Here is a 243793-nt window from a genome sequence, read left to right as displayed (position 1 = left end):
GCCATGCTATGCAGATATGTTTGGGTGTACAAAATTTATATGGAACTGAAGTACATTACAATAATCCAGAGCCGTAGGGAGGGGGAACTGTGCTTGGGGCTCGCAAAGTGTGCCCTTACCATTTCATGCCCCTGGCACTTACTGGCAAGGATGCCAGCAATGATGCCACCTGTCCCCCTGGATGCTATGCCACTGCAATAATCTGAACTACCGGTCCATGTGTCATCTTGAAAATAAACAATTATGGCATTCTATATATATAGCAGCCAAAGATATTTTTCTTGAAGAATTGTTCAGCATTATCTATCTTAGCCTTAGATCTGCTGGAAACATCTTTATGATATGAACGCTTTCATTCACCTTCACCAACAGAACTGAAGCTATCAGAAGACAATGCCTATTCTATTTTGTGTGTAAGTAAAGTTTATGCAAATCTAATAACTTTAACTGAAAAATAAGCTTACAGAACACAACTAGTTAACTGCTGAATAAATGGAGTTGTCCAAACTTTAAAACAAGTTAGATGTTTATTTGCATTGTTTGTTAAACTTTGTATATTTATTAATATATATTAAACATTGCTGGAAAAAAACATCTCAACATAAGAATTCAAGTAGCTTCTTCAATTAAGGAATTACAATATATAACATGCAAACTGTGACACATTTTTATGTAGACATCATGTAGACACATTTTATGTAGACATTCAAAAAGAAATATTAAAACAAGGCAGTTCTATCCATAAAAAACTTAGTCAAAATGAATGGTTAGGATTAACTTGTGCTACACACGGTTAACAATTTGTGCTTTTCACAGATATTTAATTGCATTCTTCCAAAAAGTCCATTGACAAGATCAGAGCATATTCTATTCATAATTTTTTAAAAATATTATTTTTACATCAAAACTTTATCAACTGCCACAAAAGAAAGAATAATCTGAGAACTGGCTGATCCAGTCATTTCAGCATTTCAAATTAAAAGGCTCCGAGGCTCATTTATACTGTATACATGTATGGCAAATGTGAATATCTGAATACCTGGCCATCTGAATTTACCTTCAAATGTTGGCTCAAAATAGCAAGTACAATTTATAGATTTTTTTCAACAGGGATTAGTTCATCTGGGCTCAGAATGGAAGTATTTGAACAAACCTTTCAAATGTATTTTGCAGCTTCTGGTGCTCCTAAGGCAGATTTTTATTTTCTCGGGAGAGTCAGCCCCTCTTCTGTTTCTTTTAAAGACAGATCATGTTGGGCCTGTCTGTAGCAGCAGAAAAGAGCAAGTGTTGAGAAGCATCTTAAAGACTAGCGAAATTTCTGGCAGGGTAGGAGCTTCTGTGAGTCGCAACTGTAAGTTTTTGAAGAAGTGAATTGTGACTCACAAAAAAGCTCATACCCTGTCAGAAATTTTGTTATGTCTTTAAAGTAGTACTCTTTTTTACTGTCTCCCTTAAGAGTTAAGAACTGCTCCGGATACCAGGAGGAAATACATCTCTAGTCCCAGCAACTTGGACATATTCTATTAATTATGGCATCTAGATGAAAAAGCTAGCCCGCGTTTATTTTCAGATTCATCAACCCTTGCTGGCATGGTTGCAAGAACACGCTGATCCACAGAGCCAAGAAGGAAATTGTAAACAATCACTATTCAATTGCATTGAGCACAATGATTTCTTCATGAGCTCCTCTCATATTGTTTGGCACTAGGAGATCAAGTTTTAGTACACCATGATATTTTTTTTCCTCTAAAGAATAGCAATTAGTGGTAGGATAAGTTATTTTTAGATGTCTCTGGAGTGTAACAATTCAGGGATTGGACCCAACCAGTTCTTTAGTGGATAACAAAGGAAAGAAACCCTTGTGTTCATCTGACCCAGCTCTTTGGGTCAGCATTATATTTGACGATAGCAAAGCAGCTTAAAGCATATAATGTCTACTGAAGTTTTGCTAGGTGAATAAAATACCTGTTTAATTTAATGCAACAATGGTAACATACCCCAGTTCTACTAAATTCTTCTATCTAAAGAACTAATGCTAAGGGAACTTGATGCAACATCCACATTAGGCAAATACTTGTGATCAAGAGCTTGACCCACAGCACCTCTTGACCGGGATTCTAAGTATTCCTCTTCTAATCTGTAGGAAGCACCTGAAGTCTTTCATTATTCAGTTCAGTTCAATTCGATTTATTCAGTTTGATAAGCCACCCTTCCCCTTATCTCATTTACTGTTCTTGTGAGGTTTTTGCCTGGCTGAGGTTCAGGCACTTATTGCTAGCCTTTGATAGATCTCTAGAATAGGCGGTAAGATCAAGGAGGGGCAGAATGCCTTTCAGAGAGGAAATATTACTTGATATAGTGAACTGTGTCAAACCTTCAAGGGCAGTAATAGTATTCAGTATAGTAGGTAAGAGAAGGGGTTTAGGGAAGCTGGGGCTCTTGTATTTTGGTATTTAAACCAAATACCAAATTCCTTCTTTGGGTACAGGTCCAAAAACCATTTGTGCATGTGGATACTCTGTGATCATCTACATCATCATTCTCTCCAGCAAGACTCCATTTTGTACCACGTGGGAAATCTCTGTAGAATCTTGGGTGCAAACAGATGGTGTCTCCCAATGAAGAAACAAGCCCAATAAAATGCAACAAAGCATCTTACACAACAGTTGAGGTTCATATCTTTGTGCGATCGTAATAAAAACACACTTGGTCTCAAAGCCCAGCAAGTATGCACACATCACAGGTTTCTCTCTAAAAATGCTCTGAGGCAAGAACTATTACAAACAACAGCAAGGGACTCTGACTGTTTACGTATATCTAGAAGGACATTTATTTCCAGATATCACACAAAGATACTGGTAAGATTCCTTTGTTGTGAGAATCAAATGTTCTCCTGGTATAGCCTTTAGGCAGCCAACTAGAAAGAAGTCAAGCATTTTTAAAAATAAACTTTTAAAATTCAGGTTTTGGCACTATTATTTAAGACACTGCTACCTTCCTAGTTGTTCCACATATACATAAAAAGCTAGAAAAACATCTATTTCTTCTCTGTCCACCAAATCTACTTAAATTAGTAAAAAATCCCCACATTCTTCAGAATTAAGATCAGTAATAGAATTGATACTCTTCCCTGCATAATGACAAAGACAGTTCTGAAAGCAGATCTGTATTCTTACAAACCTCGAAACACAAATACAAAATTAGTATTTGTTTTGCTATTTATGGTCATAATTCTAGGTAAAAATATTTCTATTGTATGTATGTAATACATACATCTTATTCATTTTAAGGGGAACACTCAATATTTATGTACACTGTTTATACATCTTCTAAAACAGCGGTTCTCAACCTGAGGGTCACGACCTCTTTGGGGGTCGAATGACCCTTTCACAGGAGTCACCTAAGACCATCGGAAAACACATATTTCCGATGGTCTTAGGAACCGAGTCACAAATAATGTTATGGTTGGGAGTCACCACAACATGAGGAACTGTATTAAAGGGTCGCGGCATTAGGAAGGTTGAGAACCACCATTCTAAAACATTTTCCAGCTGTACCTTGGTTTCATATTCATAACAGCTATTCTAAACCACCAAAACAAACATACTTTATTTCCAAATATTCATCAATCCCATATTTTGATCCTTCTCTTCCAAGTCCAGATTCCTTTACACCACCAAAGGGGCACTCTACAGCAGAAATAATTCCTTCATTAACACCAACCATTCCAACTTCTAATCGCTCTGCAACTCTCCAAATCTGAGCAGGGTCCCGAGAGTAGAAATAACCTGCAAATTGGGTCATTAAACAGAACAAGTAAGACAACATTTTCTAACCTAAACCTCTGGGGGGAAAAACTGTTATTCCTATTTCTAAAATAATCATGAATTAAGGACAAAGTTGCTTCAGCTCTAATTTAAATGCTACATTTTAAGCGCTTGAATTAGACCACATATTGACTTCTCTTGTTACTTCATAGGGGTACCATGAAGCACACACAACATACCTGCTAAGCCGACATTGGCTGAATTTGCTATAGCAAGAGCTTCTTCCTCTGTATTAAACCTGGAAATATAGAGAAATAGTATTAACAGGGCAGAAGAAAATGATACTGACTTTAGATACTGAAAGAAGGGTTTTAGTTTGATCCCAGTGGAAGTCGACTACAGAAATGACTCAAGGTTGACTCAGCCTTCCATCGAGATTTGTGAAATGAGTACCCAGCTTGCTGAGAGTTAAGTTTAGATGATTGGGAAAGAAATGGGAAACCATCTGTAAACGAAGTCTGCCTAGTAAAAGCCATGATGTGACAACACCCCATGGGTCTGTAATGACCCGGTGCTTGCACAAAGGACTATCTTTATCTTTCAAGATGCAATCAGAGAACTCTTCCATTGGAAATATATAATGCTTTAAGTATGGTTTCCCACAAGAGAGAATTTTCATAATTTCCTATCAATCCTGACAGTCTCATGGTCACCTCACTGCTTCTAAGCATCAGCAAAACATTCATGAGTTTTCCCAATCAGCAAAACATTCATGAGTTTTCCCAAATGTGCAGGGAAGGTTAGTAAATCTTGAGGACTTTCTCATCAGGTTAATGCATACTGCAGAACAGTATGGCTGGAGGAGATGGAAAAAAATCTGGTTTCATATCTCCATTAATCCATCAGGTGAGAACAGAGGCATGGGGGGAGGAATGGCGCCCGGGGCAAAATGGCGTCCACCCCTCCCCCTGTGAGGGCAGGAGCTGGCCTGCTGCCATGGCGCCTGCCTGAGCTGCCCGCCACCGAGCCCTGCCCTCCCTGGCCCTCTTGCTGGCTGCTGTAAGTGGGGTGGGGTGGGGGAGTTGGTCATGCCCCGGGTGCCATTTTTGCCTGGTACGCCTCTGCTATGCAATGCTCATTATAGCAATCTAGTGATTCCTGATTTTAAAAGACCCACTCTGGTGAAGGGGAGAAAGATGGTGGCCATGAGGACAAGGAAAGTTTGGAAGAGCCACTGTGAATGAATCTGCATTCACAGAAGCAACAAGAGCTACACAGAGAATTATCTCCATGAGATGGCAGCCCAGGACTTTGGGCCAAACTACACATGACATCAGCCACAAGTTGAGTTGGAGAAGCCCTAGCTGACTTATAAAGAGGCATCACATCAAAGAATTAACTTTCTCAAGCTTGACAGGAGCTGATTCCCCCCTGTATAATCTTTTCTTCTTCTGGGGGACATTTATGCCACACAGGGCAGTTTCACATGCATTGTTTGCACCATGAGGAACCCCACAGTGGGGCAAATAGGCTTCTTTGTGGCCCTGTGGCCAGGAAAATGGCTGGAGCCTCTCCTTCCCCAGTTGGTCCCAGAGTGCTTGGGAATGCTCGGGAACCCTGCCTCAATTTATTGCAGCCATCACGTCTGTATGGGCCATTGGTTTTTCCAAAGACAAATAGATACAGTGCTTCTCTAGTCTTGCCTGTAAAAAACTGAGACAGTTTCAAAGGCAGCTACAACACAGAATACACAAGAGTATTCACTTGCTTACACTTCTAGAAGACAAGAAGTCTTCTAAATCAATTAAAATAGTATGAGGTGCCCTTCTGCTCAGAGAAGCAGCCCTCGCATAAGTAACAGAAGGACAAACCTATGGTGTGAATATAAAACAATTACATTTTATACAGAAGACTATAAAGAATGCTTTTCATGCATGTGTCTGATTTTCATATCACCCTCAGCTCTTTGCATTCTTCACAGTTTAACACACTGTAATTATTACATGAAAAAATGGTAAATTGCAACCAGGCAAAACATCTTACTTGATAACTGGTGCCAAAGGACCAAAAGTCTCTTCTTGTGTACACAACATGTCTGTTGTGACATTGCTGAGTAGAGTTGGCTCAAAAAAGTTTTTTCCATAACTGTGCCTTTTCCCTCCTATAACTATGGAGGCTCCTTGAGAAACGGCATCATCGATGTGTCTCTCAACCTAAGAGAAGCGCAGCGAAGGGGTCTTAAAACAGCATATGTGAAATGGCTGTTCTTTTGAATTCTATAGTATTTAGAAGACATAGACAAACAGACTGGATCCTGTGATCCATCAGCAGAAAGTACTGACAGTGGTGGATCTTTCCTGCATTCCCCTATCCCCCTTAAGGCCAAAAAAGTTGATTTTGGGGTTGTATGACCTGTGTTGACTATACTCTGTTCCATATAAAGCTGATAGCAGATAGTATATATCTCCACCACACAACAAAGCATGCCAGTCCTTCTTTGTTGAAGAATGCTCCGCCTGGGTCCTAGTGCCTAACTAGCCCTGCTACCAACATCTGTTTGAAAGTTCAAAAGTAAAAATACATTTCGACATAAATGCTCTTGTATCAAAATATCATGTTCAATAATGCACAAAATGATGGTTTTGACAAAGGCAGCACATAAAGTGAATTATGATTCTCCTGTTAGTTTAGGACTATATTCTAATGCGGAAGCATACAACTTTCTCAACCACTGCACCTCAACTGACTGAACTACCATCTTTCTGTGGAACAGAGTAGAACAGCCAACAATGCATGGGTGGGGATGTAGTAGAGAAAAGACAAATTTGTTTTTCCTCCTCCTCCTTTCATCTGAGCCATACTGACAGAAGGAGGAGAGGACCATTTGATCCCACCTCCTCTCCCACTTCCGTAACTGTTAATCCATGTTCTGAAAGCCCAAGAATCAACTTTTCTGAGGTTGGCTGAGACTGCAGGAAAAGGGAAAGCAGGATCAACTCCAGATCTTTCTGCTCACAGATGAGGGAATCAAACTCAGTACCTGCTTCCAAATAGCTACGAAAACGTGATCAGAATATACCAATACATCCCCATAAAATACAAAGTAAAGCCAGTCTTCACCTTTTCCACAGCTTTTTCATTAATTAGGGGTCCCTGGGTAGTCCCCTCATCAAATCCATTGCCAACCCGCAGTTCTTTCTTAATAGCTTGTGCAAACTTTTCCACAAATGCATTATGGATCCCTTTTTGCACCAAGAAGCGATTTGTACATACACAGGTCTGTTGACAAAACCAAAACATTCTGTTAGTGACCCACTAATGGTTTGTGATTTACAAATATCCACTGTGCCCAGGTTGTTCTTTTCCTCTGTGCCTTCCTTTGGCTAGAGACTAATGCTCAGGTTCCTCCCCTCCCCTTTCCTCCCCTCCCTTCTTCCTCAGCTGGAATGATGATTAGGGAGTGAAGATTTAAGGAAAGGGCTAAGATCAGAAGGAACAGAGAGGTAACAGTGAAGTTGATGTCAAAGACAGTTCTAGCTATTCCATTCAGAAAAGAGGGGATGACTTGGGGAGGCTGAGGCTGTCCAAGGTCAAAGAATATAACAACCAGACATAATCCAGCCAACTCAGGTTCCACTAATTTCACTGCAAAAGTAGTTAAGGATGCAGTCCTGAACACACTTCGAAGGAAGATCCGGGGAAAGCAATGAGACAAATTTGCAGAGTTAGGCTAATTTACCCACTAAAATAAAATAAATCCTAAACAGTGCTTAAATGTGGCCAAATTGTGCAATGAACCAACAAGACATTTTTGTTTCTGTAAATATCTTTATTGTTATGAAAGGTCAGCAAAAGCCTCTTAGTTTATTTTCTCGTGGAAGCCACCGACCAGAATCGTATAAGGACAGTGCTCAAATTATCAACTTCTAGAAAACAAAATATAGGACAGTTGCTGTTACCTGGCCTGAGTTTCTATATTTAGATGCTAAAGCGCCTGCAACTGCTTTGTCCACGTCAGCGCTGTCAAACACTATGAACGGAGCATGTCCTCCAAGCTCCATGGAGACCTTCTTCACAGTGCCAGAGGCATGGCGCAACAGTATCTGCAAGAACACAGGATTTCTGAGCATCTACAAAGATTAATAATCAGACGTACAGTGGAACCTCGGTTTTTGTTGGTAATCCGTCCGAAAAGAATCAACGAAAACCGAAACCGACGAAAACCAAGGCAAACATATCCATAGGAATCAATGTAAATCCAATTAATTCGTTCTAGACGCTCCAAAATACATACCAAAAACACATTTATAGTGAATAAACATGGTGTTTAATACTGACAACAATAACAAACAGGCACTGGATTATCTTCACAAACCAGTGAAGAAAGCCTACATTGCACAAAATAAATCACTTGTCTTTAAAATCTGTAAAACAACCTTGCAACTGTACACAAGCAGGCTCTGGATGCTCACACAATGAGCCATTGAGACACTGAGCAGGAAATTATGAGGTCACATGGCCGCTGAGAGCACGCGAAGTCACATGGCTGCCGAGAACATGCCGATGAAATCCGACGAAAACCAAGACAATTTTTAATGGAAAAAATCAACGAAAACCGAAGTAAACGAAAACCGAGGTTCCACTATACTTACTAGAGCCAGAACTCAGTCACAGATGAAAGTTAAAAGGTGCTCTACAAATCCATCTACTAATTTTCATAAACAAATTTATCTCTCAAATGTTTTAGGACTACTTCCAAGCTTACTTAAAACAGAACTGACCTAATTATTTCACATGTTTCCCTGCTGCTTTGTTTCACCTGGACATTGAATGCATGGTTAAAAGGTACATTCTTCACAGTAACAGACGGGGTACTTGGAGAAATCCCACATATTTCAGGACAACAATTCATCTAACCACTCTCTGGTGTTAAGAGCCGATGTGCTGTGTATGTGAAAAGATACTGACCTCAACAGGTTTTGGACTGAAATTCAAGAAGATGGCAAAGTCCACTTGTAAGACAAGGACAAGAAGGGACAAGAAATCCTTTTAGGCCTCTCCCCAATAATATTTTCCAAATATATTGCAAGTCACAAATCGTTTTCTCCAGGTAGCCCCGTGAAATTTAATGGGAAAAGTGTAGTGTACATGGGTATGGTTGCAATTTTTTGCAGGAAACTTTAATTATGTCAAGAACCAATTTCATTAACAGTACTTTCAGAAATCAGCAGACTTCCTTGATCAGGAATTTTCAGTTCATAATTGTTTTGATAACATTTTTTCCTACAGAGTCATTGAGGTGTGATTGTATGTGAAATTCTGTGCATAGGTCAGTGGGCTAAAATATTTTGATATAAGAGAACAATTCTAGAAGAATTGATTGCACCCAGAAAACTACTCTCAGAGAAAAACATAATTTTAATAAATGCTGGCAATGGCAAGAAGGTTGTACATTTCCTTTCTGCTTTGTCCAAACAATTAAAGCAACTATGCCATTTTTAATTGCATTTACATTCTGCTTTTCTTCCACTGTGGAACTCACGACAGAACAGGTAGTGTTTGCAGGTGGTCTCTATTCAGCTTCTGATCTGACCCAGATTGGTTGAGCTTTGGCAAGGTTGCTGTATTAACGTCTGTGCCTTCCAACCATAAGTTAAAGCCTAGCGGTCTTTATTTCAAAATACCTTTGAGAACTATCTTATCTATAACTTAGTGAAGATATAAGAGCCAATGAAGATATAAGTGCAGTTCTTCAGTCTCGCAAAGGGTACCTTTCCTGTAGCTGTTGATCCAGTAAAAGAGATTTTGGCTACCAATGGATGAGTGCACAGAACTTCCCCAACTGCTGGGGCCTGTTGTCTGGAACATGGAACAACATTATACACTCCTGCAGGAATTCCAGCCTGATTCGCAAGCTGCAATGAGAAAAAGCATATGTGCGACACCAGAAAATAGCATTTAACAAATATTTTAATAACAGGATGGACATGGTGCTTGGTTTCAGAAAAAAATATGAAATTGCTGTAATTAATAGGTCCAGATCAAACTCTCTCAAGAGTGCAGTCAAGAGAAGATGACAGTGTTGGGGGAATGTTGACAGTGGACAGTTAGAGCAGGGAGAGCTGTATGAGAGGCAGATGAGATGTCTGTGAATGAAAAAAGCACAAGCCAGAATCAGCCTGTAAGAAAAATGGTTTGTAACTGAGAGGACTGTTAAGACACATTGCAGATCTATGCTTTCAGCATTCCAAAGTTGTCTGAAGTATTGAATAAAAGTTAACTCCTTTTTGTAAGCCATGACCCTCTCCAAACAGATGCTATTAACAAATGAAACACTGGAACAACATTTGTACTGTGCAAAGTTCACAATGTTTATTGACTTTGGAAGATGCTTCTGAAAATGGTTAAAAGCATTATTATTTGAGTATTTTGCTTTTAGCTCTTTAATTAATGGCATGTTTAACTCGGTAGTGTTGGTAAAGGGTTATATCTGTGAAAGTAATTTAGCTCCCCACCCCTCACTAACTAGTATCCAAACCTTACCTCAGCAAGTGCTAAAGCAGACAAAGGTGTATCTTCAGCTGGTTTCACCACCACTGTACAGCCGGCTGCCAGCGCTGCACCCACTTTTCGTGTAATCATAGCACTTGGAAAATTCCACTACAGTGAAAAGAACGTATGCAATTAAAGTCTATGCAACACTGAAATAGCTGGCAAATTCAGAAATTTCTGGGGGAAAGTAACATGGAGAGTAATACAGCAAGCTTTAACAACATTCAGATCTGTCCGTCTGAGGCCCCTTCCGTGCATGCAAAATAATGCACTTTCAATCCACTTTCACAATCATTTTCTATTCTGGATTTTGTACTCTGCATAGCTGCAAAGTGCATTGCAAGTGCATTATTCTGCACGTGTGGAAGGGGCCTCAGGGGTTCAACTGAGAATCTCATCAACACACTTATGATAGCCATTCAGTCCAGTAACTGAATGGCATTTTACCTCCCGCCAACGTTTATTGTTTATATATTGAACAGGTCCAACATGCTGAAGTAAGCTCATACATCAAAAGGAATTCTGGGTAAGGCTTTCAGGAGATGAGTGGGCGCTTCTTTATCTTTCTGAACCAGAGAACATTCATCTTGCCATTTAAAACAGATTCATGGTGCAAAATAAGTTGTATTTACCTATTTACAGCAATTTATGAGCAAAAACCTGAATTTTCATTGCACAGAATTTTAATATCACAAGCACAGGGCACTGCAGGTGGTTCAGAACACTAAAAACAAAGGTCCAACTAGAACAGTCAGCTAGACTCACAGGAGTAATGATGGCAGCAACGCCCACTGGCTGCTTCAGAACTAAAATTCTGCGGTCTTTTGCAGTGGATGGAATTAAGTCACCATATATCCTCCGAGCTTCTTCAGCAAACCATTCCAAAAAGGAAGCAGAGTACTGAATTTCACCTTGAGCTTCTTTGAGTGGTTTCCCCTGTGATCAAGGCAGAATGGAAAACAACCACATAGTAAAATACAAAACTTTTTTTTAAAAAAAACCTCTTGCAATGGGCAAAAAACAATTCTACAAAGGAGTTTGAATAAGCATGTGGCAAATTTTGTAATATATCTATTAAGACACAAAGTAACATGCAAGAGCAACCGAACTATACCCATGAACTCTACGCTGCTTCAGTCCACCTTTTGAAAAACATAATCACATCCCACAATCACAGAATATGTTTATCTCTTGCGCATACTTACATTCTCAGCTGTAATTATTTTTGCAAGGTCGTCTTTATTCTCTATCATTAAATTGTGCCATTTACGAAGCAAAACACCTCTTTCCTGAAAAAGAAATGATGTTTTAGCACTCAACAATAATAACTATACTCAATTTAATATTACTTTCCTCCGAGCCTGCAGACTTACGCCATATAAAAATGTAGCGTAAGCCTGTTTCCTCAGTGGGGTGATTTGGTTGGCAGGTGAGTATTTTGATTTCCCTCTTTTCTGCACTGCCCAAAGCCCCTTTGGAGGTGGCTCAGTGACACCTTCACTGAGCCGTTCCTGGTTGCCTCAGCGCTCCCACTCCTTTGGATTGCCCATTTGTTAGCTGCCTTAGTGGTCCTTGTGAGGCAAGGTATAAATGTTAGGAAAGAAATTTAAAAACTAAATGAGAACAGCCATGCTGGAGCAGATCAGTGGCCCCATCAGGTCCAATATTCTGTTTCACAGTGGCTAACCAGTTGCTCTGGAAGTTGCCAAGAAACGGCATAGAAGCCAAGGACCCCTCCGATGTTGATTCCTGATTCTCCATGAATCTGTCTACACTTTTAAAGCCATCTGCACTTGTGGCCATCACCATATTCACTGGCAGTGAATTCCAGAATTTAATCATTTGTTGATTATACATGCATTTCCTTACACAACACTAGTGAAAATGCTTTGTAGCCTTTACCTCTCTTTCCACTAACCTCGTGGAACAGATCTCTTGCTCTCAGCTATTCTGTGAGATCTGAATGTGGACCTAAGTTTCCAGATGCAAGTCTAGTATGACCCAGGGAACCACAATAGCTCAATATAGCAGAAGATCCAGAGCAGGTAACACAAGGCTGAAGCATATACCAAGGGGTGGGGAGGCATTGCTAATGATGGATCTATGGAGCAACCAATATATATTTTTCCAGAATAAGAGAAATTCATAAATGATACGTTTATTCTTTCTCCTTCTCGCTTGGGCAAATTCCACAAGTTCTATGTTCTGTTCCTCTGACAAAAAATGAAAGTTTTTTTCATTGACAGTTTTTTGTCAGAGGAACAGAAGTTCTATGTCAGAGGAACAAGTTCTATGTTCTGTTCCTCTGACAAAAAACTGTCAATGAAAAAAACTTTCATTTTTTTCCTTTTTTCCCAGTAAAGCATTTCCTTTCATTTTTCAAGATATAGATTGTAAACGTCTGCCGAGAAATTGAGAAATGGGTACTCGTCACCACATCTAGTAGTTAATTTCTCAAATATAATGAAAAACATACATGTCTGACTAAAAAAAGTCTCCTGACACACCTCCCCTCCCCAAAAGATTTGGTCCAAATATCTGAAAGCAGTCTGCAATAATCTGCTAGTTGGAAGAAAGCACACTGCACATACCCAGAGGTCCAGTGGCATTTTAAAGACTCACAAAACTTATCATTAGGCTCTCAAGTGCCAGTGGACTCGTGTTTTACCTGGAAGTTATAGGTAAAAACAGCCACCCATTTGGAATTATGCTCACACACACTTGGAGTGATTTGCAAGTTTCTGAACTAAGTTCCAGTCTTGCCACAGGTTCTGGGGCTAACTTAGGCCCCTTCTGATCACGCAGAATAATGCACTTTCAATCCACTTTGTAACTGTGTGAATCAGCAAAATCCACTTGCAAACAATTGCGAAAGTGGATTATTCTGCATGTGCAGAAGGGGCCTTAGGCTCTCTTGGAATGGGGGTGTGCCGCATGAGCAGATGCTTCTCACCCAGGGCTGCCAAATGACCAGAAAACTTCTTTCCCAGTTACCTGGGCAGTGCCTGAGATCAGAACAGAAGTCTGACACACGATGACAGGCTCGGCAAGCGAGGCGTGCCATTGCATTAAACACAAAACCATCTGCTAATTCTGGGCGTCAGGGAACTGCTTCACCAGTTGAACATCCACTCTGGGATGAGGTTCCTCACTGACCTTTGACCGAAGGGTTCTAAGCAATGACGGCGTGTCCACTCCTTCCCCCCCTAAATATGAGGGTCACCCATCTTCTCCCCCCCCAGAAAGGGCAGGTGAGGTGAGGTGAGGTGAGGTGGGGTTCCCCTCCCCCCCTCCACTGACCCTCGTTTGCCGACAAGCCAAAGGCCAAGCCCTCAGAAGAGGCGGCTGCCGAAGCGGCGCCCTCTCACCTTGGCCGGGACCGCGCTCCAGGTGGCGCTGGCTTCGTAGGCGGCCCTGACGGCGGCCTGAGCTTCGGCCACTCCGCAGTCCGCCACCTGGGCCAGCTCCGCCCCGCTGGCCGGATCCCGCACGGGGAAAGCGGCGGCCGCCTTCACCCAGCGGCCTCCCACGAAGCCTTCCGAGCGCACCAGAGACCCGGGGAGCATCGCCCGGCCGAGGCCTGCGCTGCTCGTGCGGACCGGGAAGCGGCCTAGCGAAGGCGGCCGGGCCTGCAGTAGGAGCGGAGGGCGGCCGCCGCGAAGCGCTGGTGACGCTTTGAAGCTGTGGGAGGCGAAGCGAGCGGCCATGGCCGCCTGCAGGGGGGTGGAGCGCGGGGCGGGCAAGTGCGAGAGGTGGGCTCGTCTCCCGGACGACGTAACCCCTCGGCCGCTTCGCAAGAGCTCCTCTCCGCTTTGAAATAACTGCGCTGGCTGAACCCTCGTTCTGGTCGGGGAGTGATTTTCCAACAGCCGCGAAACGTAGTTCAAGGTCTGTGAGTTTATAACTCCCAAGTAAGTCCAACAAAGAAAAAACAACAACAGTATATATGACGTGGAATATAAAATATTCCTATAGAAAAAGCAACTTCAAGATTATCAATGATTATAAACGGCCCTACCTGTTCCCTGTGTGCATGGTTGTTGTGCGTGTGGGTGCTGCACATGTGGCCCATATCATACACACACGACCAGATCCAAATGTTACCGATTCGAATTTTGAGAAAATATTTTCTTGAAGTTAAGTCACCAAGCTACACTGGCTCACAGTAAGGATGTGGAGACCTGTGTGGGTCAGAAGCCTTCATAAGGTTCCCAAAGAATGTATATGCAGGATTGTGCCAATGCTATATGGTTTCCCTTGTGTTTGCGTCATTTTAGGGTGTAATAAATGCCTCTTTAAGTTAAATTTAGGATGTGCCTGCAGCTTAGGATGTTAGTATTAGTTAGGTTCTTCAGTTAGGTTAAGGTTTAGTTATTGTTAGATTTAAGAAAGCCATGCCAACAAGTAGTTGTGAAGTCTTGCTTATAAGTATAAGTACATGTGTTATCCTTTAAGGTTTCCCTAATGTTTAAGTTAGAAATGTTATTTTTGAAATTTGTGTCTGATAGTAAAAGCAATAGCCAGTTAAGGTCTGATATTAAGGGACAAGGAAGCTGGCTCTGGAGCGCAGCTTAGACCAGCGCCCAGCCGACTCTTTGATAAGGACAACGACCCTCTTTGGAATTTTGGGAGACGTGCAGGAACTACCATTGGACAGTTTGAACTTTTCTTTGTTACAGCATGGGAAGTGGGAGCCTTAGGGCATCCCTGACAGGTGCAGCCACCTGATAGGAGATTGCTGGGTGTGGCGGTAAGCCCATCTGGATTTGGTAAGCCCATCTGGACTTCGCAGACAATAGACGCTATCTGTTATCAGGACCATTGCAAAATCCCGCGGGAAGACGCCTGACAGCAAGATTTGGGTTTCCCATTCAGAATAGTGTAACTGTATCTGATTTGTAAACTGCTTGTTTCATGATTGGCGTTTTGGGGCGAGGGACTTGCCCCCTCGCCTCCCCTTTGCCCCCTTTGAAGTTTGGGAATAAAAGTTCTTGCACTGTGTTGCAAGGGCACGATTCTCTCCTGACCAAGCTGTGATCACCACCTGCAATAAAATCCTTTTGCTTTGAAGAAACGCCTGCTTCCTGCGCCTCATTAAGTTGCTGAGCTAAAATCATTTATTGTTACCTGGCAAATCGCGGTAACACAAATGTGGAGGGAATGCCCTACGCCAGTGATGGTGAACCTTTTTGAGACCAAGTGCCCAAACTGCAACCCAAAACCCTGAATACTGAGGTTTTAGTTTAGAAAAAATGATTGGCTCCGAGGCGTGCATTACTCGGGAGTAAGTTTGGTGGTAGTCGGTGGCTTTGCTTTGAAGCAACCGTGCAACTCTTCCAATGGGTGAATCACGACCCTAGGAGGGTTTACTCAGAAGCAAGCCCCATTGCCAGCAACCGAGCTTACTCCCAGGTAAACTAGGCCCAGGCCAGCCTAGATGTGTGTGTGTGGGGACTCTGTTTGCATGTGCCCACAGAGAGGACTCTGGGTGCCACCTCTGGCACCCATGCCATAGGTTCGCCACCACTGCCCTAAGCTAAGCATTGCCATCTTTGTGCATGGTTGCTTTGGTTTGCGTGTTTTGATTCAGACATGCAGGCATCGTAGGAGTGTGTTTCACATCCTGGAAGGGCCACGTGTCACAGTGTGTTGTTGGGCGAGAACATAACACCTGCAAAGTGATGTGATGCAGAGAATACAGCAATATCACACATCAGCCTCCCCCCCACCCACTTCCCGAGAACCCAGAGATTATGGCATCACGGTTTCATCATAATTGTGGTATGGAAACAAATGTAATATGTGAACTGAGAACGCATGACTGTGGTCAGCGGCAGCACTGACTGGAGAGGAATTGAAGGAATTCAAAGGAACTGCAGCTGATGATATCTGGGATCTCCTGATTCATGCATTATCCTTGTGGGAAGACAGGCGGATATGTGCACAAAAATGTGACGCTTTGTGAATCAAAGTCAGTGTTTGTTGACACAAATTATTGACAGTTCTTTGTGAGTGAGGAGCAATAGCAAAAGCAGATTGCTAGAATCAACAGTTTTGTAGAAGAAGAATATTTTATTTAAACCCCACCCTTCCCTGACAAACTGGTACACTTTTTGGCATACAAAGTGATTTGTAGTTTGGACATCATTAATCCTTTCAGCCCCCACGTAATTGGGTAGGATCAGGGCTGAATTTCTATACTGGAAAGTGGAAGGCTTAAGTTTCTTTGGAATCATGCTGTCTCACCTGGACACCATCCTACAAAATGCCAGATGTGTTAAAGTTGTTTATAGTTAGCCAGAAGTAGAATATCTTGATAAAGGCATTCAACGCATATTCATAATACTCTTGATTATACTTGACGTTGTCCATAGGTAAGCCTTGAGGGGCTTTAGCTTCAATGATATGCCCAAAACCATACAGTGAAGTTTATCGCTAAACAGAATTTCACAGCTGGTTCATTCATAATCTTGAAGTTGCTTTTGCTAGAATTATAGGCATGTTTTATATTCCATGTCATATCGCTGTGTTTTTCTTCGTTTAAAAGTACCTCTTTCTGTTATCATTTTGCCCTTGTGATCCAACAGTGTTTGCAACAGCTAAAGTAGTGTTGTGCTAGACAGCTGTCTGAAAGGCATTTAGCTCAGTTATGCTTGTGTGTGAGTCAGGGGCATACCTATAAAAAATTGCCTGGGGCAAAGAGTAGAAAGTATGCCCCCCCATGCCAGTGAAATTCCACCCCCAGTGTCCTCCCTCCTGCCCCTTGCCTGCCCTGTGCCCCCCCTCTCCAGAGGCTTGTGTGTGTGAGCAGAGCAGAGCTTCTCTTGGAAGAGCAGCCACTGCTCCATTCACTTCGACTTTTCCTCCCCCCATGTGACTAAATGGCCACAGCTTGGGGACATTTGACCCCATATGTCTTCCTGGGCGGTACACCCCTGGTGTAGGTGCTGTCAAGTCACAGCTGAGAAATGGCAACCCCATTCGGTTTTCAAGGCAAGACATGTACAGACAGGGACGTAGGTAAAGATTTTTTATGGCAGGGTTCAGGGGCAGGGCCACGCCCCCACCCACCCCTGGGGGGGTGGCCATGTCTCCTTAAGCCCTGCCCCTGGCTTCACTGCTTATAAAAGCAGCTCTCTGAGGCCAGGGATGGCAGACTCCCCTGCCCCGCCCTCCCCCGCCCTCCCCCCAGCTGGGCTGCCAGCCGGCAGCCAGCAGTCCCTTCTTCCTTCCCCTCCGGGGAATGGAGCCTGGTTCAAAATCTGAATTTTGCACCCCTCCCCCCATAGGCGGCCACTGTGATGCTGGAATCCACCCCCAAACAGCATCACTTTCAATGGTGTTTAAACTAGGGAGCCCAGATTCTCCTTTTAAATCCACCTTAAAGGGAGAATCTGGGGTCCCCAGTTAAAACAACATTGAAAGTGATACTGTTTTGGGGTGGATTCTCCCCCACCCTGAAACAGCATCACTTTCAATGTTTAAACTGGGGACTTCAGATTCTTCCTTTAAATCCATTCTGAAGGGGGTGGATTTAAAAGGAGAATCTGGGGAAATGTGGGGCGTGCCTGCTGTCAGGAGTGCAATTGTTAAGCTAGCAGCACCAAAAATTCAGGGTATCTTTAGGAGACTCTCCTAATGATACCACCAAGGTTTGGTGAAGTTTGGTTCAGGGGATCGAAAGTTATGGACCCTCAAAGGTGTAGCCCCCATCTCCTATTAGCTCCTATTGGAAACAATGGGGGATGGGGGCGCTGCCTTTGAAAGTCCATAGCTTTGGACCCCCTGGACCAAACTTCACAAAACATGGGTGGTATAAGTAAGAGGCTCTCCTGATGATATCTTCCAGGTTTGGTGAAGTTTGGTTCATGGGGTCCAAGGTTATGGACCCTCAAAGGTGTAGCTCCCATCTTCTAATAGTTCCCATTGGAAACAATGAGGGATGGGAGCACCCCCTTTGGGAGTCCACAACTTTGGATCCCCTGAACCAAACCTCACCAAACCTGGGTAGTTTCATCTGGCTGGGGCCAGGCTTGGAAACAGACTTTGCTGCTGCCATCTCCATGTGGAGATCGGGGTGGAGCCAGCCGCACACTTGACCTCCATGGAAAGATGGAGGTCAAGCCTACACGTCAAGCCTGGATGGTCCCATTTACAATCTCCGAGTGGAGATTGCCGGCAAGGTGATCTGGGCTCACTGTCTTTCAGATGAACCCCGATCCCAGTGGAGGCGGGGTGCAGCTGGCTCTAGGTGCCATTTTAAGTAGATCCACCCCTTCTTGAATATGAGACAATTTACCCCCTCCCCAAGTTATACACCAACTTTTTTTTTAACTGGACATAATTATAACTTACATGCAAATGTAAGATCCCCCTCCCCACAGTTCATGGCATTCCTGCAAAAAGAAATCCTTGCTTTGGAGCAAAGACTGTTCTTTTTGGGGAGAAAGGAGCTGGTGTGCTGATGTGCAGTGTTTTCCTGATAAGGCTGCAGTAAAAAAAAACAAGGGAACAAATATGCTACAAGAGAAGGAAGGAATTGTCAAGGGACATATAATAACAGATTATTTTTCTCTTTTAGGCATGATATTACACATTTCAGTGGAATACAAAAGAACCTCTGATTTTCTTTTGTCCTAATTTTTGGTTGTGAAAGAAGATACTAATTAAAGGACTTGGAAACGGACATTTCAAATACTGGGAGAGCTTTAGCATCTGTGCCAGTGGGATATTTGATTAAGACATGAACTGTAGCCTGTATTTCAAAGGTCACTCTCCTTCTATTGAAAGTCTTCTCAAAACCATGTTTTATATACTAAACCATCAACATGGAGGTTGTAAAAATTTGGACTATTCTGTTGGCTGTTCTTTGTGCTTTTTATCAAAGAGCTTCACCATGTGGCTTATCAACACATCTTGAAATAGGTAAGATAATAATAGTAAAGGTATGAGCATGTGAAAAATATATCAACAGCAGTGACAGCTGAGGGGTGAAAGTTTGTGTAGTGATACAATATACAATTTACTAAAGAAAATGGGGAATTTTCTTCCATGATATTCTAAGCTACTTGCAAAGCTATCTAGAAATGTCCCAAGAAATGAAAAGAATGTGCTCTGTGTTCGGTATCTCCTTTGAACAGATAATGCTTGTGTGCTCATTCATTAATATTTGTTTGATATTTCAGCATTTAAGATTTATATGAGAACACAACAGGCAAACCTCTTCTGAGTTACAAGGCCAATCATTTGATAAACAGTATGTAACTTGTATTGTTGAAGGCTTTCAAGGCTGGATTCAACTGGTTGTGGTGGGTTTTCCAGGCTGTGTGGCCGTGGTGTGGTGGATCTTGTTCCTAACTTTTTGCCTGCATCAGTGGCTGGCATCTTCTGACACAGTGTGTAACAGACTTATCTCTGTTTATTTCATAGCATGTGTGGGATCATCAATATAATCCTTGTAGGCTGGGGATCATCAGACTCATCAGTATTTACTTACACTTTGTCATAGTTGACGGATATATTCTATAAATAGGAATAATAGTGCATTCATTAGCTGAGAGGACAAACATTTATTTAATTATGGATTGTATTACAAGGTTGTGTTATTAAAGAGAAAGAGAGAGAGAGAGATTAAAACTCTAGTAGAGTGATCAACCCAGGAGACCACCTTTATAATAGAATAGGATGATAGTAAACTGAAGTTGTTATAGATCATCTGCTTTTGCTGCATTGCCTAATTTGTCATTCTAGTTTCTGTACTGTATCATGAGAAAGGGGGGCTACAAAGTGTGTGTGTGTCTGTGTAAAATAAAATTCTATGATGAATCTGTTCTGTTTACGGGAGGGCAAGATCTCCTACCAGTACTTTCAAATATATAAGATGTATTGAGAAGATATGGACCATTTAAAAGAAATAACCGGAGACAGATTTCTAATAATAATACTTGGAGAGGTCTAGCGCAGTAGTTCTCAACCTTCCTAATGCCACAACCCTTTAATACAGTTTGACCCCCAACCCTAACATTTATCCATTTTACAGATGGAGAACCCTGATGCAGAGAGTCTTAGGCGACCCCTGTGAAAGGGTCGTTCGACTCCCAAAGGGGTTCCGACCCCCAGGTTGAGAACCACTGGTCTAGCGAGTAAATACATATTCTTCTTACCAGGATAAATAGGAAAGGAAATTATTCTTGATGAAGCCTGGAATTTGTTATAGTGTCATGTCCCAAAAATCGCAATTCACTTGAGCCTTAGAGAAGGTTTCAGAAGATTCTGCATCATTTGTATTTTATACCATAAAGATTTAATATAATATCTGTCTTGATCTGGCATAACTGCTGTAAATACAGAAAGCCAGGCAGAAGTCTTTTTCATGTTGTTCTGAAAACTTCATAATTCGGTTCCAAAAAAAAGCAGCTGTTTGTCTTTTGTTGGTTAGGGCTGATCAAAGCCTCCCTTTTTATTGAGTGGAAGCAGCGTAGGTGGAAGAATTACTCTTCTTTCCCATTACCATAGTCCTGATCCATATCTATCTCACACACCCTTGGCTTCTTTTTAGGGCTAAAATATATCCAGTGGTGGGATCCAACATTTTTAATAACAGGTTCCGATGGTGGTGGGATTCAAACAGTGGTGCCGCCGCACCGTCCCTATTGGGCAGGGAGGTTGCTTTAGTAACCCCTTCTCGGCACTCAGAAAAAATTAGTAACCACTTCTAGAGAAGCGGTGAGAACTAGTTGGATCCCACCTCTGCCTATATCACATGTAGCTTGCAACTGAGATAGGAGATTTGTGTCAAATGGTCAGATTTGAGATAAAAATTATCAGTATACTGTTGCTTGGTTGTACTGAAGATATGGCCTCAGTGGGCCCTCTCTGTCTGTCATATATTACTTTGTTTGAGAGAATCTGTTCCCATGATGACAAGATAATTCTGAAGATAGCTGAAGCAATAGTTTTGAAAATCTCTGTAGCATCTCTTTTTATTTGTTGCAGGTTACATGCCCCACACAACCGTGGCCTTTTCTGGAAGAATTTTTTACCATGTATCTTGTTGCCAAATTCTAGGTTTTTTCTCTTTAATTCTGCACATTTTTTCCTCCCTTTGGTTCCAGATTTTTTTTCCCTTCATTTTTCCTCAGTCGTTTTTCCTGAGCCTTTAACTGCAATTTTAAAAAATCCTTTCTTGAGCCAGTCTCCCTTGAGTGTGCAATGTCAATTTCATCTCAAATTAGCTACACAATATTAAGGTGAAGATTCATTGTGTCTGCAGTTAGGAGTGAGTGAAATTGACAAGGGACAACTGCAATAATGATTGTGCTCTAATGGGGCAGAAAAATGTGTGTGGGGGGTGGGGTGGGGTTACAGGTTTCTGTTCCTTCAGGTAATAGCACCTGATCCTGTAATTTTTTTTCTTCCCTTTTGTGTGGGTAGTTTTAGTTGTAGACATTTTTTTGAATTGCCATTTCAATGTAATTCAATTACACTAGAGCACCTGCACAAAATAAAATAGGGGAAGGGGCTGTTCTTCTGCTTCACAGATGACATCCCACCACCATTAGGAATAATATGTTTTCAGCATTAGCGTGTGAATGAATGCAAAAGGAGAAATGATGGGGGTGAGTGTGGAATGGAGGTGTGATTTCATAGAAAATGTTTCCAAGACACAAGACCTGATCCCTGGAAAATTCTGTGGTAATCTGTACATGCGGGAAAGGCCTGAGTTTTGCATATTTAAGTTTATAGAGAGAGTAACAATTAATTGTCATGTTATTTTTCTAGCTCACAGAGCTCTGGAGTTTTTCAATGCACAAAAAGGAAATGTTGATTACCAGAAGGTAGGATACTGGTTGGCAATTTGCTAATAACACAAGTTATTTCTCTTTCAGTTACTTTCTGCTTGGTTTTGTCTTTTAGCTGCATGAGTTTATGATGATTCAGTCTGTGTGTCATATAAATGATTGCATTTAGATTGCATATGATTGCATTTAGAATAGTTATTTGGGATAATGCAGTTGAACCTGTAGTATCCAGACTCCTTAACCTGTAATGTATAACCATTTTATCACATATGCAGCAATTGCAACAATTATTTGCTATAATTGTACAGTATTGTTGAAATAGAGCCTCTTGAATTCTTTCAGTCACCCATGTGAACTGTGAGTCCTCGTGGTCACCTTCTACCTATAGTTGTTATTGTGTTGGTTATTCAGATTGGAAACTTGGTATAATAAGTTGGTACAAGTCAAGTGAGATACCTTGCAAGAAATCATGTCTTTGCCAATCATAGCCAAAAGACCCTTGACACTTGGACTATCAGCATTTAATTTTCTGCTAAGGTTCAAAGCCAGCTGTTTTTATTGCATGGTGGCATGTTGAAGTATATGTCTATAGGAAGATAAGATCTAGAAAACAGAAAAGGTACAAGTTTCCAGTAGACTGTTGGTTCCTTGCCTGCTAAAAACACACCACATAATTTACACACAGGATCCATTGGCATAGCACATAGGTGGTTTTAGACCTATGGATTAGACAAATTCTTGCAAGGTAGAATCTGTATGTTGGCCTTTATACTTGAAATACTCTGAAACTCCGTATTCAGAGACACTGTACCTCAGTTCATAAGGTGTTAGTTCCAAATCTCTTAGATTGATAGTCTCCATTATCATGTCCTGTTTTAAACTTGCCAGGGACATTATATTTCATTCTGTACCTTAATGTCAGGCCTGCGCCATTCTCGGCCTGGCAGCTAACACGTCCGCTCCAAGGCCACAGATGGCTGTACCATTATCATCACCCCAGGCTAAAGAGGGCTCCTCCTGCTTGTGCGAAGTGGGCTGAACCTTTCTGTAACTTACAAGTATATACCAGGACCAGAGAGACAAACTTTAGTTTCTGCTATCTGAGCCTTGGGATGACACAGTTCCAATAAAGTTCTTGAAACCTTCTTCTTTGTATATATGTGAAATATTGGTAATAAGATAATAATAGCTTCTTTTTTTAAACCCTGATTCTTCTTCCTTCTGTCTAGTTGCTACTAACCCACCAAGATGCTTTTCAGGCTGGCAGTATTTATCCTGATGCCTTTTATTCTGGTATCTGCAAACATGGTAAGAAATGGAAAAAAATTATTCTCATACAAATGTTTGAAAATATACTATACTATATACTATACTATATACTACCCACAAGTTTTGCCCTGATAAAATTACGTATTTTTGTGTTGTGAACCGCCCTGAGCCCTCAGGGGGAGGGCGGTATATAAAACTAATAATAAATAAAATAAAATAAATAAAAATATATTTGCGTGAACAGATCTGACCTGGCGTGGTTTGAGCTGCTAACACGTGATTTTAGAATGTCAGAGTAAGTGCTGTGGAAAATTAGTTGGTCCAAAATATGACCATTTGACTGTTTTCTGGGGTGTCACTTTTTAAAAAAACATCTGACCAGTTTCTCACATAACCCATCAGACATGGTGGAATTGTTATGATATATTTATACTGTAAAGCATGCAAAAAATGATTTTTCTTGATTGGTTTTGGTGGGTTTTCCAGACTGTGTGGCCGTGGTCTGGTAGATCTTGTTCCTAATGTTTCGCCTGCATCTGTGGCTGGCATCTTCAGAGGTGTACCACAGAGAAAAGTCTGTTACACACTGTGAGATGCAGGCGAAACATTAGGAACAAGATCTACCAGACCATGGCCACGCAGCCCGGAAAACCCACCAAAAACCAGTTGAATCTGGTCGTGAAAGCCTTTGACGATTTTTCTTGAGTTTCTTGATTCAAAAGCTTTGGTAACAGTTATATGCTTTAAACAATCCATTGATTAAAACTGTAATCTGTAGGGGAAATGAGATCTTTTACTATGAAATGTTGTTTTCCTCTGACACAACAGGGTTATTTCATCAAGTATCTGAAGACACACATTGGGCACCTTTTCTCAATACCAGTATCCATTACATCAGAAAGAACTATCCACAACCTTGGGATGAGGTAGTATAAATTGTTCTCGTTCATTTATTTATTTAAATTATATTCTCATTGCCTTGTTCATATATAAAATAACAGATAGAATCATTAAATGAATTTGATTCTTTTTGATTACCAGCTGTAAAATGCAACAAAATACTTACATGCATATCTTAAGTTTCTACTCTCACTCTTTTTAACTCAAAGTGTTACCTATATGCATTAACTTAAGTGAATCATATATTATTAGTTAAAGAAAAAAATCTTAATTAATTTAAACTTATTTTTAAAAATTGCAATCATGACACATCTCCAAAGAGTCCTTGGAAGGATCTAAACTTTCAGCTTTTGGTGAGGATGTTTAGAAGGCCGATGTCTCCATTTTAATCTGGCAGACAGAATTGATTGACATTTTATTTATGAAAAGTTGTGGCATATTCTTCATGGTGCCATCTTTAAATTACTCCTCAAAACCTACTTTTTCTGTGAAATTGTTGGCAGAGCCAGCATGGTGTAGTGGTTAAGAGCGGTAGACTCTAATCTGGAGAACCAGGTTTGATTCTCCACTTCTCTACCTGAGTGACTGACTTTAATCTGGTGAATCAGGTTTGTTTCCCCATTCTTACATATGAAGCCTGGGTGACCTTACACAGGATGGGTGACCTTGGGCTAGTCACAATTCTCTCCAGACTCTCTCAGCCCCACCTACCTCACAAGTTGTCTGTTGTGGGAAGAGGAAGGGAAAGGACTTTGTAAGCTGCTTTGGGACTCCTTATGTTTGAGAAAAGCAGTTTATAAATCCAAACACTTCTTCTTTTTCTTCATCTGCTGAAATTGATAGTGCAGTCCAGAGCAGAGTTATATCCTATTGAGTCTGCTGAAATCACTAGGATTAGAATCTGTTTAGGATTGCACTGTAAACCTATCTCACATACATGTAATGAATCTGATTGCACATTCTCCCCATTTACCTTTGACCCCTGTAAAAATCTGTTTTGTAAATACCTTGAAACTGCGAGAACTCTTCATTTCCTTGCGATTGATCCGGAAGCTGAAGCTGGTCCAGAATGCAGCGGCACGGCTTTTAACAGGTGGTGATTACTCAGACCATATCACCCCTGTGCTATGCCGTCTGCACTGGCTCCCAGTGGAGTTCCGGATCGTCTTCAAGGTGCTGGTAATAACCTTTAAGGCCTTACGCGGCATGGGGCCCTCATATCTACGGGACCGCATCACCCCTTATGTCCCACATAGGCCACTGCGTTCGGCAGTGGCAGAATTGCTGGTGACCCCTAGCCCCGCGACGATGCGGCTGGCCTCGACCCGGGCCAGGGCCTTTACGGCTCTGGCCCCTGCCTGGTGGAATGCCCTACCCCCATTGGTCCGGGCCCTGCGGGACCTTAGCGAGTTCCGCAGGGCCTGTAAGACAGAATTATTCCACCGGGCCTTTGGAGAGGCTGGCCGCGGTTTTACTGCCCCCCACTGAAATTCTGCCGATTTCCATCTTTGTCATCTTGGTTGGGCCTGCTGTGACTCCATCTGGGCCCACCTGTTCCCTCCCTTTCCTTCTTTTTCTTTTTCCCCTTGCTTTTAGCCTTAGGCGGGGCGCCTGTTTGAACTGTTTGAACTGTTTTAACCTGCTTGAATTTTTTGGATTGTTCAAACTATATGTAACTGCTGCCGGAGTTTTAATGTCTAATGTCATGTTGTTGAGTTGCTGTTAATAACAGCCATGTTGTTGAGCCGCCTCGAGCCCCTTGGGGAAGAGGCGGCCTAGAAATTTAAAATACAAATAAATAAATAAATAAATTATTGTTCACTAAAGCATCAAGCACACTCATGATGCTGTACAACTAACCCCACCGAGCTTCCATGCTTGTGTAAACAGAAGCACAGATGGACTTTCATCAGTAAAATTCTGTCAAAAATGTATCACCCTCTTCATTTAAAAAAATGTTAGAATTTGGTTTAAATAAGTTTTGTATTTTTAATGCTGTCATTTAGGCTGCAGAGAAATTGGTGGCTTTCCTTTTCGGAATCACTTCTCACATGGTGGCCGACGTGAGCTGGCATAGTTTGGGGATTGAGCAAGGATTTCTACGGGCCATGGCAGCGGTAAGTGTGCACCCTTACCTTACCTAGGGAGAGGGAGGAGCTTTTCAATGGATCCAAGCATATTTCAACCACATTCATGTTTCTGTTCTATTGTTCATTTGGAGTGGTAGTAGCTTATTTTGTCTGCTTACAGTGGGGTGGGGGAAATACGTTGCAGCTCATCCTTTAAAAACATAAGTAGTTGGATGTGCACGCCTCCAAAGTTTTTAGGGCACAAGGACTACAACCTAGACCGAATTCCCACTGAAAATTTAATCTAGATTCAACCAAGTTTCAAAAGAATTGGCACCTTTTCATCTAGGTTTCAACATCCTCACTGCAGCATGTTTCTAGTGAAGACATCTAGCCCTGCCCCTTGGGGGGGGGGGGGATGCCTGCTGTCAGGGGTGCAACTGTTAAGCTAGCAGCACCAAACTTTCAAGGTATCTTTAGGAGACCCTCCTGGTGATATCACCAAGGTTTGGTGAAGTTTGGTTCATGGGGGCCAAGGTTATGAACCCTCAAATGTGTAGCCACCATCTCCTATTAGCTCCCATTGGAATCAATGGGGAATGGGGCACCCCCTTTGGGAGTCCATAGCTTTGGATCCCCTGGACCAAAATTCACAAAACCTGGGTGGTATCAGTAGGAGACTCTGCTGATGATACCACCCAGGTTTGGTGAAGTTTGGTTCATGGGGGCCAAAGATATGGACTCTCAAATGTGTAGCCCCCATCTCTTATTAGCTCCCTTTGGAGTGTTTTTTCAAAAAGGTGCATATACAAGCAGGTCCAGAAAAATCCCATGATAAGGGGGGCGGGGAGCTCCAGAAATGGGACTGATTTGTGTTCCATGGTTCCACTGTGAGGAGATCTTGAAGGAACCTGGATATTTCGGGTGACTATCCCAGGATTAATCGCCAGTGAGGAAATCACCCTAGTCCATAGGTTTCCTTCAATGGAGAAAGTGCAGATCAAAAAAAAGGAATTGGGATTGGGAAAAACCTGGGATTCTTACTTGTCGATTACACTCCAACTTGCTTCAGCTAATTTAGCTCGGAGCCAGGTGAAATTGATTGTGGAGCTGTTTGAGTCTATTGCTTGCTGTAGCAATAAATACAGGTCTGAGGAAGAGTCCCATCTGGGGGTGGGGGGATACACCTGTCGGAGTGGCATGTGACCATGCTGGTGGACATGCCCTCCATGGGGCACATTCCGTTGGAAGGGCGATTTTACCAGCATGTGAGTGCTGCGGCCCTTCCTGGCACTGGGATGTGGTGCCAGCGTCCCAGTGCCCCTATCACTGCCAGTGTAGTGGGAGTGGGCTAGGGGCATGACTCAGGTAGGAGCCAGTGTTAGTCAGCTTCCTCCTGGCCATTCACTGCCTTGTGCCGGTTGCTGGGAATTCTGGCCCTTTCCGCACAGCAAATCTGGGATTAACGATTAATGAACCCAGCATAGCTGTGGGCCCTTTGCATGGCTGGTTGTCCCATGGACAGCCAGCTCACCGGCCAGGGTGCACACCTTCACATGGAGGCACTTTTTTGGGGTTACTTTTCTCAGACACTTGCCTCTCTCCGATGCAGCTAGGCAGGCAGGCACACAGGCTCCCCCAGAGCTCTGCTGGAGCCATTAGTGCCTGCGTGGTTCCACAGATGGGAGCCGGAAGGGGAAGAAAAAGAAACCCCAGCCGCATAACGTTCTTTGCAGCCATGGCCTTTCATTCAGCCTTGGCTTAATGGCGAGTTAAAAAAAAGAATTGCACATAGTGCGATTGTTGTAAAACCTGGGTTGGGGTGGGGGGATGTGGAGCGGATCTGTGTTAGGATCGGGATCCATGCAAAGTCCCCCCCTCAGGTTTTTTTACTAGGTTTATCCCAGTTTAATTTGCCCATGTGGAAAGGACCTCTGATTTGTGGCACAGGTGACATAACTCTATGAAGCCCAATGAGGGCTTCTTGGCAGCAGGAAGGCCTTTTCACTTTTCAAGCCTTCCCATGCTGCAGGGAAGCCTTTCTGGGAGCTGCATGGCCATGCAGTACGGCCGTCTACCTGGCCTGTTGGATGGGGTTGAAAGGCTGTTTAGAGAAGCACTGTAACTGTTACCTTGTTGGACCTAACAAGTTGTGTAACTCTCTTCTGCTCTTCTTCTCCCTCTCTTAATGCTGAGATTGATTTCTCTGAGGTTGAAGCAATAGCAGTAGCACTTCCCTGAATAATTCCTCAACTCATCCTTTTACTAGGAATGAGTTCCTTTTGGAGATGTGGAACTGTTTCTCTTTGCTGGGTCTTTTTAAAAAAAGTGTACGGCTCATTTATTTTCATAGGCTTTTGAATTCATTCTCTTACTACCCAGATTCATTTAAAATTGTTTTCATTTCCCTCAGATCGATTTTCATGGATCCTATTCAGAAGCTCACAGTGCTGGTGATTTTGGTAATTCGTTTATTTATGGATCTAATTTATGATATATCAGCTTGTATGCACAGGCACTAAATATGTACACGGTAGCGCAGCATTGTTCTCCCTGAGAGAACCCCAGTCAATAGTGTTTGTGTTTCCTCTGGGTGCTGGGTCTGTAGATGATCACATGAGCCTGTCGCTGAACATAAAGGGTAAATTGGACCCAAAGTGATTTAAGAGTTGCTTTGTTAGTATTTGGAGGAAAATATGTATTAATCAACATAATAAGACACTGGGACCCACTTAAAAGTAGAGACTGGGCTAAATTGGTGTGACCCAGTATAACTTCTTGGAACTGCCTACCCTCCAGTTATATAATAATTACCTTCTGAAATGTCCCTAAGGCTCAAATGCAGTTTTCTGATCATTTGTACATCTACTGTTACAGAAACTAATTTAAGTCCACTTTACCACCACACTCAGAGCTGCATACGTGGTACCTCCCTTTGATTGTATGCCATGTGACTGTTATATGAGTGTAAACAGCATCCACATAGGAGGTGTTATTGTATGACTCTTTCCCCATCGTATTGCAACCTTGCCAATAGATGTGTCAGGTGGGAAGGATGTAAGAGATTGCCCCTCCTCACATTCTTGCAGTATTCAAAAATATATCACAGGCACCTGCAATTATATCATAATGAAACAGTTTCCCCAATAGCTGGTTTCCCCAATAGCTGGTCATGTCCAAAAATCTAGTTGCGCCCATTAAAATAGCCACATGGTACTCTGATCTTCCAAGGGTGCTCTAATAATGCACAATATTCTTTTTATGCTCTTTTTCTTTAACAGGAGGAGATGTATTGAGCCAATACGAACTTGATTTTAACTATTTGGATTCAAACTGGTAAGAGCAGCTAAAATATCTGTTGGATTTGTTTCGTATCTGTGTACATACATAAGGTATATAAGTTTAGTAGTGCTTTTATTAATTAATTATTTATCTTTGAAATTGGGACAAAGGCCCATGAAGGAACTGGTAAGTGATGGATAAGGACAAGAATTGTGATCTTAACTTAATCCAAGCTGGAGCTTATCCGGGCTCATCTCTTGAATAGGGAAAATCACTTGCATTATATCAGTTGAACGATTACAGATGGGTGACTGAGTTTTTTTCTGTTTGCAAAACATTCTCAAAAATTATTTCAGAAATTTGAGAACGTCACTAGACCTATCCTTTTCATTAATGTTATAAAACTCTGTGATGTACTTTTAAAGCTAGAATGCTTATAAGTCGACGTTTGAGTTAGCAACGAATGAAGCGTGGGGAACTTATAGAATGTTGGGAATTTGTAATCATTAAAGCCGTACTGGGAAAGGTGGAGGGGATGAGCTATAAGCTACTTAAGTGTTGCTTGATAAAACCATGACAGTTCTACTCATTATAAAATTGAGATGATTTTTTCTTTGTTTCAGTATGAAGTGTTCTGAGGATCTCTTATGTAAGGATAGGAACTATGCAGATTCCAGAGGAATTGTATGAAAAAAGTCTGTTACAACTATTTAATATTTTCCCTTTCATGTACCATAAAGTACCGAAATACAGTCTTGTCTTCTGCTTTCCATTTAAATTACACCATATGCAGAAAAGGAACATGGAATGTTCATATTTTGCTGCCTTAAAGAAGTGGTTCGAGCACTAATATCTTCATGGTTTCAGGTATATACCCGTGAAAGATTTAATGTCAATCTATGAAGAATTTTATGGCCAAAAAAAAATAACCGAAGACGCCATTATTGAATGTACATATCTACAGTTTCTTGAATTGTAAGACTAAGCTTTTTTCCCCTCATTTTGGCAACTGTAAAGAATATTTAAGTGCTGCATGCTTGCTCATTTTGGATCATAATTGCTAAGTAAGATGATTGTGCCAATAAAAGGAGTGAAAAAGCAGGAATAGATAGGAAGCTATTTGGTTGATGATTAGATTATTTTTATAGTATCTTTAAAATGTAGGGGTGTTGGGACATGTAGTATTAGACATGGCTGTTCATCAGGAAAAAATATTTTAAATGGTTCAAGCCGCTGAAGGCCTATGGACTAGAGCAGTGTATTCATCTCTGAATATTACCGTATTTAAACATACATCTAACAATAAAAATGCTATGGAATTGAAGGATTATTGGGGCAAATCCTAACCCAAGTTGTTAGCAATTGTTGGCCCCATCCAAAATGTATTTCTTGCACAGCATTTATTTATTTATGTGAAATGTCTACAACCCCTTTATTCATTTTGGATAGGGCTGTGTGCATTTTGATTGCTTAATTGCCCAACTGAATATCTTGCAGAGAGCATCTCATTTTTCCGTCCCCCACTCTTTCTGCTTTCACTTCTCTGAAAGCCTCCCTAGACTCTTCCTTTTTCCTGCATCTTTCAGTCCCCCCTCCATGTTTAACTGCCCCCATCTTCAACTTTCCCTCCTTCCCACCAGCAGCCTCTCCTAGGAAAACTCTGGCCCAGTTCCACAGTATTAGCCACTGGCCCAGTCGTGTGGTGGGGAACATGCAAGGCTGACCATACTGTTGTGGTTGCCTAGCAATCCCTATAACAACACCTAGAGGGCATCTCTTTCTTAAAGCTAAAATGCTACTTCTATTATTTTAGATGGGTTTGTTTTGGATTTTTCTCCAAGTCTGTTTCCCCACCCGCTTAGTTTGTAGAAAGCTCTCTCTTGTCTGTCCATCACTCCTGTCTCTAGATTTAAATAGCCACAGATTTGATCGTGTTGAGAATTAGGTATATTGGTATTGTTGGAATAAATTGTTTCAGTTGCAAAGTGTCTGTTGTCACTTTGATTTGAACTTTTATTTAGATTGCTTTAGCTACTAAGTAGTTCTTTTAACATCTAAATTTGCTAAACCACCATTCCAGGGACATGCACAAGGCACTACACAAAAATTAAGACAATGTATAGCTGCCTGAGATGGTAATAACTCTACCTTTCCCCCCCTCCTCAGGTGCGGTGAAATTCTCAGTGTTGCCAAGGTAATATACTTTTCTTAGAAGCAACTTTGCTGATGCTACTCTGGAGATTTATAGCTCACTAATTGAATTGTATTTTCGTTTCTGTAGCTTTACCCTATCTATGCCCACAAATCCCCATTTTTGGTGGACAAATTCCATGAGTATTTTCTCGGTGGTGTGGATGATATGGCATTCTCATCAAATAATATTTTTGAGCTAACAAGCCAAATGTTAACACATGGGACCAGGTGAGATGCTATTTTAACCTCCATGGGGCATGATGTACTCCTTTAAAACAAGAACTGTGTTAGATATTTTTTGTTCAAAAAGGTTGTGATTAAGCTGCCTGTCAAGCAAATAAGTTGCATTTAATAGCTACCTCTTTAATATGGCATCAATTTTTAAATATTTTTATTAATTTTATATTAAAATAGCAATACGACTATAGATATAACAAAATTTAAAGAATGAACTTTCATAAATAAAACTGATCAAAGGTCGGTTGGTCACTTATTCACTCTCTCTCACACACACACATAAATGAGTCATATTCTAAATTATATAAAGCCATTCGTATCTATCATTATTCAAGTAATATAACTGTTAAGATTAGTCTTCTTCTAAAGGTCAGAACAGATGAAATACCTGCGACGCATTAATTATATTAGCTAAAAATCAGACAGTTATCCTTTTAACTTCTCATCTGCTGATAATAGTATACTGGATCTAGTACCATATTTTAGTTGCCTTTCTTCCTTCTTCAAAACATTATTTTAGATGTGTCAGTACAATGCAAGAAATATTTTCCTTTCTCACGAAAGTCCTGTTTTGGATGTCTGCTTACAAGAAGAGTGAACTTTGCCATTGTAACGTATTTTCTCATCTTCTCTTCCCACATTTCTCAGTCAGGGCAAGTGTCTGCTTTCCATCTGTATGCCAAAACCACTCTGGCTGCATTTAATAAATATAAGAATAATTCTCACAGTTTTCCTGGCAAATACTTTGGTGGAATTCCCAATAGTGTGGTCTTTCTATCCATTTGGAACGCGACATTAATTTTGAGTTGCAAATCGTTTTTGACATTGACATTGTAGAAGTTGAATGTAAGGATAATAAAGATGAATGTTAGAAAAATTCTTAGCTATGTTAGCTATTTAATACCTACGAAGTATGTATTTAAAGTAATTTTTTTCTCATTTTTTTGGTCAGCGACTGCTTTATTCCTGAGAACCCTTTGTATATACGGTGCAAACATGAGCCCAGAAATACGATCATGTGAGTCAGGGTATTGTGTATTTACTTTTGTAGCCTTCTTCCCGAAATAACCTCCAAGATTCTTATTACTGTACATTCTGTTTACATTCTGTTTGGTAAACTTCAGGCCATCTATCTTCTTTGTCTTTTTAGTTTGGATTGAGATTCCACTGCCTAGACTGGGGGGTGGGTAGGTGGGGAATGCCATGTACATATGCCTCCTGTATAAGAGAACGGAGTTATTTGATGCACTGGCTTGTTATAATCACACTCCATTTATAATTAATCTCAAACCATACTATTGAAGTCATTCTTCAAGGAAGTTTTATGTGCACCTCTAACAGAATTCCTCATTCCAGTATCTGGTGCCTTTTATATTAAAAAACTGTGGTTATTTTTGGGAAGAAAGGCCATTAATTGCTGATAAAAATTGTTTTTAAAACCCCTTAAAAGTCTGACTGTGAATTTCACAAAGTTGTGATTCTGCCCGTTAATTATACCTAATGATCTCAGCAACAGTTTCCAGGCTCCCCAATGCTTGAAGGTTTGAGTTTATTTTATTCTGTCTTTCTGCCTGACAAATCTCCTCAATGTTGCTTACAGTGAGATTGAAAAAAAAGAGGACTGGGGGAGGGACAATTATATAATATGGCCTTTTGCAGTCCCCTTATACCAGTGGTGGCGAACCTATGGCACGGGTGCCAGAGGTGGCACTCAAAGCCCTCTCTGTGGGCACGCACAAATAGAGCCCCCCCCCCCCACACACATCTAGGCTGGCTTGGTCCACTGGGCTTGATTATTAGCATTATTATTAGCATTAGCTAATTGAATTTCAGCATTATTAGCATTAAACCTAAGACCTAGTTTTGGGGAAGCAGTGTAGGTAACCCTGTTAACGCACTGTTAAACCCCACTGATTTTCATGTGAAGAAGTAAAGTGCGATCCTTTACCTGGGTGTAAGCTCAGTTGCTGGCAATGGGGCTTGCTTCTGAATAAACCCTCCTGGGGTCATGATTCACCCGTTGGAAGAAAGCAAAGCCACAGACTACCACCAAGCTTACTCCCGAGTAACACGAGCCTCAGAGCCAACCATTTTTTCTAAACTAAAACCTCAGTATTCAGGTTAAACTGCCATGTTGCCACTTTGCGATAAATAAGTGGGTTTTGGGTTGCAGTTTGGGCACTCGGCCTTGAAAAGGTTCGCCATCACTGCCTTATACCATGTGCTGCTTTCTAAAGGCTGGAGAGTGGCCAGGTAGAATAGTTCCTGCCCCCAAAGTGTGCCATAGCCAGGCAACATCAGGTGCTTTGTTCCCTGAGTGGTGAATTTGTGATTTGTGTTGTGTGCAAACCTCACATTACACAATCAGATTAGTGTTTACTTTCAAGTTAAAAAAACAGATGGGGGTGTGTTTGGGTATGAAGAGGACTGCAGTGCAGGTATTGGAAACCCGACAGAAATTACTTCCTCTCAAGCTACTATTAGCCCTAGTAAGTAAGTTTTTCAAAATCCATACAAGATACTGTCTGCTCCCCACTGGAGCTAATAGTAGCTGATGGATTTGGTGTATGAGTTCTATAAGAGAAAATGTTTTCATGGATTACAAGTGACGTATAACATGTAAATTTAATCTGAAGTGTGACTATTCTGAAGTCAGTGATAGAATTACTTTATTTGAGCCAGAAATTGATCTCTTGCCTGCCATAAGGTTACATGTAAGAAAACCTGCCATTTTCTACTGTGTTCATTCAAGATTCAAGTTCCTTCATTTAAAAAAAAAATGGCAGAAAAATTATGGTTTATGGTTCTGTCAAATAAATTTTCTAGTTCTTATTACTTCATTCCCATTTCAGCAAACCAAAACAACTGACAACTGAGCATCATAAAAACATATCTTCTTTGGTGGCAGAATCAGCTGAAAGGAATATGCACTATACAAAGAGGGGCGTTTCTTTTGACATGCCCCCTTTAATCACGGTAAGTCTTTGGGGCATATAGTCAGAAACAAATACATTTTTGTAGACATATTAATTAGGGACATGCAGTTTGAGTTTGGAAATATTTGGAATATACTGAATCATGCCATATGTAGAGTATTTTGAATGTTTCTCAGTTTTATCGTTTTGGTTATTTAGAATCCCATTGGCTCCAGTAGAAAGCAGGCTGGCCTATGTGGGAAATAAAAGTGAAATGTCCTCTAGACAGCCTGGCACCAGCTTAGCAGTGCAAGGAACTGTATCCCATGCTTGGTGGTGTTATAGTTTTGCCAAGGGAAGGGGACCTGGGATAAGAATGAAGCCTGTGATTATCTACCAGCACTTTAGATGCTCAAAGCAGACCCAGATAACAGAAAGAAGTTACTTATGGCCATGTTGGCCCAAAAGCAAAATCCAAAACCAAGAATACAATACATGTTATACCTGTGTGTGGGTACATGTGTGCTGCCAAGTCATAGCTGACTTATGGTGAACCTGTAGCATTTTCAAGGCAAGAGATGTTCTGAGGTGGTTTGTCATTGCCTGCCTCTGCATGGGCTGAGAGAGTTCTGAGAGAACTGTGACTGGCCCAAGGTCACCCAACAGGCTTCATGTGGAGCCCTGGGGAATTGAACCTGCTTCTCCAGGTTAAAAGCCACAGCTCTTAATCATTATACCACATTGGTTCTCAACCTTTCATTAAGACCAACCAAGTGACACATGACAGTGTGTGAGCTTTTGAGTTCTCCAGAAAATGAACATCACACTGCATGTTGCATACACGAGTGTATAAAAAAGGGTTGAGAGAGAATAAGACATCATAGTAAGTCCAACATTATGTACTGGACACACCACAGATGTGAATAGTGCTTCTTTCAAGTTAACCAAGTCTTTCTCCTTCTTTCTTATACCGATTTATTGCCTCTTGCCAGGAGGTGATTAATTTAAGGTGACTAAGGCAAGATGTTCCGTTGATTTTAATAGGCAGCCCTAAGTCAAAGATGTGGCTTAAATTTGGATGAAATTCAATCTGACACCATATCTCAATGCAGGTTGTCCAGCGATCACACCATAAATCAAGCAGCTCCCCATTTGATAGACCTTTGCCTATCAGCAAATAGGGTAATTTTAAATGGCCTTCCTCCCTTTGATTACCCTGGAAAGTTCACGTTTAGATCTGCACGTGGGGTGAGTGTGATTGATTATGTAATAATATCGCCTGAACTAACAAACCACATTGACCACTTTGCAATTATGCCTCGAACGGAAAGCGAGCACTCTCCCCTTCTTCTTAGACTAATAAACAAATCCCTTCGAAGCAAATCAGCTCAGGAAGAAGGGTCTTCCTGTTATGCCCGGCTTCGCTGGACGCAAGAAACTGAACTAATTCTATTTCTCATTCTATTTCTGATGATCGGATGGCTAACTTTCTTCAACAGTTAACTGCTGCAAGGACAGCAGAGGAGGTTTGTCAAATCTATAATGAACTGGTTTTCTACCTAACCACTCAGGGTTCCAGTAATCAATCACATCATAAACTTTCACATTCAGTGAATCCTTCCACCTGGTTTGACGGAGAATGTATGAGCAGCAAGTCCCAACTCCGGAAGTTATTTCATCATTGTGAACTTAGAGGAAAAGTGTCGCTATCAAAAGAGTACCTCGCAGCCAGAAAGTCCTATCATGATCTTTTAAAGACCAAAAAGAAATTACATCTTACAAAGATTTGGAACAATCTCCATCAAGCCTTTAACTCCAGAGACAGCAAAAGCTTTTGGCGCATAATTAATTCAAGTGCCGGCGAGCCCTATACAGCCATCAGTTCTCAGATTTCAGTGGAAGCACGGAGGACACATTTTACAGCCATTTTCTGCAATCCAGAACTTTTGGATATTCCATGTGCAACTGGAGCATCAAAGCATTTACCAGAATGGCCTCCTGTCAGCTGCGATGAGGTGGTCACCCTTATATCTAACCTAAAACAAGGGAAAGCGCCAGGCCCTGATGGCCTGCCACCTGAACTCTTTAGAAGATTCCCGGAGTTCTGGGCCCCTATTTTGGCTACCCTGTTTACCAAAATTAATAACAGTGGCTGTATCCCTAAGTATTGGACTGAAGCTATCATTGTACCTCTATATAAAAAAGGTGATCCATCAAATCCATCTAACTATCGCCCGATAAGCTTGCTTTCAGTGGCTAGTAAGCTTTACGCAAGGTACCTTATGATACGTCTCACTGCCTGGTCCTCTTCAGTGCTAGGGCCGGAACAGATAGGATATGCCACAGGTAAATCCACCCTTGACCATTGTCTGGTTTTAAATCATTTGGCGGAGAAATATTGCCACCCCAAGGGTGGGAAACTTCTTGCGGCTTTCCTAGATCTGAAATGCGCATTTGACTCTATCCCCAGGAATCAGCTGTGGGAAAAATTGACAGTGTTGGGAATAGACCAGAGATTACTGTTTCTTATTCGCCAGTTGTATTCCTCAACTACCTGTCAAGTTCGTTGTGATCGTGCTGGCCGCCTAACTTCACCTATAGTTTCTAACAAGGGAGTCAAGCAGGGTTGTATTCTTGCTCCTCTCCTGTTCAATCTTTATTTAAACGACCTTGCTCCTCATTTATCTCAGACTGAAAGTCACGCACCCATTTTGGGACAAAGACCCACATGTGCACTTCTCTATGCAGATTACACTGTGTTACTGTCTCGGTCCAAGGTGGGCCTGCAAAGACTACTTCAAGCCTTTAGCGGCATTTACTGCACAAACAGTGCCCTGTCGATTAATTATAACAAATCCAAAGTGCTGATTTTTTCGAATTCAAAAAAACTCAGCATGTGGAAAATAAATGGTACATTGATTGAACAGGTCCATTCATACAGATATTTAGGAATCACCTTCCACCATTCCTTAACCTGGACCTCTCATATCCACCAGACTCTCAATACAAGTAAAACCAAAGTGTTGGCAATATCCAGATTTTTTCACACCAGAGGCGGTCAATTTTTTTCCTGCCGCAATGGAAGTTTTTCAGTTAAAACTACTGCCACAATTACTTTACGGAGCTCCAATCTGGGGAGCAAAAACCGCTGAGAAATTAGAGAGTGTTCAATCTTTGTTTTTTCGTCGTTTATTGGGTCTTCCAAACTCAGTCACGTATCAAGTTCTTTGTTTAGAAACCGGAGCCAAGACGATTTTTTTCCCGGGTTTGGCTTTCTTTGTTTAAATACTGGCTTCGCCTTCATTTTAGAGCCCTCCCGGGCAGTCTGACATATCTCCTGTTAAGCGACCACTTCCACTCCACCTGGCACACCAAAATTATCAATCAAATAAACAACATAGGTGTATCTTTTGACCAACTCCTACTGATGGACGAAAGACAGGCTTTCGGAGTTTTGAAACAACGTACTCTTGACATTGAAGGGCAGCTTCTCACAGCTGGAGCCTGCAGAACTTGTTCTCCCACATTTTATGGCATTTCACCACCATTGCCGGGTTTCATGGCTAAATATCTGAGTAATTTAATCAATCCACATCTCCGTAGATATTTTATGCTTGCTCGGCTTAATATGCTACCGACTGCCCAAACAAGAGGCAGATATCATGGCATCCCACAGGAGAACAGGACTTGTTCCTGCGCAGCGGGCCTACCCGAAACAACTGAACACGTGCTCCTTCATTGTAAAGATTTGGCAGTTTATCGGTTGCTTTTTCTCGAGGCCATCTTGAAGAAATTTTCAGTGAGATCAGACAAGGAAATAGTTTCTTACTTGCTTAGTGACCATCATCCCCACACTACTGAATCAGTTGCCAGGTTTTTAACAAAGGCACTTGGATCAAGGGTGAAACCTTTGTGTAAATTTTAGTCAATTGGTTTTAACATAATTTGTATTTTACCACTTTTTATATGCCATTAAAGGTATTGTATTTGTTATTTGTTGTGATTTTAATAGGCATTGTTGCATTTTTTTTCTATACAGAGCCATAATGGGAACACTGGGAATGTGCAGAAGCGTAAATGTCCCTGAAACAGACCCATTTATTGCTGTGTGATCTGTGTCTGGCAGATATCATTTAAACAAGGACCTTACCAGTCCAGAAGCTGACATAACTATGAATGTCCCTTATACCCTTATATATTTTTCTAGAGTTATCTTCAGTTCCAGAATGGTGGCTGTACTAAGAATTGTAGGAAACTGTTTGCTGAGGCATTGTTTTCTAAGTACATCAACCAGCCCTGCGCTTCGTATTTTCTGACAACTCCATATGCTAGACTTGGATGGTAGGTACTGATTCGTATCTTCTTCTTTTGTTGGGCAAATATAGCTTGTATTGGTTTGATATGATGGCTAGGTTAGTGAGAAGCGATGGATTTAGTGCTATCAATTTTTGCTCTGATGTACAAGGTAGAAGGGGTAATCGTACCCAGTTGCTAATTATCCCAAGATAATTGCATAAAATATGACTTTTTGTGAACCTGGTTCCCACAATCCCTAGCGCAACATTTTGGGGGTTAAAAGGAGTTCTTTTAAACTGAATGTTTCACTGGTTCACATGTGATCACATCAGAAATATGCTTATTAAGGATATTTTATATGAGTTGCCTGCAGTATCCATATCCATTCTGTATTTCAGCAAGTAAATCATGCATCCCTAACACTACATTCCAAAGTGGGGAGCGAAACCACATTGGAAGCGATGTGACCCCGGTGCTGGCATCAGTGCCACTCGTACTGTTGAAATGGGCATGAATGGCAATGCAAGGATACTTCCACTGGCACAGGGCTGACATGCAGCAGCACAACACCCGGACACTGGCACTTTTCTGGTGCAGCAGCCCCACCAGTGCTTGTGGGGGTGTTCTGGCGATGCTCCTGTGGCTGAAGCCAATTTTAGTTAGCTTCCTGTGGGCTTTCAGCCTGGAAACGCTTCAGCCCACTCCTGTCCTTCGCGCCAGCATCTGTTTGAATGTTAGCGTAGCTCCACAGCAATGCCCACTTCTGGGTTTGGCTGCTGCAGATCTGTCAGTCTCTGCCGGTGTGGGTGCCTCTTTTGCTGACAGAGGAGGCAAACGTGTCAGCACCACTCCTAAACGATGTTCCCCCTCCCCATCTGAATTGGGCTGTAAATTGTGTAAATATGTGTACCATTCTAAATGGCTCAGGTAATACTACTACAATTGAAAAAAAGTAAGTTGGAAAGCTTTTGAGTTGTGAGTAATTCTTAGAAAGAGAAAATCCTTTGCTGTTTACTTACTTAGCCTTAGTTCCACCTGTGCAACTGGGCACATTGGCCAACAAGCGTTCTTCAACTATTTTGTTTGGCTGCGACGAGTTCAATTTCATCTTCAACCAGTGAATAAAATCAGTAAAACCAGAATGAGAATTTTGCTTAAGTATTTTTTGGACCACAAAGGAAATTATGTTTGTAACAAAGAAAATAATGTTTTCTTTAGCTTAATGAACAGTTCCTTTGAAATCTGCAAACTAAAATGTGGATGTTTTAACAAATGTAAACTAAATAGTAATTGGAATCATCTCATTTGGTGCGCAGGGCAATGACCTCAGCTGACCTAAACCAGGATGGATACGATGATCTTGTCATTGGAGCACCAGGATACAGTAAATCCGGACGGATTCAAATAGGACGTGTATATGTTGTTTATAGTAATAATTCAGGTTTGCCTTGTGCAGACTTGAACTTGGATCAGGAAGCAAATGAAATACTGGAAGGGACAAAGGTAGGGAACCGTCAAACTTTGCTTATCGTAAACAAGTATGTTTGTGTTAACCTGAAAAGCCAGCGTTGCTTGTTGTTTCCCGGTAGTGATTGACTTGAACTTGGTTTCTGAAAGAAGTAACAATATACTAATTAAATTGCCACAGTGACTTAGGAGCATGTACTGTGTGGTCCCCCCCCAATCAAAAAACGTCTTGCTGAGACCTATGTGAGACATCTACATGAGAGAACTCGATAATGTAACAGCACTGTGCCATTGTTTCCATGTGCCGGGAACATAAGAGCGAGCCTGCTGGATCAGACCAGAGTCCATCTAGTCCAGCACTCTGCTACTTGCAGTGGCCCACCAGGTGCCTTTGGGAGATCACATGCAGGATGTGAAAACAATGGCCTTCTGCTGCTGCTGCTCCTGAGCACCTGGTCTGCTAAGGCATTTGCAATCTCAGATCAAGGAGGATCAAAATTGGTGGCCATAGATCGACTTCTCCTCCATAAATCTGTCCAAGCCCCTTTTAAAGCTATTCAGGTTAGTGGCCATCACCACCTCCTGTGACACCATATTCCAAACACCAATCACACGTTGTGTGAAGAAGTGTTTCCTTTTATTAGTCCTAATTCTTCCCCCCAGCATTTTCAATGAATGCCCCCTGGTTCTAGTATTGTGAGAAAGACAGAAAATTTTTTCTCTGTCAACCTTTTTTACCCCATGCATAATTTTATAGACTTCAATCATATCCCCCCTCAGGCGTCTCCTCTGCAAACTAAAGAGTCCCAAATGCTGCAGCCTCTTCTCATAAGGAAGGTGCTCCAGTCCCTCAATCATCCTCATTGCCCTTCTCGGCCCTTTTTCTATCTCTTTGATATCCTTTTTTGAAATGTGGCGACCAGAGCTGAACACAGTACTCCAAGTGCGATCACACCACTGCTTTATATAAGGGCATGACAATCTTTGCAATCTTTGCAGTTTTATTATCAGTTCCTTTCCTAGTATCCCCAGCATAGAGTTTGCCTATTTCACAGCTGCCATGCATTGAGTTGACATTCCCATGGAACTATCAACGAAGATGCCCAAATCCTTTTCCTGGTCTGTGACTGATAGCACTGACCCCTGTAGCATGTATGTGAACTTTATTATCTACAGTTTCACAGCGTACCTCAGGAGCGAAGTAATTTCTATCCAATGCTTACCTATACATAGTTCACGGCCACACAAATTCACAGTTTTGAGATCTTATCACATTTATTCCAGTTCCTTTGTGGAGCACTTGGAGATGCTCTGCAGAGCACTGTTTTGGAACCACTGACCACAGGTATTAATATTTACCTACACATAACATCTTTAATATGTAAGGGCATGGATATAAGCCAGAGTCTTTAACCGATGGAAGTAAGCTGATATTTTGATATCTGATTAGCCTTTTAGTATGTATCACAGGTGAAGTAAGTTGGAAACTTAGTGGCATATTTTAGCTACTTATGTCATGCCTGTGTGACAGCTGGGTTGGCAGGATTCTGATTAAGCACGTTCTGCTCCTACAAATCAAACAGAAACTGTATGATCCCCTTAGCGTTTCCTGGCAGAACAAACCAATTGGATGACTGAGGAGGTACCCTTGAAATTCTATGGAACACTTTTTGTGTGTCTATGTGTATTAATTCAATTCATGATTTCTATGAAGTCCTACATGCGCATGTCACAGAGCACATATCCAAACCATTAGAACCAATTTATCTTTGGAGTCCATTGCATAACCTCACTAATTGGACTCAAGTATTCCCACCTCTGGAGTTGGTTTCTTCCAAATCTGCTCTTACTGTACATGTTTTCCAATGGCTTGAGCACCTATTGCATCTCTTGAGGCCTGCTTCCCCAGGAATAGACTTTTGGGAGAAGGAATAAATATACATTGTACTTAGTGCTTCAGAACTGTTCTTTTCTTGCCACTTATAGTTCTGAAATAGCACACAAGGTCCCTAAGATTAGAGTTGTCTAGACATGGGTTTGGATTTGATGGAGCAGTATAGCAGTTGCATTACTAGTCCAGAACCATAGGTGAACCAACTCCCCTGTAAATATTATTTTTAAGAACATGGAATATCCCAAAGAAGGTGAGTGGGGAAGATGTGAGAACAGGAGTAATTTCAGGGATCCTGCAGCCTGACAATGAAAGCACATGAATGAGATCAGTAGTGCGTGTGTCAGGTGCCATCTAGTGATTGAGATGCATTCCTGATTCCAGGGCAAGGCCATATCACGGGAGATGGTGATTACATCTGGTTGACTGAAGAACGGGCCTGTCAATGTAACTGCTCTAAGATATATGTGTCCCGCCTGTTAGATGTAATCATGCTGTCAATGGAACATTCCTGCTTTGCTCCTACTCTCACTCTTCTCATGCATGATATCCAAACAAGGCTTATCCCTGACACCTTCTGCTGCCATGAGAAGCGGAGCATTTCTGTTGCTCTGTGGGGGCAGATGGCCAGGTGGCATTATCTGTCGCTGACTTTGGGACCTTCCAGGCTCCGCTGTAACTCTTTCTCACATTCTTTGGGAAAAAGGGAGGGGGGATTTCGTTTCTAATAAAGAGGGGCTGTAAAAGCTGGGTCTGGCAGAACTGGCTTCTTGTGAGCTGGGTGCTACGTTACTTTTCAATACATGGTTCTGATCAACAATCCGGAGCCTGTTTATTGCTTCAAGGATCGAGACCTAATGCAAAAATGTCATAGAAAATTTAATTCTGCTAGCTGGTGATTAATTGGTGACATGAGCTTCCAAAGCAGAACTAGAAAGAAGAGTAAAACCTCCTGCAAGGAGCAAACAACTCTCAGTCTAAGAAAGCAAAATGAACTAGTGTGTCAAGTTTCTAACGCCATCTATCAGTCCATTAGCTCCTCCACACCCCGGCATCCGGGGCGAGTGATCTTTAAAGAACAGTCTGCTGCAGCTTTTAAAAAGCAAATAGCATTAACAAAAATGAAGAGGGCCCATTGTTTACAGGATGTAATCTAAATGGATATTTATAAACAGAACATTATTTACCTAAAATATGTATCTTTCAACAAGCTTCAGACAGCTCTAAAAAAAATTTACATTGTCTTCATTTAGAAATACAATGAGAAAATTTTGTTCACAAGAATGTTTTCTCCTCCCAAGCTTTCAGGAAGGTTTGGTTCTGCATTAGCAGTCCTGGACTTCAATGAGGATGGTGTAATGGATCTTGCAGTGGGAGCTCCATCTGTTGGATCTCAGGAGCTTACTTATAAGGTGAGAATCTTGTTTGTTCAGTGTAAACATTCTTGCAGGTTAAGTCGATGTGGAAGGATGCATTAAATGTGATTGTTTTATAAGGGTTCACTTTGACATTGTCCAGAACAAAATGGCACATAGAAAACTGATGCATCTCAGGTGTTGCCATCCTTGGGACCAATTTATTTTGGTCACCCTGGACAATAACATAGAACCCTGTTCATATATTTCAACGTAATGTTGAATGAGTGTGAAGGAATTTGAGTCCTTATTGGCACTGCTTGTTTGACTTGTGTGTATATGTTGTGCCACCAAGTTGCCTCTGACCCATGGCGATCCTATGAATCAATGTCCTCCAGAACATCCTATCATTAACAGCCTTGCTCGGGTCTTGTAAACTGAGGGCTGTGGCTTCCTTTATACAGTCAATCTATCTCATGTTGGATCCTCTTCTTTTCCTAGTGCCTTTAACTTTTTCTAGCATTGTTGTCTTTTGCAGTGACTCTTTGTCTTTTCATAACATAACCAAAGTACGATAGCCTCAGTGTAGTCATTTTAGTTTCTAGGGAGATTTCAGGTTTGATTTGATCTGGAACTCACTTTCTTGTCTTTTTGGCAGTCCACAGTATCTAGAAAACACTCTCCTAATACCACATTTCAAATGAATAATTTTTCTTCTGTCAGAATTCTTCATTGTCAACCTTTCACATTGTCACCCATACATTGTCGTGGGGAATATTATGGCATGAATTAACTGGATCTTAGGTTGCCAGCGACTCATCTTTACACTTAAGAATCTTGTCCAGCTTCTTCATGGCTGCCCTTTCTAATCTCAGTCTCCTTCCAATTTCTTGGTTGATGATAAAGCCATGGAAATCCTGAACAATTTAAATGCCTTCATCGTTAACCTTAAAGTTCTGTAATTCCCCAGTAGTCATAACTTTTGTCTTCTTGATGTTCAGCTGTAATCTTCCTTTGACACTTTCTACTTTAATCAGGAGTCATTTTAAGTCTCCACTATTTTCTGCCAATAACATGGTGTCATCTGCAAATCTCAGATTGTTAATGTTTCTTCCACCAATTTTCACTCTACCTTCATCTAAATCTAATCCAGCGGTTCTCAACCTGGGGGTCGCGATCCCTTTGATCATTGGAAAACACGTATTCTTAGGAACCCACAAATCATTTTATGATTGGGGGTCACCACAACATGAGGAACTGTATTAAAGGGTCGTGGCATTAGGAAGGTTGAGAACCACTGATCTAATCCATCTTTCCTTATGATATATTCTTCTTGTACATTGAAGAGATAGGGAGATAAAATACATCCTCGTCTGACACCTTTGTCAATTGGAAACCATTCTGTTTCTCCGTATTTTGTCCTGACAGTAGCCTCTTGTCCAGAGAGCAGGTTGCACATCAAAACAAACAGATGCTGTGGCACACCCATTTAAAAAAAAACTTACCATAGCTTTGCATGATCCACACTGTCAAAGTTTTTCACAAGCTGATTTTCTTCTGAAATTGTCTTGTATGCTCCAGTAACCAATGTAAATTTACAATAGGATCGCCCTTGCTTCTGTGTTTTCAAGATAAAGGAAGTTAGAAGTGTTTTAACATTGGCTTCTGCGCAATACTACCAGGTTAGCTGTAGTGGCACTGCTGTTGTCCTCCGCCAGTGTCACCTTCCACTACTCTTGCTGTCCAGTAACTGCACTTCAAGGGTTCCTTCACACTCATCACCATTCTCATAGCCTGGCATAAACCAGAGCTCAGAACCAAATGTTCAGATGTGGAGCCCAAAATTTACAGCCTGATCCTAAGACTTTTTTTTTTTATCTTGAACTAACTGCCACTGTAATGAATGGAGCTGATCCTACAGTTGGCTCATCTGATGGGTATTTAGGATGTTTTCACCCACCCTTCCTCTGAACAGCTCAGGCTGGTACATTGTTCTTCTGTCATCTGTTTTATTTTATGACACCCCTGCGAGGTAGGTTAGGCTGAGACAAAGTCACTGGCTCAAAATCACCCAGCAGGCTTCCATGGCAGAAGGGGATTTGAACCTAGTGGTCTTAGAACCCACGGAGTAAGATTGCAAACTATACTCTTTCTCACAAAAAAGATGTTAGTAGATTGTATATTCCTGCACTACAAAACTCAAGATGCTGGACCTTCTTTGTTGTAGAATTCTCTGCCTCTGTCCTAGTGTCTACCTAGCCTTGCTCTCCTCCATCCATTTGAGAGTTTGATGATAGCTGTTCCATGAAATGTTCTTGTATCAAAGTACTATGTTCAGTAATGCCCCAAATAATGGTTTTGACAAAGGCAGCACATAAAATGAATGGTAATTCTCATATTTGTTTGGGACTATATTCTAATGTGGAAGCATACAATTTTCTCAACCACATCACCTCAACTGCCCATACTAACATCTTTATTTGAGACAGAGTATAGGCAGGAGTTACACTGATAAACAATCATCTTAACCATGGTATGCCCTTTGAAATCTTTCTGTTGCTCTTCTGTGGTTGCTTTTGATAGCCCTTGTTATTTTTAGCATTTTATAGAGTTGGAATACATTTTTGTTGTTCTGGAAAGTTGTCCAGCTGATGCATCTTCATAATTGCCTGTTGTGCAAGTAAAGCTCTTCCTTCCCCTTAACCAAGTAGATACATATGGGAAGTCCATTTTCATGTTGGTAGTAAGATTACAGGTTTGATAATTATTGTGAAAATAACACAACAATATGTAAGAGATTGTGGTTTTATTACTGAATTTAGCCTGTTTTTATTGTATACCTTGGTAAAAAAAACTTTTTTTCTGTTGCGTAGGGTTCTGTCTATATATTTTTTGGATCCGTAGGAAGGAAAGGTTTTTACAGCCTGCCAAACATAACCATAGTTTGCCAAGTAAGTTTTCTAATAAAAGACAATGTACATAAATCAATAACCAATAAGCATACCCATGGATTACATTTTCTTGATAGGTTTATCCTTGCTACATTGGCAAAAGCTCCATGAATTACTCTGGTATGTAAGATAATCTTGAAGAAAAGTCAAATCACATGTGCAGTATGTAAAGAGCTTATTATTTAGCCATTGATGAAATACATTATGTGCTTTGCTTGCTTCCCGGAGGCTGGAGCATATAGCTCAGCTTGCACTTATGCAGCACATCTGTTCTCTTACAGTATAGACTGGATTGCATGGGTTGTTTTATATTGGAGCTGGTGTGTTGAAGGTTGTGCTGCTAGACTGATGAAATTTCCAACTGTACAAAGCTAGGAGAAATAGAAATGATAATAGGACTCTTCAGACATAACATCTACATGAAGTGGGAGTCCATCAACTGCACACATCAGGTATACACCATCCCTGCAGTGCACCTGATACTTTCTGTTTCATGTGAAATGAGTAACTATAACAGGCCTTGTCTTTTCCTGAGGGGATGCACATAGTCTTCTCTGATTTTTGGGATCTAGGCTCATTTTAAACTATCAACCTTCTCCTCAGTGAACCAGGTGTTCTTAAGGTACCAAGTGGTTTTGGTTCACTGTCATGAGGTCAGTTTTGTAGCTCACAAGCCCCTTCCGCACACGCAAAATAATGCATTTTCAAACCACTTTCACAACTGTTTGCAAGTGGATTTTGCTATTCCGCACAGCTTCAAAGAGCACTGAAAGCAGTTTGAAAGTGCATTATTCTGCATGTGCGGAATGAGCCACAAAGAGATTATTGAGCTCACTAAGGCAGCATTAGTACATAAGCTTAAATTGCAACTTGAGGCATTACAGGCAAGGAAAAGATCTTCCATTTAGTTCTGCTGACTACATAATTCGATACTCTACATGGTCAGCAGCTATAGACAGTTGCCTCTCCCATATGCTTACAAGCTACATGTTTCTAAGTAGCTATTGTTTGTCTCTGGTCATCTGAAGTGGCCCTTAAGAAAGGGTGTCAGTCTAAATGTTCAACATTCACTTGTTTTGAGAGGAAGAAGATGTGCAAAAGAACCCCATATAGTGTTAGTCTGTGCTGTATTACCACTTGCAAGGAGACATCTCGTGGGTAGAATTTTATTCCAGCATGTTCTATCATCTGGAAACCAGTGTATTGCTCCTTTCAGGAAATATACTGCAACCTCGGCTGGTCATTGCTGGTGGCTGATATTGATGAAGATGGAAATAATGACCTACTGGTTGGCTCTCCTTATGCACCTGGTGGTGGAAAACAGAGAGGATTTGTGGTTGGGTTTTACTCATTTTTCAACAGAAGCAGCCAAGGTGACTCATGTATTTCTCTCATTTCATATAATGTCTTCCTTGTTTTTAACTCTTTGGGATCTTTCATAAAACAAAATGGGGACACTAATTCGAATCCTTCTTTTGGTTATGTGCGACCCCGTTGATAACAAGCCCCAGATAGCAGATTTTAATGCAGAAGGACCATGTATGCAAGTTACAAGGCAAATTCACTCAGGAGATTCATGTGCTCCATCAGCATCATCCCTGTAATTTTCTATGGGAAGATGAAATATATTGGGTAGGAGTTTCCTTACTTATTAGAATAGTGCTCAGCTTTAAATCCTGATGCTGGAACAAACCTCTGTCCTTTCCCCTGATTCAGTTACATACAGGGGCAGTTCTAGAGATGCATGCACCAGGGATGCATACAAAGGACTCTGTTCACAATGGTACCCCATTCATTGATGCTCACCAATCATTGCCCTAAAGACCATGCTCTGGCTATTCACCTCCACTGTGATCCTGACAGCCGTTTATGCTAGCGCAGGGGTAGGGAACCTGCGGCTCTCCAGATGTTCAGGAACTACAATTCCCATCAGCCCCTACCAGCATGGCCAATTGGCCATGCTGACAGAGGCTGATGGGAATTGTAGTTCCTGAACATCTGGAGAGCCGCAGGTTCCCTACCCCTGTGCTAGCGAGAACTGGAAGGCATCAACAGGTATCAACAACAGGACTGCCTTCTTCCAATAGAAGTGCCTACACCGAGTCCTGAAGATCCAATATTATAATCAAATCATCAATGAAGAGGTGCTCTGAAGGAGTGGCTTGTGCAAACTCCAGACCATCGTTGCACACAGAAGACTTTGACTGGCTGACCACGTCCTTCGTATGAAGAACGGATCCCAAAGATGGTAATGAGGTGGATACCTCCTAATGCTAAACAACGAGGACGCCCCCAATACATCTGGAGGAGAACATTTGAACAAGATCTGAAGGCACTAACACTACGTAGGAAGAGGTTGAAACACTCGCCCAAGACCAGAACTGCTGGAGAGCATTTGTTGCCCGATATACTACTTCGCATGGGAGGATCTGACTAACTAAAGGGGGAAGTGGCACAAATATCAGGATGTAGGAACAGAGGTTATAAAAGGTCTGGTTTAGATGCTTTTGGTATCCAAAGGTCTGAAAAGGTCCTGAAAACACAATAGTTTGTAACATTAGCAAAATTGTTTCTCAAAGCCTGTATTTAGTGATGTAAAGTTAACTCAACTTTTAGACATACAGCTGTATGATCAGTTATCATGGGGTAGTAAAGTCATACAACAATTTTTGTTTTCATTTTTTGGAATGCGCTGCGCTATCTGGCTCAGATGGGGGATTTTATCCTTCAACCTTCAGCCAGTTTCTTGGCAATTTTTAAATGAAGTATCTGAAAAAAACAGTTTCTGATGTTCCTTTTGATGATAAAGCTTAATATATATTTGCATCATGACACCATAATGTCATGGTATTGTAAGACCATGCAATGTGGGGGAGTCTTCTGTCAAAAATTTGGGGCACCTAGAAGCATATTTTTGAAGAAAAAACTATTAAAGGGGTTTACCTGATAAAATGATGTACCTCTGAAGTAACATTGTGGCAATTCACTGCAGCTGCCTGAAACTTCAGCATGAGATGTGTTTTTAAAAATTGTGAAATATAATGTCATAGTTCAGGAGCACTACTCTGTTATCCTCAGCTTATTATTGTTCTGTTTTGATCAGGTGTGCTTTCCGTATTGGATGCTGACTGGATGGCGAAAGGAGACCGAGATTATGCCTGGTTTGGATCTTCACTCAGCAGCGTCCAGCTTCAGAATATGACCTTGTTGCTTATTGGCAGTCCTTCCTGGAAAAGCTGCACCGGGTAACTGATCTTTACTTTATGTGTATTCCTGTATAGCATGAAAACAGACAGAAATCAGTGCCGTGTAACCTGGTTCCCATGGCATCTCAACAGCTGCTTATCTTAACTCTGTTGGTAGTTAATATTTCAGGTGACATGGCCAGTTTCTGGACTCCTTCATCTGCACCCACAGATTCTTTCAAAGCCATTGAAACAATCACAAAAAAGTAGGATTAAAAATCCAGCAGTCCGTTCTTTTCCTCACCCAGTTATACCATGTAGAACTGAATTATAGTGGTCGCTTTGAGGAGAGCGGTCTTCTGTTTTAAAAACCTATTTGGACAAGCTTTAGACAAGCTGTTCCCTGTAGTGAAAGTCATTACAGTGTTAAGCTATTTGTGGTTAGAGATGTACCTCATGGAATGCACAACAATCTCTTCATACTGTACCATTGCAGTCTCTTGTTTTCTGTGACGTCTACAGATAATCCCTATTACACTGAGTGCAATGTAGTTGCATTGCAATAACTATTTTTGCATGTCCTGTACAAGTGCCGTTCAATTTCTTTTTGTTTGTGATGTAGTCTTTCTGGTCCTGAATGCTAAGAGCAAGTAACTCCAGTTTTGTGCCCTATTCTCCTGTACTCTCCCTTCTCCAAAGTGGTTTATTCTTTCCATTATATGGTTGAGGCATAGCAACTTCTTCAAGGCCACCCACTCAGTCTGCGAGTAAGCGCAGTTGGCAGTAGTTGTGTTCTCTAAAGCTGAGGCTCGTAAATAAAATAACATGGATTCCATATCCTATGAGAAGTGGTTTAGGGAGCTAGGTATTTTTAGTCTAGAGAGGAGAAGGTTAAGGGGTGACATAGTAGTCATGTTTAAATATTTGAGGGGATGTCGTGTTGGAATGGAGCAAGCTTGTTTTCTGCTGCTCCAGAGACTAGGGACAAAGTGGATTCAAGGTGCAGGAAAAGAGATTTCACCTAAACATTAGGAATAACTTCCTGGTGGTAAGAACTGTTTGACAGTGGATTATGCTGCCTTAGAGTGTGGTGGGATCTCCTTCTTTGGAGGTTTTTAAACAGAGGCTGGATGGCCATCTATTGGGAGTGCTTTGATTGTGTATTCCTGCATGGCAGAGGGTTGGACTTGATGGCCCTTGTGGTCTCTTCCAACTCAATGATTCTATGACCCTGCTTTGGTGATATCCCTTTCAATGAATACTGTTTGTTACAATCCCATTAATGTGATTTTTCTAACATGTTGACTGTATCCTTTAGTCTAGGTTGCTATTTTTCACAGGCTACCAAGCAGGCTGTTGGGAGGGTGTATGGCTACATCCTACCACACTCACGCAGCTGGTTTACCTTAACTGGAGATAAAGTAGGTCTGTTTGATATTTCTTGAAATGATAAATACCTAATACATGAGGAAGAACTCATCTTTATAAAGCTGTTTTTTTAAATACACAGGACATGGGGAAACTGGGCTCCTCCTTGGCAACAGGTTTCATGTCTGTTGAAGGAATCCCTAGGCACGTGTTGGTAATTGGTGCACCAACACAAGGTACATGTTGCTGGATTTGTGGACATGTTTCTGTGCAATAGTTTTTTTTTCAATCCTGCAGTTCACAGTAAATTCAGCTTCCTCAAATGAAGAGTCCTAGTCATCTGTGCTAATACTTGTCGACTTTTATATGCACATGATCTACTTTGCTACGGCAGAAGGATATTGATGTCTCTTTGTTAAGTCATTCTCTCTAATCCAGCACTGCCATCTGTCAGGCCCTTCCACACATGCAGAATAATGCACTTTCAATCCACTTTCACAATTTTTGAAAGTGACTTTTGCTATTCGGCACAGTGAAATCCAGCTGCAAAGTGCATTGAAAATGGATTGAAAGTGCATTATTCTGCATGTGCGGAAGGGGCCAAAGAAAGAATCACTTGCCTGAAATGAGAAACTTATTTGAAGTTAACAGTGTAAGACCTGAAGACTGTCATGAAGATTATACTTTGTACTGCATTATTTCACACTTGTGGATGGTAGAGCCAACAGTGACTGCTCTTGATTCCAGATGGAACCTTCTTTCAGTGACAGTGCCCATCCATTAATAGGAATCGTCATAACCTTCTCCCAGGAACCAGGCTTTGATCCTATCACTCTGGCTGGTTTCTTTCAGACAGTACATCTCACTTTGCATTTATAACCTCAACGGTACATCAAGGGGGAACTGTGCTGATATATGACCTGACAGACAGCACCAGGCCACTTCTTCTCAGCACTTTCAACGGGGACAGGAGATTCTCACGGTTTGGAGAAGATGTGCATCTAAGGGACCTGGATGGTGATGGATTTGGTAAACATGGACTTGTAACAATTATTATCATGTTTCATTTGTGAAAGGTCTAAAGCTACAAGGCCCGGTGCAAAAACCATGTGACCCCCTTTTATTAGGGCCTGCGAAAATAACCCACAACTGTGATCATTTTCTCCAGAATGCTTCATCAGGCCTGGGTGCTTAAAAAAACAAAATGGCTAACAGGGTGCGGGGAGAATGGTCCAAAGGCACATAATGAAATTCTGTTGCTAAAGCCTAGTAGGTCTGACCTGGAGGCTCAGGTCAAAACATCTGCTCAGAACAAAACATCTGCATCATCTAGTTGTCCCAGATGGGGATGTATGCATGTGTGTATCAAAAGATGCATCCATTCAGTTCAGTGGTGACTAAATGAGGTATCAGCAAAGCATCAGTGTTGGTTGCCCAAAGCCAGTCTGCCTTCTGCATCAGCAATATCAGTAGCCAAAAAGGATTTGCACTTGTAGAATTCAACTTTTTTACCTCCCGCTGCCCCCACTGTAGCTCAAAATGCTTCTCCGAGTAGCAGAGCATTTTAGCAACAGCATTTCTGGGGGCGTTTTGACTACAGCAAGAAGGGAAGGTGAAAAAGTTGAATTCCACTGGTGGAAATCCCTCTGCCTGTGGAAACATATAAAGTGGTCTGGGAAAACTTTCAGAGGTGAAAATAGAAACAGAAAAAACAGTGTCTTACATGTAACTTGAACTTTCAGTGTTTAATTGAAAGTTACAATTGGATATTCTCAGTGAGGTCAGAAAGGGGTCTTTTTCTTTCTTGAAATCCTTTCCATGAGAAATAAGAGTAAAATCAGGTCAGTTTCACACCAGAAGTAACTATGATGGTAGAATAATGTTTTCACTGTAGCTGGATAGCATTAAAAAGATTTATAAAGGACATGCAAACCCTGAACTGAAAAATGACAACTTCAGGTAATGTTATATTGCAGTGCACTTTGTACCTTAACTGTGCCTGTATTAATAAGTAATTGCACTGTCGATACTGTTACAAAAATTAAATACCCTTTCCTTTATGCCCAACTAATTTTCAGTTGCTGTAAGACTGCATAGGTGTAGGTTAGACAGAACAATATTCAGTAAATACTGATCTGCTAAGGTTGTATGTCTGCTTAATTAATCTGTTTATAAGTTTTATCCTAGATTGATTATACCAAAGCATTTGATATATCCAACCCATAGTAATTTTCATAACGTTGGTCAAGTTTATTGTCTATTATGAATGATTGCAGATGAGATCATTACAGCGTCACCTCTTCGAACAGAAGGCATTGTGGATGGAATGTTTGGAAGACATTCTGAACGTGTTTATATATTTAGTGGAAACCAGACCACTTCGGGGAATGTGACTGACCACTGCAAGTCATGGACCTCCCCTTGTCCTGAAGACTGGGTAAGAAAACAGTAAGAGCAAAGTTAGCAAATGTTACTTTGTAGATGCCTATCAGCCTATATACCTGAGTAGATACATCAATAGTATCAGCAGGTGATATGTCTTATTCTGAACCTGGCCCTCATGTTGACCAAATTTTATTTTTATTTTTTTACTGTGTATTTTAAAGCTTGTTTTAATATTTTTGATTACTTGTTGCCTCGGAAACCCGACGTTTGGGGGAAAGCAGCATGACAATCTTGCATAAAATAAATGGATATACATTTAAAAATCTAAAATCATGGGGCTAGGTACAGGTGAGGCATATTTTTCTGCAGACCTGAGAGAAACGCCACCCCTAAGCTTGTTGGAATATACAAAAAGAAAACTGGGTTGGGAGAAGATTGAAATTTCACAGTACCAGGTTGTGAGATCTTAGTTGCTATTTTGAGGAAGACAGGTGGGGGAGGAGTGGAGAGTGCTCTCATTGCATAAAACAGGCAGGGAAAGATGGACCTGTTGCAGGTATGCATGAACTGCTGTTTCCTGCTACAGTGTGAGCCAGACAGGCAGAGGCAGTGGCACTGCAGGTGGACAGATCACCACCCTCCCATATATAAGGCAGGAAGGTGGGGGTGGAAGTACTGAAAACAGGTAGGGGAGGAGGAGCAGCCACTACCAAGCAGAAGAAGAAGAGATTCCCCCAAACAAGTCTCATAGTCCCATGCTTTCTGAAGTGTAAGACCCAGATGCAGTTAGGGTCTCAGGGTAATGTTGGAGGCCATATGCCTGAGCCACTTGCTGAAAGTCTGGATCTGGGTTGTGCTTAGTTAGGATTCTTGCTAGAGACTCTGATGGATGCTGCTTTGGGTTCTGTGAGGGAAGAAAAGTGGGATATACATACAACTGCATTAAAGTGTACATGTCTTCTGAAAAAATGCTTTATGCATTTAAAAATTGGTAACTTTATTTACACTGACATTTTTCTCCCCTTCTCCAGGCAAAATATGTGTTAATTTCACCTGAGGTGAGCAACCAGATTTTGAATGTGTAATGTGCTATTTAGATTGAAGAATCCACACCTTAAACTCATTTATCATAGATCTGAGAAGATTCTCATGTATTAAAACTGTCAAATTCAGTAATACCCTGTTTCCCTGAATATAAGACATCCCCGGAAAATAAGACGTAGTAGAGGTTTTGCTGAAGTGCGAAATATAAGGCATCCCTCGAAAGTAAGACATAGCAAAGTTTTTGTTTGGAAGCATGCCCGACGAACAGAACACAGAAAAATAAGACATCCCCTGAAAATAAGACATAGCGCATCTTTGGGAGCAAAAATTAATATAAGACACTGTCTTATTTTCGGGGAAACATGGTAGTTTGCCTTTAGTTTTAAAGGCAACGAATATTCTAGGTTAAAAAATTGCTGGATTAATTTACAATATCATGTGATTACTATTGTAGTGATTTTTCCGATCTGAGATGTTGCCACCCTTCACATTCTTTCAAATATATGAAAATTGCAGTGAGGAACAAAATATTGGGGGTTTAACATTTGGTCTAAGACCGTAAATAAACTTGATTGATATTGGGGGTTTGGAGAGGTGGCTACCCAACAGACATGAACTAAGACTGTTTAATCCATTTGAATTCAGTCAGATTTATGCTTAAGTATGTTTTAAGTTGAGGCTTCAAGAAATTGGGGTTGTTTGAAGTGTCAAAACAGAATTTCCACCTTATTCAAATGGATTAGAGATCCTTAGCTGTTCTATTCTTCAGAGTAAGCAGTTTTGCTTTCACTCACATAATTTGGAATGGCTTGTTCTGTTGGCATCCCTTAGGTAGGGCACATGACTTCTGTTTGCAAATGATGCTCTCAGGATTGGATTGGCTGATCTATTGTTCGATAGGACAGCGTGGTTGTGGTCTGGATGACCTTTCGTTGCACCACGCAGACATGAAAATGTTTGGGACAAATAATGAACATTTAAAACTCGTTATCAACACAAATGTTTTCAACCCAACTTTTAATTTCAGAGAAGATCAAGATTTGGAAGTGCTGTGGTTACGGTAAAATCTGGACAAAAGGTAAACAAACTAGACGCAGGGGTGCTGGCTACTTTCCATAATATTTCTCAGCTGGTTTCACTGTGCATCGTGTGATAAAAAAAAGACCAATATCATAGATCAGCAGGAAGAAAGGTTACATGTTGCCTACATCTTGTACTCAAGAAAATCTGTAGAAAGTAGCTGAAAACAAGTCACTTTCCACATTATTCCTTTAAATTCATTAGTACAAAATGGTGTTTTGAATTTCCCTGCTCTGATAACATTTCACGAGCTTCTGCCTGTAGAGCAGCGAAATACAACATGGGCATTTTGCATTATTAAATGTTATACAGGACAGATAGGAGATAATACTGTGGCCACATCTGACTCAGCTCAGATACAAACTTATACTTAATGTGGGATCTAAGCTTTGTCTCTATGACCAGTGCTGTATCTAGGGGGACAAAGAGGCTATCAACCCAGGCAGTGGTGTAACTAGGCAAACTGGAGCCCTGGGCAAAACCTGAGTTTGATGCCCACCCACGCACGTGCCCGGTGCAATGCGCGCACACACCCCAGCCCCCTTGTAGCTATGCCTAGTGGCGTATCTAGGCAAACTAGAGTTTGGCGCCCCCCCCCCCCCATGGGCAGCCACCCTCCCCCACTGTGACCAACAATGATTTTTTACACCAGGTCGTTTCAAAGTCACCATCACATTATAGAACATGCCCCAACTCACAAATCTGAACACAGCAATAGGCCATGCCACGCAGTAGAAATATTTTTTTGAAAACATTTTCAAAATGCTTTCAAAGTGTTTTATTACTGCTATGAAAACATTTTATGGCGTTGTATCCAGTCCCCCCAATTGGGGGAAACAGCATCACTTTCAATGTTATTTAAACTGGGGACCCCAGATTCTCCCTTTAAGGTGGATTTAAAAGGAGAATCTGGGCTCCCTAGTTTAAACAAGTGATGCTGGAATCCACCCCCAAACAGCATCATTTTCAATGGTGTTTAAACTAGGGAGCCCAGATTCTCCTTTTAAATCCACCTTAAAGGGAGAATCTGGGGTCCCCAGTTTAAACAACATTGAAAGTTATGCTATTTTGGGGTTGATTCTCCCCCACCCTGAAACAGCATCACTTTCAATGCTTAAACTGGGGACCTCACATTCTCTCTTTAAATCCATGCCAAAGTGGGGGGGGGGGTTAAAAGGAAAATCTGGGGAAATTTGGGGGGTGCCTGCTGTCAGGGGTGCAATTGTTAAGCTAGCAGCACCAAACTTTCAGGGTATCTTTAGGAGAGTCTCCTAATGATACCACCCAGGTTTGGTGAAATTTGGTTCAGGGGGTCCAAAGTTATGGACCCTCAAAAGTGTATCCCCCATCTCCTATTAGCTCCCATTGGAAATAATGGGGGATGGGGCACCCCCTTTGGGAGTCCATAACTTTGGACTCCCTGAACCAAACCTCACCAAACCTGGGTGATAGCATCAGGAGAGTCTCCCGAAACATCCCTGAAATTTTGGTGCTGCAGTTTTTGTGCCCCCCACAAGGGGGGTGCCCTGGGCAACTGCCCACTTTGTCCAATGGGAGGAACCCAGGGACCATTTGCCTGGGTCACATGGGGAGTACATTTTGCCCCCATCCACCTCACCCCCCACAGGCCTGGCAAACTTCTTCAAATGCACTAATGCCAGCATACACAGGCAGAGACAAGACCAGGGAAGGAACATACCCTCCTTAGCCTTGTCCCCACCCTCAGTGTGTTGCCAGTCTTGGCACAGTCAGCTTGAAGGTGCGGGGGGGGGGAGGGGGGAGCATGGAAAGGGAGTTTGACTGGAGATGTGGGGTGAGGAGGGATGCAGGGGACAAGCCCCATGCATTGTTTTGTAAAGGCACACCACTGTCTATTACACACTTGAAAATACAGGGGGTGGGGATGGGTGGGATATTTAAAGCTAGCGGTGATGGTGATCTAAAGAGGCAAAATAATTATTTTATGTTGGCAATGAAACACTGTAAAAAAGTCTTAAAGTAATAATGCTTTTTCCCTTGGTAAAATGCAATTCTGTACTATTTATTCGCTGCTTTTTCTGTCTTTGCAGAATGCAGTTGTAGTAGCTGCTGAAAGAAGTTCAGTAAAAGCCCGACTTAGTGGAAGACTTTTTATCTACCCTTTTTAAATGATCACTGTTCTCTATCAAGTGTGCTTTTCAGTGAACTATCCAACAGAATTATTTCTGCTTTTTTAAAACTAAACTAGCTGAAAACTGCGGATCATTATAATATCATTAAGAATATGAACAGCACTAACCTTTTCAATTAATAAAAGCTGAGGACATCTCTGAAAGTTAGTAATGTTCAGTTTAAATGCATACAATCTCTCCCTCCCCCAAATGTTTTGTAGCTTTCACCTGTTGTATGAAAACTCACACCACACTTACATAGAGTCTTAATTTAAATCTTTATTGAGCAGCACAATACATTTAATTCTCTGGAGGAAAAAATCCAAATGAAGCTTTAACACATGGGTTGACACAGAAAATAAATTCTGAAAGCAATAGTATATATCCCACCCCAACCTGCTGATTTTTTCAGTGCTGATCTGAAAGGGAAACATTCCTTCATCTATATTCCAATGGTCCATGTCCAAGAATTTGCAAAGTAATTATTTCTTTGTCTCACCAGTGTCTGTGCAATTTGGAGTGATGGGAACAGGACTGTAAAATGGGCTCTTCCTCTAGGAATTGACAACTGACCAGCCTGCATCTCTCATTCTATGAGAATTTAAATCATTAATATACAGACAATGGCAATTCTCAGCCCAGGTCACTATTTCTTTATTTGAGCCTTCAACGTTCATTTTTTTCTACCAAGTGCAGAGTCAAAGTGGCCCACCATGGCGAAATCAATATATTAGATACCACGATTATTATTAACCTATGTTATCTAACAAACCTACGTACCATCAGTAAACTAATCCACAGCGAAGAGAGCAGAGCAAGTGATAACTGCTTGGCCCTTGATGGCAGTAGTCTGTTCCCAAGCATCATATATTTCAGGACACATATGACAGTTGACTGGATAAGAGTTTGAATTTACAAAGCACTGCAAGATGCATACGCTGCATCATAAACTCAGCTGGGTTTAGAAGTTGCATGTTATGACCTATTGGAGATTTCCCTATAAATAGTTTTGACTTTTAATGAAATGCTCTCCCTTTCTTTGCAAGTCAATTTTTTTTCCAGATTTTCTGTGTATTACTTAGGTTAGTGATTGATGACTATATTGTTGTTTGGAATCACAAACCAATCCGATTTTCTGCTGGCCTGTCCCACATCAACATGCAAACAATAAAACAGTGACCCTTTTTGAGTAGCACTTTAGGGTCATTTAGAACTGCCACCTCAGCGTATGTATGACAAGAGTTTCTCCCAGTTAAGAAAACCCTCCAAGCCTGTTCTTCTGCTGTGCTCAGTTCAATGGAGTGCATTTATATCAGTTTACCAAGGTAGTTAAAATCCCCACCAATCAGCTGTTAAGAACGGAGAACTAGAAGGGACTGACTCCAGCCTTCCCTTTCCCGACAGAATGTCAACACTGTTGAGGTGTGTCGAATATTGGTCACTGTTCCCATGCCAATCGGGGGCCGTTTATGCATGCACTACTTACCTCATGGCTGTTTGCTTCACAGCAGGGGTTTTCAGCAGTTTTGTGTTTGCGCAGAGATTCTCTTGCAAAGTGTCCCTAGCTGAGCTGATCCACCATTTTGCCTGCCTGCTGCTTCCTTGTTATTTCCATGCAACCTCCACTTGGGGAGGTTGTCTGCTGCTTCCCCCTCCCCCCCTGATCTAGCATTAATTTGCCAGACCATGTCAAATTTCTTATCAATTTCACTCTTCAGTGTGACATTTTTTAAAAAGTCCTCTACAGAAGCTCTCTATGGCCAGGAGCCTGAACATCCAGAAGGTAGTAGGTCCCAGTCTCCAAAATGCCACCACTCCTGGTGTCTTCCTGAAAGGGGCATTAATTTGCAGTTGAAGGAGCAGCGGCCGCTGGAACACAGCCAACAAGGAGTCCCTGCATATTTGTACAGGGAACAGAGTCATCTAGCTATTTGTAACTCAATGATGATAGAAGCAGAGTAATAATAAAGAATATCATCTGAGCAAGGGATAGGAGACAGTCTTTCCTTCTCACATGGAAATGGAGAAATACACTAAACAGGTATAAGCAAGGTTTTAAGAAATAATGCCCCTTCTTCCTATGTAAAAATAAACTACTAGAAACAATTTGAATGGAATATTATTATTAGCCTTAGTGAAGGCCAAATAAAAAAATAAGAAGCATCAACTTTAAAAGTGAAATTTAAGCCTGCATAGGTTCACTTGCTTGAATGTCTTCCTACTGTGGTACAAAGTTCTGTAGGATTCTTCTCATTTTGGTGTTTCTAGTTGTACTTCTTTGGCACATCCTGAAGCCAGCTCTTAAAGACTTCTATACTTTTATTATGAAAATACAGGTAAGGATCTACAGTTATGAACGAAAACCAAACAGCTCTGATCATTGGTTGGCAAGTGTGCTTCTGCTTGACCCAAGAGATTCTGGTCTGAAGTCATTTTTAAATTCTATTTTCCCGTTTGCGAGATGAGTCCTTTTCAGCAAAGTCGGGATCTAGACCGAAAAGAAAGGCCAAAAGCATACTGTAGTCACAACAAAGGAACTCCAAAATCCAGAAACTACATTTACTAAATTGCTGTTTAACTGCTCTATGTTGGAAGAATGGACAATATAAAAATTATTTATATTTATGCCTTAAAGTGATTATAGTTTCCCAACTCAGCATTAACACTGTTATGAGAGCCATAGTAAGAATTAAGAGATGGAGATTAGTAACCTACAGAACTCTCATGTACCAGACAGAAGGATGAGCTATGATCCTGAAGGTCACTACTTCAATTGCAGTGTAAACATCAAGTGTTATTATCAGAGAGTGGAGTCGATTCAACACTTGGCTTGTTCTCCACTGTCTGAAACACACTGCTGAGACCAGACCCTTTATAATTCTCTCTCTCTCCATGTGATGTCAAGTCACAGCTGACTTATGGCAACCCTGTAGGGTTTTCAAGGGAAGAGTTATTCAGAGGTGGTTTGCCATTGCCTGCCTCCATGTGGGCTGGCAGAGAACTGTGATTGGCCCAAGGTCACTCAGCAGCCTTCATGTGGAAGACTGGAGAATCGAACCCAGGTCTCCAAATTAGAGTCTGCTGCTCTTCATTGCTACGCTATACTGGCTCTCATATTTTACTGTAAAATTCTACTGTAGCAAAAAGAAACGACATGATGGCTTGCCAGTAATATATAAAAGGAAATGAGGATATCTTCCTCCAACAACAAGCAGTGGTAGGGTACAGTAACCACTGAAAATGCAGACATGAAGGCTGGTTCCACACAGCGCATATCTCGCATGCAGCAGCTTATCAGGCAGGTGAATTGTTAGACAAAGCAGTCATCAACAGGTTGTGACAATAGACTGTACAGTATGCCTCCATCAGACGGTTAGAAGAGGTGTAACAATATTGTGAAAAAAGGTAGAATGTACTATAGCTAAAAATGAAAGTATAACAAGAGAGAACTTTGAATATATTGATATACTGTATTCCTCTCCTAAGAGGATTTAGGGCGGTCTGATCTCCAAAACTGCAGATGCTTTGGTTAACAGGACCCTCAAAGAATCAGCAGTCTAGACTTGTCTAGACTGTGCTAGAACAGTACAGCTCTTGCCTCCCACAAAATTAATACAACAAAATAGACTTAACTGAAACAGATAGGATGGGGGCATTTCCCACAAGTCCATGTCTAATCAAATCTTATGTGCACAAATGTCAAAAAGGCAGGTCCATTAGGAAGAATGTGAATTTTATGGAGAAAATCAAAATTCCTTAGTGAAGATACTTCATATCAGTTGCTTGCCATCTAATTCAGGTTAGACATGAACGAATTTCAAATGTGCTTCAACACCACCACTGCTCGAGTAGATCAGACATTATCCTTACAGCTGCAAGAGGAACACGGCCATATTCTCCTCATGCAAGTTATTTCTGTACAGGAGAGATACCAACGAGCCAGCGTAGTTGGGAAAAGATGAAAAGAAGGTTTAGCACAAGACTACACTCACAGGTGGAGGTAACGAAGGTTCTAGATGTCGTCCCAGAAACGAAAGCAGGCGCCGCCATATGAGGCCACTACCGAGGAACATGATTCCTGTCACCAGCCAGAATGCTCTTCTGTCCTAGTAGTGTAAAGGCACACATTTAATGGTGGTGTCCTTTCCTTCAAAACAAAATCACATCCTCAGTCCTCCTACCACCATCTTTTCTTCTCACTCCTTTGCAGGTTGTTCTCTAGAATCGTCCTTGTTCAACTGAGGTCATACAGCTTGAAGCCACTGGCCACCAGCTTGTTTTATTAGAAAACTAGGCATCAATGGGGTGATAAAGGGTACTAGGCAGTGCCCCAGAAAACATCATCATATGACTCCTCCTTTGCCCATCCAACCTGATCTCTTCCACAATTTCTAGCTCCCTGAAGCTGAAACCTCCTCAGACTAGTCTGGGGACTATCCTTAAGATGAGGGAGCTAGAGAAAGATAGTTAAAAAGTTTGTTTTTTTTGCTTCCCCCCTCTCAAAGAGGCCACATGGTTCAGTGTTTGACTTTTGCTGGCATTCTTATCTCTAGTAATCCTTTATCCTAGTAAGTATTTAACCAAGCCACTCATCTGTGAAGTCACACTACCAGCTTCCTTCAGTACTGCTACAACTAATATACGTATGAACTAAGCATTATAAAATGTTGTAAGTACTACCTACAGCGATTAAAAAGATTTTTTTCCACTATGCCCACATCCTACGGATTTAACATTCTCTGATGACCACCCGGTGCATCAGAAATTAAAGCGGTGGATTTAGTTTTTAATCTTACTCTATACTGACACCTGAGGAACGCACCACTGGAATGAAATCGCACCACAGGTAGAATCGGCAGCATTTGCGTTTGTGTGTTCCAATGAAGCCCCCTCCCCATAACCTGTGTCTCACCTCTTCAAATGAGGATTCCAAATTCATTCCAAAGGCGACGCCCATCAATCCAAAAAGCGAAAGAGAAAAGGTACCCATGGTCAACTGCAAGTTCAGCCTCATCATCACGTTACGGTGACTAAAGAGAAGAACGATTTAATCAGTGCCAAGATGAATTTGCCATCAGTGCATCTTTGATAGATCTGGAAGTGTCTGGGGAATATTTACTAGCACTAAACAAGGGCCGCAGTTCCTGTCCCATTTAAGGTGTAGAGGTGAGTACAGAAATGGGATATGGCGAATCACTGGTTATTTGGACAGATTTAAATCTCTGCTCCCTCTGCATCCTTTGTTAAGAACTGACAGAGTAACAGTAAATGTTTATGGCGTTCATAAAGAACATGACTTTTCAGTTATCTACTAAAAAGAACACACGGCAAGCACGCTTACTGTTACCTTGCAACAATACTTACAAAAGGAGCAGAAGATCAGAAAAGATTATTGAGTGTAAACCAGAAGCATTATTGTACATTTAGCACTCCTCTTCATTTAAGGCTATTTTATAGCTTTCTGATACTGCACTTACTCTAAGGAAGAAAAAAACAAGCTTTTGACATTATACAACATTTGCAGTAAAGGGCCACCCGTATGAATAAGGGGAATACTGTTTTTATCCAGAGGACAAATTTTGTTCATCAAGCCAAACCCAGAAAGACTGAAAACCACTGATCTTTAATGTAATGAAAACAAAATTATTTTAGGTTACATGATGTATGTATTGCCACTTCTATGCAACAATCAATGCATGACTGGATTGTATGAGATGCAATTTATTGAAATAAGCAACGCACTTTTCACAGTTAAAACTGCAATCACTGGCTCCAACTGAACAGACAACCAGCTAAATAAACAGGAGCAATACTGGCCACAATCTTCAAGTGGCTTTCCCAAGATCTGTCTCAATGAGCAGCTAACCTGTCTAAATTGATAAAGATGATACTTTCAGAGTCATCGATCAACATCCTGAGTTCACGAGTTTCATTAGCAAGATCTTCTGCCTGCCTGTAATAATTCTCCAATAGCAGCTCCATCTCCTCTGCGTGGTCAATTCCAGAAGAACTCTCCTCGCTGTGAACAACAGTAACAAGGGGCACCAAAAGAATGCAAAGCGATATTAGTCCATGTTTGTACTTAGAGGCTATTTAGGGGGTAATCTAGAATAGGTTATTATTGCCTCTCACTGCTTGAAAGTTTACTTTCAAAAAAGAAATTAAGCACCCATACAGATACAGCATACACTCTTACAATACACTCAGTTTAAAGTTTTGTACAGCCTTGCAGGAGCAGATATCAGCCTATTTTGAATACAAAACCAGGGTAGAGGTTTATTGGCTTTTCTGATAAGTTCAATAGCTGGTTGTTAGGATACTATTGTGTGCCTTGGAAGCTGAACTTTAACGTATCACACTTAAAAACCATGGATTCTGTTCTTCATCACCTCCTGATAGAGAGAGTTTACATGGTTCAATGCCAGGCACAGGCACCACGAAGTACTCCATGGCTCCTCATTCTTGCTGTAACTGTGTGTGTGTGTGTGTGTGTTTAAGGGCCATTTTATGCGATTGTTTTGTACATCTTCTGGAACACTTGTTTTTCTAAAGGAAAACTTCCAATCCCACAACTACAAATGTTAGAAATGAGGTGCAATTCAGACCAGTTTTATTTTAGAATTCACTGTCTGGTAGAATTCCCCTAGGACAGGGGTAGGGAACCTGCGGCTCGAGAGCCGCATGCGGCTCTTCTGCCGTTGCACTGCGGCTCCATGAGCTGAGCCGCTGGCTTCATCCTTGCCCGCCCTGTAGGCAGCAGGGCGGGCGCATCAATTGCCCACAGCCGGCTGGGCCGCGCCGCGGGCTTCCCCTCTCGCCCGCCCCGTTGGAGCAGGGCGGGCGCTTTCCCGGCAGCCGGCAAGGCTGAGCCACTGGCTTCATCCTTGCCTGCCCTGCAGGCAGCAGGGCGGGCGCACCAATTGCCCGCGGCTGGCTGGGCAGCGTCACGGGTTTCCCCTCTCGCCCGCCTTGTTCGAGCGGGGTGGGCGCTTTCCCGGCGGCCGGCAAGGCCGAGCCGCTGGCCCCATCCTTGCCCGCCCTGCAGGCAGCAGGGCGGGTGCATCCATGCGCTTCTCAGAATGAGGGGAGTAAAAGGTAAAAAAACCCAATATATACAGTATTATCTTTATTTTAAATGTCAAAAATTATTTGCGGCTCCGTGTTTTCTTTTCCCATGGAAAACGGGTCCAAATGGCTCTTTGAGTGTTAAAGGTTCCCTACCCCTGCCCTAGGACTAGGTTGCCTTGAAGGGTCCTAAAAGGAAATATACTCTTCAGTTTCCTTGTTTCATAGAAGTCGCAAGCTCCTTCAGTAACTTATTTCTACTAATCTCTCACTAGAAGATAATGTCAACCGCTGCTACACCATGAGCTGCCTTCACCCTGAGATCAGGATTGTTGGGATGACATGGTTGTGTACCATGGCAACAGCAATAGTTACAGCTGGCCGTCCCCAGTGCAAGCCAGTGCCTTTGGGAAATTCAATAGTACAAATAGTTTGCACAAGAGTAAGCAATTCCTTACGCCTCCTTCTGCCTTTTGGGGAGATTAGTCTGAACCATCTGATGTGTGCTCCTTGAACACATACTTGAAGACATGCCAGTGTATACTTACAATACTTGTGGGTCTGTCCATTTAGTTAGGCACAGCTCTTCTATGAGTTCTTCCTCATCCAGGATTTGCAATATTGTTTCCTTAAATACTTTAATGTCTGTTTCTAACTCTGACAAGCTAAGGGAAAAGCACAGGAGGAACAATAAAACTTTTAGACACTACCGAAGTCACTTAACTGTTTCTTAGTACTTTTTGGCTAGCTCACTGGAGCCTGATTGAGGATGTGCTAGCCCTGAAACCCCTCCTTAGCAAAGTGGCTCTTTGAGTGTTTGGTGGGTGGAATGCCCAGAATACTCAAGAAATGTTAGGGGTCTCCACTTGTCCTACCAAGATGTATAAAACGGCTATTGCACAGACATAGCTAGGTTCCCACTGAGTATGCAAATCCACACCCTTGTCTTGCAATTAGATGCTATTTTATTATCTGCCTTCCCCCCCCCCCCCACCCCCCCAATTATACCAGGCATCGCAGACACGTTTGTGAGAAGCTCTTGTTTGGAGGCTGTCTTTAGCTACCACAAAATAAATCAGAAATTATGCAACAATTTCAGTGAAACTCAGGAACCCTCTTTTAAACATACTGCTGAAAGGTCTGGCAGCAGCCCAGTGGGAGCCTGTTCGGTTGTTTGTTTATTTATTAGTCTTACAAGCCTCCCTTCCCCAAACAGCCTCAAGGCAGAAGTTGCCCATCATGGACATCTTCATTTATCTAGCCATGCAACTGTGTTAAATAATCATATTATAATATCAAGGACAGAAGTTTACAGTCTTGTCCATCTTCACAATCATTCAGTGAAGGAGAGATTACGCTTTCCATTTTACAAATGTAAAACGGGTTGAGAGACAGATGTTCACTCAAGATTCCCCATTGAGCAGATGATGAACATGAACCTACAGGGACTCCGCCCAGTCCAGTATAATACTGCACCTAGAATAGGGTTCCATTTCATTAAAAACCTCTAGATGTGGATTTTCTAACCATTTCTAATTGGGTAGTTTTGAAAAGGGCAACAAAAGCCTTCTTACCTCTTTCCGTTTTGTAACAGAACATGAACTTTACTCCGATCCACAGACAGAAGCTTAGGATCCACTAAAGCATTCAACGTCTCAAGTATCTGTGGCTGCAAGCTGCTAAGTCTCTCATGCAGACAGCCGATCTAGATAACAACATGATCCTTCATAAGAATCAAAACAATCCCTTTTAGAATGCCTTGGGAACTAAAAGGTCTCCCTGAACTAACAGGTAACAATTAGATACTCAGTGCCAAGGTACTTAATTTAGCATCAGTAAGCAAAATCACTGAGCCATCAGCCAAAACCCTAACCTTGGGTTTTTCTCTACAAATTTTACTCAGCATGGGCCACGAACAGGCCAATGAAGCCATTAAACAGTGTGTGGCAGATATAAAGCGCCAATCGGATCTAACCAGGTCTCCAACCCTTATCACCAATGAATATATCTAGTTATATGACACACTTCTGTTACAGACTTCTCTCTGTGATACACCTCTGAAGATGCCAGCCACAGATGCAGGCAAAACGTTAGGAACAAGATCTACCAGACCACAGCCACACAGCCCGGAAAACCCACCACAACCAGTTGAATCTGGCTGTGAAAGTCTTCGACAATACATAGTAGACCCTGTGTTTTTCAACTGCCAGTATCACAAAAATATACATATTAACTTTATTTCACCACTGGCGTATAGATTTCCAGGTTACCTCTCCTTGCTGTTTACATGATAGCAGTCCTGACACAATATACAACGCTGCCAGATTTTGCATAGCAGCAGGATGGTCTGTGTTATTAAGCAGCCTTAATAATCTGATAGTTATAGCCTTTTATTTAATAATTTTACACCCCTAAGCCTATTCCCTTTTAAAATAGTTTTTATAGTCATTTTAATATATTTTAAAGCTTTTCTTCCTTTTTAATACTTATACTTCTATTCTATTGTATTGTTTTCAATTTCTTATTGTCAGCAATTCTTTTAGATATATATACTGACAAGTTCAAAACATTAATCTTTTAGTTACATTTTATTTACCTTATGCTGGTTTATGACCGTAATAAAGATTGACTGGTCACTAAGCCAGATGTGTGAATCACATATACACATTAGTAAAGGGAGCATGTGTATGATACAAATCCCTTAGAGTTCCCCTTTTCGCTTTCATAATTTAATGAATTACTGTCAACCTTTGACTACAAATTAATTTGGAAGCACGTGGCCAGGTGGTAGGGTGAGAGAAACACATCTTACCATGACATTCTCTGAAGATGCCAGCCATAGATGTGGACATCAGGAGTTAAAACTATCAGACCACAATCACCCAGCCTGCAAAACATTTATCCACTGAACATTTTGGGAACCAAACTGCAGTTCTTAAAACTTTACAGCCAGGGAACGTGCATTGCCCCCATGCTCAGGAATACATAATGAACAGTATTTGTAAACTGGTTATATGACCAAATCATTCAAATTATTGTGGTTGCATTAATAAATAAAGCTACTGCTTTTCACTTAAGCCTTAATTCTATTCCTACCTGCCTGTCACTTAGCCCAGGGATTACCACAAACCATTACTCTTGGTAGACCAGGAGCATGCTCACCCAGTATTGAAGTATTGCTTCTATTGCTCTGAATTCAAAAGGTAAAGAATAGGTAACTAGCTGGCCTTCCCCAGCCAGCTGAGAAGCCAGTTCTTGGCGTAGCCATTTTTCCATATTTGCATTGCGATAGTCTAAAACTAGAAGGAATTCTGGTGTTATCACTGCCTTCAGAAACTGAAAGAGACAAGAGAGAATCAACTTAACGAAAGAGTACACATGATGGATGCTTTGTTCACATTACTATTTAGTACATTTTAGGTCCGTTGTACATACAAATTATTTGCATAGCTTAGATTTATATGGCATCTATAGCGATCTCGGGTACAGAAAACAGTTCAGCATTTCTCGTCATGTAAATTTTTAGAACTTAGTTTTATCTGTTCTCATTTTGAAAGCTGACTGATGCTCACATAAAACAAACATGAGAATGGACTAGAGAAGAGAGCAAGGCCCGAGTGGTCAAAACTCAGGTCGGACTTGTGGCACAGTGGATGGTGCATTAGGGAATTTTGCCACTGACACATATCTGAAATGCACCTAACCATTCTGTCAGTGTCACACAACATCCTTTGTCATAATGGGAGCACACCTGAGGGATCTCTGTAGCTACACCCACCCATGTCCACTCAAGTCGGTGGGCTTAGAAAGCCATAGATTTGCACTGCTTCCTAACAATTTTATTCAGGACTGGTTCTTATGTGTGTATCACATCTGCACGGATAAAGGAACAGCTGCACGCTTACATCCATTCTCAAAATAATCCTGTTGTTCCTGGGCCATATGTTCACTTGATGCTGAAACCGCAGGTCTCGTGCTTGAAGACCCAGCTCCTGGTACAATTCTGTTTTCTTTCTTTCTGCCAAAATTTAAAAGTTATGTGAGATAAGAGCACACCTCAGATCTACATAATAATCAAGTAGGCAGCAATCCTTTCCTCATAGGTGTAAGTCAACTGGGCTCAGTGGGGCTTACTCCCAAGTAACTATGCTCAGGATAACATGGAAAGACACTCCAGTAATACAAGTCCCAGTGAATGAAACTTGTTCCCTGTGGATCCAGCAGCAGGAGAGCAGCAGTGGCGTAGGAGGTTAAGAGCTCGTGTATCTAAACTGGAGGAACCGGGTTTGATTCCCTGCTCTGCCGCCTGAGCTGTGGAGGCTAATCTGGGGAATTCAGATTAGTCTGTACACTCCGACACATGCCAGCTGGGTGACCTTGGGCTAGTCACAGCTTCTCAGAGCTCTCTCAGCCCTACCTACCTCACAGGGTGTTTGTTGTGAGGGGGGAAGGGCAAGGAGATTGTAAGCCCCTTGGAGTCTCCTGCAGGAGAGAAAGGGGGGATATAAATCCAAACTCTTCTTCTTCTAATCTGAAAGCAACCATGCTGATGTAGCAATAGGCAACATCAGCATAAGGGCCTCTTGATGTAAGTAGATAATTTCACATTTTGTTCTTGGGAAACAAGGTCTGAGATTTTACCTACCATATGAGCTTATATTGCCATTTTTGTCAAATTTCATCTAAAAGGGAAAAAGAAATATTGGAGTCAGTTTTTCCAACACTACACCACTATTGAAAAAAAAATAATAATCTGGATTTATCTGCAACATGAATTCAGTCAAAAAGAAGCCAGGTACTGAGAGATGATCTTATCACTCAGTTTGATGTATTCTCCCCCCATCTGTTTAATTTTCAGATTTCCTCAGATGAGCCCCGGAGACTTGAGTACATTACAGGTCTCAAGGGGCCACTGGGACAAATTAATTGTTCTATCAATGAACTATGGAGATGAATGTACATAATACAGGGAACAAAGAGTACAAGCAAAGCACCAGACCAAGGTCTCGAGCACTATGTGAACCAATTTATGCACTCTTCCCTATTTCAGCACACTGCAATTTCCTCCTATTTAGTTATTTGGCCAACTGCTATTTATGTAGAGAATATGCAGTGGCAAACCGTGGTTTAAACAATCCAGTTTGCCTGGAAACCAGAACCCTGAGAAAAGATCAAGTTGTAATATGCAGTTCTGATTCCCAGACAAAACTGCGTCCTGGACAAGCCACTATTAGTTTAATTTTCATGAAATTATGGTTTTGCTGAACTACAGAAGAGGAACAGCAGTATGAGTAACCAGGAGAGTGCAAGGTTAAAGGGGTTAATTCCAAAGAGTTCAGGCCTGTAAACATGTTTCAGAAAGTATTTTTAGTTTTGCATTTCAAATGTAACCCTGCGCATCTTTCTCCATTAAAACTGGGCATGGAAAATTAGTGTTAATGCTTCCTTTCTGATAACAAATCAGGGGAAACTTGGAGACAGGAGATGCAATTTTTTCCCAGAGCTTCTATTTGCAAGTCCCATTTTACTACCTTATGCTTACAGCATGAGAAATGGAAACAAATTCACACAGTATTTTATTTCCTAGCACGCATGCTTTTAGATGTTCAGAAAATCTGAAGTAGTTCTAAAATGCGGGGTAAACAATGAAAAATGTACACTTTTTATTACAGGAAACACGTTAAGAAACTGGTCCTTTTTAACAGTCTCTTGCCAATTCAGTGGTTCAAGCTGAGGCCTAACAAAAATTATGGAAGCTTTTCTCTTTCTGGGAAACCGAGGTCAAGCTTTAAAGAGTGACTTAAGGACATGAAAAGTAGTCACAGGTACTAAGCAGATCACTGAGCTTAGCAGTTTCAAGGCTAAAGAAACAAGGAGTGTGCATTTCACCTTGTTAGTGCAAAGAATTATGGGACAGGGGAAGTTTCGGGCTTGCTTAATTGGACCCTATAAAGCTGTAGAATATATGATCTGAACTCACCTCATTGGTTCAGTCAACTGGTTAGCAACATAGATGATTGGTCAAGTGACATCACAGGCTATACTTTTGATTGCTCAACTAGAATCATGCCAATGAGAGTTGGTGGATATAAAGAAATATTCTTCAATCAAGTTTTCATCCTCTGTCTTAATTATATCTAACTTTGGGACACTACTTGATTCTGGATGTGCCAGGTTGGCAACTGTTTGGAGGACTTAAGACAGTGAAACTCTATTGGACTCAGTCTTGCCAGATAACATCTGAATTGAGAACTAATATTTGTAGAAGTGCATAGGTCCAATTTGTAACTTTATTATTTTATCCTTATTGTTTACTGATCTTTTATTGTATCCATCTTTCAATAAACCACTTTAAATATACTTTGTAGTGTTCTTGAGTTTCATAACTTTAATCTGAATCCAGAACTTTAGCCCTGATTGGCTACGACTATTCAAATAACTGTTTTCTGGAAGTGACCTACCTTGCAGGGTTGGCTTTTTGTTCTTAGATCTGGGAGGGTTAAAGGCTTGGTTCCTTGTCTCTGGCTGACAGGGTAGTTAAGGGGACTGGTGTAGAATTACCCTAGAGCAGGGGTAGGGAACCTGCGGCTCTCCAGATGTTCAGGAACTACAATTCCCATCAGTCTCTGTCAGCATGGCCAATTGGTAGGGGCTGATGGGAACTGTAGTTCCTCAACATCTGGAGAGCCGCAGGTTCCCTACCCCTGCCCTAGAGAGTCACACTTCAGTTGTTTCAGTTCTGTCTTGGCCAACCCCTCACCCTTCAGGAGGACTTCAACTTTAAAGTCTTTTGACAATGCACTGTTGAGGCAGTGACAATTATATAACTGCTTCCCTTCCTTATCTTTATTCCTACTGTATTTACTTTATTTATTCTGACTCTTAGTTGGTGTGGTTTTGTCTTTGTTTCTCCTTATGCCCCTCCATTGTCAGTTGATCATCCGGGGAACTGCTGAAGGAATGAGATACTGGAGCGCCAATGGGAATTTTACTTGACAGGGTTTTTAATTGCATTATGGGAGGGCGGTATATAAACCCAACCAATAAAATAAACAAACAAACAAACAAACAAATAAATAAATAAATTGTTGTATTATTACTTTGTCAGCCCCCCGGAGTCTAACTTTGGTTGGGAAAGGGCAGGATACAAATCAAACACAATAAACAAACAAAAGAATAACAAAAGAAATACACTTGCCACAGAAAATACAGGAGCCACGCTGGCTAAAGTAGCTTGGGACACCTCTGTAGTCAAGTGCCGAGAGAGATCACCTGAAGAAGGATGAACAGGAACCATTACTTTTTGAAGAACACTTGTTGACATAAAGCAACAATCTAAATCAGAATGTGAAAATTTGTTTTGTTAACAGGTACCACACTGAAAACCTATCAATTTGTTTATGCAATTAATTAAACCAGCCTTTATTTGCAAACAAAGGATTCACATCCATTACTGATGACACCCAGGGGTAGGGAACCTGTGGCTCTCCTCTCTATAACGCACAGAGTCCAGATAGGGCAAACTTTGAAACTGTACTATTTTCTGCAACATTGCTGTAGAGCATTTTTTGTACTGGAGAGATTTTATTCCCGATATGACAACAGACATACATACACTTATGGTAAAACAGGAATCTAATCAACAGAAACTGTGTTATACCTGTTTTTATTTATTTGTTTGAATGTTAGGCCTCTCTTCCTTGACAGGCTCAGAGCAGTTTATACCAATTCTATCACACACACACAAAACATCAATAAAACATTCCTACGGAATCCCAGCTCCATCAAATCTGAGTAACAATATTCCAATACCACCTCCCATACAAAACATCTTTACATTCACATCGAAGAGGAGGGGGGGGGGAAGGGACGGGAATGGGAGATGGATAAGGTCTGGTGAAAACAACTCCATCTTACAGGCTCTATGGAACTGTACTAGGTTCTCTAGAGCATATATACTATTGAAACTGAACAGATTATACCATAACAAGAAGTGGTATAAACTACCCCAGAAGAACAGGGGTTGGGAGATTCACAGACCAACTTTCTTCTTGGACATGGGCTCATTACAACAGATGGTCTTCTTCACTTGGCCTCATCTCTCTATGCTCCTCCCCCCAATGGACCAGGCTTGTTTTGAGTGTTAGCAAGATGACATATGAGAATAGCTCTGAACACTTGAAGCACGTTAGTACTGATTAGTGTTGCAATACAAAAATTAGTGATTAAATATCTAAATACTGTCTCCGAATGACAGAAGTTAATCATCCTAGACAGTACTTTTTAGGTTTCCAAAAAAAACCTTAGGAAAGTCTTCTGAAAAGTTTTCAAGCCACAGTGTCCAGCAAGAAAATAATATTTTCAACAAGCAGAATTAGAGGAACCTCTAAAATCTGTTTAGATGATAACCGGTCAATCAACAGGTCATAAGAAAGCACCAATTTAGATAAACACTCAGATCACTTTCAAATGGACCCATAACCACTCATTGACTTATTCCTCTGCAACAAGAGTAGGCAATCAGCACACCTACTTAAATGTCAAAAGTCCATCACATAGGTAACCAACACAGACATTAGTTACACTATCCATCCTGGAAAGGCAAAACAAACACTTCCGGCCTATGAATATATTTTTATTTGTTTCTCTGATATCCCGTTCTTCTTCCCAGTAGGGACCCAACCAAGTGGCTTATATCATTCTCGCCATTTTAGCCTCACAATAAGTGTGAAGAAAGTGAGGCCGAGATAGTGTAACAGACCCAAATTCACCCAATATGCTTCCAGGGCAGATTCGAACCTTGGTTTGGCAGACCCTGTTCTGGCATTTAACCATTACACAACACTGCCCTGGCTGGTTCATCCTTATACGGGAAATACTGCAGGTGGCCCTGTGTCTGACCCAGTGGGCATATCAGGCTACCTGGGTTATTCTGATGGCATACTCTTGCATAATCAAAAAGCAAAAGCAGGTGCCTCTAGCTCTCTTATTGATTCCTTTTCCTGCAGGTTTGCAAATTACACGCCACCACTGCAAGCTTGCACACGTGTTAAATTTGGTGTGTACAAACTTCCGTTGGAGTTGAACAAACTACGCTCCAACCTCAAGCATACTCCAACTTTTACTGCATAAGGGATTTATGTCTGAGCAAGCATATCTGTAGACTCGAGCCGCCCAGGCAGCACCGAAGATTCTTGAAAGTGACCGGGAAGGGCACCCTCTCTTGCGCGGGCACGCAAGACCCAGGATATGACTTACTTGCGCGGAGCAAGCCCTGACCGCTCGGCCATTGCAACCGGCATTTCCTGGAGATGCCAAGAGCCCCCACAGGCGCGCTCAGCAAGCGGAGCGAGGGCTCCCCGTGGAGCCAGCGCCGGTGACGACTGCAGTGGACCCCAATGCAATAACTGCACAGCTTCCTGGGCCGCAGCCCTCGACTGAGCACCCGCGCGCAGTCCATTGCAAGTGGCGTCCCGACGAGCCGCGTCCCGGGCGCTCCGCCCCCTCGTGCCGCTTGCAAACCACGCGCGCGCGCAGTTGGCGCAGGAAGGGGAGGCGGGTTTTGCAGGCACCCGGGGGCAGGGAAGGGAATCTGTTGTTTAGGGATTGGTGCCTCCTCCAATCTCTTTGCTTTTCCGTGGGTTGGGAAAGAAGGGCTTGGCTAGCCAGCGCATTGGAGCCATTCAACTGCGCCTGGCCAGCGTCGCGCATCATAGCAGTGGACAGCAATAATCCACTTTGAAATGTTCAACAGCTGCTCATTAAGAGCAGGTTTGCAGAAGGGGAAGCGGAGGCATGAGTATTTCGTTGCATTCAGCCCCACGTCCAGCGTTTTCGTGCGCCTGTGGAAAGCATCCCGAAGAGAGAAAGTTTCAGAGAATTAGGAGAGGGAATGTGTAGGTATTCGTGTAAAGAGTTGCATAATTTGCAGAGATACGGAAGCAGCATCCAGTAAAAACAGAGCCAGAGATACTTTGAGTTGCTTTATGTAGAAGTTTACTAACTTAAAGGGTTCGGTTACACATGGAATAAAAACAAATAAATGCTGTACTGTTCTGTTACATATTTACAGTACTAACTATACACTTAAGATTGCATTTTGCTCTGCTAGAACAAAGAAAATAAGTTAACTTTACAACTTCTGATGTAAGTACTCACTAACTAACATATAAGCAATGGGCATCTGACTGACCAATAGCTAATCAACAGGTCAGCTCATTACAATATCACTTCATCCTGTTTACATACAAATAGATGTTCATCCTGTCATGTTGTGACAGTCACTTGCAAATATCAACAAAATGCATCTGTTCTCTGGTTCAAAGTGTTTTGCAACTCCAAACAAGGTCTCTCCTGTTCCTGGACCGCTGGCGCTGTCATAGGGGACAAACCCCTGTGGAAAAGCCAGGTGCCGGTCCAGGAAGAGATATCACTTTCTTAAGCCAGCCAATCTCCTGCATTTGGGCCATGTTTTGTGTTTTTGAGTTTAAATCCAAGTGAAATGGGGCAGCTCCATGTTGCAGTTCATTTCTTTCTGAAAATGTAAACACAATTGCGCGGGCAAACTGTATTTCTATAACCCTTGCTGTCACACAGAGTATTATGGTGTGCATGCATCATTAAAACGTTTCCCTTAACGGAGTAAAAGAGAAGCCAGGTCCGTGCCCTGAAGAGCCTAAAAATTAGGTTTTGACAGGTAATGGTCAAAATGTGCACAAATGTGGCTTCATATAATTAGGACATTTTCTGCCTGAGTTATATGCCCTGGGTTGGATGCTGTGGGGAAGATTTTCTCTCTCTCTGGCCCCTTCCGCACACGCAGAATAATGCGTTTTCAAACCACTTTCACAACTGTTTGCAAGTGGATTTTGCTATTCTGCACAGTTTCAAAGAGCATTGAAAGCAGTTTGAAAGTGCATTATTCTGCATGTGCGGAAGGAGCCAGAGTTTTGATTTCCCCAGCATCTATGAACCTTGTGGATGGCTTTTCTCTGATCTTTCCCAAGAATACTTTGCTGCAACTGGGAAAGATCTTAAGAAAGCCTGGATGGCTGCCATTTAGATGGAAAAGATCATCCTGCTGAAAACCTGGATAATTTAAAGAATCTTAGAAGTTTTGAGGGGTGTGGTAGAGTTTCCCAATTGTTTCTCTTTGCCATGATTCCTCATCTTGTCACACTAGCATTCAATATCTGTACACGTCTGCTGTGAGAGCAAATTTAAAGAACAATTTAAAAATATTAAAATTAGTATTGAAAATTTAGATGAAATGCATGTAGCAGAATTCTCCTTCCAATGTGTGATTCAAAATTTTCTTCAACTCTGTGGTTCTTAATTTTGCATACTTGCTATAGGTGGCAGTATAAGAAATTATGAATCTTTTGGGTGTCAAGGATACAATCCAAAACAAAAGGTATGAGCTGGTAGCAAGAGCAGGCTGTGTGGAAAATAAGAGAGCAGAAAGCATTCCATGCTGTTCTATTCACATGATAGTCTAGAGCATAACGTTAGCTGTAAAACAATGTACACATTAAGCATTTTTGAGGAATATATATTGTGCAAAAATGTCTTAACTAATAACCACCTGTTGAGAGAAAGAGAAAATTTATGGAGGTGCATTTCCAGCTATTTTCATTAAAATGGTTTTTTTTCCCAAACTGTTCTGTAACTAAATACAAGAAATGTTTCTGGGTTTCAACAACCTGGTAACTTTTGTTTTAAGATATTAAAATATTTGACATAATTGCAGAGTTTTATAGGACATTTTTTTTTAAAAAAATGACTGTAAACTTTTTTTTTAAGTATGTTGTTTTAGGTTGCCAACCAACCAGGGAAAGACCCCCAGCATGCCCTACCCTTATGTTTTAAATGAAACTTTGATGTGTAGGGCTGCTAGTAGGAATGAGCACAGATAGTTTTTATCAGTACATTTCAGGTTCCCGTTTTAAAAAACTAGAAATTTTCAGTAAAGCCGAATAAAGCTCATACCCATAATTTTCATCCAGCTTTTTACCATTTTTTTTTTTTGGGGGGGGGGGAGAGTTAAAAACATGAACTCAAAAAACTTCAGTTCCCCCACAGTGGCTTCTCAAGTCCATGTAGACTTGAGAAGATACAGCAGGGAGAACTGCAACTCAGTGCTGTGCTGGGCCCAGCCTAGAACAGCATTCAGTTCTCTCTCCACCCCCTCCAAAAGCCGATAAAACTGAATCATGTTCGGCTTCATTGACTCCCAGGCTTTTTGACAAATTAAAACCCTTCCAAAACCCAATAAGTTTCCCCCCCAGTTTTTTTGGGATGGTTTACCGAATCACCACTCTTAGTTACCAGCTTTTGGGCTGGGCAGAGCTTAAGATGTCCTGCTGTTACAACTGATCTCCAGACAATAGAGATCAGTTCTCCTGGAGAAAATGACTGATTTGGAGAGGACTGTATGACATTGTGTCCAACCCCCACCTTTCCCAAGCTCCACCCCCAAAATCTCTAGGTGTTTCCCATATTGATGCACCAAAATAGCTACAGTAGTGGGCTGAAAACTTGGCAACACTAATATTATCACATTATTCTTAGCTTTGTTTATTATACTTGTATCCTGTGAAGTCAACATAAAACATTTAAAAGTACAATATTAACTATTGTATTTATTCCAATTTCTGTTATGAATAATACCTTCTGCTGAGTTAATGTTTAAGCTCCTTCCTCCCATGATGAAAGTTGGGAGCCAAACAGGGAGGAGCCAGCTGTTACCCCACCTTTGATGCATGAATGACAGTTGTGTGATAAAGTGCTTTTTGCTCTAGTGGTAAAGCACTATTTAATGAAGAAAAATGTTTTACTGCAAAAATAGCATGAGATTGATCACTGTTATTCCTGCATTTTATTATAAATAGGGGGCTGTATCTGGGAAACATTTATTTGTAATTATACAGAGATATAAACAAAGGACTTCTAGATCATACATAGAAAGATGTATGACATTTATTTTAGGTTAGATAAAGGCACATCAGGTTTGATGCATGGGGGCTAGGTGGAGTATTCTGGTCCATTTCTCAACTATATTCCCTCAAACCATCCCTATCCATGGCTTTTCTGATAGCCAATGAATATAGTAAATTTTTGGTTCTTAAAATGCATAATGTTGATGCTGTATTTCTGGGGATGCTCTATTTTACACAAAGCAATTAAATATTCTCCTGCTGGAATCTTTTAATCAACACCTTTAATCAATGTTGTTTTTAATTACACTGATAGCAGATATGGCATAAGTTGAGGAGAATTTATTACATTCATTGCACATGCAGTGAAATGTAACTGTTTTGTCAAAGTTTTCATCAAAACTTAATGTCTCAGTTACATTTTAGCTTTCTCCCATGAGGCCCTGGGGCAATTTCTTGCATAATTCAGCAAAACCTGAAATACAGATTTCAGTATTTGCTGACTTATTTAGGCCACTAAGAAACCCTCACTGTGATGACATGCAGAAAATGTCATATGTATTGTTCCATCATGCAGATATATCTCCCCTCTAGGGAGAGGGTGGTATATAAAACCAATATAACAACAACAACAACAACAGTACCTGCCAATACTACTGGAACCTTAGTGATGGCGCTAGTGTATGAAACCCAAAATCTGTTTAAAATATTTACACCTTTCTATCTTTGCAGATTCAAGGTGACTGACAAAGTAGCAAAACCTGCAATCGCTCTCTCTCTCTGTTGTGTATGTGTGTGTAAGAGGGAGAGACCCAACCAACTAGAGTTAATACTTCTAGATTTCATTGGAGCCAGATGTTTCACTACTACTGGTGAAATGTCCTACCTAAACATTTATTGTCTACCAGAGCATATTGATATGCTACTTTACCCAAAACTATAACTGAAGAGTACCAACAAAATATGCTCTAAAAACCACATAGAGCATGGGATAATCACACTAACTGTTGTGTCAAGGTGGTTCATAGGATTGGCTGTAAAATTGCTGCAGTTGTTCTAGGGCCAACGTCAGAGCAAGCAATAGTTGAGCCCCCAGTCTTCTTTTTATCATGTATAGCAGAACTGCATGATGCTTTTTTCCCCAGGGTGGACAAGGAGCCCTGCATCAGTGGAAATGGGCATGCCCCCCTTTTGAGTGGTTTTAGTATGTCTGTATTTCAGAGTGGTGAATTTAAAAAAGGAAATAGAGCAGAGGCAAGCATGTCTGCCCGCTTTGCTAGGGCTATAATAAACAATAGGTAAACTTGTGGTGGTAGACCGAAAGTCCACAGTTGGACTATCTGCTCATTGACTTTAATATAAGTAAATAATTTATACTTAAGAAACACTGACACAAAGCATTGATTGGATACAGTTGTTGTCAGTGTGTGTGGGTTTTTTTTAAGGCTTTGTGTCCTAAAATGGTGATGCTGCACTTTCACATGCATGTTAGTTTGAACAAAAAAGCAAGCAAAACTGAGAAACACAACTGTTAACCAATAACACTAGTGCATCTGACATGGCTCCCTTGGAAATTACTTTTTTTGTAATGGTTAACCACCTTCTTTGTAGCTCACAGCAGGGGGGGATTTTTTTCCCTTCCTGAAAGTTGAGATAAAAAGAAAGGAGGAAATTCCTGTCTGCTCTTATCATTACGTGTGTCGAAATCATTTTTAGGTGAATAAACAGCAAAGCAATTTGGACTTTGCAAAACTCACTGGGCAATTAAAGCCAGTAAATAAACTGGTACGAATTCTGCTGCAGGTTACTATTTGTCCGGTGTTAACATTTCTGTTACCTAGATTATGAATATCTTGAGGTGAAAAAGTTGATCATGAGCAATGTTTCATAGTACAATTTTCTAAATAGAGCAAAACATTGCAGCAAACTCCTTAGCTTCATTGTTTGAAGTAATGTATGAATCATTAAATCCTTTCTAGAGCATTGGGCTGTTTGTTTCAGGGCATGGTAGCAGATCCCAAAGTTTGTAGTTGTTGCTTCAAAATGGAAAATAGGAATTACTGCGGACTAAATTAGATTAGTTTAGACAACAGTACTTAGCGCAAAGCAGGTTTTCAAGTTCCTACTACAAAATGGGCATATCTACAGTAATTAGTGCCCGGGGCAAGCACCCCCTGTGTTGTGGCAACTGGCACCCTGTGGCATGATGGCTGAACAATATAGGACAGTGGTTCTCAACCTGGGGGTCGGGATCCCTTTGGGGGTCAAATGACCCTTTCACAGGGGTCGCCTAAGACTCTCTGCATCAGTGTTCTCCATCTGTAAAATGCATAAATGTTAGGATTGGGGGTCACCACAACATGAGGAACTGTATTAAAGGGTCGTGGCATTAGGAAGGCTGAGAACCACTGATATAGGGAGTGCAAGAAGCAGAAAGAACCCCCTTATTTCTATGTAGTCCAGAAGGGAAAACAGGCAGACCGCCATGCCCCCTTCTCCTCGCTGCCTGCTACAGCTTTGGCAGTGCCTCACATACAGTGAGGGAAAAGCAGGAAGGCCTAAGGAGACAAGCAGGAAGGCCTGTGCTCCCTCAGGCAGGAAGGGACACGGGAAGGCGGGCAGTGCCACTGACCTGAAGAAAATGGTGAACTCAGCACTGGACTTCAGACATGGGACAAGAGTGAACTGCTCCCATGTCTCACTGGAGGAGGGCTGACAGGAAAGGCGAGGCCTGGTGGGCATGCAGATGGTGGATGCCAGGGCTGGTGGGTGGCCTGCAGTGGCATGTGACAGCAGCCTGAGGCAGCCAGCAACAGAGGCTGGTGGGTGAGGTTGCAGCAGGAGGAGTTAGCATGGGGAGGGGCAGACAAATGCACCCCTCATGAGACAGGGGCAAGTGGCACCTGGGGCATTGCCCCCCTCTGTCCCTTTCAAATACGCCATTGGTGCAAAAAAAATTTCCCTTCAAATACGCCATTGCTACAGAAGATTTTTTTCCTTTTGTGAATATTCCCTTATTATGGATAGTGTTAAAGTATAAAAAGTATAAATCATGACTTTCTCTGGGAAAACACTAGGAAGTGTACTTTTACTATCTCTGGATGGAATTTGAAGCCCTTCGCTGAATAACTATCTAAAACTGCCATTGCCTGAGGTAAAATTTAACTCCCACATCTCATTAGGGCCGCTATTAACCTCACATAGATGACATTCTGCAAGCCTGTCTCATACTCAACTGGAGCCCTCTTGTCTCTGTGTACTGCTTCGTTAGCAGTGGGAAGTTTCAGGGCCTATTGTGTTGTGTTGTGTCATGGTCATTCTGGTCTTTAATCATATCACTTTTCTGTCTGAGCCTCTGTTACACAAGCAACCCTGTCAGGTTTGGTGGAAAAACACTTTCAGCTTCCTTTAGAGAATCATACCTGCTGCTTCTTTCCTGGATGGCCTTCGACCATCCAAAGAATATAAGGAAAAAATAAAACTTCTCTGTGAAGGAAGAAAACGCGATTGTACTTCTGTAAGTAAATAAGTGAGCATACAAATCTTGTTTACAGCTGTGTATCTACACTAAGTTTAATTATTTTATGCTGAAGTTTTAATTTTTAAATAATTTTTATTTGCAGTATGTATGCCCTGCCTTATCTGCGCAATGTCTTTTTCATACTTTTATCTTTTATACATCAATGTACATATATATATATTGCCCTGACCTAGATTGTCCAGACTAGCCCAATCTCAGAAGCTAAGCAAGGTCTGCTCTTATTAGTATTTGGATGAGAGTCCAGAGTTGTGATACAGAGGAAGTCAATGGACAACCACATCTGAACATCTTTTGCCTTGAAAAACCTACAGGTTCACCACATCAGCTGTGACTGAATGGCAAATACACATACAGCTTAATCCTGAATTTACACTTCTATTTTTGTAAAGGAACCAAGTTCCCATTATAGGCAAAGAGCTGTGGGTTTGGCCCACTGGTAGAGTCTGTGTGGGAAAGTTTTGTGTGGCTGTAGGGGGAGTCATAGGAGGTGGTTGAAGAAAGAAGAACAGAATTTCTAATTAAAAGAAAATAGAGATTTCTGTGGAGAAAGAATGAAGGAAGCTATCTGAGGAAAAGGTGTGGACTTTTTATTTCATTTATGTACATTATTTATAGTCTGCCATTCTCATAGGGATCAAGCCTGATGGCTTCTGGAGGTCTACAGAAGTCCTAAGAGCAACAGTGAGCCGGCCAATCTGCAGCAAAGGCTATGGGAAACCTTTAGTAGGCAAGAGAGACCTACCCTAAGCAGGTTTACTCAGAAGTAAGCCCCATTTCATTAAAGGAAGCTTATTCCCTAAAATGTCTTCATTCATAATCATCTCTGAAGTTCCAGCTTTAAACTGTGCTTAAGTTGTTACACATGCGTGTCCTTACTTTAATTTGCCATCTCTCTGTGTTGAATAAACTCTGTTAGCAGTTTCCATTCTATTTGTGAAAGGTATACGGTGATTGGAGGGGCTGTGGGGTATATTTTCAAGTTGTATTTTTTCCTTCTTTTCCCCCACTGCAAGCCACTGTTTTTCTTCACCCCAATTAGCTAACCCAGGTTCCATCCTGAACTGTGGTAAGGTTCCCAACAACCTGAAGAAAAAAAATCACATTCCATTAACAGAGAATAATTAGCGGTACCCGGCCACGCGTTGCTGTGGGTTATTGTGGTGAAATGGGAAAGGAACGGATGCTGACCCTTCCCTCTCCCTCTGCTAGGGTGCGTGGGTCATATCCAGATGCTGGGGCCCCACCCTCCCCTCCCTCCCTTTCTTCTCCCTCATGTGTATGTATGTGTATGTGTTTCACTTCCACTTGAGTTATTGCCTATGTACTGTTTCCACTGCTCATATCTGGCCATCTGAGCAAACATTCTAAGCTGCATGATAATTCTAAGGGTGACAGTTACACACAGGCAGCTGCATGTCCTTCACCACGGAGCACCAGGAAAAAGGCATTTTACCTGGGCCAGGTGTGAAATTTCACATATGTGAACATCTAAAAACACTCTCGCCTGGCTGATAACAGTGGCTGGGAATTTTCAGAGGAATTGGCCCAGCAGTTACTGAGTTATACCATCACTAACAAAATATATATAGATAAAGTTTGAATGGTGAAGTTTTAATTTAATAAAGCTTCACCAGAAATTGGCTGGTGAAGCTTTTCATGGCATAGAGATAAAATCATCTGGTAAATAACAGTTCCTTAAGCCTCCGTTGAAGGAACAGGACATTTTTTCTTCAGGCTGTTCGTACATCGGGGTTGGAGGCAGAAATGGAGGTTACATCTTGAAATGCCATTTCCCACAATCAAACACTGCATGTGCTCTGTAAAATATACATCTTCTGTTTGCAACACAGCCAGGTTAATTTCTGTTGAGACAATGTTATCTGTGGGCCAAACTGTATATATTATTTCAGGTATTCATATTTATATTCTTTTAGATAGTTATAAAGTATCAAAGCCCTCCTTTAACCATGGTACTGATCCATGTCACATTGCTCCCATGGCTGTTTGTGAGGACCAAAAGATGTAACCAGTCATGAAGCTCCAAGTTAATTGATGGTTTGGCTCACATTCCTTTGTGCAATGTGGGGTTGATGGCGCCACTAAAATAGTCCTTGTCAGTGCAAAAGTCCCATGTGTGCAACACAGCTCTAAGAAATCCCACTGGATAAAAATATTTTTTTTTCCATGAAGTGTCAAGTCCTTCCTTGTTAGATAGGACTGTGCAGTATATAGGAAGGGAAGAAAGTATCACTTTTCAGAGAGAGAAAAAAAGAAAAAAGTAACTTTTTTTTGCTACCTGCCCCAAAATGTCTGTGGTTTCCTTTCATTTGTTTGCTGTGGCCTGCCTTTGTGGCAGTGTTGTTTACATTTGAATAAAAGATAATTGAACTGGAAAAGAAGTTGCCAAGTACATTAGGGGATGGTTTTTGAGGGTTTGTGTGTGTGTGTGTGAGATAGAGAAATTGCTTTCCAGATTATTTCTCAGGCTGCAGTCCTAAACACTCATACAGAAGGAAGACCCATCAAAGGTAATCTGGTGCAGCCAGGGCTATGCTCAGCACCCATATGAACCTGCCCAAGCACTGAGGTAGAGCACTGGGGGGGGGGGCTCTCCTGGTGTTCCCGTCCCCTGCCGAGGTGCAGGGGGTGAGAGTATGCAGGAAGGATTTCTCTGTGACCGGTCCCAGACTTTGGAACAGCCTCCCGGTGGAAATTGGCCAGGCGCCAACCTTTATCGGTTTCCACATCTGGTGAAGACTTTTTTTATTCACCCAGGCCTTTGACCCCCTCAATGCCCCTCTGAAGGCTGCCAGTCTGGGGTGGTGGAGGGTATGTGGGTGGGTAATACTATGGCTCTTATGATTTTTTAAAACATAATTATGTTCTTAATGTTGCTCTTAATTTTGTAAGCCACCCTGAGACCTCCATATAGTGTGGGGTATAAATTCCAAATAACAAATAATCATGGGTGTGTGTAATTTTTCACATGGCTGCTGTTGGTGACCTCAAAGGAACTTTGGGGAAGGGTGGCCATTTCAAGGCACAACAAGTGGAAGTGTATTATTCCCTCATGCCTTTTGTTGGGGTGTATTCCTAATTTGCTGGTAACTTCATAGTGAGAAACAGGAGTCCTGACCAGACGAGAGTATGTTGCTGTTGGATAGGTTTTTCTTTTTTTACTGCTGAGCCACTTTTCTTATTCTCTCCTCTTTGTTTTTTGCTTTTTATATTTCCAACTCTATCTTTGTGATGGGTTTTAACTATTGTAGGTCGCTTAAGGAACTAATATTGGCTCAAATGTGGATTACAACTGTATCATGTAACATAGCATCCTAATATGCTGGGTATGAGCCAGAAAACTCAAAGCACATGCAGATCTTTCTCCATCCAGGAAGCAGCAACATCCAATCTGCTCACCTCCTATTGGCTTGTTATGTGATATTATTCACTGGCTTAAGCACAGTGAGTAAATACCCCCAGAAAAGTTTAAGTACAGCAGACAAACCATGCCTTTTGGTTGACTTGCCAGACATCTTTTTGTGATTGAATAAATGATTACTTTATTCGAAGTTGTTAAAGCTCTCATATATTCTTGTGTTATCAGAACATGATCAGAAAATGACTCAATCACACCTCTGTGCTTTGTTTGTTTAGTGTGAGGAAGTTGACTGAAAGTGAGATTTTCGGCTTTAGAAGCTGCTGCAAACACAACTGTGACTGATTTTTAAAAAGCTTTTCTTTTTAACAATGGCAGATGTTATGGTGTAAGCACGGGACTATAATGATGTAGACACTGAAACGAGTGGGATTTTACAAATTATGTAGAACTTTAACTGCATTATTCTGAGCTCTATATTATGGGGAATAGATGTAAGTGGAGGAAGTGTAGATATAGTATCGATACAAGTGGAGGATGCAGAGAAAGTTGTGGTACTCCTGGATAGGAGCAAAGATGTTGTGGGCCTGATTGTAGTACAGATAGGCCTGAATTCTCCCTGTTCTCTGGCCCAGTATACTAGAGACAAAGAGGGATGCTTGTGTAATATAATATGTACTCGTGGGCACTGAGATCTCTAACCCTTAGATGGTACCTGGAGATTTCCCAGTATTACAATTGATCTCCATATAACCAAGATTAGTTTCCCTGGAAAAAAATGGCTGCTTTAGAGGATGCGTTCTGTGGCATTATGTCCTCTTGAGGTCTCCCCCCTCCAACACCTCACCCACCGCAGGTATTTCCAGGTAATCTTGTTTCAGGCACCACATGGGGATTAGTCATCTTTCAGGCCTGCTTCCGCTTCAAACCAAAATATGTATTATATGAATGCCCCCTTTATTATTGGCATGTGATGCAGCCACTGGGCCATCTTTCAGGGATGCTTCTATAATTCCAGGGAGATAACTTTTGTCAAACAATAGTGCTTTAATAGGGTTGTCAACTCCAGGTTGGGAAATTCCTGGAGAATTGGGGGTGCAGGCTGGGGAGGGCAGAGTTTGCAGAAGGGAGTCAGCTTATCAGGGATGTGATTCCATAGAGTCCTTTCTATAGGGCAGCCATTTTCTTGAGGGAGACTGAGCTCTGGAGATCACTTATAATTCCTGGAGGTTTCCAGGCTTCAGCTGGAGATTGGCAACCTTGTGGAACATCTACTCTGGGGTTTGCAGGCTGTTGTGATTGATGCAAACAGACGCCCAGTCTCCTCAAAAGTAGATGACAGTTATAGGAACAGTTAGTCTACCTTAGAATTCAAAAGCCTTGAGAATTCTGCAACTGCCATTCTCTCTCTGCCTCCAGAAATCTCTCCTGCATTTTTGCATGCGCACATAGACCCACCAGGTATTTATAAGAGATGAATTATGCCTAGAGTAGAGTTGTTATTAAACAATAGATTTGGATTGTCATTTGTTGTTCAAGCCCCTCCCCCAAGTTCTATTAAACTTGTGATGGATTCTCTGATAACATTTGGGAAATGCTACCCTTATGCTTCTTGAAGCATCTACGAGCATTCCTTTTTCTCCTATGACTGGAAGTGACAGGGGTTTAGAGTCAGTATTTTCTTGCATTCTGTTCCAATACTCCCCTTGCTTTTGAGCTATGCATATTGCTATGGAAACAGCAGGGCGGGGGAAAATAATCGCATTCTCCTCCTCCCTTGGCAGCAGAAGTTCCCTGAGCAGCAGAGAATGAACTGGCTGCCGTTGTGTGCACTTACCTCTTTTCTTTCCTATCTATGGGAGACCCAGCGTGGAGAATGAGACAGGTGTTCTGTGGTAGCAGGAACAGAAACAGCAGAACAGAAACCAGCATACAGTTTTGGGTTGGATCTCATGGTGCTCAAAGCTGAGCTGGTAGAGAGAGAGAGAGAGAAACTGTCATATCCAAGTGAGACGAAGAATTTGGACTTTGCTGTGCTCAGGTGCAGTTCTCTTTACACCTCTCCTGTTTGCATTGCATCTGCTTTTTATGTATATTTTAGTATATTTCAGGATACTAAACACATCTTTGTTCTCCATTTCTGTAAAGTGTGTGTGAAACTTACTAGAATGGGTAGGCATTTTAAAATCCTTTGATAACAATATCAGATGGTCACAGATAGGAGGAGAGCAGCTTGCAGGTGTTTGTAACATGCTGGGTGAAAAATGAAAATTCTCTAATTCTTTCAAACCAATGTTGGGATTCAGGAGTACGGCAGGGGCTTCCCAGATGGTGGTCACAGGAAAGTGCCAAGAATCTTGTAGAGGTTTCTGACTGGGACAAAGGAAACACAGATGCTCCTTGGTCAAATGTGACCCTCTTGTTAAGTACACATAGCAGTGATATTCCTTGAGCAGAAGTTGAGAAGGAGTGTGTGTGTGTGTGTGTGTGTGTGTGTGTGTGTGTGTGTGTGTGTGAAGAGAAACTGTATAAACAGGTCCCTACAGACATCTAGCCTTTATTCTACATCTGAGCCAGGCTTTGCCAACATCCAGTTCCTTTTTCAGTGACAAGGCTAGAAAAGAAAAAGTGGTAAAATGAAAATGCTTATTAACATGTGCAAAGCATGTCACCAGTATAGTCGGTCAGTGTGGTACCCAAGTAGGCAGTGGGGCTACCAAAACAAAAGACAAGACTCTTTGGCAGATTCCGCCTGGGCCAAAAACAGCGGTCTGAAAACGGTGTGAAAACGGTGTAAATCCTTTTACACCGTTTTAAACCATTTACATCGTTTTCACACCGCTGTTTTTGGCCCATGCAGAATCCGCCTTTGATAGGTTTAAGCCTTGTTACCTCTAAAACTGATCACATGCATATTGTAATCTATAGTATGATTGAAGAGTGATTGTAAATCAGTCTTCCTGCCTGACGATCCATTGCTTTAAGAAATATGGACCCAACATAGACCTGCATTTCCCTTTCTCACACATATACCAACAGCACTGGAAGGGTTTTAAATCATAGAAATGAATCAATCTGTATGAGTTTGCATGCAGCTGTGCCCAAATGTTGGAAAGCATGTATATGAATAAGTGAAATGTAACAAAAATGAAGTGGTGTGGCTCCTGCTGGATCCACATTTGCAAAAGAAGGATGTGTAGCATCTTTCACTGGTTGAATATATCTATTCAGACAGAATATGTGGTGGAGCCAGAATCGGAGCCCGTGTGATGTAGTGATTAAGTGTCAGACTAATATTTGGGAAACCAGGGTTTGAATCCCCACTCGTGCTTCCTAGAGCCAGTCATACTGTCTCAGACTAATGTACTTCACAGAGTTGTTGTGAGGATAAAGTGGAGGAGAACAGAATGGTGTATGCTGCTTTGTACTGTGGAGAAAGGCCGGGTATAAAACAGAAGTGGCCAAACTGTGAGTCACATGCGGCTCCTTGCAACATAATGTACAGCTCGTGGCCAGGGAAGTGGGTATGTCCCTCTCTTGGCTTACTTCTAAGTCTGGCCCCTTCCGCACATGCAGAATAATGCACTTTCAATCCACTTTCAATCCACTTTGCAGCTGGATTTTACAGTGTGGATTAGCAAAATCCACTTGCAAACAATTGTGAAAGTGGATTGAAAGCGTGTTATTCTGTATGTGTGGAAGGGGCCCTAGTGTGCCTGTTGTCTTTTTCTGTCTGGGGCATGTGCACCTGTGCTCAGGTCCCTTCCGTGGACATGGACTTCCAGTTCCTTGAAGATTGCAGCAGGCTCTAGAGCAGGGGGAGGAGGCTAGGAAAGGGAGAAGAGAAGAGTTGGAAGTTGGGAAGCTGTCTAGGCAGAGAGTTCCAGCCAAGCAGCCACAGCAATGGCTCTGGCCTTGGCTGCACAGGAAACTGCTGTTTTCACCTCCCCAAGAAACACTTCCAAGGGATGACAGTGGGGCAGCCCTGGCTGAGGGACTGGGTGGTGGTAGGTCAGGATTGGCTCTGCTCAACTTCACTGGACATTGCCACTTCAATCTAGGAGGGTATAGGAGATGACCCCCCCCCCTTGTCTCAGCGGTAGAGAGTTGGTGATCGTATTAGTGGGTCCTCTGAGACAGATGCCAGGAACCTCCCAGCAGAGTTCTCTAGAGTGAGCTGATTGGCAGCTGTAGTTGTCTCTTCCTTCCTTATGCCTACTTTGGCCTGGAGAAGAGGTCTCCCTTGGATCTCTCCCCACACTTGAAACTGACTGCAGAATCCTCACAATATAAAAATATTGGGGGAGAAGTATGTAATGCTGTTGCAGCAGAGTCCCACATTCAGCTGTCAACCTCTTAAATTTAATCAGAGCAAACTTTGACTTCCTCCTCCTCCTCCCCCCTCCCCCTTCCCTTCCCCCTCCTTTTTTCTTCCTACAGTGTTCCTCTCTGGTGGTGGTGAGGAAGAGTTGGAAGGGCTATTTTGCGGTGGCTGTTCGCTTCTTGTGATTGTGTCTTTGGGTGCTTATCTTAGATAAAGATTCTAAAAGCTGAAGGTCCTGAGAGACCTTTCTGAAATTTCTATTTGTGCATGAGGGTAGATCATGTGGATTATGTGGAAATGAAGAGAGGATTCAGGTCTTATTTTGGATCTGGGCACAGTTTTGGGATCTGTCGGACAAGAGCGCTCCTGAACAAAGCCCCTCTCATTGCCAAATAGCTGTAACCAGCTGACACATATGCGAAGGGGCACATCCTTGAGATGTGTCAGATGGGTTTTTGAAATGGCTTTTCCAAACGTGAGATATTTGGAGGGGGGCTGTATTGCACAAGTAGCCACTCTTACCCCCTCCCAAGTGAAAGAATTGGATGCTTCCTAGTGAAGATGACTTTAATTAATCTGTAGTACATTGGGGGATTTCACAAAATTTGGAAGCGAGGAACTTCTCACCTTTTCAGCATTGAATTTACATACTTTTCTCCATACTTTGACCAGATATTTAAAGTCTTAGACAAGCAGTATCATTAGCGATGTCTGTTTTAACCTCTTTTGTTTTTATTGCAGTCTCATTTAAATTTAATAAAAATTACATACATGAATAATCATTATTATGTATGTACATTTCTTAATATTTATCTAAAAGATATGTAACTAATTGTGTGTGAAACAATCAAAATGTGTGTGTGTAATATTTGTTCATGCGGCTCTCAAACTTGTGACATTTATTCTGTGTGGCTCTATGTTAAGCAAGTTTGGCCACCCATGATATAAATGAAGTAAATAAGCAATAAATACAGAGATAGGAGGCAGATAAAAGGAGGCAGGGAAAGGGGAGAAAGATATGATGGACATAGGAGGAGGGAAAGAGGAAATAGTGAGGAAGAGGAGATACAGGGGAAAATGAGGTACCCCCAGAGGTGGGATCCAGCAGGTTCTCACAGGTTCCAGAGAGTAGGTTACTAATTATTTGTGTGTGCCGAGAGGGGGTTACTAATTGGTGATTTTGTCACATGATTTTTGCCTTAGTTACGCCCCTCCTCTCAGCAGTAGCGCTCAGAACTTGAAGCAGTCTAGCAGGGGGTCACCGGGGTGCGTGGCAGCCTGCGCCTGCGTGTATTTGTTTCCCGCCCAAGGACCGGGGCAGCGGCTGTGTCCTTGCCACAGCCCCGCCCAGGAATGCCCCGCCCCCGGAATGCTCGCCCATGCCCCCGTCGTGCCCCGCCCAGCCCCATTGGCACTACGCCACAGTTTGAATCCCACCACCATGGGAACCTGTTACTAAAATTTTTGGATCCCACCACTGGGTACCCTCCCCATAAGTCCTTGAAGATTCCCTACTGTGCAAGTGGACCTGGGCCAAAGGCGGAAGCACACAACTGGGCCATAGTTTTCCTAGGTAGAAGCAGTTGTGGGTGGATCTGAAGGCAGAGGGACAGATAAATGTAGGTTGGCTATTGGGCGGGAAGGAGAGAAGGAATCAGGAACATGGGAGAGTCTATCGGGCTCTCCATTTCCCAATCATTTATGACTTGGGTGGGTTTACATTAAGCCATGGTGGGGCACTGTAGCCTTCCTGGCTGCCTCAGTTCATTTTGAGGATGGAGAAAATGAAAGAGGAATAGAGAAAAAAACGTCCATAAAAGCAGACCAGAAGGAAGCCTGGGAAGGGGGAGTTCCAATAACTACATAGGTAGAGGTGCTGTGGCACTGGTTGGGGATTTATTTATTCTGCTTAGTCACCTTTTTAGCTTCATAGCTGTAGTTTGTGTGAGAGTGCAGAAAAGGGAACTTGTGGCTGTATGGTTCTCCAGAGAGTGGCAAGAACCGGTTGCCTAGCAAAGGTTACTCTTTACACCGTACTGAAGTTGAAACCTTAGGGGAACCATAAGAATCTGGCTCATTTATATGGAGAGATACCTTTGTGGTAGCAACTGGGTGCCAGTGTTTTTGCATGTGTACATTCAGTTCATGTGTTGCAAATGGAAATCTGAATACATCTGCAGGAGAGAGACAGTGGGCAATAACCATTCCTGTTGAATCAACAGGTGTGCATCTCAAAATCTCCATTAGAAACAGGAAACAGACGAGCGAGAAGCACAGCTATGAGTAGTCCCAGTGCCAAGCCAACGTGTCTGTCGCAGCCTGTGGTGAAGAGTGTGGTGGTGTATCGCAATGGAGATCCATTCTTCCCAGGGCGTCGAGTGGTCATCCATGAGAAGAAAGTGTCTAGTTTTGATGTCTTCCTGAAAGAGGTGACAAGTGGGGTGAATGCCCCCTTTGGGGCTGTGCGGAATATCTATACGCCTCATGGTGGGCACCGTGTCCGGCAACTGGACCAGATTCAGACTGGAGAGCACTATGTTGCTGGTGGCCGAGAAGCCTTCAAAAAACTGAAGTAAGTAGTCACTTTTTTGAAAGAATCCAAAATTTGCTTGAAGCTCAGTGGGATGATAATTGAAATGCAGCGCCCAAGTGTCTCAAAATTGGTCACTGTTGCACAATTGCTTCCCAGCTAGGAAATACAAGAGAAACTTTGGGTTTATAAACAGCTTTAAGAATGGACATTCTTCATACTTTGAAAGGTTCCATTTTGCCCAGTCACCCAGTTTTTTTGTGGGCATTCTTTCTGAAATCTTCTCATCTTTATTTCCCAGTAAAGCTTTTGTTTTGGAAGAGGAGGATGTTAATTTATATTAATTGATAGCATCATGGTGTTAATAGCATCATGATGAATATGAGCTGCTTTCTGGTGTTGTTTTATTAGTTGTCATGTGGCATTTATGTAACTAGAAATGCAATCAGGATGGGTTAGGGTTAGGGATGTGAGTGGAGGCGGCCAGGCTGCATTGTGCCATACTGCCTCCAAGGGAACTTTGGACACCATGGAAAGGAGGAAAAGTGTAAATCTGTCTGGACGTTCAAATTGCCCCATAGGGCAAAATGGCTTGGCATAAGTTTGCAGGACCAGGGGCTGGTGTTCCCAGGCTGGAATGTGAATGGAAGCTGATTAATGTTGGCTCTACCCCCAGAAACCCCCCTGCCCTGCCCCTATGATGGCATCTGAGTGTTTCACAGTGTTCTGGACTTCCAGGTTTTGCCACCATGGATCTGAGGGGCAGCTGGCCTCTGGCACCGCTGGCGCCTCCATCAGCAGAGGTGTCCCTTGTACCAGTGGCCCTCCACCAATCTTTGTGAGCATTCAGTTCTGCTCCCTCGGGAATGGGCTGTAAGATTTGTTGTCCTTGATAACAGCCACAAAAGAAGCAATCAGAAAACAAAGAAAAGTGGCTTATGTAACCCTTAGAATACATCTACACCAACTTAAAAATGTTAAACTATCATTCCCTTCCCCAGGGAATCCTGCAACTTTCATTTTGTGAAATAGTCTAAGGATCTCTAGATTTCTCAGCACTAAACTACATTAAACTATAATTCATAGTATCCTTTATGCAACACCATCCACTAGTATTAAATTTTGTAGTGTAGATTTAATACCCTGATGCCTTTACTCATTTCTATATTGTTATTAGTGTTAATGGTGACTAAACAATCTAGGATTTTACACTCAGTGTGTTGTTATGCAACAAAATTTTCTTCCTAAGCTATTAAAAACAGGACACGGTCCCTACATTTAGAAGGAAAGTGTGATAATGTGTCTTCATACTGATGAATTGTAATAAACTAGAGCAAAAAGTTAAATTTGGGAGGCCAACCCTTTCACAGCTACCAGTGTTTTTGTCTGTTCTGTTCAACCCACATTCTGTCAGCCATCTTTGTTATTTAACCAATAACTAGAGAAACTGATGCTGACTTTCCAAATTTTGCATTTAAAAAAGACTATCTAATTAAGCAAATAAATAAATAAATTAGCATGCAAATTTAGAAATCACATTTGCCTGAAACTATTGAGTTGGATGCTATGAATGACAACCACAAGATCCTCATAGTGGCTATTCTTTTTTGCCTTCCTCTTTCGTTCCCCATGATCTCCCCCCAAATTACTGGGTTGCAGGGAGGTGATGCTTATGTGCAAAGCAGTACTGGGAAAGGACCAGGATTAAATTGCACCCCTCCAGTCTTGTTCTGTGGATGAAGCAAGCACAATGGACTTCAAAGGTTTTGTAGTCCAATCCTATGCCTATGTGCAGGTGAAGAAGAAGACGAGTTGGTTTTTATACCCTGCTTTCCTCTACCCTGCTTTCCTCTATCTTTTTAAGGAGTCTCAGAGCGGCTTCCAAACTCTGTTTCCCTTCCTCTCCCTACAACAGACACCTTGTATGGTAGGCAGGGGCATACTAGCCTAGGGACATGGGGGGACACCCATGTCCCTGGGCGCAAGCCATTTGGTTACATGGGGGGGATGGTGGACGCCCCCACATGACAAAACAGCATGCACCTGACCACCTGGCCACCTGATTGCTGTGGTGCCCCGCCCCCTCTCAGCCTCCCTGCAGGCTGTGGGTGGGGGGGAGGTGCTGGGCCGGGCAGGGGCAACTTGCCACAACTTCTCTATTTGAATAGACTTTCAAAAGATATTCCATAAAATATTTCCACTTGTCTTTTAAAAAGTCCAAGCTATTAGCTTTTAATAATGTTGTCAACTTCACTATTTCTGAATTTTCTGTAACTTGCTGTTAGTCTTCTCAGAGATATAGGTATCCTCCTGACTATGATTTATATAATATTTGGCAGACCAACAGTTTAAGCTATTGTTTCTACTTCAAAGCTGTAAGTGAGCTCATTGAGTTTAAAACACATTGATCATTCCTGCTGCATTCCAAATTGAATACAAGTAAGTCTCATTATGAAAGGGGATTTCATTGTAAGTTATTTTCTTTTTGTTATTTGTTTTCAGCTACTTGGACATAGGGGAACCGAAGAAAAGGCCTATTGAAACTAATAATGAGGTAATACAGTTTAACTTGAAAAATATTACTAGAATCAATATGCACTGTAGAATGGTTACCATTATTTTAGTGAAGTAAGGGAACAGTTCCAGTGAGTACTTATTCCTGAATAATTTGCTTCAAAGCAGAGATGGTGATCTGAAGAATGTGTCTCCAGTAGTTATCTATGGGGCTTCTTAATTTTGTAAAGTAATGTTGAGATTAGACTTAGCAGAGAAGAATTAAAATATTAGTTATTAATATAGAGATCCATACTTTAATATCTTACCCAGGAAATGTCAGTGTGCCTTATAGGGAGTTCCCAGAAGTCTCCCATCTACAATTATCTGACCCCTATTTGCTTAGCTTCCCCAACACTAGAACATCAGGTACTCCTAAACCAAATCCATGTGTTTATATAATGGGCAGCCCAATCCAGAACCCCTGGTGGTTGGATGCAGCACTGCTGTGGTGCTGCCCCGCCACCTCCAAGAGGGCTTCCTGGTGGCAAGGGAGGCAAAAAACAGAAGAAAGTCTCCCCACTGCCAAAAAGATTTATACCACCCAAAAGGGTGGTGTAAGTCGAAGCCCTTGGTGCTGGCATTCTGGCAGGCAAAGACAAGGTACATGTCAGATGCATTCACACACTCCTGGCCACGCCTCCAGAATGGCTCTGCTGTGCTGGTGGGAGCAGCAGGAGTGCAGGAACCTGGGCAACATAGAGGCCCATGGCAGCTGCTCGCCAGCAGATTTGCCTCTTCATCGGGGCAAGTGCCCCAGGGAGGACAAATCATCTGGCACAGTCCCACACTGCCTCCATAGGTGGATTCGCCCCCTCCTTTGGATTGGGCCATTGGAAATGTATATCAGAAAAGATGCTTAATTAAACACCAAACACCAAAAATATATTGCTGATTAACATGTTTACTGTGTTTTACTTCAGCAGGCCCCTCCCTCCATTTCCTAAGCTACTGACAAAACTAAACTCCTAAACTCCCTGACAAAAAGGACCATGTCCTAGAACTGATATTCTCTCTCCCTACCTACAAAAACACACTCTCACTTCCTGCTGCTGCTGCCATGGGAGGTGAGAGAGGCTTGTTATTTCAATATTCCTTGGTATTTTGATATTCCTGTATTGGATCTACCCCCACATCCAGTTCTTGCCAACCTTGTAGTGCATTGGGGGATTCTCACCATTCCTGTAAAAGTGAAGGGACTAAGTGCATCGGAACATTGGGTGTATGGTGGGACCAAGCACTCTCTGTTGTTATTATTATATTGAAATATCAATGTATTGAGAATTTAGAGGTTGGTGTGTTCTGGCTAAGCCTATGTGGTTGAGCTTCTTTTCTTTGACTTCCGCTTGCTGGTTACCCAAAGATGCCAACAGGATGGTAGGAAGCAGGAAGGAGCCAGCAACATGGAAGGGGGAACGAGGGGGAAGGCGTAGATGGCAGCGCGAGGGAGTGGGAAGAGTGAAGCTAGGTAGGCTGGCCATGAGTGGAAGGAAGACGTCCAGATCAAAGCTATGCTCACGGGCAAATCTGCCTTGCTCTAGCGGCAAAGCATATTAAAGTTGCGCTAGAAGTGGTGTCACTTGCCGTAGAGAGAATGGAAAGTGGAAGTGAGGCTCGAGAAAATATGTCCATACAAGACATCACAGGTTGACTCAGCCTTCCATCTTTCTGAGATCAATAAAATGAATACCTAGCTTGCTGGGGGTAAAGTGTAGATGACTGGTTAAGGCAATGGCAAACCATCCTGTAAGCATTGTCTGCCTAGTAAATGTTGTGATGCGGTGTCATCCAATGGGTCAGTAATGATCTGGTGCTTGACAGGGGGCTACCTTTACCTTCTCTGATTGGCTTGTGGTCCTAGGATTTTTGTTTTTGACAGCTTCTTTTGCAAGTGGCTTTATTGATTTATCTGATGAATCTGGAAATATTTGCTCTGTAGGTAGTTTATGGCCGGTGCAGTCCAGGTGTTAGCATGTGTAATTTTTCTTTTCTGCTTCTAGACAGTTGTTTTTGAATGCTATTGAAGGCTTTTCCGTTCAGGTTTTCTCTACAACATGAACTAAAACCTTGATTTAAAGGCAAGAGTATATTTCAGCTGTGTTTGGAGTGAACATCTGAAGGACGTGCTATTATGAGTGAAATCTCAATTAATTTTGCTTAACTGGCTGAGTTTACTTAGGAGTAATTATATATCAATTGAGAGTCAAATCAATTAGAAATCATGGGGGGGGGGTGTCTTTCATGGCTGTGGTGTGAGAAGGTTTAACCGTTCCACCCATGACATTTCCTTGACCTCTGTTATCCCTTGGATCTGTTATTTAGCCTGTAGTGAAACATACGGATACTACACCAACTGGTTATAGGAGTTCAGCCAGTGAACCCCCATAACACTGAACCTCTCCCCCAGTAATGATATCCTTGCTTAGCAGTTGGCCTGTTCATAGTGTTGGATCCAAAATACCACACGTGGAGCTCTGTAAATAGAACAGAACTCTCCTGCCTTCCCTTACTGTTGCTACTGAAATACTTCCCTGGGTCTAAAAAACCCCTAGAAACAGTGGCAGTCTGCAATAGGAGTGGACAGTTGGCAAAAAATGTAATTTTGTGTATTGTAATAGATTCTGGCTTGTGTAGGAAATTGATGTAATATATATAACCATAAGCAGGGAACCCCCAAGGACTGGGTGGGGGCCAACTCATTTTCCCCTCTCCCACTATTTCCTCTCTCTCTTTCCTGACAGTCCCATATTTTCTCCCTTTTTCTGTTTCCTTCTATCCTTTCCACCCACCCACCCACCAGCCAACTTACTTTTTATCTGTCCACCCATCTTCAGCTATATTTATTATTAATTGACCTCATTTACACTATACCTTTCTCCACAATGAGGACCACATCCTTTTCCTGTCCTCCATTTTATTCTCATTATAACACTGTGAAGTAGATTACGCTGAGAAAGTATGACTGGCTTGTGGTCACTATGGCAGAATGGGGATTCAAAATGGGTCTCCCAGAATCTAGTTTGAAACTCTAACCACTACAATCTACTGATTTTTGTGGGACGACTGCTGTTGAACAGTACCAAACAACTGGGCCTGGATTAGATGCAAGTTCTATGGCAGTGAGTCACCTAGTGGTTGTTGCCGAACCTGACTTCGCTAAGTCCTTCCTCAAAGGGTGAAGCAGCCAAAGAAAAGATCTTGCTCCCTCCCCCTTCCTTTTACTGACAGAAACCAGGTCTGAAGGCTGGCAATAATGTTGTGGTTACCTAGCAACAGCTGCTGATGGCATTCATCTCTTAAAGTTACAAGTGCGTCTTCTATCTTTGGGTGGGGTGGGGGGTTGTATTTTTTAACATTTTACAAACATTTTTTTAACATGTCTGTCTGTAGTTGTAGTTTCTAAATTTGAATATCCACTGATTTGGCCGTGTTGATGATTAGATATATTGATAGTCTTGCCTAAGCTTGAATTTCCATACACTGACCAATGCAGTTGCTAAAAATCAGGAGTTATACTTTTATTCCCAAGGTGCAAAACACATAAATACTATGTTACAACTGCTGTCGTGGAGATTTATTTTGACTGTCAGCTCCCAAGAGAATGTCTTCAAAGCAGCATGTCTATTCTGTGTACTAATTCCTGCAGCTACTTAGAAAAGGGGCAGATGAGGTCAACATCTTTAGATCAGGAGTCCCCAGTGAGGTGCCTGTGAGCACAACGGTGCCCACCAACACCTTTTCTGGTGCCTGCCAAGTGTTTTTAGGAAGTGGGTGGGGCCAGGAAGGGCTTTTGCCCAGCAAGGCTTCTGACTGACTACTGAAGATTTGGTTGTCTGTCCAGATTTTTAAAAAATGTTAAGCATCAGCTCAAGTTAAGCTGTGGCAGTCGTTTTGCTGGATGCTTGAAGCTTTCACCCGTTCCAGAGGGGCTGTGTCATCCATTAGCTTTATGAGGCTGGAGAATTCTTGAAGAAAAGGCAACTTCAAAACAAGTTGAATCTGGCCACCTTCCTTCTTCTATCTGGGTTGAGCGAGCCAGCTCTGAAACCACTGGGTGAATGTCTCAAACCTGCGGAATAGCATCTCTAAATTGTTTGGTAGTTAGTATCTTAGTAACCTAATTAGCACAACAAGCCATACAAACACAGTTGTTCTTCTGAAATGAATACCTTGAGGAGTCAGGGCAGTGTTGACCAGAAAGCCCTAGAAAACAAAGATGATGCTTTCTGACTCACACATGTACTGCTAATTGCAACTGTGTATTTTACAATTATAAAAGCATCAGGGTTCAGTATGTTAACACAGAATATAACAACAAATTCTGTATTCTGATGAGAGGCTATACTGGAATGAGAGGCTATACTGGGATGTGTGTCTGTACGTGCAACAAAGAAGCATTCTTTCATGTACTAGCATACAGCCAGGAACCCACCTACCTGCCTATCTGTTGCCCAGGAATATCTGTATAGATAGATTAGCCCACACTCTTAGCTAGCAGTTACTTAATGTGTGCTCCGAGGGACAGGCTGTGGGTGGGCGTAAGAAAACACATGCAAAGAACAATAAAATGGTACAAGTATCCAGAAGTGGTGGATCTCCAGGGTGTAGATAGGTTGGACATCATGTCATGCGGAGTAGTACCTACATTTGGGAAAATGTATCTTTCTCGACCTTCCCTTGTTTCCTTGTTCCATCTTTTTTTTCCCCTTGTAACTTTGATCCTAGTATGGTACATCAAAAGATTGGGGTTTGGATGCTGCACTCTTGCCGTTTCAACATAGATCAGAATGCTCTCTGCCCGATTCTTTATAGTTTGCAAATACAGACTGTATCCTCCTGAAGGGCTCCTTGTGACAATCCATGATGAGCATAGTTAATCTAGCATACAAATTGTGGAGTGGCTCAGAGAACTGTAAAAATCCCAAACCAGTTATGAGAGACTTGATTTCTGCCCACAATATTGTCAATGATTTACTACTACTACTACTACTACTACTACTACTACTACTACTACTACTACTACTACTACTACTACTACTACTAATTGTTTATATATTATGTTGTTCACCGCCCGGAGCCCTTTGGGGATCGGGCGGTATAGAAATTGAATTAATAATAATAATAATAATAATAATAATAATAATAATAATAATAATAATAATAATAATAATAATAATCCCGAAAACACTAGGGCAGCACTTGAAAAATCTTCAAGTTGACAAAATTAACATCTGTCAAATTCAGAAGGCAGCCCTGCTGGGATCTGCATGAATACTATGCCGATACATTACAACTTTCTAGGCCTCTGGGTAAGGCTCGAATTGTAATGAAGGCCAACAACCAGCTAAAGATCTGGCAGCTGTGAAATCTACCATAATAAACAATTCAGTCAACCTTTCCAAGCAATTTCTATCCAGTTCCTTTCCTTACTCCATATCCATTCCCAAGTGGATTTTGTGCATGCAGATACCATTATCCCATGATAACTTTTTCGGCTGATCAGATGGGATCCTTGCTTCCTTTTTCATAACCAGAAATGTGCTTGTATCAAACCGTTGATTTAACTAATATATTAGACTATTGAATAATTTAGCTCAAACTTTTGGGTCCTATCTAATCTTATGTGAAAACGTCCTGTGAATTTACACTTCATAAATCTATATAACCCCTTATCTTCTGATTTTCTTAAGAGCAAGAATTTTAATATTTCTTTGTTCTTTAGCTGTTGAATCTCGAATGCACCTGCCTAGCCTTTGAACCTGATAGCAAGGCTGTGCATTCATGGGCTTTTTGTTCCCTTGACCCCAGCCTGCCCTCCTGGGATACAAATATTGATGCTCGGTTTACCATGCAAGGCTCCCTACAACAGACCACTGTGTTGAACTGGTCAAGCATGACTCATTACAGAAGGTGTTCAATTTTTAGCGAGTGATGTTGTGTTGAAATCTTTAAAAGGTTCAAAGACTAGCGAAAAAGAAAACTTAACCCCCCCCCCCCCAAAAAAGATTCATATTTTGGTTTCAGTTTAAATATATTTACCATATTGAATAATCCTTCAAAGAAACGTATTGAATAATCCTGCAGAGAACCAGAGGACTTCTTCTTGTAAATAGGTTTTCAGTAAGTTTTTAGTATGTATTAAGGTTTGTTTTTGTGGGATCATATGACAACCAGAGCAAGTGAACAATTCTGGTGACTCCGTGAACTCAGAAAAACTGGAAGCTCTGATGTCTCACAGATAGAATGTACTTTGATGTACCCCTTAAGGTTAGGTTCATTTACTGAAGTAAATGGTTATTTTGGAAAACAGTATAGTCTCTAGAGAGCTAAGAGGCATAGTGCCACAGTAGTCTTTTGACTTCTGATCTTTTGAAATGTTCATTGTGTGTGGCTTGTAATGGCGCATCCTTGCACATGAGGTTTTCTTATGTTCCCATCCATTCCTGCAGTCCCTTCCAGCCTCTGGAAAGATCATTCCTGGGGCTGTGATGGTATACTGTACAAAGAAATAGATGTGTAGGTCAGCAAGCTAGGGAGGAGAAGGTGAAACTGTTCCTCCATCTCCTTCTCCTGCACATATAATTCACTGAAGGGAGTGGCAATATCATCCTTTTGTTCCTCCTCACTTTAACCGCCCCCAGTCCTCACTCACTCACTTCTACCCCCTCCAATCTTCACAGCTTCATGCTACTCTTTCCAGATTGTTGGAAGGAGCTGCAAGAACAAAAATGAATGCAGGAAAACTCAATGTCCACAGATGACCTGTAACTATATACACCATCATAATGTTGTAAGATATATCATGTCCTGCAAGGTAAAGCGATGGTGCCTGTGCTTCCAGCAGAGCATTGGTGGTAAGCTGATGTTCTTAGAACAAAGTTCTTGAATGCATGAAGCTGTCCTGCACTGTCTTGCCTACTCAGACTGGCAGCAGATGTTCAGGTTCTCAGATACAAGGCTTTCATATCCCTGGCTATCTGGTCCTTTTAAATGGAGATACTGGAAACTGAACCTGGAATGTCTGCATGCTGGACAGCAGATGCTTTATCACTAAGCCATGGGCCCATTTCAGTCAGGGTTGCATTGAACCCTTGGCCTCTGCAGTCATCCCAAGGGTCTGTGAATTGTTATCATCTCCCAACACTTATTACTTATTACTAGTTTTTACTTTGCCAGGAGAAGTGATTGGGTTTTCTCAGGGCATCTAGTATGACATTTTACAACAACTCCCCTTCCAATAGTGGATTGAAAGCCCCTGTCTTCCCAAAATGGTGGGCTGAAGCAAGTGTTTTGCTAAGGGTTTAAGATGAGGAAAAAATATTTCCTGGGAATGAAAGAAAATACTGGTTTTTTTGCAGCTTACTGGCAAGAAGCAGTTAAGGGTGCTGCTGTGTGAACTAGTTCCATTTTAGCATGCCAAAGAATCAACATAAGTATCACATATAATATGGGGAAAATATCCCGTAAAGAGTATGTATGAGCTTCTCAGAAAGCTCAAGTGTTTTACTTGACATAACCATTCTGTTAACATATCACTTTAGGCTGAAAATGTACAGACATTATGTCAAACTGCATAAAGTGTGTTGGCCTGTGGTAGACTTGATTAGCAATGAATGCTTTATGTGGATTTGTCTTCAAAACAAAAACAAGGAAATAAGGACAGATGGAGAATAAAGACATTTAGCCCACCACTGAACCCTGCCCCCAGCCTCCCTGCAGGCTGGCTCGTGACCTCCTCAGGGCCTGGGGAAGGCATGAGCTGGCCTACAGGGAGCCCGGGGGCGGGGCATGGTGGCGTGCAGCTCAGGCGCATGCTGTTTCGTCACATGAAGGGGCGTCTGGTGCCCCCTTGTGATGAAATGGTGTGCTCCTGGGGACATAGGATACCCCATGTCCCCATTAGCAGTATGCCAATGGTTTATTGTGTATCATCTAAGACTGCTGAGGGGGCTGTTTCCAGTCTCGGACCCTGCTGCAGCTGCCAGGCCTCTGAGCCTCCACAGTTTTGGTGCTGCCGTGGCAGCACGCCAACCCCCCTCCCCTGCCAGCACAGTGGGGCAGAAACTACAATGGTCTGTTATGCATTCACTTTTTAAAATGTGGCTCCATGTTTTTAAAATTTAAAGACAAATCAGTAATCGTGGGACACAGTTTTCATCAGATAAGTAAGGTTGCCAGCCTCCATGTGAGGCCTGCAGATTTGGAATTACAACTGATCTCCAGAGGTCTAGAGAAAAAAGCTGCTTTGGAGGGTGGACTGTATGGTGTTACATCCCACTGTGGTCTCTCCCCTCCCCAGAATCTAGTCCATGCTGGCAGGGGATGATGGGAACTGTAGTCCATAACATCTGGAGGGCCGCAAGTTTGACACCTGTGCAGTCTAGTCTCAAGTCTTCAGGAACTTTGCAGCTGGAGTTGGCAACCCTGCCAGAGTCTCTTGCAGTTGTGTAGGGACTTTTAGGTCACTCTATCTGCCTACTCTTCTCTCTGCTATTTATCACTGGTCACTGCATCTTTTCCTGCTTCTCTCACACTTAAGGGCTCCAACGTAAGCTAAGTTTCATAAAAGCTTGGAAATGGTAGTTTAGATGGGATATCCCTCTATGGTTTGATACAGATTTTTGAGACTGTGACCAATTTGTTGTGACAGTTTTTGAAATGTTATACTAACTCAGTTTTTATTATTCTTTACTTTAAAAAAACAATCCATCCACTTACTCATGTCCCAGTGCAACGTACAGAACATTTGGTTTCAGTTGGTTGGAAACCTCCGTCAAACGCTTTGTCCATTCTCTAGGAAGTTGCTTGATCAGCATCCAACTGGGCTGATAATTTAGTAACATCTCTTTGTGCTGATAGGATCTATTTGTAATGATAATAAAAGCCGTGAGCTTTAATTGGTTTAATTAGCAGATTCATAAACAAACGATTTCAACATAGACTGAGGACAGTTTTAATTGGTGAGGCCAACATTTAATTTGCGGAAAAATAAGGGCATATTTATTTGTGTTTTGATTCTGACACCCTAACTATAATGGGACATGAAAAAGAAGCGATTAAAGATGGCCTTTCTATCAGCAAGTAGTGGTATTACTTTTGTTTTCCATTAGTATCTCAAAAGGCGTAAATCATCTGACAATTTATGTAAATTTAATTGATTAATCCAGTGAGATGAGTGAAACGTACCATAATTAGTTGACAAATTTAATTATGGAGTTTTGAAAAAATGCTGTTCCTTTAGCTCAGTGATTCTTACGGCATCTTTGAGGCTCCCTATTCCACTTCCACTATCTTTTGGGGATGGATGTATCTGCAGAGTTGAAAGCAGAGCTACTCTGGTAAGATGATAAGGGCTTTAGTCTTCTTGCACTCACTGCAGCCTCCTATCACACTTGGAAAAGAATACTCTCCACACAAGATGTTCTTTCCATAGGAAGGTTTTACTTTAGCAGTTGCAAGGTTACAGAAGTCTATTCTATACAAGACTATAAAGCTATACAGAACTCTTCTGCAAGAACAAAGTTGAACACACACAGAACTCAGACTCAACTCTCTATCTCTCTCAATTTAGCATATACAAAGCATTGCTTGTACATCCAACTGGATACTTTTCCCCACTGAGGCGAGAGCCTCTCATTGATCTAGAGTCACAGTTGAATTCACCAATCATGTTAAAGATCAACTGTTGCTACTTCTTGCCCCTAGACTGACTGTCTCCGTCCTCAGGGGTTGGCAAACTTCTGCTAACTTAGAAGATGATCCTTTTGTGAACTATACTTCACTTAATTTTTAAAAAAGGGAAAGCTTCTGCAGGAGGCTGGAGTTATTGAATGGAGGTTTGGTCATGGGCAGGGATTGCTGTCTCTGACCTTTTTCTGTCTCCCAGTAGCCAGATTCTATGTAGTCCTTTCCCTTAGTAGAATCCCCACACCATGTGTGTTTATTAGGACATCAGGACTCCCAAGTAAATTTCTGTGTTTAAATTTTAAATTTAAATTTAAAGATTTTAAATTATTTGTGGTGTATTTTTTGTTATGTTTTATAAAAGTTTGGAGACTGCCTACTCAACTGTTTTTTAAAACTTTACAAAAACTGTGGTGTTCGTAAAATGATATCTTTATTAGGACTAAATAATATTTTATAAGTTGAAATGCTTATACCTCACCCTTGTGGCTCAAGAATGTTTACAATTCCAAGACTAAAAACATATGACATATAATAAAAAACCCATAACACCTTACTTCTCAAGTGAATGCCTGCAGCTTAAGCCCCATTAAACCACAAATCAAATTGCCTTACAGTGACTATTATTAGAAAATAATACCATACAGTCTTCCTCTCAAAGCTGCTGTTTTTTCAGAGGTACTGATCTCTGTTTTCTGAAGGTCAGTCATAATTCCAGGAGATCGCCAAGCCTCACCTCCAGGCTGACAGCCCTATATTGTTTTGAACACATTTGGTATTTGAGGTTGTCCTTTGTAAATGATCTCCCCTACTCTCTCTCTCTCTCTCTCTCTCTCTCTCTCTCTCTCTCTCTCTCCACAGTGAGGCAATTCCATTGAAGTATACCTGACAAAAAATAAAATGCTTTGATCACACCATGTATTCCCAAATGATTGGTTTGTTTTAGAAAGATAAGGTGTTATTTTCCAGACAGACCAAAGAAGCCAGAAGTACTAATGGCTGTTTGAGTAGGGATTTGTCTAAAAGGCATTTGGGTATCACGGCTATATTTGGATGATACTCACAATTAATGTATGAGCCTTCATCACTGTCAGGATGACTTATTTCCCACTGAGATACTTTGATAGGTTTCATCAGCTTGCTGAAACTAATTAATTGCACACTTCTGGGAATCTTCTCAATAGCTTGTACTTTATCATATTTAAGACCACATGCTTTTACTTTCGTCAGCTTTCAAAGCAAGTAGAGTGGAAATCATCCTGGAAAGTACTGTGTGCTTACGGAGCCTCTCTAGGTATGACAATATGTCCTAGCTTCACCAATAGTACAAATTCTAAAGGACATAGTTACTGGTTAGGTTAGGTAGCTGGTTCAAGGTTGACTCAGCCTTCCATCCTTCCAAGGTTGGTAAAATGAGTACCTAGCTTCTTGAGGGAGGGGAATAGTGGTGTGTAAAGTGTAAATGACTGGGGAAGCCAATGGCAACACATTCTGTAAAACATACTTGCCTAGGATACATCAGAATGTGACATAACCCCATTCTTTACTTTAAGGATTTGGAGCAAGCATCTAGCCATTTGATGAACAAGTGAATCTTACAGTTTATAGTTATAGAAGTGCAGATACTTTATAGGTTTCTCTTTTATTTCTGAAAATCCCATAGAAGGAAGCCACCTGACTATTAGCATTCATGTGTGACTAACTTTCCAATTCAAAACTAGATGAAAAGGAAATATCACTGTTTGATCACTAAAATTAGAAGTGGTAATTTATATGTATTGAACATTCACTGTCATTCCATAGATAGTGTTCCTGTAGTCCGACACATACTAATTTTCAAAGTACAATCCTATGCCAGTCTAAGCCCTTTGAACTCAGTGTAAGATTGAATTGTCGATATGGGCAATTTATATGTAATGTTTATCTGCAAGTTGTTGGGTAATAAAATCAATTTAACATGTTCCCACAGAGCACCAGCAGTTATCATGCAGCTATTAAGCTGGTTCAGTTAGATCTGTAACTACAAAAAATTACACAGTTTTGCTCCAGTGACCACTGCGCATATTTATGTTCCTTATGAGTTCAATAGTAGCTTATATGTTCAAGCATCTTTACAACTCTACTGGGGCATCAAAGGAATGTACTGCTACTTTGGAAAATAATCTCCCAGAGGGGAAAAAAATGTTGGTTTTGATGGTTTCAGGTGTACTTAGTAAATGCTATCAGTCTCCTGTATAACTTGCTTAACTCATTAGTGCATTTGAAGGAGTCCCAAAACAAAAGACAAACCTTGTGGTATAAATGTGAGTTGAAATCAAAACAAACCATGAATCCGCTAAATGGATAGTGCAAATAATCTGGCTGCTATAATGTGTAAGCTATGTGCAAAATATAAACGTCTAAAAGGAGCTATTGATGTGTGTTCTATGCGATGGTGTTGCTGTCTCTTTAAACTCAAAGACGCCAGAGCCCCCACAACATCTTAGCTTTGAAATGCTTTGATATTTTACACCTTTATGCTGCAAATTATCAAAAATGCAAGGTTACAAAACAAGCAGTCATGTGTATTACAAAAGAAAATCTTCTTTTACGACTCACTTGAAAAGCAGAGTAAAAAACTCTTGCCCGAAACAATCCATGGGTTTACACAAAAGAATCAGTCAGAGCACATACTCTTACAGATAAGTTAATATACAAGCAGCTTAACAAAAATAGGGCTAAAATGTGGCACAGAAATAACTGTGCAAGAACGGTCCCAAAGTATTGTCGAGGGCTTTCACAGCTGGATCCAACTGGTTGTGGTGGGTTTTCCAGGGCTGTGTGGCCGTGGTGTGGCCACAGCCACACAGCCAGGAAAACCCACCACAACCAACATCCCAAAGTTTGAGCTTAAACTAGTCCAGAGCTCTCACATCTCCGTGACTTAAAGAAAATCCAGCTCAGATGAAAGCAGCAACAAGGTTTTGAAGCTGCTTGTTTTTGAATATGAATCTACTTCATCCTTAACATCAGAAAGAGAGTCGTAATAATTTCTTATAATCAATTCAACACTTAGGTGCTGTGTGGTTTCCGGGCTGTATTTATTCGACAATAAATTCAACACTTAGCATTTTAGTACAAATTGCATGAATATAAAGAGAAACTCACCAATCTGTTAACTACACAACCAGGAAAACCTGATAAAGCGCTCCCTGCCATCCCCTTACCTGTTAGTACCCCCGATGCCCCCTTGCCTCTTAGTGCCCCATGAGTAATCCCACCCTATCCCTTGGAGTGGAGTGGATCCACTTTGAGATCAACTGAGCTAGGGCATGTGCAGTGTCAGAGCCAGAAGAAATGCATGTTTACACCTTTCTTGTGGATCCTTTGCACAGTCTGTTGCCATGCTGAAATTATGTGTGTAGACATTTCATTTTTAGTATATACCTTGTTATTTTGGAATGCTAATACTTGTTCCACGTATCACATAGACATCCACAATTCAAATTCGATATTGAAAAAGACATCTAGGGAAGAAGGCAGTCGGTTGTCATATTTCTATTTTTCCAGTGGTGTGCAAGTTGTTGGGTAATAAAATAAATTTAACGTGTTCCCACAGAGCACCAGCGGTTATCTTGCAGCTATTAAACTGGTTCAGTTAGATCTGTAACTACAAAAAATTACAAAGTTTTGCTCCAGTGACTACTGTGCATATTTATGTGTGTAATAATCCGTCGCCAGGATAACCAGTTGTGGGAAGTAGAGGCACCAAGCAGGGTCACAGAACAGCTGCGCAAGGAAGGGAAGCTGGGAACACTGGTCCTATCAGTGGGTAATTCCTGTAAAGGTTAGTTGGTAACATCAGGACCAAAAGAGGGAGAGAAAACTGGGAGAATGGTGCATTGATGGGTGCCTTGACACCTCGGAGGGCAGGATGGAGTATCAACTGTGTATCAACAGGATTGTTCCAGTTATACCTTGTTCCAGGCCAGAGATCTTTGTATCAACAGAGACTGTTTGGAGGGAAAACCCTGTCTTTTTGCCTTTCTCCAGTAGTAGCTGTCTTTGAGCCCCAATCTGCTGTGAACGGGGAATCTTCCATGGAAGCAACACACTGACCTTGCTAGTGGAATCAACCTCCCCAGGGCACTTACCCCAGCAGAAGGGCGGTTTCACAGGTGTGCCGCCGTCATTGACCTCTCCTGGTGCTGGACGTGGCAGCAATTTCAGTCGGCTCCCTCCCAGTTGGTTGGTGCTGTACACCAGTGGTGTTTGGTTCTGACTTTGAACAGCCCTATTAAAGCTGCTCAGCGGCGGGGAGCCTTTTGCACTATCAGCCTCTCCATTTCTCCAGGAAGCCCCTTTGGGAGTGGTGGGGCGGCGTGGCTGCAGCACCATGACTGGGCACCTAGTTTGTCTATGGGGCTGCCCGTCACTTGCACAGTTATCCTGTTAGTTCCCCCCCCCCGTGCAACTATCTGAATCTATCTTCGCTGAATCAGAAGTACTGCTTAAAAGTTAACACTAACACTAAAAAACCTCCCACTGATTCTCTAGTCTATACCGTTTACCTTTTGGTGGTATTATCTTTTAATAAATGGCGCTGTGATTATTCCTTTCAACTCTGTCTGCCACATTCTAATGGGCTTTTGCAATGTATCTTGACAATTTTGAGTAAAAAAATAACGGAATAAAATTATACTTTTAAAAAGTCTGCTGGCTTTCGGCTGTTAGTATGAAATGTGATAGGGCTTTTTTCCCAAGCCACTAGGCATGAACTATGAGAAACTACTAATAAATTAGCAGATCTGGTCAAGAGAATCCAGCACTCCTTTGGCTTATCAACAACCACCTGCAAATGAGTAAGGGGATTAAGTTCCAGTGTCTTCTTGTCTGTAAACATATAAGCTACAAGCAGAAGGGAGGACAATCAAAGGACATTTTTGCTTGAGTTTTTAATAAAAGCACAAATAAAAGACAATAACTACACTAAGATATCATACAGTACGCTTAATTGATAAAAACACAGACATTTTTAAGATACTGTAAGAAAAAAACTAGGATTGACAAAAATAAGGACAAGTACAAGCAGAATAAATTGTATTTTTGGTTCTTTCAGGTGAGGCCAGTTATCCACAGCAAAATCAGTGTGTCGGCACGCTTTCGAAAGCCCCTTCAGGAGCCATGCACGGTTTTGTAAGTAAGATTTTCTGACTGCCAACTTGCTCCACTTCACTTTATAGAACATTAAGTTGTTTGTAACTTTGTTTCATCTTTTCAGCCTGGTTGCAAATGGGGATCTCGTAAGCCCAGCAGTGCGTCTTTTTATTCCAAGGAAAACGCTGAATCAGTGGGAACATGTTCTTGAAATGGTTACGGAGAAAATTACACTTAGAAATGGAGCTGTGCACAGGTAAGAGGAAGTCATGTTGTAGATATTTGCAAGGTCCAGAAACAATATTTTTCTGAGAAACTGCAGTGTACTCGGCAAGTGCACAATTTTAGTCTCCTTTCAACACAACGTGGAAAATGGTTCAAAGGTTAATTACATTGTAAGGCTGAACACACTCAAATAAAGTCAACTTTATGGGAAAGGAACAAATTTTATTGATATATGTCGCCCTAGATACAGAGTGCTGGAACTGAGGGTTCTTGCCCTCAGTCCCAGTATATATAGGGTGTGTGGGCGGTCCAAAGGAGAGGTGTGTTTAGGGATCAGGAAAAACGAAATTGAAACTTAAAATGGAGACTGGGGTAAAAGTCTGTAGGACCTTGGTCCTGACATACATCCATTGGTTGAAAATGTTCTACCCGCTGTTGTTGGCTGTTGGTGTCTTGGAACACATTTGTCCAAGAATTTTTACCAGCCTGACAGCTGTGCAGTAAAGAAATATGAGACACATATGATGCTGTTTGATATCACTGGTTCATCTTTATATGCAAAACTTATGCTATACCCAGAGCCGTAGCCCGTCCTTAAAGGTAAGGATATTTGAAACGGAAGGGATTCTTGTCCTGGGCCTAAGGATGCTGCAGGTTTCTCTATGAACATGTTTGACAATTGAACTTACCATTTTGAGACTGGTGATCAGCTGAGATCAGGCATGAGCCAAGCTTGGTTCAGTCTAAGCAGCCAGAAATGCCTGGTGAGCAGGTCTGAATTGGATTTTCGCAAATCTTCACATACAAAAATGCTGCCAGTTCAATCAGCAGCATTAGCCCCAGCAAGTGTGAATCAGCTCCATGTTTGTGATTGGCAAACAGGATATGAACTGGTGGGAGTTTGAGCATCCTTATCTGGGACTATTCCTTAACATCCCATTTTAGCTTGTCTGGACTGCTTGCTATGAATTAGTCATGTTTCTGAGCATGTATGGCATTGCGGACTGAGAAGGGATCCCGTGTGCTCAAGCCAAACTTACAACCACCCCATAACCAATAAACACACAACAAACTTATTTATGGGTAAAATAAATTTGGCCATAGCCAGGGGAGTTTATTAACCAGGAGTAAACAAGGAAGCAAAATGGCGCAGCATAGGGGGGTGATCCAGGCATCTGGGCAGCACAAGTGCTGTCCCCCAGAGCCAACCCAATTCCTCAGCCTGCCTGTTGGATGAATTGACTGCAAAGGGCAAGATTGTAGTGGGGCATACCAGTTGAGTGATAGACCCCTGTCTGGTGTCTGTTCCAATCTGCTGCTAGGGTGCAAGCCTAGGTAGCCTCTGCCGAACATCCCGACCGTCGGCTTGCTCCCCCCCACCTCTTAAGGAGATGCCGCTCCCCCATTCCAACAGATCACCCCCCATGCACAATCTGCCAAAGAGCATTAGTCATGTTTCTGAGCCTGTATGGCATTAGTTGGTTCCAGTTGCCATCAGTCATGGTCCACATTACTAGGCTTCCAGGTGATCAGAGCCAGGTTCTAGTGGTATTATGCTATGCATGAACTTGGTCTTCACCTCTACTTAGCAGGTGTTGCCAATGAATTCTTTTTTTTAATTTCCTTTTATTGAAATCCAAAGTGTTACAATAAATTCTTGAATCTCCCCTATTGTTTGCTTGGCTGAGTTATGGTTGTGCCACCCTCTCCGATTGTACAGTGGAAATAACCTTTAAAGAGGGAATGACCGGAATGGACTGTGAACTTTCCGGGCTGTATGGCCGTGTTCGCCAAAATTACCTTTCCTGGCGTTTCAGCCTGCATCACCAATGGCATCTAGCCACCGATGCCAGTCTCAGATGCAGATGCCACGGATGCCAGCCACAGATGCAGAAGTAAAACGATCAGGAGAGAATATCGTCGGCAGAACGGTACGCGTAACCGCCGAAACCACACAGCACCCCAGTGATTCCGGCTGTGAAAGCCTTCGACAATACATTAAATTTATGGTAGCTTGGCAGTTTCTACAGTGTCCCAAACTATAAGAACCGAATTTTGCGTTGATCACAGAAAATCTAGAGCAGCCAGAATGAATCGTTTCAAAATCAAAGCGCATGCGAAACTGCAGAGTGCTCTGCAGTGCTTTACACATGAAGCAAAGTGACAAATGAGGCCCTGTAGTAAGATGCTGCAGTGGGAAGTATACATATCTATGAGATCCACTGACACGCTTGTTCAGACTGATGTATTGATAGCGTTAGCGGCCTAAAGAATCTGAGGCCCCTTCCGCACAGCACAAGTAGAGCGGGGTGCAGTCGGTATAAAGTAACCCGCTCTCCTGTTTTCGCGTTCGCATGCCTTTTTAAAATTTTCCTCTGCTGCGTAGCTCTGCAGGCAGGCACGAATGGACCCCCTCAGACATGCTGATGTCTTGCGTTGCCATGAGACGTTCCGTGACCCTGTGTGGCTATGGAGCTGTAAGGCAGGAAATAAAACCAAAAGGAAAGCATGGCCAATTAAAGCGCCTCCTGGTCAGCCATTTGCTTGCTAGGGGCTGCAACCTGGGTTAAAAAAAAACGCAGATAGTGATTCTAAAAAAACTCGGTTTGGGGGACTTAACATGGGCAGCCTCACTTTAGGGGTGGGATCTGTGCAATGCTCCCCCCCGAAACAGGTTTTTTACCATTCGTAGCCTGGATTTATTGGCCCATGCGGAAGGGGCCTGAGACTTGCTGCCACCATGTCTTTTCATGATACTTACACTCATCACGGGAGGCATACTACAACCAAGCTCTGAAAATATATATTTCTCCAGGTCTTCTTTTACATACTTCTTAACCAACTATGTTAAACCTGGTGTCTGGAATCTATTCCTTAGGAACCATTAATCGGCTAAATTAGTCCCAAGTTGGTGATCTATTTCGTGATTCGCCGTCATTCGAAGGCTTTCTCCATGCAACAAAGTTAAGTAAATAAAACAGAGAGGCTCTAATCTGAGAAGTAAAGTTCCAGTGGATGACAGAGCCAGGAACAGAACTGAAGCATATGGGAGGAAGAATGCAGTTGTGCTCCTGTCCTCAAAAGCATTGCACAGGTTCAAGTGCCTTTCACTTCAACAAGACCACTTGTACCAGCAATGAAATTATTTGATCAGATGTTCTTAAATTAGGCTGATCTCCTGTCAGCATTTTTGAAAAGCTCTGTAAATAAACTTGCCTTCTATCCCATCTAGTGGTGCCTATTTAGTGGTGCAGGTTTGCATCAGACTTTCTGGTATACTGGCATGCCAGAACTGACGTGTGCAGTTCAAGATATTATTTTCCGTGTGATATACCTTAACTAATAGCAACATGCTAAAGCTAAGACTGGTTTGTGACCATGATAAAACTTGAGCAAAAGCTAGGACTTCTAGAACAACTCATCATTTGGAGGTCAGGAAGAGCAGAATCGCAGTACAATAGCAATATATACTTTTTAAATCATCGTCAGACTTTTGTCTTAAACTTTGGACCTGGAGTATTAATCTTGGGACACTGATTAAAGCTTTCTGATTTGTGTCAAGGCAGTTTACAATTGAAGAATACAAGTTTATTTTTAGAGTAGCAAAATATCTTATTTAAAATTATCAGTGGTGGCTGGTACCCTCACAAAGTGGTAGTGCTACTGACCAGTCATCCTTCTCATATGATCCTGAATCAGAATGAATATGTAAATCCAGCCAGGTGTAATTTAATTCTCAGTGTACCTTCATGACTAATTTGCTCCAATTAGCGAATTCCAGATTTCTTCAACGGACAATGCCAGGATCATTATGTTCCTCAGTTAACTTTGTAATGTAAGAGCTTAGGAAATAATAGCAGTTTTTTAAGGAGTGTTTTTTCCACTAAATGGAAAAAGCTGTTCTGTGAATATTTATGTCAGACAGAAAAAAATGGAATATAAATATTTTAAGTTGTCAGTGATTTGTTTTTGTCTATGGTTGTTTCCCCACTTACCATCTACTGCACGCTACTCTCGCCAAGTAGCGGGGTCCCGCGGCACTCCCCACTACAGGGGCGGTGACAACGCAGCTGCCCCGACGCTACCGCTCTACATACACCTCAAGACTAGCGTCATGTTGCCAAGCTCCTCAAAATGGCGCCTTTTGAGCGGGGTCGTGGGGAAGCCCAGGAGCGCACCAGAAATGACGCGTGCTGAGAGTAGCGCGCAGCAAAGGGTGGTCGATGGTAAGTGGGGAATCGGCCAATGTTTTTATGCTGGGCTGGTGTGTTTAATGCTGGATTTTACTTAATGAATTTTAATGTTCTATTAAAGCATTTACTAGCAACCTTTCTACCTAGCTGAACTAAAGGAGGCTTACAGTGTAACTTAAACAACAATTATAACCCCCCCCCCCCTAAAATCCACTATATAAAAATCTCAATTAGGACTGCCGATCAGTAAAAACCAAATTAAGCAAACGCAGTCCTAGATAAGACTATCTTCAATTGTGTCCTGATTATTGAAAGTGAGAGGGACAGGTACACCTCCCTGGGTGGTGGCTGCCACTGAAATGGCCTTCTTTTGTGTTCCCACCAGATGATCTTTGATTGATGGAACAGTCAGGAGAGCCTGTTCTTGTGGTCTTAATTCCTGGGCTGGAATGTATGGGAGAAGACAGTCCTTCAGATATCCAACGTACCGTAAAAAAAAAAAAAAATAAATAAAAAAAAAAAAAAAAAAAAAAAATGTAGGGCTTTACAGTAGAATGTTCATCCTATAGCACCTAGGCTTTTTAAATGGCTAAACACAGGAATAACGTACCACAGCTCCCCAGATCAGTTGTCTGGAAAGGACAATTCACTTATAAAATAGTGTCACTAGTACCACTATAAAACAGTGCCTTTTGGACCCAGCACTGAGAGGTGCCTCAGTAGGATACTATAGATGATAGTATGAAAAGCTGCCACATGATTCAGCGAATTGCTAGTGTAGCACCTGCCCCCTTAGTTTTTGATAGACATTATCAACTAAGGTGACCAAAGCAGTCTCTGCTCCAAACCCCAATCGGAATCCAAACTGAAATGTATATATAAAAAATCAGTCTCTTCTAAAAGACCTTGGAGCTGAGCTGCTACCATCTGTTCTAGCACCTTGCCAAAGAATAGAAAATTGGAGATTGGACAAAAGTTTTTCTAACACAGAAGGACTCAGGGAAGGTGTTCTTTTTTTTTGGGAACAAATATGACAACTATCTGGACCTTAGGAAGCATAACTCCCACTATCAGTAAAGTTAATATCCACTTGGCCAATCCCCTTCTGGTGACTTTTATCAGACAGGAAGGGCAAGGGTCGAGAATAGAAGTGGTAGGTCTCACTCTGTTCACAGATCTTGTCCACATCACAGCAGTCCATAGGTTTATCAGTAACTATGTAAATATAGCAAGCAGATTCCAAAAATAGATCATCTGAGCATTAATCCATGCCAGCATCTAACCCAGAGTGGCTCTGGGCAAATTTAGCCACATCGAAAGGATTGGACGTCCAGATGCAGCATGGCAGCTGCTCCACTCCACCATTCTTAAGGGGGCTTTCTGGCAGTGTGGGGAGGTAAAAAGCACAAAAAAGCTTCCTCACTGCTGGAAAGTCCCCATTGGGCTTAATTGGGCTTAAAGCCGTTGGTACCAGCATAGCAGCGGCAACGTCCGGGTGGACCTTTCTTCTCTAGACTACACTTGAGAAGCACTAATATCGATCATATAACATCTCCTACCCCAAAAATACAGTTTATAAAGTTCAACAGGGTATTCCTTTAATATACTATATCAGCATTAGGTCAAATCTGCAAAAAATTTGTCTTCTGAAAGGTTTGTTGACCAAACGACGTAGTAAACAGTTCCTTCATTAATTCAACAGTGTTCTTGTCATAGAAAAAATTGAGCCAAGGATAGTTATATTGACTGGCTTGGAACAGGGCTATGGTCATTTAACTTCCAGTTATGACAACACCAAGTTTTAGCAAAGACAGGAACCTTAGATTTTTCATAATTAAGTTCTAATCTGTTGATCGCACAATATTCAACATAGCGTTTCATCAAGTATTTCAGGCCCACCTGCATAGATGTCAACAATACAGCATCATCTGCATATAACAGAATGAGTATGTGGGTTGAACCTAATTTTGGGCTGTGTCCATCCACTTCCAAAAGAGAGAGACTTCCAAAAGAGAGAGGGAACAGGGTTTGTGATATACCCCTAAGCTTACCAGTAGTTTTGAGGAAGCAATTTTTATTTGTTTTCTTTGATTTTTTAAAAGAAATTGTATCATAGCAACATTTGGTTTATTAACAGTTCAAACATGGACTATTATTTGTATTTTACAGGCTCTACACCTTAGATGGAAAACCTGTTGAAAGTGGATTGGATTTGGAAAACGGACAGTTTTATGTAGCAGTTGGCAGAGACAAATTTAAGAAGTTACCCTACAGTGAAGTACTGTTTACCAAATCTACAGTTAGGAGATCTTATGGGTAAGTTTAATCCATGCTCTGTGACTTTACGCTAATTGTGTTTGTGAACAAAAAAACCTTATAAAATGCCTTGTACATGGATGCTTGCTGCAGCTAGGCATACATGTGACCCTGGGATTGCGATATGCGAACAAGTTGTAGTTACTGCTGATAGGTATGCCCTTGACTGCCTGCTTTAGATGTTATGTAAACATGGGAAAGATTATGCTTGCTTCTGTGAACAAAAAATAAATGTTGTGTGTTGTTGTTATTGTTGTTGTTATTAGTGTGTTACTATTATTTAGTGCATATTATCCTGTCCTTGTTCCACAAGGCTCAGGAAAGCATACATGAATCTCTATTTTATATTTTCAAGTTCCCCTGCAAGATAGGCTATTTGGAGAGAGGATAAGTAATTGAAAGTCACCAATAAGTTTACATGACAAGCAGGAATTTGAAGTTTGGGTTCCCTGGTCCTAGACTAATGCTCTATCTACTACACAACATCACCCTAAGCATCTCTTCAATTGAAGAGTTTTTTCTCTGTTTTTTTCATTCTGCTCTCCATTTTTTTAGACAAATATATTTTTACCAAGTATAAAAATATATTCTCTTTTTGCAGACTGTGAAGAACAGGCCCTTTAATAGTGATCTTCCGCAGTCATGTGCATATCACTGTTCACTGGGCAGTTGAGCTTTAAGATGGTCTCTGCAGCTTGGATGGTTGAAATTGTTTACATCTGATTTCAATTACTTCATAGAATGATGGTCAGGCTCCCATCTCATCAATGCGATGGTTAATTTTTATGAGGCTGTCTTTGATTTATATGTTGTTTAGGATGAGGTACAGCAATTGTTTCTGGGTCATTCTAAAATATATTGTGTAGCTACTTACTGACTTCCCAGCAACTTGGAAAGACATTAAGTTTTGTTTCAAAATGTAACGAAATAGGCTATTGCTCTCACTATACAAAATCAAGTAACACCCGAAAATTGTGAGCTCGGTACCTATCGGATTCTAGAAGTGTATTTATTTTTACAGGTCAAAATCATCTGAGAAGTCTAAGGGAAGTGTGAGTATCAAAAGCAATATCTTTATTTATTTATTTATTTTGGGTATTTCTGTCCCTCTTCTCTGCCAAAAATAGCTCCTGAGCCATCTTACAAATTTAAGCCCATTGAAAGCAACATCACACTTAAATTAACAACTAGGCAATATTTTATTTAATTTCTAGAAAGCCAATTCCCCCCAAATTAGACATTATTAAAAGAGCAGATTTAGAGGAGGAACTCTGGCATCCAAAGGATAACAAAGGATAACACAGGTGCCCGCTGAATTTGATTGAGGAGGGAATTCTCTAGGTGGGGCACTTCCACAGGAAAAGGCCCTCTTTCTACCACCCTGTGGGGAGGTACACTGAGATATGCAATAATCAAAACACCGTCTGCAAATGCCCTGCTTAGTTCTAATTAATCTGAATTTTTTTTAAAAATCTACTGTAACATAAACAGAATTAACTGTGAAATTAACAGAAGATAATTGTCTGCCTTAAACAGAGGGGAGGGGACTGTTTGAAGATTATTTTTTAAGGTTATGTTGTATTAGATATTGCATATTCCTGTACAGTGTTGCTCATAATTGTGGGGTTTTTCAAAAAGCAGAATAGATTTGTTTGCTTTTTAGACAGAGGGGAAAGGATTGTCAGCAGAGGATTTTTTAAAAGGTTATATAGGTATTGTTTTACTCCTATCCAGTGATATTCATACTTGTGGGTTTAAAAAGTGAAACAGAAGAGAACTATCCGCATTTCAGCCTGATTTTTAGAAAGGGAATAATTGGAAATGTACAAAAAAGATACCATATGTTATTTCTAGGCAGTGATATACATGCTCCTAAAAACCCATCCAAAATACGGTCACATGAGAATCCTGAGGATCACATGAGAACACAAGCGTGAAGGGGGTGGGCTTCAATGTGCGTCAGTATGAAAGGAAACCACAGATAAAAATGGAGAGAAAACAGATTACTCTGGGCTGTTTGAAATCTCCTTTGCAAGAGCAGTTTCACACAGAATCACATCAGTAATGAGGCAACGAAAAATCACCCTGGTGAGTGATACCGGTTATGGGAGGAGAAAATGTGACACAAATAAGAAGGTGAATTGCATAAAAAAACCCTATGTGGAAAAACACAAAAAAACCCTGTATTTTCAAACACATTCATTTCCCTTTGGATGAAAAGAGTAGATAGGATATTGGAGGAGGAAGAAGAAGAGATGGAGTCCTAGGGCGTTTCCCCACTCACCATGATCCCCCCTATGCCGCATGCTGCTCTCAGCGCGCGGCATCCCTGGCGTGCGCCTGGGTGTCCGTTTGGAAGAGCGCCAGTGATGCCGCGCACTGAGGGGGCTGCTATTTAGCGGCAGCGTCGAAATGCTAGCATTTATTTGCGCCAGTCCCTAATAGAGTTGGGGAGTGCAGGGGGACCCCGCGCTACTCTCCTCAAGTAGTGCAGGGCTTAAGGTAAGTGGGGAAAGGCCCCTAGAGGGAAACATGAATAAGAGCAAAAGAGGGAAAGAGAATTTTGTGGCTGCTGATCTTAAGGAGGAGGTAAGGGCCAAGTTAGACATGACAGCGGTCCACCACACGGTTGCCACTGCTGTTTTCAAGCCTAAAGTGGGCAATTTAACAATGCCCTGGGAGCCTGATCTTGCATTCCAGTGGGATGAGGTGCTCATGTTCCCCCTTCCCTGTACCTTTTCAAATGGCAGTGTGGGGGTGGGGGGGTGGGGGTGGGAAACGTGGCTGTTTTAGCACTTGAAAAGGGGTGGAAACAAGAGCACCTAATCCCACTATGCTGCAGGCAGCATTTTTGCACCCCATTTTAGACTTCAAAACAACAGTGTCGTCCCCATTGTGAACAGACAGATGGCATCATATCTCGTTTGACGCCACTCTTCTACAATTCCTATCAAGGTAAGCATTGGAAGTTAGAAACCTCATGTCTGGTCATCATAGACTGTCAAGTGGATTGATAGATCTCACACCTTTCTGTTTTTGATGCATAACAAGTTATGATTTGAAAGAGCAATTAATTGCCACTGATTAATAGAAAGTAGTAATTGCTCTTTTCAGTGTTCCAGAAATAGGATTTTGGAAGGTAGACTTCTTGTTTCTCGACCAGAGACGTGTTCATTCTGTTGAGATGTACCACATCACCAAGTTCATGGCAAAAGGATGTTTCCAGGATTAAGTTCTTTTCTGAAATTTCCCCAAATTAAATGTTAACATTATATTTTTCTTTTTTGGGGTGGAACAATTATTAGTCCAAATCTACTGATACGGGTGACATAGTATCTTCTCCTCCACCTTCAAAAAGGAAAGAAAAGCATAGGCAGAACCAAGAGTCTAAAAAACCTGAGAAATCAAAAGAAAATATACAAGTCGTGACCAAAACATATATTCTCCCAGATCATGGTAAGTACATTAAGTCTATAGTTACTTAGGTCCATAGGTGCACAGTGATGATGACAAAGCACAGAGCGCTAATGTTGCTGCCACAAATAAGTATCTTCTGGAAAAAGCTTTACCTCTCAGTACTACTCAAAGGCATAAGAAATGTATTCAAACAGTATCTACCAGCTCTTCTTTGTCATTGTGTTTGCCATCCACACATTACCTGGTTAAGAAAACATGTGGGTGGGTAGAGGTATGAGAGTATGACATTTTATCTAGATAGTAAAATAGTCAGTGGTTTTCATATGTCTTTGAATAGAGACAATTCATTAAATATGTTCAATATTGTTCAATACCTTACTGATCTATGGAATGATATCACATCACAAAGTTTACCAGGCAGACTATGTCTACAAAGTGGTTTGCCATTACCTTTCCAGTCATCTACACTTTACCTGCAAAAAGCTTACATATGGTCTAATCTCCAGTGTCTCCAGTGCTCTAGGGGATTTTTCTTTTGATATGGTATTCCTGTTGAAGCCCTGATTGACTTTTGGAATGACTGGAATGAGAAATGACCTGGGCAGTTGACTGGCCCCAGTTGTTAAGTGTCTGAGCTCAGGTAGTCCCTTCGTTTACTGAAAGGTGGCAAGCAATGAAGAGACAAACAGCAATAGCGAAGGAAGGTTTGAGATGAAACTGGTATGACACATTTGACTCCAAGCTTCCCACAGGTGAAGGTATGGCAGTGATGGTGGCAAAGAAAAACACTTTTCTGCCACCACTGCATCTGCACAGTGTTGGCCAGTAGAACTGTGGGGTCTTGTCCCCTGTGCTCTTTATGAGTGAGGTCAACTGGAGATTTGTTGTCACCAGTATGCATAATACACTCAGCTCTATCTCATACTTCTAGTTGATGCCAGGGCAGTTATAGAAACTCTGTTGCCTGGAAGAAGTTTTGGAATAGTTGTGGGCTAATAAACAGAAGTCCAGTCCTGACTAGATAGAAGTGCTCCTGGTGAGCAGAAGGTCTGACACAGGATTTAAGGCATCCTCCATTCTGGATAGAGATGCACTACCCTTGAAGGAACAGGTCTGCATCCTGGGGTGCTTTTGGACCAGACCTATTGCTGCATAAGCAGATGGCAGCTATGGTCAGGAGTACCATTCACAAGCTTCAACTGGTTAGTCAGCTGTGGTCTTTCCTGGGCAGAAATAGTCTGGCTTCTGTTGAGCATATCCTGTTTACATTTTGATTAGATTTCTGCAATGTTCTCTACATGAGGCTGCCTTGAAAATTGTTCAGAAACATCAATTGGCACAGAGTGCTACAGACTGAATATTTGCTGGAGTGGATCATAGGGACTAAATTCAGTCATGGCCCAATTCACTGGCTTCCAGTCTGTTTCTATGCAGTTGGTGCTGATCTTTAAAGCCCTATATGGTTTGGGACCAATATACCCGAGGCAGTGCCTATTTCTTCTTGAACCTACCTGATCACTATGCTTACCTTCAGAGGCCTGCTTCAGGTGCTGCTGCCTTCTAAGATTAGACAGGTGGCAACCCTGCAGGGCCTTCTTGGCTGTGGCACTCAAACTGATACTCTCTTCTCAGGGAAACTCTTCTGTCCCCCTTTGTTGCCATTTTCCACTAGCAAATGAAGACTTTTTTTTGTTTCTTTTGGCGTTCGATCTTGCCCTACATTTTAATTGTTTTTTAAATATATATAAGCCTGGGTTTTAATTGTTTTAATTTTTTTCGTTTTAAAATATAATCTTATTATATATGTTTTAATTTGTTAGCCACCTTGTTGGCCCTTGTGAAAGCAGAAAGCTCGGGTATACGTTTTGTAAAATAATTCAGCCCACATGTGAAGTTTTCTGTCAACCGCCTAAATGCTGTCCATGTTGAAGCTCTCTGTTGGTGAAGCGATTCCTAAAATGGTCTTTTGTGCTCTTCCAGAGAAGAAAATCAATTGCGGCTATTGTACAACAAAGTCTTTCTTCTTGTTTCAGAATGAACCATGGCCTTAACCAGGGTAGATTAATGCCTGAATCCAGCTTTCAGATGTGTTCTAACTTTTAAAAAAGGCAAAAGAGTTATTTGAAATAGATTTAATTAGAGATTTTAAGCAGCAGGCGAAGAAATGTTCATTTTATTTTCTCAGAAAAATGTGCAAGAATTTGTAAGTAGCTGGTGAAAGCTGAATTGTATATATGTATTTTTCTTTTTCACAAGTTCTCTGAAATGAAGGTTTTACCACCTGCAGGGTAATGGCTTTCTTTTGTGAGTTAAATGCAGTATCAGTCTGGTTTGCTATAGAAATTGTGGCTTTAATGTCTTCTTATGCTCTTCATGCTGTGAAGCAGCTGAAAGGTGTTCTTCTGAAAGGTGAAGAATTGTAAGACATTTGTATTTAGAGGGCTTTTTGCATAATTTATAAGCTTACATTTGTAGGGAAAATGCATTTATTAATGAAAAATGCTGGTAAATGGATAGCCTGTTTAGGTGTAATAGGGAAGAGTAAAAAAATTCTCTATTCTTTTGGTCCTGTCTTGCCTCAAGTCATCTATCACATTTCTGGCAAGTCAAAGGTGTAGCTCCTGAACTGAAGTTTGAGAATGACTTCATTTGCCACAGATCAATATGATTTTACTAGAAGCTTGTAGGTGAAGAATTGGCTGAAAAGTGCAAATTGATATAAGAACTTCAGACCCATTCCTGTTTTTTTACCCTCATTACTTGTTCATTCCCAGGTCACTACGACCCATTAATGTTGCTTCTACCTGGATGTGATCCATCCATTGCTGTGAATGCAAAGTGTCACTGAAGCAATATACTACCAAAGGGCAAAAAAAAATCAATTGTTGGTAATGGTAGGGGAGTGGCAAATAGCTCTGGATATAATGGGCAGGAAGGTGTGGAAATCTTCAGTTTGCAATCCACACTTTTCTTCCTTTTTCCCTTTCAGTGTGCTATTCAGGAAAGAGCATGCCAAAACTGATTTCAGGAAACCTGAGGTGGAACTGAAGAAAAACTGAAAGTTTAGTGGAAGCAGGACAATCTTGACCGAGCTGTAGTACCACAGCCTGAGGGGAAAACCTCAAAGGGGTGGCTGGGCCATTTCTGATGCATTTTCTAGTTCTGAGAGGGAAAAAAAAGCTCTGCAAGCCACGTTTGAGCACTCATTTATCCTGCACATCTTTTCCGGAAGAAATGTATTATTTGCTCCAATTGCTTTTATTCACTTACTATGAGTTTAAATTTAAAAATGATAATGAATATTTACACATGTGGATTTTTAAAATTATTAGTGACACTAGATCTGAGCAGATCTGCGACTCGGTGTTTGTGTAGAAAATAAATAGGAAGACTTCTGCAGTGAACAAGTCCATCTATAAGTGTTGTGGGGTTAATAAATTCCTTATTTTCTTAACTGAATATGCTAGTGCTGTGGGTTTGGGTGTGAACGGGTCCATGTCCATCCTATAATTCTGAATGTGCCTGTCCTGTGATTTTGATCTGAGGTAGTGTGCCTGATAGGAATAAAGACCAATGGCAAAGAATGTTGATGATCTCGATTGAACTCCTAAAACTCTGTGTGTCTGTGTGTCGCTGTGCTTAAAGATGAGGCTTCAGTACAATATGTGGCCTGCCTGTCTTTTAACTGGGGCGAGCAGCTTTGAACACATCTGTTTGCTGTTGGGTTCAGTTTAAGGGGCTTGTTCTTATCTTCAACAGCTTTCTTGGCCTAGAACTACATTTCTCTGCATTCACCTATAAGTAATTGAACTCCTTCAGTTAGCTTCCTGTCATGGTGCCCTCACACAGAATTACCGGTTCTTCCTCCACTTGGTCTGGGGCCTTCTCAAAGCCCATTCAGACAAGGTGACTTTCCCCGTGTTCACCTTTAGGACATGTTTCTATTTAAACTTTACTTAGGGGGCCTGATTCCTTGGCCTGGAATTCCTTGGTGGTCTCCCATCCAAATATTAGCCTGGGTGACCCTACTTGGCTTCCAAAATCTGTTGAGATTCTACTAGCCAGGGATATCCAGTTGTTGTATTTTCAATGTTGTATTTTCACTACACATGCTACATGAGAGCCTGGCAGGTTCTAGAACCAGACCCCACCTTGATGTAGGCAACCCAGTGGAGCAGTGCTGGGTCAAAACTCTAAGAAAAGTTGAGTGTGACCCAGTGGAATGGGGGGGGGGGGAATGGCACCAGGGAAAAATGGATCCCGGGCACATTCCCCTGCCCCCTGTGGCACCCCCTGTGCCCCCGCCCACCACTTACCTTAGTTCAGTTGGCTGCTCTTTGCAGCCAGCTGAACTCCAGGCTGCTCTGGGCTTCTCCTGGGCCTGGTGGGGTGGGGAAAGGGGGAAGGCTGTGCGGGGCGATTTTTTGTCCCCCACGTGAACCCAATGGTGTGCGCTTGGAGAGCAGTGCCCCCCCCTCCCCATGACAGCTATGCCACTGGCGTGACCACAGCAACTATGGTAGGCGCTAGGAATGGTCAGTTTTGAAATGGAAAGTTTAGCTAACCAACAGCACTTTCCTTCAATCTCAACAATCACTTAACTTCTTCTGTAATCAGAAAAAGTCTAAAGATTGTTTGCTTGATAAAAGTTCCATATATTCATGGATTTTCAGTCCTTATCACACTTCTGTAAATGTGAAAAGGTGTAGTAGTGCTCTGCTAGTCCTCCATTCATGGGCAGAGCTTCTAGAGGGCCATCTGCCTGTGTACGAGTTGCCATATCAGACGTTTCTTAGCAGTTACAAAGTCTGTTTTTGTATTTCATGTACCCCTGAGTGCACAGATTGTAGGGGTGGGGAGAGATCTTCTTCATGACTTATGATGATCCCTCTGCATACAGATTTTGTTCCCATGGTGACCAAATCAAATCCATTGTTAAATGTTTTTAATGTTCAAAATTGTTCCATTTACCTCACTAAAACCTTGCTTTTCCATTTATAAATGGACTTCATACAGCAATGCCATAGTTTTGCTTTTAATGATGACTAGAAAATGGTCCATCTTTTTTTGTGCATTGGTTGGTTTTAATTAGCAATTTGTTAAAAGCCTTTTTTGTACTTTGTGAAACAGCATCTGGCAAATTACAGTGAATATTTTTGTAGTTACATAAACTTCGTGCTTATATGGTGAGCTGCGGTTCCACAAATGCCCCCAATTTCCATAAAACATTCAGGGCAGGACATTATTACCATGGTTATTTTCTCTCTAATGCCAAACTTCAATCAGCTTCAAATCTGAAATGCATTAGCACTGGCCATGCATAATACTATCATCTGGGCGATAATAAATTTTTTATTGTTAGCGGTCGCGAGGAAAGGTGCTTAAGCAAGAAACATTAATTTTCTGTGCTTAATTATTTAAGGTGTATTGCATATAAGTTATCTAAACATGTGACTCGTTTACTGTTTAATAAAGTCATGTAACTTATTTATCAAGTTGTATGAAAGAGTTATTGTCAAGTAAACAGAAGTACAGATAAAGCTGGTTACAACAATGCACCAACTCCTCAGGAATTAGCAGAATAAGCTGTACTGTGCTTCATATTCCACACACTTCCTGTCATGTACCTATGCTTTGTAACCTTCCAGGATTTTCTGTGCTTCTTCCTCTTTGTGCAACACCAAGACCTTCTCCTTTTCCTCCTCATGCTGTGATTGCCACCTTGCCTTAGAGACTGTCATGTCCTTGAAGATTTAATTTGTTCCATCTCTCCACTCCAGTTAGCTTCAAGGTTCTAGTCCAGTGTTGGCGAACCTTTGACACTCCAGATGTTATGGACTGCAATTCCCATCAGCCCCTACAATTGGCCATGCTGGCAGGGGCTGATGGGAATTGCAGTCCATAACATCTGGAGTGCCAAAGGTTCGCCACCACGGTTCTAGTCCTTATTTCCATTGTTCTTTTTCACTTCCTGACTTTTTATTTACTAACATCTTGACTTTTTCTTGGAGCATCTCTGTTATTTGGTTCCTTCTTTCATGCTGATTGCTCTGGAAGTTGCAACTGGTCCAGAATTCAGTGGGCAGGTCTTTATAAGGGCCCCACTGAGAGTGCACACATAACCTGTGCTCCTCTGGCTGTTCTGGATCAAGTACTGGATCAAATTCAAGTTCAAGTTCTTGATACTTGCCTTCAAAGCCCTAACCAGTCTGGTACCATCTTATCTAAAGGACTGCCTCTTCTGATATACCCCTCAGAGAGCATTGTGCTCATCAGGAAACAACTTCTTGGTGATCTCTGGCCCCAGAACTATCTAGCTGCCCTTGCCCAGGTGCAAGCAGTTAGACTCCTCCTCCCATGGTCCCATGGAGGGATGGGGACTAAAGACCTACATAACAGCAAGACACTACTCCCCACAAAATGGGTTCCCCCCCCAAGAGTTTTGGGATCCATCTTGTGTGTTAAGCTTGGCCAGGAAGCAGACTGGCAGCTGAACTTTCCCCCTGGTCCTAAGGCATTCCTGGCTGGACAGTGGGGCTAGCTAATCCCCACTATGTCAACCTAAGGTAATTTAATGAGTGCTTTAAGCAGGCCCATTACTCACCCTTTCGGCATCCATCCTAGCAATCAATCAGTGTTCAGTAGAATAGTCCAGGCATTCTCACCAATGACTTATCAAGCCTCTCCTACCATTTTGTTGGAACTCCAGAAAAACAATCAATTCTTTTTCTCTGTCTTTCCTGTTAGCTTATTTTATACTGCCCCAGGACCTATTTTCAAGTACAAACATTGGTCCTTTGGCCATTCATAGTGTGTGTGTGAGTGTGTATGTGTGTCCTGGATCCATGCAGTCACCCCGACTTGCTTGTAGGCTTCCCTCTTCTTTGCTCCTGGAAACACAGGTTGTTTTCTGTGGACTTCAAGACTGCTAACTGTCATCCATCCCTGAAACCTTGTCCAACTTCCTCCCTTTTCTCTTAGGTAACTCTTGTGTGTCTTGATGTGTAAGTTATTTGTTAAAATATATTTCTTCTTTTACTATTTTTATTCTTTAATAAAATTGATTCACTTATACAACTGCCTGTTATTGATCCCATTCCCCCCTTACTTTTTGTCTCCAGCTAATTCCCCCAACTTAAGTAGAAACTGCCTGCATAGGGTGTCACTGCAGAGCAAAAGGATTTATTGGGATAAGGTTGCACACAATAAACTGTGCTATTTGCTGCTAAGCTTACAATTGCAGCATGCCAAAAGTGGTTAGCTTGGACAGGTTTTACAGTGGCATTCCAACATTGCACACCTTTCTCTTATGCATACATGCACACATTTTATCCATTGTTCCCTCATGGGAGAACTCCTGTTTCCCCTCTTCTTCATGTTGACCTCATAACACTCCAGGAAGGTAGTTAAGAGATAATCAGCTTTTATGGCTTAGTAGGTATTTGAACTTAGGTATCCCCAAGTCCTTTCCCCTCATTCTCAGTACATGGGTATACCTGGATGGCACACGCAGTGACCCAGTTTAAGCAAGATACTGCATGCAGAGTCATGATAGATAATTTCTGTCCCACCCCAGTGCATTTAAATCAGATCTTGGTTATACTAAAGTGTGGCTTGAATGCTTGGAGAGTGGGACAGAATGAAGGGAATTAGTTTTTGTGTGTGCAGGTTATTTCTGTGTCTTCCTTCATTTTGCTTCCTACCCCTGGATGCTGTCATCTCCATATCTGTCAAGCTCCTTCCTTTTCCTCAAGACGTACAGCTTCAGAAAAAATTGTCGCAGTCTCTTCTTAAGCTCTAGTGTTACCCAATTTCCCCCCAAATATGTGCTTATTATTAATTCATCCTCTAATGCTTCCTCCTCCCTCTTCTGTGCGATTTAAATCATATATGTATTAGAGAAAGCCAATGAGGTATAGTAATTAGCATGTCAGAGTAGGATCTGGGAGACCAACGTTCAAATCCTTGCTCTGCCTGGAAAGCTGGTTGAATGACTTTGGGAGCCCATCAAATATTTTCAACCTAACCTGCCTGACAGGGGTGGTTGTTGATGGTAAAATAGAGGAGAGGACAACTATGCAACCTGCTTTGGGTCTCTGATGGACAGAAAGGAAGTCTACCCATGAAGAAAGCAAATAAATAAATAAGCTCTCTGGCAGGAACATGTGCGGTGCCTAGGTCACTAGTGCAATCTAGGTGTAAAATGCTATCAGTAGTTGTAATGAAACTTTTATAGTTGCATAGAAGTGCTGTTGTTTCAATCAAATGCTGATGTCTCAGTCTCTTCTGTAACGGATTTCACTCCCTCTAATGGAGCAGGTTCATAGCATGGGAGTTTTATTAGATCTCGGTCTTTAAACGTCAATACACATCTGCATCTACAGCTGGCTTCTCTTTGTTCTGATTGGAGCAGCAAGACTTGACCACACTTGTCCATATGCTGATCATGTCTCTTTCTGCACAACACAAATAAAATGTTTTGAGGAAGGTAAATAAAACGTTTCCTGCTCCACACAGTTTTTTGCTCCAAACGTTTGGAGAACATTGCTTTTTTCCTCCACAAACATTGTATTTCAGAAATGCTAAACTAGCAATTTTTTTCCCGGAATGTTTGCCATTAGGAAAGAAGGTGAGATCACTGAGGGAATACCAAACGTAATGAAAAGGCCTTGCCCCAGTGGAAAAATGGCAAAGGGAGGGGGTGGACAAGCTTCCCTGGGGAGAGAGTTCCAGAGTTTTGTTGCCAGCCAGGTATGAGGAAGCCCTATCCCAGGTTTCTACCCACCTAATTGCAGCAGGAAGGACCACCTGAAGTAGGGCCTCAAAAATGACCACAGTGGGCAGCTAGGTTCATAGGGTTTAGGTGGTTCTTCAGGTAGTCCTTCAGGTTTACTGGTGAAAAATTTAAAAGTCAGCATCAGCACCTTGAATTGTGCCCCAAAACAGATTGGACGCCAGTACTGAAGGGCCAAGATGGAAGTGATATGTACCCCCAGCCTCTCCAGTCAACTACCTGGCTGTAGCATTCTACAGCAACTGAAATTTCTGAACATTTCTGAAGGGCACTTCCGAACAGAGCATCTGTAATCTAGACGTAACCAAGGCATGCGCCACAGTGGCTAGATCTTTTCTACTCATGAAGGTCTGCATCTGGCTAACCAGCTGAAACTGGTAAAAACACACCTGGCTACAACTTTTAAGTATAGGTCCACGAGCACCCCCAGACTATGAATCTATTTCTTCAAGGAGAGTGGCCTCTTTAACAGGGGACATCTTTAAATCCCTGGTCAGACCTTCTGTTCACCAGTAGTAGTGTGCATATGTCAAGCAGATTTTGTCACTTGTGTTCATAAATTTTGTCATTATTTTTTAAAATATATTTTTTTAAAAATTCAACAAAACATTATAAAAATGAAAAAGGGAATTTGAAAAAAAAAGATTTTATTTTTCAAATTCCCTTTTTCATTTTTGTAATTTCTTGTTGAATTTTTTTTTAAAAATGGTGTACACACACACGCATAGCATGCCTTACTTTTACGCACGCTATGCTATGCCTGCCCTTGTACATGCACACACACACCATTATATCTTCTGTACCCTAATGCATACTTTAAATATTTGCATTTTTAGCTTGCATACATTCAGTAGATGCATTACAAATGCCATTCTTTGGTTGGAAAATGAGTTAAAAATCATGGAAATGGCTGTCACCTTGTAGCAAGTTTTAAAACAATAATATCCCAAGGCAGGCATTACCAGCTTGCCTGGACTCCCCTCCCCCGCAACTCCACAGTTCACGGGCTGGAGTGCCCTTCAACACTGGGCTCAGCTTGGTCAACTTCAGCTGAGCAACAGCCCCTCCCCAAAAAGATTTAAAGTATATGCATTTTTGCTTATACATATCTGTGCTTGGGTTGCATACTTTACAATACAGAACTGAACCATTGCAGATTTGAAGAGTAATTTTCATTCTCTTTCCATGTTAAAAATGTTCACATGTAAAGCAAATGAAAGTCAGTTAACAAAAGGTATAATACATCAGGAATGAGATGTTGAAAGCAATTTTCATACTGCTCTGGGATGTAGTACATTCATTTTACCACACAGTGTCACAATTGGATTCTGCGTTTTCTTGTTTTCAGATGAGGGTGTTTACAAGGCTGGGAAAAAACCATCTGAAATACGGGGGGCTGTGGAAGTCCAGGAAGATGAAGACACCCAAACTGAGATCCCAATTGATCAGGTAATGTACTGTCTCTGAATAAAGGACTAATGTTGGAAATGAACCATGTCCTGATCTTCAGTTCCTTCAGTGGACACTTTGGATGTTTTAAACATGGTGGCTCGCAGCTCAAGAAAATAAATGTGCTCCAACAGAAATCCCCCTGGCCTAATGCAGCAACTCATTTATTACACACATCATGGGTGGAAAAAGAAATGGTATTTGATAACTAGAGCCCAGGGGAATGATTTCTTGATGCTGATATTGCAGAAGGATTTAATCATTTGCTGGGGCATTATCAGCTTACCCTGCCCCTCTCCCCCCGCAACTCCATGGTTCAGGGGCTGGCGTACCCTTTCATCGTGGACTCAGCTTGGTCAGGTCCAGCTTTAAACTGCAGGCATTGAGCTCAGTGTCGGACTGGGCAGTCATTCTGCCTGGCTCCAGCTTTATACGAATGGCTCTGCCCCCAAGCTCCACCTCTGAAGGTCAGGTGGAGCTTGGAGGTGGAGCCATTGGTATAAAGCTGGAGCTGAGCTGAGTGACTGTTCAGTTTGATGCTAAACTCAGCTTAGCCAGATTGAGTTTTAAACTGCAGGTTCAAAATGTGCATCTTAAAGCTTGACCCAGCCAGGCTGAGCTCAGCATCAAACAGGGGTGGGCTGACTTCCCCATCAAGAGGTGGTACCCAGGGCACTTGCCCTGATTTGCCCCACCCTAGATACACTTCTGATCGTTTGTCATACTTTGCTGGTTTGTTTATTTCTTATGAGAACTTGTCCTGGCTTCCTCTTTCTAATAATCAATCAATGAGTTTATCAGGCTGTTTTCTCATAGTTGTAAGGTATCTCAGGCTTTCTGGTGGGTACCTTTCTGGCAGCTTTAAATTAAGTGGCTGGAAATTATGTAAAGTTAGTGGGTTTTTTGCAGTGAGCTTATTAAATATGAAAGGTACCAAACCGACAGCTCTGGAGGTTGATAAGAAGCAGCAGCAGCTTTGCAAGAGTTTGCATGGAGATGAGTTCTGTCAGTGTAGCACGACTCAGACTGGAGAACTTGTCTTCAGACATAATGAAGGACACACCATTTTCTAATCCCCTGTTCAGGTAAGAGTAAATCAGTCTCCACTGAGAATGTCAAGGAAGTTGATTGGCAGTGTGAACATATCAAACCATTGCTGCTTATCTAGGGAAGTCAGTTATCAGGCGGAGATGGCAACCTGTGTTGACTGGAAATACTATCTTGGTTAATAAACACAGATGGTGCATTACAAACTCTTCTGCGTGGTACTTTACATAGTTAACTGGAAAGAAAAAAACTCCTTTTTCTCTTCCTTGTTCAGAAACTCCAGTCTTATACCACGAGGTCTTTCTGTACGGTGCTGGAAGTACATAGTCTAGTGGGAGTATAGAATATTATTTACCATTTGGTTAACACTTCTGTATAAGTATACGATGCCACTTTAATATAGTGAATTAGATCAATTTCACGTCTTCTCTAACTTGCTGTGACTTATTGGCATCTCAGACACACACTACCTGAACTCCTTCACTCAGAGATGCCAGGACGTGAACCCAGGACCTTCTGCATGCAAAGAATGTGACCTTTCATGCCATTTGTGTCTCTGCTAGGAGGGGGAGTGAGGGGGCTGGGTACATGGCTGATTGCGGCTTGCTTCTGTGAATAGAGAAGCATTTGATCCTGTTTTTAGGGCAACGTACACATGGTGTTGCCATGGCATTGAATCTTCTGAAGAAGGATGACTTTATTCAACTCCTGGTCTAGACATGAAAAGTGCATTCTATTACAAGTGTCCATTTCGATGGTCTAATGATTTTCGTAGTTTCACTAAAGGGTGCTATTGGTCATTGAGTAACAGGACTGGGACTGGGCTGTTACTGGAATGCCAAATTTGTCTATTGTGAGTTTCTGGCATAACCGGCACCATTCTTTTTCAAATCTCAGCAAGTAAGACTCTGGTTAGGAAGAGTGTTAAGCACAATTTTAATGTGTGACCTGGGGTTCTTTTGTCAGTTTATGAGCTCACCAAGGTGGCAGAACATACTTGGTTTCCACCTTTCCAACCTGCATGCTTTTTCGAGAAGCAGACTGCTTTGGTGGGGGGGGGGGGGCAGTCTCTTTGATCCACTGCCAAATTCACATGTCTCCGACCCAACTGGTGTCTACTGTATCATTTAATCAGACCCTAGTCTGCTGTACCCAGTGTCAAACTGGAAGAGTGCCATAAAGCTGTGACTTGTGTCTGGTTCAACTCTGGGTGGTTGGATCTTTTATTTCCCCTGCTTTTTGTGCTGCAGCCACAAGGACCTTCTCCCCAATCTTGATGAGTTGTTTCAGTGACATTTTAAAAATATTGGTATATATATGACATCTGTAGAAGAAACTATCGGCAAAAATCCCGTTCCACTCAGAAAAAATCTCTCTTTCTGCGACGGGGAGAGAACTCCTGTAATCTTTGTGCAGGAATAAAAACTTGAACCGTCAGCAACACAGAGGGAGCTGTCCAGCTGCAGGATCAGCAAGCAAAACAAAGAATGTGACTGCATGGTGGAGGGGTGTACGAGGAAAGAAGCCAGTGAAAGGTCTGTAGCTGGGAGGGGACTGGAAGTTAAATACTTTGCCATTCTGCTTCTTGTTTCGGGGCATTCTCACAGTGCTTCAGACTGAAAGGAAAACTGTATGCCAGAGAGACGTGCGTGCGATAACCAGATTTTGATATGCCGGGAACCTTGTAGCAAGTGGCTCATGGCAGAAGGAGACAGGACTTACCGGTAGCTGCCCTTCATATGTTCACCCCATTCTCATGAAAAATTGGTAGTGGAGTTTCTAGGGCTGAACTACCAGGCTTCTTTGAGTGTCTTCTCCTGCATATCTCATTCTGTCCATAAGATTCAAATGTTAGGCTCATCCAGGTTCAGTTGCCCTGGGGCTACACATGAACAAAAGAGTGTGTTGAACTCTTCACTTTTTGCTTCGTTTGTGATTTAAAATCATAGCTAAACACATCTTACCATCTCTGAAGATGGCCGCCATAGACGCAGGTGAAATATTAGGAGCAAAAACTACCAGACTAAGGTCACGCAGCCTCGAAAACCCACAAGAGGCTGTTAAAACCAGACCCCCTTTTATTAGCATTTTAAAGGGAAATGCGTATTTTTAAAGCATCTCTCCTTTGTCCTTTCAAGTGCAGGATGTTTGGTTTCAAATATTTTAACTCAGTGGAAAATGAAGGGTTAAAGCCCCTCTCCCATTCCTGCGTGCCTGAAACTTGAAGCTTCAGGAGTCTGTATTTTGCATGATATGAATAGAACCAGATGCACAATCTTTATATCATGTGTTTGAGCCCTCAATGTGTCGCTCCACATCCTTATTCTGGTACAGGAAGCCAGCTGGGAATGGAGAAGAGTGCTTGGTGCAACATGTTGAAGGGAAATAAGGTACAGGAGGGAGAAACGTCTGGCAGCATGCTCTATTTTTACTGTTTAATGTAGGGCTCTCAATTCACTGCTTTTTTTGTGAGCAAGTTAGACTTATGAGGAAAATGTGTGTCTTCCTTCACCATACCTAGTTTGACTCTCAGCATCCCTCTGTGTGAATCTCAGCTAGATGTGCGTATGTGTTATAGGCCATCGAGTTGCTTCCAGCTTATGGCGACCCTGTGAATTAAAGACCTCTTTTTCACAATTTATTTTATGTAGCTATTTATACCTACTTCTCTTGCCATAGAGATCCACACAGTTTATAACATCATTCCCCCCTTCCCAAGTTATTCTCACTATGAAGGTTGAGAGTGAGTGACTTGACTCTACATTGTCAAGCAAGCTTTCATGGCAGAGTGTGGATTTGAACATAGGTCTGAGAGAGAGAGAGAGAGAGAGAGAGAGAGAGAGCGAGAGAGCGAGCGAGAGAGCGAGCAGGGAGTAGTGGTTAAGAACCTGTGGACTCTAATCTGGAGAGCCAGGTTTGATTCCCTACTCCTCCCCATGAACAGTGGACTCTTATCTGGTGAACCAGATTTGTTTCCCCACTCCTATATACCTCCTGAGTGACCCTGGGCTAGTCACAGTTTGTTCAGAACTCTCTCAGCCCCACCTACCCCACAAGGTATCTGTTGTGGGGAGAAGGGAAAGGAATTTGTAAATTGCCTTGATTCTCCTTATGGAAGAGCAAGATGGAGTATAGATCCAAACTCTTCTTCTTCTTAGCTCCTTGTCTTGCACTCTAATTGGCACACCATGCTCAAGAAAATATGGGAATCTGTCTCAGACTTTGTTGTTCACTGTTATGATGAAGAAAAGCTTTGGATTTTTACCTAGCCTTTCTGCCTGTAAGGAGACTCAAAGGAACTTACAAACTCATTTCCTTCCTCTCCCTACAGCAACCTTGTGAGATAGGTGGGGTTGAGAGGTCTCAGGTGGAATCCCAGGAAGCCTAGATACTGGTCCACACCCCATCAGCCTCTGTCAGCATGGCCAATTGGTAGGGGCTGATGGGAATTGTAGTTCCTGAACATCTGGAGAGCAGCAGGTTCCCAAATTCTGAGAGAGTCCCAGGGAGTGAGGAACTGTGACCCTAGCTCTCCAAGATGTTCAGGGCTGGTCCCAGCAGCCTCTGTCAGCATGGCCAATTGGTAGGGGCTGATGGAGTGTAGTTCCTAATCTGGTCCTGAAGGATCCCTGAGGAACTGTATTGTAGGGTCATAAACAGCTTCATGTGGAGGAGCGGGAAATCAAACCCGGTTCTCCAGATTAGAGTTTGCTGCTCCTAACCACTACCTAGTGCTGGCTTATGGTTTTATGTCTCACAAGAATGGAGCAATTCCTGAAAACATTTAGCATTGTATGGTAATGTCTCTGTAATCAGATTCCTGATGTGAGGAAACAAGTATAAGTGTTTGCAAGTCTTGTAGTTTGTCACTAAGGGTTTTACTTTTTGTAGCGATGGGATCTGAAGTGAAATAACATCCCTCATGTGTGTAGCCTCCCTTTGAGGATAACTCATCATCATTAACAGAATAATCATACTTTAAATTCACGTGCTGGTATATGCACATCTTTAGCAGTTGCCAATATACTCCCAACTGGAGATAGCTGCTTGAGGGGTAGGAGGAAGCATTTTTTGAAAGGATGATGTATTAATCCAATAAAACAAATAAATATTAGCAAAGCTACTTGTTCTTGAATCAATTCTGGTTTAAATAAGACTGCCAGTTCCAAGAAATTTTTCTCGGTTTAAATCCATTCCGTTTAGGCACAGCATCATTCTTATGACTGAGTCTTATCTCTGGATCCTTGTGCAAATGCAGAGGATTCATGTGAATGCCTGTTAATGGCTTTTCTATCAACCTGTGTTTAGCAAAATTCTAAGCTCCTAATTGAATTTGGCAATTACATGAGAAATATTCATTGTCAAGAGGCTCTGCTTGGAAAGGGGACGAAGCATATCAAGTACTTTTCAAAGAATTGCTTGAGATCTTCCGTAGTAACTAATTGATCTAGAATGAAGTAATCAATAGACTTGTCTTCTATCCACTTTATGACTCTATCTTGATAAAAACCAAGGGAGAGGTTGCAGGGGGACCATTGGGATTGCTGGAAATGCTTGTCTTGACTGGCCAGATGTAAAGTGAAGTCAGCCCCTGCCTCCCCCACCCCGCTTCGGAATAAGTGCAAAGATGCAGAACAAGAAGGTGGTGGCTGATTAGGGTGCCTACTCTTCAAGTGGATCCTGGAGATCTCCTGGAAGGACCACTGATCTCCAGTTTACAGGGATCAGTTCACCTGGAGAAAGTGACATTTTTGGATGGTGGACTCTATGGCATGGTGCCCTAGCGAGGCCCTTCCTGGTTCCAAACACCACCCTCCAAAGTGCCACCCACAAATCCCCAAGAGTTTCACAACCTAGAGTTGGCAGGTCTATGGCCAATAGTTCCCTGCTATTGTCTGAAATGTTGCACAATCTGGGCTATCCCTAGTGCACAGGTGTCAAACTCACAGCCCTCCAGATGTTATGGACTACAGTTCCCATCATCCCCTGCCAGCATCATGCATCATGTCCATAACATCTGGAGGGCTGCAAGTTTGACACCTATGCTTAGGTTGGGAACATAAAATAGTTTTAATAAACCACATCTTAAATGGGTCAAAGTCAACTGTAATCATTCCACTCCTATTTGAATGTTACTTATTTATTAATTGGTATTCTGTTATTACTGCTTATTGAAATGAAATCTGCTGTAATCAAAATAGTAAGTATACAATAAACAAAGGAACAGCATTAAAATGGACATGTGTTGCAATGAACGGTATACACATCTTTGTACTCAAAAACAGCAATGCTTTTATGTGAAAAGAATTCAATCCCGGTCTAATAATTTCTTCTTTTTTAAAGTCCTCTTGTTTGGTAAACAATATGGTAGGCAGGTGGTCCATTGTCACTTAGCAACCTGAACTGGTTTGAGTACAAAATGATTTTTGAGAACATAATGTTTTCTTCTTTGTTTTGGAATGCAGTCAGAATAAATGAAGTATTGTTTACTGGGAAGTCATGGCTGGATTTGGGAGCTTCGCGTTTTTCAGAGCTAAGTGCTCTGAAATGGTTGCTTGTGCCTATTGAGATTTTGTCGCCGTCCTTCTTTTACTTGTTGTGAGCAATGATACTCAATATTCTCAGTAAATATCTCCTATTCCTAGCATAAAGGGATAACAGTGTAGCTGCTAGACTCCAGTTGATGGCTGGATATCTTCTGGAACAACTGACTACAAAGATCAGGCTACAAGATCAGGCTACAAAGATCAGCTTCCCAGGGGAAAATGGCTGCCTTGGAAGGTGGGCTCTATAGAATGATACCCTGCTGAGGTCCCCCCTCCCCAACCCCCCCTTCCTCAGACCTACAAAATTCCAAGGGACTTCCAAACCAGGGCTGGCAACCCTAATTTACATTATATAGCTACCTTTAAATTGAGGTCTTAAAGTGCATTTTATGAAAACAGTACTGTCGCCTGCTTTTACACCTGAGTTATTTTCCAAGTGTAATTTTACCTGCCCAGTGTAATACCTGTAGGGAAGAGCTGAAGTAGTTCTGATGGGCTATATGAGTATCCATGCTGGAATGGTTCTTATTACCCAACCCTAAAGGAGGTGTGTGTGAGGTGGGTGCTGGGTGGGGAGAAGAGTAGATGGGCAAACTGTTGGTTTAAGATGGTCAAAATAAGTTCAAGTCCATTTGAGTTACAGAACTCTGAACAGTGGACCTGTGTAAAATTATTATATTGGAATTAGTCATACACATCCAAATCTGTTTTACTCTGTTTCCCCTAATATAAGACATCCCCGAAAAATAAGACATAGTAGAGGTTTTGCTGAAGTGCGAAATAAAAGGCATCCCCCGAAAGTAAGACATAGCAAAGTTTTTGTTTGGAAGCATGCCCGACGAACAGAACACAGAAAAATAAGACATCCCCTGAAAATAAGACATAGCGCATCTTTGGGAGCAAAAATTAATATAAGACACTGTCTTATATTCGGGGAAACACGGTACTAATGATTTTGACCAGCATGCAGGCCCAGATCTACATTTTTGAAGGGTAGCAGAAATACAAAATGATGCCCTCTGTATATTATGTACGTATTTTTTCTTTATATATTTGTATGTAATCAACATACATAATCAACAACTCTTTTACATGTTAGAATAAATTACGTTGACCTCTATGAACTGGTAATGAATAATTACACTTTTACATTATTTTATCTATCTGTAATGTCTGAATATTCCCTCAACCCCTCTGCACACATAAAAACCCAGCCCAAAGAGAAAGTTTTTCAGCCTAGCCCTTTCCTTTCCTGCATTTTAAAAAATGCAGCACGCATAATTTTGACTCGGAAAACACCACATACACCTCACGCAGGCAGAGGAGTAAGAGGGGTGCATCAGGCATTTTAAACCATGAATGGTCACCAGCCCCCACAACTCGTCTCCCCCTCTGAGTGTTTAAAATTCACCTGAAGCCCCTCCCTGCAAGTCTTATGTGTCCAAAGTTTACCACAGGCACTACCAACACGTGGGCCTTGAAAGGGGAGGTGGAAGGCAAGAAATTGGAAGTTCCTGCAAGTGAAAGAGTGGAGGTGCCTCAGCTGAGGGAAGGAGGGAAATGAATAAGGCCAAGGAAGGATACCTGGGGGTCTGTGTTTCCCACTGCACAGAACTTGACATCTTGGAACATCTGCTCAGGGACATTTAGCTCTCCTTCCTCTTTGCTCGACTTAGTCTTGACCTGACTAGCAGCCATAGATTTTGCCTTACCAAGGGCTGCAGCTCCCCTCTGTGGCCCAGGTTCTCTCTATCCCTTCTCCTTCTCCTCCTATCAGGAGCCTTATTGGGGAAACAGGGAACAACAAACCATCTTCTGGGCAGTTGCGCCTTCCCCACTTTTTAGCAACAGCCTAATGGGGCAGCATGCCTCAGAATGAGCCATCTCTTTTGGGCCATTTAGCCTCCCTCACTTTCTGCCATTGCCTCTTCTCTCCCTGCCATCCTGAGCATCTGTCCCCCTCATGTGTCTGCAAATTTGACAAGCAGGGATGAAGGCAAGAGCCATCTCCTGTTCTTTTGTGATCAGAGCTCAGTCCAAACAAGTTGGAAGTGCTATTGATGAAAGAAATAAAATGTTTTAAAGATGTTTTTTTGGGAAGGGGAGAGCTGTGCAGACCTCTCCCCCAAAACGGTTTTTAAAACATCCTCAAGACATTTTTTTTCCTGCTGTATGAAAAGATGTATGCAGGGCTGCGCTTGAAGAGTGCTTTGAAACTTCAGCTGGTACAGAATTGGGCAGCCAGGAAGTTGACTGGAGTGGGTTGTGGGAACCATATCAGTTCAATCTTCTTAGCCCATCTATACTGGCTTCCAATCTGTTTCAAGATGCTGATGTTCACTTCTATGGTTTGGGAATGCCTACTCAGCCACCCACTATGGTTATCTTTGGAGGCCCTGCTTCAGGTGCCCCTGCCTTCTGAGATTAGGTGGGTGGAAACCTGGGAGAAGGCTTCCTCAGCCATGGCCCCAAACTCTGAAACTCTCTCCCGAGGGAAACTTGTCTGTCCCTTTCCTTTGCCATTTTTCCACCAGCAGGTGAAGTCCTTTTTGTTCTGTTTGGCATTCCCTCAATGATGATGCCTTCTTGACCAGTGTTTATGCAGAGCAATATTTGTTTGTAAATTTTGAAAAAATGTCCCCAAAATGTCTTGATGAATATGGAGCATGGTTATTGTACTTGGAATGTTGAGAGCAACTGAGTGTCTGTTAAAGGGTAGAGTAGGGGTCTTCAAACTATGGCCCTCCAGATGTTCATGAACTACAATTCCCATCAGCCCTGCCACTTAGCCATGCTGGCAGGGGCTGATAGGAATTGTAGTCCATGAACATCTGGAGGGCCATAGTTTGAAGACCCTTGGGGTAGAGGATTGGCCTGATCAAGACCCTAGAGCTGATAGTATTTTGGAGGAAGAAATGATTGAGATACAGATTTCCAAATGGCATATCTCCTCTATGATTCCACCTGAGCTACCAGCTTCTTCACCTGAGAGCAAAAATGACAGGTTGTCTGCCAGAAAAGCATGTGCATACTTGAGATGCTCCTACATATCCACAACAATAGTTGTAAATTAAAACAAGAACGTCCCTTCCTGATGAGGATTGAACATGTTTGTTACCCATGAAATATTGAGTTGTAGTTAAGTAGAGGTAGGGTGCAAAATGGTATTATCAAGTCTCTGACAGCTCACAGTATTATAGAAGAGAAAACGTAAGTTGAAAGAGAGGAATTTGCGAATGAATTATTAATCTCCTCGTACTGTCAAAGGCTTTCACGGGCGGAATCACTGGGGTGTTGTGGGGTTTCCAGGCTGTATGGCCATGTTCCAGTAGCATTTTCTCCTGACATTTCGCCTGCATCTGTGGCTGGCATCTTCAGAGGATCTGATGGTAGTAAAGCAAGTGGAGTATCTATACCTGTGGAATGTCCAGGGTGGGAGAAAGAACCATTTGCATTGGTTAACAAGTGTAAAGGGTGCAATTAGCAAATCTCCTCCTTGTTATTCTTCTCATGATCCCAGCTCCTTAAATTAAAAACATCTCTCATGGTAGGTGTGCCCTTTTAATTTTACTGGTCAAGATAGCGCTAATTCTACCTAGTATATCTTAATCAAAATAGCTGAGATGGCGCAATGTTATGTTTGCTTTTTTCAGCGGCCAGCAGAAACTGTGGACGAGGAAGAAAATGTAACTCGGCACAATGGAGAATATGCAGCAATGAATGGGGAGGCTGATCCAGGTGAAGAAACTGGAGAGAACGAAAACAAAGAGAAAATGGAGGACCATTCTGACAATCAAAAGCCGGAGCTTGATGCAGCCGGGGAGGGAGAGACTAGTTATGCACAGGGTGGAACAAATGAAGAAAATGGAGAGGAAATGGATCTCAATGGTCATGAAGAAAGTGCTGATGATCCAACCCAGGTAATATGCTTATCCTAACGATTCCATGTGCCCATTCTAGCAGTTGATTTGTCTGCAACCAGTGAACTCCATCCATGGGGTTTCAGTTTTGGAACTTCAGCTTTAGAACAAGTCTGCCTTTTCTTTTTTTACACTCCAGTAATCTCGTTGATATGACAGGAAGATGTATATCCTTCTTTTGAGTGATGCCAGGGATGACACTCTCACATACGGCCTTGAATGCTGTGTGAGAACATTAACACCGAGGTGCTGTGTGGTTTCCGGGCTGCGTGGCTGTGTTCTAGCAGCATTCTCTCCTGATGCTTCACCTGCATCTGTGGCTGGCATCTTCCGAGGATCTACAGCCCGGAAACCACACAGCACCTCAGTGATTCCGGCCGTGAAAGCCTCTGACAATACATTGAACGTTAACACCGTTTGGTCTGCTATGTGATAATCCTGGCCATTTACACACTGGTCTTCTTGCTGTGCCAAGCTTACCTTTCCTCGGGAGAGATTTCTGTTTATTCAACAAAGTCAGGATATGATCTGGGTTAGATTTTCATTCGCGCAACTGTCCTGGCTTCTGCGCCAGAGGTGAATGAAAGGTCCTGATGTGGGCAAACTGCCCTCTTTTTCTCCACTTTGCCAGGAATGTGCTCCAGAAAAAGTGTGCCAGGCCTGCCTTGGGTTGTGATCTCCCCTCCCATGAAGGGGATCGTTTCTCCATTTTGTCCCCTCACTCTCCTCCATTTATCTCCCACCCCTTCGGTTTTTGTACTTGTGAAATCATTTGGCATGCCACCATTCCCTCCAATTGTTTCCCCCCTAGTCTCTTTCATTGAGTTCATTCGGTACAACTCTCTCCATCAGCCATGTTCTCCACCCCTTCCTCCCCCCCACCCCATTTTTGAAATGATTTCCTTCTGCTTTGCATCAGTGGACTAACGTTAGGGTAAAATAAATATGACTCACTCCGAACTGCAGACACGATATATCTTTGCCTTAGAGTTTCCCTCTCAAATACTAGGCAAAATGGAAAAAGAGCACACAATTAGACTGGCTTGTGCTATTTTGCCCTGATATTAGTCCACTAATGCAACGTGTATGTGTGTGTGGAGGGAATCCTTACAAAAAGGCAGGGTGGGGGAGAGAAAATGGCTGATGGGGAGAAGCCACAGCAGATTGGAAGGAAAAGGCAGGGGACAGGAAAGTGTAAAATTCAGAGCATACCTTGCAGGGGGAAAATCCTGCAGATCAGTTGAAGGCAAACCTTGCGACGAGCTGTAAGTGCGTAAATGGCCTTGCGTAACCTCATTTCCCGAGAGTAATCAGTTCATGTCTCCTGCCAAGCTAAGCACACGATCACTCTGATGGTTTGAAGAGAACAGTTTAAGCATTGGTGAAGCCCTGCCGTTTTTATGCTTGCTGGCTTGAAAGGCTGCCTTGTTAATTCTTACCTGCTTCTTTAAAAAAACTGCATGTTTTTCATGTAGGAGGAAAAATGCACTGGCCCTCATATAATGGCCTGGTTGCTTTTTGTCCCAGCACTATTACAAAGAGCACCCCCCATGAGCAATAAAGCCCAAAGTATGGGAGGCTCAAGAGATAACACTTATCAAACCCTTTTAGAAACATTATTTAATGCTGGTACCAGATGTTCTGGTTTTGATTGGATCAGCAGTGCTGGACACATATGATTTCAGTCTCCCCCATGCATGTGAAGTAATATGCTCTTGGTCTAGGAAAGGCAGCACGGGCAGTAATATGTTCTTGACAAAGGAGAGGCAGCATGGGCAATTCAGCATCATCAGGCACATGCTACCATAGCTCACTCAGCACTTGCAACCTCAATGGACCATCCAAGACTCCTCCCATCAAGGCTTTGAATCCCATCTGGGATGGGATTCAGAAACAGACACTGAGGGCCCTTCCGCACACGCAAAATAATGCATTTTCAAACCACTTTCACAACTGTTTGCAAGTGGGTTTTGCCATTCCGCACAGCTTCAAAGAGCACTGAAAACAGTTTGAAAGTGCATTATTCTGCATGTGCGGAATGAGCCTGAGGCAGAAATAAGGGATCACACAACTGTACATTCATGCAGTTCTGTCACCCCCTATATCTTGCTGGAAAAGACATCCATGGGGCAAACAGGAGGCATGGGGATGCGGGTGGGCAATGCTGGCTGAAAGCAGTGCTGCCAGTTCTGGATTGGTAAATACTTGTGGATTTGGTGGGTGGAGCCTGGAAAGAGTGTGCTTTGGGGAGGGGAGGGACCACAGCAGAGTTTAATGCTGTAGATTTCACCCTCCAAAGCAGCTATGATCTCCTGGGGATCTTGTTCATTTGAAGATCAATTGTAATAGCAGGAAACTTCTAGGTGCTACCTGGAAGTTGGCAACCCTACAGCTCACTCTTTGCCCAACAACAGACCAGGCAGCTGCAGAACAGGATGCTGAGGCCAGACCCATGAACCCTTTCCCCCTCAGAAGCAGTTTTCTAACCATTTGTCCCTAAGTGGGTATACAAGAATGCCTCTGCACCTCCTACTAGCTTTGCCCTCAACATGAACTATGTGGAGCAGCACAGAGAAGACTGTGGAGATGGACAGAATATAATGGAGTGGCATGAAGATAATCTGCCATGGCCCTTGGTTTGATTCCCAACTGTCCAACTGGACTCCTAAGCACTTCTGGATCCATCAAACATCATTGTGGAGAATAGGTTGCTCATGTTTAATGGTGCTTCTTGGGTCACTTATTTTAGCTGGAGAGCCCTCCTGCACAATCTCCCTCGTGAATTTGTGGGCTTATAACTGCTGCCTCCTGTCATTTACCTCAACGACCTTTGTGTCCCACCCATCCCCTTTGAGCAGCTATCAGATTCCAGCAGTTATATGCGGGAGCATGCAACCAAGAAGCCCTTCCTCTCCCTCTTGCAAGAGTATAATTGTGCTCCCAGTGGTACTCCTCCTGCAAGCCTATTCCCAGTGAGAACTTCTCTCTGATGGCAACTTCAGAGTCAGTCTGGACATGGTGTTTGCTACCCTGACCTGACTCATAGACAGATGTTACATTGGAAAACTAACATTCCTAAGTGCTCCAGCACCTCCATGGGACCCTGAGTCTGCAAAGCAATAAGAAACATTGGTGTTTGGCAGACAGTAGTGCAAATCAGGTATGGGGGTTGGTGGTCCCCCTAGGCTGTATTTTGTTTTTCCTGCATTTTCTACTTACAGGGAAAGGAATGACACCGGCATAGTATTGTGTTGAAAGCCTGATACTGAAATGACACCATAATTGCTCTTCGTCCCCTTTGGCACTGTGCACACTTATTGCTAGTAGTTGTGGGAGTCACAATTGTTGAGGCAATATGTAGAGTATGTATAGTGGCCAGGGAGTGATAGCTGCTATCTTTCCAGGTGTGGGCTGGGAATCCCTTGCTTACCCATGTAGAGTACATTGTCCTTGCGTGCTCACACCAACCCACCCACTGAGGAAGAACGGTCTCTGGTTTAGTGTCTGAGATGGAGTACCTGTAAGGATGCTGAACAAGTAATGTCAGGAAAACTCAATAATATTCGTTCTCCCTCTTAGCTGCTTGTGCTAAATTATTATTTTATTTGTTTACTTCATTTATATCCCACCTTATATCACAACAGGGACATTAAAAACATCATTTCTTCCCCACTTTATCCTCTCAATAGCCCTGCAAGGTGTGTTAGGCTAAGAGTGTATAATTGGCCCAAGGTTCCATGGCAGAGAGTGGGATTCTGAACCTGTGTGTCTGGGATCCTAGTTTAATACGCTACACACACTGCCCCTCTGTGGCTTCTAGGTGCAGTTCCTGCCACCAAAGTGCAAAACATCACTCTTTAAGTGTGCAAGGCATGATGGGCCAGAGAGATATAGCACCATATTATGCCCCCGTCTCCTGATAGTGCAGGGGCAGAGACTGAGATTAACTGCTATGAAGGGATATGATTGGCTGCTGACTTGATCAGCATCCTAAATACTTAGGAGTGGCCCCTAAGGGATTGATCTGAGCTACACCCAGGTTTTTAGTGGCATAACATTGTGCCAGCATTGGGAGCTATCTGGGGCTGATGGAGCTAAGTATGTCCTACTCTGCCCATGCCATGCTCCTGGCATCACCCAGTTCTATGCCAGCATATACCAGTGCAGCATGATGCCAGCTTATGCATGGATATGCTATTGTATTTTATGATACACTACCATAACTCTGAGATCTGCTGGCTTAATCTCTGTCTTGGAACCCAAGGTTCAGAACAGAACTTTAAATCTTTTACTGTTGCCTGCCTGGAACTGTGGAACTGGAAGAGTTGTGAATTTATCTGGCTGGTAGATTGCAATGATGTTATTACTTTGGACAGTGGTGGCAAACCTATGGCAGGGACTGATGGGAACTGTAGTACATGAACATCTGGAGTGCCATAGGTTCGCCACCACGTACCTAGGATGACAAAGGAGAAGGATACCGATCATCCCTGTTGCTTCCTTGCCTGCCCGCTGTGTTGCAGTACCCCCAGGAAGGCAGCCTACAGGAAGACTGTTCCATCCCTCCCACTGTAGTTCCTCTTCCTCCTTCCCTTCATTGCAGCTTGGCGGGTGGGGAGGGGGGAGGAGCAATGGCTTTCTACCTCACAACAGTGCGCAGAGGGGGCAAGAATCAGCGTCTTCCCAACAATCCACAGGAGAGAGCAAAATCATATGCTGCCCAGGGTGCCAAAAACCTTGAGCCAGCCCTGTGTTTAGGACAAGTTTATCACACACACACACACACACACACACAAACAACCCTTTGGCACGTAACAATAAAATATGTTTGTTTTTTCCTTAGGTTAATGCCCAGAAAACTTCAACTCCGAGAGTAACCATCACCAGTCCTCAGGAAAGTGAAAAAAATGAGCAAACTAATGATTATGCTGCAGTAGCATAGATATATTTTAAAGGACATAGGTTAATAGATAATGAAGAATTTTATATTTGGAATGCACGGTATCTTTTTCTGTACTTGATTAATTTATAATGTGGCGATATGGTGGAGCTTGCCTGAACTGATATGGTGGTAGCCTGTACTTAGATAAATGAAGAGGAAGATTAGGAGGAAGATCAAATTATAGTTTCAAAATTTGGTTTCTTTTCCATCTAGATTTTAAGGCAAAATATAGGGTTTTTTGAAAAAAAAACCCTGGAGAATGTTAAGCTAGCCCACATTTATAGCGGCAACAGATATGGCTAGGACAAAAGCAATTTGTTTAGAAAAGTTTTTTTAAAAAATGCTTTTGTGATTTTAAGTGAAAAACCTGTGATCTAAAAAAAGTTGAATAAATATGAACTGTAGGATTCATTTAAAGTTAGAAGCTATATTTTTCATTTTGCAGGATCGAGACTGGGGTAGAAAATTCTTAGCAATACAGAAATATGCATTGATTCGGAGCCTTGAATGACTTCTGGTGTGTATATGGGGTTCCTGAATCCATGTACTGTTCCGCTCATTGAAAAGATAGTACGTATAGATATGTGTCCTCTGCTTAAATGAATGGCATAGCTGTTAAATATTTCTAAGAACCATGTTATAATTAGAATTGCCATGTCTGGAGCAAGTGACTGAATTGGGAGGATAGAACGTGGCTTCAAAATGAAGTATTTCTATTTTATTGGTAGTTGCAATGGGTGTGAAATACTTAGTACACATGTATAGCTACATCTATATTCTTTTTTTGGAGATAATCCACTGAATTCAGTGGATCTATTCTCCAAGTAAAATGTACTTAAGGTTACATGCCCAGTGAGCTTAGTATAGTTTGCAGTTTGTTCTCAGTGGGTCAGCCTCACTAAAGTTAAAGGAACCTCCTGATAAGGAAATCACAAGGAACAAAACCGAATAATCAACTCCCTTTGAGACCAAAGGGTTTCGCTTTTTTAAATATAAGTCAGTCACAATGGTAGGGTGCAATAATACTGACATTTACTTCAGATTTCAAATGTGTTCTCAATAGCCTCACCTTCAGCTTATGAGGAACAAGAATGTCAGCTATATCTGTTGCAAATGGACATTGCTCCGTGACTGACGGATTCCCACAAAAGGTGGCCTGTGGATGTGAGAAAAACGCTCACAGAAACATTCAGATTGTTTCTGTGAAATGTGCCTGCTCTGACCATCTTCTTTGTTTTCGCAAAGTTTTTTTTAATCGGTTGATTTCTCATTTGGGGGTTTGTAGTTTCTGATAAACAGTTCAGTCATCTTTCACTGCAGCTCCACTTGGCAACATAAATGTTTTCATTCAGATATATTTTCACTTGAATGGAAGGATACAAATATTAGTTTATGTTAGGCTTTGTGTTATCAGAACTAGTAAATTGTTAATAAAGACTGCTCAGTTTCGTAGAAGGTGGTGTCTAGAACCCACCTGTGTGACTGTTTCCAAGTGATGATAGGAAAGTGATAATCAAGGAAATGTTGTGTTACAGTATCAGCAGGATCAATGTCTTGCTATGACCTGATTCATCTCTTCATCAATTGTAAAATAAGCCTATTCACCCAAATCACTGTACTCTGATTCTGCAAATATCAGACCTGATGCTTCTCAAAATACAGTGTTGAAATGTTGTCTTGTGGCCTTTGGGCTGGCCAAGGCATGGGGCTTATTTAGCAGCTTATGATGAATGTGTGTTGGGCTCCTCATGTGTTTAAATATCTTTCAGCTTTGGTGCTAGGGTGGCTGGTTTTCTGGATTGAGTCTTGGGACCCAGTTCGATGTTTAAGGGAAAGTCCATAAATGCATGTTCAACACTCATCAACTACCAGATAAATTCATTCGCGATTAACATTGGCGAATAACCATGAAGTGTCAGAACATACTGGGCAGATCGTTCATTAACATGTTGTTAGGACTGAACAGACTCCAGTGAATATTCAAATAGAGGGAAACAGAAAACTAGAACACCATGCAGAGAATTAAGCTAGAACTTTTATCTTAAATCTTTCTCTTAAAATTTGTGTAGGGAAGCCTTAAATATGTGACTCTCTCTGCTGAAAGGCTGAAATGGTGCAGCCCATTGCACCACCTCAGCAGTCTACTATGCCGTTATGTGCATGTGCAGGCCAAGCCTTAATATCGAGGAGGTGGCCTTCAATTATTTGGATTTCTTATATTCCTAAGACCAACAACTGTAGTTGAGAATTTTTGGAACTTTCTTCAGTGCCAGGTGTAAGTAAGGATCAGTTCATGTAACTATTGTGGTTAAATAGCCATCTGAATAACTGGCCACTCAGAACAATTTGACAGGCCTCTGCGTCCTTTTGTCAGGAGGGTTCAGAGGTGGTGCTTTGGATTCATGCTTTAGATGACCACCATCAGTAGTGGGAAAATAGGACTGTAATCTACAAAGATGAGTCTAATACTGGTACCCTGATCATGTGACTTATCCCTTAATCATTGTAACAGATAAATAACATGAATTTTTAGTGACTGTAGTAGAAAGTAAAATAACCATGCTGACAGCTCTTGCTGCTGGAAAGAAGGGGAAAAATAGGCTGATTCCACATGGGCCCAAAACAGCAGTGTGAAAATGATGTGAAAATGGTGTAAAAGGGTTTAAAATGGTGTAAAAGGGTTTATACTGTCTTCACACCATTTTCACACCACTTTTTTTTGGCCCATGCGGAATCAGCCATAGATTAACCCTGAAATAGTCTTGTAGTGCATATTTACTTTAAAAAACCCTTTTAAATTAATGAAAGGAGTGGTACATGAAATAACCAAAACATCAGTCAGCAGTCATTTAAAACTCCCTTTTGAAAAGCATATAGTAATGAAAGGAGCGGTACATGAAATACCCAAACATCAGCAATCATCTTCTTCCCTTCGTAGTTGATTGGGAGAGGGGTGTGCTGATTGTGTTCCCTCTACTTAATGAGAGGGAAGGATCCTGTGAGTAAGGATCCGGTATGTATTTCCCTCCAGGATATAGGGAATTTAGTAGCTTTCTACAAGTGACCATACCTTTTGCTTTCTGATGTTAACTCTGAATGTTAAGGTTGACATGTGGACAGTTAAGTTCTAATTTTATCCACAGCAGATAGAAATCTTGTTGATTCTCTCCTTGTGATATCCCATTTTCAGATATACTATTCTAGGCTAGAACTTCTAGCTCTGGAAAGCAGAAAGTGAAATAACGCCATCTTAGCCAGGAGGAGGAAACTAGACTGTTCCAAAAGTTTTGATTTGGGTGCCAGTTCTTTGAAACAGAGTTTGAGGTAAACTACTATACCACTAACACTGAGTAAAATTACTGTCTTTCTGTATCTTTGTCTTCCATGACTGAGGTGGAATAGTGGAATGTTCTCGAAGGATCTCATCTTGCTTGGTTACCAGACACTGTCCTTTTTTTGTTTTAATTCATTGTGTTCTGAAAATTAGGCTTCCCTTTGAAAACCTTTGCCCTCCCTTTTCATACTTGTTTCTGTTCCATTACTTTGTCTCCATCTCATGTTGTATTTTGTTTTATTATGTGGAAACACTGTAAGTGCCGGACCATAATATTGAAGTGTCACTATTTTTGTAAAACAGGAATTTTAAATAAAATATACTTTGGAAGCAAAAAAGAGATATTTAACACATAACTGTAAAATCAGTCAATATATTTGTTAACTAGAAAAAATATAAATACATTTATTTGCCCTAACTCCATTTGGTATCTGAGTATTCATTCTTTCTGCTATAGTAGACTCTTTCAAAAACAAAGTTCTCTGTGTGTGGTAACTGAAAACCATGTTTACTGAAGCTATTATTTTTTGTTGGCATGGAACAGAATGGTCACTTCACATCTTGAGATCCCAGATTCAAGTAAGTTTCAATGCATATGCTATGGAGTTTGCTCTTGGAAACTATCCCATAGGTGAAGGGGAATCTTTAATTATATCATCACATCAGATATCAGTCTGGTGTAGTAAAATGTTAACTTACTTCTTACCACTGTATTCATTTCTGGTTGCCTGCTCTATACTTGGCTCCCATATCAACTATCTGCAAATGGTACATTATTCTGGGACAAATTAACTGTTCCTATACTTAGCTTGGTTTCTGTAGATCTTCAGGGACACACACACACACACACACATACATATTCTACTTCTCTTTTACATAATCAGGATTCCTAGGACCATAACTGTTGAACTAATGAAGTCCCTGCTGTTTACAGATTGAAAGGCTGGCTTGGACTCTCTTCTCATGACTATTGAGCAATGTTTCTCAATGGGCAGTATATCTGTCGTCTGCGGTCCCAATGCTTTTCAATGGCAGTCCTCCGAGCAGCTAAGATTCTCTTATGTGTGATTGCATATCTTCTAAAATAGCTCTTCCAAAATTAAAAAAAATAAGAAAACTATATATTGTCAGAATTGGCAGGACCAACTGAGTACAACTATGTACTTTTGGGGCTGAAAAGGTGGCCAGGATCAGAGCCTGCAGAGCAAAAATCCTGGGTCAACCTTCAGCAAATGGTGGCATGGAGAATCCCTTCAGCTGTGCACAAAATGTCCGGTGCAAGCTGAGGGTGAAACTGACCAGAGAGCAAAATGGTTGGGCAGGAAAAATAAGATGCCTCCTAAGCTCTGCATTCTGCACAGTCAGGTAGGAGACATCTTGCATGCAGCTTAGGGGGGGAAGGTGCACTTTGAAGCGTTCTCCAAAAAAGGTGCCTTGAGCTAAAATAAGGCATCCTGAGGACATCTTAGGAAGAAAGCTGTGCAGAGTACTTTCCCAGGACCCCCTTTTTATCATCTCCAGGACGCTTTATTTAGGCTGTGTGGAACGGACCATATGCTCTGAAAGTTATCTTCCATTGCTCACTGGACAAATGTTGCTTTTTGTTTTGCAGCATTGCCCAGAAGACCTTCTGTATAAAAGGTGAAGTAACTGATTTCCAAATAGAGATCCAGTATTTAACTACAACTACTGTCCTCTGAGGCAGAGAGCTGAGCCTTCCCCTTTGTGCCTTATTCTCTGAATATTTTCACCACAAGCAATTTTCTCCGACTCAGATAGCTGAAGTGAGCCAGATGGAGGAAAGAAGTGTCTGAAATGACAGTCAGCAATAAAATAAGATGGGGAGAATCCAGCTCTCACCAACTCGCAACCTTCGTTGTGAAAATCAGAGCCTGTACTCCCACTTCATCAGGTGTATGTGTGAATAAACAAATGTGGCAGCAGTCATGTCTAACTTGATTCCTAGGGTCAAATTAGATGTTACGGTGATACTATTTTAAAGCTGAAGTCAGCCATTTTAAAATGGAGGCTTTCAGCACTTTGAAAAGGCAGGGAGGGAGGAGGGCAAAATTTCCTGGTTCTGCTGCTCTGTGGGCCTGATCCTGACTGGACCCTTGTGGCATTTTTCGACGGTTAACTTCAGCTTTAAAATTGAGGTGTCTAATTTAGCCATTAGACTGTATGCTCCTTGGGTACCTTTAAGGTTATAAGCCTCTTAAGGTTATAAAACTGTGAAAGATTATGTCACACGTATAACTAGCACTGTAGAAACAGCAACAGCAATAATCAGCATTACAATGTGTTTCAGTTGCTGCTCTCCAGAATAGGATTTGGTTTGGTGATAGTTATTTTTTTATACTATGGGGGAAAATTCTGATATGATAGAATCGGTCATGTTGGGGTGACACCAAAACCCATAAAGGAAACTCTGCTGAAGAGCAGCTAAATAACAGAAAGCGTATCTGTTCGCCAGCCGTTGCCATTCTTGTGACTCACTGTACTATGGGCAGAAAAAGCAAACAAGGGCAGCCGATCGAGAACAACCAGATGGTGGGAGTGAAATTGCTGTACAAATCAGAAGGGAAGCAGCAGAGACAAACATCCTGAGAGCGTGTTCATCACCATGAACGGGGGGGGGGGGGGGGGGGCAATGATTGCTAATCAAGCAGTGCCAGATTTGATCTCAGTGCAAATTGTAGGAGTGATTACTCTCCTGTTAAATAGTTTTTGAGTATTCTAATCCGAAAGAAAAGGGAAAATATTTCACATTTGGTTAAAGGTTTGGTACGAAGAGAACGTAAAAAATTATGACAAGGTTCCCCCCCACCCCCCGCCCCAGAGGTGACATTTGTTTCGTAACTTCAGGGAAGCAAGAGGGCTGCTGAAAGTCTTTACTGAAGATGCCAGTGTTTGGAATAGATGCTTTACAGGTGCCAGTTTGCCTTTCACAGGGCTTTGGTGGCAGCATTTTCATTTCTCAAGTTAGCCACAAGGCAGTTTGTCTCTGAGGGGTGGTTTAGCATCTTTGCCTTCTTCTAGCTGCCACTTCTTGCTGCTGCAGCCACGTTCAACTGTATGAAAGGAACTGCAGGTAAATTGTGACTGCTCAGGACCATTTTTAGGACAGAAAGCTGGGTCAGATACACCATTTATCCCCATACTTAGGTTGCCCTTGTTGGGTATGAATAGTCTTGGGGAATTATATAAATGCACAGCTCCAAAACTGTCTGCCACATGTTATGTGATTTCAACTGAAAGAGGAATTTCATATTCTAAGGGTTTAGAATAACAAGATGATAAAAATTATCCCTCAAAACAAACAAAAATAGGGTAACCTAAAAACACACACACACTAGAATATACTCCGCAAATGGCTTAGGCTGGGTGTAGACATACAGCAGAATAAGACAGAAACGAGGAGGCAAAAATGGACTATACCACTTCACACTGTGGGGGTGGAATTACATTGTTCAAAGCTCTCTTTCTAATCATTTGAATGGTCTTCTTTCCCTGGCAAAGTTGCTGCAAGATAACAATTGAGTCTGCCCTTTTCTGAACAATCATTTTCTAGATGTAACATCTGGCTTATTTTTACAGAAATTGGTGTAAATTAGATTTCCACTCTGATTGCGGAGATAATGTTATCAGAAGGTAAGTGGAGAGATGGAATGGGCTAGTGGATATTGCAGCCATCGTTTTAAAATGTCCTTCACTGAGCTGCACTGTCAGACTCAAAATGTCACATTTCTATTCTTTGCAACCTTAATTAAACTGTACATCAGAAAGGTCATGGCGCACTGCCTTGCTTCTACCCACAAGCCACCACTAAAGGAAAACTCCTGTAAATGAGATTTCAACTTCCATGAAAAGAGCAAGATAAAGTCCTGTAATTATGATCTGACACTGTGACTGTAAACCATGTAAATCAGGTAAAATAAGTGACTAATGACAATAATAACTTATGTAGCATTTGTATAGCTGCCTAGTCCACACACACACACGATGGTTAAGGTTCTCAGAGGGCCTGTCTGGGATGCCCCAGAAGTGAGGCAGGAACAGAGACCTTAGGAGGTAGCACCTTATCAAGTCCACAGTCAATAGGGCTTTATCATGAATTGCTGCCTTCTACTTCAAAGCTCTATTATGACAAGACTTCCGGGTAAACTATTGGCATATCCTACAGCCAGTCACATTATGCTCTTTCCTGAGGCAAACAACACAATGGCTATGGCCATCTATCTTGGTCACTTTAGACGAGCGATCCTCACATTTTTTAAACAAAGCCAGTTGACTTTTGAACAGCACTACAGAGAGTTCTCCCAACTTTTCAGCTTCACAACCTATACAATCTTACATCTTATTCATTTTTGAACCTTTTTGACCCTGCAGGGAGCTTTGCAATTTGGATACAAGATGGTGGGTGCAACCATAAAATGGCTGCCACAGGAGGCAGAGTCCACAGACCCAGGGCAGATTTTTGACAAAGCCAGCTACACATTGTCAGGGAGTGAGGTTGTGTATAAGTCTAATAGCAGCTCTGTAACTCTGCTTGAGAGGTTTCCTTTTTAAATGAACATATTGTTTAAAGGTATGGGTGGCTACCAATGGTCCCTTTAAGAGTTCCCTGGTGCTGCGCGGCAGTCCTAAAACACTGTGCAGAACTGAGCCACCCAGGAGAGCTCCCTTTGCTAGGCAGCCTCTTATCTGCACAGCACCAATATAGCAGCCACACACACGTGCAACTCACAGGGAATGTTGGTAGGCATCATGGCACTGTGGATCCTTGCCTTAAGCTGGGGTGGCCTGCTGCAAAGTTTTGGCTGTCTACATGGCTTAATTATTAGATCATATATCTCAGCTATTAGATATACAGAAATTAACATCTAAGATGGCTGCCACTGTCTTGAATATGACTGCACATCTTTAATATGGACGATCTGAGTTGCAGTAGGATGGCAGCCGCTATGATGCTGAGCTATGCCATTCTCTTGGGACTTGGCTGAGGCAAAATTCATGTAAATGGGAGTCTGGTTTTGTTGAAAGGTTAGGGCAACTGGAACTGAGGAGATTAAACCGAACTGTGCAGCTGTGGTAAGACAATCATGTTCTCCTCAGCCGGTCCAACCAATCCACGTAACTGCCCAGTTGATTGGTGCTCCTTGATATTTTGAAAGAACTATTTTGGCAACACCCAAGCCAGTTCTTATATCTTTATTTAATCCATTCATAAAATAGGCAGAATTATAAGGTGGGCACATATTGCGAAAGAATACAAAGTTCACATCTCTTCACACAGAGTTGGTTTCAATCCATGGATTAAAGGGATGAGATAACTGTGTCTTTTGAGACAAAGATGATGTATATCTTTTGTAAAAGGGCAGGTCTGCAGGTAAGCATCAACATAACTATAATCTGACTCAGGAGAGCTTTTTCTCATCTAGAAAAATAGAAGTACATTTTATAGTTTCTTCTAAGGTCAGACAATCAGGTGTAGAGAAGGCAGAGGATCTCCGTTTTAAAATGACCAGATTCGACCGGGGACAATCCTTGAAATCTTGAAATTAATGGGAATGGGGGAGACTATGAGGGAAAACTCTATGCAGACCATTCTTAAAACAATCGAAGGCCCCTTCCACACACGCAAAATAATGCGTTTTCAAACCACTTTCACAACTGTTTGCAAGTGGATTTTGCCTTTCCTCACAGCTTCAAAGAGCACTGAAAGCAGTTTGAAAGTGCATTATTCTGCATGTGCGGAATGAGCCAAAGACCCAAGAGGTTTTCCAAACCCAGGAGGTTTCTGTGGCCATGGGAGTAGGGATACTCTCTTCTGCAGTTTTAGTGAATGTGTATGTTGGCTTCTTCCATTGATGTGAATTAAATGGGGCGGCACTGTGTATGCTCACACATTTTATGTACATGCCGCAGTGCACATAACACAAAGAGCTGGGTTTTTGAGCTCTTATCTCCTCCTGGTGCAAATGGACCTCATATTTAACAAGGTTTTTTAAAAATGGTTCACACTTTATTCCTAAAGGACGTAAGACTGGACCAGTAACTGGGGTAATTGGTTTTCCTTACCAAAAGTGCACACGTTTTACGATTGCATTTTCCACTGCCATTAAATCAAAAGGAAAACAAGGCTGTGAGGACTGAGACGGTCAGCTGTTTTCCACTATAGCTTAATACTACTGTAACAGCGATGAGATGTTGTTGAATGAACGAGCGGGAAATGGGCTGCCTCAGAATTCAGTTGACACAAAAGAATGGATTTCTTCGCAAAGAGGAGGAGGATGGGAGCCTTGTGCAATAAGACTGGGAAATGATAGAACACAAAGTGGATGATCTACCCTCTATGCTATAAAAAGGGCAAGGACACTGGAGGCTTGCTGTTTCTTGTATGTTTCTAACCACAGCAACATGAACTGCTGAACAAACAAACTACTTGTGTGTATGCTACCTCTTCAGCAGTATGGTGGAAACTGGAGTAGGAAATCTCTTTCAGGTTGCACCATTCTCTGATACAAACAACTGTTCCAAACGTTTGGCGGTTAATCTTGATCAAGGTATACTTTAAGGTGTCCACAGTAATACCAAGTACAAACATTATCTGGGAACCAAAACTGAAAGAACGTCACATTGTGTTTCTGGGGGGTCTTTTAGGTGGTAAGGATTCAGTGAATCTGAAGCAAGTCCACCCCAGTCATCCAATTGCAAGCAAATCGATATTTTTTGTTCAAACCGGTAATGGCTGAACCTTTGCTGTCTTGCAATGTCAGGATTCCTACTGGATTAGATTTTCAATCTGTTTCCTTTCCTGCTAGGTGTAGAGTGCAGTGGTGCTGCATTGCAAACACAGATTAGTCAAAATTGACCTTTTCAAATCATGGGAAGTGTAAAGTGGGGGAAAGGAAAGAATCAGGTTTCAGATAATGGCTGGACATTTTGAATTTTGGACAGAGTGACAGGTATCTTGGATTCTCCAGGTGCTGGGGCCTTTGTGACTGGGTGGGTGTGGGCCTTCATGTCTGCTATTCGCTCTTTAAATTTCTGCTGCAGGTACTTTTCTTCTTTGGAGTAGCTTTTGGCAAACGCAGACATTAGCAAGCAAGCTGCCACTGTGGTCCCTCCGATACAAAACAAAATTGCTCCTGCCAACTTACACACGTCAAGGGCTCTGTTGAACTGAACAGCATGTGTATCCACCACTACAAAATCTTCAACACCCAGGGCTTCAATTTTGGGGGGCACCAGAAAACCTACTATAAGAACAATTATCCCTATCAGCATAAACACCGTCCCGGAGATGAGTCCGACCTAAAAAAAAAAAGAAAAAAAAGGAAATCAACAAAGCTGCCCTAATAATTTTTAACGTTACTAAATAGATATGACGTTTCACTGACATCTGTTATCATCTCATTCACAAAGAATACATGCTAGAAGTACCTGAAGGCAACAATCATATTGAATTACAGTCAGCAGATGATTTCTCGCACATTTACTGTGTCCATAAATAGCCTGGGAACAAACTATCAATGAGGATTATGCAGTGGTGTGTGCTGAAACAGAATATGTACTTGTACATAGAAACAGCTTTCCAGTCGGAGAAGAATGAAGTTATCATAGGAACAATGCTAGGCAGGTCTACTCAAAAGTAATTCCTATAAGGTATGTAGACTGAGTATAGTATGATAAGATTAGCTAAAATTTTTGTGAGTTAAGAAGCTAGCCAATGATATTTGAGTTAATATAGAATAATAGAGACATTTGGTTGAAGTCTTAACAACTTGAATGTATGTGTTATAATGATAAGACAATCCCTGATATTATATACATATATAACTATATTATATATATAAGGAAAAATACAATCAGATGGTTATCTGAATGTAATATGTATTTTTGAATTTCAATAAATATACTATTTTTTAAAAAAAGTAATTCCCACTTTATTCAGTAGAGCTTACTCCCAGGAAATTGTTCTTAGGAATGAGGCATATAAACCAGTAGCTTGGGTTAGGGCTTTGAGTTCCATTGACCAGGAGAAAAGTAGGCTATAATTGTTTAAAACTGAATAATTTAAATATTATATTACAGCGGGTGAGAGAGAAATAGGATGCCAAATTCACAATGATTCACTTGACAAAAATTAAGGGTCAATGGCAACAAAGCAAAAATAATTGCTGCAGTTTCTTTTCCCATCCCATGATAACTATAGCAATGAGGCCAACACAAGTTTGTTCATTCCCTGCTCCCCCTTTGGCCTGCATGGGCCCATTTTTAATAACAGCCATCCAAGGTACAAGACAAGTGAGTTGGTCAGAGACTTAGCTGGGGCTGAAACATGGGGAATGGGATATTCAACTCTCACAAAGTTAATTTTTCCTTGCTCATGCTTTAGAAACAAGATATACTGTGTTCCACGTAAAGATGTTAGTTTGGACAGTTGAGGTGCAGCAGTGGAGAAAATTGTATACATTAGAATACAGTCCCAAGTGAATATGAGAATTATCATTCATTTTTACACACTGCCTTTGTCAAAACCATTATTTTGTGCAGTATTGAACATGATACTTTGATACAAGAACATTTATACCAAAATGCATTTTTAGTTTCAAATGGATGGCGGAGCAGAGCTAGGTAGGCACTAGGACCCAGGTGGCACATGCTACAACAAAGAAGGTCCGGCATCCCTTGTTCTGAGAAACATACAATCTACTAACATCATTATGTAGAACAGAGTATAGATAGCATCCTGCAAACAGAAATGTTACAGCAAACATGAAGGATTCTAAAATCCAGATCCCATAACATTCTGAAGCAAGTTTAACAAAAGCTGAGTATGAGCTAAGAATCAAATTCCTGCCAAACATGAATGTGGTTGCAGCTCCACACCTGTAAACAAAAAAAGGGGGGTGGGATGACCCGTGCCCAAGACTGTGGTATGGATAAATACAACATTCAGTCCACATTCCAGTGCAAGGCTACACTTCCCTAACTCTCCATAAATCATGGATTTCAAGCACATCTAACAATTAAGCATAGAAATAAGGGTATCATAGGTATGCTCAGTACAGTCTCATGGCATCTGCATTTTAAATATCATAATCTAGAATGGTTAATAATTAATAATTGCCAGCTCCAGGTTGGGAAATACATGAAGATTTTGGGGCTGGAGCTAGAGGAAGGTGGGGTTTTGGGAGCGGAAAGACTTTAATGGGTTATAATGCCATAGAATCCACCTTTCATAGTGACCCTTTTCTCCAGTTCAACTGATCTCTACCACCTGGAGAACAGCTGTAATAATAGGAGATCTTCAGCCAGCATCTAATGGTTGGCAACTCAATGATTAATATTTCTGACTAAATAACAAATACCTTCGATAACTGTTCTGTAGTACAACCTCTCAGAAAGACACAATTGCCTTACAGGGCAATCTACTGATATACCTTGACGTATATTCTTCCCTTTAAACATGGTTCTTCATTTTAAACAAATCATGCACCATAATTGTGGAGGAGGGGAAGAAAAAATAGTCTTCGCTGACTGTGTCTATTCATTCTGGGGAAAAAAATCACCTCAAATAAAGCCTTGTCTTTTGAAAAGCTGCCCTACCAATACATCAAGTTCTTAGTGGCCAAATCTGTGGATTCTTAAATCTGAAGACTGAAGCCAAGAACAGACAAGACAGATATTTCTACAAACCTAGGTTTGCTGAAAAATCTAAAATCAATTAAAAAAAACACTCTTAAAAAGGGCTTTTTTGTTTAGGGAACAAACCTCAGTATGGCCATTGAAAGGCAACCAGTCTACCATGCAACTGGGCCAAATTTGTCCCATTTCTCTTTCTTACAGCCACTGAAACTCCTCAAATTTTGTTCTGTGGGGGGAGGGGATGTCACCGGATCCTCCAGTACATTATAAAGGGCAAAGAGTGGTGTAGTGGTTAAGAGTAAGTGGATTATAATCTGGTGAACCAGGTTGTTTCCCCACTCCTCCACACAAAGCCTGCTGCATGAACCTCAGGGCTAGTCACAGTTCTCTCAGAACTCTCTCAGCCCCACCTATCTCACAAAATATATGTTGTGGGGAGAGTAAAAGGAAGGAATTATTAAGGCTTCTTACGGTTGAGAAAAGCAGGGAATAAATCCAAACTATTCCTCTGCAAAGTGGACACCTGCAGTGGGAGGGGAATCAGCACCCCTTTTCCCACAAACTGAAATGTCATTCTGTCTGGGGAACCAGTGCATTGATACATGCCAGGGACTGCAGTCTAGGCCTCAAAACATGACCAAATGTGGCTCACCCAACATGTATGGTCATGCTGTCAGCCTAGCCTTTAAAAACCAAGGGAGCTGGTCATACAATATGGAACTGATGGGCCTTATTCACCATTGTGGGCCATGAGTTACCAAACAATCTTTGCATAGCTGTACCTTCCAGAATGCAGAGCTCCACCTGCTAGGTGATCTCTGGATCTGAAAATCATCGTCATACTCCCAAATGGATGCTGTGCAGTCCTCATAAAATTGATGCAGGTAAGAGCGAACTCCATAGCGCTGATAGTTATTCTCTGTAGAACCTTGCTGGGCCTGGCTGGATGCACAGATGTCAGCATAAGCACTCATCCTTTACACCTGCCGGCATACATAGAAAGGACATTTGAAAGCAAAGATGGCCTCTTGTGAGCGAAGAAATCCCAAGCAGATCGCCATCTAATGAAAAAAATGTTATCTTACTATTTTAGTTGGTGCTTTAAAATACATTATGATAAAAATACTACATTCACATTCCTATTTAAATTTAAACACCCAACAAGTTCGTATAGCCCTGAATATGTTTGCTCCCTCTATGCTCAATATGATTTGCCAAAACTCTGAAGAACATGCTGGGAATTATCTCAGATATTTACAAATGAATCCTGTAAAGCTTCAAAAGCTGCACTTGATAAGAACATAAGAAAATCCCACGGGATCACACCAATCAATCTGTCTAGTCCAGGGGTCTACAACCTGTGGCTCTCCAGATGTTCATGTACTACAATTCCCATCAGCCCCTGCCACCATGGCCTCTGGTCTAGTCAGCACTGAGTCTCACATAGTGGCCAGCCAGTTGCTCTGACGGTCCAGTGACAACGCATAGAAGCCCAGACCTTCCCCTGATGTTGTCTCCTGCCCTGGTATTCAGAGGATTAATGAATCTAACTGTGGAGGTTTCCTTTAGGCTCCTTCTGCACATGCAGAACAATTCATTTTCAATCCACTTTCACAATTGTTTGAAAGTGGATTTTACTATTCCGCACAGTAAAATTCAGCTGCAAAGTGCAGGGAAAGTGGATTGAAATTACATTATTTTGCATGTGCAGAAAGGGTCTTAGTCATGGTGGCTAGTAGCCATTGATAGACCTGTCATCTGTCTAATTCCCTTTCAAAACCATTGATGCCTGTGGCATCACTACATCAGGGGCAGAGTGAGGGGGAACTGCGCCTGGGGCATGCATGTGTCCTGCACCCCTGCCGCAGCACCTCCTGCCCCAGAACGCCCCCACCGTGCCACTGCCTGGGGCGCCACACCCGCCCTGCCCCATTGGCACTATGCTACTGCACTCTGGCAGTCAATTCCACAGTTTACTCATTTGTTGTGTAAAGTAGTATTTTCCATCCAGAATCTGCTGCCCATCAGATTCAAGGATGCCCTTGAATTCTAGTATTTTGGGAGGGGGAGAAAAAGTTATCTTGTCAAGTCTCTCCATTCCATACATAATTTTATAGGAGGAGGAGGAGAAGTTTAGATTTATATTTCCTTTCTCTCCTGTAAGGAGACTCAAAGAGACATGCCAACTCCTTTCCTTTCTTCTGCCACAACAAACACTTGTGAGGTTGATGGGGCTGAGAGAGTTCTGAAGAATTGTGACTAGCCCAAGATCACCCAGCAGATTTCATGAGTAAGAGTGGGGAAACAAATCCAGTACATCAGATAAGAGTCCACTGCTCAAACCTGGTTCTCCAGATCAGAGTTCTTCTACTGTTAACCACTACACCACTCTGGTTCTCTCTTATAGACCTCTATCATGTCCCCGCTCATTCATCTATTTTCTAAACAAGTCTCCGCCTTTCCTGATAGGAAAGGTGCTCCAACCTCCTAATTACCTTGGTTACCATCTTCTGTACCCTCTTCTGTGCATTACATCTCTGCAATGTACTTTTTGAGATTTGGTGACCAGAACTGTGCACAGTATTCCAAATGAGGCTGCTTCATAGATCTTATAGGAGCATTTTGATCTTGGATGTTTTATTTTCAATCCTTTTCCTAATAACCTCCAACATAGCATTTGTCCTTTCCACCACTGCAGCATACTGGGTTAATATTGAGCTTGGCATGCAAATCCACTCCTCCCATATCTACAAATAGGAGCACCTTACAATCTTCAAAAGTTGAACTACTTCATTAACTGGCAACTTAAATATGACATAGGCTCATTCTGCACATGCAGAATAATGCACTTTCAAACTGCTTTCAGTGCTCTTTGAAGCTGTGTGGAATAGCAAAATCCACTTGCAAACAGTTGTGAAAGTGGTTTGAAAACGCATTATTTCGCGTGTGCGGAAGGGGCCATAGTTTTGATGCATCTCTATGAACTGCTGAAGATGTAACTTAGAGGCAGCATTGCCTGAATAGTTGTAGTTAAGATGCATCAGAATTGTTATAATAGCTATGGCCCCAAGCCATTTTTTGCAGTGTCTCTACTGCATTCATTGACCTTTCTTCCTGTTATGCATTTAGTACAGCTATGTGAATAAGCAAGTATGAGTAAGATCAGCATCAGCATCAGCATAGAAACGTTCACCTGGCTTCCCAAAAATAGTGTTTGCTCTTCTTTGAATAGAACTCATTGATTCTAAAACAAGGTTTCATGTCTTTGACTCCTTTTCTAAATTTAATTGCTTAAGTTCCAAATTTATCCCTCCTGCTAAACGACTGAAGAAATCATTTACAAAACATCAGCCCTACATATTTAACCTGTGATGGAGGAGAACTCCAGTTTTTTTCAGAAACCAAAAAGAGATCACAATAACATGAAAGAACCAAGTGCCCATTGGCTGCCAGTATTTCTGTCATTATGACAACGATCCCCAAATCCCTTGGATTACTTTCTGTCAAGGTTTTGGGTTAAGGTACATTATGTTCCTATCTGCCCTGAGTGGTGTTCTTTCTACTACATTAAAAATGGAAGTGTTTAACGAAATGCTGTCTTTCTGCTCATGACTATCTTTCTTTTGTGAGCATTTGAGAGGTTCCAGTATCCCAGAGGCCTCAAAGAACACAGAATTGCTCTTACCAGGTGGTGAGAAACCTCAGGTTGTTTTATGCACAATGATCCCCAGTGTACCATTCAAAAGATGACGGTAAAAATTCACATGGTCATTTTCCTTCACAAGCTGCCAGTTGTACAGGCAGGCAATTTATGGTGTGACTCTTGTCATTTAAGAATGTGCCAATCAGAAGATGTAGCTAAAGGGTGCAAAAAGTGTTGTACCAGTCAACTTGATGGCCCATGACACAGTGCCACATCGACAGACCAATTTATATTTCTATTATTGTGGTAATAGGAAGAAGAAGAAGAGGAGGAGGAGGAGAAGACGAAGATGAAGAAGGAGGAGGAGGAGGAGGAGGAGGAGGAGGAGGAGGGGTAGTAGTAGGAGTAGGAAGAGTTTGTATTTATATCCCACCTTTCTCTCCTGTAAGGAGATGCAAGGTGACTTACAAGCTCCTTTCCCTTCCTCTCCCCACAACAGACACTTTGTGAGGCAGGTGGGGCTGAGAGAGTTCCAAAGAACTGTGACTGGCCCAACGTCACCCAGCAGGAATGTAGGAGTGAGGAAACACATCTGGTTCACCAGATAAGCCTCTACCACTCAGGTGGAGGAGTGCGGAATCAAACCGGCTTCTCCAGATTAGAATCCACCTGCTCTTAACCACTACACCATGCTGGGTCTCATTTGAGTTGCAATTATGTATTCATTCCCCTTTCTTTCTTTCTTTCTTTCTTTCTTTCTTTCTTTCTTTCTTTCTTTCTTTCTTTCTTTCTTTCTTTCTTTCTTTCTTTCTTTCTTTCTTTCTTTCTTTCTTTCTTTCTTTCTTTCTTTCTTTCTTTCTTTCTTTCTTTCTTTCTTTCTGCTCTAGCTTAACACCAGCATGAACCTAATTGTCTTCATTCACTGGAAATAGCCATTATTGCTCGATGTGGCGTAGCTATGTCACACAAAGTAGTTAGCGCACAACTGAGAATGAAGATAATTTGATAGAGGCATGACTCATGCTTCATCCTAGAGGCTTTCAGCCACAGAGGAGTTGTTTTAATCAACGTAAATCTATGCACAAAGACGTGATGTGAGCGAGCTAAGAAAACGGAGCTTTGCTGGCTGTTTAGTGTTACAGCAGCTTTCACTACTGAAGAGAGAAGCCATTCAATAACCCAAACAGAACTTGACTCTTCAACACGGAGATCTACTGCAGGAAGATAGGGTGGATCTTGTTTTACACCAGCCTCTTCTTATATCTCCACTGTGGTATTTAATCAAACCTATAGATATATGTGACATACCCTCTGCACACAAGTGCCCTCAGGAGATTTTCCCTCTAAAATTCCAACTGCCTTTCTCTGAAGTCTCTGAGCAATTCTGCCAGATTATAAATAAAACTATAGCATGTGAGGGTTGACTTTTTATATATATATTTCCCTAGTTTTCCCACCTTTGTAATAAAATAAATATAATGGGCTTCTTCAGTTCAGAATTCAGGCAGCCTCAAAGTTTGAACAAATAAAAAGAACAACAGCAACAAAACCCCTTTCTCTCAGCCAGAAGTCAAAAAGAAGAAGCCAGAGGCTTTTGGAACATTATAGATTAATCAGAATAAGTGTTTATTTATAACAACACAAAAATATTTTGGTGAAGTAAAAAGGTTAAATCAAAGCAGGGTTGTTTAGATATTATCTACACAAGTAGCTGATGTTGCTAGCTTATGATTTTGTTACAGTTTAGTTCAGTTCTTGAGATGAAGGTGTTTGCTTAGGTCTTTCCTTACTTTGTTACACATTACATTACATAGATGTTGTTTAGTACACTAATCTCCTTAACATCCTTGAAAGATAACTAAAGTTTACCCTCAGGTAGAGATGTTTAAGCAATATGCCTCCACACTATTCAAATCAACTTCTTCCTAGTTATGTCTTGTCTTACACTTTGCTTTATTGACCAAGATTTTTTTTTGTTTCTGTGTCTCCAAACTGAAATCAAAATCCTCTCCTCTCTCCTTGAAATGCCAAAGCCCCAGTAAGCCTATTTCTGCTTATTCTCTCTCTGTGGATTTCCTTTGGAGAATTTAAATCAGCCACCAGTGTGTTTATTTCTGTTACTGCTTATTTTACTGAGGATACAGCTCAGACTACTGCTGTCTGAGTCATTCCTCACCCAGAGTAAGCTTTTATATGAAGAGAACAGAGCATTCTACATACATCTGTACATTAGCTCACTCTGTCACTGAACTCCCCTCAGTTCTCTCAACCCTGACAAAAGAATTCGCTCTTTAGCCACTATCCAATCATAAGCAGCTACAAGTTAACTCCTTGTGTGCTGGGTTCTTTCTGGATTCACAACAGCAAAAACTTCAAATCCATTAATATATACATTTCTAGGCACTGGAAGAAGTGAGTGCTGACTTACAAAAGTTCATGGCGAAATCAATTTTGGTTAGCCATTAAAGTGCTACCCAATTTGTGTAATTTTGCAATAACAGACTAACATTGCAACTGCTCTGGAATTAAGAACTGCAAATGAATTTCTTATTATCTGCAAACATGTTTGCCTAGTACTTCTTTGGATCATGACCCTCATTTACAGTGGTAAAGGTGGGATGATGCCACATCATGACATTCACTAGGAAAATCATGACATCATGACATTCACTAGGAAAATTATGTTTACAGGTGGTTTGCCATTACCTTTCCTAGTCATCTAGACTTCACTCCCTCCCTACTCCAGAAAGCTGGGCACTCACTTTACTGACCTTGAAAGGATTGAAGACTGAGTCAACCTTGAGCTGGCTATCTGAAACTGATTCCCATTGGGATTAAACTCAGTTTTTGAGCAGAGTTATGACTGTAGTACTGTAGCTTACTACTCTGTGCCATGGGGCTCCTCAGTGGGAAGTTAGGAGAATAGAATTACAGGTGACAGAAAATAACCCAGTAGAAGTATTCTAATAGGCCATTTCCGCACGGAGGCGGAAGCGGTTAGGTCGGCGCATTTCGCGCTGACCCGACGACGCTGGGACCGTCCGCATGGACAGTCCTGGAAAGAGCCGGGACGCTGGCACCGTGGAGCACTGGCGCCCGGCCGACCCGGTGTGTCCCCGGGCCTCCGGCACGTCGCCGAGGTCTGGGGACACGCCCCCTGGCCCTGCGCGCCTGCTCCAGTGGCACAGGGCAGGGGGGCATGACCCCAGGCCTCGGCGATGCGCCGGAGGCCCGGGGACAAGGTAAGTCCCGGGAGGGAGTGGGGGGGGGAGGTGTCTTGAAGCCACTGCCGTTCGCTCTAAGCGCACTGGGGAAACGCCGGCTTCGCGGTGGTCGAGCGGCGCGAGGGCGGCGCGGCTGTGATGCAGCTGCCCCCCCTGTGCGAATGGCGGCCTGGGGATGGCGTTTTTGCTGTCCCCATGCCGCCATATTCCGCCCGTGCGGAAACGGCCAGAGACTCCTTCAGGAGTCTATCACTATGTCACTATGTTTACTGCCTGGGTGAGATAGATAAAAAATGGATATCTTTAGAGTGGGAAGGACAGTTGGAATATCAGTGAAAGACAAAGATGTCTCACTAGGGAGAAAAGGAAAACGAAAGAAAACTTTCCTACTTTTAATAGAGCATGCTGTCTCTTGACCTCTTTTCTTGTTGGGACATTTTGTGTTGGCTATTTTGTTTAAATAAGTCTCCCTCACTTCCACTCCCTGCAGTTGATTGATGTTGATGCTGTTGAAAGTAGAAGCAACAGACAGTTTTTGGATGCTTCGTGCATTTCCCAATCCAATGACAGCAATGGTATCTGATCAAGTGGAACCAAAAGTCGTAACTGGTCACCTCAGCTGAGGGATGACTTGGAGAGTGGGAATTCTCACACTGTTAGTGAGTATCTGCTGGAAGCGGTAGAGGCAAAGGTGCTTAAGCTGCACCACACAGTTGCACACCTGTTGAAAGGCCAGCAACCCGGTATGGTCCAGTGATCTCAAATGGCCATATCTGCATGCATAGCTGTATGCACAACAATGTATAGCTGCAACATTCTGTGCTTTCCCATGACAACTAGTAAGAATGTGAGCGTCACCTCTTCCTTGGTTTTTTCTTAGTGGTAGTGGCTGTGGGCTACTGTTGACCCCCCCTACTGGCTACAGAGAATGTTCAGATTGATATTCACATTCCCAGTTGCTTAAGGTAGAAATCCAAAGGCAAGGAACCATCCATATCTAATACCCTCTTGCATGCACAGTGCTCAATCCACTAAAGCAGGGGTGTCCAATCCTGGCCCTCCAGGTGTTTGTTGACTACGGTCCCATCAGCCCATGCCACTAGTAGGATTTGCAAAACAGATGTTCTACCAGGCATTTGGTTGAGGACAGTGACAATTTTGTAGATCAGCTGGCCTACTCTTTTCCTTTGCCTTCCTTTCCTCCCTTTCCTTGGTCCTTTTTCTTTTCTTTTCTTTTCTTTTCTTTTCTTCCATTTCCTCTTTTCTTTTCTTCTGTTTCCATTCCTTCTGTCCTTGCTCTCTTTGGCCCATGGTTTCTCATTTGTTGGTTGTCTCTCCATTTTACCATTCTTCCATCTTTGGACCAACCTCACTCATAGAGGACAGCCCACCATACAAGGTGGGTCTGTAGTGCAGGGTGCCATCTTGACATTTTAGAATGGGAAGTTATGGCTTCAAACAATATATTTTAATTTTATACTGTATGTTTATTTATTGTTGCAAGCTGCCCTGAGCCCAGCCTGGCCAAGAGAGGTGAATAAACCTGGCCAAGGAAGGAGTATAAACAAACACACAAGCAAACAAACAAACAAACTGGTAATTTTAGTAGAAGAATGACTGTGAGATGAAATATGGGAGAATATGGCATTTGCAGGCATTTCTCTTCACCTTCACAGAAGAAAGATGAGATATTCTTCACAGAAGAAAGACGGGATATAAATGTGATACATGTCACATGTGATATGATATCACAAACCAATGTATGCCTGTGATGAATGCTTGCACTGCCATATTTTGCAGATTCACAGATATCCTATCATGCATGATTCAGTGGAAAAGAGCAATGGGCCCATAATGGTAGCATGTCGTGAGATCTTCTGTAACACACTCATTTCCCTGGTCATCACCATAAGGTCTAATTAACCTATTACTGCCAACGAACCAGGTAGATATGCACTGTTTGTGCATCCACTTGATTGAAAGCTATAGGCTTCGAAGTCACCTGCTCACGTGATTGTGTGAAATAACTTGACATCAAGTCGCAACACAAAAACATGAGGATATTTGCATTTGGGAGATCATTTCGTTGTGCTTCCCCTATTACCAGATAGAAAGAAATTTCCTAACATCTTCCTGAAACAAAAACAGTAAATTGTTTCTATCGTGTGAGATTTCACTTGCGTTGAAGCACCGTTCAGTTATCATTGAAACTTTTCATAGTGGAACAGTAGATTTGTATAATGAGCATGAACGTCACGAAGAAGAGAGAATGCACGCTCAGATCTTTGGAACGTGCAGCTGCATACTAGGTGATCCCGTAGCAACTTCTGTTACCATGGTAAAGAAAGCCCTGCGTGGTTCTGATCTGCATAATTACACACCAGTGATACAGTCGTAGGTGTGACTGGATTTGTGAATAGAAATATTAAGTGTTGAGAATTTTAAAGGAAAAAGTACAGATTGAAATTTTAGACTTATTTTTTGGGGATTTAAAGTAGCTTTTGGAGTGACCAGCCACTGATTGGAATGCCCCCTCTTATTCTCCTTACACCTGGGGCCTTTTTAACATCAATGGGACCCAGTATTCCCCCTCCTTTTGGGGGAGGGTTTTAATAAGGGTTTTATCGCTGGACACCATTTTATTGTACTGATCGGTGTATTTTAATGGGGTTTTTAGTTTATAGTTAACGGAGCCTATGGTATTTATTCTATCCTGTTTTTGTTTATTTGCTTTATCTGTTCTGGCTGTAGCTGTTGTGAAGTTATGTTGTGCACCGTCCAGAGCCCTCTGGGGATAGGGCAGTATATAAAACCATATAATAAATAAATAAAAATATAAATAAATAAAATAATTGAGATTGTTTACTAATTACATAGAGGAGTAGCCATGTTACAGCACACCAAAAACTCTTGTAGTACCTTAAACACTTACAGCTTTACTAGTGTATAAGATTTTGTGGAAAGCTTACGCCATAAAAATAAGTCTTTAAGAAAGGAGCCACAATACTCCTTTTTTGTGGAGAGAAATAATGGTACTCTCAATCAATGCAGGAAAGTACAAAAAATTAGAATTCTTATGTTTTTCACCTATATGTGTAATTTTGAACATTGCTTCAAAATGCTGATCAAAAAATCTGCACAATAGGGCCAAGTACAGAGAAAGGGTATTTTTTTAAAAAAGAAAAATCTTAGAAGTGGAAAAATGTGAGGAGGATTTTAAAAATCCCCCCCAAATGGAAGCCAAGATCTTGCAATGCTACATTGTGAGATCTCAGCTGCCATTTTAGGGCTGCCTAGCAATCTCTGTAAACAACAAGGGAGCAGCCAGATGGCAGAAGGGGGAGTGTGTGTGTGTGTGTGTGTGTGTGTGTGTGTGTGTGTGTGTGTGTGTGTGTGTGTGTGTGTGTGTGTGTGTGTGTGTGTGTGTGTGTAGGAGGGAAGAGATGATGGAAGGACATCATAACATAAACACAGAAAGGTGCTGGGGCAAACTAGCAGGACCAGAAGCCAAACTGGGGGAGAAGTACATAGTCGTGAACCTTCCACCCCTCATCAGGGTCTGGGGGTTTGCAGACTTGGAGAAGAAATCCTGTTCTGGAATCCTTTGCTCCAACTATCTCGCCACCATCATCAGCCTGATAATTGGAGGCGAAGGAAAAGCATGTCCTAACTCCCATCAGTAGACTTATAGAGGCAGCAAAAGGAGTTGAATCAAAACGTGTCCAAGGCAAGGTTTTGGGTCCAAGTCTGCCTCCCCCAATTCTGACTGGTCAAAGGACTGGGAAGAAGGGAAAGGACATTTTCTTTCTCATACTCTCCTTCCCCACTTGTCACTACAAGTGGGGAAGGAGAGCATGAGAAAGAAAATGGCAGCTGGGCAGAGGAGGGAGAAACTGGGTGGGAAAAGAGAGAAATCAAGAAATGTGATCAAGGGAGAGCAAGAGTGGGAGGCAGTTGGGGAGGGGGTGATGGGATTTCTGTCCCCCATGAATCTGACAGATTCCCAGCTTGTACCCTTCTGAATCAGATGTTTTGAGCTTTCCAATCAAGATGATTTCTAGCCCAAGCAAATTAAAATGCTAATAGCCATATTTGTAGTGCAGATAATTTTGAGACATGTCAATATGTATTCAGCAGAATTACACAGCCATGTCCTTAACTACAATGGAAGTAGAAAGAAATCGAATCTTTCCGTGGGCTTTTATGAGATTTGAGACCGCCTAGTGATGCAAAACTGGCTTTCTCAATAGGAAATTTCTAACCACAGTAATTTTATTCTCACAGAATGGGGGGAAAAAAGGAAACATCTGGAACTGATAGAACTGCCTGCTGTTTAAAAGTTTCTGTAAATGTGCAAAGGTCAAAAGCATTTCCAAACCAGATCCATAAAATATATATTCTGATCAAATGTGCATGCTGTTTTGGGGAAATGTTGTAATAAAATGGTTAAAATATGTTCTCAAACAATCTTTGTTTCCATACTCCTACACATATATTTGTTTCCATACACCTACACATGAAGCCTGCTGGGTGACCTTGAACTAGTCACAGTTGTTCAGAACTTCTTGGCCCCACTGACCTCACAAGGAATCTGTTGTGGGTTGAGGAAGGAAAATTAAGTTTGTAAGCCACCTTGAAGAAGAAGATGACTTTGGATTTATATCCCCCCTTTCTCTCCTGTAAGAGACTCAAAGGGGCTTATAATCTCCTTGCCCTTCCCCCCTCAAAACAAACATCCTGTGAGGTGGGTGGGGCTGAGAGAGCTCCGAAAAGCTGTGACTATCCCAGGGTCACCCAGCTGGTGTGAGTGGGAGTGCACAGGCTAATCCAAATTCCCCAGATGAGCCTCCACAGCTCAGGCGGCAGAGCTGGGAATCAAACCCGGTCCCTCCAGATTAGAATGTACCTGCTCTTAACCACTACACCACTGCTGCTCCTCACAGGAGAGAAAGTTGAGGTGTAAATCCAAACTATGATGATAATGAAGAAGAAGAAGAGCATTTCCCCCAGTTTTTTAATTAAACAATTATGGGCTGTGTCTTTTAGCCTTGGAATGTGGAGCACACCACATGAAAATAACATTTCAAAGAAAAGGGTTTCCAAAATGGCAGCATATTAATGTGATTGTAGAGTCAGTATTAGCCTTGTTATTTGCCACTCCCAAGCAGTGGTCATATGATTGCTCCTACACTTCTGTATAATAGTAGAGAGAATGTTTAAATAATGAACCATTACCACCTAACCGAAAAGGGTTTACTACTAAGGTATGATGTAAGGGCAAAGCAGGACTGGAACAGATCAATTCCTGCATGGGATTCTTCCTGGGAATCCTTTGTAGCCTTGACTGTGACAGAAGAAAGATGGGATATAAATGTGATACATGTCACATGTGATATGATATCACAAACCAATGCATACCTGTGATGAATACTTGCACTGCTGTATTTTGCGCAGGATTCACAGATATCCTATTATGCATGATTCAGTGGACAAGAGCAATGGGCCCATAATGGCAGCATGTCCTGTGATCTTCTGGCATAAGGCCTAATTAACTTATTACTGCCAATGAACCAGGTAGATATGCACTGTTTGTGCATCCACTCGATTGAAAGCTATAGGCTTCGAAAGCTATAGGCTTCGAAGTCACCTGCTCACGTGATTGTGTGAAATAACTTGACATCAAGTCGCAACACATATTTGTGCATTAGTTACAAACCAATGGGAAAAGAACACATTAGACTTAACATGTACTTCTCTTCAGTTTCACCCACCTCCTTTAAAAGTTATTTTTAAAAAGTAAATGGGGAGACAACCTGTATATCCTTGACAAGGCACTAAAATGACACCCATGAAATTATTAGCAGAAGCCTTGACTTCAGAGAGGTTGGCAGCAAAGCTCAGCTTTGCTCAACTTTCATTGACTGAAGACTACATTTTCCTGCTGAGTCCTGTCTAAAGGCTCAAGGTGAAAGTGGGGTGACAGGGGGCCATGAATTACTTCCCTTGGGCAAGTTTGGGGCAGGGGGAAAACAAGGGTGGATTCCGCATGGCATATTTAGGACGAGTTCTAAATATGCCCTGCGGAATTCATTAAGCTCAGACATTTGTTTTGTTTTCTTGGGGGGAGGCTGGGGCGGAGGGGTGGGCAGGGGCGGTTGCTGGCCCATGTCCTCCTCGCAGCTTTCCCGCGGCTTCCGCGAGTGCGCTCTCCGAGGTGCTGAACCCCACCAACGCGCGAGTGAACCATCGCAGCTCTGCTCCCGCGTTGCAAGGCACCCTTCACGTTCAATTTAACAACAACAACAACAACAACAACAACAAAAGATGTTTAAGGAAACAGGCCCTTTCTACCTGCCAGGTCAAACGTTCACTTGCTTAAAAGAAAACACGAAAAGGCACCCCCCCCCCCGCTTCCTGAGCTCTCTCCTTTACCCACTTTCCTTTACCCTTTCCCTTGCTGTGGCTGACACCCAGTTGCAATGGCAAATGTCTGCAATCGGTCACCTCCCATCAAACCGGCATGTCCTTGGGAGGCAAAGAAGGGCGATTGGGAAGCGAAACCCCCGTTTTTAGGCAACGTTTTTTCAGACTCAAAATGCCGAGCAAGTTGTAAACACAGACAGACGCATCCTTGCAAAGCAACTACAGATCCGAGCAAAACGGCTCGGATGGAGTACTTAAACGCCTTCAACGCAAGCTGGGAGGAGGGGGGGGCAATAACACCGCACTTTGCAAATGCGAAATCAGCTTCCCCCTGCCTGCCGCCTTCCCCTCGCTGCCTGTTCTAGACCGGTGCGCTCTGCTCGGGTTTGAAAGTGGCACGACGGGAAACGGAGCTTTCAAAACAAGCAAATAAATCAGAGCAGAGCAGAGTGCAAACTGGGGAAGGGACGGGTTACCTGATCCTCCTCCTGAACCTTCCTTGCCGGGTGAGCAAATGCAGCCGAGTTAGCTGCAGATCTCTCGCTCGGGTCCCATCTCCGCTCTGCGCGGCTCCCACTTCAGACGCCACGTATTATTTCCACCCTCGGAGCCGGGCTCGACCCGGGCGTGCGCACTGAGAGACACGCCGCCGCCGCCGCCGCCCGGCTGGGCTACGTAGGAGGGGCCGCTCCTTCCCAGAGTAGCACGCCGAGGCTCAGCGGTTGCCCTCGGAAGGACCCGGCGAAGGCGCGGAGTTGGCTACTCTCCGGCCTCCTCCGTCACTTGTAGGGTCCAGTCTATGCTTGGCTAGTTGCAAGCCTGGCTCTTGACTGCCCATGCACAGGGAGTCCCCCTGTCTAACCGTGTCCTTAGGGGCAAGGCAGGAGAGGCTGGCTGCCCTCTGGAAGAACGGGGATCGGTAAGAAGGGAATGGTTGTCCCCTAAGGCCCTCTCCAGAGCTGCGATGGGGAAGAACTACACACGAGAAGGCTGTGGAGTTTAGTAAATACTTCTCTCCACTTTCACCCACAATGGAGAGACCCACTCACTGTAATTAAAATCTGCATTACAAGTATTCCAACAATGGGAAATGTTTTGCAACCATACCGTTTTGACTGGATAGTTCTTAACCTGGCCTCTCTCTCTAACACTCCCAGCTCTCTCGAACACTCCCAGTTCTGTTGCCTGCAGATTTGAGCATAAACACCAAACACATGAACACCCTGACCTGGATGGCCTAAGCTAGCTCGATCTTGTCAGATCTTGGAAGCTAAGCAGGGTCAGTCCTGGCTCGTATTTGCATGGGAGAGCAGAAAGGAATACCAGGGTGGCTATGTAGAGGAGCACAATATCAAACGTGTCTGTTTGTTTCTTGCAAGCGTTACAGACTTTGTAAGTCTGTGCAAGATGGAACCATAAGACAGGGGAACACTCTGTGCATGGGTAGTCAGGAAACAGGCTTGAAAGGAGTTGTCATAAGTCAGCCCTGAATTGATGGCACTTTACACAGACAACAGGTGAACACTTCATGCATCTGATGAAGTGAACTCTGATTCGTGAAAGCTTATTTGGGATCTAAGATGCCACTGAACTCTGACTTTGTAAGTCTGCACAAAATGGAACCAGAAGACAGAGACCAAGAGAGAGGACATCTGCTGACTTCCTACCCCCAGGCCTTGGGTGATAACTGCTGAGATCTGTGATCATTGCAAAACAGAGCAGGTTGTGCATCTCTTTCTCCTCATAGAGTAGAAAGAAGAAATTACCAAAATGTTACTTCACTTTTTGCAGCCATTTGACTTGTTGGTTCTGCACACTAACCCATAGAGCCAAGCTACATAAGGGTCTGGGAGGTACATATCTGAAGATCCCAAACAGATTTTTTTTCTCTCTTGGTAAGTAGCAACTGCTTGGTGAATTAATTCAGGCTGGGACTTTCCCACTGTGCTACTTGTCTGGTGAAATGCCTCTGTAGAGCAGTTACCGTATTTGTCCCATGGTAGAAAACATACAGGCATGCTAAAAGATACCTATACTTTTAATTAGTCTTCCTTTCTTCCAACATACAGTAGTCTAGAGACTAATTTATGAAGCTTCCAAAATCCCCTGGCTATTTAGGAATCATTACGATAGGGTAATTCCACAGACTAATAGAGCAATCCTAAACAGGATTATATGCTTCCAAACCCATTGACTTCAGTGGATTTAGAAGGGTAAATCTGCCTAAAATGGCACTGTTAACAGTACAATCTCATACATAAGTCCCACTACTGAATAGGACTTAGTCCATTGTAAAGATATGGGTGCAAGTTCAAAAACAGGGAACACATTTTGCAATTAGATCTGTGATATTTAATTTTAAATCTTTTGCACACTGCTTTGGGTCCCATTTTTGGCAAAAAATGTAAAATATTTTATATAAGCTAGCTACTTTTTTGTAGCTCTATGGAATACTGTAATTTCCCCCCATAACTTTTAATCTTAAAATAAATTTTGTACCCTCTTTGAGCTTATGTTCTGATTAAACGTATCACCATCCAGAGAAAGTTCATGCCGATCACTCCTAAGGTACAAGAATTCATAACTCAGATAATAGGAGAGACTTTGGTCATTGAACAAAGAAGCTAAACCAGTAATGTACCTTTTAGTACCATACAGATGAACATTTCTAAGCCTCATAACCCACCTGAAGATATATGAATTGGTCTATCAAATTATTATTTCCCCAATGATGTTAGAATAATACAAGGGGCTATAAGGCCATGTAGTCCAACTTCTTGCTCAATGCAGAATCAGCCAAGCATCCCAGACAAGTGTTTGTCCAGTCAGCAAGGAGGAGCTCACACCTTCCTAGGCAGCTGATTCTGCTGATGAACTACTCTTACTACAAAAATTTCCCCTAATATCCTGTTGGTACCATTTCACCCATAATTTATGCCCATTATTGTGAGTCCTACTCTTTACTGCCAACAGGAACAGCTCCCTCCTCTTAAGTGACAGCTTTTCAAACACATAAAGAGAGCAATCATGTCTCCCCTTCTCCAGACTGAACATTCCCAAGTCCATCAAGCCTTTCCAGAGAGCCAGTGTGCTGTAGTGGTTAAGAACAGGTGGATTCTAATCTATAGAACCAGGTTTGATTCCCCACTCCTCTACCTGAGTGGCAGAATCTTATCTGGTGAACCTGATATGGTCCTGTGCTCCTACATTCCTGCTGGGTGACCTTAGGCTAGTCACAGTTCTTTGGAACTCTCTCAGCCCCACGTACCTCACAAAGTATCTGTTGTGGGGAGAGGGAGGGAAAGGAGCTTTAAAGCCACTTTGAGCCTCCTTACAGGAGAGAAAGGTGCGATATCAATACAAACTCCTGCTCCTCCTCCTTCTGAGAGAGAGGCCCCTTCCGCACACGCAAAATAATGCGTTTTCAAACCACTTTCACAACTGTTTGCAAGTGGATTTTGCAATTCCGCACAGATTCAAAGAGCACTGAAAGCAGTTTGAAAGTGAATTATTCTGCATGTGCGGAATGAGCCAGAGAGAGCGAGAGAGAGAGAGAGCACAATCATGTCCCACCTCAGTCTCCCCTTCTCCAAACTAAACAAGCCCAAGTCCATCAAGCCTTTTCTCATAAGTCTCTGATCATCCTCATCACTCTCCTCTGCACCTGCTCCATTCTGTCCACATCCTTTTTGTTCTGTCTATGCTGATCATTTTAATTAGAGCATTTGAGAGAGATGCAAACAAAAACCAGCTCTTTGTTGCACAGGTTCACTCATTCCATACCCTGGCACTTACAAAGAATGCTTTGTAGCAATCAGCAAAGCACCAAGTATTCTGTTCTTTTGACAATATGTCCAGAGCACATTTTAAGCACTGCTTGTAACTACATAAAGGCCTTAAGAGACCAATAAAACAGTACAAATGTTCTGCGTGCACTTCAAGAAGTCAAAAATATCCAACCCAGTGTTGTGAGATTGTCCTCAAACATCATTCAAGAAATGAACTACAGCCCATAAATCTTGCAGATCATTGTATAAGAGTTGCTAAATGTGCTGCTCCTCCCATAAAGTTCTCAAATTGTCCCTTGGACATTGATGTTTCCCCCTGGAGTCATATTTCTTTTATGTCAACCAAGGCACATAATATAACAGATTTCTCTAAGAAAGAAAACAAATGGAAAATTAACGGATTGATGAAAGATGTATTTGTTTCCAAACACAATCTGACTGTATTGCTGTTTTAGTTACTAGTCAAGCTGACTTATCCAGATTCTTCATTTCCCCCCTTCTGTAGTCCCAATCCAAACACACAGAAGTCATGCCTGTTTCATTGATTTTTAACCTTCTGGATCTTGACCTTTTCCATGCTGTTTTTTTGCCTCGGGCTTGATGCTGTTAGGAAATGTTTTTTCTTGCTTTCTCATAGCATTGTGATGCATCTGTGTGATTCCCCCAGTTCTTCCAACCAATTTTGCTGCAAAATTGTATGAATGATTGTAGCAAAATCAGGATGGCTGCTATATGGTCAGGAAAGGCTGCATTTTCCAGGTCCCACTCAGACAGCAGTCATTTTCATTCCCTATTTCTACCTTGCCCCTGATAATTGGGTGGCTTTTTGGGGGAGTTTTCATACCAACATGTTGATTTAAAAGTCTATCAATGGTTGGAGAGTGGAGGGAATGTTCATGGTGTGGACAGGGAGATGGAAATGTAGAAAAAACTTCCATCTAGATACCTGCTGCTATTCACTAATGGTAGCCACGGTAACATTTGGGCTTCCAAGGAAACATGTTGATGGCAACAGCCCATAATTGCAAAACATATTAATGCTGACTACTCTTGTAGGAGCCCGCACAGAAATTAAGGCCCTTGATGTAACACTAGAAAGAGACAGATGGTAATGCAAAGAACAGGGCCTTTTTTGCTGTGGCACCCAAACCATTAAATTCCCTCCCCAGAGCTCTATGCATAGTGAGATTTCAGTGCCTAGTAAAAGTTATTTCTGTTAATGCTGCCTTTTCCTCTGCTTTATGATTGGGGAGGGGGCAAATTTCTCCGCTTTCTATGCCTTTTGCTGCTATGATGTATTAATAAGGGCTCTGAATTATTCTTGCCTATATTTTATGACCTTCCATGAAATCATGGTTTTTATCTCTCTCTCCACTTAGGTTCTTGTTTTAGCTGTTGGTTTATTTGAAATACACAGTAACAGCTAAAATAAGAACCCAACTGTGTCAATTAATGTCTATGTAAAGAATTCTTCATATTTGACATTCTGTCTATATTGGAAGCTGCCTCAAGAACTGACTAGCTGGGAGACAGGGATACAAATGGTCTTGAAGAAATAACTAGGGAGAAGAATTCCTGCACCAAGGGCCCCTTCCACACACGTAGAATAATGCACTTTCAATCCACTTTCACAATTGTTTGCAAGTGGATTTTGCTGTTCTGCACTGCTGCAAAGCGCATTGAAAGTGGATTGAAAGTGCATTATTCTGCAAGTGCAGAAGGGGCCAAGGTCTTAATCACTGACCAAGGCTAACACAAAACAGTTCTCTTCCCATTCCCCCAAGGATCAAGGAGGATGTCTCCTCTTCTGTTTGAAGCAGAAGATGGCTTGTGGGACAGGACAGACCACGTAACTTTGGGTGGGAAGATCAGTTCATACTGAAGAAGTAGGCCAAACGAAGAATGATTCTGGTGAGGAATCTTGGAAGTTTCAGTGAACTGCTTAGAGTTCTTTCTTGCAGCTGGCTGTGTTAGTGGCAGCAAAGAGCAGCAGAAGACAGCACTAGCTGGTTCCCTTTTTGGGGTAAGTTGACGTGGTAGCTTGGGGAGGCAAGCCCTCAAGTCTGGCTTCTAGAATTCTTGACCTGAAACATCTACAGCCTTCTGCTGAGATAATTGATCATGAAAGCATCCCTGACAGGAATTAATGAGATCTCTGTAGTGGTTATTTTCATTTGCAGACAGCTCTTCTGAATTAGATCAGATATTCCCTGTGGTGCAAGCATTTTCTAGGGAAAAAATTCTGGTACAGCAGTTGTACCCAGAAGCTTCAAGTTGGATGGAGATGGAGATCCCTGGGTTTTTGCACAGAATACTTTGTTAGTCCTCTCTTTTGATACTTTATCATAAAGTGGCACCACTGCTGCCTCAGTAACAGCATTTCTGTGCCAAGAGAGGTGAAACAAATCCATTCAGAATTTCCTTTTGCCTCCAGTCAAATTACTCATTGTGAGTTAAAAATATTTCACTAAAATAGTCAGATGATCCTGCTAGGCTGATGTGCAGAAGTTTGAGAATCAGGAAATATTGTAGGCACCAGATGTCATCACTAATTTGGTACAAGATATGACCCCACCACCCCAGCCTCAGGGCTGGAGAATCATGTAGCATACAGCTATTTGTCAGGGCATTTTCAACAAAGATACTGAAATGGTCACTGGGATGTTCTGTGTTTCCAAGAGGATGTCTTACTGCCCCATATTTTACCTTTTTACAGTTGATATTTCTTGCTCTGAGCAGCTTTTTAGTGTGGGGACAGCTAAATCCTCAGGAGTAAAGGCTGAATGTTTTATTTTCTGTAGTGCTTGAGGGGAAGGCCATTTCTTTCTGGAAGAATGGGAAAGCGGGTGTTGTCTAGATCACTCACTTTGGTGCTAGATAAGTAGGGTTAGGACCTGAATTCAAAATGGCTGTTTTCTCCATCGGATATTATGTGGTTTGCTAACTCGTTACATAACGTTTCTAAACGATGTGCCTCCTTTCCCTCAGCATTGCTTCTGCTTTTAATTGTTTGCCTAAATAACAGGCCCTTTCTATCACCTTGGCTCCAGGCTGGGAAAGGCTTTTTCTGGTGAATTCCTGACATGCAGCTGTTAAAGCTACAATAATCTTCTGGGGGTGGGGGGAAGCAGCAATTCTGCTTAGAGTGTACCTGACCATCACACTTTCCCCTCTATGTCAGGCTTTAGTATTGTATTACAGGCATGGAGAGAGAAAAAACTGAGAAGACCAGATGGTAGAACAAGACAGCATATGTTTGACCTTCTTGCCTGTATTGGAGGCTGCAGTGATGATCCCAGCCTGCTGGGTAGAGGAAGAAAAGACCAGTCACCTGCACAGCTTGGTACAAACCAACCCATGCCTCAGTTGCCTGCAGTTCCTTCTTGGTTGCTTCTTAATGACTATGGCTAATTGCTTCATATACTCACTGACTGCAGAAGAATGTTCTGAGTGCAAAGAGCCGTGCATACCTATAGGTCTTTGAATGTAGAAGAAGAAGAAGAGCTCAATTATGTCAAAAAGGAGAAGAGTTTGGATTTATAGCCCACCTTTTTTCTCCTGTAAGGAGACTCAAGGTGGCCTACATGTTCCTTTCCCTTCCTCTCCCCACAACAGACACTTTGTGAGATAGGTGGGACTGAGAGAGTTCCAAAGAACTATGACTAGCCCAACGTCACCCAGCAGGATTGTTGGAGTGTGGAAACACATCTGGTTCACCAGACAAGCCTCTGCCACTCAGGTAGAGGAGTGGGGAATCAAACCTGGTTCTCCAGATTAGAATACACCTGCTCTTAACAGCCACACCACACTGGCTCTCTCCATAAATGTACAGTTCTCATTCAGCTAGGAGCTGTACATATAAGTTGCCAGCCTCCAGGTGGGACCTGGAGATCTCTCACTAGTTCTCCAGTTACAGAGATCAGTCCCCCTGGAGAAGATGGCTGTTCTGGATGGTGGACTCTATGGCATTATACTCCACTGAGGGCCCTCCCTAACTCTCTCCAAGCTCTACATCCCAAATCTCCAGAGCTGCTAACCCTATCTACACACACTAACTTGCTTCTGTTATGTACATGCCGCCTTCACTGCATTGGAGGGTGGAATTTGTTTATGCAATGATAAGACTACGAAATCCATCATGCAGAGTGACCCTTTTAAAAATACACTCTTCTTCTTCTTCTTCTTCTTCTTCTTCTTCTTCTTCTTCTTCTTCTTCTTCTTCTTCTTCTTCTTCTTCTTCTATTATTATTATTATTATTATTATTATTATTATTATTATTATTATTATTATTATTATATTGATACAAAACAGTTATACACAGCAAACAAGATCAATATGCTGGATTTTGTATTACATCACACGTCGGACACTTCCCAAGCATCTAGGACTGTGTGATGTATCGACGAATAATGCGTGCAGAGCCGAGTAGGGTGGCCTTTTGCAGCTGACATATGGTGATTTTGTCAGCGCCAATTGTTTTTAAGTGCCGATCAAGATCTTTAGGCACTGCACCCAGTTGTTATTATTATTATTATTATTATTATTATTATTATTATTATTATTATTATTATTATTATTATTATTATTATTATTATTATTATTATTATTATTATTATTATTAATTCAACTTGATAGATCGCTCTGCCCCCAAAGAGTGGTTTACAACAGAAGCGGTTGCCCCTACCTTCTGAGGATGAGCATGCTGCACCCAAGAACGGGCATCAAAACTAACTTTTCCTCCATAAGATTTGTCTGTCCCCTTTTGTTGCCATCTAGTATGTCCTTCATGCCCCAATAAAGTTGCAATTGATGCAGCTGACACTGTAATTGTCCTGCATTTTCCACATGTTGTGTATCCTTCCATTTTTAAAGACAGTTAAGTACTGAATGCTTCCCAAGCTTAGAGTCTTTCAGGGATTCCTGGCCTTCTAGCTGCATGGGCTGTTACATCCTTGTGGACAGTTGTATGTAAGGTGCTGTTTACCATTGAGATAGAATCAAGGAAAAAGTTATTGGTTAAAATTCAGACTCAAGTGCTGGAATGATGGTTTGCCTAGTTTTCCAGATTTTTCTTTGGCCCAACCTAATTTGACATAACTAGGTTGTTGCTAAATTAGTTTTAAAGTACTTTATGCATCATTAAAAAAAAAAGGAGAGGTAAAGGAAAACAGAGCACCTTAACATTTTTTTCCAGAATGCGGTATCTAAGGGCACTCCAGATGTCCCTAAACTAAGAAACAAATGCCACCCCCCCCTCCCCCGGATAGGTGAGGAGAAAAACACTCCTTGTCTTTAGAATGCAACAACCATGGTATACAATGGGAGATGAGGCCTCCAACTTAATTGAGCCTTCACATCTTGCTTGGCCCTGAAAATGGGATTCAGATATTCACAATCTACCCCTTTTTCACATAGTAGGCTTCTCCCCAGCCTCCATCTCAAATTATCTAATACTGTCAATTTTCCATACTACTGACACTGTTGTAGAGAGGCTGTGTTTTGAACTTTTCCTCTGACTATGGTTCAGCTAGAGGGATGACTTTAAAGATCACAGAGACTTTCTGATGAACTAGACTCAAGAGCTCCTTCTGCCTCTGATCAAACAGCCTTTGCGTTCTCTTCTGATGATGTTTGCATAGGAGAACCTCCCACACTCAGAACACCCTTTCCCCCTCCCTGACCCTGCAGCCCTTACACTGACATCATTTGTAAGACACAGATTACTTGGCTTTCATAGGTAGGAGGCCCTTGTAGATTTACTCATGCGAGGCCTTTGTGGTTCTATGCCATCAATTGACCTGAGGTTATTATCATCTGAATACTTGCCGCTGATTTGCTTATGCAATCAAGGATTGACTCAGAATTTTGATTTATCTGGAAAAAAAAGGATGAAAATTTCCAACAAGTTTAGGAGCTCTTGATTCACTTCCCTTTCATTCTGAAATAAGTGGTGGTGAACTGAATAGCCACTTCTGTGTCTGTACACAGGGGCAGATTAGCTAGGAAAAATCCTAGTTGGCTACTGCTCTGGAGGGCTGCTTGTCTCAGAACTCCACCCCTGTAAAGGAGCAGGGAGAAATTCTTAGAGCCTTACTTACTGGCTGCACCTTATTGACCTGGGCCAACCTAGATGGTGGCTGGAGTTCTCCTGGGCTTACAAATTATTTCCAGACAACAAAGATAGGTTCACCTGAAGAAAAGGAAGGTTCACTGTATGACCTTACACCCCACTGAAGTGTCTTCCCTCCCCTCCCCTCCCCTCCCCAAACCCTGCCTTCCTCAGGTTCCACTCCCCAAATCTCCAAGTATTTCTCAACCCACCGCTAGCAACTCCAACAGTGGGGCCAGCAAGCAGAAACAAAATGGCACCTCCTTTCCCTCTCTTCTTTCCACATCTCTCCATCGGGTGAGGAGATATTGGGGGGTAGGAGGTGGGGCTTTTTGCCGTGGTTGTTTCTGCCTTCCAGTCCACTCCTGTCTGTGCACCAGTGCAAATAATAGGCCTGACAAAGCTATCCAGCCCAAGAGAATGACCCAATAGTTATGTGGAGCCAGGAGTTCTCTTGGAATTATAATTCATCTCCACATGCCAGAGATCTATTCCTCTGGGGAAAATGGCTGTTCTGGAGGGAGACTATATGGCATCCTATCTCTGCTGAAGTCTCTCCCTCCCCAACACCATCCTTTTCTGGACATTACACTGAAATCTCAAGGGATTTTTTAAGCGAAGCTGGCAACCCTACCAATAGCTCAAAGCGGAAGTGCTATTAAACAAATGTAGAAAGGATATTTGTCCTCTCTCTGTGTGTGCTCCATGCCTTGGGCAGTAGCTTTCCAGTACTGAAAAAGTTCTTTCCTGGCCAAAACCTGATCCTAGAGGTCACTAAACCCAATCCTTATGTAGGGAAGAATAGGATCAACTTGATCCTGGTTGTGAGGGGTACCAGAACCTTTTGCAGCCTGGTGTTATCTTTCTATGTACACTCCTTGAGTGAAATGAAATCCATATGGCACTGTTACCACCTCTGATATATCACTAGTCAATCATTGTACTTTCCTTACTGCTTGAAGATAGTGTTGAAGTGTTTCCTGGAAGATACGAATCTGGAAAAACTATAGCAACTGAGATGGCATTCAGTTCTTAAGAGAAGCACAGCATCTTGTTAACAACCCAAGACAGCCAAAAAATTATATAACCGAAACAGACGTACAAATCCTTGTTCTGGAAAACAGGAACTATAATCTGAAGATAACTGGGCCAGGGTAAAATTACAAAGTAAATCGTGATAGCTTTGGATTAGACCTCAAATAAGCAAGGTTGGTAGGCAAAGAAAATGAGATGTCTTAATAGTACAACCCTATACAAAGTTATTCGAGACTAAACCAATTGATTTCAATGGATTGGGACTGGGATAACTCTGTATAGGAGTGTATAGGTAACAATCTTATGTCTCCATAAAATATTCTCTGGATGCCAAGGTGTGTTTTTCGTTCAGGGGCAAGACAGATTTAAACTCAACAGGTAAGAATTGCTTTCACTGTGTTAGTTTCCTAAGCGTCTCTGTCTCATTTTGGTTTTTCTGGTGCAAGGTACTAAAGTCACTTGATAGGAATTAAGACTTTGCTAAATAATTAATTAGCATTTCAAAAATATGCCTTAATTGCCTCATTTCTGGATGATGGATCATAAGGAGAAATTATCTCCACAGAGGATGCAATTAAATCCTGCAGCTCTGAGGGCTTTTACGTAAGGTTATTAACATGGTTTTTGGCCTCTGACTAGGTTAATGGGTATTTAATATCTTGGCTTTGTCTAACCCTGGAGTCATAAGTACTTCATAGCTGAGTATAAGCTCATTTTTCAGCGTGGCATATGGAGAGTTGAATAGTTGCAAATATCTCAGAAATTCACAGAGTTACTGGGACCACCAGACCATCAGTCTTCTATTCAAATTGAGGACCATTCACCTGCCCTGATGCCAATCAAGTTATCATACTGAATTCTTCTCAGAAATGAGAAGACACACATCAATACATGAATAGCTCCAGACTAACTCCATGGAAACGAATGGATTTTTTTTCAGAGCGCAACAGGGCTCACTGTTGTTCCCATTCATCTCAATGGAACCTACCAGCTTTTGTATAGGTTCTAAGACCTTAGTGTTCATGGGCAGCTTCCATCACATTTTTTTTAAAAAATGTTTCTTAGTGTACCCCTTCAGTGCAATCATATCACTGCTTCATCACTTTCCAAACTCTGATGGGATCAATCCAATTCAGCTAATAATATTCCAACAGAGGAGCCAGTCAAGCTGGAGAAGGCTCTTTAGGTTGGAAGAGAGCTTCACACTTTCCTCATTGGAGTGGTAGGATCCACCCAGGAACATTAGCTCAACATTTAGAACACTTTATTAATTGGAGGTGGCAGGATCCACTTAGGATTGCTAGCTTGCAGGTGGCAACTGGTAGGAATCTTGGAGGACGAGGACATGGGTGTTGATATCAGTACCACAATATTATATTACTTCTGGGGAAAACCTGAAAGTGATGTCATGTGTCTCCAGGAATTGCTAGATGCTCTATGGTTGTACCATACAGTTTCTGGAGATTCATAGATAAGTATAATGTCCCTTCTGGGTCTCCCCCAGAAGTGATGTAACAGGGTTGCTCCAGCTGTGTGTGTGTTTTTTAAATTTTCTCCTGCTGGCTGGCAGAGCAATGTTGGGTAGCTGAGGTTGCCAGCAAAAGGTCTGTGACATACCAGGAAGCCTAGTAACTCTAGATCCACTCCACTATCTGCAGTTTGCAGAGCTACATGCCAGAGACAGGTCTACTAACATAGTGGGAAACAGGCCTCAGTGACATTTATTAAGCAGCTTTTAAACAAACATTCTCCTAACTGCTTGGGAGAGGCTAATATATGAGCAGTCAACTTGCTTGGGAGAATGTCTACATGATACATCTATATGGGTCTTTCCCATAGAGTAGCATAAGAGTTGAGCATGCTTTATTGTTAAATTCTACATAGCATTTAGCAATTTTAAAATAGAAGTATACATATATACATATCCACACCCCTTTCAGTATGTATGAATGCGCGCACGCGCGCACACACACACACACACACACACACATACAGAGAGAGAGAGAGCAAAATAAGCTCATTTGATTAATTTGCATGGAGAATGAGTGGGTCTTTCTTCCATAGCTGCTGTTGATTTTCCATTTATCTACACATAAGGTCAACGCTCTGTTTGGCACCGAGAAAGCAACATCAGAAAAGAATCTTTCTCCTTGTCTGACCCCTGACTCACTCATTCCTTTTCTCTGACTGACGAGATCACAAGCTTGAAGAATGTGCTCTGTTGATTTTCCCCCTGTGTCCTGTTTCTGTTATTTTGCCTTTTACATGTCAAACCATATTGTAGACAGTTTTGGAAATGCTTGAGGATTGCACGGTCTAATGGGATTCATGCTCATTTTAAAAAAAAGGATTAAGAGAAGATTTGTTTTATTTGTTGATTATTGTAATTCTTTTTTTAATTATAGCTGTTACAAGTTTCTGGATTTTTAGTCTTTATTCGTTTCCATCAAGTTGCATTGTAAATATTTTTTATTTTTTTTTCCTTTTCAACTCAGTTTGGGTAAAATTCTCAGATTGCACCCCTTATTTATATACTCTTCCATGCCTATTATTCCGGCAGATATCAGAGATCATCCCTGCGTTAGAATCAGTTAAAGGCACAGGAAGTGGAATGAAATTCTCTGGAGTAACAGCCATCAGCCCAGGTAACTTCCCTGCTGGTTTTCTGGTGGAGTAAAGACAGTGTCCCTATTTTAGACAATTAACATTCTCATATACACATATGACATTAGTATGTGTGGCTTGCCCTAGAGAGGATCACCATTTCTCCCAATAAAACCATTGCATACTCTAAGAATATAATCAATAGGATATGAAGGCATCAGATGTTCTTTTACTTTGCTCTGGGCTTTCTCTTCAAGGTGCTTGACTGGATTTTAGGAAGACAGTCCAGGAGAGCATGACAAGCAATATGAAAATAGCATCTATAAATAGCAATCTCCTTGGCCAGCTTCTGAAGAAATCTTTACAGGAGAATGCAGTGAATGATCCAGAGGAGAATACTGTACCAAAAAAGACAAAGAAAATCTGGCAGGTGGCAATCAGAAAGGGAGCGAATAACAGGTTCTGGAACTGCTTGATCGCAACGACAGGACAGCTATGAAACAATAATTAAAAAACATATCTTGGTTGCTGAAACCAGACCTTTGCAGCAGACTGGAGAATCTATGGTGACAAGACAATCTAACAAGATGGCGCCCGGAGCGGATGACTTAACTACGGAGCTCTGGTAATTAGTTAAAATTAGTTAGTTTAGGGCCTAGGGAATTTTTTCCCCTATCATCTTTTGCAGTCTAGTGGTCTTAGCAAACTTCACTGGATGCTATTGGACATTTTGAACCTGCTTATCGAACTTTATATTCCACCAACCGTGGGGTGAACTGCGGGAGAATGGAGTGGTGTGATGTTTCCATGCCTCCTCCTTGTTCGCCTGCTGTTGGCTCACAGTGCGTGCAACATAAGAACATAAGAACAAGCCAGCTGGATCAGACCAGAGTCCATCTAGTCCAGCTCTCTGCTACTTGCAGTGGCCCACCAGGTGCCTTTGGGAGTTCACATGTAGGATGTGAAAGCAATGGCCTTCTGCGGCTGTTGCTCCCGAGCACCTGTACTGTTAAGGCATTTGCAATCTCAGATCAAAGAGGATCAAGATTGGTAGCCATAAATTGACTTCTCCTCCATAAATCTGTCCAAGCCCCTTTTAAAGCTATCCAGGTTAGTGGCCATCACCACCTCCTGTGGCAGCATATTCCAAACACCAATCACACGTTGCGTGAAGAAGTGTTTCCTTTTATTAGTTCTAATTCTTCCCCCCAGCATTTTCAATGAATGCCCCCTGGTTTCTAGTATTGTGAGAAAGAGAGAAAATTTCTCTGTCAACATTTTCTACCCCATGCATAATTTTGTAGGACTTCAATCATATCCCCCCCAGCCACTTCCAAACTAAAGAATCCCAAACGCTGCAGCCTCTCCTCATAGGGAAGGTGGCTCCAGTCCCTCAATCATCCTTGTTGCCCTTCTCTGCACTTTTTCTATCTCTTCGATATCCTTTTGAGATGTGGTGGACCAGAACTGAACACAGTACTCCAAGTGTGGTCGCACTCAATGGCTTCTATATAAGGGCATGACAATCTCTTTGTAGTTTTATTATCAATTCCTTTCCCTGATTATCCCTAGCATAGAGTTTGCCTTTTTCACAGCTGCCATACATTGAGTTGGACATATTCCTATGGAACTATCAATTAAGACTAAAATCCTCTCCTGGTCTCAGACTGATAGCACTGACCCTGTAGCTGCAGTATGTGAAGTTTGGATTTTGTCCCTATGTGCATCATCACTTTGCATTTGCTACATTGAACTGCATTTGCCATTTTTTAGCTCCACTCTCACCTAATTTATCAAGGTCCGCTTGGAGCTCTAATCCTTTGTGGTTCTCAACACCACCCTGCCATAATTTGGTATCATCTGCAAACTTGGCTACCACGCTACCCACCCCTACTTCCAGGTCATTTATGAATAGGTTAAAGAGCACTGGTCCCAATACGGATCCTTGGGGGACACCACTCCCCACATCTCTCCATTGTGAGAATTTCCCATTTACACCCACTCTTTGCTTCCTGTTTCTCAACCAGTTTTTAATCCATAGGAGGACTTCATGCAATGGGCTGAGAGGCACCCCTGAAACTCCTGGATGAGCCTGGCTTGGGGGGGGGGGTCAGTGGCAGAGGCTCCCAAACAACAATTGGCTGGCCAGACCAGTACAATAGGCACTTGGTAATATTTTGATTTTTATTCTAAGGGAGAAGGTAGGATTTTAATTATTTTAATAATAGAAAAAGACACCAAAGATCTTTTTCACTACTCAGTTACATTTTACAGTTTTTCATTGCTGGCTGGTTCATCACTAACTCCCATTTATGAAGATGAAGAGAAATGAAGAGGCATTTCTTAAGAACTACACAATCAGTTCCAGAGATTAATGTGTTAACCCCATTTCGTTGCAAAATTATTATTCACCTCCCATCTCAGTGTTCTTTTTCTTCCAACAGCATAGGTAGGACAACATACGCATTTAGCTCCTTTGGTGAAAACCTACTGGTATCAGGTACTTGGACATGTGCATTCACCCACCCTACTTTCCAGAGCTAGGTAAATCAGGATGTGACCCAATGGTAGGATTCAAATGATTTAACAACTGGTTCTGAAAGAACTCAGTGGTGGGATTACAACCAGTTTTATGAACTAGACAAAAAATTAGCTACCGGTTCTGTCAGAGTATCAAAGTGCCTCTGTAGACATATTGTGTGTCTTGCTAGATCAGTCTGATCTAACTGACAGTTCACTGACAGCTACTTGATGCAGTGAGCTGGATCAAACCCGGTTCTGGCCAGTTGGTACTAATTTGTGTGTGACCTTTAAGCTGATTGGTCAGCTTCTGTATATATGTGTGAACAGCTGCAACTGTTCTCTCTCTTCTGAGCATGCTGTGTTGGCGAAGTAATGCTGTCAGTCTGTTCCACGACTTTGTATATATCTTCTTGTGATTAGCTGCAACTGTATATAAACTATACTTCACTGAAGAGTAACTGCTTCTTGTGGTGTTTCTCCTGGTGTTGCAGCTAAGTCCTAGGGCTGCTTCTCCTACTCTCGGTAACCAGCACTCCGCTGTGTGATTGGTCTACTCGCTAACAGGTTCTACCGAATAGGTGCAAATAGGCTGAATCCCACCACTGATGTGGCCCAACTAAAACTGCTTTTGCTTTGGTTTTGGGAAGATTAGCTGCGTCTGATTGACAATTATCTCATAATTCTGATCATGGTTTGCTTGGGATGGTATCTTTGTAGACCCTTTTCTTGTCTTTTTAAAATGATTTCAGACTGCAATTCAGCAGTCTGAAATTTGCCCTGGCTAAATCTTATAGGAACCCATGGGACTTCAGTTTGTCATAGCAAAGTCCTTCAATTGATCTCTGAGCCCTTCCGGGGAGGACGGGATACAAACCGAACCCACCCACCCACCCACCCACCCACCCACCCACCCATCCATCCATCCATCCATCCATCCATCCATCCATCCATCCATCCATCCATCCATCCATCCATCCATCCATCCATCCATCCATCCATCCATCCATCCATCCATCCATCCATCCATCCATCCATCCATCCATCCATCCATCCATCCATCCATCCATCCATCCATCCATCCATCCATCCATCCATCCATCCATCCATCCATCCATCTTAGTGGAATTTGACAGAACTTTAGCCCAATCCTAATGGCAGGATGCAGCACCACTTTGATGCCACCCTGATGCCTTCAAGAGGGCTTCTCAGTAGTGTGGGGAGGTAAAAAACAAAAAAGGCTGCCTGCCAGTGAAAAGCCATCCCTTGGGTTTTATGGGCTTACAGCACCCAAAAGAGTGGCCAAAGTCCAAACCCCCAGCGCTGGCATTCCAGCAGGCAAAAGTCAGGAAGCCAACTAATGTTGGCTCCACTCCTGGCCACACCTCCAAAATTGTATCGTAAGCCATCTGAACAGCTCCTTTTGGGCACAAAAGGAGAATTTGCCAAACCAGGGCCTTTTCTAGGCTGTGCATTGGTTTGTGCAGACTCTGTAGGCAGCTACTTCATCTTGTTTGGATCAACTCTAGTGGATTACTCATTTCACCACATGAAAAAGTGAGTATGTTTTCCTGCTGATATTTTGCTGTGATGTGTCTGATAGGATGGGCTATAAGACAGTAATCAGTGGAATGGCCAAGGCTGTCTTTGCCAGCCATGCCTATCAAATTTTAACAGGGAATCGTTCTCTCTCCCCCTGCCTGCACCTGCTCATTCAGAGATGCTGACAGAGGCCTCTGATGCAGACTTCTGCCTGTACCCCAGAGGCTATAATTTGGCATCATTCCTAACATGCTGACTCATCAATGTCCTGAATAAAATAAGTACGGCCTTTTTCTAGGCCAAGGAAATTTAAGTTGATATATATATATTTTAAGAGGATTGCTCATGGAATCAGGATTAATACTTTTTACTGGCACTGTGAGCTGCATACATTTTCTAAATGGCAGCTCTAGAATTGTATTTTTGCTGTAACCAGGCAGCTAATTCAGAGAACCAGCAAGTACATAAGCCGTAATTGTGAAATGTTTGCAAGATGTTTTCAGGGGCTTGGGTGGAAATGGCCTTGGAGTTGGATCTGGGAGACCCGGATTCAAATCCCTGCTCTGTCATGGGAACTGGCTGGTTAACTCTCTCTCAGGTTTATCTCCCTTCAGGTTTAGGGCTGTTAATTTCCTGCTGGAGGTGGAGAATACTGCTCCAGCAGGAAAGAAAAAGAAGAAGAAAATGGGAGGCTTTGACCAGCACCCCAACACACTGGCATTATTTGTTATTTTTGTTCAATTTATACCCCATCCTCCCTAAACACAAGTTGGTCTCAGGAAAGCTGCTAACAATGATCATACATTCAAATAATTTCATATCAAGCATCATACATTCACAATAAAATGCATTACGAGGAGATAAAACAGATTCCCATTAAAATGCAATTCCATTCTGTGATCTCTTGGTGTTCCCAATAATTGCACTCAGATACGGTCAAAGAAGAAGTAAAAGTGGACACAGGGGAGAGAAGAAGAAAGGAGGGTAGCCTGCTCATAAGTTTTCAATCATTGACCTGATGGAACATCTCTTGGGGGTGGGGCAGAGGTGGGATCCAGCAGGTTCTCACCAGTTCCCGAGAGTGGGTTACTAATTATTTGTGTGTGCCGAGAGGGGGTTACTAATTGGGTCTGCTTTTCCATTAGAAATTCCATTAGGTCCAAAAATCATAAAGTCCTGTTGTTTCCTATGTGGCTGGTTAGCGAAGGTAGAAAACGGGAGAGTTCTCCCTGTTGGGCTGTTTTAAAAACATGTTTTAGAAATATGGTCAAGTTCCTTGTTTAAGGAAAGTATCCTTCTTTTGATTTCTAGAAACAAAATTAAGAATTTGAAAGTATTAAGTATTTGACAGGTAGTCAATTAGAGGAGAAGTAGTTGTTTCTGTTGGCAGTAGACGATAGGACTTGCTATAATGAGTTTAAATTATGGACAGAAAGATACCAGCTGGAAATTAGGAACTTTTTTTACAGTAAGAGTTTTTTTTACAGTAACAGAGAAATTATTAATGCCCCACCCCCGAAATGCCCGGCCACGCCCCCGTCGTGCCCTACCCAGCCCCATTGGCGCTACGCCACTGTTTGAATCCCACCACCACGGGAACCTGTTACTAAAATTTTTGGATCCCACCACTGGGGTGGGGGGTGGGGGTGAGGGAGCTGTCAGGGTCCCCTCTGGCTCTGTATCAAGGGGCTGAAGAGTCTCAGGGCTAAGCTCTTGCTGGGGAATCTCAGAGCTTGGACCTGGCTGTGGATCCCAGCCTGAATGCTCTTCGTGAGCCTGAGGACCTGGTCCTGCAGGAACTTCTGGCTACCCAGTCTCTGTATCTACAGGTAGTGCCTGCGAATCTGGAACCAACTCTGTTCCCTCTTCTCTATCTGAGTCTTCCTCCCAGGGGTTCCCATTCAGACCAGGCTGAGCCCTAACATACTATTCATTTCAAAAAGTAGTTTTCATCAGTTGTTTTAAACCTTCTGATTAATCTGAGACAAAACAAGTGATTCATGTATTGGCACATACATCTTGGCTAAGAATTAACCAAAAGCACTTGCTCTTGTAGTAATGTGAACAGTGATAACAATGTCCCATCTGAGCGGATTTTTGTTCTCAGAACAGTTGCCGTCAGTGTGCAAGATGGTCAATTTTGTTTACACTTTGCAGAGATTTTAATTTTGTAGTTTCCTGCTTGCTTTTGTATTGGAATTTTTCTCTCCTTTTCTGTTTTTGGGTGTCCATGGTGGGCAGTTTAATTTGTGGTCACCAGCCTCCAGCCTGTATACTTGCCTTCCAGAGGCATAGCAAGGAGGAAAAACGCACCCTCCGCCCCCATCCTGCCCCGGAACGCCCCTGTTATGCCCCCGGAACACCCCACCACACCCCCACAGGGGCGTGCACCTGGTGCATCGCCCCTGCCCCCTTGGAGCTATGCCTCGGTTGCCTGTAGTATCTTTCCACACAGGAAAAGTTACTTTTGTTTCCCCATCTTTTCTAGGGCTTAGTAATATATACCTCAACACTATAATATATACTTCAACTCAATATACCTCAGCTCAATATATACCTCAACATCCAGCAAGATGCTGTAGATGAATAGCTCCCTATATTGTTACATGCACCTTGTGGAAAGATTTCACAAGATAAATGGTCATCCCTTCTACTGAGGCACCCTGGATTTATACATTTTTAAAAGTTGAGCTGTTAATATTTCTAGGCCATTTTTCCAGTTCTAAGAAGGCACATTTTAGCTGCAAAAAAAGGACAATAAGCCTGTCTTGATCTAACTTCTAGTCTGCTGTGATGATTAAACTCTCCAAGTTAATTAGATTTCTGCAGGTAATTATTTGTTTGGCTTTGAGCACCTCATCAGGTAACAACAGGACATTCTGGGAATACAAAGGAGCAACTGATGGATTTTCCTGAGAGGATCTAAGAAGCTTGATGTTTCATTAAAAGCATGCCAGTGATACCTTGAAAAATATCTAATCATAGGGGGTCTATCATGTATGATATTTTTGCCCCCATGGTGATGAATAAAGAATTGCATTTTAATCATGGTAATATACTGAATCTATGTGCTAAAAATTACAATCTGTAATTTCCAAAAATCATCTGGCACATTGTTTACTTTGAAAAAGTTGCATCAGGTCAGAGCAGCAGTGGAGCAATGAGAGTTGAGAATAATTCAGCAGTTAATCTAGCTGACAGGGGTGTTTCCCAAATCAGAGGAGTTAGCAGACGTTCCCACTTATTATAGGTTTCCACCTTTGGACCATCATTTGTTTGCTTATTTGTTTTTTTTTAATACTTATATTTAAAGTCTGCCCTTTCCGTACACCACAGGCTCTGGGTAAGGAGCGACGATTTAAAATACACTGAATAAATACATAGCTTAAAAACAATACAATATAGATGGTGCTAAAAAGACAGTAGTATGCAGGCTCTAAGAGTATCCATACAACTGGCTCACCAAGCTGGTATGTTGCCAGCCCAAAGACTGGGTGATCAGGTCATAATAGCATAGGGTTCCCACAAGGTTTAGGTCTGCGCTTCCAGACCTGTTTGCATCTGAATGGTGTCAACTACTCAAATCTAAAATTTACCCTCTGGGTTTATTATTCGAAGATCTTTGTATGCTGTCACCCAGTGAGATACTTCGAACTTTAAAAAGCAGACTTTTTGAACAGGAATACCATCTTGCGTTATTAACTGAGCCCCAACAGAGATGGATTATTACAAGGGCGAGATGTAATACTCTACCATCTGCCATTATGAAGGGACAGCATTTATTTATTTATTTATTTATTTATTTATTTATTTATTTATTTATTTAATTTCATTACATTTTTATACCACCCTCCCCCAAAGGGCTCAGGGCGGTGTCCAACATTGAGCATAAAACAATTAAAACAATACAGTCATTAATACTTAATTAAAAGAGTATAATACCTTACCATTACAGATGGCTGCAACTCTCACCCTTCCCCCCTTTCTCGTACCCACGGAAGGCCAGATTTTATCATGGTGGGGGCTGATCTTACCCCGGGTGGCCAAATGCCTGGCGGAACAGGTCCGTTTTACAGGCTCTGCGGAAATTCTGTATGTCCCACAGGGCCCTGATCTCACCCGGGAGCCTGTTCCACCAAGTAGGGGCCAGGGCTGTAAAACCCCTGGCCCTTGTAGAGGCCAGCTGGATCATCTTGGGGCCAGGGATCACCAGGAGGTCTGCCTCCGATGAGCGGAGGGGCCTGGAAGGGCGATATATGGAGAGACGGTCCCTCAGATATGCAGGGCCAAGGCCGCGAATGGCTTTAAAGGTCAAAGCCAAAACTTTATCTATCCCTTTCCAGGATTGGGTTTGTTCACATTGTAAGAATGAAGTGGAGACTCTTGCCCTTATTATACTTGACTGTCCGAGATATGTAGGTATCAGAAATTTCCAATTCCAAAGCCTTTATTGGCATTATAAATTACAGAATTTTTTAAAAAGGCATTTGTCTATTGACCAAAAGATTAAAATACATTAGAAATTTCTCTCCTTGTCTGGTCTTAGATAAAACTGTAAGTGACTCTGACAGTTCTGCCGTGGGGCTTCTGTTAAATAACTCTGATGTTGTGCTCTTGTGAAAAATAACAAAATTTATTATACTAGTGACGAAACTCTGTAAGTAATGTCTAATGTTAGATATAGTTCTTCTATCTTTCTCTCGATTATATTTTTGCTCTGTACATCCCAAATTTCTTTTGGTAATGAATCAGATTTTATTTTGTATGCTTAATAAAGGTTGTTGCTGTTAGGTCAGGTGGTAGCTTAACTGTGTACTGTTGCTGCCAAAAACTATATGTCTGACACAACAACTCCATCTTACAATCCCAAAGAAACTGAACTAGATTGTTTAAAGCTCCGGCTAGAAGCAGTCCATTAAAAGGAAAAGCATTATCTTGGGACTTTGGGAACACTTTGGAAATGTAACAAATGCTTATTTAGCATGACCACTGTTATCGTGCTTTTTGTACAGTGCTCCCATGTAGGCTGGCCTTCAGTCCCAAAGTAAAAAAAATCTTCCCATCCAAAGGGAGGAGGTGAATCTGCTCTTGGAGTTTGCCCTCCCTGGGGCACTTGCTGTCCCCCTGACATGAACATGGTGCTGAATGCTGCCTCAGTCGGTGTAGTTGGGGTGTGTCAGGAGTGTGTCCAGGGGAGGAGCCGATGTTCGTAATCTCTCTCCTGGCCTTTGCTGGTGTTACACCACTGGGTTGTTCCTCAGATTTAAGTCACTCTTTCAGGTGGTGTAGCTCTGTTGTGGCCCATAGAGTCGTCTCAGTGGTGGGGAGGCTCTTTCACTTTTCTAGCTTCCCCACATCACCAGGAAGCCTCTTTGTGTGTGTGTGTGTGTGTGTGTGTGTGTGTGTGTGTGTGTGTGACTGTGTCACTGCAGCCAGGCACCCAACTCTTTGATAGGGCTGTCCACATACAAAACAGCAAGATATAATCAAAATGCTACACCAAATCCAGAAGAAGTAAGCACCATTACAAAAATGAAGTAAAACAACTAATAAGAATTGCCATCAAACCAGTGAACCACATATCAATAAATTCAGCGGTGAAAAGATGAGCAGTTTTAAAAATCAGGGTAATCAATAATTCACCCGTATCAAAAATCTTCAAAAAAGTTGTCACCTGTTGTTGGAAGATTAAAAGAAGTCCAGTTTTGTTCAGTTGTAAAGCCTGGAAAAGCTCCTAACCTACCTACAAAAAACAATTGTAGAATAGAATCACAGAGTTGGTAGAAACTGCAAGAGCTATCCAGTCCAACCTCCTGCCATGCAGGAATACACAGTCAAAGCACTCCTGACAGATCACAATCCAGCCTCTTTTTAAAAACTTCCAAAGAAGAGACTCCACCACATTCCGAGGCAGCACATTCCACTGTCGAACAGCCCTTACCGTCAGGAGGTTCTTCCTAATGTTTGGGTGAAATCTCTTTTCCTGCACTTTGAATCCATTACTCCTGGTCCTAGTCTCTGGAGCGGCAGAAAACGTGCTCAAACTTCAACAAACTTGCTTCATCTTAACTGCTGCCTATTCCTCCCTGTTGCAAGAAACAAGAGAGAAAATCTTTGAATACATCCATTTTCCCTTTTCCCATCCTTTCAAGATAAGGAACACCAAATTAAATATGAACTCTTAATCTGGTGAAAAAAAACACAGTTAATTGGAAAGATTTAGAGGCTTGTAAGTGGGAATGTTTTTTAATTTAAAATGTCAGTGCATATCCTGAAGGGATATATTACTTCTGTTGAAACCATAATTGGACAAGGGCATTTTTAGTGATAAGAAGAATGTGAGGAGTTTCATACACTATAAAAATAGCAGTTAAATTCCCTGTTATCTAGAATTTCTTAGAATACTATAAGAGGAAAGAACTGTGGAAGGACCCCAGAGGAAATGGGTGCAATACAAACAAATTTGGCTCTTTTTGCACAAATCACCTAAAACAGTGGTGGCAAACCCATGGGCACGCGCAAACAGAGTGCTCCCCCCCTTCCACATCTAGGCTGGCCGGGGCCATTGGGCTCAATAATTAGCATTAAACCTAACACCTAGTTTTGGGGAAGCAGTGTAGGTAACCTTGTTAAGTGCTGTTAAACCCCACTGATTTTCATGCGAAGAACTAAAGCACGATCCTTTACCTGGGAGTAAGCTCAGTTGGTGGCAATGGGGCTTGCTTCTTAGTAAACCCTCCTAGGGTTGTGATTCACCTGTTGGAAGAGTTGCACTGTTGCTTCAAAGCAAAGCCACTGACTACCACCAAGCTTACTCCCGAGTAACGCATGCCTCGGAGCCAACCGTTTTTTATAAACGAAAACCTCAGTATTCAGGTTAAATTGCTGTGTTGGCACTTTGTGATAGATAAGTGGGTTTTGGGTTGCAATTTGGGCACTCGGTCTCGAAAAGGTTAGCTATCACTGACCTAAAACATTTCAAAAACATTTTCAATCTCCCCCTTTACAATCATATATGTCCGCACTCACCCCCTTGAAACAATTCATGCCCACCATTATATGATTTACCCCCTTTTTTGAGTTCTGTGTTGAATCAACGCTTCAAAGCCTTGTGCTGTGATTCTCTACTTCTCATATACTCAATGCTTCAAAGATTGCTACCCCCCCAATAAAAACAAACAGAAATGCTACAAATAAACAAGCCAGAGGGGATGAAGTGAGCTCAGAAAATGGCGCTGAGGAGGAAGTTCAGGGAAGCAGAGACGTGTGAGGAACATAGTCAATTGATTGCACAGCAACTGAAGATGTTTTCAAAACATTTCAACTGGAGAATTGTTTTAAGAGGAGATTCCTTTAAAATGTTTTGAGGCTGGAAATAAAACATTTTGGGGTAAAAACAATGCAGAAATTTATGGAGGAAATGATTTATTTCCTGCCTCAATTTTTAAAAAAAGGTTTGTGCAGAAAGGTTGAAAGGTTTGGTTGAAAGGTTTGGAAGTAGTGTGTAAAATTCCTTTTTTAATGACTATCTTCAATTTGTGTGAAAAGGGCCCCAGAGCTGGGACAGTGTTACTGAGGCATGGAAAGGTTGATTGTTGACTATTAGGAAGCAAAGCTGAATTACAAGCAAACCATGCTGCAGTCACAGAAATAACTTCCGGTAAGCTCTAAAGGATACATAATCTTGAAAGATCGCTGGAGAATAAGGAAGGATGGCGCTTTTAGCTTCTCAGGCTCCTATGTAAGAATGGGGGTGAAGGTTGGGTGGGTGGTCACTGAGAGTATGGAGTGTTGAGACTAGAGGAAGGTGGTGTCAGTACGAGGGTGGACAGTGGTCTCAAGTATCACACCTTGCTGAGCTGCCACAATACAGATGCCATCCACCTGCACTGCCTCACTTTCATTATGTTTGGATATGTACCTGGCATGATCCTTTCCACTGCTGCCTGTAATGATGTAACCAGTGGTGGGATTTAAAAAAATTAACAATTGGTTGTATGCAAGAGGCATTTTAACAACTGGTTTTGCCGAAGTGGTGCGAACCTGATGAATCCCACCACTGGATGTGACTTAGGATACACATGCAGCAAAGCAGGTTGTGGAAAATGACATTAGGTATGTTGGAGTGGGAAAATTTTTGACTAATTCTGTTTAGGTCTGCACTATTAGCAAGCATCAGATGGACTACCTTTGGCTGGTGGGATCATAAGCATTGCACTAGCCTGATTTTAAAAGTTCCTAGAGTCCACTTGCATACCACCAGACAACACACAATACGTGCACAACACCAGACAACATGAAGCACAGAGCTTTGATATTCAATGATAACATTTTCACATGGACTTTGCTTCAATACATGACCGGTTATGCCTGCTTTTGAATCTCAACAGGCAGGTTCATGCCACTACTTTTGGTTCCCTGGGAATTGCAGCATTCTCTGGATCCAGGAAAACATGCTTCCCCCAATGCAGCTCTAGACTATTAACTCATCCACCCCCGCATCTAATCAACTTCTTTCCAACCCAGCTTGAAACCAAGGGGCTTAGAAGGGTGTAACTCTGCTTTGCATCACACTGTTTTAATTTCCACATTTTGCACCTGCCCAGCACTAGAAAGCCAGACGAGTCACAATGCATAACCATAGTTTTAGGTGGGTAGCCATGTTGGTCCACAGGAGAAGGGTTAGATTTGAGTCCAGGTGCACATTAGAGACCAACAGGGTTTCCAGAACAAGGCGGAAGAGGAGGAAGAAGAAAGAGGAGGAGGAGTTTGGATTTGTACCCCACCTTTCTCTTCTGCTTTCCCTTCCTCTCCCCACAACAGACACCTTTTGAGGTAGGTGGGACTGAGAGAGTTCTGAACAAACTGTGACTAGTTCAAGGTCACCCAGAAGGATGTCAGAGTGGGGAATCAAACCCAGTTCTACAAATTAGAGTCTACCTGCTCTTAACCACTATGCCATGCTGGCTCTCTTGATGGGTCTGCCATAATCATTGCCTCTCCTGTTCCAGGATGAGTCCTAGGAATTACGGCCTGTAGTAGCTGTGGTTCTAATTCAGTTCTGGGAATGGCTATAGAGAAAGGGAGATGTATAACGTTCCAGAGTAGCTCAGCCGTAACCTTTCCAGTTGCATGACTCATCTGTGGTCTCACCACTCGATTACTCAGAATTCAATCATTTATAGCTCCATATGTGAATTACTTCAGTGGCAAAGGACTGTGTTGGAGAGGGTGTCAGGCAAAGCAAAAGCTGTCTGTTGTGCTGGATCCGTGATAGCAGCTTCACACCTGGAAATTATGATGATTGCCTGCTCTCCAAGCAATGAATATGCATGAGTCACTGGAATGTCACTAGCTCTCAGTTTGTGAGTGTTCCTTAGCCTTAAAAAGTTGAGAGATGATACAGTGGCTAAAAAAAAAGGAGTTGGAAGTTGCCAGTTCGAATCTCTGCCAAGGACTTACTAGGTGACCTTAACCCACAGATCTCATCTGAAAGATGGGGATAATAATGCTGGGCTACCTCACAAGGCTAACAAAGGTGACACAATTACCTATGCATGCATGGTTTGGTGCACTTTGATTACAGTATTGGATCAGCATCCAGGTGACATAGTTGCAAACTGTTCCTTCCCTTGCCTCTTCGTGAATAACTTCAGTCTACTGAGCTCTTTTTGCCAGTGTGGTGTAGTGGTTAAGAGTAGGTGGATTCTAATCTGGAGAACAGAGTTTGATTCTCCACTCTTCCACATGAGTGGTGGAGGCTTATCATGGTGAACCAGATGTGTTTCCGCACTCCTACATTCCTGTTGGATGACCTTGGGCTAGTCACAGTTCTTCAGAGTTCTCTCAGCCCCACCTACCTCACAAGGGGTCTGTTGTGGGGAGAGGAAGAGAAAGGAGCTTGTAAGCCAAGGTGGGATATAAATCCATCCTCCGCCTCTTTCTCCACCACCACTTACCTTGTAGGCTGTTGCAAGGGTAGACTGGAGGAAAGGAGAACCATGTAGACTGTCCTGAGCTATTTAGAAGGTTAGAATAAAAATGCATTAAATAAAAAAAACTATGCCAAGTTCTTTGAGCATTGACAGTACTGTATAAATGCTTATTAATGGCTTATAAATGTTCTTTCTTTTTTTGCAGGGCTTTATGTCTTATGCTATATCTCTTTAAACCAACCTGGAGGGTTATTTTTGTTATTTATTTTGCTGAGGAAATTTGTGTGCTGCATCTTCACAAACCAGCTCAAAGTGGCTTGGGGGAAAAACACAATACTGTCAAACCGTCCAAACAGCCACATAAACCATCAATATTAGACACAGGCTGCTGGCATAAAAACAGCATACAACCACTACTGGCAGCCTAAAAATATTCCTAAAATAGTCCTTAGACTAGAAGCAGACCATAAAACAGCTTCAACTGATAAGCCCCCTTAGTGACAAGCCTGAGTAGCAGAGTTGCCAACTCTGGGTTCTGATCTCGGTTGTCTGGAGATTAGTTGTAATTCCAGAATATCACCAGGTGGGCCCACTGGAAGTTGGCAACCCTACTTGAAGAAGAAATGTACTCGGCTGGCACATAAAAAGCAGGCACCAGGGGAGCCTTCAGGGGGAAACCATTCCAAAAGCAAGAGTCTTCCCGGTTTCCTGTTTGCAAGCATGAGAACAAAGACCAGGTCTTAGGAGGCAAATATTAACTGGCAGTCTAGGCATTATGGGAGAAAGGGAGCCTTTCAAGTACCCCAGGCCCAAGCCATTTAGGGCCTAAAAGTAATAATAGAACTACCACCACTGTTGCACTCTGGCTATAACCAATATTTCAAATACGTATATTTACAAGTTTATATACATGAGTTTATATCACTGTTCATACTTTTTACATATTTCATTGGTTGTAAATACAATCATTTCTTGTCAACTACATCCAACCGGTAAGTTCAACTTATTTTTAACAATAATTACAAATAAATTCAGGGTCATCCGTATTAATTCAGGTAGGTATTTAGTTCATACTCTCCCATCAATTCAGCATCCTTAAGGTAAGTCTGTATATATTAAAGGATAAGTCCAAAATTGTACACAGACAGAAGTCCAAATTCTTTTAAACACTTTTAAACACTAGGAGGAAAACGCATTGCTCTTAATCCTGGCAAGTTTCTCGATGGCCTTCCATCAGCCTCACACGCTTGTAGATGTAATAATTATATTGGCTTCCATAAGGGTATCTTTTCTCTCAATCTGAGCTCGACATTTCCCATCAAGTGACTAGATGTAAATCACAGCTCAGATTGAAGGAGAAATACCATATGGCTTCCAATATAATACATCTACTAGCGATGTGAAGGCTGATAACTACATCAGCAGCGGATTACGCGCAATCTTTCCTAGTATTTAAAGTAAAATTTGAACTTTCTGTCTACATTTAGACTTATCATTAATACATGCAGACTTACGCTAGAATGCTGAATTAATGGGAGAGTATAAATACCTGACCCTAATTTATTGTTATTATTGATAAAGAAATAAGTTGAACACCACGATTGGATATAGATGATAAAAAACTGACTACAATTACAACCAATGAAAATATGTAATATGAACAATGATATAAACTCATGTATAAACTTTAATAAACTCATTATTTAATATTGATTATAACTCAAGTCTGTTGATATTAATGGTCTATTGTTATTGATGTTGACTGTTGCACCCCCCCTTTTCTTATGTGGGCCTAAAAGTAAGACACAGCACTCTGAATTTTGCCTGAAATACAGGCAGCCAGGGATGACAAGATTTTTATAACAGAAAAATGTGAATAAATCTTGGAAAGAAATAACTTGTCATTCTTCTGAAGGTTCATGAACTCTACCAAAGTTATTCCCATGAAATTAAAGCTTTTAATTAGTGACGTCTATCTCTGCATTTTATTTGATAACATTTACTCCACAACTTTGAGGTCCCATCTGTGGGCCTTTCCCCACTTACTTTAAGCCCCGCGGGGGCTTACTTGTGGGAGGAGTAGGCGTGGGGGGTCCCCCGCACTCTCCCATTAGGCGAGAGTGGGCGGGCGGCTAATGCAGTCAGCCTCCGACGCTGTCAGCTGTCATGTTCCCCTCAGAGCGACGCAGCATCTCCTGAAGCTTCCTTTGCAAAGGGTTTTTTTGATCTACCCTCGCCACAGAGCGTGGGGTCATGGGGGAGACACCCGGCGCAGTGCCTAGGGATGTCACAAGCTCGCTGAGAGCAGCGTGTGGCATAGGGGGGATCAACGAGAGTGGGGAAATGCCCTGTGATGATGATGTGGCTTTAAGAGAGTTCCCCAAGGATCATATGACAAAATTAAGTAGGATTTTTGAGGAGAAACAGACTTGTTATATTGAGGGAGAGCTAGGAGAAGGTGGGTAAAGCCTTATTGCTTTTATTTCTTGCGGTGTAAGTGACTACCTCCCCCCCCTCTTTCTGGGCTGGATCTTTTTGGATTTCAAAGCAACATCCTATCATCGTTCTCTTTAAAACCCAGGACTTAGTTTAGTTTATTACTGCTGCTATATCTAGCATGAAACTCTCACGAAGCAATAAATGAAAGATTTTGTGTCAGATTATTTGAATCGTATGGTTTATGGAGCTCAAACATTAGAAGCAGCCTAAATCAAATTCAGCTTAATTAAAAATTTTCCCAACCTCTGGAGAGTAATAATGGGTTTCCATTGACTATGACTGAGTTGCTTATGAATTCTGGGCTCCATACTGAAAACATAAAACTATTATTAGAGCCTCCATTGAGAAGATCTTCTCTGAAATGGCGATCGGGGAGGGGGGACATGACACAGTGATGTGAGCCTAATATGCAAACCTGACCACGGATCTAATAATTACTTTATGTAAGTAATAATATCAGAGTGAAGAAGGGAAATGGGCCAACTCTTCTGGTTGTTTCTATCTCTAGAGTAAAGGAATTCAGTGAAGCTGTTCACCATCTCTCATCTCTCGTCACATCTGTCACAATGGATTTTATGTCAACCCATTTTCTATTGCTTTTCACAATGTGTTCTAAATAGCATCTATTTGAATCTTTCCCTCAGTTTCCATAGCAACCCTGCTTGCCGGTTCAGTCACAGGTTGAAAGATACTGAAACATACTAACAGCCTGAATCCATTGGAGCATGTACTTAAGTTGCATCTATTTGTCTGTGCAGGGAAGTGAGTTGTTTTGTTCCAATGAATTTCCCCTACCTTATCCAAACTAGAGAAATGTTTCCTGCATGCCAATTCGTATAGAATAGTATTCATCTTGGGCTGTTGTTTATCTGCGGTCAGGTTCATTCTTTGTGTCTTTTGCTCCTTCCTTATTTTAGCTCCTTCCCCCGAGTTGCCATTACACGATGACAATGGAGATTCAATTTGAAAAAGAGTCCAGGAAATGTCAGTCCCAGCACACCACAAAGGCTAATGATTCTGGCTGTAATTAAACCACGGGGTGCTCTTAGAGAGAAACAGATGATACGCAATTTGAGAATATTTGTCAAAGTTCCTTGCAGAGATGGACAAATAGAAGAAGGGTTGGTTTTTTATACCCCACTGTTTCTCTATCTTTAAGGAGTCTCAAAGCAGCTTCCAATTGCCTCTTGTTCCCCTTCCCACACTTTGTGAGGTAGTCCTTCCAGTTCTGGAGAAACGTCAGGATAGTAGTGTGAGTTATTTCTCCTCAAAGATTATAGTAATACCCTCGGCATTTAGGCTCACTAAGACCTTTTCATTCTTTTAATTTACTGTTTTTTCCCACTTATATAATCTTATCTTACTTGCCTTTTTAACAAGCTGAATTTCATCTTAGGTATTTTAAGCATGTTATGAGCTGCTGAGCTAGGCTCACCCTAATTGGACTCTGGTTTGCATTGGGTTTTATTTTAACTGGTTTCATTGTAATTGGTTAATTTCTAAACTAATTTGTTTTTAGCTGTATAGCTATATAGCAGTTAGGTTCCATACTGTTTCAACTGTTTTATCTACTGGGTTTTATCTTAACTATTTTGTGAGCTGAACCCCCCTTCAAAGCCAGCGGAAGATGGCGGCACGAACAGACGCTTGCTGAAGAGCCCCTCCCCCCCGCTTTAGAATAGACTGACTTTAAACATCTCCTGTCTTCTTCATTTGGAGTTTGCCACATTTGAAGTTCACTGCTGGCAGTCAATTGCTCAGGTTTTCAAGGAAATACTGTGTTTTAACAGGAAGACAGTTTTACGAATTCACAGCTAATTTATGGCCAATCAGCTGCCACTACGCCATCACCCAACTACTGAGAGACCCCTTGCTAGTAGAGCAGAGGCACTGTTTTTTCGACTCTGAATCTTTTATCTAAAAGGTAAAGTTTCCCCTTCAGTCATGTCCGACCCTGGGGTACCACTGCGAGAAGTGATTTCATAGGCAAGCCTCTTTTGTGGGGTAGTTTGCTACAGCTTTCCCCGGCTATTCTTACCCCTAGCTAAGGAGCTAGGTACTCATTTACCGACCAAGAAATGGATGGATGGCTGAGTTGACCATGAGCCAGCTGCTAGGATATCTGACCCACTAGACCTCAGGAACAAGGAAGGCATACTTCACTATGTTGCAAAGCACAGCGATAAAGACAGAAAGGCCTATTAACATACACTGATAACAGCAAGTGCAGGTGTGGCCTTGGCGCCAGCCAGCCAGCTGATGCCAGGTGAGTCAAACAGTTGTGAGACTAATAGAGCTAAGAACAACCAGAAGAGTTATATACATTGTGTAACCTCACTGCTATGACAGTAAAGAAAATGCATAGTGAATTAAAGAATATCCATATAAAAGGTGAAGTTCTCTTGAGACATGGAGGACAGAAAGAATGTTGCACAGCTCCTTCAAGTAAAACTCTTTACAGAAAGTAGCTTCATAAAATCAGGTTCATGTAAACAACATGGTCAGGGAAAAAATAAGCAATTGCCCCTATCCAGGGATGTAGGTATAGATTTTTTATGGGGGGTTCGGGGGTGGGGCCACACCCACACCCACCCCAGGGCATGGCCATGCCTCCCCAAGCCCCACCCCTGGCCTAGCTTTAAGTAAAAGCAGCTCTCCTGAGGAATCGGGGATGGCAGACTCCCCTGTTCTGTCTTCTGCCTCTCCCTGCCTCCCCTGCCCTCCCTGGGCAGAGGCATAGAGGGAAAATGGAGCCTGGTGCAAAATGTGATAAGCTGGGAATCCACCCCCAAACAGCATCACTTTCAATGGTGTTTAAACTAGTCCAGAGAGCCCAAATTATCCTTTTTTAAATCCAACCTTAAAGGGAGAATCTGGGGTCCCTAGTTAGTCCAACAACATTACAGTGATGCTGTTTCTTAAAGTGGATTATCCCCCCACCCTGAAACAGCATCACTTCTCTAATGTAGAAGCGCCCAGTGGTTAAGAGAGCAGGTGCATTCCTAATCTGGAGGAACCCGGGTTTGATTCCCCTGCTCCTGCCATTTGAGCTGTGGAGGCTTATCTGGGGAATTCTAGATTAAAGCTTGCATACTCCACACACATGCCAGCTGCTGGGGTGACCTTTGGGCTGAAGGTCACAGCTTTTTTGGAGCTCTCTCAGCCCCACCCACCTCTGGCCAGGTTGTTTGTTTGTTGTGAGGGGAGCAAGGGGAAGGAGATTGTAAGCTCCCTTTGGAGGAGTCTCCTCTGTACAGGAGAGAAAGGGGGGGGATATAAATCCAAAGTCCTCCCTCCTCCTCCCTCCTCCTCCCTCCTCCTCCCCTCCTCCCTCCTCCATCTCCCTCCTCTCCCTCCTCCTCTTCCTCTTCCTCTTCCTCTTCTTCTTCTTCTTCTTCTTCTTCTTCTTCTTCTTCTTCTTCTTCTTCTTCTTCTTCTTCTTCTTCTTCTTCTTCTTCTTCTTCTTCTTCTTCTTCTTCTTCTTCTTCTTCTTCTTCTCACTGAGGACCTCAGATTCTCCCTTTAAATCCATGTCGAAGGGGGTGGATTTAAAAGGAGAATCTGGGGAAATTTAGGGGGTGCTTGCTGTCAGGGGTGCAATGGTTAAGCCAGAAGCACCAAACTTTCAGAGTATCTTTAGGAGTCTCTCCTAATGATACCACCCAGGTTTGGTGAAGTTTGGTTCAGGGGGTCCAAAGTTATGGACCCTCAAAGGTGAGGCCCCATCTCCTATTAGCTCCCATTGGAAACAATGGGGGATGGGGAACCCTCTTTGGGAGTCCATAGCTTTGGACTCCCTGAACCAAACTTTACAAAACCTGGGTGGTATCAATAATAGACTCTCCCTATAGTACATCCCAGGTTTGGTGAAGTTTCGTTCAGGGGGTCCAAAGTTATGGACCCTCAAAGATGTAGCCTTCATCTTCTATTAGCTCTCATTGGAAACAATGGAGGATGGGGGCACCCCCTTTCGGAGTCCATAACTTTTGACCCCCTGAACCAAACATCACCAAAACCAGATAGTATCATCAGGAGAGTCACCCAAACAATCCATGAAAGTTTGGTGCTGCTAGCCCAAACAATGCACCGCCTGCAGGCCAAAAACCGAAAAAGCACTAAAATGTTTAAAAAACCCACAAACGGGTGGGCGGAGCTTCGGACATGAATGGGTTTTTTTTTCAAACCCGAGAACCCCTCCCCCTTACCTACGTCCATGCCCCTATCAGTTAATGTTGCTCAGAAAGCAAATATGTCTCACCATATGCAAATTTAAGGGGCATTTCATTCCACGGAATAGTGTGTGGCGTGCCAAATCTAATCTGAGGGTGTTATTGCCAAACCGTGAGGCTGAGCACATTGCTCTGGTAGCAGTAGAAATCCTTGATGATTTTAGACAAATGCAGATTCCTCAAAGAATAATTTTATCATTTAAATCATCCCAAATCCCTGAAACCCTGCTGCATCTCAGAGCTAAGCTTGCACACATGGGTGTTTTCTCAACGTAAGTCTTTAAAAATAGACGTATATCACTATTGTTCCACAATTCTCTCCATCAACACATTCAAGGGATAAAGGAAAAGTTCCCTATAAAAGTTCTTCAGGACAGGGACCCAACTTTGAGAGCAGCGATAAGGATAAGAACGAGGTTTTACCTGGCTGTGAAATACTAGAAGACAGCATCGAAGAGTCCTTTTTTACTTCTTTCTGAACAGGAACAAGAGCAGATTGTAAAGAGGCTAGATCTGCTAAAGGAAAACTTACTCACTTGTAAAAAGCAACTAAACCCAATTTGGGCACCTCCTGCAAAGGCAGTAAATGCAGACAAAGATGCTACCACAGTCTGTCAGACCAACAAAAAATCTTATACCTGTTGAATAATGAGGTTGCTAGTATAACTGAGACAACAGCCAAATTTCTACATCTCGCCATTGTGATGCATCTTCAAACATAGAGTAGGAGTTCTATAGCACTGCAACCAATTCTCAAACTCTGTTATATTATGTATGACTCTCTCCCCCCACCCCCCCTTTGTCTGTCTTTATGCTGATATGCCAATAAAGGTTGTCTTGACTTGACTTCACCTTGTGAGGTATGTGGAGCTGAGATAACTGTGACTGGCCCAAAGTCACCCAGCAGGCTTCATGTGTAGGAGCAGGGAAACAAACTTGGTTCTCTAGATTGGAGTCCACCACTCATGTGGAGGAGTGGGGAATCAAACCCAGTACTCCAGATTAGACTCTAACCATTACACCATGCTGCTGATTATAAGCCCTGTAGTCAACATGGGTCCCTCACAATCATGAATGCTTGTCAGGGAATTTCATTATAGGTTCATACCTAGTTGCCTTAAGCCTTAAACTGCATCCGTAGCTCATTGGAGAGTGGAGATTTTCAACTGAATTGACTCATCCAAGCTGGAGAAACTCGTTAGGGGTGAGCGCGAAAGCAAAATAATAGCACAATATCCGATGAACTGTCTATGCCAGGGGTAGGGAACCTGCGGCTCTCCAGATGTTTAGGAACTACAATTCCCATCAGCCCCTACCAGCATGGCCAATTGGCCATGCTGGCAGAGGCTGATGGGAATTGTAGTTCCTGAACATCTGGAGAGCCGCAGGTTCCCTACCCCTGGTCTATGCAGTCTCAGTTGCAAACTAAACAAAATTGTTATTCAATAGCTGAAGATGCAGGTGTCCCTCAGTGAGCCAGTTCTGGGCTCCGCAGTCTGATTGCTTTTGCACCTGCCTATTCAGACCTCCCTGGTTTACATCCATATATTAATGGCTTCACGTTTAGCACTTGCTTGCACATTGTCACAGCAGCCAGTAAAGCTGTGGAACACGCCCACGCTAAAAACGACAGATCTCTGTCCAGCTCCAAATGGAAAATTGCACACACATGTAGCTTGATTCAGATGGGATCAGCATGGGGAAGGGTTTAACTCTTCGACTCCTGCTCAGTTCTGTGAGTTGAAACGGGGCTTCCTGGGAAATAACCCTAATGTGTTTTCATCATCATCATCATCATCATCATCAACACAATCCCAGAATTTAAAGGGCATGCCTTTTCCCCTTTAAAATGCTAATAGCCTGGGGAGTCCAGCTTTAATTAGCAAAACCACAAGCTGCTTCAGGGGTTCAGTCCTCCTTCACCTTGCTGCGTTGACTGGGCGTAGGAGTATCCAGTTTGCCTTGGATGGGTGGAGATCACATCTCTTGTAGACTTATAGCCTGAATCCCTGCTTGTTGTTATGATTTTAGGGGGACTATCATATGTAGTTCTGGTTTTAATTTATGAAGTTTTTATCATTCATTAGCAAACACACGAAGCTGCCTCTGAGTTTGTGGTGGTGTCTGACAGCTAGGCCTCTTGGCCTATTCTAGTGAACGTAGTCTTCCAGTGCCTCAGACATCTTAAAGCAGGCACAGGTCTAGGGAGATGAGATGAGGGGGAGAAGTTCACCAACTATCTTCCTACCCCCTGCCTGGCTGGTACTGCCATAATCATTGCTCACAGCATAGTAATGGCGAGTGGCAGTGGCGGGGGAGGGGCGGGGGAGGGGGTGGAAACTAAAGGAAAAATGGGATATTTTCCTCTCTTTTTTTTACTTCCTTGTACCAATTGCCAATAGCTCTCCTACTCCCATGCTGCCCTGTCTGCAAAATCAGCGTTTCATGCCTTAAAAATGACAACCTTGGAGCTAATGTGTGACTCTGCTCAAAATGGTGGATCAGGAGGCAACATGTAAACAAATGTGCCATGTAATTTAGCCCTTAGCCACTGGCATGTCCTTAAACAGGCTCTTCTCTCTTGTCAATTGCAGGCCCATGTCATGCTAACATTGCTCATGTTTTGCTTTTTGTTCCTAGTCAGCTGTTGTAAAACTCTCTTTTCCTAAGGAGTGGGGTGCATTAAATTTCAAGCAGGGCAGTAAAACACTGTTTGTACCAACTACCTTGATATTGCTACCATTTTGAGACAATATAGCTGTGAGTGTTTTTGGCAATCGACTTTCATGGGGATGGGTCCATTAACCGTGCTGTCAAATGAGTTTGTTGGAAATGAGCAGCCTAGTTTAAGCAGCAATTGACTTTTCTGTGATTAAATCCAGGTCGGGGATGTGCTCAACTTGAGCTCTATCTTCGAAGATGTTAGAATTCTCCCCACTTTCTCTAATCCTCCAGAGTTGATATTTCAACAGAATCCTGCTGGGAAATGGCAGCCAGTAGCAGAGCGACAATTTTGCAAAGAGCTTTCCTGTAAGTAAATTCTCATGCTGTTCCCAAAATGCGAACAAAAAGTACAAAATAGCATGGGGGAAACTTTCATCAAATGGAGTTGCTGGGTTCGTTCTTTAAATTGCTTTAAATGTGCATGACAGCTGAGAGGGTAAACTATCCTATTGTGACAGGGGGCAAAATAGGCATGTGTTTGTGATCTCTATAGGACTGTGCTTTGAAAGAGCTTGCTCTCATTTCATGACATTATCTTCTCATGCTTTTGAACTTGGGTTTCTTGCATGAAACTTGGGTTTCTCGTGGGGTCTCTCTCTCCTCTCTGAACCAGTAAAATGATTAGGTACAAGGTGTTCAGGTCCAGACACCCACTACTAGACTTTTAGAGCAGGAATCACAGAGACTGATGGCCCAAGAGGATAAATAAATAAATACAAGCGAATAAACACCAATACTACTGCTACTGCAGGGTATGAAAATGTGAATCACTCCCTGGACTGATAAGCCCCACCCGCAATACAATACTATCAACCACATCTTTGCATAACAAGTTCCACCCAAACACTAACTGATTGGTTCTCCACCCTGGGACATGGAAAATATATACCCCAAATATTTCCTTCTATCTGGACACAGTGTGTAACAGACTTCCCTCTGTGATACACCTCTGAAGATGCCAGCCACAGATGCAGGCGAAATGTTAGGAACAAGATCCACCAGACCATGGCCACACAGCCCGGAAAACCCACCAGAACCAGTTGAATCCAGCCATGAAAGCCTTCAACAATACATCAAGTGAATAAAGTTTGCTCCCTGATCCATCTGGGCATCCTCCCTCGGTTTACCATCACAGCCAGCTATCTTCACCTCTTAACTGATCCCAAAATGCTATGCTTCCTCCCACCAGAAGGTTCAGCAGAGAGAATCATATTGCAACCACTGATAGAACATGCAGTTGCACCCTTGGATTGGAGAAAACCGTCCACCATGTCCTTCATCACTGCCCTTTTTACGACTCTGTGTGGAAACATTTACTTGAACCCCTTTTCTCTGGCCTAGACAGCATCCCAGATGCTGCCAAAACTCTGTTTTTGTTAGATAGCAACTCTGTCTCAATACTGAAACCTATGGTCAGATTTCTGTGTGTCATCGTCACCACACATTCCCAATTTTTCGCCAAACAGAACTTTTAACCCTTTCTTTTAAAAAGATTGTTTTATTTAATTATCTTAAATTTAATATTCCTCAAGCTTATTGCATATCATATACCGTATTTTTAAAAAATGCAATTAAAGGTTTCAATTTCAATTTCAACTTACTCCAGTCTAAGTCTCATTGATTAGCCTGGAGCACCCTTGTATAGGGTTGCAGTATTAGGCCAGGAACAAACTGCACTGAATTAGCTGGGACTTCCTTCAGGATTGCTCCCTCAGCCTTCTGGTGTCTGTCTGGTGTCTGTCAGGCTTTTTATATTTGTTCAGATTTCATTTATTCATGTGGCTTTTATGCCAGATCAAGAGCAAGGCCAACAAAGTTTCAGAGTATTTTTGACAGTCAAGACTCGCTTCATTAGATACTTGCACCAAATCAATAAACGCTCTACAGAAGCTAAGCAACTGCAAAGCATTGTAGAGAAAAAAGCCAAGAATAGAAGGGGGGAAATGGTGCAGCAGGACAAGAAATGTTATTGTGCTTAACTTAAATGATCCCTACATATTTCGAATGCTGCTGCATGAAGGAATCGTAAAGCAACCATCTTTCAAAGTGTTTTCAGTTGGTGGGTTGAGGATTCAAAGGGTTCCTGGCAAACAACTGTGCAAAGTTCATTATGAAACCTGTTCATAGAATCATAGAGTTGGAAGAGACCACAAGGACCATCCTCTGGACATCTGGACATGACCCATCCACCCTAGCAGAGGGAGAGGGAGGGGAGGGAGGAGTGGCATGCAAGGAAGGGGAGGGAGGGGGATGTATAGAGTTGTATAGGGATCTTTGAGTTCAGCATAATAAAATTCCTTTTCCCACTGAATCATCTCCCCCCACTCCTACCCATCTGTATTGATGTATCCCTCTTTTCTGCACTTGGAAGGAAGTCCACCAGGTACACCTGGAATCTGGAATATAATATGCTGTATGTCTCCAGTTGAGCAGTCAGATTCAAGCCCCAAAAGGCCGTGACCTAGATAACTCAGGCTAGCCTGATCTTGTCAAATCTCAGAACCTAAGCAAAGTCACTCCTGGTTACTAATTGGATAGTATCCTTCAATGGAATGCCAGGGTTGTTGGGCAGAGAAAGGCAAACCACCTCTGTTAGACAAACAAACAAACACCTTTAATGGCATGAAAGAGAAACTTTCAAATCAGTAACGAATACAAAGGAGTACAGTGTACTCTAGTTTGAGTTCATTTATATGGCCATATATGCATGAAAGAGAAACATTTTAAAACAGCAACAGACAGAAGAAATGCAGTGCACACTAATGCAAGATCCTTCATACAGCCATAGACGTCAAAAAATTAGCCACTTCCAATGTAATTTCGGGTTTCTTATCTGCTGGGGAAACTTGGTTTTCCTTTTGTCTGACCAATAGATTCCTTGTAGCAGCGGCAGAACTGGTTGGATTTGCCTACCGCCGTATTGTGAGCAATATAATAATACATGTTTTATGGTTTCAGGTACCTTTAACCAACATGGACATATTCTGTCTTCATGTGGGACCTGTCTATATCTACTGGTTGTCATTACAGAGGGAAAAAATATTGTAGCCAGCATGAAGGCTCAACAATGAACTGGAATTGTTACAGATGTATTGTAATGAGTGATAGGTCCTTGTAAGGGTATCAGCCCATGATAATGAGGTGAGCAAGTTTTTGGCCCATCCAAATCTATTGCCTACCTTTCCAGGGCCGGTACACATCCCTGCTTCGCTCCCTTTGTTGCTGGAGTTTTAGATGTCAAGTGGCCATGGTCGTCGGTTTTTATTTGACAGGTGGTATTTGAGTACAGCTTGCAAATTAAAAAGAGTAAGCATTGGTCCGTGCCAAGCTATGATAATTTCCTCCAAAGGGTGTTATGTGAAATTGAGTCAAACACCTGTTTTAAATCCAGGAATGCTGTCTATAATTTCCCCTAGTTTTGGTGAGTCTATTTCTCGGCTACAAAAGCCAAGATGATACAATGGTCTACCCTAGCCTTTCCTTTACTGAATCCAATTTGTCCTCTACCATCCATTCTGTTACTTTGTTAGCTAGATGTTTTGAATATAATTTCCCGACAATAGTTAAAAAACATATAGGACGATGGAAATTCTCCAGAAGTTTTGGGTCACCTTTTTAAAATATCAAAGCAACTATTGCGTTCAGCCATTCTTCCAGGAGAATATGATATTTGTCTATTAAGGAGAATAAGTGGGCAAGCGGGTTGGCCCACCATTCCACATTCCTTATGAGTAATTCCGCAGGAAGACCATTCAGCCCAGGAGCCTTGCCTGTTTTAAGGTCTTGAATCAGTTGTGAGATCTCTTCCACTTGAACTGGAAGCCATTCAGGGATGTCCTCTTCCCCCTAGTGAGATCATCTCAGGATCTTTCAAGAGATTAAGGTAATATTGTTGCCATACCTGTGGGAAGATCATATCAGGGGGCTGCCTCCTTTTGTCTTTGCAATGTGTCATTTATTAGAGCCCAAAATTCCTTCTGGCAATTGTGTTTGACAACTGTGACCATTTGCACAAGGAAAAGGCTTGCTTTTCCTGTTGTATTATTATGTGGAATTCTTTTTTCTTTTTAAAATAAAGCATAAAATTTTTCACTGGAGCTCCTCAGCATTCCTGCCGATACAGGTGTCGTAGCTGTTCTTTAGTAGTAGTAGAAGAAGAGGAAGAGTTTGGATTTATATCCCCTCTTTCTCTCCTGCAGGAGACTCAAAGGGGCTTACAATCTCCTTGCCCTTCCCCCCTCACAACAAACACCCTGTGAGGTAGGTGGGGCTGATAGAGCTCCAAGAAGCTGTGACTAGCCCAAGGTCACCCAGCTGGCATGTGTGGGAGCGTACAGGCTAATCTGAATTCCCCAGATAAGCCTCCACAGCTCAGGCAGCAGAGCTGGGAATCAAACCCGGTTCCTCAGATTAGATACATGAGCTCTTAACCTCCTACGCCACTGCTGCTACCCAGTAGGTAGCATTCTGTGTCAAACCAACCTTTAATGATGAATGTGGTTGAATTAAATCAATAAACTCATTGATGATTTTTTTTATACAGTTGTATAGCTTCCAAATTAGTTTTGGTTATTTGTCGTCATTTGTAGTCATTTGTAACTTCACCTTTATTAGTTTCTTGCCTTGAAAATCCTACATAATTGCCATAAGTTGACTGCAAATTAACAGAACCTCACAAACAACTCCTTGGAGACCAGCAAGATTTTCAGTAAGATTTTTTTAGGAGTTTTGCCTCTCAGAAGCTTATATTAGAGCTTGTTGGTCTCTAAGGTGCTCCTGGACTCAAATCTGTTCTTCTGCAAACCAACATGGCTACCATCAGGAACTATGTGTCCAGTTGTACATGATGTAGCCTTCTAAGTCAGACCATTGATCTATTTAGCTCATTATTGTCTACTTTGGCTGGCTGCTTTCTCCAAGATCCAACCCAGGGATTCTTCCCAACATCTGCTACCTGAATTCTAAGGTGCCAGGTATTATGAGGCTTTCCTCATACACAAAATGTGCTCACCTATATTGCCTTTAGAGAACTCAGAATGGCATAAGAATGGCATTTGTAAGCCATTCAGTTAAATCTGAGTAAGGATCTAGTACCACAGAGACATTTTGCAAATACTCTCCTTTGAATTAAAGTCTCTAAAAAAAATACAAACTCCCCCCAAAAATCTTGTTTTGAGATATGCAAATGAATTTTCATTTAAATTTTAAACCTAAGGTATCATCCCAATAAGGAAGAAGTTCATTGTTTCATTTATTAATTTTAATTTCCAATATGTCCCATCCCCAAATGCTTAAACTGTAAAATCGTACATTTAAAGGTTTAAATGAATACAAAGGAAAAAAAGAATGAATCAACCACCAAGATAAAGTGACTAAAAGTTACTGCTGAACAGGTAAGGAACATGTAGAAAAAGCTTCTGCCATTCATGTTAATGGCCAACATGATTCAGAATTTGTGAGATTATTTCTAAATTACGTGCTGTGATTATTTAAAATGTACTTGTCTTTGTAATTCAGCATGTTGACTTCCTACACAGAACTGTTATCCATTGTCATGTGACACGACCCTCAGAAGTAAATATATGAATCATACAAAAAAATGCTATGGATTTGCAGTTGAATGAATCTATTCAGCATCATCGCTCAGCATATGAGTGTTGTAACAATTAGCAGCTGCAGAAACCAGGATCCACTTACTTGGTCATTGAGTATAGTGGCTGATATTGGGAAATCTATCTTCAGTTGTTCAAATGTCAGACATTTATGTATTTGTTTATTTACTTAATTCATTATCTGCTTTTCTCAAAAGAGACTCAAGGTATTTGAAGCCATTCAACAATGCTAAGACAAAACATTTTAAACCTGTACTTAACAATACAAGATCTAGCCAACAAATGTAAAGCAAAAGTTAAAAAGGGTAAGCTGATTTTATAAAAAAGCCCCTTCTATAGAGTTGTGTCTTACACAGTCTGCAAAAGGACAGACATGGAAGAGCTTTGCTAACATCTTCTAGTAAGCAGTTCCAGAAGAAGAAAAGTTTGGATTTATATCCCCCCATTCTCTCATGAAAGGAGACTCAAAGGGGCTTACAGACTCCTTTCCCTTCCTACCTCCCAACAGACGCCTTTGCAAGGTCAGTGGGGCTGAGAGAGTTCCAAAGAACTGTGACTAGTCCAAGGTCATCCAGCAGGAATGTAGCTGGAATGTAGGAGTGCAGAAACACATCTGGTTCACCAGATAAGCCTTTGCCACTCAGGTGGAGGAGTGCGGAATCAAACCCAGTTCTCCAGATTAGAATGGTCCCAAGACTCTGTAAAATTAAGGAGAAAGTGTGAGGTATGATGAGGCTAGTGATGCCAGCCTCCAGGTGGGACCTGGGGATCCCCCCGAATGACTAGTCCATAGGGGTCAAACTTGCGGCCCTCCAGATATTCATGAACTACAGTTTCCATCAGCCATTACCTGTATAGCCAATGCTCATGTTGGGAGGGACAGATGGGAATTGTAGTTCATGAACATCTGGAGGGCCGCGAGTTTGACACCCCTGGACTAGTCCATCTCCAGACTACAGAGATCAGTGTCCCTGGGGAAAATGGATGCTTTGCAAAGTGGGTTCTAGGTTGTAGGAGTTCTTATATTGAGACTCCAGGAGCAAGCAGGGATTACAGGTCCCATCAGCCCCTTCCAGCATGGCCAATTGGCCATCTGGAAGGGGCTGATGGGAATTGTAGTCCATAACATCTGGAGTGCCAAAGGTTCGCCACAACTGTTCTAGGGCATTTTATGCAATTGAGGTCCCTGTCCTCCCTAGGCCCCACCCCCAAATCTCCAGGAGTTTTCCAACTTGAATCAGGCAACCCTCCCGATTTCTCTCCAGTGGCCAGGGGGAGGGGCACCTGGCAACCCTAAATACTGAGGAAGCATTTCAAACAGGAGAAAGCAAGTCACTTGAAAGAACACCACAGTACTGGCTGAAATGGTACTGAAGAATGCCTTAATTTGTCAAAAAGCCTCCTCAGATAAAGCATGTTTACTTCCAAACAGTTTGGGCCCTTCATTCCTCCAATCCACCTTCTCATCATGTGCGAGCCAGAGGCAGTTTACGCAGCTGGGGAGGAAGAGGGGAAGTTGCCCTGCTTGGCAGTTGCCTCTCAGCAGCAGCAGCAGCCATGGAAGAGAGATGGCTCATGTAGAGACCGATGGCAGGAGCGGTAACTATTCAACCAGCCCCCGTAAATGCTTTTAACAGGAAATTGGCTCTGTTCACATTAGCAGGTATTGCTTATTTCCATGCTCTAGAAAACTTTGCTGCCGATTCTCTGCATCCAGCACAACAGCAGGACCAAATGGGATGTTAACAATCTCTTAGCAACTTGGACACGTGAGGATGGGCACGCTGGGATGGGATCTACATGATGTGCAAGTAGGCAGCAGCTGAACACAGAAGGGCCCAAGTTCTATTCCTGGCCCTTGCAGCTGAAGGGACGTCAGGGAGCAAGTGTTGTGAAAGACTCAGGAGAGCTGCTGGCAAACCCAATATGTGATAATAAGCTGGAAGATGTTGATGGTCTGTCTTAACATAAAACCTCTTCAAATGACATCCTTGGTTTGTATCCACTTTGCTCCCCGAAGGCTAGCATGCCAGAGGGCATACAAGCGCAACTCAGCCCAAGCAGACGCAGAGAGGGAATTCTCTGGACAAGCTGCCATCACCGAGAGGGCCGTATATCAACCTAAAATGGTGGATGCACTCAGAACCGAGCTTTTGAAGATCTTTGCAAGCAGACAGGGTTGTATGAAAACAAGTGGTCTTTCATACTTTGATTTAAATTTAGTGTGGACAGATGAAATTGTTTCAGAATGTATATCGGCCCCAGGAAGCCCTAGTTACTCATCTCTGCCTTAAATCAAAGAAAGTCTGCTAGACTAGTTTAAGCTTGCGGCCTAAAAGTACAAGCCAGCATTGGATGACCCTGGTATATTTTTCTTTCTCCTCTCAGGCAACATTATTTTGTCTCCTGCTTCTGCTCTTGTATTCAAGTCAAGGCCACTCAAGCTTTGGAGGCAGTGTTGTAAATAACTCACCAAAACCAATATTTTAAAAGTGGGGGGGAGGGGGGAGAAGCCTTTGAAGAATTGGTATAATATTGCCACTGAAGAAAGTGTGGAGTTATTTATCGTGGTTGGTGTTTTTTCGTTTCCCGCTTTCCAAAGCGCTCTGAATGACTAAGCTCATAAAAATGTGCATAATCAATTATCTCAAATGAATCATCAAATGCCACGAAATGTCTTGGCAAAAATTATTGCTCACGGGACCGAGTCACAGGAAGCGTTTTGCTTAGTGATTTGCAGTTGACATCCTTCAACATAAGGGGGAAAAACAGGAAGGAAAAAAAATAACAGAGGGAATAATCAAATGGTTCCTTTAGGGTTGCCTCTTTAGACATTGTCTTGGAAATTTTTTGGGGGGCTGGCCTGAGGTTTTGCTGCAATTTTAACTATCAGCAGAAGATCCACTACTGGTGTAATGGCCACACATTCTTAGTAGGGCTACCAATTACTAGGTGCTACCTGGAGATTTCCCACTATTACAGTTGATCTCCAGATGATTTAGATCAGTTTCCCTGGAGAAAATGGCTGCTATGGAAGATGGATTCTACTGGCTAAGAGCAGGTACACTCTGATCTGGAGGAACCGGGTCTGATTCCCCACTCTGCCGCTTGAGTTGTGGAGGCTTTTCTGGGGAATTCAGATTAGCCTGTGCACTCCCACACATCCCAGCTGGGCGACCTTGGGCAAGTCACAGCTTTTCGGAGCTCTCTCAGCCCCACCTACCTCACAGGGTGTTTGTTGTGAGGGGGGAAGGGCAAGGAGATTGTAAGCCCCTTTGAGTCTCCTACAGGAGAGAAAGGGGGGATACAAATCCAAACCCTTCTTGTTCTTCAGGCTCCACCCCCAAAATCTCCATGCATTTCTCACCCCAGAGCTGGCAACCCCAATTTTTAGGAGTTATTAGTCCTCACACTGGAACAAGCACGAGTAATGCTATCTGCTGCTTGTTTACGTTGTGGCGGAGATTATGGTAATCATAACACTTTCTGTTTAATTGTGGTTGAAGATGAAAAACAAGACATGGTTCCTTAGGAGGAGGTAAAGTGTCTGAACCATCTGACTTGGCTAGCACCAATGAGAGAGAACTCTGAGGTTTGGGGTAGGGTTTGGACACATCATGTGTGAATAGAAATAGTAGAGTAACACACCATTGGATTTCAGTTTTATTTTGGAAAATCCAGCACATATACCCAGTGGTGGGATACAGCAGGTTTGCACCACTTCGGTAGAACCGGTGCTTGTAAACAACCAGTTGTTAAACCAATGTGGCACAAGCTGTACACGTGGTCTTGTGTGGGTACTTCTGTGTATGGTCAACACTCCATTTATAGAGGACAAAAGTTCTGCTTCCTCCCTTTGTGCCTGCCTTTTTAATTTGATCAATAGACTGGAGATAGCCAACATCCACTGTAATCCAAAGCCAGGACTAACTAAGACTGAAATTTGATAAAGGGTCAGTGAAAAATGGATGGAAAAGTAGGTGCTAGGGTTGGAGATTCGGACAGTCCAAATCCGAATTTTTACCGAATCTGCACGGATTCGGACGGATTCGGACGAGCAGGGGCCGAATCTGAGCTGTCCGAATCCTAACAGATCCGAATCCATGGGATTCGGATTACCAGCCGAATTGCGTTTTTATTTTTTTGGTGTTTTTTTCACATTTCGGCCTGCAGGGGAGACATTTTTAAACATACCAGCACCAAATTTTCAGGGTATCATCAGGAGGCTGTCCTGATGATACCCTCCAAGTTTGGTGCATTTTGGTTTAGGGGGGCCATGGACCCCCAAAAGTGGTGTCCCTATCCCCCATTCTTTCCAATGGGAACTAAGGAGATGAGGGCTACCCTTTTGAGGGTCCATAACTTTGGCCCCCCTAAACCAAACTGCACCAAACTTGGAGGGTATCATCAGGACAGTCTCCTGATGAAACACTGAAATATTGGTACCATTACATCTACAAATGCACCCCCTGCAGGCACCCCCAGAAATTTGCACAAGATTCTTTGTTCTGCAGTGACTTAGCTGCATTGCTGTCAATAGGGAATTTCTGAGGGGGCTGTGGAGTGCACATTTTTCATGGTAAACACACAAAACTTTCAGGGTATCTTCAGGAGAGTCTCTGGATGACACCATCCAGGTTTGGGGAACTTTACTTCAGGGGGAAGTGGGAGATGGGCCCTACCCTTTTTGGGTCCCATAGAATTAAACCCCCTGAAGCAAAATTCCCAAACCTGATGGTGTCATCCAGAGTCTCTCCTGAAGATACCCTGAAAGTTTTGTGACCATACCTTCAGAAATGTGCACCTCACAGTCCTCTACCAGAAATTCCCCATTTACAGCAATACAGCTAAGTCACTGCAGAACAAAGAATCTTGGGCAAATTTCTGGGGTACCTGCAGGGACGCATTTGAGATGTATTGGCGCTAAATTATCAGGGTATCATCAGGTGACTGTCCTGATGTTGCCCACCAAGTTTGGTGCAGATTGGTTCAGGTATGGACCCTCAACAGGGGTGCAACTATCTCCCATTGTTTCCCATGGGAGTGGAGAGGCGTAGCGGGCTACACCTTTGAGGGGCCATAACTTTGGCTCCTGAACCAAACTGCACTGAACTTTAGGGGTATCATCAGGACAGTCTCCTGATGTTACCCTGAAAGTTTGGTGTCACTAGCTTTAAAATGCTGGTTTGGAAGTGTTCTCACGGCTCACTCACTCCAGCAGGCTTCATGTGCAGGAGCGGTGAAACATGAAAACCGGAATTTTTAAAGCTGAGTGGCAACAAATGTCAGATCATCAAGGAGACTGTCCTGATGACACTTTGGAATGCAGTTTGGTTCAGGGGGGCCAAAGTTATGGACCCTCAAAGGGGGCCTCTATCCCCCATTGTTTCCAATGACAGCTAAGGAGATGGTGGCTACCATTTTGAGGGTCCATAACTTTGGCTCCCCTAAACCAAACTGCACCAAGCGTGGGGGTGTCATCAGGACAGTCTCCTGATGATACCCTGATATTTTGGTGCTGATATGTCTAAAAATGCGCCTCTGCAGGCACCCCCAAAAATTTGCCCAAGGTTCTTTTTTCTGCAGTGACTTCTGCATTGCTGTCAATGGGGAATTTCTGGTGGAGGGTTGTGGGCACATTTATCAAGGTACAGTCAAAATGTTCAGGGTATCTTCAGGAGAGTCTTTGGATGACACCATCCAGGTTTGAGGAACTTTGCTTATGGGGGCAGTGGGAGATGGACCCTACCCATAACATTGAACCCCTTGAAGCAACAGTCACCAAACCTGGATGGTGTCATGAAGAGACTCTCCTGAAGACACCCTGAAAGTTTTGTGGGTTTACCATGAGAATGTGCACTCCACAGCCCTCCCACAGAAATTTCCTATTGGCTGCAATGGAGCCAGCCAGCCACTACAGAGCATAGAATCTGGGGAAATTTCTTTGGGTGACTGTGAGGGGTGCAGTTTTAGAGCTACTGTCACCAAAATTTTGGGGTATCATAAATGTACTGTCCCTATGATACTCCCCAAGTTTGGTGAAGTTTGGTTCAGGGGTCCAACGTTATGGACCTTCAAAGTGTAGCCCCCATCTCCTGTTAGCTTCCATTGGAAACAATGGGGGATGGGGCACCCCTTTTGAGGGTCAATAACTTTGCCCCCCCTGAACCAAACTGCGCCAAACTTGGGTAGAATCATCAGGACAGTCTCCAGATGATATCCCGAAATTTTGGTGCCGCTAGCTTTAAAATTGCGTCCCCTGCAGGCCAAAACGTGTAAAAACACCCAAAATTCAAAAAAATAATAAAACTGACCCGAATTTTTCGGATTTACCCGAATTTTCGGGTATATCCGAATTGGCTATGATTCGGATTCGGGCATACAAATAATTTTATGCCCCAAAATACCCAAATCCGAATTTTACCGAATTTTTTTAGTATTGACCAACCCTAGTAGGTGCCGCTTGGTATATTCCTGTGGTGCAACTTGTGTCTGCAGTGCAGATGAATCAGGGCGGAATAAGAGAAGAAAGACACAGAAACAGCAGATCTGGGGAAACAGTCCATAGCGTTATTGATTAAAGATTCCCCAGGTCTTGGTGTGGCATGAGTTGGAGAACAACAGGTGCTGCCGACAACTCACCTATTGAGGACACCCAGGGAAACAGAGCAGGTTATAAGACATGGCTGAGCCACTTCTGCTCACACTTCTTTAAAGGTCCAGCATGAACCGGAAGAAAGCTACCTAGCCCCATCCTCAGAACATCCTACAGCCAGTGACCAAAAGGTGAATGCATGGTCAGGGATGATGGCATAGGACCCTCAACTAACAACTGATCTGTCATAATATCCAACATCTTCCCCTCCTTCCAACCCATTTCCACTCAGACACAAGAGATGCTTGTGGCTTAATAGCAGCTAATAGGATTTCTGAAAAAGCTGAGCAAGGAGATGCATACAGAAAGTAGGTTATCCTTACACAGATAGCTGATTCTCCTTTTCCTTTTTGAAAGGTCCCTTAGGTAAGACATTAGAGATACAGGATTTGCTGGGGAAAGGGGGGGGGGGAATCCTAAACACATCTATAGAAGTAAGTGTATTTTTATTCATTGGTGCGTACTCAGTGGTAGGATTCAAACATTTTAACAGCAGGTTCTGATGGTGGTGGGATTCAAATAATGACTGTTAAAAAGTATTAAAATATATTTTTAATATCTTAAGTATTAAAATATTAATACTTCATACAAATATTTTAAGTATTTAAAAAGTGATATTTTAAAATTTAACAACAGGTTCTACAGAACCTTCAGAACCCCCTGAATCCCACCTCTGTCAGTGTACTTCTATAAAACTGTCCTTAGGAATGTATCCAAATGTCCTGTCTCTTTAATTTTTTTAATGGAGGGGAATCTGGGCTGGTAGGCAAGGTGATGATGGTAGCCTGGTTTTGCTATTGGTGCTAGTGGATAAATATCTTGTTGTGAAATTGATGTGTGAACTCCCTGAATTGGTGTATTTCTGTGGTTTGCCTTGGAGTTGCCTGTTGTCAGCTCTGGTTTGGGAAATTCCTGGAGATTTAGGGGTGGTGCTCCTCCCCATATTCTCTGAGCTGAACATCTGCTAATTGTTGAATCTGTTTGTACCCAGCACCAAGGTTATTCTATCAGCAACAGAGAACAATGCAAAGGAGCCTGGCTGTTGGCCCAGGGGTCAGATAATGACTCTTTCTCATGGCACCAGCATGTCAGGAGAGACCTTGTTGTTTAAGAGTTACAAAGCTGCCATAAATTCAGGTCAAGACAATATACAGCAATGGTTAGATACATTAGAAGCATGTAGATTCCAAGCACATAAGGCACAACCCTGACAGAAGGGCTGAGTTTGGGGAGATGAGTAAGCTCAGGCCTCTTCCGCACACGCAAAATAATGCATTTTCAAACCGCTTTCACAACTGTTTGCAAGTGGATTTTGCTATTCTGCACAGCTTCAAAGAGCACTGAAAGCAGTTTGAAAGTGAATTATTCTGCATGTGTGGAATGAGCCTCAGTGGGAATGTGATTGTTGAGATCTTCTAATCCAAGGGATTTTTAGGATATCAGCAAAACAAAACATTACAAAACCCTGGGGGAATGATCCTCATGCCTCAGTCTTGGTAGCTACCACCAGCTTCTTTTCATTGCCCAAATAGCCAGAAGCCAAGGGGCAAGCTTCCAACTTTCCTGGGATTAAAGTCAAGAAAGTTGTCCCAACAAGGTAGACCATCTGAAGTCTGAGTTTGACAACACAATTAGGCTGGTAGATGTAACCAAGTGAGCCTAGGCCTTGGAGTTAGACTGAAGCCACTTGAAGACGAAACATCACATAAATATAACCAAGTAACTTATTACAGTTGTGGAAGAATATTTCAGTAATAACTATGGGCATCAAGGCAGTAAAATAACAAAGACCACAAAGGACAAACTACACTATAAATAGCAGTGGTTCAAAATACAGATGTTACCATTCCCACTAAAATCTTCCAGCATTCAAAAGGCTGCTCTTTCCGAATATCTTGTCTGAACAGCAAGAAATCACAAGGTCAAACTGATGTACCAGGAGTCACGGTTAAGGTATCAAGAGTGCATACAAAACTAGGCTGAAAATCCTCAACTTCATTGCCAGTGGGTCTGAATTGACCAGGGCCCATTGACCAATCAGATATGATAATGTCAGTTAATCTTGTAATCCTGATGCTAACCAGGTGACCCAAAGGGCCAGAGTGAGATAGAAATGGTAAAACTAGTGTGAAGGGTAAATTCTCCCATTTCTCACAGATGACAAGGGTTGTAAAATCTTCTGCAAATTCATTGGAATGTGGCTTCACTATTCTCGATCTTGGAGACCCAAAAGCGAATCAGGGTAGAAACTCCCTCATCCAGCACCTGGACTGACTAGGTTGCAAAAGATCACAGTTTTTCTGAATCTCCAGCAACAGCACAGTTATTTTCTGAATCTCCAGCAACAGCACTTAAACCTTTTATGTGTAGGCCTGAAGCCTGAACCAATGTTTGAAAGAACAGGAAATGGCACTGAAGGACTCAGTTTCTTGGCAGTGATGCCATACAAAGCTGACCTTTCCCTCAGGGGGAGTGGTCTTTGTTGACCGGAGATCAGTTGTAATAGTAGAACTCCAGTCCCCACCTGGATGTTGGCAACTCTACCTGGCCTAGAGGCAAGCCTTTTGAGAGCCAGGGTCTAGGTCGAAATAATGTTAAATAGATGTTTATGATTTAACTATCCATTTTTAGTGACTGTTAGAGGTTAGGAGGTTGCCTTCTGATAGTGCTCTTCTACTGCTTGAGCCTGCAAATGGTCCCACGCTGAGGGCAGATACAGGTCGAGGTGTGTGAATAACTGGCAGTTTCAGGATGGGATAAACAGGGTGAAAATTATTGGTAGCTGGCTACAAGTGGTATGCAGGCTGTCTCTCCCTCTTTCATGCAAGAGGTCTCTACCCGTGCTCTGCTTGTATATCTGCAAATAATTTTTTTTAAATAAAGTCATCTGAAGTATTCAGTGTTGTCTCATTCAAAAGTAACTGGACTCTGCAGTGCTCCTGTAGAATTTCAGGGAGTGGAGTGGGGGACCTAACAGAAATGCTGCAATACCAAAGATTTGTCAGAGATTTCTGTTCCATTAGATAACAACTGAACCACATATGTTGTTGTACTGCTGCAGGCTTCGGTCATGTTGCAGCAGGCAGACTCCCTAGACGATGTCTTTGAAGATCTGTTGGAAGGGGAGGATAAAAGCTCTGTCCAAGTGCTGAAATGAGAACAACACTGTAGGCAGGTGCATGAACTATCCCCTCATCTAAAATCAAGAGCCCCATAGTGTAGAGTACTGCAGTTAAAGCTCTTCTCACGAACTGAATTCAATCCCAACAGAAGTCGGTTTCAGGTAGCTGGCTCAAGGTGACTCGTCCTTCCACGAGTGTAAAAGTGTAGACGACTGGGGAAGAAAAACCTTCCAGTAAACCTCTTAGTTAACATCATGATGTAACATCACCCCATGGATCAGTAATGACCTGGTGCTTGCACAAGGGACTATTTTTACCTTTACCACCTAAAACAGCACTGTCTCACACCTGGGAGAGATATGTGAGCTCCTGATGTAGATAGTGCAAATGTGGAAGTCGAAACCCTTGAGATTTCCTTCATCTATTTTGGAACTGCCCCCAGTTTCCCAAGAATTTTTTATTATAGTGAATGTGAAGCAGAGGAAATGAAACTGAAAAACTAGTACTGGTCTTCTTTTAAGGCAAATGATAGTTAAAACCTCTCTTCTGTGTCCATCCCTCCCTCCCCCGCCAAGTACGTTTTTTGACTGGGACTATGCAGTTCCTGGTGTTGGATTAAAAAATAAATTATTCAGTTCTATAGCTGCAGCACTTTTTTGTATGATCCATATATTTACTTCTGAGGGCCACATCACATGACAATGGATAACAGTTCTGTATAGAAATCACAAGGTCAAACTGGTGTACCAGGAGCCATGGTTAAGGTATCAAGAGTGCACACAAAACTAGGCTGAAAATCCTCAACTTCATTGCCAGTGGGTCTGAATTGACCAGGGCCCATTGACCAATCAGATATGATAATGCCAGTTAATCTTGTAATCCTGATGCTAGTACACTACATACCCATACATGCTTGGTTTGGGAGTGTAAGGTGAAGTTTTAGGATACAGCAATCAGACAGATTTGTGCCTTTTATTCGTATCACTATTCATTTTTTAAGCAAACAAAAATTAATCAACATTTCTGATCTCGGAAATGTTAGAAACGAACTAGTTTCTAGCTTGACATTAGAAATGGGCAGATGTCTGGCAGATGAGGGCCCTTCGGTCATGATGGCTGATACTGCCTTTCCCTGAAGAATTCCTGCTGGTCGTCATGGTGCTCTAGGGAAGAGAGTGCTTATTCTATCCCCTACTTTCCTTTAATTGACTGCCATTTAATTTCTTTGTTTTGCCTCACTGTTGCCTTCAAATTGCTTCTCCGCCCTCCTGCTGAGCCATATTTCCCAGGGTAGCTTGACTCTTCCTATGCTGGATTTCTTTTCACAGGTGTAAAATGTTCCCAGTACCATGTGTGCCATAAACTGAAAATGGAACATTGCAGTGGGATTGCAAGGCTTTTTGTGTTTCATAATTCTTGACTGTGATTAGACTAGCATGGGTAGAACCGTTTTGAAAGAGTTCATCCCTGTTAGATTCAAGGTCATCCCTTTCCCCCCTTTGTTTGCTCCCCAAGTCAGCACTACTTTTCCAGGGCACCTGCTGTTGGCTGCAGATTTGAGTGCCTCGGTCCTACTGGTGGCCATTTTACCAGAAGAAAAGCATAACTGTGGTTGCTAAGCAACTATAAAGCATAATCTCCAAATGCCAAATTGGCTGAACCCAACCAGGAAATGTATCTTTCAGGTCACCGTAGAAAGTTCACTGCAAATATCATCTTACTGTGCTACAGGCAGAGGAGATAATTTCAATGTTAGGATTTCTTGATAAAAGGATTGTAAACAAAGCAGGAAGTCTAATGAGGCCATTAAAGTCATCTGTGGAGCCCTAATGTTTGGAATGCTTCATGTAGTTCTGATTACCTTGTCTGAAAACAATCCTTCTGTCTGTTCCAGTCCTATGTAGGTTTTGCTTTCTGGTGTAGAGATTTCTGTTAAAATGCAAAACCAGACCAATCTGAATACTGCAGTCCTATGCAGAGTTACTCCTGGGTAATCTCACTGGTTTTAGTGGTGTTAGACTAAAGCAACAGAGTATAGGACAGGGGTGGCCAACCTATGGCACTCCAGATGTTCATGGACTACAATTCCCATCAGCCCCTGCCAGCATGGCCAATTGGCCATGCTGACAGGGGCTGATAGGAATTGTAGTCCATGAACATCTGGAGCGCCATAGGTTGGCCACCCCTGGTATAGGTCTACACTGGAAAAGTGGCTATCTGCATAGGGAGGGATGTAAGCTTTCTTCACAAGGTTCAGGAAATGCACATTAAATCTGTGTACAGTATAAGCTTGATTTTTCTTTATATGAGTGTTGAATAGTTCCCATGTAACATTCAACATGTACAGCTGAACATATGATTGAAACTGCACATTTATCCAGGTACTAGCCCCCGTTTCATTTGTAAAGTGAATGCACATTTGCTCTTTCTTGCATCCTGTTTGCAAATACATGCAGGATATGGATGACTTCAATGTAGCATGAAAACTGTTGATGCTCAATTGTGGATGCTGTGGCGTTTCCAAGTTATAATGGAGCTTCATATACCAGCTCTCTTCTCATCACTTTACTGGGTGGGAGTTCCTCTTATGCGTTCACACATCATTCAAATAGGTAATAATACGATGAACCTGCTTAATTTGGGTCATCCTACAGTTTGCTAGGTTAGATGTTACGTTCATCCTACTTGGCCAATCTAACAGTGGTTGAAAGGGGCCCCTGCTCACTCCACTGAGTGACTGGATCTTGTTTTAAACTGTGCTCCCTTTGGGTGCTGTGTGGTTTCCGGGCTGTATGGCCGTGTTCTAGCAGCATTCTCTCCTGACGTTTTGCCTGCATCTGTGGCTGGCATCTTCAAACGTCAGGAGAGAATGCTGCTAGAACACGGCCATACAGCCCGGAAACCACACAGCACCCAAGTGATTCCGGCCGTGAAAGCCTTCGACAATACATTGTGCTCCCTTTCTAACACCTCTCCCCATCTCACATCTTTCTGTTATGAATCCAAATGCACCTGACTTTTCAATGTACATTTCAATCACTTGAAAAAGTGAGCCCAGATTCATGAAAAGGTTATGCCAGAAAATATTCTGTGAAGTTGCTGCGGGTGCCTCAGAAATCCTGTTTCATTTTACTTTGACAGACAAACATGTCTTCTACCTGGAACTATTGAAATGAAGAACTTCTAAACTTCTTTTAATGCCGGTTGGGAATGTCTGTATTTTGTTTCCATTCCTGGAACTGCCTGGCACTAATTCAAACTCTCCCTCATGCTATCCTTTCTAATGATTGTGAAGAACAAACCTTTCAAAAATGACAGTACCTTTCAGCAAGAAGTATAGAAAACTACAAAAATAATTACTTTCCCTATCTCTGCTTTTAGCACATGGCTCTGTCATGTTAAAGACAGAGAAGGCTTCAAAGCCTGTTACCAAGGCATGGTGAGACATACCAAAGTATGTATCTCTAGCTGAGCCTCACCTTCTCACGCTGATATCTCCGAGGTAGCAGTGACTCTTTCTCTTAGTACTAGACCAAGGGTCTTCAAACTATGGCCCTCCAGATATTCATAGACTACAATTCCCATGAGCCCTATCACTTGGCCATGCTGGCAGGGGCTGATGGGAATTGTAGTCCATGAACATCTGGAGGGCCATAGTTTGAAGACCCCTGTACTAGACACTTCTCTAATCACCCAAGAAGATCCTTTAGCTGGACCTAGTGGAACTACTTTAAGCATGCCCAATAAATATTTTTTAAAAGGTTTGTGAATATTTTTTAATTATTTCAGGATGGAATGGCAGACCTGACTGGGATTTTTTTTTGTCAGATTTATGGTTACTTTGGTGAGGCTGATGATGGTTTAGCTCCTGGTCTGGTACCTCTTTGTCATTTTATGACGGCGTTATCTTTACATTGTAGTGTATTTTGATTGTGAGCCACCTTGGACATTCTTTTTTCCCCTCTAGAGCAGAATAAAATTATTTTAAGAACAGTGTACATAAAATGCTAACTTAAATAGACTGCACCAGTAGGAAAAGTAGCGCTCTAATCAAAATGGAGGGCTATTTCAGTAGAAAGCAGTTTTCTTCCCATTGATAACAAATACATAGAGACAGAGCTATTGTGTCTGCCACTAGCTTCTCTGGCTTCGTTTGCCTCCTCTTGACAGCAAGTAGAGAGATACGATGTGTTGTTGGGGGCAGATTGACGTTTTAATTTTCCCAGAGTTCCCAGAGGGGGCAGCTGACCTGGAAACAGAAATGTACTTCCAGTGTTTTAGATCAGTTCAGCCCTAGAAAGCCATGATAACACTTTGAGGGGTGGGTCATGGTTGCCAGTGGCAAGGTTCATACTGAGAGCATTGCTGCTGAGCCATTTACAGAGCAATCCCGAGCAGAATAACTCTATTTAGGATCACACTGCAAATGTCTCAATATGTTCCTGGTGGAGATTAGTGAAATAGCATGTTTGAATTCACTGGGCCCTCACAATTGATCCAGATCTAGACTGCAACCACGTTCTAGTTAGATAGTACTGGTTATACTGCATTGTAATGTGTAGTTTTCTCAAGATGTTGACTTATCTAGCCAACAAGGGTAGCAAAACATTTTATGCTTCCTAGCCTCTGTATTAGTGCCATCTGGTGACCAGGAACAATATTGCAAACTATGTTGTCTGCAGCAGAGAAAGAAAATGGTGGTTTGAATCAGAACATTTCAGTGAAAAGCTTCACAGAGTCATGCCTGCAAGCAGAAAAGGGGTAGGGGTAGGTTTCTAACACAGGATATTCTCCGCTCCCTCTTGCCTCCAGTCTTTAAAAAATGCACACACAGCCCCCTAAACTGAGAATCTTCACAGATGATTTGCTGGTTCGGGTTTGTGACTGACAGACTGTGCTCAATCTGGTTTTTCCTTGAGTTTGGTCAGGGGAGAAAATGGCCCCTGTTGCCAAAATGGCGCATGAAGTGCTACAGAAGGTGCACAGCTACACTGGACAAAACATGGTGAGGTTGGGGAGCAGAAGCGTGCCTTGTAGGTTTGTCATCTAGGTTTCAAGACAGTAATCAATGTGCAGAAGCAGCAGCTACAGAACAGAAGATACAGGTAGAAGAAGAGATTGGATTTATACCTCTCCTTTCTCTCCTATGAGAAGACTCAAAGGACTTTACAAATTCCTCTCCCTTCCTCTCCCTGCAGCAGACACCTTGTGAGGAAGGTGCAGTGGTGGGATCCAAAATTTTTAGTAACAGGTACCCATGGTGGGATTCAAACTGTGGCATAGCGCCAATGGGGCTGGGTGGGGCACGACGGGGTGTGTGGCCAGGCATTCCAGGGGTGGGGCATTCCTGGGCGGGGCTGTGGTAAGGACGCAGCCGTTGTACCAGTCCTTGGGTGGGAAACGAATGCACGCAGGCGCAGGCTGCCACGCATGCCGGTGCACCTCCTGCTAGACTGCTTCAAGTTCTGCGCACTACTGCTGAGAGGAGGGGCGTAACTAAGGCAAAAATCACATGGCAAAATCACCAATTAGTAACCCCCTCTCGGCACAAACAAATAATTAGTAACCTACTCTCGGGAACCTGTGAGAACCTGCTGGATCCCACCTCTGGGAAGGTGGGGTTGAGAGGGTTCAGAGAGAATTGTGACTGGCCCAAGGTCACCCAGCAAGAATGTAGGAGTGGGAAAACCTCTGCCAGTGGTGTCCTGGTGCCTTTGTGGGCTGTAGTGCCCCATGCAATTACTTGGATGTTGAACTGGTTTTAGTAAGGGAAAAGATATAGACTTGATATTGGACAGGTAGAAAGTTATAGTGAAGAGATCCAGTGCTTTGGGTATTCGGGACCAGATTCTGCAGCGCATAACTTTTTTGGCCAGCATTTTCAACTATTTCTCTACCAGATAAATATAGGAGGATTTGGGGTTGCATCCAGCCAGCTTTTCTACTCATACACCTCCTTACTCCTGCTCCTGTTCCACCTGACTGTTGTCCATTCAGGCCCTATGATTCCCAGTGCTGGTTTGTGTGGGGTATTTTGGGGTATTTAAAGGGGACCACCTCTTCCCCTTTTCACCAGTGCTCCGCCAATTTGACTGAATTCCAGAATGTCACGTAGGGGTTAATTTTGAAGGAAATGAGAGCTAAACATATCCCATTCATTGTATCCAGGAGCACATTCCTACTCGGAGAGAGGGAAAATCAGCAAAAGTTGACTTGCTCTTTTCTGGGAGTTGTAGTGGAATGGCTTTGCCACTGACGGGAGCTGAACGCCAAATTTCACATTTATATGGAAATAGTACTGCACGCAGGCGCTTGTTAGAAGCCATTTATCACACACAGAGTACAGTCTTTGTCTATTTTTATTTTTTACTGGAGCTGTCAAACTCAATTACTTACCCTGGATCTCAGCTGCTGAGGGTAATAAAGCAGCAGTTGAGAACCCCGAAGAGGGGCAGTCTGCTTGAAATTAAGATAACAATATGACCTGCTGTGCTTAAGATAAGAGTGTGTTTTGCTGGGCTCCAGTGACACATAATATGTTTATTTTGTATCAGAGTATAATCTTGGAGGGGTTTCGAGCACATAAATCCCAGCAAACAACACTCCCTGTATTCCAGCCGACTCAAAGACCACATAAACATCACCCAAGCCGGTGACATTAAGGACTGGCTACCATCCTTTCCTGCTGTTAGGTCTGCAAGTAAAAAAAAGATCAAATGAGAGGAATTTATAGCTATCTCCCCTCCATGGCTGAATCAGGGTTTGGGATAAATGTTAACTAACTTTGCAAAACGTGCAAAGGTGTTACCTGACTTGGCGCAGCTAGCAGTCTTCATTTTGCCTTGTACTTCTACAATAGGGCTACCAGCTCCTGTTTGGGAAATACCTGGAAGTAGAACACGAGGAGGGCAGAGTTTGGAGAGGGGAGGGACTCCAGTGGGATATGATGCCAGAGTCCACTTCCAAAGCGGTTATTCTTTCCAGATGGTCTGAACTATGTCACCTGCGGATAAGCTGTGATGCCAAGAGATTTCCAGCCACCACCTGGAAGTTGGCAACCATATCCCAGAATATCTTGGTCTCTTGACCTGCTGTTTTTATACCTTTTATGTGAAATGGCAGCATAGGAAAGATCCACTTCTTGCATATGAAGAAGTGGGCTCTAATCGAGAAAGACTTCTGCCGGAGTAAAGTTCCCTTCCTATTGAAGGAAATGTTTATTTGATTCTGCCTAATACACAGCAGCAAGACTTGCTGTTAATAACTGGGGCAGAGGGACTGGTTATACAGGTCCCAGAACACACGGCCCTGTGACGCGTGGCTTCATTTGTTTACAGTTTGAGAACATTATTTTTTAAAATTGTGACTTGGATATGCACTTTGCGTGCTTGATTGGTCGCCGCTAAACAAGGTGATAGATTGCATGCCAGAATCGATAAATCTGTAGTTGTTCATGCCATATATAAGCAAATGGAAACAAATGTGTTTACTCCAAGATGTTAACATGAAGAACCCAAGCTGTGTATTAGTACTAGGTATTAAATAATTTTGCCATAGAGGTTGCCAACTTTACAAGTAAAGATGAATTTATGGTACTGCTGTTAACCTTGGTTCAGCTGTAAATGGGAACTGTGGCTTATTTTAACTATGGCTAGTTCCTGAAATCCAGCTTGCAGATGATCTGTCAAATTTGGATTCCTCAACATGTGCTGGTTTGCTCAGTAGCCTGGGAGTCTGGAGCAGTGATGGGATTCAGCCTATTCGCACCTATTTGGTAGAACCGGTAGCTAATTTTTTTGTCTAGTTCAGAGAATGGTTGTAATCCCACCACTGAGTCCTTTTGGAACTGGTTGTTAAATTATTTGAATCCTACCACTGGTCTGGAGCTGGGGATCAAGCCAGGATGTCTGCATTTACACATCACCTGAAAACATAGCAAAGACTATCTGACTGATGCATGCTCCGTAAACCCTGGTTTCAGATGTGGGTTTGACAGACTAATTACAGCAAAGGAGCAGCTGTCCATCAGGCAAGAGTAGAGAGACTGGGAAGTTATTTGAAATGTAATAGCATGCACAGTGCCTATAAACAACAATGAATAAGCAACATGCTTACAAAAAATCACAACAGTGTAAAAAGCAGTAAAGCGGAAAGTCAAAACAGATTACCAAGTTTGCTGAAAAGTCTATTTAGCATCTATGTAGCCCTGATTTCAGATTAAGGTATCCACAATGAAGGACAGAAGTACGAAGGGAAAGACATTCAGACAATCCTGGGGCAGTTCCTGTTCTGTTTCATCACAGAAGTGAGGACCTTCTTTGCTGGATCCCATGTCCATCTCAGTTTTAATAAGTTTTTGTTTGAGGAAACTTGTGAACGAGAAATATTATAGCAGAGAGCTACATTTAAGTTGAAATCATAAGCAAACTTACGCCATGTAAGGTGATAGGATTTATTTCCAAATAAACTTGTTTAGTGTGTGTCAGAGACTGATGCCTCATGGGCCAAAAACAGCAGTGTGAAAGCGGTGTGAAAATGGTTTAAAATGATTTAAAACTGTGTAAAAGGGTTTATACTGTTTTCACACCGTTTTCACACCGCTGTTTTTGGCCCATGCGGAATCAGCCAGTGTGGGGGGAGATTTCTATATCTATTTTCATGGTTTAAACTAGGGGCTGATTCTGATTTCACTGGACTTTGTGGGGTGGTTACTGCTTAGGAGAAAACTGCTTGTCTATGGAGCATGGAGTACATAAAGCATGTAATATCTGCAATAGTAAGTGGTGATTCTTCTTTGCCTCTGCTATCTATGGAGTCTTTCCTGACACCATCGAAGTCATTGGTGGCTGCTGTAATCAAGTCTAAGCACAAAAGCCTGGGGATTAGACATCAGCATTGAAAATCAACAAGGTTGTAAACACCTAATGTCAGTTCCTGTCTCTGTATCAGCAGGAGAAATGAGGTAGTCATTCATTGTTCAACATGCAAATGTGCATGCATAATTAAGTTTTGCAAGATGGAAAACAGAGTAGAGGGACACTTTATCTTCCCTCTCAAAAATATGTCTTTGGACCTAAGCAGCTGCTATCCAAGGGAATCGTGACAAAAATCATTTAGGAATTACAAGCCCCTAGCTTGTATTATGCAGCTCAATGTGTTGTGTACGATGTTAGTTACAGTGTCAGACTAGAATCTTGGAGACTTGGTTTCTAAACTCCACCCTGCTGTGGAAGCTTGCTGGGTGACCCAGATCCAGTCACATTTTTTTAGACTAATTATTTTACAGGGTTGTTGTGAAGGCGAAATGAAAGACAGGAGATGATGTAAGCCACTTTGGCTCCTTGTTGGGGAATAAAGCAGGGAATAAACAAATAAATAAATATTTATTGGTCACATAGAAGGGTGACCAAGAAGCTCTTGACCTGCATACATACATACGTACACACATACATAACCATACATAGGTCACATCTCCAGTGTGACCAAACGATTGGCAGGGTAACAGACAGTGTTATGCAAAGGGTTTCCAAGCACTGTGGTGAGTCTGGGCGGTTGCTATCAGAGGCCCCTTCCGCACACGCAAAATAATATGTTTTCAAACCACTTTCACAACTGTTTGCAAGTGGATTTTGCTATTCCGCACAGCTTCAAAGAGCACTGAAAGCAGTTTGAAAGTGCATTATTCTGCATGTGCGGAATGAGCCAGACTCTTTCTTGCAGCACTGGTCAGCCCTGTAGCAATATCTGAAGGCTATTTATAGCCGAGGGAAGGAAGCAAGGAGTGGCTTGCACTGGATTCTGCCCAGCCGAATCGTCTTCTGCAGCAACTTATAATGTCCAATTAATGTATGGCCCCTTCCGCACACGCAAAATAATACGTTTTCAAACCACTTTCACAACTGTTTGCAAGTGGATTTTGCTATTCCGCACAGCTTCAAAGAGCACTGAAAGCAGTTTGAAAGTGCATTATTCTGCATGTGCGGAATGAGCCTATGACTTGTAGGACCAGTTATAGAGATCTCTGATTTTTGATGTTGTGTGTAATAGAAGAAGAGTTTGATTTTTTCTATCTTTAAGGAGTCTCAAAGTGACTTACAACTCCTTCCCTTCCTCTCCCCTCAACAGATACCTTGTGAGGTAGGGCTGAGAGAGGTTTGAGAGCATTCTGAATGACTGGCCCGAGTTCACCCAACAGACTTCATGTGGAGGAGTGAGAAAACAAACCCAGTTCTCCAGATTTGAGTCCATCGCTCTTAAGTACTACACCAGCCACTCATCCACTATACCAGCTGGGATCAGAAATGTGTCAGTTCTGCAAGGTTTTGCTTTCCAGCTTCGAATTGTTATAGCCTTATACCAAGTGCATTCAAAAGGCATTCACCAGTTAGCAGCCAACCTTGATGACAAAAACAGAAATACTCTGAAATATTGGCATTATGCTGGAATGAAAAGCCAGCTAAAAATCTCAACCTTTCTCCGCAGAGAGATCTGCTGCTAAGCTTTCGAAACAGACTTTCTAATGTCTTCATAAGGGTACAGCTTTAGTTGTAGACACCTGTGTGTATAGCTAACAAGGTAGTTAGGCGTGTGAACAATATTACTTTACATATTCTATGATGCGTAGCTATATATAAACTGTAAACTTCTCAGGAAGTGTCTTGTGAGTCCCAGCAATGTGCCACAACAAATTGCAGAGTCAGTCAGAATCTTATCCCTTGTTGCAGCAGTGGAGGACAGAGAAAAAGATGGGGCCAGTCGCCTGAGAAGATTTTCAGTTACACTACCTCTTTTGTGTGCATAAGGTTACACTAGCTTCTTCCATGTGGGGTTTTACTCTAATTTGCCATTCAGACTAAAGTGGGCTTTTGGGAGCAGCTTTTCCCACTTGACCACTTCCCATGTTTTCCTCTCTTTGCCGCCATCTTCCCCAAACCTGCTTTGGAAAAGTCTTTTGAGAAGTATCCTAGCCAGTGCAGGTTTTTATGCCATGTGGACAGGAAAGTTAATTTTTTCAAGTCCCACCTACACTGGCACCATTTTCCTTGCCTCAGCTCCCTGCCTGAAAAATCACTCAGGTTGTAGGTGGGAAGGAATGGTGGTCACAGAGGGGTGGAGGTGGGAAAAACTGAGGTATGTATGCTCTATTTCTGCTCCAAATCCTTCTTCATTTGTGCTGGCAATGAAAGCTCCCAAAGAAGCATCACCATATGAAAACACCCTCTTTTGTGTGTGTGTGTGTGTGTGTGTGTGTGTGTGTGTGTGAGCGAGCGAGCGAGCGAGCGAGCGAGCGAGCCTGGTTGGCCAAGCAGAAGATTCCACTCCTCCCCATTGTTACTGTTGCCTCCTCCCAGTGTTTGCCCCTTGGAGGTGTAACACTTGGCTTATGCTAGTGGTAGTCTCCCAATGGTAAAAAGGTAATTGCTACACTAGCATAATTCTTTAATACAAATGTAGTACTGTTTGTATAGAGGTGTTATAGTAACAATCCTATCATGCCCAGAAGATGTAACCTGAGAATAGAACCACACTATTAATCTAGCCATTTAAGATAGACCTTCACACACAGTCTCTTATTTATATGAAAGGCATGGATGTTTTCAGGAATGGTTGCACAATAGAGCAGGATGTTGATGACTTTTGCAGAGGACTTGCTGTCCTTGAGGAAAGTTCAAAGATTTCTTCATTCAGAGTTTTGAAATGGAACAGAAGAGACTTATTCAACACATGGAAAATTGTAGTGCCTGAAACTTCTACCAATCTGTGTAATTGTTGGAAATTTCTCTTGAAGCATTTCTTACTGATACCTTGAGTATGTGTTCCTTTTAAATAACTAGTGCCATCCATTTACTCCTCTCTTTAACAGTAGGTTATTTGCTGGATGAGAGAAAAGGCTATGTGAGGCCAACATTAGGCATTTTCATCTGGTTTGTATTTTCTTGATCCAGCGTGGTGTAGTGATTAAGAGCAGGTGGATTCTAATCTGGAGAACCGGGTTTGATTCCCCACTTCTCCACCTGAGAGGCAGAGGCTTATCTGGTGAACCAGATGTGTTTCCACACTGCTGGGTGACGTTGAGCTAGTCACAGTTCTTCGGAATTCTCTCAGCCCCATATACATCACAAGGTGTCTGTTGTGGGGAGAGGAAGGGAAAGGAGTTTGCAAGCCATCTTGAGTCTCCTTACAGGAGAGAAAGGTAGGGTATAAATTCAAACTCCTCCTTTTTATCATAGTTGAGCTCTAGTTCTTTTAAACAAAATGACATCAAATTAGGCACAAATATTCTTAACCTTCGCTGATAGTCATTCTATGAGCAACTAGACCCCATACTCAAGGTACCACTAAGAAATTGCCCTCTTGGGGGCAAACTGAAGACCCTGATTAATTGCCCCAACTTTCGGTTGCCAGTGAAAATAAGAAAGAAGTTATAGAAGAAGTAGCATTTGTTTCAATGGTATATGCTGATGCGATAGGCCCCTTTGGGAATAAGAAGGATTCAGTAAAGCTAATTGTTGATGAAGCCTCACTCTTTTATTACATGATGTAAGAAGGTTTTATAGACAAGGGCTCCATCTAGCTAAAGTTAATTGAGATTGTCCCATCAAAATCAAAACTGGAACAACTATGACTGAAAAAACTTGGCAAAGTAACAACATTTGCAAAAGTGATTTTTTTAAAAAATTGTTAACTGAAAAACATCATTGGTTATTTATCCTTAAGAACAAACTTCTCCAAAGCATAGGTACCTAATGAAGGGGATATAGGGCTGTTATATGTGAACTGTCCTTTTGGATTATTGCATATTATTGCATATCAAATCTAAAAAATTAAATGTTGCAAAAACTTGGGGCAGTGAAATGTCCTTCTAGGTGCTATGGAGGACATGAGAACTGGTCAGTCCTTGAGTGTACTCCTGATTTTCATTTTTTTTTTTTTAATAATTTTTTATTGTATCATTTGAATATTACATTTATATTAATGCTTTTCTTCATTTGTTTTCAAACAATACATTTTCCCCTTTTTTCCCTCCCCCCTATATTTTTCATATTTTTGTCAAACAAACAGCAGTAAGTTCATTCTTTGTAATCTTTTCTCCCATTTCTCTTCATTGACTCCAGCTTCTTTCATCCAGTCCTCGTATATAGTCCATATCTTCAAGATTTCGCTCTGTTTATCTTGCCACAGTTTATTCTTCGTTATTATATAGAAAATGTCCAGTGTCACTTGTTCCCAGATGTAATCCAACCATTTCTGGAGTGTCCATTTTTTCTTTTCTTTCCAGCCTAAAGCTATTGTTGCATGTGCTGCTTTGATCATTATTTTGTACATATAGCTATATTTTTTATCTACCCTTCTATCCTCCATTACACCCATGAACATTAAGTCGTTATTTATCTCAATATTAATCTTCACTAGTTTCTCGATATATAATATTACAGTTGTCCAAAAATTTTTCGGGCTTCTATACATTCCATCCACATGGCTATAATATGCTCAAGCTGACCGCTAATGCCAGCATTTAGGGCTGAGTCCTTTTAATCATATATGCTAGTTGTTTCCTTTGGTGTTCTGCTACCACTCAATATAACCTTTTCTTTCCATAATTCCATATATTTCAATCTTTATATTTTTTTCCTAACTATCACCAGGATTTCAGTTTTCCCAGTGTCTAGAGAACCTTCCTTCTCCCATTTTGTTTCAATGTTCTTATCATAAAGCCTCTAATATCAACCATATAATTTATATATATGTCCCAAAATTCTTTCCCTTTACATTTTTCTTTCATATAGTTCTAAGCATTTAGTCATTATACATTCTCCTCTTTTATTCCTGAAACCTTTATCTTTTTTCCCAGAGATGCCCCTCAGGACCAACCAGCTCTCATTACCTCCTAACTCTATAAATTTTTGTACAGTCATAATTTCTCCTCCTTCTCTTATCAGATTTGCAACAGTCTGAATCCCTTGTCTTTTCAATATTTTTATCGCTTTTTTCCCATCTTTTCCGGCCACACTTGCCAATGGTGCCACATCCAGTGTACCGGGCATCCATTTACCTCTCCATTTTCCCCATATATCTAATAACACCTTTCTTGGCCCTATTGCAGTTTGGTTCCCTCTCTTCAACTCATTATTAAATATTCCATAGGCTCCAATCCCTTCATTTATTTCATTTTCAAATTTAACCCATCCTTCACTATTTTCTTCATTTATGTTCATCAGATTTTTAATCTGGAATGCTTCATAATACTCTTGCATTTTAGGTATCCCCCATCCTAAATAATTTTTCGTCATGTAAATTATCTTGTTCATAATTCTAGGATTTTTTTGATTAAACACCCATGCTTTCAGCTTTCTGTCCCATTCCTCAAATTGCTTCTTCTTAATTTCTAAAGGTAGAGTTCGAAATAGATAAAACATTTTTGGCATTATACACATTTTTAGTGCTTTGATTTTCCCTGTAATCGATAGAATTTTCTTATCCCATTCTTTTAATTGTTTTAATATTTTATTCCATCTTTCCTCATAATTATATTTAAACATCTTTTCCTTTCTCTGTGTTATTATAATACCTAAATATTTAATTTTCTTTTTTACTAGTTTTCTATCTAATTGTCTTTTTTCCACATTAACCCCCATTATCTCTGTTTTTTCCATGTTTACTTTTAATCCAGAGTAATTTTGAAAATCTTCTAGAATAATTTTTAGTTCTTTCATTGTATCTACCGGATTCACCGTTATTATTAATATATCATCTGCAAATAAGTTCAATCTTATCTCTTCGTGTTTTACTTTATATCCTTTTATCCTTCCATTATTATTAATCCTTTCTGCCAGGAATTCCATTGCCATTATAAACAAATGTGGCGAAAGTGGGCATCCTTGCTTTACCCCTCTTTCAATATTTATTGTTCCTGTCCATCCATCATTTATTCTTATCTTTGCCTTTCCTCTTTGATATAACTCTCGTAGAGTATTTATAAGTTGATTTCCAAAGCCAAAATTTTCCAAAGTTTGGAATAGATAATTGTGACTAACTGTATCAAACGCTTTATATACATCTAACTTTATCATTGCATATTTTTTATTCTTACCATGTTCTATTACGTTTAATACATTCCTTAGTGGGTTACTTATGTCTCTACCTCTTATAAACCCATGTTGCTCTTGTCCTATTAATTCCGGAAGAACATTTTTTAATCTGTTTGCTAATACTTTCGCAAAGATCTTGTAATCTTGATTTAATAAACTTATTGGTCTATATGACTCCACTTGTTCTGGATTCCGTCCTGGTTTTGCAATAGTTATTATTTCCGTTTCTCTCCATGTCTCTGGCACCTTCTGTCCTTTTAGAATTTGATTAAACAATATTTGCATCTCGGGAATTAATACTTCTGCCATTTCCTTATAATATTCTGCTGTAAATCCATCTAACCCTGGGGATTTTTTATTTTTCAACCCTTGTCTATTCCTACTTGTGAAATGGGCTCTTCCATTTGATCTCTCTGTTCCTGTGTTATAACCTTTTTTGGTTTGTCATCAAATTTTTCATTATGGACATAACTAAATAGTTCCTTATAAAATTCTTCGAATTTCTTCCTTATTTCTTTATTTTCTATTATCAATTTATTATTTTTGTCTTTTATCACTCTTATTCTTTGTTTCTCCTTTCTCTTTTTCAAATAATTTGCTAATCTTTTCATTGAGTTTATGTTTGTTCTTTGAAATTCATTTTTAATCCATATTTCCTTTTTCCACATCTCTGCTTTATCTAACTCATCTAGCTGTGCTTTTAACTTATTTAGTTCGTTTTTCGTTATAATATCATATTTAGTCTGGAGTTGCAACCTTTTATCTTTAATCTCTTCTACTAACTTTTTCCTTTCCAGATTTACTATTTTATTCCATCTTGCTTCTCTAGATAAACAATAGCCTCTGATAACTGCCTTGGATGCATCCCACACTATTTCATTTGAGACCGATCCTTTATTTTCTGCAAAGTAGTGCCTTATTTTTTCTTGTAATTCTTTTCTGTCTTTCTCATTTTTCCATACTATATTTTTATATCTCCATCTATATTGTTTTGCTTCTCCCTCTACCCTGAACGTGGCAACCAACGGGGCATGGTCCGAAATCCATTCCTTATACGTTTCTATTTTCGTAGCAAATTACTCTTATTTTTTAGCAAAATATAGTCTATATAAGTATATTTTTTATGTCTATTTGAGAAGTAGGTTGGTTGTTGAGGTTCACCCAGTTCATTATACATGTTTACAAGATTCCATTTCTTTAATATTTCATGTCCCCTTAAATCCATATTGCAGTCTCCCATAATTAGCGTGTCTCCTGAGAAAAAACTTTGGAGTCTGCCTAACTGTTTATCCATAAACCTTTTCTGTTTCTTATTTGGGGCATATAAATTCATTATTGTTATTTGAAATCCATTTAGTTTCCCTTTAACAATAATCCAACGTCCATTCTGGTCTCTGACTAAGTCTTCTAACTGAAAATCAATGCTCTCTCTTATCAAAATAGCAACACCATTTCTTTTTACATTGCATCGAGATTCCCCAGCAATTTTCCACCCTGGCATTCTTATTAAATCTTTCATATCTATCTTCTTTTTATGGGTCTCTTGAAGGCATAAAAAATCCGGACGTGTTTGTTTAATAAACCTGGTAAGTTTGTATCTCTTGGAGTCTGAGTTTAGGCCATTTATGTTAATTGAAGCTATTTTTACCTTACTGCACATCATTTGGTAACTGTACTTTTATTTTTTCAGAACCCTGCTGTTTGTACATTTTCAAATTCTTCCTGCCTCGTTCCCTTCTGTTTCCCCCTCCCTTTCTCCAACGGTTCTTTTGGGGATAAACTTTACCATGTTGGAGCTTTGTTATGGGCTTCAGAAGCGCGACCCCCGGCATTCTATTACTTCTTAATATTATTATAAAAATTACCAGCAAAAAACCCCTTTCTCCAATTGTGTGATTTTCTAATACAGGTCCTTCTATTTTTTTAATTTTCTTCTGTTCTGGTTGCTTATCTACAATCCGTGTTATTTACATTCTTTAGTTTCTGGGCATTTAGCCAATACACTTATTTAGTCTAAAATAGGGCCGGTGTTATTTTTGCCATTAATCTGTTAATAAACTTTTAAAACTATATTAGTTTATTAGTCTTTATTAAAGTTATAGTGGTAAGTTATTAGTAATAGTGTGAAAAGTTAAGACAGACAGAAAACAGCTTTTATTCTACTGAAGAAGTCTTTACTCCTTGGGTCCAGATTCTGCTTTTTCCTCCTTAAGTTACGGCATCTGTTTCGAAGACAATGTATTTTTCCGGAATCACTTTCATCAGAAGTTGGTTTTCTTTCTTTTGTATGAATGTTTTCATCAAGTCAGGCTTTGTGTTCTCTTTCCCTTGCTTCGTTCCTTTGCTCTCCATTGTTGTTCTAACTGGCCTTTCTGCCCGTTTGAATTTTGTTTGGGAGATTTCAAAAGGAACCCAGCTTTCTTTCTCTGCCATTTCTGCAACTTCTCCAGCTTCTTCAGGGGTCTGTACGATTTTATTTATTATCTTTTCAATATCTTTCCAGACCCCTTTCAAGCTCTCCATAGTTGCCTTTTCAAAGGTCTCAAATGCCTGTTTTAGCTTCCAAATGGATTCACCAACTCCGCTGAGGCTTTGCACTGCTGCCCGGAGTTATCTTTTAATTAGGTTGTAGAGATTTCTGTTTGATCTGGCTATATTTTCATTCTTTTGCTGGTATTTTATTTATTTCTGCCGGAGGTATCTCGATTTGCGACTAGCCGGTGTCGCACATGCGCAGGAAGCCCACTCCTGATTTTCAGAGCTTCCATGGGTCAGACAAGATAGGACACTGAGAGACCACTGGATGAATCTCCTGCAGCCTACCCTGCTGCTGTCACATTGATTGCCAGTCCATTGCTGGAAAATACATTTACAGCAATATGCAAACAGTAACCAAACCCTAATTGTTTAACTATTTAACATTTCGTATTTCTGCTCTGACTTATCTGACCTAGACCCATGCTAGACATTGGGTTCACGGAAACTCTAAGGGAAGGCCAATATACAGGATCAGCTGTCAGCACTGGCAGTGGCACACTTTCAAAGGCCTGTTCCATGTACTTTGTGATAAGTGGAAAATATACTCACACATTTCATGTTGAGCCTCAATCTGGGTGTATCATGGAAAAAATGAAATATTGGCTTTTCCCTGCAGTAAGTTATAATATCTATACACTTCTGTTCCCATTTCTGCATGGGGTGTGTTGATCCACTCTAAGGCAGGAAAGACGTCTCCTTCTGTAAGAGAATAGCATCCGTCTATTTGGCACAAGCAACATTTGAATGTGACCTTTCCCCTGGGGTTCTCCTCTACCATTTTATTACAGCCTCAGTACTCTGTTTCCAGGCAGAGACTGTGAAGAAAAAAAACCCTCTTTTTCGTGATTTCTGGTGCCTCAGTTGCACGTCCCAGAGCCTAGTTCTTTCCCAGTGATCTTCTGGATGTCACTTGGAGAAGGGCCACAGAGGGTGGGCAAATTCAGCCCTGAGGCTGCCCATTCTTTAAGTCGGACATCCTGTCACACTTTTCAGCAGATCAGCACCCTGTCACCACCACCATTAATGAATGAAATGTTCATAGCTCCATTTGTAAAATGGATTTTTGGAGGGCGGGGCGGGATTGTCTTAAGAATCACATTTTTGGTCCCTACCTACAAGAGGAAAAGGAACAGTTTGGATTTACCCCATCAGCTGCCATTACACTGTCCAGTGCTGAAGGTGACTGCACAAAGTTAATATGGGAAGTCCTTTGATTCAGTTCTTAAATTCCTACATTCCATCTCTGGAATTCCCAATTGTGTAGTGGAGGTGGCTTTCTGAGCCAAATTGGAACAATAATCTCTTAAAGCTTGGCCTTAATTGAAGGCTTTTTCTCTTAAAGTTAGCATTATACTCTTCAACACCCAACACTCTAACCTACCTCAGCTTGGTTAGAGAAGACTCTTATGTTTACCATTGGGATAAAATTGTAGAGCAATGATTTCAGCTCCTCTATCTTTTCTTGGGCTCCATTCAGTTACCAGACAGGAAGCTATCAGCACAATGAAAAAGGATTTATTTAGATATGATTACAATCTGCAAAGAACAATGTGTTTGCTCTACTCAGTTTGTGGGCATTCCTCTATCTCTATATACGACTATTAGTATATGCATGCTTTTATGGTGGTGTTATCTAAATGCCTTGCTGTGAAGAGTTCAGGAACATTCTGAAAGTGTCAGTTGGAGGATGTGGCTCAGAACACAGGAAGGGCAGTTAGGAGTGGGGGTTTAACTGAAGCGGAAGCCCAGTTCGTTTTTTTTTTCCTGAAGTTTTCTTTTGTTAATTCGTTAGAGCAACTTGTAAGCTTGCCTGTTATATGTAATAAACTACAAAAAAGAAGTTTCTATGAGTGTATTGAATCAATAAGCAATTCAAGTAGAAGGGGACTGTGGAGTCTTCCTTGACAGGTGGTCACCCCTAATTAGAATTCACTGGCTCAAGGCTCTGTCCTAGGGTCTGATCAGCTCTGGGGTAGGTTCCAGAGTGCCATGGATGCTATTGGCACCTAACAAAAGGAAGACCTGATAATCTTTCCAATCCTACCATATCTAAGGTTGCCAGACTTCAGGTGTTGTTGTTTTTTATAGTCTTACTTGTAATCCACATGACTCAGCTGCAAGACAGCCTTCAAAGGAACGTAAATCTCCAAGTCAAAAGAAGCTCTAAGTCACTGAAAGCCAAGTTAACTTTGAGACCTGATAAGTGTCAATTTGGATGGAAGGAGGTGATATACCTTGGTCACTGTGTCGGCAACGGTCAAATTAAGCCTCTTGAAGCTAAGGTTGCCAGTATTAAGAATTGGCCTATTCCAACCACAAAAAAGGATACTCAGTCCTTTTTAGGATTAGTTGGGTTTTATAGA

General features: G+C 42.0%; 5 protein-coding genes across 9 annotated transcripts; 2 read left to right on the top strand and 3 right to left on the bottom strand.

Annotated features, from left to right (window-relative positions):
- Window positions 1-508: 508 nt before the first annotated feature.
- ALDH5A1 (aldehyde dehydrogenase 5 family member A1) lies at window positions 509-14147 on the bottom strand. Its single transcript, XM_048508095.1, has 10 exons — window positions 13688-14147; window positions 11525-11608; window positions 11085-11255; window positions 10311-10427; window positions 9539-9682; window positions 7727-7870; window positions 6888-7046; window positions 5811-5980; window positions 4007-4065; window positions 509-3788 (listed from the first exon to the last, which is right to left on the bottom strand). Exons 1-10 carry the CDS (start codon window positions 14024-14026, stop codon window positions 3580-3582), a joined length of 1596 nt encoding a protein of 531 aa, XP_048364052.1. The 5' UTR covers window positions 14027-14147; the 3' UTR covers window positions 509-3579.
- GPLD1 (glycosylphosphatidylinositol specific phospholipase D1) lies at window positions 13828-58325 on the top strand. 3 transcript variants are annotated; one of them, XM_048508091.1, is made up of 26 exons: window positions 13829-14207; window positions 18901-19244; window positions 22101-22156; window positions 23350-23428; window positions 24218-24315; window positions 26296-26406; window positions 28772-28820; window positions 29640-29694; window positions 30508-30615; window positions 31807-31834; window positions 31922-32061; window positions 33023-33088; window positions 34923-35046; window positions 39193-39326; window positions 40598-40784; window positions 43941-44051; window positions 46868-46945; window positions 48162-48318; window positions 50049-50190; window positions 51449-51551; window positions 51641-51734; window positions 52351-52527; window positions 53775-53935; window positions 54915-54941; window positions 55955-56005; window positions 58077-58325. In XM_048508091.1, the coding sequence occupies exons 2-26, from the start codon at window positions 19148-19150 to the stop codon at window positions 58152-58154; spliced, it is 2511 nt and encodes an 836-aa protein (XP_048364048.1). In that variant the 5' UTR covers window positions 13829-14207; window positions 18901-19147; the 3' UTR covers window positions 58155-58325. The 3 variants fall into 3 exon arrangements, with proteins under 3 accessions (XP_048364051.1, XP_048364048.1, XP_048364050.1); XM_048508093.1 differs by having other exon boundaries at window positions 13829-14230; XM_048508094.1 differs by lacking the exon at window positions 46868-46945 and having other exon boundaries at window positions 13828-14207.
- A 91-nt stretch (window positions 58326-58416) lies between these two features.
- On the bottom strand, window positions 58417-74724 carry MRS2 (magnesium transporter MRS2). The gene is made up of 11 exons (XM_048508096.1): window positions 74481-74724; window positions 72421-72494; window positions 69868-69904; window positions 69128-69240; window positions 68385-68558; window positions 66797-66927; window positions 65771-65887; window positions 64024-64176; window positions 63070-63187; window positions 62150-62263; window positions 58417-60645 (listed from the first exon to the last, which is right to left on the bottom strand). The coding sequence occupies exons 1-11, from the start codon at window positions 74680-74682 to the stop codon at window positions 60535-60537; spliced, it is 1344 nt and encodes a 447-aa protein (XP_048364053.1). The 5' UTR covers window positions 74683-74724; the 3' UTR covers window positions 58417-60534.
- A 6820-nt stretch (window positions 74725-81544) lies between these two features.
- DCDC2 (doublecortin domain containing 2) lies at window positions 81545-148902 on the top strand. Of its 2 annotated transcripts, none has more exons than XM_048508621.1 (11): window positions 81545-81674; window positions 91621-91970; window positions 94431-94482; window positions 109264-109340; window positions 109426-109557; window positions 115889-116035; window positions 117057-117087; window positions 119341-119491; window positions 129595-129695; window positions 139942-140208; window positions 145052-148902. In XM_048508621.1, exons 2-11 carry the CDS (start codon window positions 91678-91680, stop codon window positions 145148-145150), a joined length of 1350 nt encoding a protein of 449 aa, XP_048364578.1. In that variant the 5' UTR covers window positions 81545-81674; window positions 91621-91677; the 3' UTR covers window positions 145151-148902. The 2 variants fall into 2 exon arrangements, with proteins under 2 accessions (XP_048364578.1, XP_048364577.1); XM_048508620.1 differs by lacking the exon at window positions 81545-81674 and adding an exon at window positions 86896-87115.
- A 4778-nt stretch (window positions 148903-153680) lies between these two features.
- Window positions 153681-172097, bottom strand: NRSN1 (neurensin 1). 2 transcript variants are annotated; one of them, XM_048508077.1, is made up of 3 exons: window positions 171905-172097; window positions 158921-159199; window positions 153681-155801 (listed from the first exon to the last, which is right to left on the bottom strand). In XM_048508077.1, the coding sequence occupies exons 2-3, from the start codon at window positions 159110-159112 to the stop codon at window positions 155403-155405; spliced, it is 591 nt and encodes a 196-aa protein (XP_048364034.1). In that variant the 5' UTR covers window positions 159113-159199; window positions 171905-172097; the 3' UTR covers window positions 153681-155402. The 2 variants fall into 2 exon arrangements, with proteins under 2 accessions (XP_048364034.1, XP_048364032.1); XM_048508075.1 differs by having other exon boundaries at window positions 158921-159121; window positions 171905-172092.
- Window positions 172098-243793: the final 71696 nt, after the last annotated feature.

Source organism: Sphaerodactylus townsendi, linkage group LG09, assembly GCF_021028975.2.
Source record: "Sphaerodactylus townsendi isolate TG3544 linkage group LG09, MPM_Stown_v2.3, whole genome shotgun sequence".
Lineage (NCBI taxonomy): Eukaryota > Metazoa > Chordata > Lepidosauria > Squamata > Sphaerodactylidae > Sphaerodactylus > Sphaerodactylus townsendi.
This window is presented reverse-complemented; position numbering and strand designations above follow the sequence as displayed.

What these genes read in the sequence shown, in the direction of transcription:
- ALDH5A1 (XM_048508095.1), bottom strand. Translation starts at nt 14,026, where the DNA reads ATGGCCGCTCGCTTCGCCTCCCACAGCTTCAAAGCGTCACCAGCGCTT. An exon ending in GGAGCGCGGTCCCGGCCAAG is followed by an intron (nt 11,609 to 13,687) that starts GTGAGAGGGCGC and finishes TTTCTTTTTCAG; the next exon opens with GAAAGAGGTGTTTTGCTTCG. An exon ending in GATCAACAGCTACAGGAAAG is followed by an intron (nt 7,871 to 9,538) that starts GTACCCTTTGCG and finishes GTGTTCTTGCAG; the next exon opens with ATACTGTTGCGCCATGCCTC.
- GPLD1 (XM_048508091.1), top strand. Translation starts at nt 19,148, where the DNA reads ATGGAGGTTGTAAAAATTTGGACTATTCTGTTGGCTGTTCTTTGTGCT. An exon ending in AACTATTTGGATTCAAACTG is followed by an intron (nt 29,695 to 30,507) that starts GTAAGAGCAGCT and finishes TCATGGTTTCAG; the next exon opens with GTATATACCCGTGAAAGATT. An exon ending in TATCTACAGTTTCTTGAATT is followed by an intron (nt 30,616 to 31,806) that starts GTAAGACTAAGC and finishes CCCCCTCCTCAG; the next exon opens with GTGCGGTGAAATTCTCAGTG.
- MRS2 (XM_048508096.1), bottom strand. Translation starts at nt 74,682, where the DNA reads ATGGACTGCGCGCGGGTGCTCAGTCGAGGGCTGCGGCCCAGGAAGCTG. An exon ending in TCAGGGCTTGCTCCGCGCAA is followed by an intron (nt 72,495 to 74,480) that starts GTAAGTCATATC and finishes ATCCTTCTTCAG; the next exon opens with GTGATCTCTCTCGGCACTTG. An exon ending in ATCTTTATCAATTTAGACAG is followed by an intron (nt 63,188 to 64,023) that starts GTTAGCTGCTCA and finishes TCTTCTCTTTAG; the next exon opens with TCACCGTAACGTGATGATGA.
- DCDC2 (XM_048508621.1), top strand. Translation starts at nt 91,678, where the DNA reads ATGAGTAGTCCCAGTGCCAAGCCAACGTGTCTGTCGCAGCCTGTGGTG. An exon ending in CTGAGAAGTCTAAGGGAAGT is followed by an intron (nt 117,088 to 119,340) that starts GTGAGTATCAAA and finishes AACAATTATTAG; the next exon opens with TCCAAATCTACTGATACGGG. An exon ending in CTGAGATCCCAATTGATCAG is followed by an intron (nt 129,696 to 139,941) that starts GTAATGTACTGT and finishes TGCTTTTTTCAG; the next exon opens with CGGCCAGCAGAAACTGTGGA.
- NRSN1 (XM_048508077.1), bottom strand. Translation starts at nt 159,112, where the DNA reads ATGAGTGCTTATGCTGACATCTGTGCATCCAGCCAGGCCCAGCAAGGT. An exon ending in GGAGCTCTGCATTCTGGAAG is followed by an intron (nt 155,802 to 158,920) that starts GTACAGCTATGC and finishes TTTTTTTTTTAG; the next exon opens with GTCGGACTCATCTCCGGGAC.